The sequence below is a fragment of the Plecotus auritus genome (genome assembly GCF_963455305.1).
Source record: "Plecotus auritus genome assembly, chromosome: 7".
NCBI classification, from domain to species: domain Eukaryota; kingdom Metazoa; phylum Chordata; class Mammalia; order Chiroptera; family Vespertilionidae; genus Plecotus; species Plecotus auritus.
In genome coordinates this window covers 132284710-132527792 of record NC_137774.1, presented here as the reverse complement: position 1 = coordinate 132527792, position 243083 = coordinate 132284710, and the positions used below count along the sequence as shown (strand labels likewise).

At 39.9% G+C, this 243083-nt stretch overlaps 4 protein-coding genes and 4 pseudogenes across 10 annotated transcripts; 4 read left to right on the top strand and 4 right to left on the bottom strand.

The window, feature by feature from the left end:
• Nucleotides 1–6095: 6095 nt before the first annotated feature.
• On the top strand, nucleotides 6096–31898 carry FAM151B (family with sequence similarity 151 member B). The gene is made up of 6 exons (XM_080682392.1): nucleotides 6096–6266; nucleotides 13519–13644; nucleotides 14331–14496; nucleotides 20409–20626; nucleotides 25562–25697; nucleotides 31392–31898. The coding sequence occupies exons 1-6, from the start codon at nucleotides 6242–6244 to the stop codon at nucleotides 31549–31551; spliced, it is 831 nt and encodes a 276-aa protein (XP_080538518.1). The 5' UTR covers nucleotides 6096–6241; the 3' UTR covers nucleotides 31552–31898.
• Nucleotides 31899–34235: 2337 nt separating this feature from the next.
• Nucleotides 34236–44658, bottom strand: ANKRD34B (ankyrin repeat domain 34B). 3 transcript variants are annotated; one of them, XM_080682389.1, is made up of 5 exons: nucleotides 44450–44658; nucleotides 43464–43588; nucleotides 41637–41719; nucleotides 38111–38191; nucleotides 34236–36592 (listed from the first exon to the last, which is right to left on the bottom strand). In XM_080682389.1, the coding sequence occupies exon 5, from the start codon at nucleotides 36567–36569 to the stop codon at nucleotides 35058–35060; it is 1512 nt and encodes a 503-aa protein (XP_080538515.1). In that variant the 5' UTR covers nucleotides 36570–36592; nucleotides 38111–38191; nucleotides 41637–41719; nucleotides 43464–43588; nucleotides 44450–44658; the 3' UTR covers nucleotides 34236–35057. The 3 variants fall into 3 exon arrangements, with proteins under 3 accessions (XP_080538515.1, XP_080538516.1, XP_080538517.1); XM_080682390.1 differs by lacking the exon at nucleotides 44450–44658 and adding an exon at nucleotides 44016–44128; XM_080682391.1 differs by lacking the exons at nucleotides 38111–38191; nucleotides 44450–44658 and adding an exon at nucleotides 44016–44128.
• Nucleotides 44659–55678: 11020 nt separating this feature from the next.
• Nucleotides 55679–61743, top strand: LOC308254490 (ubiquitin-conjugating enzyme E2 C-like; annotated as a pseudogene). Its single transcript has 2 exons — nucleotides 55679–55759; nucleotides 61250–61743. The product of its transcript is annotated as a ubiquitin-conjugating enzyme E2 C-like (transcript).
• Nucleotides 61744–75474: 13731 nt separating this feature from the next.
• Nucleotides 75475–88390, bottom strand: DHFR (dihydrofolate reductase). Its single transcript, XM_080682393.1, has 6 exons — nucleotides 87877–88390; nucleotides 87509–87558; nucleotides 85523–85628; nucleotides 82118–82244; nucleotides 80064–80179; nucleotides 75475–77809 (listed from the first exon to the last, which is right to left on the bottom strand). Exons 1-6 carry the CDS (start codon nucleotides 88056–88058, stop codon nucleotides 77731–77733), a joined length of 660 nt encoding a protein of 219 aa, XP_080538519.1. The 5' UTR covers nucleotides 88059–88390; the 3' UTR covers nucleotides 75475–77730.
• On the top strand, nucleotides 88136–227534 carry MSH3 (mutS homolog 3). Its single transcript, XM_080682388.1, has 24 exons — nucleotides 88136–88413; nucleotides 89693–89813; nucleotides 92988–93208; nucleotides 98158–98373; nucleotides 99972–100088; nucleotides 100379–100496; nucleotides 102317–102462; nucleotides 105553–105719; nucleotides 133681–133793; nucleotides 136915–137029; nucleotides 144086–144170; nucleotides 146654–146763; nucleotides 155528–155660; nucleotides 171070–171257; nucleotides 171958–172126; nucleotides 177848–177912; nucleotides 180521–180637; nucleotides 187795–187902; nucleotides 194467–194578; nucleotides 203254–203411; nucleotides 212663–212849; nucleotides 215652–215781; nucleotides 222638–222803; nucleotides 226821–227534. Exons 1-24 carry the CDS (start codon nucleotides 88207–88209, stop codon nucleotides 226927–226929), a joined length of 3378 nt encoding a protein of 1125 aa, XP_080538514.1. The 5' UTR covers nucleotides 88136–88206; the 3' UTR covers nucleotides 226930–227534.
• Nucleotides 109715–110891, bottom strand: LOC308254489 (galectin-3-like; annotated as a pseudogene). Its single transcript has 2 exons — nucleotides 110871–110891; nucleotides 109715–110457 (listed from the first exon to the last, which is right to left on the bottom strand). The product of its transcript is annotated as a galectin-3-like (transcript).
• Nucleotides 160016–161357, top strand: LOC308253283 (elongation factor 1-alpha 1-like; annotated as a pseudogene). The gene has a single exon. The product of its transcript is annotated as an elongation factor 1-alpha 1-like (transcript).
• Nucleotides 201836–202282, bottom strand: LOC308253821 (large ribosomal subunit protein uL15-like; annotated as a pseudogene). The gene has a single exon. The product of its transcript is annotated as a large ribosomal subunit protein uL15-like (transcript).
• Nucleotides 227535–243083: the final 15549 nt, after the last annotated feature.

Sequence of the window (243083 nt, the reverse complement as noted above, 5' to 3'; positions counted from 1 at the left end):
CAGCTGGGCAGCCACCATCTGAGGCTTGCCTGTGCCTTGGACCAGCCCTGAGTGGCTGGGCAGCTGACATCCAAGGCTTGCCTGCACCTTGGGCTGGCCCTGGGCTGCTGGGGGTCTGAGGGGACTGGGGGACTCTGGAGGCAGATGCGTGGAGTGGCTGGACACGCCTGGGGGCGGGCCCGGCCGTGCAGCGCGCCTGCCATCCCGGTGGGGCTGAGGGGACTGGCGCCACTATCTTGTGACTGTGGGCGCTGCCATCTTTGAGGGCGTGGCAGTCAATTAGCATATTCCCTCCTTATTGGCTGTGGGCACCTCCATATTTGTGAGGGCGTGATGGTTAATTAGCATATTTTCTCTTTATTAGGACAGTGGTCAGCAAACTGCGGCTCGTGAGCTACGGTTTGCCGCTCTGTTGACAAGTTTGCCGACCACTGGGATAGGGGCTTAATTACAAGGAACAACAACAGCCTGTAATTATTGACCAAGAGTCTAGGTCAGTGGTCGGCAAACTCATTAGTCAACAGAGCGGTAAACCGCGGCTCGCGAGCTGCATGTGGCTCGCGAGCTGCAGTTTGCCGACCACTGAGATAGGATAACAGAGCTTTTCTTTTTTTTTTTTTTAATATATTTTATTGATTTTTTACAGAGAGGAAGGGAGAGGGATAGAGAGCTAGAAACATGGATGAGAGAAAGACATCGATCAGCTGCCTCCTGCACACCTCCTACTGGGGATGTTCCCGCAACCAAGGTACATGCCCTTGACCGGTATCGAACACGGGACCTTTCAGTCCGCAGGCTGACACTCTATCCACTGAGCCAAACCGGTTTCGGCAGAGCTTTTCTTTTTTTAATAGCAAACATAACTTTACTCATATTTTTAAACAATGTATCTTTTTTTAAAATTTCTTTATTGATTAAGGTATTACATATTTGTCCTCATCCCCCCATTACTTAAACAATATATCTTGAAATAAACTATAAAGCTCCAAACCATGCTAGGTTTTAATTTTTCTTTGTGATTAGAAAAGTGTTCCATATATGTACATGATCCACATATCAGAAAAAACTTATCAATGTAAGTTTTACTTCCCACCTTGTACCAGTATGCATATACCTTGTTCTTCCCACTCTTCATACTCAACAGATAATCATTTTTGTTAGTTTCCTGTGTATCTGCCTAAGTTTGGGTGCAGTAATAGCAAATACATATGTATATATATTTCTTCTCCATATATTTTTTAATCTTCACCCAAGGTTATGTTTTTGTTGATTTGAGAGAGAGGAAGGGGGGAGAGAGATTGACATGGATGTGAGAAAGAAACATTGATTGGTTACCTCCTGTACGCACCCCAGCCAGGGATCGAACCCGCAACCTTTTTTGTGTAAGGGACGATGCTCCAACCAACTGAGCCAGCTGACCAGGGCTCCCTTCATTTTTTTATACAAATGTAGCATACTATTTATACTGAAGAATACAATTTCAATTATACTTCAATTATTTGAATTATGTGGTTTATATTTAGAATCTTAAAAGACTGTATTGCTTCTCACTTTTACTCAGTAATTGATAAAAGCAATTACTGTAGAAAGGCAAGAAAATCCATTATTGAAATTATAACCATATGTTTCAGTAGAAGGGTTATTTTCTCTTAAATTTTTCATTACTAAAACACTTGCATGGTTATTTTTTATTTGATCTGTATTTAAAATCTTTGTTTTTTCTACCAGACACTAAGCCTCACCATCTAAATTTATCTTTTACCACTTAACACATTTTTTTTACATGAGATTATTAGTAGTTTTAAATATTTACATTCTGTGTTTGGGATTTAGCTTGGAATGATACACAATTTAACATTTAACAGCTTTTGGGAAATATTTTCTGCATTTGCATAGATAAAATTGAAACCATATTTTCATGCTTTTTACAAATGGAGAAACAGGTCTATTTCAAGTGCTTTATTATGAACCTCTGAATATGATAAAGGTTTTTTCTCTTTGGTAAAATAAGGTGCTTGAAAGCCTCCAAGATAACCCACAATGTTCCATGCATCCTGGTATTCACACCCTTGTGTAGTCCCCTCCCACACTGTACCATTGTTGGTCTTTATGACCAATAGAATATGGTAGAAGGAATGGGATGGCATTTCCACGATTATGTTATAAAAGACTCTGTTTTCCATCTTTGCTGCATTTCTCTCCAGTCTCTCTCATCCTTTTCTCTCCCATCTCCTTCCCTCTGTCTCTCTCCCTCTCTACTGGATCACTCCTCTTGGGGAAGCCATTTGCCAGGTGTGGGCAGCCCCATGGAGAGGCCCACTTGGCGAGGAACTGAAGTCTGACAACAGCCACGTGAGTGGAAGTGCTCCAGACCTAGTCAAGCCTTCAAATTGCAGCCCCAACCAAAACTTTGCAACCTCATGGGAACCCCTCAATTAAGGCACTCTCAGATTCTTGAATTTCAGCAACTGTGTAAAATAATAAACATTTGTTGTTTTAAAGTGATGTTTTCTAGTGATTTATTTATATACAGCAACAAATATGAGTTAACAAGTAGAAGATACCTTTATCTTTGAGCAGCTGAAGTAAAACTGGCTAAAAATTATTAATTGCTCTGACAGCATATTATCAACATTTTGGATTCCATGCCACAAGTAATGTGTGCTAAGGCAAAGAACACTAAGAGAAAAAGTAGGATTTGGCCATGTACAAACAAAGATGCAATTATGGGAAACTTCCTGTTTCTGGAAATTACATGCTAAGATATTTAGATCATGCTCCTGCTGAAAACAACTAAAGCTGATTAAGGTACAAAACATATTAAAACATGAAGGAGATTTTAAGGCAGCAAGTGATGTCCTGTCCAAAGGTAAAAAGAGAAGTGAAGTGAACATGGGCCCTACTGTGACAGCCTTATGGAGTAAAGGGGACAGATAGCAAAGTTCAAGGCCTACACGAGGTGGTGAATCTATCAGAATTTTCCCACAAGAGGCAGAAGACCTATCCCAAACAGTTTCAGTCTTTGGATGAGGATGAACCAGAAGTATAAATTATGCAAAAGTATAGCCAAGTTTAGAATTGCCTACATTGCACAAAGAATCTTAAGCATTTAACTTGCTTTTAAGGTAGTCCCCACACTGGAGATGTCTCCTGGTGCTGTCACCATGGCAAAATGCAAATCCTCTCCATAGAAAAGTAATTTCATTGGAGGCCTCAAATTACTTTTCTTTCTTTTTTTAAAAAATATATTTTATTGCTTTTTTACAGAGAGGTAGGGAGAGGGATAGAGAGTTAGAAACATCGATCAGCTGCCTCCTGCACACCCCCTACTGGGGATGTGCCCGCAACCAAGGTACATGCCCTTGACCGGAATCAAACCTGGGTCCTTTCAGTCCGCAGGCCGACGCTCTATCCACTGAGCCAAACCGGGTAGGGCTCAAATTACTTTTCAAATGTAACATCTAACAGAGTAAAAAATAAAAATAAAAAGGCACAAATGGAAACTAGTCTCCAAAGGCAAGAATTAGTAGAAACAATGAAAACAAACTCATACAAACTTAGGCATTAGATTTATGCCTTCTGTGTTTAAAGAAATAATAAAAATTAAAAAATCAAGCATGAGGTACCTGTAGAGCAGGGGTGGGTTATGGAATTTGGAAATGACTTAGCTATTTTTGCCTAAAGTTAACCTATAGCTATGAGAGCCTTAACTCAGCTTAGAGAAGGGTACTAATGAATCTACCCTATAAGATCACCATCGTATAAGGGACATCTTAATAAAGTTAAGATTGAACAAAGAATGTTTTATAATTTGTACGTCCTATATAGTTTCTATCTATCTTGTGCATGCATAAAAATCACAAAGAATACATATGCAGTAAGTAACACTGATTGCCTGATATGGGAGATAGAGTGAGGGTGAGTATGGAGGTAGACTAAGGGTTTAGGGGGTCTATAATTTCATATCCCTTTCTTAGAAAAGAAACATTTAAAAATAACTTGCATATGTGATTATAAATTGTATCAGTAAAGTATTTTAATTTTTGTTAAATAAGAGAAAAATGAAAATAATATGGTCCAAGAACATATCTATATATGTTCTGAGTGGCCAGATTATTATGACCACCTGACGTTTGTAGGCAAATTAGCCGTACACTGCATCGTATGGGATATGGAAGCCGAAGGCCTGTTTAAACACCTTTGCTGTCTGCAGTTACCAAGATAAAACGTCTCCAATTCACACAGGAACACAAGGATTGGACAGTTGAGCATTGGAAAAAAGTCATGTGGTCCGATGAATCATGTTTCCAGTTGCATCATGGAGATGGCAGAGTGAGAATTTCGCAGAAACAGCATGAAAGCATGCACCCCACATGTACAACCCTTCAAGCTGGTGGGGGCAGTGTTATGGTTTGGGGCATGTTTTCCTGGCATGATTTGGGCCCTTTAATTCGTGTGAAACAACGTCTGAATAGCACAACATACCTAAGTATTGTTGCTGATCAAGTTCATCCTATCATGTTGATGGCATATCCCAATGGAGATGGCTTCTTCCAACAAGACAATGCACCATGCCATGGTGCTCGTACTGTGCAGGAGTGGTTTCAAGAACATGAGGGAGACTTTACCTTGCTTAGGTGGCCCCCACAATCACCACATCTCAATCCAATTGAGCATTTGTGGGACGAAGTTAAAAGAGCCATCAGGCAGCTGGTTCCACAACCATCAAATCTCACAGAACTGGACAATGCTATTCTTCATGCATGGTGTCAGATTCTTTGCATCATTACCGCAGTATTGAAGGCAAAAGGTGGCCCAATGAAGCACTGATGGGGTGGTCATAATAATCTGGCCACTCAGTGTATATAAAAGGCTAAGCGACCATCCAACTGGCTGGCAGGTATGATGCGCACTGACCACCAGGGGGCAGATGCTCAATGCAGGAGGTGCCGAGCTGTGGTGACTTGGCATAGGTGGTTCTCAGGTGATGCACCCTGGAACGGGAACCAGAGAGGAGGGAGCCCAATTCTGGGGTGCATCACCCAAATACCACCCTCTCACAATCTGGGACCCCTCGGGGGATGTTGGAGAGCTGATTTTAGCCCAATCCCCACAGGCCAGGCTGAGGGATCCTCACCTGCTGGAGGGATCCCGCTCACTCTGCAGACGCCCTTCAAGCCGCAGCGCCACCCCAGGTGCAGCTGGCAAGGGAGGGACAGCGGGAGGCTGGCTCCAGGGTGAGTCCAGCCTATCTTGTCCAGTTCTGCCCCACCGGCCACCTTCTAATTAATTTCCTTTCAATGTGCACAAATCCATGCACCGGGAAACTAGTTTCTGAATAAATATAGCAATGCTGCCAAAACTTAACTGTGAGCGATCAGGCAGTGTCATCATATAATAGCCTGAAATAAATAATACTATGGAAAACCAAATTTGGCGTTATAAAAGTAAGTCTGGTAAGAAATATGTGTCTCAAGATATAATGTAAAAAGTATAATATGTTGTACTTAAACATTCAGAAGTTGAGTAGTGCAAAATCTCCCAGTTAAAAAAACAAAAACCATATCCAAACCCAGCACGTAAAGGGAAGGCATTTTCTTCCGCAGTTACCTCAGTACACTTTATAATCTTCTCACCAGGTTCAAAATCTGCTTCCAGTTTTACTTTTTCACTTGGAAATCCCTGTCATGATATTCCATCCACAGAACTAATAACACTATATAGAATAAAACGTAATACAACAGAATTATTACTACTAAGGTGCTTCTTATGAAATGAATTACTAGATTTGAACAAATGGAATAAGAAAAATTATAAAAGTTATAAATTTACAGCTCCTAGATTTATTAAATTTCGAGTCCCACCTGCGGTTCCCTTGGCAGGACCAGACCAAAAGATTTTGGGGGCCTCATCCTCTGCCTCTGTCTTCCCGGACCCCGGCCTGTCTTCAGAACTACCTACCTTTTTTCTGACTACTTTTCCCAAAAAAACAATTCGCGGGACACTTGAACAGCCCAACAGCCGCGGAGCCTGCGGAGCCTGCGCACCAGCCACAGCCAATGCGCCTGCGCATTCTCACCACCCACGCCACTTCCGCCTCCGCTTCCCAAGCTGCTTTCTGGTCGCGCTTGGAGACTGACTGCTCGTCCCTCGTTCGTTGAGTTGTGTTTCCACGTCACCTGCGAAAGGTCATCCTCGGTGCCCACCGCTTAGCGCTTGCGGACTGCAGGCGTCTGTCACCATGGCAACGACCGCTGGGGACGCTGGTAAGCGCCAGTCCCTGCTCCGCAGAACGGGCTCCGCATCCTGCACTTTTCTTGCCCTGTGCGTGGGAAGAGATAGTGAGAGACACCTCTGGCAGCACCCCTTCTTTTTTTTAGATCCTGGCAATCCGAATTCTCAGCGCGCGTCCACAATCCATTGGCCTGGAACCTTGGTTCTGCGTGGGTGTTAAGAGGGAAAAAAATCCGTTCTGGCAACCAAGAATGGCAAGAATATTGCGCCCTTCTTCGTTTTTTAAAGAGACGTTTTAGGGTCATAGGAAAACTGAATGGGAGAAACAGATTCCCCATATATCCCCTACCTGGATACATGCATAGCCTCCCCATTGTCAACATTCCCCAGTGAGCATTACAATTGTGAACCTGCATTGACACATCATAATCACCCAAAGTCCACAGTTTACCAGGGTTCACTCTTGGTGCTGTACATTCTATGAGTTTAGACAAATGTATAAAGACGTGTACCCAATCCTATGGTATCATACAAAATAGTTTCTCTGCTCCCAAATACTCTGTGATCCAACCCTTATCCCACCCCAATCCCTGGCAACCACTGAGCTTCTTACTATCTCCATAGTTTTGTCTTTTCCAGAATGTCATGTAGTTGAAATCATATGTCACTTTTTCAGATTGGTTTCTTTCACTTAGTAATATGCTTTTAGTAATATGTTTCCTGCATGTCTTATTTGATAGCTCATTTCTTTCTTAGCATCAAATACTATTTCATAGTTTGGGTATGCCACAGTTTATCCAGTCACCCTCTGAAGAGCAGCTTGGTTGCCTCCAAGTTTTGGCAATTATGAATAAAACTGATGCAAACAACCGTGTGCAGGTTTTTGGACAATAGTTTTCAGCTCCTTTGAGTAAATATCAGGGAGTGCAACTGGATCATATGGTAAGAGTATATTTAGTTTTATAAGAAACTGCCAAACTGTCTTCCAAAGTTTCTACATTATTTTTCATCCCCACCAACAATGATTGAGAATTCCTGTTGCTTCACATCCTCACCAGCATTTGTTTTATCAGTGTTCTGGACTTTGGCCATTCTAATAAGTGTGTAGTTGTGTTATCGGAGAAATGCATGGGTGGTCTTTTTTTTTGCTAGTGGGGTCCTTAGGATATCTCAAGGAAAAGAATTTTCAGAGATTCACGTGTGAGGATGAGTGATCTTTATTTGTGTGAAATTATATCTCTGGGTTCGTAAAGTCCCATTTCCCTTAAACCAGACCTGGAAGATGTGCATCTGGGAATTCAGTAGAGTTAAAAGCAATGCCAGCATCCAAAGTTTCCGTTCCATGATGGAATTGGGTCCAGTACAGTAATATGCTAGTTACAGTCATTCAGTGCATTGTATGAGGTCCACATGGCTCTGGGCCATGTGGACGAATGCAGAGGATCCAAGAGAGCGCACCCCCTGCAACAGGAGTCCCAAGAGAGCAAGAAGCAAACTCCTTTTAGGAGCTTAAGTATCTCAAATCTTCAGGTGCTTGAAGTGGCCACGCCTACTATAGCCAATGACCTATTCCTAAGTATGATTGACAGGCAAGTACCTTCCCTAGTTCATCCAGACTTTACTGGGCTTTCATCTAAACTGCAGCTTCCTGGCAAAGCTGCACAAATGACATGTTCATAATATTTGGCCTTCTCTTTGCTTCTTCCCAGTTATTAACAACTAGGTTATATTACAACTAGAGGCCCAGTGCGGGGCTGTAGCCCGGGTACTCCCGCCCCTCCCCCGGCTGGCCCCGCCCCCTGGTCAAACTCCTGGGTGAATTCCCAGTGGAGGGGACAGTTTGCATACTACACTTTTATTATATAGGATGGTATCAGTTGTACTTTGTTATTTTGTGTTTCTCTTATGACACATGATGTGGAACACCTTTTCATATGCTTGCCATCTGTTTATCTTCTTTGGTGATTTGTTTGTTGAGGTCTTTTTTAATTGTGTTGTTTTCTTATTGTCGAGTTTTAAGAGTTCTGTGTATATTTTGGATAACAGTCCTTTATTCTATGTGTCTTTTGCAAATATTTTCTCCCCGTCTGTGGTTTGTCTTATTCTCTTGATACTGTCTTTGCCAGAACAGAATTTTTTCATTTAATTAAGTCCAGCTAATCCATTATTTCTTTCATGAATGGTGCCTTTGCTGCATAACTAAAAAGTCATTGCCATACTCAAGGTCATTTATGTTTTCTACATATTATCTTTTAGGAGTTTTATAGTTTTACATTTATGTCTATGATCCATTTTGAGTTAATTTTTGTGAAAGGTATAAGGTCTTTGTCTAGATTTAATTTTTTGGTTGTGGATGTCCAGTTGTCCCAGAACCATTTGTTGAAAAGACTGTTTTTGCTTCATTGTATAGCCTTTGCTTCTTTGTGAAAGATCAGTTGACTATATTTATGGAGATCTATTTGGGGGCTCTTCATTTTGTTCCATTGATCTGTTTATTCTTTCACCAGTACAACTCTGTCTTGATTACTTTAGCTTTATAGTAAGTCTTGATGTTGGATAGTGTCATTACTTTGTTCTCCTTCAATATTGTGTTCTGGGGTTTTTTACCCTCTATATAAAATATAGAATCTGCCCTGGCTCATGTGGCTCAGTTGGTTGGTTGTCATCCGTGCATCAAGGGATTGCCTGTTCGATTCTTGCTCAGAGCACATGCTCAGGTTATGAACTCAGTCGCTGGTGGGGGCGTGCACAGGAGCTGATCGGTGTTTCTCTTTCACATTGATGTTTCTCTCTTACCCTCTCCCTTCCTTTCTCTCTGTAAATCAGTAAGCTTTTTTTAAAATTTAGAATCAGTTTGCCAGTATCCATGAAATAACTTGATGGAATTTTGATTAGAATTGCTTAGATCTATAGGTCAAGTTGGGAAGAACTCACATCTTGACAGTATCTTTTTATTTTTGAACATAGATAATCTCTCTATTTAGTTCTTTAATTTCATTCACCAGAGTTTTGCAGTTTTCCTCATATAGATCTTGTACATATTTTGTTAGATTTATACCTGAGTATTTCAGTTTTTGGGGTGCTAATGTAAATGGTATTATTTTCCATTTCAAATTCCATTTGTTCATTGTTCATAAATAGAAATGCAATTGACTTTTGTACATTAACCTTGTATACTTCAACCTTTTTTTTCAGTTTAAATATTTTTCCTGATTGTAAACATAGTGCATGCTCATTATAGAACATTTATAAAGTATTTTGTAGTAGGAAAGGAATCCACATAATGATAATACTCAGAGGCCCCCATAGTAACTTGATGGTACATTTTTGAACAATTCTGACTTTAAGAAAATATAGTTAAAGTCATAGTATATTTGCCATCATATACTATCTATCTCTTTAAAAGTTTCTCTCACTATTTAAAAAACATACAAACTAGTTTTTTGTTTTTTGTTTTTTTTTAAATATGGAACGCTTCACGAATTTGCGTGTCATCCTTGCGCAGGGGCCATGCTAATCTTCTCTGTATCGTTCCAATTTTAGTATATGTGCTGCCGAAGCGAGCACCAAACTAGTTTTTTAAAGCATTAATTTTTAGTGGCTTAGAGCAACACAGATTTGTTATTTTATAATTCTGAAATGGGTCTCACTGAACTAAAATCAAAGTGTCAGCATGGCTACATTCCCTCTGCAGGGTCTGGGGGAAAAATCAGTGTTCTTGTGTTAATCATCATCTAGACCAGTGGTTTTCTACCTTTCTAATGCCACGACCCTTTAATACAGTTCCTCATGTTGTGGTGACCCCCAACCATAAAATTATTTTCGTTGCTACTTCATAACTGTAATTTTGCTACTGTTAATGAATCGTAATGTAAGTATCTGTGTCGCGACCCACAGGTTGAGAACTGCTAGCAGGGTCGCCTAAGAGCCAGGGGTGGGCAAACTTTTTGACTCGAGGGCCACAATGGGTTCTTAAACTGGACCGGAGGGCCGGAACAAAAGCATGGATGGAGTGTTTGTGTGAACTAATATAAATTCAAAGTAAAGGAGCGGAGGGGAGAGCAAGAGAACCCTCCGCTCTTTCGGCTCCGTGGGCCGGATAGAACAGCCGAACAGGCCGGATCCGGCCCGCGGGCCGTAGTTTGCCCACGGCTGCCTAAGTCCATCGGAAAACACAGATATTTACATTACGATTCATTAACAGTAGCAAAATTACAGTTATGAAGTAGCAACGAAAATAATTTTATGGTTGGGGGTCACCACAACATGAGGAACTGTATTAAAGGGTCGCGGCATTAGAAAGGTTGAGAACCACTGACCTAGACTCTGCTCCTGAACTTATGGTCAACTAACTATAGAGACCGCTTGAGTGCCTTGGTTTATGATCTCTTCCTCCATTTCCAAAGTTTGCAGTGGCTGGTTGAGTCTTTCTTATATTGCATCACTCTGACACCAACTCTCCTGCCTCCCTCTTTCACCTATAATGGTCTTGTGATTAAATTGAGCCCACCTGGATAATTTAGGCTAGTATCTCCATCTCATAGTCAGCTGAATAGCAAACTTAATTCCATCTGTAACCTTAATCCCCCTTGCTATGTAATATAGCATATTCACTGTTTATAGGGATTAACAGCCGTGGGCAAACTACGGCCCGCGGGCCGGATCCGGCTGTTCTATCCAGTTCTCTTGCTCTCCCCTCCGCTCCTTTACTTTGAATTTATATTAGTTCACACAAACATTCCACCCATGCTTTTGTTCCGGCCCTCCGGTCCAGTTTAAGAACCCATTGTGCCCTCGAGTCAAAAAGTTTGCCCACCCCTGGATTAGGACATAGAAGGCTTTTGGGTGTGTGTGTCATTATTCTTCCTATTACAGTACTATAGTCTCCACCTTGCTTTTTTTCACTTAACATAACTTTGAGATGACTCTGTATCTATATGTAGAGATTTGCCTCATTCTTTTTTTAAAAATATATTTTATTGATTTTCCACAGAGAGGGAGAGGAATAGAGAGTTAGAAACATCGATGAGAGAGAAACATTGATCAGCTGCCTCCTGCAAACCCCCCACTGGGTATGTGCCTGCAACCAAGGTACATGCCCTTGACTGGAATCAAACCTGGGACCCTTCAGTCCACAGGCCAACGCTCTATCCACTGAGACAAACCGGTTAGGGCTGCCTCATTCTTTTTAATGGCTGCTTAATGTTCCATTGCCTGGATATACTATAATTTATTTAGTGTATTTACTGTTGGTGGATATTTAGGTTATTTTCCTCTTTTACTTTTACAAACAGTGCTGCAATAAATATCTTTATATCAAATGTGTCATTTCCCACATATAAGCACATCTGTTATGGAATAAATTTACGAAAGTGAAATTTCTGGGTCAAAGGATAGATGTGTTTTTCTTTTTAAAAAACTTTTTTATTTTTTTCTTCTTATTGAGGTAATTTGCACACCTTATAGTTCATTCACTTAAAGCATGTCATTCATTCGTTTTTTAGTATATTCAGAGTTGGTATATAATCATCACCACAATCAATTTAAAAACATCACCACAGAAAGATGTAAAAATAAGGGAAGGGACATACGTGAACTCACTGTATCTTTCACTCAGTTTTCTTTAAACGGTTCCCTCAAAAGTCTTAATTCAAAAAATTGCAACTAATTTTGCCTTTCTCTTGGCCCTATCTTCAGAGTTACAGCCTACTTAAAATAGAATTAATATCATAGATAATCTGAGTCATCTTAAATTCTATAGACATATACAGTTGTGGGTAAGTACAAGGTAGCAATTTCATCTATTAACAGGGCAAGGAGAATTTTTCACTTAAATTTTTTTTAGTTTCTGGAGTCATGGTATTTTATTATTAGTATATAGGTTGTCCTTATAAAAAAATTTGACTGCAGCGTGCTTAATAGTTGAATGGTATTGTGGGCCAGTATATACCATTAACTAACATTTTCTTTTCTGGTAACGTGCATAATTACCTTTTTTGTGAGGCTTCTGGTGTATCTCTAAAACTTCATTGTTGACATCCACATCAGTCACATATTTTATCTTGAGAATATACTACGATTTAATTATTTTGCCATGGTTGATTATGTCTCTTATGGACAATAATTAATGTGCCTTCTAAAAATGCCTAACTTAAATATTTAAAATATGATGGCCATGTATTTTCATCTAAAAGTCTCTGATTCTATTACATATGCAAAATAGGGCCTAGTGTTTTGGGTAGGATATTGCTTGGGGGATAGTGGATGCTGCAGCTAATTCTCTCCTTTATTCTCTAGTTCCACATACAGAGTGGTTGCTGAGTCCCATGTATGTTATTTTGAAGTTATATGCTCCTCTTTTCTGTAATCACTTTTTACTTTTTCTGAATGTGTTACCAGCAGTTTATGATGGCCATTTTTATTTTTTTAACTGTTGTTAGGCAGAATTAGTAAATAACAGAAGACACAATCTCCTGCATAGGGAACTTGCAGCCACTTGGCAGGCACTTAAATGTTTAAATAAATGAACAAGAATTAGGGAGGTAAGATTATAGATAACTGTTTTCATTGTTTTCCAGCTTTTTCTCATTGTTATTGTAGGATATGGCATAATTTTGGACAGATCTGAATTGAAGTGTTTTGGTCTTGGTTAACTCATATTAATGTTTAATTAAGATAAAATCTGGTCTGTCAAAAAGTAATTATAGATATGGGAATTATGTATATTTGTACATGCTAGATAAATCTGTGAATATTAACTCAGGTGTTTACTTAGTCATTCATATAAATGTTGCTGAGACTCATAATCTGAAGGTAAATATGCTTAACTGTGTAATTTAAGGTTCTAAATTGTTAATGTAAATATGGAATGGGGCTTCAGGTAGAGAAAACAATTAAATTGTATAAAATTTAGAAGCTTTTAATATAGCTTTGGCTTAACATGTTATACTTATTTAAGGGGCCTGGAATCCATGTAACACAGTGTGAAAATTCCTGGTTTAAAATATCTGTATCTTAACAGTTTTTTTTCTTTCTACGTGCTTTTTCATGCTTCTGAGATCCAGACTATCCTATATGTTTACTAATTATTACTTATATCATATGTAGCATATTTATATATTTATATATATATTAAATACCTGCCATATCATACTTGTTCTCATTTTTTAAAATCTCATGTTTTTCTCCATTTAATTACTGTATTCTCTCTGCTGTGCCCTTTTTTATTAAAATTACCCCATATAAAACAATCTATTCTTTTTCATGAAAATGCTTTTATTTTAGGATCTTGGAGTGAAAATATACTGCAGTATTTTCTGAGAAATAACCAGATCACAACAGAAGATGGTGCCCAGATCACCTGGTATCATGCTGCTAACCATAAGGCACAAATGAATGAGGCACTGAAAAGTAAGTCAGTGCAGTTATTTATATTTACACTAGTGGCCTGGTGCATGAATTCATGCACCAGTGGGGTCCCTCGGCCTGGCCTGCATCCTCTCGCAATCCAGGGCTCCTTGGGGGATGTCAGAGGCTTGGTGCATGGATTCAGCTCGATCCCACAGGCCCGGATACCCCTTCCCTCCCGAGACTCATCAGTCTATTCCATGTTTCCATACCTATGTGTTGAGTGTCTGCCCCCTGATGGTCAGTGCGCATCATAGCTACCAGTCAAACACTTAGCATATTAGTCTTTTATGTACATATAGATTGGGAAATAGATGAATTCAACTCTTCAAAAAATACCTGAGCATATTTGCAGGTACCAGAGACCTTTTATCTTTCTCAAAAGGATACTGGCACCAAAACCGGTTTGGCTCAGTGGATAGAGCGTCGGCCTGCGGACTGAAAGGTCCCAGGTTCGATTCCGGTCAAGGGCATGTACCTTGGTTGCGGGCACATCCCCAGTAGGGGGTGTGCAAGAGGCAGCTGATCGATGTTTCTCTCTCATCGATGTTTCTAACTCTCTATCCCTCTTCCTTCCTCTCTGTAAAATATCAATAAAATATATTTAAAAAAAAAAAAAAAAAGGATACTGGCCATGGCATCTTCTGCAGTCCCTATTTTGTAAGTATTAACTTCTTTTATTTGGACAGGTACTGCCCACATGATAGAGGCTGATGTCCTCCTTCCAAGTGAGGGATCAGACCATGGCCAACCGATCATGGCCCATCCTCCTGAAACAAGTAGTGATAATACTCTCCAGGAATGGCTGACTGAAGTTACGAAAAGCAATAAAGGCATCAAGCTGGATTTTAAGAGGTATTTGTACAAATATATTCAGTCTTCTGGTTGTTACAGAATAATTGGGGGGGGAGGGGGAGGAGTTAATAGCCTCTCATATCTGTGCCTGACTAACTAACTTTGTACTTTTACTTAAATTGAAATGGAATTGCAGACTGATACATTCTAGGAATAGATCTAAGACACACTGAGCTGTTTAAAGTTAATTTTTATAAAGGAATTTATTGTAAGTGACCATTGTGGTAATACAACAGTAAATTTATAATGCTACCTTTGTTAAAAGGTAGTCCAGAAGAGAAGAAATTGAGAGTATTTTGTTGAGGTAGTTAATGCATATTCTACTTCATTTATGTTGTTATATTTGTGTATAGGGAATTGTTTAGATTTCTTCAATAACTGAAATGTTCCTTAAAAACAGTATTTTGGAGGCATTGATAATGAAGAGCAAGATTAAGTGTCATTTCCTTCCCTGTAGCTTTCATAGTAAGTTTTACTTTTCTGGTATTTTGGTAGTGTGAAAATTATAGGTCAAGCTAGAAATATATTGGGTCACCCTAGAACAGTGTTTCTCAACCTTTCTAATGCCACAACCCTTTAATACAGTTCCTCATGTTGTGGTGACCCCCAACTATAAAATTATTTTCGTTGCTACTTCATAACTGTAATTTTGCTACTGTTATGAATCGTAATGTAAATATCTGTGTTTTCCGATGATCTTAGGCGACCCTGCTAGTGGTTCTCAACCTGTGGGTCACGACCCACAGGTTGAGAACCGCTGCTGTAGAGCCTAAGACCTTCGGAAAATGATGTTACAGTTATGTGAATTTTGTAAAGCAAAATTACAGTTATGAAGTAGCAATGAAAATGATTTTATGGTTGAGAGTCACCACAACATGAGGAAGCTGAGTGACCTTTTAGTCAAATTTTACTAGCTCTTGTTTTGTACCTTGTATTAAAGGGTCGTGGCATTAGAAAAGTTGAACCCTAGAAGCTCACCATAAATACTAAAGCAACTTCTTTTTTTTTTTTTAAATATATTTTATTTATTTTTTACAGAGAGGAAGGGAGAGAGATAGAGAGTCAGAAACATCGATGAGAGAGAAACATCGATCAGCTGCCTCCTGCACACCCCCTACTGGGGATGTGCCCGCAACCAAGGTACATGCCCTTGATCGGAATCGAACCCGGGACCCCTCAGTCCACAGGCCGACGCTCTATCCACCGAGCCAAACCGGTTTCGGCCTAAAGCAACTTCTATGAAAATCTAAGATTTGTGGTAAGCCTACTTCATCTCTGAACAATATTTTTAAATTGAATGATCTCAATAAATTAATAAAGATTTGGAAATCTGCCTGGCTGGTGTTGCTCAGTGGTTGAGCGTCGACCCATGAATGGGGAGGTCACAGTTTGATTCCTGGTCAGGGCACATGCCCAGGTTGTGGGTTTGATCCCCAGTAGGGGATCAAATAGCCTCTCATATCTGTGCCTGACTAACTAACTTTGTGCAGTAGGCAGCTGATTGATGATTCTCTCTCATCATTTATGTTTCTATCCCTCTCTGCCTCTCCCTTCCACCCTCTGGAGAAAAAAATATATGTATTTGGAAATCTTATTCATAGAGTTACTAAGACGACTCTAATCATTTGTTGTGGAGCTAAATATACCAGTAAACCTCATTATACTGTTGGTGAATTCTAGAGCTATTTACAGTAAATGGAAAAACTTTTAAGATGGTGAATGTTTCAATTCCATTTCATTGACAAAAAAATTTAGTCCCAGAGAGGTTAAGTGATTTACTCAAGGACAACAGCTGAGCTTGGCAGCTGAGGGAGGACCAGATTTCAGATTTCCTGGAGCCAGTTCAATATGCCATGAAACAAAATACTTGATCTTCAATGCCTGGTGACTCAAAGTTTTAGATCTCCTTGCCTTTTCATGTGTTTAGTTTTTTTTGTATGATTATTATTGCCCCTTGAGTTATTCCCTGTGGTGTATTCTTTGGCTCCTTGCCAGTCAGATTAGCTCATTCATTCTTTTAGATATATATATTTATTGATTTCAGAGAGGAAGGGAGAGGGAGAGAAAGATAGAAACTTCTATAATGAGAATCATTGATCAGCTGCCTTCTGCATGCCCCCTACTGGGGATCAAGCCCACAACCTAGGCATGTGCCCCAACCAGGAATCAGTTCACAGGTTGATGCTCAAACACTGAGCTACACCAGCAGGGCAGCTCATTCATTCTTAAACATTGGCAGCTACCACAAAAGGCCAGTAAAAAAAAGACTTTTTGGTAATAACAGATTTGAAGGGTGTTGCCCATCTGACTAGAGTTTACACTCTGAAGCAAAACTCTTCACCTTCTCAGTAAGAGAAGCTGAGTGACCTTTTAGTCAAATTTTACTAGCTCTTGTTTTGTACCTTGAAGTTAACTTGTTAAGTAATAATAATAACTAAGTAGTATATGATGATTTAAAAATTTTATTTGGAGTAACAAACTCCTGTGTTTTAGCCAAAATATTTCACTTAGAATATAATTTTTAATCAGTTATTGCAATTTTAAGTATGATTTTAATTATGTCACCCCCTAATTTTTAAATGAATTTAATAGAAAAATAGGATGTGATACTCAGAAGTTTGACATACAAGTAACTTTTTAGGAAAAAGAATCTATTCTATAAAAACTAAGTTTAAAATTTTTTCTAGGGATTTAGAAAAGTACTAAGCAAAGAGAAATTTTAGATAGTATTCTGATCAGGACTTCCCTCTTCAAATTATCAGTGAGGCAAACCTTTAGACAGTCCTTTATGGGAAACTTAATACTAATACCTGTAAGAACTGAGAATGTAATTAGAATTACATGGAATTTATAGTTTAAGTAGAGGCCTGGTGCATGAAATTAGTGCACGGGAAGGGTTTCTAGGCCTGGCCAGCAGTCAGGGCCGATCTGTGGGGCAACTGGTGGGGCGATTGGGGCCCCTGCTGGCACTTGCCTTGGCTGGCCTGGTGCTGCCTTCTTGCTGGCCCCACCCCCCGCTGCTGCCAGTTGGGGCCTGTGGGCTGGAGGCAGCTCCTGTGTTGAGCGTCTGCCCCCTGGTGGTCAGTGCATGTCATAGCAACCGGTTGTTCTGCCGTTTGGTCAATTTGCATATTAGGGTTTTATTATATAGGATTGGGAGGGATGTGTCATTATACAGGATTTACAATATTGAGTCTTCCAGGCTTTTCCTTCACATTTACTCCTTTAGGATTATCTTGTCAAGTTCTAGAAAAAGAAGAACTATAACAACAAAAGTGTTATTTGGTTTAGTAAGGTTTTATGTTTTACTTAATGTAGCTTTTGTTTTTCATATTTAAGTGTTTGGTAAGGGAGGGTATCATTACTTTTTGTATTAGTAGTCTATATTAGTGGTAACTAAAATATTTACATATAAAATGGAATGTGTATATTAAATTCTTGCTTCATTGTGTTTTGTGTCATAGTTTTTATTGCACAGTGCTTTGCATGTAGTCGACACTTACATATGCTGATGGAATTTCAATTTTGGGGAGAAAATGCTGTTTGACACTAGATATTGTCAGATGGAAAACCAATGTCAAACAGCCCTATGTCAGCTTACTAAATTGAGAAAGCCTAAAACCTCTGCAAACAACAGATTTCTTAGGAAATCAGAGTCCTTTCTGGAAAAGAGTTTCAGGGTTTCCTCGTGCTGCACCCAGGAGGAGCAGAACCCCATAGGACTTGCAGACACGCAAACTTTGGAATCACAGGTATAAGGTGCTTGCTACCAAAAATGGGAAGTACAGTGTCAGGTGATCAGAATTGTCGTTTTAACATGGTATTGATACCCTTCAAGGCAGAGTGCATTTGAGACAGAGAAATACAGCATCTACAGTAGAATTTGCAGCATTAGAGATTATTAGTCTACTAAGATCTAGGGCCTCCAATAAAAAAAAGAATGAAATCTTAGCATTTGAGACAGCATGGATGGACCTAGGGGGTATTATGCTAAGTGAAATAAGTCAGACAGAGAAAGACAAATGTCATATGATTTCACTTACATGTGTAGTCTAAAGAACAATATAAATGAACAACAAAACAGAAACAGACACATAGGTACAGAGAATAGACTCATGGTTTCCAGAGGGGAAGGGTATTGGGAAACTGGGTAAAAAAGGGGAAGGGATTGAGAAGTGCAGATTGGTAGTTACAGTATAGTCATGAAGATGTAAAGTACAGCATAGGAAATATGGTCAATAATATTGTAATAACTATGTATGTGCCAGGTGGGTACTGAAAATGTAAGGGGGAACACTGTAAAGTATATGATTATCAAGCTACTATGCTGTACATCTAGAAACTAATACAAAATAATCCTGAATGTTAATTGTAATTGAAAATCATTTTTTAAATTTATATATATACTAGAGGCCCGGTGCACGAAATTCGTACACGGGGGGCGGGTGTCCCTCAGCCCAGCCTGCACTCTCTCCAATCTGGGACCCCTTGAGGGATGTCCGACTGCCCGTTTAGGCCCGATCCCGGTGGGATCGGGCCTAAACGGGCAGTCGGACATTTCTCTCACAATCCAGGACTGCTGGCTCCCAACTGCTCGCCTGCCTACCTTTCTGATTGCCCCTAACCGCTTCTGCCTGCCAGCCTGATCACCCACTAACCACTCCTCTCCCAGCCTGATTGATACCTAACTGCTCCCCTGCCAGCCTGTTTGCCCCTAACTGCCCTCCCCTGCAGGCCTGGTCACCCCTAACTGCCCTCCCCTGCAGGCCTGGTCACCCCTAACTACCCTCCCCTGCAGGCCTGGTACCCCCCAACTGCTCTCCCCTGCAGGCCTGGGTCCCCCCCAACTGCCCTTCACTGCAGGCCCAGTCACCCCCAACTCCCCTCCTCTGCTGGCCTGGTCACCCCTAACTGCCCTTCCCTGCAGGCTTAATCACCCCCAACTGCCCTCCCTTGCAGGCCTGGTCCCTCCCAACTGCCCTCTCCTGCTGGCCTTCTTGTGGTGACCATCTTGTGTCCACATGGGGGCAGGATCTTTGACCACATGGGAGCAGCCATCTTGTGTGTTGGAGTGATGGTCAATCTGCATATTACTCTTTTATTAGATTGGAGATATATATATATATATATATATATATATATATATATATATATATATATATATATATATATATGAAATCTAGGCCCTCCATTCTAGGGGCAGAAGAGTGGGGAAAAAGAGCTTACCACATGGGAGCAGAGTGAAAGGCTAGTGCAGGGGTGGGCAAACTTTTTGACTCGAGGGCCACAATGGGTTCTTAAACTGGACCGGAGGGCCGGAACAAAAGCATGGATGGAGTGTTTGTGTGAACTAATATAAATTCAAAGTAAAGGAGCGGAGGGGAGAGCAAGAGAACCCTCCACTCTTTCGGCTCCGCGGGCCGGATAGAACAGCCGAACGGGCCGTAGTTTGCCCACGGCTGGGCTAGTGGCTGGTTTCCTCTGGTTTTAATGCACAGTATCCTTGCTCACTAATAAACATGACCCAAGAAATAATGGGATTATCAGCTTCTCTTCTTAAAGTAGAGGCCCAAAAGGAGTGGAGTGAAAAGCGGTAGAAGCATAAGTGGAAGGATGCTAGTCCCTTAGGAAGAAAGATGGAAATGTGAAGAGGGGGTGCTGAATGTTTTTCCCCACAACATCCATCTCTCAAGTTCTTAGCTTCCCATCACAGTATTCACTAAAAGCTAATTTTCTTAGAAATCAACATAGGCCTTAAAGGGTCTGAAATGGTTCAGAATTATAAGTAGTATAGTTTCCGGTAAAGTTTGTGTATACATTTTTTAAGAGGAGAAATTATGTAGTCTGATTAAAACCTTATTGTTTCAAAATCTCTAGGTGTATTGGTCATTGACAACAAACTGTGTTTTCAGTCTGGCAGCTGTAGAGCCAGCCATGATGCTCTTGGAAAATGTGAAGAAGCATCTGAAGCGTCCTGTGTGGATTAATGCTGATATTCTTCCCGGTCCAAATGGAAACAGCAGAGTAGTGGATGCAAAACCTTTTATAGACACTGTGACTTCCTTCTTTCCAGATGTGACATTTTCCCTAGGTTGGACAACAGGATGGCATCCTGAGAAAGTTAATGAAGGTAATAATTTTTTTTAATGTATTTCTTGTTGGTCAAATTAAAATATACTCTAGCCCAACCGGCATGGCTCCATGGTTGAGCGTTGACCTATGAACCAGGAGGTCACGGTTCGATTCCTGGTCAGGGCACATGCCCTGGTTGTGGGCACGATCCCCAGTGGGGGGTGTGCAGGAGGGAGCCGATCAATGGTTCTCTCTCATCATTGATGTTTCTGTTTCTCGCTCCCTTCATCTATGAAATCAATAAAAATGTATTTTAAAAATATATAAATACTGCAAATATAAAAATACCTTTAATACAAAACCAAAAACACATTCCACAAAATCTAAGAGCCTAATGGAGAGAAAGGTCTAGCCCTAAAAATATGTGTATGATTGTTCTTTCTGTTATTTCAATAGACACTTCACTCATTGGTGACATCCTGTCACCAGCTTCCATGAGAAATATTTATTGGCAAGGTCTAGAATAACGAAAGCAGCCTCTGTACATACTTCATTTTTCTTTCAATTTATTTTTTAAATTTAATAAATTTTTATTGTTCAGATTATTACAATTGTTCATCTTCCCCCCCGCCCCATAGCTCCCCTCCACCCGGTTCCCACCCCACCCTCTGCCCTTACCTCCCCACCACTGTCCTCATCCATAGGTGTACGATTTTTGTCCAGTCTCTTCCCACACTCCCCACACCCCTATTCTCCCGAGAATTGTCAGTCCACTCCCTTTCTATGCCCCTGATTCTATTATATTCACCAGTTTATTCTGTTCATCAGTTTATTCACTTGATTTTTAGATTCACTTGTTGATAGATATGTATTTGTTGTTCATAATTTTTATCTTTACCGTTTTCTACTTCTTCCTCTTCTTAAAGAATACCTTTCAGCATTTCATATAATACTGGTTTGGTGGTGATGAACTCCTTTAGCTTTTTCTTATCTGTGAAGCTCTTTATCTGCCCTTCAATTCTGAATGATAGCTTTGCTGGGTAGAGTAATCTTGGTTGTAGGTTCTTGCTGTTCATCATTTTTAATATTTCTTGCCACTCCCATTGGCCTGCATAGTTTCTGTTGAGAAATCAGCTGATAGTCGTATGGGTGCTCCCTTATAGGTAATTAACTGTTTTTCTCTTGCTTCTTTTAATATTCTCTCTTTGTCTTTTGCTCTTGGCATTTTAATTATGATGTGTCTTGGTGTGGTCCTCTTTGGATTCCTTTTGTTTGGAGTTTTGTGCGCTTCTTGGACTTGTAAGTCTATTTCTTTCACCAGGTGGGGGAAGTTTTCGGTCATTATTTCTTCAAATAGGTTTTCAGTATCTTGCTCTCTCTCTTCTTCTGGCACCCCCATAATTTGGATGTTGGTATGCTTGAGGTTGTCCCAGAGGCTCCTTACACTATCTTCAAATTTTTGGATTCTTCAGGGGCATAGAAAGTGAGTGGACTGATAATTCTCAGGGGTAAAGGGGTGTAGGGGTTGTGGGAAGAGACTGGACAAAAATCGTACACCTATGAATGAGGACAGTGGGGGGGAGGCAAGGGAAGAGTGTGGGGTGGGAACCGGGTGGAGGGGAGCTATGGGGGGAAAATGGAGAAACAGCTGTAATAATCTGAACAATAAAGATTTATTAGATTAAAAAAAATTATTTTTGGATTCTTTTTCTTTTTGCTTTTCCGGTTGAGTGTTTTTTGCTTCTTTGTATTTCAAATCTTTGACTTGATTCTTGTGGTCCTCTAGTCTGCTGTTAGGTCTTTGTATAATATTTTTTATTTCAGTCAGTGTATGCTTAATTTCTAATTGGTCCTTTTTCATATCCTCGAGGGTCTGGCTAAATTTATCGGCCTTTTCTAGAAAATTCTTGAAAAACCTTATAAGCGTGGTTTTGAACTCTATATCCAGTCGTTTGCTTTCCTCCATTACTTTCGTTTGTGATCTGTTTCTTTGTCTCTGCATTTTCGTTGCTTCCCTGAGTTGGTAGAGTAGCTTTGTGTGCTAGGTGTCCTACAGGGCCCAGTGGCTCAGCCTCCCCAGTTACCTGAGGTGGACACTCTTGGTGCACCCCTTTGTGGACTGTGTGCACAGTCTTGTTGTAGTTAAGTCTTGATTGTTGTTGGTATCACTGGGAGGAATTGACCTCCAGGCCAATTGGCTATGAGGATCAGCTGTGCCTATGCTGGGAGAACTTCTGTGCTGGAGACACCCTTATGAGACAAGACTTGCAAAAGCCTCTGTGCTCAGCTTGGATGGGGTGGAGTCTCAGGGCGGAGCAGACAGCCTTGGCTTCCCGTCAGCCTTGCCCTATGAGGCCTCTGGGTCTCAGTGTCCCGTGGTAATCGCTGCAAGCACCTCTGAGAGAAAGCCGCCCTCGAGTTTCGCCCGCTGCCAGACAGTCCAGACTCCCCCCGTATGAGTCTGGGTCCCCAGGGTCTCGCCCTGAATTGGAGTTCAGCACAGTTGGGAGCTTCAGTCTCCCTCCTGCTTGAGAAAGCCAGCCACGCACTGAGCCGCCAGTCCTCTCCACATGCGCGTCTCCATACCTCAGCCTTTTGCAGCTCCTCTGAGTCTCCGTGTGCTTTTCTTTTTCCTTCTGGTTGTAGAATTTCCACTCAGCCAGCTTTCCTGTGGTTCTGGATGATGTCCGTTTTGTCTTTTAGTTGTAGTTTTGAAATTGTTGTGCGAGGCAGCAGTTTAGGTGTTTACCTCTGCTGCCATCTTGATTTCTCGGTACATACTTTAAATAAGTTCTAAGATGGTCTCTTTGAACTTGTAAAACATTCTATAGTCTTTTTTTTTTTTTTTCTTTTTACTGTGGAGCAAACTCCCTTTGTTGGATGAAAGATTTAAAAAAAAAGGTTATAGAGCTTTCCATGTGATTAGAGGCCAGAAGTAGGGGGAGAGTGGTTGAAGAGCATGAGTGCTGCTCTCTAGACATTGGTAAGGGCTCCCATGTAGGGTGCTGGGACCTTGGTACCCTCCTGCTCTCTTTGGCTGGACAAGAGTGTGGGAGGCCATGAACTTCTCCTCTAGGCTCGATCCCTTCTTTCCTTCACATATTCTTACGGAAGGACCTGATATTTTCAGCTTCTTTTTCCTGGCTGAAACTTATTACACTATTTGAATTCATCTTTCTATTTCTTCGTACATTCCTAGGTAGTGATTTCCAGGTAAGCAGCCAGTAAGCAATCAGTTGCTGGTGGATACCTGTCCATGTGCTTAAAATGATAAACTAAGAAGGTATTTAGAACCTATGGAGATGTGATCTTTTATCCTGTGTTTAGGGCATTCATTTTTTACTAACTATTACTGTTTTTATTTATTTTTATTATTTTTTATTAAATGTATTGGGGTGACATTGGTTAATAGGAACATAGAGGTTTCAAGTGTGCATTTCTGTGATATAAGATCTGTATATTTCACTGTGTGCTCACCACCCAAAGTATTATTGTTTTAGATAGAAAGTTTTTTAGTCTAACTTGAGATTCGAATAACTGCTATGTAGTGACAATTAGGTTATAACCCCTTAGACCAATAATTGTTATGATTGAGAGAAAAAAAATAATATGTTTTAACTTAATTCTAGTTCAGTTTTCTATTCATTTAAATTTTTATTAATTTCATTAAAAATTATAACATATCATTTAAAGTGTTTAAAGAAGGTAAACCAGAAATGATTTAATATCTTGCTTACTGATTCTGAACTCCTTTTAGTCACTGTTTAACTCAGGCTTTAACTTCAGGTTTGAATTGAGTTAAACCATATCTGGGTCTTTAAGTCACATTGGTGTTGAATTATTTAAGGCTGCTTTTCCCCACTGGCCTCTTGTCATTACCAATGTGTGTTTTATCCTCCCTTGCTTCTTATGCCACAAATTTTATAAAGAGATTTTATGTTTGTGTTAATGGAAATATAGCTTCTGTTAGCAACAATGTTAAGTGTAGCTTCTATTAGCAATTTTCTAATTAAAGATGTATAATTTTTTTTCAGATTCAAAAGGAAAGCAGACATTTTCCTTCTTTCATGAGAAATTAAACTGCTAACCTAACATATTCACATAGGCTTTCTGTAAAATGCTCTTTTACTGACCAATGCTTTTTTACAACCTGCTTTTGATAGATTCTGGGTTCTTTTAGAAATATAAATTTTTTTCTAAAGTTGTTTATAAGCAGGTGTGATTTTTACAAAGCACATATATAAAAGTCAATTTTACCACTATGTCTATTTTAGGTAAAATGTATTAGAAATCTGGACTAGCCAAAAACTTAAAAATTGAAGTTTAATGTCACCCTAATAAATTAAAGAGTGATAAGTAAATAAATAAACAAATAAATAAAATTTAAAAATTTGAAGTTAATTATTACTTAATTAGCTAACCAACACCTAGTAGCCATCTTTCTCTTAGAAAAGAAAACTTAGTTAACATAAATGAAAATCTTAGTTTATAGGGATATTAATGAAGAGGAAGTGCCTAAAAGTCTTAGAATCTTTAAAGTAACTACTGTGTCAAAATTTGCTATTTTTGCACTTGAAAAATTAGTAAATTATTTTTTTTTAATTTATTGATTTTAGAGAAAGAAGAAAGGGGGAGAGAAGGGGGAATATTTTTATTGTTCCACTTATTTATACATTCATTGATTGATTCTTGTATGTCCCTAACTGGGGATCAAACCCGCAACCAGAATGATACGTAACCAATTGAGCTTCCCAGCCAAGGCATTTTTTCCCTCATATTTGCTGTAGATTACTTGTGGCATGATTTTAGATTTAATTTTCATCTACATTTTTCACCCAAAATATTTTCTTGCACTAAGTGATATTTTAATTCAATTTGTATTCAAATGAAAGTTTGCATGAATTACCTGTGAATTTACATATGTAATTTAGTTTTTATTTAATTGACTTTAGTATTCTAGTAGAAAAGTTAAATTTCTTTCTTTTGGTTTCAGGTTATAGTTGGACAATGGTGAAAGAGATGGAATGCATATGCAATGAACTAAGTCAGCCTGTAACTTTTCCTGTCAGAGCAGCATTAGTCAGGCAGTCTTGTTCTCAGTTTCTTTGGCTATTAAAGAAATCAAACAGGTATGTATTAGTTTTATAGCATAGAGTGTGCATGTGAGTGTGTGTGAGAGACAGAGACAAAGGATGCAAACAGATTATGTCAAGACGGTGTGTGTAGGAAAGAATACGAACACTAATTCTGTAAGCATACAGACTTCCTCACTAGAGTGAAGCTTTTTAATGAACCTTAACATTGTCTCTTCCTCAGTTTTTGCACATAGTAGGTGCCCAGTAAATGTCACTTTTTTCATTGTTATACATTGACAAAGTTTTAAGCAGATAAAATAGTTACCCTCTGAATTCTGTAATAGTTCCAGAAGTCTATTCCATGAAAACTTTTTTTTTCATCCACACCCAAGGATATTTTTAATTGATTTTTTGAGAAAGAGGGAGACAGAGAGAGAAAGAGAAAATGAGAAACGTTGTAAAAGAGAACATCAATTGGCCGCCTCCTCTACGGATCCTGACCAGGAATCGAACCCACAACCCTTTTGGCTTATGGGAGGACACTCCAGTCAACTGGGCCACCCAGCTGGGTTCTTTGTCTTTGAGGCTTAGTAATTTTACTAGACTGTGTCTTCGCAAGGACCATTCTGTACTTTATGGAAACACAGGGATGTGGATTTCTTTTCACTATGTAGATTCAAATGTTCTTTTCTGAAATATTTCTGTGAATTACATTTTTATATATTTGTTCTTTTGCATTTGTAACACTATGCTTTCTCTTTTAGGGACTCCTGTTATGAATATGTACATCTCCTTTGCTTATCTTTGTTATCTATTATTTTTCTCTCTAATCTCTCCTTTTATTTTATTTGATTTTATAATTTGTCTTCTCTGTCCCTTACTGTATTTTCAGTAATGTCTTTTCTTCCTTGTATTCCTTTAGATTTAACCTTGTTTTTGTAATAGTATTAATTTTCTACTTCTTTCCTAAGATCTGCCAGTTAATGTTTTATCATCTCCTTTCTGTTGTCTTGCATTTGAGCTCATCTCTCTGCTTTGTGCTCTTTCTTCAAAGAGGCAGTTGCATCATTTAAAAAATGTTTGGTTGTGGTTTTCATCTGCTTTGTGGCATTCTTTTTGTTCATTTGTTTTATCTGTTTCAGCTATCTGAAAGTTGTTTAGAGACGAGATATTTATTATTCCATCTGCCATTTGTTTTTTCTTATATTTTGTTGTACTCTCTTGTATAAAACTTCTGCCAAGTTATTTTGATTATTCTACTTTAACGAAAGTGAGGTCTTCTAGATCAGGTACTTGTGCAAAGTTCATATTTGAGGGGAACCAGGACTATGGATCTTATAACCCAGAGAGTCTCATGTGTGAGTTGTTTAACCTTTAACTTCTCTCCAGTCAGTGCTGATAGGTGGTTGTTGTTTAAGTAAAATCTTTCATCTATTTCTTAAATTTAAAATGTTGGGTTTCCACAGCATTGGCCTTGTTCCATATGGCATTCCTGTGTAAAGTCTTTCCTTGTCACCACTGCTTCTCGGGACCAAAGCTGATCCAGGAAATCTCTGCAAAGTGTTTAGGTGGAAATTGCTCCTCCTCTATAAGTGGGCTTCCTCTGTAAACCGCTACATGGGCGAACTCCGTCTCCTTATATACCCATCTGGCCTTAATCTACCAGTATTGCTACTGAAAACCTTTTTTTACCTGTTTTGTAATTTTCAGTTTCAGCTCTTTCTTAATTTCATTGAATATCAAGTTTCTGTTTTCATCCTTCTGTTCTTTTTGATGCTTTTGGGTAATTCTTAGGAGAAAAGGGAAGCAGTGCTGACTTTAGGCTGCCATGTTCAAATAGATGTTCCTACCATCCCATTTCTTTCATTATCTCTTGCCTCAATTTTCTCATCTTCCACTTCTTGTGTAGCCAATCACTCCCCTGAAATTTCTCATTTGAAGATCACACTTTGTTCAAGCCAAATTCTTTACCTCTGCAACACTTAAGTACTGCTGGCCACCCTCTCCGTCTGAAGCTTCCTTGTCTTTCACCTCATGGCATTGCACTAAGTGGGTTCTTCTATGTCTCTGTCTAGTTCTTCTTTGTTGTTGTTGGTGATGATTTCTTTTTCTCTATCCTTAATTTTGCATTTCTCTTGACTCCATCTCTTTCAGAGTTTTCTTGTTTTAAATATGAAAGGTAAAATAATAAAGCTTTAATGGAATATAGCACTGGAAAATATCTTCACAACATTGGACAAGGGGAAGAATTCTTAAACAAGATACAAAAATCACTAGCCATAAAGGGATATGTTTGAGTAATTTGAATACATTAAAATTCAGAAATTCTTTCTATCAAATGATACCATGAAGAACATGAACAGGATAGGCAGAATTAGGGAAGATTTTTATAGATTCATAAAGAACTATCATTCTGTTATTTATATATCACAATTTATTTATCTCTTCTATCACTGAATGACATTTAGATTGTTTCGTGGTTTTACTGATTTTAGAGAAGGAGGGAGAGAGAAACAGCTGGGGAGTGAGCCCACAACTTGGGCACGTGCCCTAACCAGGAATAGATCAGGTGACCTCTTGGTGCATGGGGCGATGCTCAACCTGCTGAGCCCTACTGGACAGAGCTGTTTCATGGTTTTGACTATTACAAAAGATTGCTGCTGAGAACATTTATACACAGGCACGCCACACACACACACACACACACACACACACACACACACACACCATGGTGCACATGTGCCTGCATTTAGAACGGTTATATCAGGAGGGAATTCTAGGAGTAGAATTTTTAGGTCTTAGAGTATTCATATTTTATATATATATATAAAATTGATTTTTTACAGAGAGGAAGGGAGGGAGATAGAGCATTATAAACATCAATCAGCTGCCTCCTGCACACCCCCCACTGGGGATGTGCCTGTAACCAAGGTATATGCCCTTGACTGGAACTGAACCTGGGACCATTCAGTCCACAGGCCAACTCTATCCACTGAGCCAAACCGGTCAGGGTCATATTTTCAACTTTAGTAGATAATGCTAAACTATTTCCCAAAGAAAATGAATAAACTGTAGCTACATGATTCAACTTGGATAAATTTCACAATGTTCAGCAAAAGAATCAAGACCAAAAATTATATTCTATACCATATGATTCCATTTATATAAAATTCATTAACAGGAAAAATTAAATTGTTTTGTTTAGGGATGAATATATAGTTGGTAAATAAAGAAAAGCAAGGAGATGGCTACACAAAAGTCAAGGTTGTGAGGACTCCTGGGGAGAGGCAAGGTAGTGGTGGGACAGTGACAAAGGTGCCTCTCGAGGTGCTGATAATGTTCTTTCTTGACTTGTTTTAGTTACACTGGAGTTAATCCTATATAATAAAGAGGTAATATGCAAATTGACCATCACTCCAACACACAAGATGACTGCCCCCATGTGGACACAAGATGGCCACCACAAGATGGCTGGCAAGGGAGGGCAGTTGTTGGTGGATCAGGCCAGCAGGGGAGGGCAGTTGGGAGAGACCCAGGCTGGCAGAGGGCAGTTGTGGGGGACCAGGCCTGCAGGGAAGGGCAGTTGGGGGCAACTAGGCCTGCAGGGGAGGGCAGTTGGGGGCAACCAAGCCAGCAGGGGAGGGCAGTTAGGGGTGATCAGGCCTGCAGGGGAGGGCAGTTGGGGGGGACCAGGCCTGAAGGGGAGGGCAGTTAGAGGTGATCAGGCTGGCAAGGGATGGCAGTAAGGGGTGACCAGGCCAGCAGGGCAGGGCAGTTAGGGGTGACCAGGACGGCAGGGGAGGGCAGTTAGGGGCAATCTGGCCAGCAGGGGAGCAGTTAGGGGGTGATCAGGCTGGCAGGCAGAAGCATTTAGGGGCAATCAGGCTGGCAGGCAGGTGAGCGGTTGGGAGCCAGCAGTCCTGGATTATGAGAGGGATGTCCCAGATTGGAGAGGGTGCAGGCTGGGTTGAGGGACACCCCTCGCCCCCATGCACAAATTTCGTGCACCGGGCCTCTAGTTTTCTAATAATTTGTTAAAATGTACACTTACGCATTTTTCCTACATATGGTATTTCACTATAAAAAGGGCTTTAAATATAAGACCTGAGAATTGATTTGAAGGAATACAATTTAAGATATCCTTAGGCGATTTTATTTTTCCTATTTCAGTTTAAGTACAACAGGGGGAAGATTAAAAGAGAGAACTCTAGAAAGCTCTGGAAAGCTTTTCTTTTTAAAAAAAATATTTTTTGATTGATTTCAGAGAGGAAGGGAGATTGAAACATCAGTGATGAGAGAGAATCATTGATTGGCTGCCTCCTGCATGCCCCCTACTGGGGATTGAGCCCACAACCCAGGCATGTGCCCTTGACCAGAATCGAACCTGGAACCCTTTAGTCCACAGGTGGATGCTCTATCCACTGAGCCAAACTGGCTAGGGCTGGAAAGCTCTTCTTTTAACTTCAGTTCACATCGTATCTTTTTATACATTTTGTCACCATGGTGCTCAAATACAGTAGATGCCATATTAGCAAAAATAATAGATTTATAAAGTAATTCTCATTTTTTTTTCTTTTCTGTGTTCTCAGAATTTAAAAGTCCATTTTGATTTGTCACATAATATTGCTATGGGAGAAAATCCGAAGTACTTCCCTCTATTACATTTCCAAAATGGTGTCACCATCTGTAAGGACAGGAATGTGTCAATATAAAAAGAATATATGCCTTCATTAGACTGCTTTTTGATCATTAGTAGAAGAAATGCTTTGGAGATTTTCCCCTGGATTTTGACATGTTTATGGGGAAAATAAATACGAAACTAACAGCTTTGCATTTCTCTAGACTCCAGTGCAACAGGGAAATGTCACTGAAATGAAAATATACAATTTAAATACATTAAAATTCTGAGCATATTCCTTTTTTTAAAATATATTTTTATTAATTTCAGAGAGGAAGGAAGAGGGAGAGATAGAAACATAAATGATGAGAGAAAATCATTGATTGGCTGTCTCCCACACACTCCCCACTGGGGATTGAGCCCATAACCTGGGCATGTGCCCTTGACCGGAATTGAATCTGGGACCCTTCAGTCCACAGGTCAACACTCTATCCACTGAGCCAAACTGGCTAGGGCTGAGCATATTCTTATATCTATAACAAATCAGCATATATTATCATTGTTTTTTAACTCCAGAAGTAGATCTAGATTTATTCCATTTGGTATTTTCAGTGACATCTTGTAGCATATCTCAGACAAAAATCCCCAGAAGGAATAGTGAAGCCACTTACAAAGTGAATGAGTGTTGGGGGTGTCAGTGGCACTTGTGTCTGTTCACAGTCTCTTCCAGTTGACTCTGGTCAGGCTACTGAGGAAACCCAGGTTAGAGCAATAATTTTTATGTCGAGAACAGATTCCTTGATCAGCAGTCCAATCTCCTCAGTTCTTTTGTCCAAAATTTGGCCCATTTTCAGTGCTAGTAGTCTGGGTTTCTAAAGCCATTTAACATTCCTGTAATTCAGATACAGCAGTTAGCTAATTTAGCAACAACAATGTAATTTTTTTCCTCTCTCTAGTCCATTTAACGTTGATGAAGGAATGAAGGGATCATTTCACCACTGCTAATTATTATTTTTTTATTGGTGTGAATTTTCGTTGGAGACAAACTATTTTTAGGCTTATTGGAATTCCTTATCACTGTTTCTTATCTTCCACTTTTAACTATAGAATTCTGTTTTATTTTAATGCAGGTACAGCCTGACTATTTGGACTGGAAAAAATGATAACTATTCCATTGAAGATTTACTTTGTATTAGAGACTATTTTGACAAAAAACAAGTTTTCTATGATATCCTGGAACCACATAATCGTGAATTTAAACAAGCCATTGGAATCAAAGTTAATCTCTAAGAAAAAGATTCTTGTAAATTATTTTATGTTTTGGTTTCATAATCCTTCTCTGCTTTGGTCTGAATTAATTACCATATAAATTGCAATGATTGAGTTACGCGCCAATTCATCCAATCAAGAAATACGTATTGAGCCGAAACCGGTTTGGCTCAATGGATAGAGCATCAGCCTGCGGACTGAAAGGTTCCAGGTTCGATTCCGGTCAAGGGCACGTACCTTGGTTGCGGGCACATCCCCAGTAGGAGGTGTGCAGGAGGCAGCTGATCGATGTTTCTCTCTCATCGATGTTTCTAACTCTCTATCCCTTTCCCTTCCTCTCTGTAAAATAACAATAAAATACATTTTTTAAAAAATTAAAAAAAAACACGTTTTGAATGCTTACTGTGTATTAGGCATATGTCCTTATAATACTGTATTTACCTAAAAGATTTGGAAAGAAGAGATTTCAGTGAGCCTAATCTAATAATTTAGAAAAAATGATATTTAAAACCCTTTATAAAAAATAATTCTGATATACTGAAAATAACTGAAAGAATCCATGTGTCATAATAGGTATGAATCACATTTTGTTGGCACTTACGTTCCAGAGATCCACAAAAATGTGGCACCCTCTTCCCATTTTCCTGGAGAATTGGTTATTTCAGAGACTACAAAAGAGTAAAAAGGCTTCAGAAGTGTTTTTATTTATTACTAGAGGCTCAATGCACGAAATTCGTACAAGGGGCTCAGCCCTCACAGCCCCGGCTGGCCCTCACAACCCTGGCTTCCTCCGGACGGTTGTTCTGCTATTAGGTCTAATTAGCATATTAGCTCTCTATTATATAGGATTATTATTACTTCAAATATATTTTTATTGATTTCAGAGAGGAAGGGAGAGAGAGATAGAAACATCAATGATGAGAAAAAATCATTGATTGGCTGCCTCCTGCACACCCCCTACTGGGGATTGAGCCCGAAACCTGGACATGTACCCTTGACTGGAATTGAACTCGGGACCCTTCAGTTTATAGGCCAACGCTCTATCCACTGAGCCAAACCATCTAGGGCCAGAAGTGTTTTTAACTATTACAGGGCTGAACAGCTTTCTCATAACAAAATCAAATCCACTTACTGAGTAAATTAAATTGGATGGACCTAGAATTTCCATATTGTTGGGAGCATGCTGACTGATATGTATATCTTTGTATTCATTGTTTCAATCATAGTATCTTCTCTATAGTGAGCAAAATACTCTTGGAATTTTAATCCTGGTAATATATCATTTGATTTTCAAGTTTCTCACCAGCACCACCTTAGTTCATGCTCTTGTTCTGCTCCTAGAATTTCAAATTCTGATTCTTCATAACTTCATTCTTCACACTCAGAGATACCCTGAGTATTTCTGCATACATATTTGATTCCTGTTGCAAACATCTGTGACTTACCATTGGGATGCCAGTGATATATTCTACTTAATGGAATGAAAAGTCCCATAGGATGGTTTTACAACCAGGCTCACACAACCTCAGCTCCTAAGGGTTCTTGGGATTGATAGACGACTACAAATTCTTCTAAATATGGCCAACAAAGTTTTAATCCTACTAAATATATATATTTTTATGTTAGGATGAGAATAGAAATAATAGTTTCTCTTACATAGTTTTCTATTTACTCAAAGTAACGTAAGTGGCACAGCTTCTCTTGAGATTATATTGAAATTTTATCATTAGTATTTGAGATAAATAAAACACAATGATAATTAAAATAACATTTTAAACCTTTATTAATACCATTTTATGAACTAATCTATTTACATATTTTCCAGTCTGTATCCTTACAACTTAGAGATAAGCACTTTTCTCAATATTAGAACTTGCCAAAAAGGATTTAGCTGCCTATAAACACTAGGTACAATTCCATGTTCTGAATAAAAAAATATTTCTAATTAATATTAATGTTCTTCAAAACATTAAGTGGAACACCTCCAGGTTTTTTCCCCAAATAAAAGCCACAAGAAATTAAATACTATATACATTATAACTTGCTTATATCAAATTACCAAGAAAAGCATGATGCCCATTGTTAGCATCTCCTTACTAACAGAAAGCTAAGAAAGTTGTGTATGACAACATCAAATTAATACACTCAGGTTCTGTATAGTTTGATTTATTCTGTGCTGTAAACTGCTAGATTGAAATAAGGATTCTTTGTATAACACCATATTTTGAAATTTTATAGATAATAGTCATTTTATAGTATTTTATAATAGTAGCATGGTTTTCACTTATTTTGTTAAAAATTATTCACAGGTCATAAAATACTACATTTTTGGAATGTCATACTAAGGAAATTATCCTTACACATCCTTATTATGGAAATGTCTAATAATTATATATTAGAAATCAAAACATTGTTTAATATTGACCGACTATTTAGTACATTTTGTAATTAAGTTTCTACTGACTTTCTTAACTTTAGCTCGCCTAAGCTAATAATCAGGTTTTTTGTTTTTTATAAAATAAAGCAAGCATTTAGTTTCTATTTGTGATAAATGTCAAACTTTTGGGATATTTTTGGGATTGTTTTTAGAAAGTCAGGAATAATTAAAGAGGAATGCTTTTTAACTTTAAAATATATTTTCATTGGAAACCTATGGATAAGCTTCAAAAAATTAACAGGAATTAAAGGTATGAAAAATGAAGAATTCCATAACATTTTTATTTAAATGTTTAAAAAAAGCAAAGCAAAACACAGCACACAACACTTGGCATAGATTATTACTACCATGTAAAACTTACCTACCATTTAACACTGATTAAGCTAACAACAGGAATATTAGTTGCTCTGTCTACTATAATGATTGAACATTAAAATTTTAATTAGATTTTCATCTACCTGCAGTCAAATATATATAAATAAATATATATATTTATTGATTTCAGAGAGAGGAAAAGAAACATCAGTAAGAGAGAATCATTGATTGGGTGCCTCCTGCCCACCCCACACTGGGGATTGAGTCTGCAACCTGGGCATGTGCCCTGACTGGGAATGGAACCATGACCTCCTGGTTTATAGGTCGACGCTCAACCACTGAGTCACGCCGGCCTGGACAACATTTTTAAAGAATCCGTTCATCCCTTCTTTGTAGTTGAAGCTTATAGATCATAGAACATTTTATAGCTGTCAGTATTTTCTTTTACACTTTTTTTTTGGTTAATCTTCACCCAAATAATGGAGCATATTTTTTCCTTTGCTTTTCAGAGAAAGTGGGAGAGAGGGGGAAGAGAGAAATACTTTAGAGAAAAATACTTTTGAGAAAAATACTTCTAACTTTGAGAGAATTCCCTCACCAGAAACTATAGAGTATTTGTGTCCACAGTGCCTCGTATGATACACATGTTGATCCCCCTAACCATTATGGACTAACCAATTACAATATTTAAAAGGATGAACATTTGAGATTCCTTCTCTAGTTGTGTATTTCTCTGATAAAGGCATATGAACAAAGTATGTTTTCCAGCCATCTCTTAAAAATTTACTAACTGCTTAATTTGTTCTGTTTGCAATGACTGTCTCCTTAACATTTTTTTACTTTTAGGGAAAATAGGAACTGTTGGCATAAGCACTTTTTGACCGCAAGAAAGAAGGCTGGGAATCTTGGTGACATTGATATCTGTGATGGGAGGGTGAGGATTCATATTTAAGGGTGGCAGAAATCCTGGTCTGGTTTGGGGGAAACTGTGATCTAAAGGGAAGGCTCCTGACCCACGCCTTTCTAACACTGCATGGTTCCTCCTGCTCAGGGAACCTGGGGGGATATTCTCCAACAAGTCTTTGGACCCTGACAACAAGGAAGAAGTTGGTGAGAGGATCTTTTTCTTTCCTGTAAGTGCTTTGCCATCTTCTGAAGTTGTAGGGATTAGACCAGCTGAGAGCTGGGAATCGGAGCTGTAGTGGTTTGCCCCTGAGTTTCTTTTTTGAACTATACTTCTTAAGGTGGAAGCAAATATTGTCTGGTTGGAATCTGGGTCCTGGTCAATAGGGATTTCAATGCATTGCTGATTTCCTTCTGAAAAACATGATCGATAATTCATTTCATCATATGATGTCTTTCTTGAGCTGGCCTGATCAAAGGCTCTTAGCAAATGTGCTGTGTCTTTTATGTCAATACTTTGGTGCCTAGTGATGAATCGCTTGGAAAGTGCCAGCCCATTGGTTTTGTAGGATAATTCTTCCTCTGGGGTAATATCCTGGAGCTCCTCTTGCAAAGAGGCCACTCTGTTCATTAATGGGGGGGCACTCTTGACCCAGGGTGGCTTGGACCCATTTAGGGCCACAGCAGGCTTCCTCACAGGGGAGCCCAGGTCCCGGGTATCATCACGGCTTCCGGAGAGCTCCAGATCGTTAAAGCCAAAAACTCTCATTTCAGTTTCAGAAGAATGTGAAAGTGGCATCGAGACTGTTCCTATGTCTATTTCTGAAGGAGTGGCACAGGTGGCTTGGGAATGACACTCATCTATATCCGAAGGAGGTATATTTAAGTACTGTTGGGTAGTGTGCCTGCCAGAGGGCGATTTTGCTGTCGTTATGATAATGACCTCTTTTCCTTTAGCCTTGCAAGCACTAAGTAGAACTTTCAGGGTCTCTTTATCTTCTGAATTTAGAGCGTAAACAAGGGCTGAGTAACTAGAATGGTCTTGCAAGCTGAGGTCGGCCCCACTTTGTAGGAGCAAGGAAACAACTTCAGGGCCAGCTTTCTCTAAGCAAGCATGCATCAAAGCGGTTTTCCCAGATTTGTCCTGTATGTTGGGATCAGCATTGTTTTCTAACAGGTATTTAACCATTTTGGCTTTACTGACACTCTGGTGATCCACATGTTTGGTCTTACAGGCGATCATTAAAGGTGTTTCCCCTCGGTCATTGCTCTCATTGATGTAGGCGCCACCTTCTAGCAAGAGTCTTGTGAGGCGAAGCCGGCTCAGATGGACTGCTTTTATCAGGGAATTTCCATCACTTGAAATTTCTACACCTTCATCCATCTTCAAAAGTCAGAAATCAATACCTGCTTATCAAAGAAGATGAAGACCAAAAGATTAGCCAAAATCAATGTCCTCATTTACATTCATGTTTTTACATACAATTTCTGAAATATGTATAGAGAAAGAGGACATGAATGAAATTATGTTATTAATAAGTATAGGACAAAATAGTGAATTACAAAATTAAAAAATTTTAGACTAGTAACAAGCTTTAGGAGGTTACAAACTAAAATTTACTTTCAGAATCTTCACTGAATATTTATGCTATAACACCAACCTACTACTGTATATATATTCCATCTTACAATAAATAAAGGTAGCCGAAACCGGTTTGGCTCAGTGGATAGAGCGTCGGCCTGTGGACTGAAGGGTCCCGGGTTCGATTCTGGTCAGGGGCATGTGCCTTGGTTGCGGGCACATCCCCAGTGGGAGGTGTGCAGGAGGCAGCTGATCGATGTTTCTCTCTCATCGATGTTCCTGGCTCTCTATCCCTCTCCCTTCCTCTCTGTAAAAAATCAATAAAATATATTTAAAAAATAAATAAATAAATAAATAAATAAATAAAGGTAGTATCATACAAAAGAACATGTGAAATATCCCACATTAATTAAATAATCAGCTTTTTAATCCAAGCCCTTTAATCATGAGACAGTCAAAACAAAAAGCAAAAGAAAAAGCCTCTTACATTAAAAATACCAGAATAAACAGAATAAAAGCAACTTGGAGGATACAGATATTAATTAGTCAGGAAAATGAAAACTGCAAAAGCTCATTATCCCCAAAGGGATAAGATGTTGTAACTAAGAAACAACAAGATTCTATGGAAAAGTGAATAAGATCCAGAGACTCTTCACCTTATCTCTTGAGAGCTCCATCATATGCTATTGGCAATATTGACCTTTCTTAATTCACCCAATTTTTTAAAAATAAACAATTTAAGAATCATACACAAATGGGAAACTGAAGAGAAAAAAAAAAAGCAAAAGGAGTGATTAAAATAAAATCAGGAGAAAGTTATCTCTTAGGGGCAGGGTGTAGAGAGAACAATACAATTTGGGAGGGAGGCCTGGGGAATTTTAAGATTCAGGTAATGTTCTGTTTCTCTCCCTACGTGGCATGGATATAGATGACCATTTTATTATTGTTTTTTAAAACAGTAAGTATTTCTGTTCTTTTGTATGATTCTACTACTCTTATCTATTTATTGTAAAATGGAACATGTATACAGAAAAGAGCATAGCGCTTCTATAGGATACGTTGCATAAGTACATTTTACAAAGGTTCTATCAGATCTTAGTTTTTACAACATAACTCAGTTTTTGTGGTATTATCAATAGCATTGATGCCTAGATATTCAAGGAGCTGCAGCTACTATGTTCCTGAAAGGCAGTATTCAAAAGACTATCCTTACTAACTTCCTCGTTAGTATCATTCCTGATGCTAAGCAGAGGACAACTACTCAATATACACATACATAAACACAATGAAAGCGAATGCTGTGACTTTATGTTCTACTGAAGTTATTCCAGAGCCAGACATACCTGTAACTCAGGAACTTAGGAATTTTAGGACTGGCTGACAGCGTGGGTCCCAACCCAGAGGTTATTCTGAATGCAAAGCATCTGAAAAGAGCTCATGTGAGACAGTGATTCAAAAGAAACCTTCTTTTAGCATTTTTAAAGTACAAATGTGTTTAATAGGATTAAAGCAACAGGATTTAGAGAAATAAGTTGGAACATAATAGTAAATATAGAAACCACTTAATAACTGCAGTTCAAGAAAAAAAATGGTATCAATAATGTAAAAACACCCTTGACCAAAAGCAGCATTTGAGAAACAGATACTCAAATGAGAACAAGTTCTCAGATACCACATTTTAATACTATACTCTCATATAGTTTTTAGTATTGGGGCCAATATTGTTTTTATTTTTTGTTTTTTTTTTATATTTTATTGATATTTCACAGAGAGGAAGGGAGAGGGATAGAGAGCTAGAAACATCGATGTGAGAAAAACATCGATCAGCTGCCTCCTGCACACCTCCCACTGAGGATGTGCCCGCAACCAAGGTACATGCCCCTGACCGGAATCGAACCCAGGACCTCTCAGTCCGCAGGCCGACGCTCTATCCACTTAGCCAAACCGGTTTCGGCCCAATATTGTTTTTTAATATTTTTTTGCCTACATCACATTCTAGTCTATAACTTTTTAAAAAATCTTTATTGTTGAAAGTATTACATATGTCCCCCTTTTCCCCCCATTGACTTCCTCCAGCCCACCGCCCCTCCCAACCCAGGCCTTCACCACCGCACTGTCTGCGAACATGGGTTCTGCATAAAGTCTTATAAGAAACTGGGAAAGATTTTCAAACCTTTTCACCTATCCTCATGTAAAAGCCATTCTCCACAACACTAAGTCTGACTACTTTCTGTCGCAACTTTCTTCAAAGCTGGCATCAGGAGGTTCTGGGAGATGAAGGGGGGCTGGCAATGTACTGCCTGCTGGGGTGCCACACCGTAGTCCTCTGGAAAGGGAGGGTGCTGTGGGCTCCAGGGCCTCAGAGAAGCTGAGCAGTCGCACCACTAGCTCCTGGCAACCAGTGGATCTATCTGCCATGTGGGCGTAGGCAGACAGACGCCCTCCCCCGAGACCGGCAGGACTGTCTAGCAAAACAACTCCATGAGGCTTACTCTTTGTTCATTAAAAAACTCCTTGGATTGATCACTTTTTTAAACTGTTCACATTTAGTAGAGCAATTCTGAAAATCTTTAAACATTACATTTTTCAGAGAAAAAAGTTGTCAGACACTTTATTCTTCATGTATGAACATAGTTGGTCTCCTAGTGTCTCAATTGTAATCAGTACCTTTTTGGAATAATGCCCTTGTCTTTATACCCTCATCCTCTTTCACTTGGTTCCTTTATCTTGCCCCAGCCATTTGCACAGCAAAAAAGCTGACAATGAAGTTTGACTCATTTACTCTTCCTAGAGGTAAGTTCTACTTGTGTGTGACAAGACAGACCACTTCTTTCACTCACAGTTATCCTAGTTCAGAAATGGCCTTGCCTCCTATCCCAACCTGTGAAACCCTCACTGAACATTAGGTGCTGACACCATCTTCATATTCCGTCAGACCCTTTGTTATAATCTAGTTTATAAATGATCCCCAAGTTCAGTTTTACCTTCCCAACAGATAACAGTTCAGCTAGAGAATGTTTGGGGGTTAGACAGACCCAGATTTTTATCCCGACTCTCCTATTTACTAGCTGAATGCCCTGCTAAAGTCTCTCGGCCTCAGAGCCTTGGGCTCCTCATCTGTGGAAAGGTAATCAGATAACATTCATCCCCTGGTGGGTGGTGATGAAATCAATGTCTACAAAAAGACTTTCTTGTGCCTTCTTACTGCACTCTTCTTTTTAAAAAATTTTATCCCAGAATTTAGCCTTCTTTTATTTTTACTATGTCCCTAATCCACAGCCTACTTAAATAACAGGTAAAATATTTAAAAAAAATTTTTAGGATGTGCAAATAATGTTTCCTAAACATAAATGGTATTTACTAAAATATGGAATGAAAACATCCTTTAAGTATATTTTCTTTATAATTTTCTAGTACAATAATTTTAACATTATTATAAGATATTAATTATTAAACAGCTGGATAAAATGTCTTTTTAAAAAATATGTCTTTATTGATTTTAGAGAGGAAAGGAGAGGGAGAGAAAGAAAGAAACACTGATGTGCGCAAAACATCTATCAGTTGCCTCCCACATGCATCCCCACCAGTGACTGAACTGGCAACCCTGGGCACATGCCCTGACTGGGAATTGAACCAGTGTCCCTTCAGTGCACAGGACAATGCTCAACCAACTGAGCCACACCGGCCAGGGCTAAATTGCCTTTTATTTTAAAACTAGAGGCCCGGTGCATGAATTCGTGCACCAGTGGGGTCCCTCAGCCTGGCCTGTGGGATCAGGCCGAAATGAGCTCTCTGAAATCCCTCAAGGGGTCCCAGATTGCAAGAGGGACTGGGGAGGGATGTGGGAGGTTGGCCAGCCGGGGAGGGACGGCGGGAGGGCTCCAGGGTGTGCCAGCCCATCTCTTTCAGTCCCAATTAGCGGGACCCCAGCAGCAGACTAACCTACCGATCAGAGCACCTGCCCCCTGGTGGTTAGTGCATGTCATAGTGAATGGTCGACCAGTTGACTGTCTGCCCCTGGGTGGTCAGTGCACGTCATAGCAAGGGGTTGAGTGGCCTTAGCATATCATTAGCATATTATGCTTTGATTGGTTGAATGGACGACCAGATGACCGGACACTTAGCATAGGAGGCTTTTATTATGTAGGATTAGAACATCTTTAAAATCACTTGCAATTCATTATGGTGTATTTACTATACTCATTTGGTCCTCTCTCTTCTCAAGATGCCACTAAAATTACAATTTTGTTATTTTAAAAAATGAAAAAGATACATATCTTGAAGAACAAAGAAAACTGGAGGACAGATATCAGGGGAGCATTTTCAAACAAGCTTTGGAAACAGAGCAGGATGGTGGCATGGTAAACTGCCTTTGCATAGCAGAGGCTGCAACAGAAATCACCAGGGAGATGAGCAGGGAACCAGCTTAAGCCTAGGGCCCATGAAGTTTAGGATGAAGAGGCCCTAAGTGACAGCAAGTGGTAATGAGGCACAGGGCTGAACATGAGAGGATGGCTCAAAGTCTGTGGACAGAACAAATGGACCCCAGGTTCTTTATCCCACCCCAAGTAGCAGACTCTTTCAGGCAAGAAAACAAAGGTTTATTCTCTGAACAGATTGATCAGAAAGGCTCTAAACCTCACGGCAGCACGCTGAAAACAGGGGGATAAAGTGAGAGTCTACAGGCTGAATGGTGCGCCCACCCCAGCTTTCTGCCCTGCTACCTGAGGACTGGAAGCCAGTCTAAAGAAGTCAAAAACACTGGATCTTAGAATTATGACCCCTTTTAAAAATATCTGACAATAAATGAAGCAATTCAAACCATAACTGCATTCGCCTCTCCCACTCTACATGGAAATAGAAAGTTACCTGAAGACATTATTCAAAATTTGATACTCCACTTATGCCTTTTCTCTCCCTGGATGCGTTTTCTGACAGCCAGCTGTCAGTTCCTAGGAAGGAAATCAAAGCTATTCAGTTATGTAAATACCAATAATTTGTTGCACTCATCTCTCCCATTTGAAGTCTAGTTTTTTTTTCATTCCTTAAGACATCCCTATGGTGTTTGTTCAGTTAATCGTATTTCACCGAGTCTGTAAAAGTGTCTGGCGTGGGTCCTACGCGTGGCAACCCTCTGTGTGTTCGCAGGATGCAGCCTGCCCTGTAAGCATGGCTGGCATAGGAAGGGAATCAGCACGCACCAGGTCAGGCCCCCATTCTGTGCAGGGGAGGAGGCTGCGAAAGGAAAGGTGGGAGCTCTCCCAAAGTCACTCCTCTTATTTGCCTGCACCCCAGGGCTTATGTATAAGTTCCTGTGTCCTTTATCTTACGTCCCCAGCTTCCCACAGAGTAGGGTTCTGTGGTAAGTGCCTGATTCATGTGGTGTCTAACTCCCCAGTGCAACATGGGCTGCAGCACTTTAAAAGTCATTTTGGAAATGGTAGGCTTGGCCTTTGCTGTGGTGTTTTCTCCCCGTGCCACCTCCGGTTTTCCTTTCATTTGGAGAGAAATGTTATTTTCCTTTGAGCCTCTTACTCCACCTCCAAAAAAGGATTCATGCTCCCTCTCATAATGTCAGCTGTCTGCCATGGTGGGGGAGGGCATCAAGGGGGTGGAAATTAACAAATGCTTGCCCCTCCCTGCCTTTGTGCTGCCCACAGGGGACAAAGCTAGCTTAGAGAAGGCAGCAGGCTGTGTATCAGAAGTCTGGGCTTTGTCTCTTCCCAAGTTACCAACCCCTGGGAAGCTAATGCGCTGAGCCTCAGTTTCCTCATCCCTAAAGTGGGGATAAAATTTAATTTATAGTAGGTAATTGTGAGGATTTAAAAGATCCTCATATACTGGTCTCTTAAGATTTCAATAAATGTCAATTTCTAAACACCCATCACTAAATGAGAATCCTCTGGGCTGGTGGGGTCTGACAATGACAGGCAAGGTCCCTATACCAATGGGCAGAAGAATCACATGAAGAGTTTGTTAAAAAGATTCCAGTCTCCACTTCCAGACATTCAATAGGGGGTGCTTTCTATGCACACTTAGAGAAAATCTGCGGCCAACTCTTCACTCCTCATTCCTTAACCCACTTCCTATGTGCTACCAACCCCTGCCTCAGGATCCCACCAGGCTGTCTCTGTCATCACCTCGGAGTGGTCTGATGCTCAATTCCCCTGCAGGAGTGTAGGGCAGAGATGGCTGCCACAGCCTAGATGGAGAGGGAGCCCACAGGCCCAGAGAAGAGTACAGCCTTGGGTTAGATGGACCAAGGACTGGAGGCGTGCTTCCCTGCCCTCCCCGGAGAGAGCTGCAAAAATTCAGAGTCCCAGCAGACAGCCCAAGGCCAGGATGCAGAGGTCAGCTGCACTTGGAATGAAGCAAGTCTGCCTGACACAAGCAAAATATGTCTCTTCCCCATGCAAGGAAAGGGAGCAGTGTCAGAACAAAAAAGGCACCCGAGATTGTCCCAAGAAATGTAATGACCTGCCAGGAAAAGTGTTTTACCCTGGCACTGGCTTGTAAGAAATATTTAGTAACTGCTCAAGGGAAAGAGTAACTGGTAAGGTTTACCCTGTTTTCCACATGTACCCCAAAAGGGCTAATGTCTTCTTACAGTTACTTCGCTGTCCCCCAAGCCTCTGGGCCTTGGGGCAGCTACACCCCCACCCCAGAACATACACATACAGACCAGCAAAACTATACCTCCAACAGTCAGAGATCCAAGCTGTTGAGGATTCTGGCAGCGTCTCCACAGACCCAGGCGGCTCTGGGAACCAAGCTCCTTTCTTCAGTTTATTTCAGAGTGCGGAGGGAGCGAACCCGAAGTGCTGTCAGAGAAGGGCAAAGGAAGGTGACTGGGGCGACGGCGCCGGGGCACGGATGGGGGTGGGGTGCGCGTTTCGTCGCCTGGTCTCTGAGCTAAGCAGGCAGGCCATCTACGAAATGGGGTTCAGCACAGAGCCTCTGCGGTTCGGTCCCCACGCTGCCCTCCCGGAGGACGCTGCCCTCCCTTAGGAAATGGTATGCCCGAGGAGAGAAGCCAGGGCCTCCATCCTGGGGCAGGTGCACCTCTGGACCCCTGCTCTCTGGTAAAGAATTCCAAGGTTTTGGTGCCAAAGCTGTACGCGCCCTAGAAGCGCCGCTCGCCCCTGTGTGGCTCCCATTAGTGAAGCCAGTGGCTGCAAACAGCTCCGCAGCCCCAGCTCGCCCTCCGCGCTCAGCCTGCACCTCCCACAGCCCCGGCGCCACAGGCACCTGCGGAGACGCGCCCAAGTCCGAGCCTCTGGTCCGCAAGCTCCAGCGGCCGAACGCGCGCCGCTCGGGCTGGGCGCCGACCCGCATTCTCCCAGACATCCCGCGGCCACGGGCGGCCTCATCGGTTCTCCAGCGCGGCGAGGCAGAGAAGCAGGCAAAACCCGCATCCCGGCGGGGTCCAAGCTCGAGCCGCCGCAAAGCCCGCGATGGCCGGGCTGAGTCTCTGGACAGGCCCCTGAGACCCGGGGACGCTCGATTGGCGCGGGTCTCGGGGTGCGCGGTTGGTGCTGCTCCCAGGGCCTGGAAGCACTGGACGCGGTGCACAGAGGCCGCGGGGCCCCGGGCCGTGCCCTCATAGCTCTCCTCCCGGCAGCCCACACGGCAAACCAAAGTTTCCCCGAGCGCAGCCTGCAGAGCGGGCGCAGCACACTGACCTGGGACGCGCTGTCGAGTCGCGGCGGCGCCGCCTTCCGCCTCCCGGGCTCTGCTAGGACCCTCCGCGCAGGTGACCCTAGGGCGCCTACCCTGTAGGATTGTGGTCTTCGGCGGCTCAGGTCACAGATGCTGGTAGGTGCCACCCTGTCCCCGCCCCTGTTCGTCTGAAAAAGGCAGGCGGCGGCTCGGAGCCGCGACGCGTTGGAGTGGGGGCCGGGAGGCGCGCACTTCGCCAGACGCCCGGTCGCGCGGCGCTTCCGCTGGGAGTGGCTCGCCCGCTGGGGCTGAGCTGCTGGTGGGGGCAGCGGGGTCAAAGTCGATCGGATCGCCTGGGGGGGGGGGGGTGGTGGTGGTGGAGGGGCCCCAAGTCTGGCCTCCCAAGCTCCGCCTTCTGTCCCCAGAAGAACCCCCCTCCCCACTCAAACTGGTCCCTGGGCTTTGGCCATACCGATTTGGCCCAGAGAACGGACTGCAGGGTCTTCCCCACTGTAGAGAGATGGCCACCCCTACTTCCCGGCTCCTGGTCCCTCTGTTCATATCTTTGTTTCCTTCCAGTTCATATCCCCACCCCTCCCCACCCCACCCCACCCTCGGGCTGATTCTGGTGCCTGTCCCTCACCGCCCCCTCTCCCCACTTCCCACCCCTGTACTCCCTTTAGGTAAAGCCAAAGCCTCGTTTCCCGTTGTGGTATTGGTGGGAACAACCGTTCTTGTTTCTATGAGTTTATAACTTTAAACACTATTATTAAAACATGAATATAACACTAACAAAATTTCACAAAGTACAGTCTACGTGTTAAATTTCAATATGGACACAAAAGAGGAAATTAGGTAGAAGCAACGCGTTTTACTCCATTTATCAGGGATCTACGGGTGGGAAAAAGACCATTTTCTGTTGTTCAGAAAATGTTAATCAAAACTAGTTTTGAGTCCTCAAAAGGGGAAAGTAGACTTATCTCTGAGTAGGCTTCCTTTACTTAGGAAAACAACCTGCTGAAATAGACTCTTTAATGAATATCCTATATAATAAAACCCTAATATGCAAATTGACCAAACGGTGGAATGACTGGTCGCTATGAACTGACCACCAGGGGGCAGGTGCTCAATGCAGGAGCTGCCCCCTGGTGGTCAGTGCGCTCCCACAGGGGGAGCACCTCTTAGCCAGAAGCTGGGCTCACTGCTGGCCAGTGCAGCCTGGATGCCAGGAGCCTCCACAGCAGCACTAAGGAGCAGTGAGCAGAGCGGTAGGGAGCAGCAAGCAGGCAGGCAGTAAGGAGCGAGGGCGTCCTGGACTTCGAGAGGGATGTCCACCTGCTGGCTTAGACCCGCTCCCTACAGGGAGGCGGACATCCCCTGAGGGGTCACAGACTGCGAGAAGGCATAGGCCAGGCTGAGAGATCGCCCCACCCCCCACCCCACAGTGCACGAATTTCATGCACCGGGCTTCTAGTATGTAAAGAAAGTTCATAGGATATTTTAACCCAGACTTAGGCTCTAGGGACCTAGAATCCTGGATCTGTGTCCAGTGTGGGGAGATTGGAAGTTCCCTGGGAAGGATAGGGCAAATCTGCATGAAGGCACAGGTCTCCTTTCCCCCCAAAAAATAACAAAAAGTTTCTATTAATGTATAGAATATATTTAATGGTGCATATTTCATAAGTTCAATGATTTTGCACAAACTGAGGCATCATTAAGATCAAGGGACAGAACATACAATACCAGCATCCCAGAAGACTCCCTCTCATATCCCTCCTTTGGGGAGCGGAGAGAGAGTAGTGGCTTCAACCAGCATAGATTACTTTTACTTGCATTTGCACTTTATAGCAATTGGATCCTACAGAATTACTCTGTTGTATGGCTTTCACTAGGCATGTTTAAGAGTTCCATACTGTCTTTGGTAATAGTTGGTTCATTCTTTTTTTTAAAATTTAATATATCTTTATTGTTTAGTTATTACAATTGTTCCTCTTTTTTTTCCCATAGCTCCCCTCCACCCAGTTCCCACCCCACCCTCTGCCTTTACCCTCCCCCACACTGTCCTCATCCATAGGTGTACGATTTTTGTCCAGTCTCTTCCTGCACCCCCCATACCCCTTTCCCCCTGAGAATTGTCAGTCCACTCCCTTTCTATGCCCCTGATTCTATTATATTCACCAGTTTATTCTGTTCATCAGATTTTTTTATTCACTTGATTCTTAGATTCACTTGTTGATAGATATGTATTTGTTGTTCATAATTTTTATCTTTACCCTTTTCTTCTTCCTCTTCTTAAAGAATACCTTTCAGCATTTCATATAATACTGGTTTGGTGGTGATGAACTCCTTTAGCTTTTCCTTATCTGTGAAGCTTTTTATCTGACCTTCCATTCTGAATGATAACTTTGCTGTGTAGAGTAATCTGGATAGAGGTTCTTGCTATTCATCACTTTGAATATTTCTTGCCACTCCCGTCTGGCCTGTATAGTTTTTGTTGAGAAATCCGCTGATAGTCATATGGGTGCTCCCTTGTAGGTAACTAATTGTTTTTCTCTTGCTTCTTTTAATATTCTCTCTTTGTTTTTTGCTCTTGGCGTTTTAATTATGATGTGTCTTGGTGTGGTCCTCTTTAGATTCCTTTTGTTTGGGGTTCTGTGTGCTTCCTGGACTTGTAAGTCTATTTCTTCCACCAGGTGGGGGAAGTTTTCAGTCATTATTTCTTCAAATAGGTTTTCAGTATCTTGCTCTCTCGCTTCTTCTGGGACCCCCATAATTCTGTTGTTGGTACTCTTGAAGTTGTCCCAGAGGCTCCTTACACTATCTTCATATTTTTGGACTCTTTTTTCTTTTTGCTTTTCTGGTTGAGTGTTTTTTGCTTCTTTGTATTTCAAATCTTTGACTTGATTCTTGCGATCCTCTAGTCTGCTGTTAGATCTCTGTTTAATATTTTTTATTTCAGTCAGTGTATGCTTAATTTCTAATTGGTCTTTTTTCATATCCTCGAGGGTCTCACTAAATTTATCGGCCTTTTCTAGAAAATTCTTGAAAAACCTTATAACAGTGGTTTTGAACTCTATATCCAGTCATTTGCTTTCCTCCATTTCTTTCATTTGTAATCTGTTTCTTTGTCTCCGCATTTTGGCTTCTCCCCTGAGTTGATAGAGTAGCTTTGTGTGCTAGGTGTCCTATAGGGCCCAGTGGCTCAGCCTCCCCAGTTACCTGAGGTGGACACTCTTGGTGCACCCCTTTGTGGGCTGTGTGCACAGTCTTGTTGTAGTTAAGCGTTGATTGTTGTTGGTATCACTGGGAGGAATTGACCTCCAGGCCAATTGGCTGTGAGGATCAGCTGTGTCTACACTGGGAGAACTTCTGTGCTGGAGACACCCTTATGGGAGAAGACTTGCAAAAGCCTCTGTGCTCAGCTTGGGTGGGGCAGAGTCTCAGGGAGGAGCAGACAGCATTAGTTTCCCGTCAGCCCTGCCCTAATAGGCCCCTGGGTCTCAGTGTCCTGTGGTAATTGCTGCAAGCACCTCGAGTTCCCCCTGCAGCTAGACAGTCCAGTTTCTCCGCTAATGAGTCTGGGTCCCCAGTCTCGCCTGGAATTGGAGTTCAGTACAGTCGGGAGCTTTTGTCTCCCTTCCGCTTGAGAAAGCCAGCCGCGTACTCAGTTGCCCGCCCTCTCCGTGCATGTGCCTTCGAACCTCTGCCTTCCGCAGTTCCTCTGAGTCTCAGTGTGCTTTTCTGTCTCCCTCTAGTTGTAGAATTTCCACTCAGCCAGCCTTCCCTTGGTTCTGGATGATGTCCGTTTTGTCTTTTAGTTGTAGTTTTGAAATTGTTGTGCGAGGCAGCAGTTTAGGTGTTTACCTTTGCTGCCATCTTCAGTTGGTTCATTCTTATTGCTGCATAGTATTCCACTGTGTGAATGTATCTTAATTTATTCATTTTATCACTGACAGACATTTGGTAATTCTCCGGTTTGGGACATTACAAAAATGGTGAACATATATACACATTTCTGATGGGTACATACCTAGGAGTTGAATTGTGAGTCTAAAGCAGACATATTGCCAGTTTTTCAAATTAGATGATGTAATTGTCATTCCGATTTTATTAGTTTTCTATTGCTGATTGTAACAAATTACCACAAACTCAGTGGCTTAAAACAACATGAATTTATTCTTACAGTTCTGGAGGTCAGATGTTTAAATTGGGTTTTACGTGCCTAAGATTGTAAGTGTTGGCAAGGCTGTGTGTCTTCTGGAGGCTCTAGGGAATAACCCATTTCCTTCCCTTTTCCAGTTTCTAAAGGCTGCCTGCATTCTTTGGCTGATGGCTCATTACTCCATCTTCAAATCTCGATTTCTCTCTCAACTCTGCTTCACTTGTCACAGGTCTTTCTCTCCCTCTCACCCTCCTACTTCACTCTTTTTTTTTTTTTTAAATAAATCTTTATTCAGATTATTACAATTATTTCTCCTTTTTCCCCCCATAGCTCCCCTCCACCCATTTCCCACCCCACCTTCTGCCCTTACCTCCCCCCCACTGTCCTCATCCATAGGTGTATGATTTTTGTCCATTCTCTTCATGAACCCCCCATACCCCTTTCCCCCTGAGAATTATCAGTCCACTCCCTTTCTATGCCCCTGATTCTATTATATTCACCAGATTATTCTGTTCCTCAGGTTTTTAATTCACTTGATTTTTAGGTTCGCTTGTTGATAGATATGTATTTGTTGTTCATAATTTTTCTCTTTACTTTTTTCTTCTTCCTCTTCTTTAAGAATACCTTTCAGCATTTCATATAATACTGGTTTGGTGGTGATGAACTCCTTCAGCTTTTTCTTATCTGTGAAGCTCTTTATCTGCCCTTCAATTCTGAATGATAGCTTTGCTGGGTAGAGTAATCTTGGTTGTAGGTTCTTGCTATTCATCACATTGAAAATTTCTTGCCACTCCCTTCTGGCCTTCATAGTTTCTGTTGAGAAGTCAGCTGACAGTCGTATGGGTGCTCCCTTGTAGGTAATCAACTGCTTTTCTCTTGCTGCTTTTAATATTCTCTCTTTGTCTTTTGCTCTTGGCATTTTAATTATGATGTGTCTTGGTGTGGTCCTCTTTGGATTCCTTTTGTTTGGGGTTCTGTGCGCTTCCTGGACTTGTAAGTCTATTTCTTTCACCAGGTGGGGGAAGTTTTCAGTGATTATTTCTTCAAATAGGTTTTCAGTATCTTGCTCTCTCTCTTCTTCTGGCACCCCCATAATTCTGATGTTGGTACGCTTGAAGTTGTCCCAGAGTCTTCTTACATTATCTTCAACTTTTTGGATTTTTTTTTTTGCTTTTTGCTTTTTCGGTTGAGAGTTTTTTGCTTCTTTGTATTTCAATTCTTTGACTTGATTCTTGTGTTCCTCTATTCTGTTTCTGGGTCTCTGTATAATATTTTTTATTTCAGTCAGTGTATGTTTAATTTCTAGTTGGTCCTTTTTCATATCTTCGAGGGTCTCGTTATATTTATCGGCCTTTTCTAGGATATTCTTAAAAAGTCTTATAACCGTGGTTTTGAATTCTATATCCAGTCGTTTGTTTTCCTCCATTTCTTTCGTTTGTGACCTGATTCTTTGACCCCGCATTTTCACTGATTCCCTGAGTTGGTAAGGTAGATATTTGTGCTAGGTTTCCAATAAGGCCCAGTGGGTCTGCTTCCCCAGTTAACCTGAGGTGGACACTCTTGGTGCACCCCTTTGAGGACTGTGTGTACAGCCTTGTTGTAATTAAGTCTTATTGTTGTTGGTATCACTGGGAAGAATTGACCTCTGGGTCAGTTGGCTATAAGGATCAGCTGTGTCTATGCTGGGAGAAGTTCGGTGCTGGAGACAGCCTTATAGGATTAGACTTGCCAAATTGCAATAGGCTCTGTGCTCAGCTTGGATGGGGTGGAGTCTCAGTCTTGGCTTCCTGTCAGCCTTGCCCTTGCGCGCATGTGCGCTTTCAGTCCTCCGCCTTCCCCAGCTCGAGTCTCCGCCCGAGAGTCCAGACTCCCCCCACAAGAGCGTGGGTCTCCAGGGGCTCGCCTGGAACTGGGGTTCACTGCAGTCAGAACTGGGGCTCAGTGCCGTCAGGAGCCTCTGACTCCCTTCCACTAGGGAAAACCTGTGGCAACCTCCGCAGCCTTTGTGCGCACTGGCACGCGCGCGCGTGCGCACTTTCAGTTCTCCGCCTTCCCCGGCTCCCGAGTCTCCGCCCGAGAGTCCAGACTCCCCCCACAAGAGCGTGGGTCCCAGGGGCTCGCCTGGAACTGGGGTTCACTGCAGTCAGAACTGGGGCTCAGTGCCGTCAGGAGCCTCTGACTCCCTTCCACTAGGGAAAGCCTGTGGCAACCTCCGCAGCCTTTGTGCGCACTGGCACGCGCGCGCGTGCGCACTTTCAGTCCTCCGCCTTCCCCGGCTCCCGAGTCTCCGCCCGAGAGTCCAGACTCCCCCCACAAGAGCGTGGGTCCCAGGGGCTCGCCTGGAACTGGGGTTCACTGCAGTCAGAACTGGGGCTCAGTGCCGTCAGGAGCCTCTGACTCCCTTCCACTAGGGAAAGCCTGTGGCAGCCTCCGCAGCCTTTGTGCGCACTGGCCCGCGCGCGCCTTCAGACTTCTGCCTTTCCCAGCTCGAGTCTCCGCCCGAGAGTCCAGACTCCCCCCACAAGAGCGTGGGTCCCCAGGGGTTCGCCCAGAACTGGGGTTCAGTGCAGTCAGAACTGGGGTTCTGTGCAGTCGGAGGCTTCCTTCCCCTTTCCGCCAGAGAAAGTCAGCCAGGCTCTCAGCCGCCCTTCCTCTCTGCGCGCACAAAGCCCCTTTGCCGTACCTCCAATTCTCTGTGAGCTTTTCTTTTTCCTTCTAGTTGTAGAATTTTCACTCAGCCAGCTTTCCTGTGGTTCTGGATGGTGTCTGTTCTGTCTTTTAGTTGTAGTTTTGAAATTGTTGTGCGAGGCAGCAGTTTAGGTGTTTACCTATGCCGCCATCTTGGTTTCTCCCCCCCTACTTCACTCTTATAATAACCTTTGTGATTATACAGGGCCCCCTCAGAAAATCCAGAATAATCTCCCATCTCCATATTCTTAGGTTAGCCCTGGCTAGGTAGCTCAGTTGGTTAGATTGTCCCAATACTCCAAGGTTGTGGGTTCAATCTCCAGTCAGGACACATAGAAGAAGCAACAAATGAATGCATAAATAAGTGGAACAACAAACCAATGTTTCTCTCTCTCTCAAAATCAATCAATTAAAAAAAATGTAAAAAGATTATTAGTTTAATCACACCTGTGAAGTTTTTTTTTAATTTTTTAAAATATTTCTATTGATTTCAGAGAGGAAGGAAGAGGGAGAGAGAGATAGAAGCATCAATGATGAGAGAGAATAATTGATTGGCTGCCTCCTGCACGCCCCCTACTGGGGATCGAGCCCGCAACCCGGGCATGTGCCCTTGACCAGAATCAAACCTGGGACCCTTCAGTCCACAGTCTGACGCTCTATCCACTGAGCCAAACCAACTAGGGCACACCTGTGAAGTTTTCTTTACCAGTGTTAAGATAACATATTCGAAGATACCAGGGATTAGGACATGAACCTCTTTGCAGGGGAAAGGAGGGAGACTACAATCCAACCGGGTCGGCCCCCTACGGCCACTGCCGTGGAGGGTCCTCTGAGATATAGTTCACCTGGAGGATGGGCGTTGTTGACCTGGGTTCTGTGCTGGGGAGAAGGAGGCTGGTGCCTCTGCTAATTACCTCTGGCCACCACCATGATGGCACCACAACATGTCTGGGGCAAGGGGCTTTCACAGAGAGGACAAAGTGGGGTGGGGGGACTGGGTGTGAGAGTTCAGGGGCACTCTGCTGCTGGTGTGTGGTCACAATGCAGCACTTTCTCCTTCTTACCTTGACTGTCCATGGCCTTGATCTCATCAATACAAGAAAATACTTAGTTTCAGCTCTTGAGATGCAAATACATTTTTCAAGGCCTTTTGCATCTAAGAAAAGATTCAGATAGAGTGGATATTATCTTTTAGGACAGGAACGGCTGTAAGAAACATTAAACACTAAGCTTCTTGTCACACTGAGCAGAACAGAGGCGTTTAGCTTCCTATATTCATAGTTTTCTTCCCCTAGCTCCTTTCAACTCATCGCTTCATGTCTCCCTCTTTCTCCATGTTGTCCTCATAAGGGAAGCCCCCTAGCTGAGCCTGACCCCAATGTTTTCCAAACCTTAACATCCTTGTGGGGATGGGTTGCTATTTCCAAGCTGCCAGCAATTTTCTGATTCATCTTTTGGAAAAGATTGCTTTCCTGTTCTTGGAAGAAAAAAAAATGCTTCTGATGTGCTAGAAAGATTGGAAGTGAGGGCTGACACCTCCATTTAAGAGTCCACAATTAAAATTCATGAGCCTTAAAATCCATGGATGTGCCCTGTCCCTCCCAAACCCCAGCTATTCCCAGATAGGTATCCCACACTATCCTTCCCTGATAGGAGGGAAGAAAAGTTGCCATAACAATAGCTTCATAACAGCCTTTGAAGGTTACCAGATAGCAATAAAATATCTTTTATGCCCAGCCCTTGGCTCTTAGGCCACAATCCTGAGGCTAAGCCATCTCTTCCCTGGGGCAAGAGCTGGGTCTATGTATCTGCTCTGTATTTGAGCAGATGAATATTTCAGATGATTCTTTTGGATTCAAGACTGAGTCCTTCAGAGTTGAGAGGCCCATTTTGTTGGTCCTTTGGCACATTGGCTTGTGACATTATAAAAGGCTGGGATTTTCCAAAATTTAAAGGATGTCTATGATTCTTTTCTTGAATTTTTTTGTTGTTGTTGTTTTGTTTTGTAAACAAACAGGGATCAGGCCTAAACCGGCAGTCGGACATCCCCCGAGGGGTCCCAGATTGGAGAGCGTGCAGTCTGGGCTGATGGACACCCCCCCACCACCAGGGCATGAATTTTGCGCACCAGGCCTCTAGTAGCACTATAAAAGTATTTGTTAAATACATTAATAAAGGGGAGATAGTCACTGGGTGGGCAGTTAGCAAGCCCTATCATTAAGCATGGCTATCCTGCATAGTAGTTCTTTATTGTAATAACAGTCTGTGGGACATTACAACCTGATAATAGCTGTACTTCAGGGCATTAATGGAAGGGCTGGTGCCCTTACTTGGCAAGGGCACTTGGCAGCAACCTGGAAAAGCATTGTAAGATGGGCCAGGAGCTAAGCTCCTTAAAATAACAAGGCACAACCACAAGAATGGTAGCAGAGCTGTAGCTGAGATATAGCAACATTTTCCCGCTTCTCTTGCAGCTAGTATGGCTACATGACTAAGCTTTTGCCAACAGAGTGAGCAGAAGTGAAGTGTGCATAGGGAAAACTCCTGGCCTTTTTTTTCTCCTCCTTCCCTCTCCCATGGCAGGGATGGGAATGGTTGGAGCTCCTTTGTGAAGATGGCAGAGCTTCCAGGAAGCCTGGATTCCTGAATGACTGTGTGGGACAGAGCCATCCACTGACCTGGAACACTAACCTGGACTGTTATATGAGAAAGAAAGAAATTTCTACTTTGAGCCATTACATTTTGGGACATGTTCATTCCAACCTTTTACCTTAACTAATATAATTACTTTCATAATTTAAAATACTATATTTTAAAAACACATTTGCTTATAATATGCATAAAATATTTCTGGGAGGATATTTGGGAAATTATAATAACACTGGAGGCCCAGTGCACATGAAATTGTGCACAAGTAGCTCGCTTCCGCTTGCCTCAGCTGGCTGCCCCACCCATCGCAGCTCGTAGCTTGCTGCCCTGCCCTCCGCCACTCATAGCTCTCTGTGCCACTAGTAGCTCGTGCCCTGCCCCGCCCACCGCGTGTGTTACGGTGTCAAGGCCACGGGCCTTTTATATAAGAGATACCTGTAGAGTGGTAGGAGAGAATTTTATTTTGTTTTGTTATCCCATATCCTATATAATAAAACCCTAATATGCAAATTGACAGAACGGCGGAATGACCAGTCACTATGATGCGTACTGACCATCAGGGGGCAGATGCTCAATGCAGGGGCTGCCTCCTGGTGGTCAGTGCACTCCCACAGGGGGCGTGCCGCTCAGCCAGAAGCCGGGCTCATGGCTGGCGAGTGCAGCAGTGGTGGTGGGAGCCTCTCACACCTCGCAGCAGTGCTAAGGACCCCTCGGGGGATGTCAGCTTAGGTCTGCCTGCCTAATCGCCCGTAACTGCTTGCCTGCCTGCCTGATTGCCCCTAACCGCTCACCTGCCTGCCTGATCGCCCCTAACCATCTCTGCCTCTGCCCCCACTGCCACGGCTTCATCTGGAAGGTCATCCTAGAATGATGTCCGAAGGTCGTTCGGCTGTCTGGTCTAATTAGCATATTATGCTTTTATTATTATAGATGGAGCAAGGGAGGACATTGTGAGATTGATAGTTCAGAGTTTTTCCAAAATCTAATGACTATTTGAAATTGTAATTTTATTCTTGCTTTATCTTTTCTTTTTCCATCCAGTGACTCCTTTTACAAACTCTGGCCCCTGGGAAAACACTAACCCTCTTAGTTGGAGTATGCTGATGGCATTTCCCCTCCTAGGCTTCCTTGAACTCTATGCATTTCCCCCAGGAGAGTGTGTCAGATGAAATATTTGTCAAATTAGTAAAGGGAAAAGGATCCAAATAGCTTCGGAAACCACATTTTAATAGTTTGAAAGTTAGAACATTAAAAAACTCATGCATTGTTGGTTCCAGTTTAATCATCCGCTGTGGTTCTGAGCTGCCCAGCAAACTAAGCTTCATACTGGCCCCTGAGGTTCCCTCGCACAGTCTGATGTAGCTCGTCCAGCCTTAATGCCAGGATTTCCTGTGGGATTCATCCGCATCCCGGCCAGATTGAGTGTTGCTGCTTTCTGGGTGCACATGGCCTGTGACTCACCTCTCAGGTGCCACCTTGTCATGAAGTACTTGCCCCCTCCCCGCCCCCAACCAAAGGCTGCAACCACAGTTTGTGGATTCTCTAGGACACTTAACACTGCCAGCCTGATGTCACAGTTATTTGGGTCCATGTCACATGCCCTTGGAGACAGAGAGCATGTCTTAACCATCTTTGCCTCTTGGCAGCCTCTGGCCAGTGCTGGGCACATAGTAGGTGCTCATGAATGTGTATTGCACCAAATGTGTAGAGGGGTTGAAGAAACCAATCAAAGCTGGAGAGTCTTCTGTCAAAAATGTCAGTAAATCACAGCCTGTTGGTAAATTACAGCCTGTTGGCCAAGTTCACCCGCTGCTTGTTTTGGCAAGATCATGAGGTAAGAATTCTTTCACATTTTTAAACGATTGAGAACAATCAAAAGAGGAATATTTCATGATATATGAAAATGATATGAAATTCAAATTTCAGAGTTCATAAAGTTTTATTGGAGTCCAGCCACACATTCACTTACATATTCTAATATTTGAGAAAATGAAACAACCTACGACACAAAGTATGATAATTGTTTTGATCAAGAAGTAAGAAAGTGCTCAGAGAACAGTGAGAATACCTTACCTTGCCTAGGTGGCATCAGGGAAGGCTTCTCAGAGGAGGTAACATTTTCTTTTTTTTTTTTTTAAATATATTTTATTGATATTTCACAGAGAGGAAGGGAGAGGGACAGAGAGCTAGAAACATCGATGAGAGAGAAACATCGATCAGCTGCCTCCTGCACACCTCCCACTAAGGATGCGCCCGCAACCAAGGTACATGCCCTTGACCGGAACCGAACCCGGGACCCTTCAGTCCGCAGGCCGACGCTCCATCCACCGAGCCAAACCGGTTTCGGCAAGGTAACATTTTCTTTAAAAAATTTATATATATATATATATATATATATATATATATATATATATATATATATATATTGTATTTATTTCAGGGAGAAAGGGAGGAGAGAGAGATAGAAACATTAATGATGAGAGAGAATAATTGAGTGGCTGCCTCCTGAACGACTGGGGATCAAGCCTGCAACCCAGGCATATGCCATAACAAGGAATCGAACCGAACCATGACCTCCTGGTTCATAGGTCAACGCTCAACCACAGAGCCACTGTGGCCGGGCGAGGTGACATTTTCCAGTGAGACCTGAAGGACAAGTAGGTATCATATCAGTGAAGAATAGGGGACTTTTTTTAAAAAAATATATTTTATTGATTTTTTACAGAGAGGAAAGGAGAAGGATAGAGAGTTAGAAACATTGATGAGAGAGAAACATCAACCAGCTGCCTCCTGCACATCCCCCCCTGGGGATGTGCCCACAATCAAGGTACATGCCCTTGTCTGGAATCGAACCTGGGACCCTTGAGTCCGCAGGCCAACGCTCTGTCCACTGAGCCAAACCGGTTAGGGCAGAATAGGGGACTTTTACAAACTTCTATCTTTTGTAAGCCGTTGTTATTTGAGGGTCTCTGTAACATGCATGCAGACCTTCATCATAGTGACTACATTCTTTGTGCCAGAACAGACACTTCCTTAAGCAGGTGGCAGGACCTGCTTTTCCTGTGGATTGGAAGTCAGAGCCACAGGATGGACCAGTGTTCGGAAGAACTTGGAGCTCCTGGATAGAGGACTCTGGGTTGCTGGCTGTTTCTCTTTAGGGAGGTTTTCTTTGGGTGGCCCTTGAATATCTTAAAAACGTACAAAAACAGAAGGCTTGTTACATGCTGATACCCCTGCAGTTTCTCAGACAAGTCTCTCTCTGTGAGTGTACTGTGTATCTTGAAGACTTTCTCAGTCTTTGAGCTCCTTGACAAAACTCTCTTCTAGTGCCTGGTTTGGGGAGGGTTCCCCCTAACATCAGCAATGGGCGAGAGCCTCCTTGCCACTTTTGTTTTCAAGGTACCGTAGTTTTCTGTGTATAAGACGCCCCCCCCCCCCGACTCTTTTCCAACCCAAAATTAAGAAATCAATATTTTAAACATTTTGCTGGTTTTCCTCTTAAGGCCTTCTTTTCTGGCATCTTTAGGAGTTGTTCTTCCTGTTTTCTCCACTGCCTGATCATACACTCAGTGGGAGGAGGTCCACATTGTCTCTCTGCAGCTCTATTTCCATGCTATTTTGCATAGCTGATTACATTCAGTTTGAATTTTGCAGAGTAAGACAATTGCTTACCGGTATTTATCTTCTTATTTTTTGACATCTTTATGGGCTCAGAATGCTCCAGTCCCTGTTGCATCTGCACACTCTCCACCTCCACCTCCAATTACAGCATCAGCTGACATCAGTAACAATAAGGCTTGTGATTGGAGGAAGCCTGTTTGACAAGGTATGGGCAGCTATGCACCTGCATGCCTCCCTCCTAGGCTGACTGGCTGACTTCCATGTATAAGATGCCCCTCGATTTTCAGTCTAATGATTTTAGAAAAAAAAATAGCATCTTATACATGGAAAAATATGGTAATGAATTATTTTTGAGGCTTAGTGAGTTTGTTTGCAAGGAGGCTGAGAAGACTTAGCTTTAGTGTCTCTTCTGACATCTGTCACCTACATCCCAGGTAGCTCAGACATCCCAGCTGATCTTTAAAACAAGGATGATGTGGCTCTGGTCAGGTTAGCTCAGTTGGTTAGTGTTGTCTTTTTTTAATTTTAATTTTTATTGATTAAGGTATTATATGTGTGTCCTTATCCCCCCTGTTGCCCCCCCCCTCCCCCGCTCATGCCCTCACCCCCTGGTGTCTGTGTCCATTGGTTATGCTTATATGCATGCATGCAAGTCCTTTGGTTGATCTCTCCCCTTTACCCCCACCCTCCCCTACTTTCCCTCTGAGGTTTGAGCATCTGATCGATGCTTCTGTGTCTCTAGATCTGTTTTTGTTCATCAGTTTATGTTGTTCATTATAACCCACAAATGAGTGAGATCATGTGATATTTCTCTTTCTCTGACTGACTTATTTCACTTAGCATAATGCTCTCCAGTTCCATCCATGCTGTTGCAAACGATGGGAGTTCCTTCCTTTTTATAGCAGCGTAGTATTCCATTGTGTAGATGTAGCACAGTTTTTTAATTCACTCATCTGCTGATGGGCACCTAGGCTGTTTCCAAATCTTAGCTATTGTAAATTGTGCTGCTATGAACATAGGGGTGCATATATCCTTTCTGATTGGTGTTTCTAGTTTCTTGGGATATATTCCTAGAAGTGGGATCACTGGGTCAAATAGGAGTTCCATTTTTAGTTTTTTGAGGAAACTCCATACTGTTCTCCACAGTGGCTGCACCAGTCTGCATTCCCACCAGCAGTGCACAAGGGCTCCTTTTTCTCCGAATCCTCACCAGCACTTGTCACTTATTGATTTGTTGATGATAGCCATTCTGACAGGTGTGAGATGGAACCTCATTGTCGTTTTGATTTGCATCTCTGGGATGATTGGTGACTTTGAGCATGTTTTCATATGTCTCTTGGCCTTCCTTATATTCTCTTTTGAAAAGTATCTATTTAGGTCTGTTGCCCATTTTTTGATTGGGTTGTTTATCTTCCTTTTGTTAAGTTGTATGAGTTCCCTGTAAATGTTGGAGATTAAACCCTTATCGGTGATAACATTGGCAAATATGTTTTCCCAAGCAGTGGGCTTTCTTGTTGTTTTGTTGATGGTTTCTTTTGTTGTGCAGAAGCTTTTTATTTTGATGTAGTCCCATTTGTTTATTTTCTCTTTAGTTTCCATTGCCCTAGGGGCCGTATGGGTGAAGATATTGCTTCAGCATATGTCTGAGATTTTGCTGCCTGTGGATTCCTCTAGGATTTTTATGGTTTCCCATCTTATGTTTAAGTGCTTTATCCATTTTGAGTTTATTTTTGTGTATGGTGTAAGTTGGTGGTCTAGTTTCATTATTTTACATGTATCTGTCCAATTTTTCCAACACCATATACTAGTATGTTGTCTTAATAAGCCAAGGTTGCAGGATCAATCCCCGGTCAGGGCACATGCAAGAATCAACCGGTGAGCAGTGGGTCTATCTCTCTCTCTCCCTTTCTCTCACTCTCTCTCTGTCTTCCCCAAGTCAGTAAATAAAAATTAAAAAATTAAGCCCAGCCAGTGTGACTCAGTGGTTGAGGCTCTACCTATAAACCAGGAGGCCACGGTTTGATTCCTGGTCAGGACATGCTAGGGTTGTGGGCTTGATCCCCAGTAGGGGGTGTACAGGAGGCAGCTGATCAATGATTCTCATCTTGATGTTTCTATCTCTCTTCCTCTGCTTTCTGAAATCAATGAAAAACAAAAACAAAACAAAACAGGACAATGCAACATCAGCTCTGTGAGGAACTTTAGACCAGAACTAAATGCCAGATATAATTTTTACTTTAAAAATTAATGACAGCCTCTGCTCAGCATGAAGATGTGTTTTTTTTCTTCCAGTGATTCATAATTCACTCCAAAAACTCATTTTGTCATGCATAGGAGCCATGTAAATATGAAAAGCCAGCCAAACAAATTAGTCAGTAGAGTGATAAATACGTTTTCATTAACTGGCCCCACTGTTGATTCATGTAAATCAATGAAGAGATGAAGAAATGCTGGAATAATTGAGCAGATGCAAACGTTTTCGTAACATGATTAACTTCTTACTCATGTCTCCAGGATGCAATAAATTTGTAACCTTAAGTGAGAATACTGTAGCAAACATTTGTCATTTTTGGTTGTCCTTCCTATTTTGGTGAGTCCAAGATGTATGGCTTCTCCCTCTGGAAGCTGGAGGGGAGCAGATAAGTCCCATCTGGACTCCTTGGACATCTGACCAAGGCTCTGTCAATAGAGGCCCTCTGCCGAGACTTTGGCTCTTCAGGGAGTGACAACAAGGCCAGAGATAGTCAGAGATCATTGAGGATGACTGGGTGGGATTGAGCCTTGAGCAGATGGTAACAAGTGATGATGCCAGGGCCAGCATCACCCTGACTGAACCTCTGCTGGGATCTATAGTTCCTGTATCCAAGGCTAACTCACCAATTTTCCTGAAATTCTTTGAGACACCTGGTTTCCTTCCAATACATTTTCCCCTGTAAATTTAGCTGGTATTGGTTTTATAATTTTTAAAAACACTAACTGTTTCATAGTCTATGTGAGAATAAGATACATGACATTATTCTGTACCTGGGCCAATTCTAGACTAGGAAGAATTTATTTAAAAACAATAGTTATTTCAAGAGTCCAACTGACAGGAAAGCATGCATTCTACAAAGAATGTTGTGCTGTAACATGTTTGTTCAGTGCATTTAATTGTAACTTATCCTTTCAGTGGACAAAGGACTAATCAGGGACAGGTTATAGTCTCCAAGGGCCTACAATTCAAAGAGACCTTGAAACCATCTCATCCAAACCCCTCATTTTACAAATAAAATTTGAATTCAGGCTAGCTAAATGATTTACCCTAAATTGCATAGCCCATTAGTGGAAGAGCAGGGATTATATTCAGTCACCACTCTTGGAGAATTGTGCTATTTGGCAGGAAAGACAGGTGGGGTGGGGGAGGGAGTAGCACAGACAGGTATCTAGTTTGCAAACCTGAGATAAAAAAGTGTCTCTTTGGTTCTGAGGTCTGGGCAGTCACACAATCAGGTCATGAGGTCAAACCATTTCCACAAAGAAAGTCTGACTAGGTGTTGAGATGCTGCTGGAACTCAGGGTTGGCTATGAATTGGATAGTCTTAGAGCCAGGGCCGATCTGAGGACAAGGAGCCTACTTTAAAAAAAACAAACACCCTGTTGGGCAGTTACAATCGTGTTCTCTGAGTTCCTGTGTCTCTGCCAGCGCTGCCCGATGGCCTCCTAGCCACTGAGCCCTGTAGGCAAGAGGTTACAGCAGGGGCTGACGACCCTCATGATGTCTGGCGACAAAGGAATTCCTGCCTTCCCTGAATCAACCTTTTCAAATGGGTAGGGACCATCCACGGAGCAGCTGGCACAGTGTAGGAAGACTTGAGGTAGAAGCTGTCCCTGGAGTTCCCCAGTGGCTGCCTGTACAACACACCCACGGTGAAATTCCTCACTCCCTGCTACCACCCCAATGTAGACACCCAGGTTAACAACAGCTTAGACATCCTAAAGGACAAGTGGTCTGCCCTAAGGACGTCAGGACCATCCTGCTCTCTATCCAGAGCCTGGTAGGAGAACATCAATAGCCCGTTGAACACACATGCTGCCGAGCTCTGGAAAAACCCCACAGCCTTCAAGAAGTACCTATGAGAAAACTGTGCAAAGCAAGTCTCCAGCCAAGAGCCTGGGCTGTCCAGCCACTCTCCTTGTGCTGTCTGTACCCTTAGATAGCCTGTCCTTGCCTTGATTTCTGGATTTCTGTATAGGACCCTGTGTCTTCAGCTGTGGTGTCTTATTTGTTTTGTGTCTGTTTCTTAAATTAAGTCTCTGGTTAAGCCCTTGTGCTGAATATATTAAATAAATACATTTGGAATTAAAAACAAACAAACACCCTGTTGGTACTCGTCAACTTTTTAAAACGTTCACGAATTCAGCTTTAACTTCTGAAATATCCCCTCTTCTTTTGGTCTGCATGTGGACATGCCTAGAAGAATCTCGTTTCCATTGGACTTCTCATCAATCGGTGAGGCTATCCGGTCGGTAGGTAGAATTATTCCTTCAGTTTGAGGTGTTTGCTTTACACTTCGGGCTGATAATAGTTATATATCCTCCCACCCACCCCCTGCCCCCAGAACTAATAAATCATTTGGGAGGATGGAATTTGACTCATTTCGGCTTGAAAATAGATATTTAAGATAAAACTACTGTCTCAGGCATCACTACTATGCAGCATGCTTTAATGTTACGTTTTGACAGATGGGATGTGTCAAAAGCACTGATGTACTTCAGGATAACTCATCTTTCCTTCATGTTATTGCCATTTAGAGTTGCTTTTTATCATTTGATTAACTCCCACTATAGATCTTACTATTTTTTAAAATTGTGAAGCTGGATGAGCAAAGGATCTGCCGTTTGAAAAAACACCAAAACAGTCACACACACACACACACACACACACACACACACACACACACACACACCCTATCTCCAAAGGAGGCTGGTGACTATGTAAGGAATGGGTGAAGTTGGGGTTGGGGGAGGACTAAGGGGTAGGTTTTCCAGCACAGAAAAGACTGGAGAATCCAGGCAAAACTGGGATAAGCCTTAGTAGGAAAAGTCCAGCATATGTTACTCCAGGAAAAAGGAGCCTTTAATCAAGAACCTTTCCTATAAAGAAAGAAAACTAAGAAATGATCACCTGGTTAAGATACAATATTAAAAATATTTTTAATACTTGTAAATATTTGGTGAGTGTTTTTACAGAGTAGTATGATGAAAATAACTAATTATTATATTCATTATAATCATTGTATTATAGGTTATTTGATGGTCTACAGATTTAAATTGAGGATGTTCTGTCTTAAAGAATGGGGAGGTTAAGATCTAAAAAATTAAGAATTGATGTCACTTTCAGTTTTGCTTCCAATTCAAAGGAAATTATTTTAAACATGAAATGTTAAAATGTATTATGAGGCCTGCACTAGTGGATAGCGCCTTTTAAAGACTGGCGCCTTTTAAAGACTTTTCCTCCTTTCTTGCTTTAATCTCCTACTGGAGGCCCGTTGCACAAAGAGATTCGTGCAATAGGCCTTCCTTCCCTTGGCTTCCAACACCGGTTTTCCTCCGGCACCCGGGACCCAGGCCTTTGCTCTGGCAGAGTCTCCCACCTTTGCTGCAGGCTCTGGCAGAGTCTGCCACCTTTGCTGCAGGCTCTGGCCAGAGTCTGCAGCCTCCGTCTTCGCTGCGGACGCAGGCCAAAGTCTACCATCTTCGTCTCCGCTGTGGCTGGAGTGCCGCTCCTGTAAATCCCTTTCCCCGCCCCTCCCTCTCATAGCAGGTGTCCTGCCCTGCCCGGCCACTCCACGCCTAGAGCGGTTGGGCGGCCACCATCTTTGTCCTTCTAATTTGCATATTTCCTCCTAATTGGCTGGTGGGCGTTGCAGAGTGATGGTCAATTTGCATGTTTCTCTTTTATTAGTGTAGATTTCTGCTCCCTAGGATCGAATCCCAAATAGACCACCTGTTCCCAGACCTCCTCTAGGAACTTGAACTAAGACAGAGAGATATATAGGGCATGATATTTGCCTATAGGGGTCTTATAAGTTTAGATAGAGTATTTGGACATACATTTTTAGAAAACAATAAAATGAAACTAAAAGGTATATTTTAATTAAATGACACATAAATAGTATAGATTCTACTCCATTATGTTACTGTAGATTTTATTAAATTTTAGTAATTATTCTTCCAGCTCTGGTAATTCTAATTAGGAAGCTTTAGTTCTTTCAGAATTATTTGTTTTTTGATATTTTATTAATCTCATATCTCTCTGAAGCTTTCTGTTCTCAGCTACATATGAAGAGGTGAGACTGGGTACATTTTGTACCATATTCTTAGTAATCTGTAATTATATCCTGTCATTTAAATGATATTCTATTCAACTTTACAGAGCTTAAACATCCCTTAACATTTTACTTCTCCTTATACTAAATGGAACACTTTGGTCTCGATAAAATTATCTTAAAAGTTGACATGAGAGTAAACAAAATGAATTAAAGTTATTGTTTTGTACTGGGGCCAATATTTTAAAGGAAAAAGAATTTAGTATTTTAATTGCAGATTAGTAAGATAATATATTTTTTTAAATATATTTTATTGATTTTTTACAGAGAGGAAGGGAGAGGGATAGAGAGTCAGAAACATCAATGAGAGAGAAACATCGATCAGCTGCCTCCTGCACACCCCCCACTGGGGATGTGCCCACAACCAAGATACATGCCCTTGACCGGAATCGAACCCGGAACCTTTCAGTCCGCAGGCCGACGCTCCATCCACTGAGCCAAACCGGTTTCGGCGACTAGTAAGATAATATTAAGAAAAATTATGAGGAAATAACATCATTGATAGAAACATACTATCAAAATTTCTTATTTTAATGAAAAATTTTTAATGATTGGCCCTATTAGAGAAATACTTTACAATAATTGTAGCATTCATAAAGTTTTGTATTCAGTTCTTTGTTGAGCGAATTTTGAAGCTTTAAAAAGTTATCTTGAGACATTAGCTAGTCACATGTAGTATTCTGGAATTATAAGCAAGAGATCTTCAGCCGCCACAGGACAGGGCTCCAAAGGAAGGTTGTTTTCCTGGTTCCCTTTCTCAAGTCACTGCGTTTTGTTCCAGCCTTGTTCAGATCAGGAAACCTCGGTAGCCCTGTTTATGAAAGAGCTCACTATAGAACTCCTTAAAATATCAAGTTTTTAAAATGTTTTTATTATTTTCTAAGCCTTTTTGAAATACATTTTATGAAAACAGGGCATTGTTTGGATTTGCATTTCAGAATCTGGGCAAGACCTTTCTTTCATGCTACGTTTTGATTTGTACTTTCTTCCAAGCCCTGTGACAGTAAGGATTTGTCTTAAGAGGCAATGATGATGTGCCTCACTGTGGGTCTTTTACATTTATTTTTGCCATGCTTTCAGTGGTGGGACCTTACTGTGAACACTCCTGTTCTTCAATTCTAGGAATTTTTCTTTCATTATTTTTTTGATAATTTATCTGTTTCTATTTTCTCTCTTCTGTTTTTCTGGGCCTTCTGTTTTTTAGCATGTTGATCTTCTTGGATTAATCATATATGTAATTTCTTTCCTGTTTTCATCTCTTTGTCCTTTTTGTTCTACTTTTGGTAAGATTTCCTCACTTTATCTTTCAACTTCATAAGTGATTTTTTTCATTGCCAGCATCATACTTTAATTAATTAATTAATTTTAACAACTGAGATTTATGGAATATAAAAAATATTTCATATACACAATTGTCAGCAGAATTCAGGCATGTAGGTAGTATAATACAAGGTGGTTTATCAAGCAGTTCATTGAATAGATTATGCTGCTAAGGACATTGAGCATAGCCACTATACATTGATCATTGATTTTTCGTTGTTAATCTTCATCTGAGGGTATTTTTTCCACTGATTTTTAGAGAGAGTGGAAGTAAGGGAGGGAGGGAGTGGGGGAGAGAGAGAGAGAAAGAAACATTGATTGGGGAGAGACACATGGATATGTTGCCTCCTGCTCCAGCCCCCATTGGGGCGGGAGATCAAACCTGCAACCCAGGCATGTGCCCTTGACCGGGAATCAAACTTGAGACCCTTTGATGTGTGGGCAGATGCTCTAGCCATTGAGCAACACCAGCCAGGATGATCATGGATTTAAAAAAAATTTTTTTTTTTTTAAATATATTTTATTGATACTTTTACAGAGAGGAAGGGAGAGGGATAGAGAGCTAGAAACATCGATGAGAGAGAAACATCGATCAGCTGCCTCCTGCACACCTCCCACTGGGGATGTGCCCGCAACCAAGGTACATGCCCTTGACCGGAATCGAACCCGGGATCCTTCAGTCCGCAGGCCGACGCTCTATCCACTGAGCCAAACCGGTTTCGGCTTAAAAAAATTTTTTAATGAGATCTAGCATTTCCAAAAACTCTTTCTTGGTATCTAAATATTCTTTTTCTATTAACAACATCTATATAATCATCACACACATATATCATCTTCTTTAATCTCTCTAATGTTATTAATAAGATCATTTTGAAATTTTCTTTTCAATATCTCTGAATTCATATTTTCCACACCACATTCTCACAGTTTTAAATATAGTGGAAGAGAGTCTTGAAAAATGTAAGCAGAAATTCCAGAGTCTCATCTCATTGGCTCTTATTGGCTCATCTCGGGTTATTTGCTCATTCTTAAACCAGTCACATGTAGGGTGACCACACTTTCTCAGTTGGGAGTGGATCAGTGTTTTTCACTAGAGTAGACAGAGAGTCAGTTTCATCTGTCTGAAACTGAGAGTGGGAGAAGAGTGGGCTTTCAAAAAATCTAGAAGGCTGTTAACTAGGAAAAGAGCAAATGTGCTTACTTGTTATTCTGAAACAACTTGGCCTGGAGGCCAAAAGCCAATGCCTGAATTCAGTATCCCACATTGTTATACCTATTTCTAACCTAATCGATTTTTAAATCCTTTCTCCATCTTAGACTTCTCTTTTCCCTCCTTCGTTGTGCATTTTGGTAGAGAACAAGCAGCTTAGATTATAGAGTACCATTGTTTAGTATTTTCTAGTTGATTCACATTAGTTTCTGAATATGTAGAGTTCATTAATCACTCTCTATATAGTGAGCTTCTACTACAATAATTCTTAAGCCTTTATTGAACATTAGAATCACTAGGAAAGCTTAAACATTCTGATGCCCGGCCACACCCCAGACTAACTGGGATGAGGAGATGGGAACTCTGGCACCAGTCTTTTTTTAAGCTCCCCAGGGTGATTCTAATGCGCAGCCAGAGAGGAGAACAACTGCTCTACATGTGACAAATCTCCTTACAATATGACCTCAGTGGTTGCAGGTTTCCTCAAGGTATGTCGTTTTAGAAAATGAATTTGAGGCTTATCTCCATCATTTGCCTCTGGCTAACCTTGTTCACTTTCATATGGGATAACTCATCAAGTCCCATCAGAGAAAGCAACCTGGGGCAAAACAGCATAATTATTGAGGTTTCTGATGAAAGTGGTTATATTAATTCTAAGTAAAATCTTGTTTCTGTGTAATTTTCTCAGTTTGGCTGATTACTCCTGGAGGACAGTGTCTGAGTTTATTTCGCTGACCTCCTGCAGCAAGAGTAGCATTATGTTCTGGTGGGAACTGAAGTAGAGCTTTTGAAATGATTTTCAATAAAAAATGTAATCGTATCTTTTATGACTATGAATTAAAGGCCATCTGTGAAGCTGCTGAGTTTTATAGAAAAGCTTCCATTTACACTGACATTTATCTTGTAATGTGGCAGTATAAAAAATTCAAAGGTTAAGGCCAGACTTGCTCAGTGTAATGTTTAGACAGCATAAATCTGCACAAAAAAGGGGTAGATTTATTATTTATGTTTAACTACAGTGTCCATTGTGTGTCATAACATTGCATTTAAGTAAAATAGATTCACTGAGGAAAAAAGGAAAGGAGGGAGGTTGAGAATAAGGGAGAGAGAAGGTCTAATGACTCTTCATAGGCGCTGTCTTCCAGTTGTCTCCTGACACTTCCCAACTTCAGGACATTTTCCCCAATTTTTATTTTGAATATTTTCAAACTTGTAGAAAAATTGAAAGAATATTGCAGTGACATCTGTATATCCTTTTGTATCCCGAAGGCCTGAGAACCAGGAGAGATGGTGGTGTGGTTCTTGTTCAAAGGCCAGCGGGCTTGAGACCCAGGAAGAACTGATGTTTCCGTTCCAGTCTGAAGGCAGGAGAAAGCTGATGTCCCACTTTGAAGGTGATCATACAGGAATAATTTTTTCTTACTTGGGGAAAGGGCAGCCTTTTTGTTCTATTCAACCATTCAACTGACGGGATGGACAGTCTGCTTTACTCAGGCCCACCTATTTAAGTGTTAATCTCATCCCAAAACACCCTACTGAAACACCCAGAATAATGTTTGAACAAATATCTGAGCATCCTGTTGCCCAGTATCCACTCCTCCCTAGTCTCCCAGGCTAGAAGCCCAGGAGTCATTTCATCTTTTTTCTTCCCTATTTCCAAAACAATCAGCAAGTTTTGTCAATTTTACCTTCTAAAGCTCTCTGGAGATGCTCACCTCCTCTCCTACCCAGTTGCCTCATTAGTTGCAGCTGTCTCTCTTTTTTAAAAAATATATATTTTATTGATTTTTTTAGAGAGAGCCATAGAGAGTTAGAAACATCGATGAGAGAGAAACATTGGTCAGCTGCCTCCTACACGCCCCCCACTGGGGATGTTCCTGCAACCAAGGTACATGCCCTTGACTGGAATCGAACCTGGGACCCTTGAGTCCGCAGGCCAATGCTCTATCCACTGAGCCAAACCGGTTAGGGTGCAGCTGTCTCTTTACTGCCTCTCTGCCTCTGGTCTTGCCCTCTCCAATCTAGCCTAGCTCTGTCCTCCAGGATTGCTGGTTGTGAAAAACAAATCTGAGATGGTTCATTCAGATCATTTACTGAGACTAATCCAGTATTTAAATTCTTTCATGACTCCCCTCCCCAGGATCATGAGAGAAAAAATGGAATATACTTAGCAGGGCCATTCAAGGTTCTATGTGATAATTTGGCCTCCATTATTTTTGTAGCTTCATAAATTTTTTTGCCATACGTTTAAATTTTATGTTCCAGCAATCCCAGTGTTTGCATATCTTGAAATGCCCCATAATTTCTACAACTTCTATGCTTTGCATACTGTTTTCTTTGCTTAGAATGTCCATAGCTCTTCCTCCCCTTACCCCTTTCTTCTGCTTGAATACCTGACAAACTCCTCTTCATCCTTTAAATTTCAGCTCAGATGTGGCCTCCTCTAGGAAGCCTTCTTTGACTTGCTTAGCCAAGCTAAGGTTCCCTTTTCCATATCTCATATTCCACCTTCTAACTTGTGCTTTTGTACCATCACTGTTTGCTCGCATGTTAGTTTCTAAAATAGGCCATGAGAGCCCTAACCAGTTTGGCTCAGTGGATAGAGCATTGGCCTGTGGACTCAAGGGTCCCAGGTTCAATTCCAGTCAAGGGTGTGTACCTTGGTTGCGGGAACATCCCCAGTAGGGGGTGTGTAGGAGGCAGCTGATCGATGTTTCTCTCTCATCTATGCTTCTAACTCTCTCTCCCTCTCCCTTCCTCTCTGTAAAAAAATCAATAAAATATATTTTAAAAAAATAAAATAGGCCATGAGAATTTTGAGATCAGAAACCATGTCTTATTTATTTTTGGACCCCGAGTGCTGATGTGACTTACAGTAGATGTTCAAGAAATCTTTGAACAAAGAATGAATGAAGGAGTTGGGAGCTGTGTTTCCACAGCTGTGATCTCACTTGATCCTGGATGGTCAACTTCATGAGGGCTGATATGCATCAGTTTTGTTCACCCTGTATTCCCATGGCTCAGCACAGTGCCTGGAAAGCTCTCAATAGTGCATGAGTATGGAAAAGAGTATAGAGTTTCCTCAAAAAATTAAATATTTGACCCAGTGATCCCACTTCTAGGATTATATCCTAAGAAGCCCAAAATGCCAATCAGAAAGAATGTATGCACCCCTATGTTCATAGCAGCACAATTTATAATAGCTAAGATCTGGAAACAACCAAGTGCCCATCAGTAGATGAGTGGATAAAAAAGCTGTGGTACAATTTTACCATGGAAAACTATGCAGCAGTGAAAAAGAAGAATCTCTTACCCTTTGAGACAGCGTGGAGGGGACCTAGAGAATATCATGCTAAGTGAAATAAGTCAGTCAGAGAAAGACAACTATCACATGATTGCACTCATATGTGGAATCTAAGTAATAAAATAAACTGATGAACAGAGTGGATCCAGAGACATGGAAGCATGGAACAGTGTGCGGAATCTCAGAGGGAAGGTGGAGGAGGGTGAGGGTGGGTAAGAGGTAATTTACCAAAGACTTTGTATGCATATATGCATAACCCATGGACACAGACAATAGAGTGCTAAAGGCTTGGGGTGGGGGAGAGCTGGAAGGGGTCAATGGGGGGAAAATGGGGACATATGTAATACTTTCAACAATAAACAATTATTATTTTTTTAAATAGTGCACAAGTGATAAGTCTGTGGGCTGGGGCAAGTACCACCATCATAACACAGTTGAGGACATGGGATCTGGGAGAGGTTAATAACCTGCTCAAGTGTTTTGGGCAAGCCAGGCCTCAGAATTTCTGGCCTGCCATACTTTATTCGAAGGAAGTAGGCTGTTCAGGGCTTCTCTGGATCAGGGAGTTGATTGACCTTGTCCCACAAGCAGCCAATACTTACTGTGCTATCATAAGGTCTAACTTTACAAAATGAGCTGGGACAATTATATTATAGGTTGAGAATTTGAATTAAGAACCAGAGAAAAGAAGTTAGTAGTTGGGATCCCAAACAAGAGTCTTTGAGGGAGGTAGGATGGAGTTAGAAGAGGGACCCAGGAATCAGACACAGCAGGAAAGAGCACAGCTGACAGTCAGCAGAGCCCCTGGTTCCCCATGGCTTCACATTCCCATTTCAGTGTGTGCACGTTTCTTTACATCAGCACCCTGTCCCATCCAGTCACTGTGAGCTGATTCTAGTGAGGGCTTGCTCCTGGCAATTCAAGTTTTTAAGGAACATCCCAGGTGGACCCAGGATTGAAAGCCAGGCTTTCTGTCCTGGTGTCTAGTACTCTTTCCACTGTTTCAGTGCTAGGGACAGTATTTTTGCACAGATTTTGATAGAGGGCCATGCAAAAATGGTGCATATTAAATGTATTTTAATGACAATGAACAAGGCTGTAATTGTGATGTGAGTGGGAGGAAACAGCCAGTGAGGCAAACCAAATCCCCTCTCAATTTAAGCTAGCCCAGTAGGAGGATTCCAAGAAACAGAAAATAGGCCTTTTCTAGGAGTGCTTGTTTACATAAGACGTCTCCCTTCTCTGCTCTCTTTTGACCCCAATCCTGGGGAGTTTGGTGCCCCCTTCCACCATCTCCACCTGCAGCCCCAGCTTGCCAGGTGGGCGGGGCTTGCAAAGGGAGACAGGTTGGTAACCTGGGCATGTGGGCTTCTGCCCTTCAAGTCTCAAGGCTGCAGAGTGCAAAGAATGCCAAGATCATGATTGTTATCCACCTGTGGCCTTTTGATTCACACGCTAGTGAATATATTTCAGGTACAAATCATTCTTTCCCACCAGCTCTTTCTGCAGGTCTCCAACAAGACAATTACACGGTTCCATTTAACAGTGACTCAAGGACAGATCTGAGGGCTGTTTTCCTGTGTTGAAAAGTTAAAATACAAAACTCCCCCCATAGGCACCCCACGCACCTGCCTGTGGGGGCAGCAGGCTCTCCAATGTGCCTGGTGGGTGCTCAAGGCTGTTTTTCAAGCACTGAATGGGCAGGATCACAACTCGGGGTAGGGACAATGGTGGCTCAGAAGGGTTTGCTCACCCCCTCATTTCTCTGAAAAGAAGCCTCTACTTGACAATTACCTATCTGGAGTCACCTTTTGAAACCAACTGAAAAGAGCTTATCTTATAGTCAACATTTCCCAGAAATTGCTCAAGAGCCAAAGGCTATGCAAAGAAAAAGATTTTAGCAAACTAAGTTCAATGTACATTATTGTCAAAAGCTTGCAGAGCTGCAGGCCAGCCCTTTGAGTATTTTCAGATTTGATTTTCCAAAGGAATGCTTTTAGAGGCTGCAAATACCTGGAGGCACTGATAAATAGCACGAGTGAGATATCCTATTGGAACTGGATATTTAGGGGCGTAAGGGGAAGTCTTAACAGAGTTCAATTTTCATTTTAAATCTAGGGTTGAAAAATGGCTGAACTATGGAGGTGACAGCTAAAATCCAATCATAAATCAAAAACCCCCAGTGTAGTTGACAATCTGTTTAGATTAAACCACAAACTCTTCAAGAAAAAGCATTCTGAAAACATCACAAATGTGACATTAGTGTTTAAGAGTGTGTTGTCTTTTTAATTCCCCCCCACCCCCCCAAAAAAAGCTTTCTGACATGAAAAGGAAATAACTCCAAGGAGGCCTATAGCACAATCACATTTTCAACTACTTCAATTAGTTTTCTGTTAACTAGGCCAGGCTATACTACTTAGTGATTTAATCAAATGTGACTCTACCATGACAGAAAGGCTGATGTTTCCCAATAACTGGTCTTTGGAAATTTGTGTGACCCTTGAAAATTTCATGTTTTCCTTTATACATCTATAAGCTGACTGTGGAGATAAATTGCCTTAGGAGTCTTTGAAATTTTATGCGAGGTGTTCAAAGATAACAGGAAGCCAGCACTTATGAACTAGTACAACTTATTAAGAAATAATTGTATTTATTAAAGAAATACATGAAAATGGTTACATGAAATCAACTGGTCCCAAGTCTAAGTGACAACTAAAAAGTCCCCTGCTCTGTCTTTCCCTAACCTCAACTGTCCTTGATTATTTGCTTGAGTATAGATTTATCAGTTGAAAATAACTTTGTTCTCAGAATTTAAGGCACAATTCTACTGTTTTTTCTTTTATTCCCCCTCTCCTGCCTTCTTCCCTTCCAAGCATCTCAAATTTGGTGGGTTGAAAACTAAAATCAAACTCTATCAGAAAATCCCATTACCTCCAACTTCAAAATATACCCTGAATCACAATTTTTTCACTATACTCAACCCCCTGGTCCAAGTTACCATCATCCCTTACCTGAACTTCTAATTGGTCTTTCTGCTTCTGTATTTTTTTACATTGTAAAATATTTAAGAAACTATGTGTGGCTTTATACTTTTTACTACATAAAAAGTAAGAAGATCCTAACACACATAGGTAATCATAAACATATGGAATTGGTTTAGGTGTTTAGCATTCACTGGTCCTGAGCTTGTCAGTAGCTTCTTTTTTTTTTTTTAATATATATTTTATTGATTTTTTTACAGAGAGGAAAGGAGAGGGATATAGAGTTAGAAACATCGATGAGAGAGAAACATCGATTCATCTGCCTCCTGCACACTCCCCACCGGGGATGTGCCTGCAACCAAGGTACATGCCCTTGACCGGAATCGAACCTGGGACCCTTGAGTCCACAGGCCGACGCTCTATCCACTGAGCCAAACCGGTTAGGCGTCAGTAGCTTCTTAATGCAAACACTGGGGCTCTAGCCAGCAGCTGAAAAGTATGTTCAGCCCATACAGAGGGCAGGGAATGGATGACCCTGTGAACAGCCCTCAAACAATGATGAGTAGGGGATAAATACTCCAGTTCTCTTCCCCTCCATTTCCCAGATATCTCAGCAGTACTGAGCTTGTTACCCAGTGGGAATCTGCTCACTTACCTTGAACTGGCTTACCTTACCAGTTTCACTTTTCCATATACTAACCCACGCTTTCATTTAAATTCTAGTCTTGGGATCTACTTTTGGGGGAAACCTGATCTAAGTAATGTATGCATTTTCCTGTCACTGGCCTTTCAGGTTGTTTTTAGTTTTTCAGTTATAAGCAAGGCTGCAACATATTTCTACAAATGTCTTGATATATATGTAGGTTTTGTCTTGGTATTTATCCATGTGTGAAATTGCTGGGTCAAATGGTGTGTGCACCTTCATTCTTTTTTTTTTTTTTTAAAATATATTTTATTAATATTTTACAGAGAGGAAAGGAGAGGGATAGAGAGCTAGAAACATCGATGAGAGAGAAACATCGATCAGCTGCCTCCTGCACACCTCCCACCGGGGATGTGCCCGCAACCAAGGCACATGCCCCCGACCGGAACCGAACCCGGGACCCTCCAGTCCGCAGGCCGATGCTCTATCCACTGAGCCAAACCGGTTTCGGCTGCACCTTCATTCTTAATAAATGTCGTCAGCATTTTAAAAGGCTGAGTATCAAGTACTGGTGAGAAGGCCACCTCTGGTGCACATGGGATGGTTCCCTTTTGCAGTTTTAATTTGCATTCCCCCAATTACTAGTGGGAATGCATGTCTGTGTATGTATTTACTGTATGACATTTGCCTTTCCTCTTCTCTGAATGGCTTGCTTCTTTTTCTTATTAATATATGAATTCTAAAAATTCTGGATACTAATAATTTTCTGATTATGTTCCTTGCAAAGAGCTCCATTATTTTCTTGTGGTTTGTAAGTCTTATGCAGAACTGATTTCTATTCTGTGTGATCTTTTTTTTTCCCTCTATGAAAGATTTTTAGGAAATTCCTTTTTACTCCTGATGTTCTGTATCCCAATTCTACTACTGAATGTAAAGGGCTCAATTTATTACCTTAAATAATTTTTCATGAAATTAAGCACATAATAGTTAAAAAAAATTGAATCACAATAGACATACCTAATGCATAAAATAATGCACCCAACTGTGATACTGTCTGTCAACAGTTACAGCATAATATTTCAAATTTTAAAAAATGGTGCAACAAATACTCTTGGGTCCAGCTCTTTGTTCAGGATTAATTTCCAGAAGTAGAAGTTCTGTGTTCAAACCCAGGTTATTTTGAATTTTAATTGATAGTTAACTTTTTTTAAAAAATAAATCTTTGTTCAGATTACAGATGTTCCTCTTTTTTTCCCTCCCATAGCTCCCCTCCACCTGATTCCCCCCCGCCACCCCATGCCCTTACCCCCCGCCACTGTCTTCATCCATAGGTGTGAGATTTTTGTCCAATCTCTTCCCGCACCCCTCACACCCCCTTCCCCCTGAGAATTGTCAGTCCACTCCCTTTCTATACCCCTGATTCTATTATATTCACCAGTTTATTCTGTTCCTCAGATTTTTTATTCACTTGATTTTTAAATTCACTTGTTGATAGGAATGTATTTGTTGTCACTTTGTTGTTCATAATTTTTATCTTTACCTTTTTCTTCTTCTTCCTTTTCTTAAAGAATACCCTTCAACATTTCATATAATCCTGGTTTGGTGGTGGTGAACTCCTTTAGCTCTTTATCTGACCTTCAATTCTAAATGATAGCTTTGCTGGGTAGAGTAATCTTGGTTGTAGGTTCTTGCTGTTCATCATTTTTAATATTTCTGGCCACTCCCTTCTGGCCTGCATAGTTTCTGTTGAGAAATCAGCTGACAGTCGTATGGGTACTCCCTTGTAGGTAACTAACTGTTTTTCTCTTGCTGCTTTTAATATTCTCTCTTTGTCTTTTGCTCTTGGCATTTTAATTATGATGTGTCTTGGTGTGGTCCTCTTTGGATTCCTCTTGTTTGGGGTTCTCTGTGCTTCCTGGACTTGTAAGTCTATTTCTTTCACCAGGTAGGGGAAGTTTTCTGTCATTTCTTCAAATAGGTTTTCAATATTTTGCTCTCTTCTTCTGGCACCCCCATAATTGGGATGTTGGTATGCTTAAAGTTGTCCCAGGGGCTCCTTTCACTATCTTCATATTTTTGGATTCTTTTTTCTTTTTGTTTTTCTGGTTGGGTGTGTTTCCTCATATTTCAAATCTTCGGTTTGATTCTTGGGGTCCTTTGGTCTACTGTTGAATTTCTGTATATTCTTTATTTTAGACAGAGTATGCTTAATTTCTGACTGGTCCTTTTCCATTTTTTTGGCATTCTCATTAAGATCCTTAAAGGTCTCACTAAGTTCCTCAGAGGTTTCTAGAAGATTCTTGAGTAACCTTATAACTGTGGTTTTGAACTCTATATCCAGTCGTTTGCTTTCCTCCATTTCTTTCATTCGTGACATGTTTGTCTCCGCATTTTGGCTGCTTCCCTGTGTTGATGGAGTGGTTTTGTGTGGTAGGTGACCTATAGGGCCCAGTGGTTCAGCCTCCCCAATCACCTGAGGTGGACACTCTTGGTGCACCCCTTTGTGGGCTGAGTGCACAGTCTTGTAGTTAAGCCTTGATTGCTGTTGGTACACTGGGAGGAATTGACCTCCAGGCCAATTGGTTGTGAGGACCCACTGTGTCTATAATGGAAGAACCACTGTGCTGGAGACACCCTTATGGGACAGGACTTGCTTCAGTGGGGCTTTGGTGCTCACTGAGTCTGCCTCTTGAGTGTGTCACTTATGGATGTGAGGAGTTGAAATCTGGTGTCGTCTCACACTGACCACTAGGTACACTGGCTCCTGGATCTCCAAGGAGGTGCAGGTCAGCTACTGTCTGAGGCCACCCAGCAGGAGCTACAGCGAGATCTGCAGATTTCTCCTGTTTGCTTGGGGTTTAGAAATTTTGGAGCTGTCTGACCGGAGCTGCAGTTTGGTAGGTTAAGTTGCGATAGGGCAGGCCATTCATATGCAAAAGCCGCTGTGCACAGTTTGGGTGGGTTTGTAAATTGGGTGAGGCGGGGTCTCAGGGAATCACTAGGGCGTGGCAAACTAGGGCGTGCCAGTCAGCTGTCTCTGTGTTTCCGCGTCCCCGTGTCCCACACCCCAGCACAGTAAACAATGATTCCTGTGGGCACCTCTGCAAGAAAGCCACCCTCACTTTCCGACCCGATGGCAGACAGTCCAGCTTCTCCCCGTAGGAATCTGGGTCCCCAGAGTCTCGCCAGAAAATGGAGTTCAGAGCAGTCGGGAGCTTGTATCTCCCTTCGGACTGAAAAAAACAGCACACCCAGTCGCCAGTCGCCAACCCGATTTGTGCGCACCTTTGCACCTCTGCTTTTCCACGCTTGTGCACATCCTACCCGGTCTCAATGCTCTTTTCTCTTTCCTTCTAGTTGTAGAACTTCTACTCAGCCAGCTTTCCTGTGGTTCTGGGTGATAGACGTTTTGTCTTTTAGTTGTAGTTTTGGTGTGGTTGTGAGAGGCAGCACGTAGAGGTGTATACCTTATGCCGCCATATTGGTTTTCCAATATTGTTAACTTTTACCCTAAAAAAAAATCTGTGCCAATTTATAAGGCAAAAAATGCTATTTCTTTGGGTACCTAAAAATCCAAATATTTCCTAACATGATGGATAAAACATGTTTTAATTTTCATTTTTTAATTATGTGAAGTTTATCTTCTAACTTACTAATTTTGGTTTCTAGCAATATCCATTCTTTTAACTTTTAATTTTAGCCATATGCTTGTTATTAGATTACCTTTTGTGTATGAAGGGCATCCTATTCTTGTTCAATCTCTGTAACATCCCATGGCATCTCACCCAAGATTACAAACAGTGTTTTTTAAAGGTCTCAGACCTTTTCTTTTAATCATCAAAAAAGTAGTCTCCTACCTGCTTCTTACTATCTATATGGAATATACTGTAGTTCTCAACTTAGTGATTCACTGAGTGAACAGAACTTTTTTCAGAAGTGTGATATGCATAGAGTAATTCTGGTCCCTGTTTTGATTGATCTACTTGTAGTTTAATATCTAAGTTCTAATTCTTCTGTTTATAATCCATTTCTGACATTTGGACAAATTTGGCTAGCTCCTTTCTTTATAGGTAACAAATACCACCAGGGGATTCTCCCATTGTGGTTTCTTGGCATATGTTACCCTAGGCAGGTGCTAGGGACCTAATCCTCAGAATTTCTCAAGGATTCAGACAGTTACAGCAACAGATATTTCACAAATGTTGTGGTTCAGATGAAAACTAGTTAATAAAAACAAATTGCTTAGAAATAATTATCTACAGATCTAATTAACAGAAACATCTTTCTCTAATGTTAAATATATAATTGTTTGGAGGGGATGGGGAACAACTTGAAATGAATCAGAAAACACCTTCACATTACTCATTCTTTTCATATACTTCAAATTTGTACTTAATGCCTTTTTCCTCCTGGACATCAGAAAGAACACCTGGGTACCTGTAAAAGAAATTCACATATAATTAAATAATTATCAATTAAAACAATTTTTTTTAAAAGAACATTTTATTGATTTTTACCAGAGAGAGAGAGAGAGAGAGAGAGAGAGGAAGAAACACAGATATGAGAGTGCGACTTTTATTGGCTGCCTCCTGCACACCCCTACTATTAAGCCCACAATCCAGGCATGTGCTCTGACTGGGAATCGCACTGGTGACCTTTTTGGTGCATGGGCCAATGCTCAACCAACTGAGCCACACTGGCCAGGGCAATGGTCCACTGATTTTTGATAAGGGTGTCAAAACAATTTAATGGGGGAAAGAGTATCTTTTCAACAAACAGTGCTAGGACAACTGGATAGCCACTTACAAAAGAATGAACTTGGACCCGTTCCTTACACTATATCAGACCATAGACAATGTAAGAGTTGATATAATTAATCTTAAAGCTGAAAAGTTCTTTTAAACTAAAATGCTATGAGTTTTCAAAATCAGGCAGTTTCATGCTAAAATAACTACTACACAGTAAAGCAAGTGTAATCTCTTCTTTCCATCTCCACCACTGCTACCTAAGTCCCTTCATCTTTCATCTGAACTACTGCAACTAACTGGTTTCCCAGCTTCACTTCCCTCTAGTCCATTCTCCATAAACAGCTAGAACAATATCACTCAATTCAGAACCTCCTACCCCTGCATTTGATCTGATCCATTTGGGTCTTCCCCTTGCTCACAATGCCCTCAGTGGCTTTCAGGGAGGCTCAGGGAACATGCCAAGCTTGTGCCCATCATCGGGTCTCTGCACTGGCTATTTCTGGTTCCTGGAATGCTCTTTCCTGCTCTAAGCATGGCTGGCTTGCCATTTAGATCCTAGTAATAATACTGTTGTAATTAACCTAGTTATTAATAACAGGAAAGGAGCAAAGGGACAGCCAGATATTATAGGCATGTCATTTAGGCAGCTCCACCAGGAAGCTAAAGCTTTACACTCCCCAGGGAGCCACTGGTCTATTCCTTGAAAATAGCTGGGGGAAGGGACTGGACAGGGAGAACAGATGCATGCCCAATAAAGTTGGGGTGTCCTTGGGAAGGTGCCTGCCTGTCAGCCTCGCCTGGGAACAGGTAGGTCATTGGCCAGAATGGGCATGGCCACCTTAGGGGCGAGAAACTGGGGTATTTAATCCTCTGAACAAATGAGTTTGCTCTCTTGGTTTCTCTTGGCTCCTGGCTTGCAGGGCTCTCTTGCTCCTGCTTCCTGGTATTCGCCCACATGGCCGACCCCACACACACAGTGGACTGACTAATGGACTGCAACTAGCCTGATGTTGAAATGGACCCAGCTGCAACATGGAACAGAAACTCTGGACAGTGGCTTTGCTTCTAGCTCTGTTGAAACCCCAGCTACACTTTTTCCATGACTGGAATGGGGCTTTGGAAACCCAAGGATGTAATTCCATGCAAATAAAAATCACTCATCTTCCCATGCGAGTCTCGGAAAATTCTTTTCCTCGAGATATTGTAGGGACCCCACCTCCAGCACCCAGTGGGGAAAAGCATACCCCAATTTCCCAGATAACAGTGTAGTCATCACTCTTCAGAGAGGACTGCTCAGACTACACAGTATTTATCACATCAGAGTATTTCAATTCTCCACACAGCAACTCTTGATGTTTATCTATTATTTGCCACTCTAACTCTCTACTACAAAAATGTAATCTGGAGAATAGTGAATAGCATCTGTTTTAGTAAACACTCTTTCCCCAACGCTCAGGACAGTGTTTGATGCTGAATACAATTCTCATAGAATGGACTAAGGACTACCCTAGATTTCAGTAAAATCACTAAAACTTGAACATTCCCAAGTCTGTTAAAGCAGAATTCCAAAAAATTTTCTATAGTAGTTGCTTATAAATCACATTACTACCCCAAATTCAATCTGAGAGACATACTCTTCCCTATAATTCTTTTTTTAAAAAAAAAATATATATATTTATTAATTTCAGAGAGGAAGGGAGGGAGAGAGATAGAAACATCAATGATGAGAGAGAATCATTGATTGGCTGCCTCCTGCATGCCCCACACTGGGGATCAAGCCCACGACCTGGGCATGTGCCCTGACCAGGAATTGAACCAGGAATTGACTGCCTGGCTCATTGGTAAAAGCTCAACCCCTGAGCCACACTGGCTGGGACCTTTCCTATAATGCTTGGGCTGTAAATCCAAAAGTGCTTCAGAATAATATATAACATTTTACTTACTCTGGGAGAAGTTTATATTTCTCCAAATCAATTTCTGGAAAAAATGTATCACTTTCAAATTCCTGCATGATCCTTGTCACAAAGAGCCGTTGATGGCCGGGCTTGTTCATGGCTTCCTTTGAAATAAAACAAAAGTCATCAATTTCCTTAATTATCTGTATCAAAATAAACAGAACTCAAGATTTTTGTTTGTTTTAATTATATAGTCAAGTTTGTCCCAGATATGAAAGAATCCTATTTAAATATCCCATTCTTTATTTTAGAGCCCCGCAAAGTGGTCTTATTTATGTTGAAAATGGCACTAATCATTATATCTAATTATGAGAGTGAGTTAAAATATATTCTGGCCTCTAGTTTGCTTACATGAACTCTTTTTTTCATTTAATTGTTCAGTTTTGTCTTTTTTCTTTGGTGGTTGCTTAGGAATTAAGAACCCCGAATTGTCTAGTTACTGGCTATAGAAAAATTTACATATATATAAATGGATAAGATAGTACACTTTCACAAGACTTTGACTAATGAAAACATCAAGGGCACAGTTGGTACATTTACACAAAATTTAATAATGTTTCCATTTCCCCAGGAGATAGTTACAATGCTAGTAGGTAATTTATTCTGCCTCTTGTTGCTAATGATTGTAGCTGGCCTCATATTGTTAATGACTTTTCTAACTAACGCCTATAATACTGTTGATTAAAAGTCACGAGTCCTAGCTGCAGCTCCAAGAAAGCAATAACTCTGGCTTGAAAAAGAAAAAAAAAATTTATATATAAATTTAAATGTTTATCTTTAAAATTCCAAATAAGGGCACAGAACAAATTTTACTTTTTATTTTCAATACTACAGCTTAGAGTATTATATAATTTATTCTCTTGACCCAAACAAGTAGATATTCTACCATTTCTTGCTGTACCAAAATTTAGGAAAATTGAGCAGGACTAACGACTGCAGCTTTTGAAAGTCTGTATCAAAGTGAATGATGTTTGGCACACCTTTTCTGTAAAGGGTCAGACAGGAAATGTTTAGGCTTTGTGGGCCATGTAGTTTCTCTTATGTTAGGCAAATGCAGCCACAGTCAATACTAAAACCAATGGCTGTGGTGTGTCCCAATGAAACTATTTACAAACACAGGCTAGTTGACTTTGGCCAATAAGAAGAGAAGCCCAAATGTTCCACAAGCTAGTGTGATGTGAGGTAGGTGGATAATGCAGAATTATAACCTGGAGGTCCTACTTCCTTATTATTTACTACATATAGATATATCAAATTACATAAATGAATTTAATTTTAAGTATGTATATTGTTTAAAGGTTGTAGAAAAGGAACCTAAGAAACAGTTTTTGTAATCTCATCTAAGATCCTGGTATACCTCTTCTTTCTCAAATAATTTCAGTGCACATGTAACCACAAGCCCCCAAAGGGTAGGAGCTGATTTTTTTCCTTCCCATAAATATTAATCTGTCTTGAGTGTTTTAAAAGTACAGAAAAATTCCTTTTATTTTCCTCAAAATTTTTGTAAGCTGGAAGTCATTTGGTGTCAAGAAGAAGGAATATTTTCTTTTACCTACCTTATGACATAAACTAATGCTTTTTGCATACCCTCACATTATATGAAAATTTTTGAGGCAAAGTTTCCTGCTTTTAACAAATTCATATACTGGTCAGTGTACATCAACTGAGAGCCCCATCACTTTCTCAGTAAGAGACATTAATCCTTGAAGAAACAGGGCTAACTCAGTGTACCAGGGCACATCCAGGGAATAGAAAACAGTGCAGTCCAGTACAATTCTAAGGGAAGAATTTAGAAAGTTTTTTAAATTGGAAACATCAACTATGTTGAATTGGAGATAAACTGGTAAAGACTTAAAAACTTACTTTTACTTTTTTATTTAGTTTGCACGACAGAATCAACAAGAAGTCAAATTGACCATGTGTCTAACTTATAGCAGGGAAAATGTGCTTCTTTGCTCATGACTTAAAACGTACAGATGGCAGGGAAGCTGAAAGAAAGTAGAGTGGAAAAATTCTTTGTGTTTCTAGATAACTTTACTTACCTTATAAACGGAACTGCCTCCCACTATCCAAACCATATCCACCTTATTTGTTAATTCTGGTTCCTCAATAAGTTTTAAGGCATCATCCAGACTTTTGGCGAGAAAATGAGCTCCTTTTGGAGGTTCCCTGAGGTTAAGAGAAAGAATTACATATAATTTCTACAAAAGCCATTCATACTAGTTAAATAATCTGTATGGGAAGCAATAATTATAAAACTAAAATTGTTATATATATAGGAACCCTCTCAACAATAAACAGTTAACAGCAGTATGGCCTATGACCAATAATTTAACCCACATTTTGAATGTATGGTCCACAGTGAATCAAAAAACAAAAATACTTCTGATATCTTGAGATATTTATGGTGGAAGAAAATCAGAACAATAGTTGTCTCTGGAGGGATGGCCGGCCTCGTCCCCTGGTCAAACTCCAGGTCGAGGGGACAATTTGCATATTAGCCTTTTATTATATAGGATAATAAATATTCCATTGTATGGATATAGCATATTTTATTTATCTTCGATGAACATTTGGGATGCTTCCAATTTTTAGATGTTGCTATGAATGATGCTGCTATGAACATTTGTGTACAAGTTTTTGTGTGGTCATATATTTTCATTTCTCCTGGGTCTATACCAAGGAGTAGAATTGCTGTGTCATATAACTCTATGTTTAACCTTTTGAAAAAGTGCCACTGTTTTCCAAATGTGGCTGTATAGCATTATTTTTAAAGCGACAACTTGATAGTATAGAAAGCCATGAAAAGCATTTTTTCCCTAAGACGTATTAAGTACATAGCTACTCAAAATAACTAGTACGGGGCAGCAAATTTTGGGATTATCTTGAGGTTTCAGTTTCTTCTCACATGGGGAAGAGGCTGGTGGTAAAAGATTGTCTCTGAAAATTTACAGGAGCAATAGTGATTTTCATGTGCAAATCCTTCCCCTTTTATTCAGGGCCCAGTAGTACCTGGTACACAGTAGGTGCTCAGGATATGTGTGGAACCGACCAGCAATTGACCAGGGAAACAGAAGGCAGGATTAAAAATAAACTCTAAATTTTTTCCCTAATTGATATCCCTAGTTCCTTTGCATGCTTGACAATGAAGACTTTAAATTTTCTCTCTGCTTATAAATAAAAAGTGAAATACACCAACAAATATTACATATAAATATACAATTAACAACCATACACATAGCACAGAGGGGTCATAAAGAAGAAATTAGACTTATCATTTGAGGAGATTTGCTGTCTCAACTGAACATCTCTCCCACTGAGATTTGTTTGTTTTACCTCAAGCTAGCCACAAATAAACTTTAGTATTCAAGAATATGTTATTAACAAGTTTCTGGAAATGGCAATAGTCTGTAAACTTGGATTATACCAAGTAGAGGGTAATCAGGATATCCTATCAACCAGGAGAAAGAGAACAGTATGAAGATTGAGGAAGATGGCAAGATGCATATCAATATATTCCCCATCACCCAAAGACAAGCAATGCAAATATTCTGGTACACTTTCTTCCAGGTTTTTACCTATGCTATTTTAGGAGGGATCTGTGAGAAAATCTATAGAAGCCTGAACCCCCTTAGCCTATATTGATGTAATGTTTTTTCCTTCCTATGGTTTGATGGTCTTTGATATGTTCACTTGGCTAGGCTATAGTCCTGTTCTAATCTAGGTGTTGCTGTGAAGGTGTTTTATAAGTGTGATTCAAGTTTATAATGGACTAGAGGCCCAGTGCACAAAATTCGTGCACTGTGTTAGGGTTAGGGTAAAAAAAAAAAAAAAAATTCGTGCACTGTGGGGTGGGGTGTCCCTCAGCCCAGCCTGCACCCTCTCCAATCTGGGACCCCTTGGGGGATGTCCGACTGCTGGTTGAGGCCTGATCCCTGTGGCAGTCGGACACCCCCCTCACAATCTGAAACTTCTGGCTCCCAAACTGCTCGCCTGCCTGCCTGCCTGATTGCCCCTAACCACTTTTGCCTGCCAGCCTGATCACCCCCTAACCACTCCCCTGCCAGCTTGATTGACACCTAACTGCTCCCCTGCTGGCCTGATCACTCCCAACTGCCCTCCCCTGCTGGCCCGATCGCCCCCAACTGCCCTCCCCTGCTGGCATGGTTGCCCCCAACTGCCCTCCCCTGCAGACCTGGTCCCCCCCAACTGCCCTCCCCTGCAGGCCTGGTGGTCCCCAACTGCCCTCACCTGCAGGCCTGGTCGTCCCCAACTGCCCTCCCCTGCAGGCCTGGTCGTCCCCAACTGCCCTCCCCTGCTGGCCTGGTTGCTCCTAACTGCCCTCCCATACAGGCCTGGTCCCCCCTAACTGCCCTCCCTCCCCTGCAGGCCCATTCGCCCCCAACTGCCCTCCCCTGCTGGCCTTATCACCCACAACTACCCACCCCTGCCGGCCATCTTGTGGCAGCCATCTTTGACCACATGGGGAAGCCATCTTGAGCGAGGGTCAATTTGCATATTACTTCTTTATATAGGATGGCTTTAATCTGGGTGGGCCAGAGTCAATCAGGTGAAAAGCCTTAAAAACAGATCTGAGGCTTCTCTGAAGAAATTTTACCTGCAGACATCTGCTTCAGCCCTTGAAGAGTTCTAGCCTCCCCTTCCTGATGGCCTGCCCTACAAATTTTGGACTTGCCTAGCCAGCCCCCACAACTGTGTAATCCAATTCATTGTAAGATATTGTTATGATTAAATTAGTAGTTTAAGAAACAACAATTACCATGCCAATCCCAGACTTTTGCTTAAGGTCTAATTCAGGCCAAACACTCCCCCAAACAAACAGACCCCTGAGGTTCAGAAAATTATTTTCGTGGGTTAGGACCAATGTAAACAACAACAAAAAATATAGAAATCAGGATATATCACAAGTGGGATAAATGACATGGAAGCTATGGTGAAGGCAAAAGCACTGGAGTTGATTGCATAGGTAGTTTTAATGCTATTAAGCCCCCCACCCCGTTCCTGTTCATTTCCAGTCATCAGGAACTAACTATATTAGCCTGGAGGGCAGAAAAATTCATAGCAGAGGCCAACTGGTCGTACAAAAAACATATGTATTTTGATTCTTTGTGCAACTGAAAATATTTATTAATTTACATTATATAACTGATATTTGACCCTTCTGAATTGAATGAGTAATGGTTCAAGGAAACCTGCGATTCTGTTATCATAGTGAGATTTAATGCAACTTTTTAAGGTGATGAAATCACTCACTTAAGCAGCAGAATAAGTTGTAACTACTTATTCATTTTCTGTTATCACCTATGTAGTATTAAGCAACTTCATCAATAGCTACATTCATAGTATTTTATTTTGTCATATACTGACCTCCAGCATAAGAAATGGGACATGGTTTTTTTGTGCTGAATTTATGTTGTAGTACTTACTTGAGTTCTCTACTGAGAACTAAATTAATCCTGTCCTTTAAAGGCCGACTCTTCTCGGGAATGGAGAACCACGTCTTCCTACCCATAATCACCAAATTCTGTTTACCTATAAAACCACAGGGAGAAGAGATATATTTTGGGAATATATATGTGTATATATATTCATATATTTGTATGTATGTATAGATATAATTATCATATTGACATCTAGTGGAACTGCTTTAAAAAAATTAAAAAATTTAACAGCCTTACCAAAATTTATCATTTAACACCCATTATCTAAATATAGTAATTTTTTCCCCTTTGGCTTTATCCAACTTATATGCAATATAGTTTTAATCAATTGCAGTCATGTATAATATAGAAGTGAAAAGCACAGATTCTGTTATCTACTAAGCAAGTCATGTTAATCTCCTGTGCCTTACTATCCTTATCTACAAAATGGAGGTAACTTACTAGTTCCTACTTCTAGGATTGTGGGGACTGAAGACTTTGAACAATGTTTGACATCTAAAAAGTACTGTTCAACTGTACTTTTAATACAATAGTACTCGTATTTGTGTACTTTGTAGATTTACAATAATAGTTATACTTTTAAAGATAACTGCTTAATATTCCATTCAATTAGCTAAAATACTTTCAATTTGGAAGACCTGGGGGTGGGTTGGGTAGGGGTTGGGTGGAGAGGGGTAAAAGGGGAGAAAATGGGAGATATCTGAAATACTGTTAACAATAAAAAATATATATGTAAACAAAATAAAATGCAGATATATTTTGCAAGAATAAAATGAACTACTTTCAATTTGTGCCTCTTTCCTTAAAAAATTTTTATATACAGAGCTTCCATTTCTGGTAGAATTATTTAGGAGAAAAAGCCTTGTGAGTCAGATCTCTGGATCAAAGGAATATACACATTTATGATTCCTGAATTAGCTTGGTTTAAAAAACCCCACTAATATTTACAAACTACAAGTAGTAAGACTAGGCATTTTTCCATATATTGTTTCCTATTTCCAGACTACTTAGGATTTTTTTTTTTAATTTAAAGATTTTTAATTGATTTTTAGAGAGAGAGGAAGGGAGAGGGAGAGAAACATCGATTGGCTGCCTGCTGCACACCCCCTACCAGGGTTCAAGCCCACAACTGGGGCATGTGCCCAGATTGGCATCTAACCAGAAACCTTTAGGTGCATGGGACAAGCCCAACCAACTGAGCCATACCATCGAGGGTCAGACTACTTAGGATTCTAGAGGGTGGCTCATTTCAATTTTTTGGCTTCAAGCTCTTGCCATTTTGTCTCCATCAGTGACCTAAGTGCCAAGTCCAAGAACTTGTATCTGTTCTGTTCAAGTTATGCTGCACCTGCTCCTTTCTATTTCCCTGTTTACTCTGCTATTCCTCCTCCTATGACCAAATATTCATCTTAGGTTTTAAATGGGTATCCCCTAACCCCATATTCTTTTCTTTCATTATCCTCTTCTCTTTAATGTCTCAATTCACCCAGTACCCTGTGCCTGAATATCCTACAAGCACCTCAATATAGTTACAATTGGACCCTATTCTCCATATCACCCAGACTCAAACTGAAAACCAGAGAGTTCATCCTTGATGCCTTCCTGGCATCACCTTTAACTTCTTCATCTCCAAATCGAGTATCATGTAACCGTTCTTTGGACTTTTACCCTCGACACCGCGTTAGTTCAGGCCTTACCACGTCAGGCGGCTATTTCAAAGCTTCCTCTGGTCTCCAGAGCTAACCTCTATCTAGCTGCCAATCTGTCCAATACTTCAACTGTACGCAACCCACATAAAATTTCAAAGAACGTGTTTTTTTTTAAAGTTTAATAAACATTGGGAATTGCACACAGATCAATGGTAAGACAGAAGGTCCCTGCTTAACATGGAAAACTACTTTTAAGTAAAATTTGCACTGGTAAAAAAGACCCTTGGGTAATCTCAATCACTTAAAAAAAATCCCCTATTACCTTCTGCTGAAGTCGTTGTGGTCATTCTTTGGAAATACTTGAATTCATTCCTACAAGTTAAAGAAACATAGAGTGACTCAGAACGTTTTTCCGTGGGCTCAAGCTCTACCACCCCGACAAGTGCGAGGAACCGGGTCGTCTCCAGGACTGGACTTTGCTCCGGGCAGGGCGCCGCGGGGAAAACGCCTCGCGGGGCGGCAGGAGCGGGACGGAAATCAGTAACTTGGCTTCCCGGCTCCTGACGCGGAAGGCAGGCCTGGCCCAGCTCCTGGCAGCTTGGGTCGCAAATCCAACCCCAGGGCCACCCCGCCCAGGTGCCTCCACCTAGGGCAGCTTGCCCTCCAACCCATCCCCGGCCCGGCAGGTACCTGAGCGGGGGCCAAGGCAGGTCTCCGTTCTTGCCGATGCCCATGTTCTGGGACACAGCGGCGATGCAGTTTAGAGTACGAACCATGACGGCGGCACAAAACCCTCGGAGCTTGCCAGCCACACAGCAACTGTGAACTAAGCTTGGCGCGAAATTGTGGCCATCCCGCCCCCTCGGTCGCATTGGCGTACGCGAGGCCACGCCCCCGCCACGCCCCGGCCCCGGTGCAAGGCGGGGACGTGACGTGCTTGGTCCCGCAGACGCCCGGGAACTGGGCCGCGGGCTCGCGCGCCCGACTCGGCCGTGCCCTTTGCTGTCAGTCTGCACCGCGATGTCGCGCCGAAAGCCACGTGGTGGCGGCGCGGCTGCCGCTGGCCCAGCCCCTGCAAGGCAAGCGGTTTTGAGCCGATTCTTCCAGTCCAGGGGGAGCCTGAAATCCACCTCCTCCCCCACGGGTGCGGTGGAGGAGGGAGAACCTGACTCTGGCTCCGCAGCGCCTCCAGCGTCCACTTCCCAGCCTCGGTCGCGGCCACACGTGGTGGGTGTGGCCCAGCCAGGGCAGGCTCATCGGGGAGGGGGCGGGACTAGGTGGGCGGGGCGGGGCTTGTGGGTGGAGCGGGAGGAGGCGGGGCCCGTGCGCGGGAATTAGGAGTTGAAGGTGCCAGAAGAGAAGGCTTTGGGCGGATTCGGGCAGGTGAAGACGGGAAAAGCCTGGCCATTCTCCATCCTGAGTGTAGTTCAAAGATTGTAGTTTCCCCTGGGAAAATAGACTTGAGGCCAAAATCACATAGATTCTTACTGGCAGAGCAGAGACAGGAACTCAGGTCTCCTGACTCCCATTCTGATGAGGGTAGGGGCCTGTGGGCCAGGGATACATCTTTTAACCTACATCCTCCTCCCTTCCTCCCCTCCCCTTTTTTTGGTCCCTGCATTGAATGTTAAGAGGAGTTTTATTTATCTTATTTATTCGGGTTTTGTTAGGTGCCTGACTAAAATAAGTAGTTGTGGGTATTTTTTGTTTGTTTGTTTTTCACCAGGGACACTGCCGCTGGGGAATGCCTAAGGGTGAGCTCTCACTGGGGTCCCTGATACAGTATTTCTCAAACTGAGGATGTTGAAGGGGGTTGCAGATTGGCTTTCAGCCACCTTCCAAGTTTTCATGAGGGTGACAGCTTGGCTGCTTCAAAATCTTCTTTCCTTAATTTATATTTTTTCCATAGAGTGATTGGTTCTCTCCTGTTTTCGTTTTTTGACAGTAGTCTACATTTTTATGAATTCAAGATTTTATTTTATGCCCACCATTTAGAGGGTATCTGATGAAGGACTTAAGTTTTTGACAGGCTTCCTGCCAACAAATGTTCACAGTCTTGTGGCATCTTCAGTGGTGAACATAAAATATTAAGTGCAATTAACATTTCAGAAGTGATACTGGTCTTTTATTGTCTATCTAATTTCACCTTTACTAAATAGTTTTTCTCTTAAAAGGTATTTTATTTAACATGTGTAAGTAGAGTAATTCAAGTTATATAATTTGAAATAGGTGAAGGCTGATCGAGTAAAGGTGGCAGCCTTGGTTCTAATTAATTCTAGCAGGACTTGAGAAGCTGAGGCTCGTGACCTGTCAGTCTCCACCTTGTCTTTGAGGATGGTAAAAACAGTCACCCATAGGTCTTTTCAGAACTCCAAGTAGGTGATTGTATGAAGGATGGATGGCAAGGACCTTGCTGTCATTCAAAAGTAAGGTTTAAATTATTTTGCATACATAGTGTTTTGAGATTAGAGAGATAACACATCATTTTCTAACTTTCCTGACATAGGTTGCAGAAATTGACAGAAGTACAAAGAGTCCACTAGAGGATGATGGGCCTGTTAAAAAGAAAGCAAAGAAAGTCCAAGAAAAGGAAGGACAAAGTGATTCAGTAACGTCTGGGAACCCTGGTGAGTTCTGTGGCAATGATTTTTCATTCTCCCCAGTCATGGCTCTGATATTCTTGCATTATCCAGAGGGCAGAGGAGGCTGTTTGGAGAGTTTTGCCATTTTATTCCTTTGTGGAGAAAGGTCTCCGCTGTGCTTGAGTCGAGTGGCCCCCTCCATAAGTGGTGGTGGTGTATGTAGGAGGTTGGGAGAGTGGAAATAGGGACTGGAGTTCTGCAGTTTGGCTGTAGTTCCCTCTAGGTAATTTTTGTCCTGCTTATAAAAGTAAAACATGTTTGTTATAAGGAAAAGCAATACAGAGATGTAGAAGGTAGACAGTGAAAGACCCTGTAACTCCTCCCTTTCAGTGAGGCCTACTGCTAATGTGGGGGATACTGTATATTCTTTGAGGTTTTTCTCTTTGTATATGTACACACATAGACCCACAAATTAGTTAATGTTTTATAAGTTGTTTTATATTGTATATGTTAATTTGCAACTATCTTTTCCACCTAGCAGAACATTTGAACAGTTACCCGTGTCAGGACATGTAGATCTCCCCTGTCCCTTTTTCAGTGTGGAACTGCTTTTTCTGTATGCGAAAAGGTTTTAGATAAAACCACCATTCCTGAGGTCCTAGACCTCTATATGTGGTGTTGGATATATAGGTGGGTGAGCAGATTTTTCTCTGGTTTTTGGCCTGGAGAATTTGTGGTAAGGGAACACAGAAAGTGCTTCTTTTTTTATTACCCTCATACCTGAACTGATACAAGCCTTTCTGTACTGACAACAGCTCAGGAATGAAGCTTTGTGGTGGAATCTTACTTGGGAGTAGGGGAGCAGGATAGGGAAGGGTGGTAAGGAGTGCATAAAAGTACTCCATCAAGGGGTCTCACCACACACATACTAAGTCCTTGTCCCTAGGTCCACATTGCTCCAGATCTGGCTAAATGAACTCTGAAGCTTGTAGAAATCAGGCCATAGAAATGGAAGTTTTTGAAATATGAACTTTACATACAGTTTACTTAAAAAAAATAAATAATGTGAAGAAAAGAGGAGCATCCACCAGCCAGAAGAGTCGCTGGCTATTTCATCTTAAGCTTTTTTTTTTTTTTTTTTTTTTTTAATTACAGTTGACATTCAGTATTATTTTATGTTAGTTTCATGTGTACAACGTAGTGGTTAGACATTTATATAATTTATGAAGTGATTCCTCCTGATAAGTCTAGTACCCACCTGGCACCATTCATAGTTATCACAATATTGTTGGCTACATACCACATGCTGTACTTTACATCCCCATCACCTCAAGTTTTTTTTTTTTTTTTTTTTTTTTTTTTTTTAAATATATTTTATTGATATTTTACAGAGAGGAAGGGAGAGGGATAGAGAGCTAGAAACATCGATGAGAGAGAAACATCGATCAGCTGCCTCCTGCACACCTCCCACTGGAGATGTGCCTGCAACCAAGGTACATGCCCTTGACCGGAATCGAACCCGGGACCCTTCAGTCCGCAGGCCGACGCTCTTTCCACCGAGCCAAACCGGTTTCGGCACCTCAAGTTTTTTAACATGTCAGTTTTAGCTATTCCTTTTTTTGTAAGATTTGCACCCCACCTCCATCTTGGGAATTTTTTTTTATATCCTTAGGAAGGAAGCCCTTGTATAATATACAAACTTATACTGTTAAAGATTGATTCAAGTATATATTTTGAAACAGAGAGAGTAATAGTAAATAGGATGAATATATACAATTGGAGAGATTCAAATAGACATTTTTCTAGCCATGAGTTTAATAGGAGATAAGATAAAGTATACATCTGAAAAGAGGTTTAAATAGAAATACGAAAAGTTTTAAACTTTTAGAAATGAGCAAAACACAACTCTTGCCTTCAGAGTGTTTTTGCTTTAAAAGGGAAGGTAAGACATGATAAATGCAGTCCCAGTTTCCTTCTATATAATAGAGCTACCTAAGTAGTATTGCTGTAAAAGGTAAAATAATGTTTTCTGTTATATAGCAAATAACCAGTAAATGTATAGCAAATAATCAGTTTCCCTTCTTTTATGGGTTGATTGCTTCTGGAGTAACTGCTTATTGTCAGACTGTGATAAGTGCTATAGAGAAATTGATCTGCTACAGGAACATAGAGAAAGAAAATGACTTTTAAGCTGGGGAATTAGCAGAGCGTTTCATGGGAAAGGTAGCTTTGAGATGGCTCTTGATGAAAGAGTACAATTTGGACGTGTGGAAATTGGGGGCTAGGCCTTACCAGGGAGAAAGAACAGTGTGAGCAAAGCTGTGGAGGCAGGAAAGCAGGTGTGTCTGGAGTGGTGATCCGGTTTCCTCCTGCACTCCTGGTGTCAGTATCTTTAGGTCTTTCCACTGAGCTGGTCAGATTTCCCAGTCCAGAGCCTCCCAGCTTCCGCCTAGGGGAGAGCTTTGTTCTGAGAAGAGGCTCTCAGAAGAGGTTGTGTTTCTCATCATATAGTCAGACTGTATTTCCATTAGTGTTTCTTAGCATACAGTAAGACTGTATTTCCACTAGTATTCTTTTGTCTTAGGCATCTCAACTGGGCCTGACTTACCTTTTCCAGAGAATTCTTCAGTCCTCTGTTGATGTGGAGGAAGGACAGCTGTCCTTGAACTTAGAATAGGCTAAGGGTGTCTAGGGATCAACTTAACTTGGAACCAGTCCCCTTTATTTTATGGTAGAACCTCCCTTCATTCCACTTTCAGAGGTATTGGTGCCCTAATTCCTGAGCCTCTTAAGCATTTTATGTTGTAAATATAAGACTGGTTCTTGGTTTTCCTCACTACCCATTTAGGCTTCAGCTTTCAGGTATGCCAAATTGGTTATTGGTCATTCATTTTTCATTTTAGCTTCAGATATTTCATTTGCGAGTCTCACCTCTCCTTTTCTTTCTGTACTTCTGAGCTTATAAGTGCTTTTTTTTTTTTAAAAAAAGCAAAACCATGTAGTTTTTTGTGGGTTTTTAGGACCAAGTGAAATTAGGAATTAGATGTATGTTTCAAGTATGCCATCTTTACCCGGAACCCAGGTTTCTTTATTTCCTTATCATATCATAGCTAGAGTCATTGCTTAATATGAAACTGCCTCTGACAAATCCTATGCTGGTTATGAATTGACACGAGACAAAATACTATTGTTATATTTTCTTCTGATTTGCTAACTAAGAGCCAAGGAAATGTCTGAGGACCAGGATTGTTTTAAAGTCTCTGGAAAAACTGAAAGAATTCTGCTGCGATTCCGCCCCTCCTCAAAACAGAGTCCAGAGGGAGCCTCTGCAGGAGAGATTTGCAGTTCTGCCAAAATGTACTGATTTCGACGATATCAATCTTCTGCGTGCAAAGAATGCCGCTTCTTCTGAAGATTCCAAATCTAAAACTAGTCAAAAGGTATGTCACAGTTATATTGATGAATACCCAATACCCAGAATAGTAGGTTCTGAAGTGTTTTTAGGTTCTGTGGGTCCATTCAGGGCATGGTTCCCAAACTTGGCTGATCACTTGAATTAGTTGAAGGAACTTTTACTTTTTTTAATTTTGAAATCCCTAGATATTCTAATTTACTGTGTATTAAGGAGGAATGAATTGGTTTGTATTAAAACAAAATAAAGCAAAAGCCTCTGGGGGGGGGGCAGGTAAAGGCATGTACTGGGGGGAAGGGGAGGCCGGGGGGAGGTCAATGGGAAAAAAAATGAGACATAGGTACTACTATTTGTAATACTTCAAACAATTAAAAAAATTTAAAAGAAAAAAAAAAAAGAAAAAAAAAAAAAAAAAGAAATGGGACTCAGGACCCATGCTGGAAGGCTGCCCTGGACAAGACGTGGGGGAAAATTCTCTGATCAGCATTGCCTCAGTGGGTCCCATGACTCTTTAATATATATATATATATATATATATATATATATATATATATGTATAATTTTATTAATTTCAGAGAGGAAGGGAGAGGGAGAGAGAGATAGAAACATCAATGATGAGAGAGAATCATTGATCAGCTGCCTCTTGCACACCCACACTGGAGATCAAGCCCGCAACCTGGGATATGCCTTAACTGGGAATGGAACTGTGACCTCCTGGTTCATAAGTTGATGCTCAACCACTGAGCCACATCGGACTGGCCTATTTGACTCTTGATCCTCAAGATGCTTTTCACAAAAAGATTCTTACTGGTTTTAGAAGCTCTGTACATGAGAACCACCTTGATATTTCTGCAATAAAGATACCTATTGAATTTTCATATTTAAAAAACAAAACAAAAAACAAACAAACAAACAAAAAAAACACACCAAAATAAAGCAAAAGCCTCAAGTGATTCTAATGTATGATGCCTGGATCAGGAGCTGTTCACTGACTTAGGGGATTCTTTGTTGATAGTACAAACACAGTTTCTTTTTTCTTTTTTTTAAAAAAATATATTTTATTGATTTTTTTACAGAGAGGAAGGGAGAGGGATAGAGAGTTAGAAACATCGATGAGAGAGAAACATTCATCAGCTGCCTCCTGCACACCCCCCACTGGGGATGTGCCCGCAACTAAGGCACATGCCCTTGACCGGAATCGAACCTGGGACCCTTCAGTCCGCAGGCCGATGCTCTATCCACTGAGCCAAACCGGTCAGGGCCAAGCACAGTTTCTTACAGTCCTCCTTATAGTTTCCATGATTAGCCTGGACAGTCATGATGGGCAACTTATATAGATGTTTTGGAGTTTTCAAAGGTAAACCAACTGAATATGTGTCCTCCTACTGTTTTATAACTTATTAATGTTTTTCATCATTGCAAAAATCTGGGAATTTAACTCTTGCTTCATCATGGAATTCTACAATTCAGAATAGTGGTTTTCAGCCCAGCTTTAAATTAGAATCACTGGAGAACTTAAAAAAATACTGATGGCAAGAACTTTTTCTTAAAATGATATATGGGTTTTCAATAAGAACTGAGCAATAAGAAAGTTCTCATTTTAATGTGTAGTCATGGTTGAGGACAACTGAATTAGAGAAGTAGACTTTACATTTATTTGAGTGATTTAAATCTAATATAAGCTATAAATTCTTTTCTCAGAAAAATATCAAGCTACAATCCATTGACTTACCTTAGATCATCAGGGGAAAAAAGGTGTTTTGTTCTTATTTTTAATTTCTTTTGATACTTAAAGCAGTTAACCAGAGTGTAGTAGTCATAAAATATAGCGGTCATAAACCAAAGAACTTACATACTTATATGCATAGCCCATGGACATGAACAATGGGGTGGTGAAGACCTGGGGCAGGGAGGGTATGGGTTGGGCGGAGGGGCATAAAAGAGGGGAAAATGGGAGGCATTTGTAATACTGTCAACAATAAAATAAAATAAAAAATGTAGAGAGAGGTAAAAAAATTTGTCTATTAAAGCTCACAATTTATTTATTTTATTTTATTTATTTTTTAAAAAATATATATTTTATTGATATTTCACAGAGAGGAAGGGAGAGGGATAGAGAGCTAGAAACATCGATGAGAGAGAAACATCGATCAGCTGCCTCCTGCACACCTCCCACTGAGGATGTGCCCGCAACCAAGGTACATGCCCTTGACCGGAATCAAACCCGGGACCTTTCAGTCCGCAGGCCGACGCTCTATCCACTGAGCCAAACCGGTTTTGGCAAAGCTCACAATTTATTAATTGGAGAATTTGCTCTAGAACTTCACAAGAGCCTATCTACTCTAGCTTTATGCGTAGAATGACTAAGTTGGCATTTTTGATTCGTAGAAAATTAGAAAACACCAGTTCGAAGGGACACCTAGAAGTAGTATATGGATATTATTACAAGTGATAGCTGAGTATTTGATGGCATAGAAGGGCAAAGACAAGTGGAAAAAAGCTGCTGAATGAACTTAAATGCCCAGTGGTCTGGGACCACTAGTGTGGGGTCAGCAACCCCATAATTGTTGATAGGTCCTGAAATTTCCATTTTATTAAACTGATCACTCTGAATTGTCAAGATAAAGTTAAATTGAGTTCAGAATACCATCTCTGGGAATATGAAAGAGTATAATATATCTGAGAAGTATTTTTCCCCAAGTGGTGAAAAAAATGTTGCTTAATACTCAAGTATACAGATTGACTTATACATACATGAACCTTTTTCTTGGATACCTATTCTCATTCCATATATGAATAAGGACTTTATAGTAAGGCCCTCCCCCCCTAGGAAATACATTTTTCAATGTATTAAGATTTTCAATATGTAGTATTCTTTTTTAAAAAAATATATTTTATTGATTTTTTGCAGAGAGGAAGGGAGAAGGATAGAGAGTCAGAAACATTGATGAGAGAGAAACATCTATCAGCTGCCTCCTGCATACCTCCTACTGGGGATGTGCCCGCAACCAAGGTACATGCCCTTGACCGGAATTGAACCCGGGACCCTTTAGTCCGCAGGCCGATGCTCTATCCATTGAGCCAAACCGGTTAGGGCAATATGTAGTATTCTTAAAGTTTACATAAAAATCATGAAAATGAAGTAGAAAATCCCCATCAAAATTAAAAGCAAATACTTTGTCCGGTCTGATAGGTTGACCCACTTTTCTCTTGCCACACCTCTCCAAAGCTAACTGTTGTGTTATTGCTGATCCTTAGAAGTTTGCTGGGCTACACTTTCAGATAAATTGCATCTGTACTTGCTGTCCCAGCCACGCTGAATTTCTAAACGTTTAGCAAATGCAAAGTACATGTTTCTGGGTTTTCTCTTGGACTGGAGTTCCCCTCTTTCAGCTATATAGGACATTTGTCTTTATCTCTTTACTTATCCCTAGTTTTTTAGGTCATATTTTAAATTCCAGTGGCATTTGGTAAGTTTTTTTAGATGTTGGCAGTGACATGGTGATAATTAATTAGAAGTTGGATTTATCCTATAAATTTGTCTCATAAGCAAGGAATTTGTTCTAAGCTGTGAATTGCAATTAATTATGCTTTTCATACAGGAAAGCATGGATACAGGAATACTAATGTTGAAAATGTAACCTTGTAGTTACATTATGCTTTCCAAAAGTTTCTTTATTTTTAAAAAAATATTTTTATTGATTTCAGAGAGGAAGGGAGAGGGAGAGAGAGATAGAAACATCAATGATGAGAGAGAATCACCGATTGGCTGCCTCCTACACACCCCCTACTAGGGTTGAGCCCAAAATTTGGGCATATGCCCTTGATGGAAATCAAACCCGGGACCCTTCAGTCTGCAGACTGATGCTCTATCTACTGAGCCAAACCGGCTAGGGCCAAAAGTTCTTTATTTTATTTTTTTATTTCATGAAGAATACTAGTAATTAACTGGGTCATTAAATTACACATGGACTTCTTTCCTTATTAAAAACTAGAGGCCTGGTGCACGAAATTCGTGCATGGGGCGGGGGGTTCCCTCAGCCCGGCCTGCACTCTCTCACAATCCGGGACCACTGGCTCCTAACCACTCACCTGCCTGCCTGCCTGATTGCCCCTAACCACTCTGCCTACCTGCCTGGTCGCCCCTAACTGCCCTCCCTTGCCAGCCTGGTCGCCCCTAACTGCCCTCCCCTGCTGGCCTGGTCGACCCTAACTGCTCTCCCCTGCTGGCCTGGTCGACCCTAACTGCTCAACCCCTGCTGGCCTTGTCGCCCCTGATTGCTCTCCCCTGCCAGCCTGATTGCCACTAACCGCCTCTGCCCTGGCCCCCGCCACTGTGGCTTTGTCTGGAAGGATGTCTGGAAGATGTCCGGTCTAATTAGTATATTACCCTTTTATTACTATAGATGTGAAGAAGCACTAAAATCTCTAAATTACTGTCACCCCAATAAATTTGATAAAAATATAAAATCTTTAAATTACAACACTACTTTTCTAAAAGTTCTAATCATGATTCTTTTTGGAATTATTTATGGAATATACTATCTTCTAGACTGTGCTTGGAAATGTAGAATATTGCAACTTTAGCTGTTCACATGCCTGTTGAAACTGATTCTGCTAGAGAGAGAAAGATTCTTGCCTGCTGACTATGCCTTACACACCTGGAATAAATAATGAAAAGGAAAACATTAATTACAATAGGTTTAATGAAATTAAATGTAAATAGAAGTACACAAAACATTAGAATGTTTAGACTTTCAAAACTGCATTAATAATTACACAGTAGTTTAGTTTGGCTCATATTTTTTGGGTCTTTTGCTTTGAAAAAATTTTAAACCTACACAAAAATTTGCCTTAATATACTGTGTACTCCTCAAATTCACCAAGTGTTAGCTTTGTGTCAAATTTGCATTCTCTCTCTGGGAACTGATGTTATGGTTAGTACTTTTGAAACTATAAAACTCTCTTGGTTGCCAGGACAAGACACTTTCTGATCTCGGTCATTTTGGATCATCACATGGGAGTTACGAAAACGTACAGAAAATTTCTGATTCTAAACCACCTAACAAAAGGACCAAAAGCATCTATACGCCATTAGAATTACAGTACCTAGAAATAAAACAGCAGCAGAAAGATGCAATTTTGTGTGTGGAATGTGGATATAAGTATAGATTCTTTGGGGAAGATGCAGAGGTAAGTTGTTTTTTCAAACACAGTTTCATGTTTTTCTTGTTCAGCCTTAAATATTTTCCAATATTTTGTTTAATTTTATAACCTTATAAAGATGTGAATGTAATTGTCCTTTAAAATGCTGTCATTTAAAGTAAAAACTAAAAATAAACACAAACAAACTTGGTGACTTGTGGGGGAGGAGGTGAGGAGCTCCTGTTGGAATGTTGGTGCTTATTTTCCATGGTCTTAGCTCAGGACCTTTTCATCCATCAAACATTGATTGAACCATAAATCATGTGAGTATCTGTGTTTCCTAAAGAAGATTTAAGCAAGAAAACATTTTTGAGATATAAGTTCCTCTGTTTACCCTTAATTTATGAATTTTCACAGCCAGCAACATTATTAAGTCTTAATGGAAGAGCCTATTAACTCTGCCAGCCACCAACAGATGTTTGAAGTCTTACAGGTCTCTGTATACTAGTCATCTTGCTTTCTTAGTCTAAGTTGAGTTTGTATTTACTATAATTTTGGGTATGTGAGATAGGCCTACGTTAAGATGGTTAGAAGTGAATTTGAGCACTTGAGGGCAAGCTTAGGGAAATTCTTTGTTGGAGTCTTGGGTGATTTTGATGATTCCATAGTTTTAGGCCTGGTTGGGTTGCACACCATCAGAGAATGATGAGGTGGTACTTCTGCTGCCTTATGGGTGGGAAGTGAAGACTTGGCCAACTTTTTTTTCTTCCAGTTTCCTAAATACTGTTGTGGCAGAAAGTGGTGTTGTCTAGTTCAGATGACATTATGCTGTGTTCTATGTTAAGAAGTTAGACCCTGAAACAGTCAGCATGTTCCCTGCAGACAGGAACAAATATGTAGCTGGCATCTTATAAGTGAAGGGGTGAAAGGAAATGCTGTTCTCTCCCCTTCTCTCTAGGTCAAATGATAGATTTAGCCTTGACCACAGTAAAGGCTCATGTTTTTCTGCCCTACCCTACAGGGATGGACTAATACAGTTCAGAAATGGCTGGGGGAGGGGAGTGAGAATGCTGGAATGATGAGCGTGCTGTGGCTCTAGTGGGCAGTCTCTGAGCCATGGTGCTGTCTAGAAGGAAGCAGGGAGTCAGGTGGTACTGCCTGGTACTGCATTTCTATCACTCATGCATCATCAATTAGCTAGCCACACCAGGGGGTTCTCTTCTCAGTTCCTCAAAGAAGCCTTCTGTCCAAGTAGGTTTATAATTATGTATACATACCTTAGTATCTCCTAATTTTTAGTTATTTGCATGTGGTATCAAATACTTATTCTAATACAGGGAAAGCACAGCCCTTTAAAGTTTTGATAGAGCTAAGGACATAGAAGTAGACCTGTCATATTCTTCTGAGTCTTTGATAGGTATAGATGTTGACCCTGAAGTTAGGCCATGGGAAAGGCCAAAAACACCAGGTTAAGCTGTAGGCTACTACACAGGGAATGACTTTTAAACTTTTTATTGATATACCATGCAGATAGAGGACACAAATCCTACGTGTATACCTGGATGGATTTTTAACACAGTGAACAAATGCCACACAGGGAATCTTAAATTAGAAATTTATTGATATCCTCTTTGTCAATTTTTTAGATTGCAGCCCGGGAGCTCAATATTTATTGCCATTTAGATCACAACTTTATGACAGCAAGCATACCTACTCACAGACTGTTCGTTCACGTGCGCCGCCTTGTGGCAAAGGGATATAAGGTCAGCTTTGGCTTCAACTTGTGGGAAAGAGGGATCCGATTCTCTTCCAGAGTGAAAACATGTTTTGTAAGGTGGTAGTCTCTAATTGGTTTGGGAATTTGGCATTTTGGGAAAATGAAAGTGTGTCATAATTAGCTTTATATCTTCATGAGTTTTAACATATTATATATTAAAGGTAAAATTTTAAAAGACTAAGGTAAATGTTTCAGAAATAACCTTTTAAAATCTCACTATGTTTAAAAAATTTTTTCATTACATTTGATATTTAATGTTTCTTATTTTTGTTGAAGGTAGGAGTTGTGAAGCAAACTGAAACAGCAGCATTAAAGGCCATTGGGGACAACAGAAGTTCAGTCTTTACCCGGAAACTGACTGCTCTTTATACAAAATCTACGCTTATTGGAGAAGATATCCTTTTTGAATAGGAAATATTCTCTTAAATTTTAGAAATCTTTGTTTTAAGTAACATTTAAAAAATACCTGTTCTTTCAATGGGTATCTTTTTGATGAGATGAGGCAGTATATTACTTTGACCTTTGATTAGTGTGCTACTGAAGAGCTATGAGTTGGTAATGGCTGGAAACAAGCATTTTTTTTTCAAATGCCATAGTAAAAGGAGAGTGTATCAGACTTTTAGAGCAAGAAAAAGGACAGTCTCATACAAGAAGATAGCAGGTTAGCAACTGATTTGCAATCACATCTTCCCCAGGCCTGTGTGGAGAGTGGTTAGGCACTTAGCGCCTGTAAGCCCCTTCAGATAGTCCTAACACAAGACTTAAAAAATAACTTCTTAGCTTCAAAATGAGAAAAGAAAACTACGAAGTCAACCTACAGTTAACTGCTTATAAAACATAGGCCATCTTCATTAGTTGTTAGCTTCATAAAAATTGTATTATTTTTGAAAATGGATTATAGGTGAAGCTTTCTTTCAAGAATCCTTAGTGTGGATCATGATTGCCCCAACATTTATGGTCATTTATAAATTGAATGAATTACTTGAAACAAAATGACTTTACTAGCAAAGTCATAAAATTCTGTCAATTTTTAAAAAAACCAAATAATTATGTATAAAATGAGATAAGCATGTATTTTAAAATGTGTACTGTGGGTTGGAGTCAGGTCTCAGAATAAAAGAATATAGAGATAAGGTCTTAAATGATACTATGTGAAAGTAATATTTATTATAGTTTATTACAAATCTGCATATTTAGAGACCTGCTTAGCTTCTACTCAAGTTATGAAGACTGTTTTGCTTTATTAATGTCAATTTGTGAATAGGGATGGCTCTGGGTCCATGCTGCGCCTCTCGTCTGAGCTCTAGGCTCTTGCATCCGACCCTTTATTGGACAAGGCACTCAGAACTTGCCCTGCCTTCTCAAACTCAGTGGGGCTGTGATGGAACTCTCCTTCCTTTACCCAAACACTACTGTTACTGGGTTTGTCCCCATCGTGATGGTTGTTGCATGTTCCCCTAAATGGACCCCAAACCATTAACAGCTCTGGGGTATTCCAAGCTGATCAGGCTGTAAGATTGGTAATTTTATTGTTTCTTTTGCCTGAACTTGAGTCTCTTAATCGAAGCCTGCTCCTAAAACAGTACTCTTCCCTGCTTCTCTTTTGCTACTGCTATAGCTTTTATCTGCTGATGCCCAAATTGGATGTCCCCAGACTGACCTCGTCTAAAGTCAGCATTGATCTCCAAGAATTTAATGAATGGATTCAACACACACACACACACACACACACACACACACACACACACGCATGAAAGTATGTTTCTGTTTCCTTTTTAGGTTTTCTTTTCTCCTGTTTTTTAAAAAAATTCTCTTTCTATTTCTGAGAGCTATTAGGCACTTTAAAGGAGGAAAGTAATTTATACTAAGTGTGTGCATGCTTTGACTTATGGAATTAAACATTAGGGGATTGTTAAGGATTCAAGTCTCAGCATGATCCAAGAAAAGAAGAGGGTTAACATTTGGGCTTCCACAAGGTCTGAGGATCTCTCCTAAGCCCTTTGGAAGTGAGAAGATAATAGTTGTCGGTCCTCATGAACCTTATATCTTGGGGGATATAAGGCATATAGCTATGATCAGAGTAAATCAGAAAAATGAATGCTGTATGGGAGATTTGTGCACAGAGCAAAAATGCCTGGAAAAATAAACCATTAATTTAAAGGAGAAAAACAGTTAATATTAATGGGAATGTTTATTTTCTTTAATAATTATTACATGTGAATCCTTTAGTTCAGCTGGATGATGCTATAGATATCGATGAGATAATGACTGATACTTCTACTAGCTACCTTCTGTGCATCTGTGAAAATAAAGACAATGTTAAGGACAAAAAGAAGGGCAGCATTTTCATTGGAATTGTGGTAAGTACTTTGTAGGTGAAGAACAAATGATAGATGTTCACGGTATCTCGAAATACAGTATGAGCAATCATGTATGGTTTATAATAAGGATATCTGATGAAGTGTGCCTTCAAGTAATTGTACTTAAAAAATGTCTTCTCATAATTCTATATGTTAAATTACTAGCTACAATTTTCTCATATGGCTACTTGGCACTCTATGCCGTGGAGAGATCTAGGTAGTTTCTGTTTGTGTGCTCTAGGAGTTTAGGGTTGAAGACAGACACAGTGATAGGCATGGATGTGAACAATATACAGATAGTGCAATAAAACACTAAACTGACGCATGGATAGCAAAGGGTTTTACAGGTTTCCTCTAGAGGTTTGAAATTAAACACAGATGATTATGGGATTGTTGTGTATAGATTTAGAGGAAAGCGTAGGAAAGGGAGGGGAAGTGCTAGTTGGCCAATACAACTAGTCTTCCAAATAAATGTAATTTGTGAATCAGAGTTTGATTGATCTTGCCTTTTGGCAATTTGTGACTAAATTTGCCCATTTGCAGACCTACCTGAGTTCTGCTCAATATCTTAGACTTTTTAGGGCCCTTCAGAACCGTTAGACTCCCTTATTCTGTTGTAGGTTAAGCAAAAATAGGATTCCTTGCCTAAATAATAACTAATTCTTTTTATTTTATTTAATGTTGCAATTAGCTGCAGTATCAACAAAATTCTTACAGCCCACTGTCTCCGAAGTACTTTTTAATATCTTATTCTGGTATTAGTAACTTGACATTTGCCTAACCAATAAGCCTTTCTCTAGGGAGTTAACATTACTGTTGGGGGGCTCTAAATGGCTTTTTATCATTGAGAAGCACTTTTATTCTAACCATAGGCAGCTGAATCTGTTTCTGAACAGTAGGGTTATTTGCTTTTAGGAATTAACATAGGTAATGTGCTATTTTATATTTTACCTGGAACTCAGTCTAAAGAACAGAGTTGATAGTATACAGCTTAGTGCTTTTAGAAGTACCCTCTGGCCCACTGCCAAAGCTAACATTTGACTCTCAAGTGTTTAATTGGGACCTGTTCTTGACCTCAGTGACCCTTTTGGGTTGATGATATCCAGAGCTCTGGGTACAGGCTGCGCCTCTGTTCTGAGCTCTAGGCTCTTGCATCCGACCCTTTATTGGACAAGGCACTCAGAACTTGCCCTGCCTTCTCAAACTCAGTGGGGCTGCGATGGAACTCTCCTTCCTTTACCCGAACACTACTGTTACTGGGTTTGTCCCCATCGTGATGGTTGTCGCACGTTCCCCAGTCAGTACCTAAGAATTATCTGGTAGTCTGAAATAAAAGGCTTTACTGTTGTCGTGCCACTGCTTTCAGGCCCTCTACCTTCAGTCTGGGCAGTGCAGCTTTACACAGACTGACTTGGGTTTCTCAGCGTCACATTATCACCCAGAGTAATAGGTGTTACAATATAGACCATTTCTCTGATTTAAAAAAGCAAAGGGGTATTTGTATGGCTGATAAATTTGTTACTTGAACTTCTGTAAATGGCTTTTATAAATGTTGGGTTTGTAGAGTGGGAGATAGACTTACATATGTATACTATTATACTTCAGTCCAGCTATCTGGACACTAGAGGAAGGCCTTTGGGCTACAATTAAGGAAATTGCTTGAGCCAAAAATGAAGGATTTTTAAACATTAGAAAATATTCAAGAGGAAAAAATGCATAAAACAGGATGCATAATTACAGTGTAGTGTGAGATAACCACTGAGATCGAGAAAAATAACACTGCTTACAGAAGGGCCCCTTCCCTCCAGAGGTTATTGTAAGCCAGATTTCTGTGGTAATAATTTCCTTGCTTTTGTTCCAGTTTGACCACCTTAAACTACATACAAATGCAAACATATTGTATGTATTTTGCGGGGGGGTCTTGCTGCTTTTGTTTGCAAAGTAATTTGTATATGAGATTTATTTACATGTGTTACTATAGTAGTTCTTCCATTGTCAGTTGCTTTGTTGTATTACATTTTATCATCTGCAGTTTATTCATTTTTTTTTGTTGATGTACATGTGGGGTTTTTTCCAGTTTTGGGCCGTACAGAGAACACTGCTATAAACCTTTTTGTACATGTGTCTGAGTTTCTCAAGAGTATATACCTAGGGGAGGAATTACTGAGTTAGGGAGTATAGATGTTTCAATTGTCCTTAGAACATGCCAGGCTGTTTTCAGAAGCAGCTCTGTCAGTTGACTTTCCGTCAGGCACATATGGGTGTAGGGATTGGTTATTTTTTTCTCCTGTTGGCTAATATAGTCTGTAACTAGCCCCATACATTTCTTAAGTGGATGAGCGTGTGGCCTGTGGAATCAGACTACATGAATCTTGGCTCTGCCACTTTATTGTCCTGTGACTTTGGGTAAATTACCTAAGAACTTTTTTCACTTGTTTTAAATCACAGTCTTTTCCAGTTTATCTTTGCTATTATTGGCTTGGGGTGAGAGGGGGTGGCTTTTAGTTATCATAATTATTCCCTGGATAGACTGTCTACTTGGAGTTCATTCAGAGTTTGTTGTATTTTTTTTTGCAAGTGTTACAGTTTTTATTTATTAGTTTTATGTAATTGATAAGTAATTTACTACTACTCTTGTGGCCAGGTTACTAGGAACATGTCACTTCATACTTTCAGTGATGACAGATGCTGTTTGTACAGTTCTTTTATAGTTTACAAAGCATTCATGTTTGTTTTCTGATTTAAACCTTTTCATAACCCTATGAGGGAAGTAGACTGGTTTAGTCCCACCCAGAGAGGAGGAAACTGAGGGTTTGGTAACTTGTCAAAGTCACTCCGTCAGATTTGTTAGATCAAGGAGGACTTGGACTCAGGGTATTGCTCTAAAATCCCTTCTAGCATAGTTTGGATAGTAGTGAATATAACTTCTTATTAAGAGTCTTTGAAAACAGACAGATTTCAAACACTTTAGAAATGGAGTACATACTAGTGAGTGTACCATCTTTGCTATTTCCATGCTTACTTATGCTGTGTCAGTTTGAATTGGGAGAAATATGTTTTCTGTGACATTGCATTTTTATTTGTTTTCAGGGAGTGCAGCCTGCCACAGGTGAGGTTGTGTTTGATAGTTTCCAGGATTCTGCTTCCCGTTCAGAGCTAGAAACTCGGATATTGCGCCTGCAGCCGGTGGAGCTGCTGCTTCCATCACAGTTGTCAGAGCAAACAGAGACGCTTATCCACAAGGCCACAGCTGTTAGGTAAGTTGGCACATCACTGGAGAACAATGAAGATTTTGAAACGTAGGTTTAAAGTTAAAAAGTTTTTACTTATGCCATGGCCAGGTGGCTCAGTTGGTTAGAGTGTCATCTAGTACACCAAAAGGTTGCAGGTTTGATTTCTGGGCAGGGCACATACCTAGGTTTCAGGTTCAATCCCCAGTCGGGGTATGTACGGCAGGCGACCAATCAATGTTTCTCTCTCACTCCAATGTTTTTATTCTCTCTAAAAAAAAAAAAAATCAACAAAATGAACATATCCTTAGGTGAGGATTTAAAAAAAAGTTTTAAAGAAAAACAGAATTACCTATAATATCAGCTTAATGTAGGCCTTTAGAAGTTGATCTTATTAAAGGAGTTTAATGATATTATTTGATAAATAACGTTCAGTTTTTGGAGATAATTTAGAGTTCATTTCTTAAAGTGTTTATATAACTTTGAAAATGTCTTATCTGTGCTACAATTTCTATTTGTGGTCATGTCCATGAGTTTGATTTATTAGATCTAAGGTCACACCTCTTATTTATAAGGCAGTATGGAAGTTAGGCACTGTGGCATATGGAAGAAGAAGATGTGGTTGTGGTCTATGTCTGGCAGACTTTATAATCCAGCAGGAGAGACACATGTACATACCTTTCTAGATTCACAAAGCACCATGTATATAAAGTGACAAATGTGAAGGTGTCTAGTTGGGAAGATTCTGTACAGCCACCTGGGGGAGTGTGGTGGGAGAGGAGACTGGGAAGGGCTGGGGCTCCGGTGAAGAGGACTTCATGTATTGAGGAATTTGGACTTAAGGCTATGCGGGAGAGCCCATGCAGATTTTCAGTTAGCAGGTTAACAAATCAGTTAGAAAATCAAACAAATTGATTGATGTTCTACATGTTTCTTTGTTTTTAGAGTTCAGAATGTGTCTTTTTCATTTGACTTCAACGTTTTTTAAAGTAGCTTTTATGACATATTTTTCTGATTACAATACTAATCCATGTTTATTTAGGAGTTACAAAAAAGAAAGATAAAAATAGTAAGTCAAATACTATAGCCCAAATAATTACTGCTGAACATTTTAGTGTATTATTTCCATGTATGTATATCATCTTTTTTTTTAAAAAAAATGAACTTGGATTTATGTTTTGAATCAGTTTTGTATACTGTTGTTTTTTTACATAAAATTTCCCATATATTTTTTACTTTGGCAAATTTCAAACATATACAAAATTTTACAGAATAGTGTAGTAAACCCACATGAATCTATCAACCAACTTCAACATTTCTCAACTCAGCCAATCTCACTTTATCCATACTCCTACTCCTTCCTTCCTTGGATTATTTATTTGAAGCAAATCCTAGAGAACATCACTTTATCTGCCAATATTCAGTGGGTACTCATGAAAACCAAATGACTACATAACGTTTAGTCTTATGTTAAATGGATCGTAATTTACCCATTCTCATTTTGTTATGTTCCATTTATTTCTTTTAGTATTTCCAATATTGCTGTGATAAATATCCATGTATAGATATATTTGTGTGCATTTCTGATTATTTCCTTAAGCTAAATTCCTAAAAGTGGAATTTTTGGATCAGAGGATATAAATATTTATGAAGTTATTTTTTAAAGATTTGTTTACAGATTTTTAGAGAGTAAGGAAGAAGGAGAGAGAGAGAAATATTGATATGAGAGCAAAACATTGATTAGCTGCCTTCTGTACACCCCCTACCTGGGATTTAGCCCATAACCTGGACATGTGCTTGACTGGAAATCAAGCCAGCAAGCTTTTGGTGCACGGAATGACGCCCAACCAACTGAGCCACACTGGCCAGGGCTAAAGTTCTTGATTGCTTGCTAGAATTGGTAACATCAAGTTATACTTCCACCACTATAGTATAGGAGAGTTGTTCGAACCCTTGCTAACATTGGGGGTGATCATTTAACCTCTGCCAATTGGACAGATGAAAAATTCTGCACCAAGTTTCCCTTGTTTGTTCTTAATCCTTTTCTGACAGTGAGTTCAAACTTGAATAATTAAAAGTCAGACAGTAGACTTTAGACTTATAAGTGATATTGCTTTTATAGAGCTAAAAAGATTAAAATCTCTAAAAATTTTTAAAAGATAATCTTCTCAAACTTTATTTCCAATATTTCATGTCTTTGGTTTTGTTCATTTTCAAAAAAAAAAAAATAACTGAGTGTATATTTGCTTAACTCAGATATACAGTTGACCCTGATGAACTCAGGGATTAGGGGTACAGACACCCCACCCCTCTACATAGTTGAAAATTGGTCTACTGTATAACTTTTGATCCCCCAAAACTTAACAAGTTGGTTAAGTTTCTGAATCTGGGAGGGACTGGTTTCAGGACACCACATGGTTACCAAAAACTACACATGCTCAAGTCCCTTATGTAAAACTAGAGGCCTGATGCATGAAAATGTGTGCAAGAGTAGGCCTTCCTTCCCCTGGCTGCTGGCACCAGCTTCCCTCTGGCACCCGGGACCCGGGATTCCCTCCTCTGGCCGCTGGCAGGCACCCAGGACCCGGGATTCTTTCCTCGGGCTGCTTGCAGGCACCCTGGACCTGGCCTGGCTTCCCTTGGACTGCCCGCAGGCACCTGGGACCTGGGCTGGCTTCCTTCTGGCATAGGCTTTATCAGGAAGGACGTCCAGAATGACGTCCGGAAGACATCCGGTGTAATTAGCATATTACCCTTTTAATAGTATAGATGGTGCAGAATGATGCATACAGTTGGCCCTCCACATCCTCCGATTCCAACCGTGGATTGAAAATACCGTGTTTGATCCTCAGTTGGTGGAATCCATGGATGTGAAACCTACTGGTATGGAGGCTGACTCTATTCATTGAAAAAAATCTATATATAAGGGGACCTGTGCAAAATAAAACACAAAAAAAGAGGACCTGTGCAGTCCAAACCCATGTTATTCAAGGATCAATTGAATCAACACTTTCATTTCTGATTTCTACTTATTTTTATAAAACAATAAAGGCAAAATTTAATAAAATATTAAAACATTCCACAAAGACATTGCCAGAACTGAATTATTTGGCGGACAGACAGCACTGCCTGGTGATATTCTTCAATGTTTATTCATCAAATGAGATTTAAAAGCCATTTGGCATGCTAAAGATAGTTTGGGTGCCATATGTGGGTTTTCCAAATTTCATGGCTGCCTTTGTCTTGTTTTAATTTGTATTTCTCTGGTTATTGAGAGTATGTAATTTTTCCTGTGTTTAGTGACCACATTTAGATTTTTTTGTTTGCATATAAGACTAAGCAAAGTCAAAAGTCAACCCACATTTCTGTGCAGTGTCTACAGCTAATCTCTGTTAATGGACAGAGTGGAGTCGTGGAGATTCAGAAGTTAAGTGGTCACATAGGTGGCTCCTATTACATCGGTTTTGGGTTGGAGAGTTGGCTCTTCCCCATGGTGACTTTGGCTAAGTTACCCAACTGTGTTGTCCTTCAATTTCCTTTTCTTTAAAATAGGGATAATAAGAGGATTATCCCTATAGGATTGTTGTGATTAACATATGTAAAGTGTGTAGTGTAGAAAGCTCTCTATAGTAAAACCTATTCTCCTTCTTCCTATCAGCCATTATTTCTTTTAATATTGCCTCTCTCCTGTTCTCTTTTGGAATTCCTCTCAGAAGAAAAATGTTGGACCTTCTTGTTCTTCTTTCTGTGCCTTCTCCCATCTACAGCTGTTTCTCATATTATTTTGGCCCTTGGAGATATCCTCATTTCTTTTTAACCCTCTTTAAGAAACATTACTTATTATATTTTAATTCACTATTTCTTTTTTTAAACTCTTAGAATACTTATTAAATGGATGATTTATAAGAAGGATGTTGTTGACTAAAGGCAAAAATTTTCACTTACAGTGAGCATGAAACTTTTAAATGGGTAAGGTTTACATTCATTTTCATTTTTTTAAAAGAGTATCTGCCCCTTTAAGATTATATCATAGTGTGTGAAACACTGTTGAGACTGATGTCACCAGAAATTCCCAATGCATTGATTCCCTGAGATTTTTCACCCTGTGATTGTACTGCAACAAGTGAGCATCGTTGAAGTGCTGGGATTCAACCAGTACTTGGATTTTGAATGGTTTATCCCTTTCAAATGGGAAAATCATCTGTCTTTCTGTCCCCAGTTATTATTCAGGTTTGAATTGCAAACAATGACTCTCTTGTTGTCTTTATTGAAGCGTGGGTTAAAGTGGAAGGCCACATCATTCCCTCTCTCGAAATCTAAAACAAGTCTGTTTGCACTGGGTTTTATTGTACCCATAACTGTTACCAGCATGCGAGGCATGACCCCTCTAGGGAAAGCCAGTTCATAAGGCACAGTCAGTGGTCCAGCAGGGACACCAGTGGGGCTGGCACCAGGGTAGGCTCCAGAGTCCAGACCCACTTCCTGGTGCATTTGGTCCAGGATAAGCAGTTGCTGTACGACCAGGGTAGGCACCAGGAGGTGCCTGTCCGGGGTAGTTCCCAGGAGCTGCGATAGGTGGCTGTCCAGGGTAAGACCCAGGATAGGTGGCCCCTGGGTAGCCTCCTGCCCCAGCAGGCTGGTTTCCCCATGGACCCGGCCATCCTTGAGGGTTGGGGTTCCCAGACCCAGATATGGCATCATTAAGTGGAAAACTGTCTGCCAGTTTCCCTGCCCCTCGGCACTCGCTGGCTTGCTCTGGGTGTGGCTCCCGGGGAGGTCGTGTTGTCCTCTTAATTCACTATTCTATGTGATTTTAGTAGACTGGACCAATTAAGTCCTCCATGGTTATGATAGCATTACATTATTTTTACACTTAGATCTCTTGGCATTCTGAAAATACTTCAATAATCATCTAAATTTTAGTTTAGTCAGTTTATTTTTATTTTAGAATTTAATTTAATTTTAGCATTCAGAATGCTTTTAATTCACGTTTCTTTATTTTACTTAACTGTGTGAGGTGTGGTCCTACCTTCATTTCCCCCCTAAATGCTAGTGGATCCATAAAACTTAGCCTTTATCTACCTGAGATACAAATCACAGCCATGTTAACAAAGAAAAGAAAAAAAAAATCAGCAACGGGGATAGGAATGCTTTTAATAGTAGGTATGGACAACATACCTTGCCAACATTCTGTTCCATATTTACTACCGGTGAACAATATAGCATTGACTTTTTGAGAAAAGTTGCTTGTTTTTGGTGGTATCTTCTTGTCTGTTTAAATAATGATAGGTAGATTCTTGTGTCTCAGACTTAGAATCTCTTTTTCTTCTGCTGTAAACCTGAAGGTAAAAATAGCACAATTTTTTTCAGTCTTTGGTTGATATTTTACTAATATTGAAGAAATAATAAAGCTATGTGATGAAAGGAAGCAGAATGGCTTGGAACTATGGAATATACATTTTAAAGTACATACTTGTGTGTGTGTGTGTGTGTGTGTGTGTGTGTGTGTGTATGTATTCTTAACTTTTACCACAAGAGGTCTCCAAAGGATTTTGTATATTCTGTGATTGAATTTAATGGCTGCTGAAACCTCATTTGTCATATGGTAATTTGACATAGGGTAATTTAGAATAACTATTAGTCAAAGTTTGTACTAAGGTAGATTTTTTTATTTCTAAATAATGATAAACTATCAGTTTTTCTTAGGTTAATTATCTTTATTTAAATGTGTTTATAAGATTTCAGCTTGAATCTTAGGAAATCAACCTTATTATCTTGATTGTTACTCTTTCTGTTTGTCTTGAGAATATATACTGAGAAACATTACAGAAAACAAATGTGGTTCAGGCCCCCACCCATGCTAGCAAAGACTCCTTTAAAAAGATCTTTATGGTGATATGGGTAGTTCAGCTTTTCTTTTTTGAAATTTCCACTACCACAGTTGAAATATTTTTGCAAGAAAAAACTTTTTAGCAACTTTAATAAATAGTTTTGGAATTAAATGTAAGCTTCAGAATGCTGTCATGATGATGAAGATATACTATCTTCTTATGAAGTTTCTCCTTCCTTGTTTATTACAAAAGAAATTGGGTATTAAAGCTCAAAATCAAAATTATTTGGACACTTAACACCAAGTGAATTCAGAGCTGAGAGAAGTGTACACATCATGTGCAGAGTCCTGATTGGAAAGAGGAATGTCCCTGGAGCAGGGACGGTTTGTAGGTGGGTTATACAGGTAGAGCCGACTTGCACCTGGTTTACTTACCTGGTAAAATTCTAACTGGTTCACAAATAAACATATTTTTACTTTCATAGTTAAATATTTATTTTAATGTGTACTAAAAACGTGCAATTAGGAATCAAACCTGTGATTTCATAAATTTGTATTTATTACCATTCAGATGTAGTAATAATGTGCTTGTGGATGTGGCAACAATTTGAAGGTGGAAGGGCAATGACTTAAGTTAGGGAAATGTGTAGGGGCTATCTATGTCGCATTTATCTTGTCATTGCAATTCTGTATGCGTTTTAGATAAATTCAACATAAATGGGACCATTGCTTGAATGAAAAAGAAAATCTGAACCAGAGTTTAGAGAAATACAAATGATGAATGTAAGGTCTAGAAATGGCCTGAGGATGGTTCACTTGCCAGTTTTTATAATAGCTCACTTTTCTAATTAAGGTATTTTATTCTTCCTTCAAGTTTATTTTTAAATTTAGATAGCTAACAGTACATTTGAATTGATTATCACTTTCCTGTCCCTATAAAACATCTATATTCATAGGTATTTCCAGTAGATTCTCAACTTACTTGTACATTCTCTGAGTTGCACATCATCATTCATTCATTCATTCATTCATTCATTTATCCTTAAAAATATTGATAGGGTGCTTACTGTATGCCAAGTTCATTGCTAGATGGTGAAGATAGAAAAATGAGTAAGATCCCTGCCTTCCAGATTCTTATAGTCTAAGGCAGTGGTTCTCAATCTTTCTAATGCCGCGACCCTTTAAACAATTCCTCATGTTGTGGTGACCCCCAACCATAAAATTATTTTCGTTGCTACTTCATAACTGTAATTTTGCTACTGTTAATTAATCGTAATGTAAATATCCGTGTTTTCTGATGGCCTTAGGCGACCCTCCAGCAGTTCTCAACCTGTGGGTCGCGACCCACAGGTTGAGAACCGCTGCTGTAGAGCCTAAGACCATCGGAAAACACAGATATTTACATTACGATTCATAACAGTAGCAAAATTACAGTTATGAAGTAGCAACGAAAATAATTTTATGGTTGGGGGTCACCACAACATGAGGAACTGTATTAAAGGGTCGCGGCATTAGAAAGGTTGAGAACCACTGGTCTAAGGGGTGGTAGTCATGGAAGTAAACAATTACAATGAAAGTGCCAATTATTAAGGTCTTATGGAGTAACTGGTGCCTGAGGAGTTGGGCAAGGCAGATGGAGGTGTGAGAGAGTGTGATTTTCTTAGGGGGTAGAAACTAGTTTGGCTGGCTGCTCTGCCAGAGTGAGCATGGTAGCCTGAGGCAGGACCGATGTGGAGTTTGGGGAGAAAAGTAATGTAAAGTGAAAGTGAAGAAGAATCCAAGGTGAAACAGCAGAGAGAAAGCAATTTTAAGGAAGGGGTGGATAAAAAGTTTCCTGTGAAAAAGACTGAGAAGAGATGGCTGATGATAGAAGCTATATCTAGTGATTTTTGTGTCCCCAGCATCTATCATAGTAGCTAGCATATAGTAGGTACTTAAAAATGCTTGATGAATGAATGATTACACAAGTGACTTTTGGAATAAAGAGAATAATGGGTATTTCCTATTTGTTTTCCTTATAAAAAATGATCTGATTTTATAAACACAGAGATTGTGGTAGTGGCTAGAAATTCATACATATAACATATATGATGATAAATGTGTATTTAAATGGTATGGGTGTATCCAACTCATTTATGTCTTTTGGGAAGACCATATTAATTGCCTAATATTTTTTCCTTATTTTTATTCTTCAAAAATTAAGGAAAAATAATGCCACTTTAAATTAGTTGTTTAGACATCCTAACATTTCCATGGACATTCCTTTGCAGTAAACATTAATGGAATGTACATGGTTAAGCTATCCTGGACAAGAAATTAGGTAACTATTAAAGATTAATATTGATGATCACAAGGTCCCAGCCTCATCTCTGGCACTTGAAACCTTTTCTAGTATAGTGCTCATTAGAAAATCTTTTTTCTTCTTCTTCCTATTCTGTCTTTCTCATCTTCCTTATTCCTTATTCCTTGTTTCTAGAGTAGACTGCTGTGCCATTCTATTTCATTATTGCATAATAATTTCACTTCACTATGCAGAAAATTTAGAATTAAAAAATTGATTGTAGTAGTAGAGATGGTAGTGCATTAAGTAGTAGAGATAAATCTCATACATAGTAGGAAAATGTCTCTAGGAAAACATTTAGAGAGAAAGTCATCATAATAATCTATTTTGTATTGATTTCCTTTTAAAAAGTATACTAATTCCTTCTGTGGTGGAAATGTCATTGTATTTTTAATAGTGTTTTTTGGTACTGATAGTTTTTATATATCTAGTTAGCACTTTTAATGGGTGTGCTTAACTCATATATAGGAAAATCCATATTTAAAAATATGATAAATTAATAGAGATAGTTACTCTTCAGGAGTGTTTGCTACAGGGCTTATCTAAATAAGGAACCTCCTTGTGCATTTTATTGAGTGTAACTCTACAGGAAAAGCTCTACTTGAAAAGCATAAATGGGGTATACGTGTAATAGGTTTATTGATAGTAGTGGAATAGGAAGAACCAGCATTTGAGGAGTCTGGAGGAATGATCTGACTGATTATGACAGAGAACTCTCAAGGCAAGGCCAGACAGCTTGAACAGAAAGTTGGGAAGCAGATGTGTGAGATGTGCAGATTACCCTGGGTTTTCCAGGTGGGCCTCATTAATCTTAAGAGTCTTTTAAATGTGGAAGAGGAGGAGGAAGAAGAGTTCAGAATGATGCAGTGATGCAGTGTTTGACCCAGCAGCACTGGCTTTGAAGGTGGAGGAAGAAGCCATGAGCCAAGGAATGTAGCCTGCCTCTAGAAACCAGGGAAGGCAGGGAACCAGGTTCTCCCCTAGAGACTCTAGAAAGGAACACACCCCTGCTGACACCTTGAGTGTAGCCCCGTGAGACCGGTGGTGGAATTCTGAGTCACAGAACTGTAAGATAATAAATGTGTGTTGTTTTAAGCCACTAAGTTTGTAGTAATTGGTTAGAGTAGCAAAGAAAAATACCCTAGCAATATGTGTGTGTACTGGGTAATGATGTAAAATGTTTTTGGTAAGGGGGATTCTGGCTTTAGAGAACTTTTTGTTAATGAGTAGCTGTTTCCTGGAATTAGGTCAGACCACTGCCTCTCCTCCTTGGATGCCCAGTTTCTTCTGCCTCATGTTTCACACTAGCTGAAAATTGACAGGTGTTTAATACTGTTCAAGTAGACATTACTTTCTTGGCAAATAAGAATGTAAATCCTTGCCCTAACTGGTTTGGCTCAGAGGATAGAGCGTCGGCCTGCGGACTAAAGGGTCCCAGGTTCGATTCTGGTCAAGGGCATGTACCTGGGTTGCGGGCACATCCCCAGTAGGGGGTGTGCAGGAGGCAGCTGATCGATGTCTCTCTCTCATCGATGTTTCTAACTTTCTATCCCTCTCTCTTCCTCTCTGTAAAAAATCAATAAAATATATTTAAAAAAAAAAAAGAATGTAAATCCTTGTTGTGGTTCTGAATGAAATATTGAGGATTTTGAAGGACTTTTAAGTCTGAGCAATTTCTAGTTGCTAAGTCAGGGTATCATTTATGTATGAATTACCTTATAGGTAAGTATTCTTTACAGTCTTTTATGTAACTCTTAACTATCAACCCCCGCATATCACAAAGTTTACTTGTGGGTGATTAAATTGAGTAAGACAAGAGGTTGCCCACCCATACAGAATAAAATCCTATTTCTTCTACTTGCCAGAGAACACTGGGAACAGCCTGGCCTGCAGGTTGATTGTCATATTCTGCCTCCATCCCACCTACTTACTGCTACAGAGAGACACAGAGCTTAGCCTCTCATCACATTCACATTCTGTCACTTTCCTGGGGCTGCGGAGAAAAGGGCTCCCTTAGATTAGTTCCAAGGCTCTGTGCTTCTAGGGGAGAAGCTTCCATCTTGCTTCCTGCTTGCATATTTCCTTCCACTTTATCTTTTCTTCTATGCTAACAGTGCATAGATTTTACTTCAGGGACCTGTGTGTTTTGTTCACTCCTGCCATTATCTTATATACTAAAATACTACTTTTGTCAAAGTGCTGATAGATTACAATGCTCTGCAAACACATAGATAGAAAGAATGATCTTTTAAAAGCTACGATTTCAAGTTAAATATTGGCTCTGTGTAGAAAACAGTGCTGAAATGCAGTAGTTCCATGGGCTATGGTAATGTGAGGTGTTCATTGGATGTCTTCTAACCTCAGCAGTGGAAAACTTACTGCCTGTTCTTCAGGTGTGTAGTGAGTGCAGCTTCAACTTCCAGAGTTCTCTCTGTGGCTCAGGGTGTCTAGATGAATTTTCTCTTTTTGTTCTTAGAGATTCTAGGCCTTGCTGATTGCCGTTAAGCAATTATAGGTGCTTTTTGCCCGATAAGCAGTTCTTATCATATAAGAATCAGAATTTAGACACAAGATAAGGAGGTGGTGATTTTGTTTTACAGTGATTTTTTTACTTAGAGACTTTTAGGTATTGTCAATTCTGATTTAATTTGATGTGTTTAAAGAACAAGTTATTAAAAATATTTAAAATAATCCACTTTACAAAAATTTGATTTGCAAACCCAGTCATTGTGTAAGGTAACATACCTGAGGCCAGAAGTATGGCACACTTTCTCCCACCCAGTCTCTTGCCCCTCACTCCGGGCTCTAGCTACACCAGACCAGTTGCCATGTGCTGTAGAGATGGCATGCATGATGGGAGAGGCACAGAACAGTGGTCTGAGCACGGAGTCTGGGGCCAGATAGCCTGTGTAGAATCCCAGCTTCCTCGCTCATTAGCTGTGGATCTTAACTTCTCTGCAGCTCAGTTTACTTATTCAAAAAGGTGTATATGATAACAGAACTGTCTCAGGGAGTTATAGTGAAGCTTAAATTAGTTAATACTTGTAATAGGCTTAGAACAGTGCTTGGAACATAGTAAGTGCTCAGTAAATGTTAGGTCTTAGTGTTTATTCATCATTTATTTTTCCATCCTTCTTCACCTATTTTTACATTGTGCAGTGTACTTTCCCCACATCTGAATGTTAAAATATTGTATATCTCAACAATCTTATTACTTTTGTGAAGCTGCCCTGCAAGTTTTAGTTGTGGCTCTAACCTTGGCTGTACGTTGGGATCACCTGTGGATAGTAAGTACTGATGCCTGCATTTTAGTTCTGTGCTAGAGCTGGCTTGTAGTGGCTTGTGAGGATGAAATTTTCTTTCAGGTTGCTAAAGCCTTGGTAGTTTAAAGTCAGCCACGATCAGAATGTTTACACTCTTAAATGGTTAGATACTACCTCAGCATACCAGTCCTCCTGGTACTCTAGTGATTTGTTATAAGCATCTCCAAATAGCTGTTAAGCCTTTTAGTGTACAGTGCATTAGTTTTCTGGGACTGTAGTAACAAAGTACCATAGATGGGGTGGCTTAAAAAAAAACATACTTATTGTTTCACTGATCTGGAGACTAAAGTCCAAAATTAAGATGTCAGCAGCATTGGTTCCTTTTAAGGGCTGTGTGGAAAGGATCTAGTCCAGGCCTCTCTCCTTGATTCATAGATAGCCATCATCTTCCTATATCTCTTCATGTCATCTTCTGTGTGTATGCCCATGGGTCCAAATTTCATCTTTTTTTATAAGGACACTAGTCATATTGGACTAAGACTCACCCCAATCACCCACTTTAATTTGATTACCATTGTAAAGACGCTATCTCCAAATATGGTCACATTCTAATGTAATGGAGGTTAGGAGTTTTAGGAGGACATAATTCAACCCATTTCAATACAATTCAGTTTCTTTCTTTTTTTTTTTTTCCATTTGTCCCTCCACTACTTGAACAGTGAAGATTTGTTGACTTGAATTGAGAAGGAAATACCAGTTAGCTGGATGGGAGAAATTATTATTTTTTGTTATTTGTGTATATTAATTTTTATTCATTGTACTTATGAATTCCAGATAGTCAGTTTGTTGATTTTATTTTTTTTGAAGCAGCTCTTTCTTGGGATAAAATTAAAGTTAGTATTTATAGAGAAAAACATTAGAAAGAATAGTCCGTTTAGGTTGTCTGAGGCAGGCATAAGTTTGTCAATTAGCTCAAAAGACTTATGATCTGAGTGTAATGGTTTTGATTATATGTTGATTGTCAAGAAAATGCTTTTAATCATGCATGAGAAAGATGTTTCAGATGCATTTCCATTGATCTGAGAATATTTTAATGCTGATTGTCCTCTTTAGGTACATATGTCTTTGGCATCCTCAGAAGAATGGTTTCTTTTGTTTTTTCTTAAAGACAGATATAACGTTTGGTAATAATTTTGTGGTTGTGCAATAGAAAAATTTTTTATCTACAGGAAGCATAAATTATTTTTAAAAATTTACCTCATGTTATGATGATTGTATCATATATATAAAATGACATTTAAACTATGATAATCTCAAAGCATGTAGATATGGAATGTACTTTTTGAAGTTACTGGTAAATATTTTTCCTCAAATGAGGTACTTCTCTGCACTATTGGTTTTTTGCTGATAAAATACTGGAATAAAACCTTACTCCCTAAATGTGTTTGGAATACTCATTTGTACAGGAATTGGTTAGTCTAATTGTTCAGATTTCTTTTTAATAGAAAAATTTCAGCTATAAATTATATGGCAGATATTAAAAGCTTTATTTTTCATTAACTTAAGTATGACTTACAGTATGCAATAAAATTTACACATTTTCTGTGGGTGAGTCAGTTAATTTTAACAAACAAATACATCAATATAACCATCTCCCCTAATTATGAAGAACATTTCCATCTTCCAAGAAAGTTCCCTGTGCCTCTTTGCAGTCATTTTAGCCTCCCCTCCATCTCCTACTTCAAGCAAATACTGATCTGATTTCTCACTATATGATATTTCAGACTCTCTTAGATTTCACGTGCATTGACTCATTACAGTATGTACTCTTTGGCGGCGTCCAGCTCCTTTCAGCACAGCGCCTGTGAGGTTCACCCACGTTGTTGAGTGTCAGTAGTTTGTTCTTTCTTTTGTTCAGTAGAATCACATTGTATGAGTATACCAAAATTTGTTTATTCATCCACTTGCTGAACATTGGGGTTTTGGCTATTTCCAGTAAGAGCATTTGTGTACTAGGCTTTTTATGGACATATGTTTTTATTTTGGGTAAATAGGAGTGGGTTTCTGAGCTGTATAGGTAGGTAAGTATATATTTAACTATAAGAATAGGCCAAACTGAGTTTTTCCAAAGCGGTGCTTCAATTATACACTCCCACCAGCAGGATAGGGGAGTTGTAGTTGCTCCACGTCTTTGCTAACTCTTAGTATTATTGCCAGTCTTTTAAATTTTAGCCATTATAGTGAGTGTGAAGTGGTGTCTTGTTTTGGTTTTAATTTGCTTTTTCTGATAACCAGTGATGTTTCATGTGCTTATTAGTTATTCCTATATCTTCTTTGCCCATTTAAAAAAAATGGGTTGCTTGTGTGGTAATTGAGCTGTAAGAATTCTTCCTAGATTCTGAATAAAAATCCACTGTCAGATATATGTATTGTGAATTTTTCTTCCACTCTGTGGCTTGACTTTTTAATATTCTTGACGACCTTTGGAAGGACAGAAGGCTTTAATTTTGATGGAAGTCAAATTTATCAATTTCTTCTTTTATGGTTAGTGCTTTTTGGTTCCTAATACATCTTTGCCTGCTTCAAGGTCATGAAGATTTTTTTCTTATGTTTTCTTCTAGAAATTTTATAGTTTTAGCTTTTACTTTAAACCCTGATAAATATTTTGATTTAATTTTGGGGCCTAGTGTGAGAGTAGGGTTGAAGTTCATTTTTCTCCTCAGTATATAGTATTAGTCTTTCTATATCTTTGTTTTCTCATCTTTGAAGACTGCTATTTAAGTGACCTTTGAGTATCTCCTTTTGTTTGTACTTGAGATGAAAATGCTTTGTGTGTATTTAAAATCATTTCAGGCATCAGAAGTAGGTAATGTAGGATTTTGGGGAGGAGCTGTGGCTTCTGCAATCACTCATTAGATATTCCCCAACCTCATCCTCTGTTACCCTGGAGTGAAAAAGGTGCTGTTGGAGACATTGGTAGCTACTGAGAATGTTCATTATTGCTGACATACTGTTTATTTGTGCTTATCCCGCCCAGTTACTTTTATTCTGAAGCTCTCTCCCCCTTTTCCCTTTTTCTGTGAGCACATGACTACTCTTATCTCTCATGCTACAGTAGCAGTAATAATAATAATAATAATAACAACAGCAGCAATAGCTAACACTATGTATTAGGCACTATTCTAAGGACTTTATATTTATTGACTGATTTAATCTTCACAAACACCCTGTGAGGGATCTACTATGCTTTTGATATAGATTTTATATATTAGGAAATTGAGACAGAGAGATGTTGAGTTCAGGATTATACAGCTAGTAAGCGGCAGAACTGGGATTTGATCCAGACTTCCTGGCTCTGAAACATATGCTCTTAACCACTACATCATACGGTCTCTCAGGAAAAACACACAGGGAAGCAGCCATTCCCTTCGCCTCTGCTTCTGGGTTTTGAAAGGAGTAATGTTTTATAGCATAGTTGACATTTTGGCTAATATGTCATGAAATTTTCATTCCTTCATAATGCATATTATAGTTTGTGTTTCTATCTCTGGCAGTAAAGTTTCTGACAAAAAGCATGTGTGCTTAAAACAAAGTTGCTTTATTTCTAAAGATCTTACTTTGCAAACCGCAGTCCCATGTGTCCAGTAGAAAGCACAGGCTGTGGTCATCCTTCTGGGAAAGCGTCTTAGAGGAGGTGAGTCTTGGCCCACTTGTTAAATAAGAATGTGCACACGGGGCTGGGGGACGGTATGTGCAGATGGGTGGTAAAAAGACCCAGGACTGTGATGGGCTGAAACATTAAGAAAGGGTGAAGGTTTTAAAATATTGTTATAAAGGACTTCATCCTTAGAGAAGATTCCCGGGATCAAGGAAGTAGAACTGGGAGGTCATGCCTGCAGGCTGACATGAGAGGCCTCTTTAGGTCCTTGGGTTTTCTGCTGCCCGTTCCTCCCCTTCACATTTTCTTTTCCCTTTGGTTTCCCAGGTTTGAGTGCTCTTGGATTTCCTGACCTCATTGCAGATAGAAGTACTTTTCTATCAGGTTTGCAAGACAGGTTAGAAATGTTTTTGATGGAGCTTTACTTTAAAAAGGTCACAACCACTGGAGAAAAAAAAAGTAAACCCAGAAGTTTAGAAAAAGCTAGAGAAAGGTTTAGAAAGATATGAATTTACCTAGTACAGAATTAAAAAAAAATTCTTTATTGTTTAAAGTATTACATAAGTCTCCTTTATCCCTCCTTGACCTCTCCCAGGCCGCCCCCACCCCCAGCACGTGCCCTCACCCCCTACTGTCTGTGTGCATTCGTTTTGCTCATATGCATGCATACAAGTCCTTTGGTTGATCTCTCATCCCCTCACCCTCCACCTTCCCTCATAGGTTGGACAGTCTGTTCGATGCTTCTATGACTCTGGTTCTATTTTTGTTCATCAGTTTATGTTGTTTATTATATTCCACAAATGAGTGAGATCATGTGATATTTATCTTTCTCTGACCAGCTTATTTCGCTTAGTGTAATGCTCTCCAGTTCCATCTATGCTGTTGCAAATGGTAAGCATTTCTTCTTTTTTTACAGCAGCGTAGTATTCCATTGTGTAGATGTAATACAGAGTTTTTATATTAAGATAATACCTCCCATCTCTTTTACTCTTTTAAACAATGCAACCATCAAGCATGCTTGCTTACTTCCTGGGCCTTAGGCCTCTGAGGCCCCATGGAGTTCACACAGTGAGTGAGGAAATTCTCAGTCTTCACTCTTGCTCCCCAAAAGGCCTGTCCTCTAGGGGTAGGTCCTGCTGTGTTTCTTTACCTCAGCGCTTCTTAATCCTGCAGGGGCCTGGTCCTATTTCGCTTTTAATTTCTCATCCCCAGCGGTAACTTGGCTAAAGCCCCTTCAGTCTGCTTGATGGAGAGGGTTGAGAGGGGGCTCCTCCTGGTCTCCAGAATCTCTGTCCTGTAGTCTACCTGCCTGTTGGTTTGGTCTGAAGCAGATTCATTAGCTGGAACCAGACTTTGGGTTTTCCTTACCCTGGTTCACTGTTGGCCACGTGGACTTCAGAGAGATTGACATGTTTCTAAGGAGCTGTCTGTGTGATTAGATTATATCCACTTTTTTCTTTGGACATCAAAAGCCTTCTTCCCCCTTTTTTCTTTATTGCTTAAAGTATTATATATGTCTCATTTTTTTCCCCAATAAAGACCCCTTTTAAAAAAAAGTTTTTTTTTTCTAGTGAGTATTCATTGAATATTTTAAAGGTAAAAATGAACATATTGGCTCAGGTAAGAGAAAAGCTCGAGGGTAGGCTAGACTCAGGTGTGGTTGGATTTAGGGGTCCTTGTTTGTCTCACCTCTTTGGATTCATCTTCCTCTCACGTTCCACAAGGTGGCAGGGTGGCGCCAATCACTGGGTCCCAGGACTTGTAGCCTTCCCGATTCAAGTACTGAAAGTGGATGCATTCTTTTCTTTTTCTTGTTGTTCTTCATGAAAATTTTAAATTTTTGAATAAGTAGTATATTTCAGTGGTTCAGAAATCTGAAAGTATTTTCAAAGGACATGGGGGTGAAAGTTTTTCATCCTTATGTGCCCTTTTTATCATGAAATACCTCTTTTATTCTTGCTTAATGCTTTTTGTCCTGAATTCTATGTTGCCTGATAATAAAGTCTTGTGACATGATTTCTTTTTATGTATTTGCATTTGCTTAGTATATCCATCTGGGCAATTTTTTCCAGCTATTATTTTATTTTTAACCTTTCAGAATTTGTTTTAAGTTGTGCTCCTGTTTGTAGCATAGAGATTTTATTTATTTTTCCTTTGTAATCCAATCTGGGATTAATTTCTTTTAATAGGTAAGGTCAGCAAATTTACATTTGTCAATATGGCAGATATACTGGATGTTAGCTGGTCCATATAGTTTTTGTGCCTTTTTAAAAAAAGTTTCATTATGTGGTCTATGGGGTTTTTCTGATATTTTTGTTCGAGTGGTTGTCTTTATCATTACAGTTTCACATAAAGCCCTTAGTCTTCTAAGAAAGTGATGCTAGTTCCTTACCATAAGCAGTGATAAAATTAATTTCCTACTAATTCTGAAATAGAGATACTGTAACTATGTTATATAGTTTCTTTTATTCAGTCTTGTCCTCTATTGTATTCTCAAAGGAGCGATTCATCATTCAGCCAGGAAGCTTGGAACTCAATCAGTATTATTATCATCAGTAAGTACGCTGTCAGAATAGGCCTTGTGAGTTTTCCTACAGTGGATGGTCAGCCCTTAACAAGGCTCTTTTTGTCTATGAAAATTACAGTTTCTAAAGTCAGCATAGATCATAAAATTGGTTAGCTGCCATTTATTCGGTCTCAGTTGAATGTAAGTTCAAAATCTGTGTAGGTGGTCTGTTATTCAACACCAGAGAGTCACCACGTTGACATTGAAAGATATTATTGGGTCTGAAGTCCCCAACCCTCTTTTCAGTGTGGGCTCCACACTTGTTGAGAGTTTTATCACCATTTAGTTTTTCAAAAACAATATGTTTGGCAACAGAGGCATGCCACATATGAAAAGAATTTTAAAAAATTACAAATCTTTGTTTGAACAGTCCGGCTTGGTATACCTCACGTGATGACAGACTCATATTAGTCCTCCTATCCAGCACAGACGGAGAGTTGCCACCTTGACCCAGGGAGGAGCAGACAGCCTTGGCAGAGGGTGGAAAACGGAAGGTATTTTCATAATATTTTAGACCCAGGTCAATTTATATTACCATAGTTGCTTAAAAATTTTTTTTTTCTAATCCTCGCCCTAGGATATAATTTTATTGATATTAGAGGGGGAGGAAGGGGGCAGAGAGAGACAAAAATCTATGTGAGAGAGAAACATCGATTGGTGGCCTCCCGTATGTGTCCTGACTGGGGATTGAACCCTCAACCTAGGTATGTGCCCTGACTGGGAATTGAACCTGCAACTCTTTGGTGTACAGGACAGTGCTCCAACCAACTGGTGAAAGATATTTATTGCCTTCTCTAATAGAGCAGCTGAAACATAGACTACCATTGGAGAAGATTTACATTTCTACTTTGTATTCTGTCCTAGGTTGGCTGCCAGTATTGTTCGTGAGACTGATAAAAATTAAAACCCTCTTTCCCCCTAGCTTCCTGCTGAGTTCAGATTGAACACATTTGAAGTGTGGAATCTGTGCTGTTTCTGTGTGTTGCACATGATTCAGATGTCAGTATTCCACAGACTAACTACAGTTTGGGGAAATCAAGACTGACAGTTCTATGTTTAATGTAGAAACTTACTAAAATCTAGTTTGATAAAATTCTGATTGCATGCTACTCATTATGTATATAAGTGTTTCAACTTTCTTCAATTTAAGAAATACAGGAAAACACAGATATGAAATTTAAAAAATATATTTTTATTTATTTCAAGAGAGGAAGGGAGAGGGAGAGAGAGATAGGAACATCAATGTTTAGAGAGAATCATTGATCGGCTGTCTCCTGCACACCCCCTACTAGGGTATGCCCTGACCAGGAATTAAACTGTGACTTCCTGGTTCATAGGTCAACACTCAACCACTAAGCCATAACCAGCTGGGCCAGATATGAGATTTTTAACTCCAACCAGTTTATGGAAAAAATTTTGCATGAGAACGGTTAATATACAGATTGCAGAACAATGAATTTATCATTTTGGTAATACTTCCATGAAAGCCTCAAAGATAATGGGCAAGTCCATTTTAATCAGATTTAATGGGTTTCTAAATCCTTATCTGCTTATCATACAAAATGTTAATTAGAACAGTAATTGAGTTACCAGCTGCCTTCATGTTCACTCTAGGAACTTGTACAAACACACTGTGGAGCTCATGTAAGGTCACTCATTGCTTTTTGAGTCGCTAAATAATAACTTTGCTGTCAAAATCCTGGTATTAAGGGAGTCTACAGGAAAAATTGATAAGAGACTTGCAATAGTTAGTCTGACACTCCCTCTCCAGCAGATAAAGGTGGAAAAATCCTTCTTCAGCACCACAGATGGGAGGAAATCTTCCTCTTAGATTTCTTCCTGAATCTACTTATGCCTGTCTAGTCTTGTAGTAGAACAGAAAGAGCCTTTGGAGCCAGGTATGCTGGCACAGATTTCCTGGGAAAAAAATTAAAACACTAAGAAATCAAGTTTATAACTTTATTTGAGCAACATAGAACATAATGACAAGGATATTATATCCCAGGAAACCAAAAGTCATTCAGCATCAGGAAATATGAATAATATGTTAAGAAAGCAAGTGAGAGAGAACACGTGATCATTTTAACACATATAGACAGAACATTAGGTAAGATTCAAAAATCCTTTATACTAAGATTTTGTTTTTTACTCTAACTGGGAATTTTACCAAACCTTAGATTAAGTCATTTATCTCCAAACCTACAGCAAACATTATACTTAGAAGTTGAAACTTTTCCCCATTAGTGTCAGTAAGAAGACAAAGGATGCCTGTTAGCATTACTTTTGTTCAATACAGCCCTGGAATTCTTAGCCAATAGTATAATGAGGTAGGAAAAAGAAATGAATCTATATATATAAAATCCTAATATACAAATAGAACGAACGGCAGAACTGAACAACCCGTCGCTATGACGTGTGCTGACCACCAGGGGGTGCGTGCAGAACATGGGAGGCATTGTCAGCAGGTGGCAGAGTGTGGAACATGGCGGGCATCGGCCATGGTGGGATGGTGGAGGAGGTGAGCAGGGGTGCCAGATCAAGGCAGGGCTCCAGTCACTCTCATTGGGGCCAGCCTCTTGTGGTTACTGAAAATTCTTTTATTTATTTTTAATTTTTATTTTTTTGTTGTTTAAAGTATTACATGTAGTAGTACATATATCTCCTTTTTTCCCCCCCATTGACCCTCCCCCAGCCTCCTCTACCACCTGTCGCATGCCCTCATCACACCCACCCCCAGTGTCATGTGTCCATTTGTTGTGCTTATATGCATGCATACAAGTCCTTTGGTTGATCTCTTCCCACCCCTCCCTAACAATCCCCTGCCTTCACACTGTAATTTGACAGTCTGTTCGGTGCTTTACTGCCTCTGTATTTATCTTTTTGTTTATCAGGTTATAATGTTCTTTATTATCCATAAATGAGTGAGATCATGTGGTATTTTTCTTTCATTGCCTGGCTTATTTCACTTAACATAATGCTCTCCAGGTCCATCCATGCTGCTGCAAATTGTAAGAATTCCTTCTTTTTTATAGCAGCATAGTATTCCATTGTGTAGATGTACCATAGTTTTATAATCCACTCATCTGCTGATGGGCATTTGGGCTGTTTCCAAATCTTAGCTATGGTGAATTGTGCTGCTATGAACATAGGGGTGCATATATCGTTTCTGATTGGTGTTTCTAGTTTCTTGGGATATATTCCTAGAAGTGGGATTACTGGGTCATATGGGAGTTCCATTTTTAGTTTTTTGAGGAAACTCCATACTATTCTCCACAGTGGCTGCACCAGTCTGCATTCCCACCAGCAGTGCACGAGGGTTCCTTTTTCTCCGCATCCTCGCCAGCACTTGTCATTTGTTGATTTGTTGATGATTGCCATTCTGACAGGTGTGAGATGGTATCGCATTGTCGTTTTGATTTGCATCTCTCGGATAATTAGTGACTTTGAGCATGTTTTCATGTGTCTCTTGGCCTTCCTTCTGTCTTCTTTCGAAAAGATGCTATTTAGGTCCGTTGCCAGTTTTTTTATTGGGTCATTTATCTTCCTTTTATTAAGTTGTATAAGTTCCCTGTAGATGTTGGAGATTAAACCTTTATCAGTGATAACGTTTGCAAATATGTTCTCCCATACAGTGGGCTTTCTTGTTGTTTTATTGATGGTCTCCTTTGCTGTACAAAAGCTTTTTATTTTGATGTAGTCCCATTTGTTTATTTTCTCTTTAGTTTCCATTGCCCTAGGAGCGGTATCGGTGAAGAAATTGCTTCGGCATATTACTGAGATTTTGCTGCCTGTGGATTCCTCTAGTTTTTTATGGTTTCCCGTCTTATGTTTAAGTCCTGTATCCATTTTGAGTTTATTTTTGTGTATGGTGTAAGTTGGTGGTCTGGTTTCATTTTTTTGCATGTATCTGTCCAATTTTCCCAACACCATTTATTGAAGAGACTGTCCTGACTCCATTGTATGTTCATGCCTCCTTTGTCAAATATTAATTGAGCATAGTGGTTTGGGTCAATATCTGGATTCTCTATTCTATTCCATTGGTCTATATATCTGTTCTTGTGCCAGTACTAGGCTGTTTTGAGAACAGTGGCTTTGTAATATAGCTTGAAATCTGGTATTGAGATTCCACCTATTTTGTTCTTCTTTCTCAGGATTGCTTTGGCTATTCGGGGTCTTTTTTTATTCCAGATGAATTTTTGGAGAGTTCTTTCTAGGTCTGTGAAATATGCCGTTGGTGTTTTAATGGGGAGTGCATTGAATCTATAGATTGCTTTGGGTAGTATGGACATTTTAATGATGTTGATTCTACCAATCCATGAACATGGTATGTTCTTCCATCTGTTTACGTCTTCCTCTATCTCTTTTTTCAGTGTCCTATAGTTTTCCGCATATAGGTCTTTTACCTCTTTAGTTAAGTTTATTCCTAGGTATCTTAATTTTTTTGGTGTGATGGTAAATGGGATTGCTTTTTCAGTCTCTTTTTCTGTAACTTCACTATTGGTGTATAGAAATGCCATAGATTTCTTGGTGTTAATTTTGTATCCTGCTACATTGCCAAATTCATTTATTAAGTCTATTAGTTTTTTTTAAAAAAATATATTTTATTGATTTATCACAGAGGAAAGGAGAGGAAGAGAGAGTTAGAAACATCGATGAGAGAGAAACATCGATCAGCTGCCTCCTGCACACCCCCTGCTGGGGACGTGCCCGCAACCAAGGTACATGCCCTTGACTGGAATCGAACCTGGGACCCTTGTGTCCACAGGCCGACCAGTTAGATCTAAGTCTATTAGTTTTTTGATGGAGTCTTTCGGGTTTTTTATGTACAATATCATGTCATCTGCAAATAAGGACAGCTTTACTTCTTCTTTTCCAATTTGGATGCCTTTTATTTCTTCTTCTTGTCTAATTGCAATGGCTAATACTTCCAGTACTATGTCGAACAGGAGTGGTGAGAGTGGTCATCCCTGTCTTGTTCCTGTTCTTAGGGGAAATGGTTTTAGTTTTTGCCCATTGAGTATGATGTTAGCTGTGGGTTTATCATATATGGCTTTTATTATGTTGAGGTATGATCCTTCTATTCCCACCTTGTTGAGAGTTTTTATCAAGAAAGAGTGTTGGATTTTGTCAAATGCATTTTCTGCATCAATTGATATGACTATGTGATTTTTATCTCTCAATTTGTTTATGTGATGTATCACGTTTATTGATTTGCAGATATTGTACCATCCTTGCATTCCAGGGATAAATCCTGCTTGGTCCTGGTGTATGATCTTTCTGATGTACTGCTGGATCTGATTTGCTTGAATTTTGTTGAGGATTTTGGCATCTATATTCATGAGGGATATTGGCCTGTAAATTCTCTTTCATTGTGTTGTCTTTATCTGGTTTTGGTATTAGGGTGATGCTGGCTTCATAGAAGGAGCTTGGAAGTGTTCTTTCCTCTTGAGTTGTTTGGAATAGTCTGAGGAGGATAGGATTTAGTTCTTCCTTGAAAGTTTGGTAAAACTCCCCTGTGAAGCCGTCTGGCCCTGGGCTTTTGTTTGCTGGAAGCTTTTTGATGATTGCTTTAATTTCTTCCATAGTTATTGGCCTACTGAGATGTTTAGATTCTTCTGGTTGAGTTTTGGAAGGTTGTATTTTTCTAGGAATGTGTCCATTTCCTCCAGGTTGTCTAGTTTGTTAGAATAGAGTTCTTCATAGTATTTTTTAATAATCCTTTGTATTTCTGTGGGGTCTGTTGTTATTTCACCTCTTTCATTTCTGATTTTGTTTATTTGGATCCTCTCTCTTTGCTTCTTGGTGAGCCTGGCTAGAGGTTCATCAGTGTTGCTTATCCTTTCAAAGAACCAGCTCTTGGTTTTGTTGATCTTTTGTATTGTTTTTGTTTGTCTCTATGTCATTTATCTCTGCTCTGATCTTTATTATTTCCTTCCTTCTGCTTACAATGGGCTTTTCTTGTTGCTCTCTTTCTAACTCTTTGAGTTGTAGGGTTAGGTAATTTATTACCATTGTTTCTTGTTTTTTGCAGTAGGCTTGTAGAGCTATGAACTTCCCTCTCAAGGCTGCTTTCGCTGTGTCCCATAGATTTTGGATTGTTGTGTTTTCATTGTTGTTTGTTGCCATGATGTTTTTTATTTCTTCTTTGATCTCTCTCGTAACCCAGTCATTGTTTAATAGCATGCTGTTTAGTCTCCATTTGTTTGATTTTTTTTGGATTGTTTTTATTGTAGTTGATTTCAGTTTTATGCCACTGCGATCTGAGAAGATGCTCGATATGATTTCTGTCTTCTTGAATTTGAAGAGACTTTGCCTATGACCCAACATGTGGTCTATCTTTGAAAATGACCCTTGTGCACTTGAGAAGAATGTATATTCTGTGGCTTTGGGGTGAAATTTTCTGAAGATGTCAATTAATTCCATCTGGTCCAGTGAGTCATTTAGGATTGATGTTTCTTTGCTGATTTTTTGTTTAGAGAATTTGTCCTTTGGTGATAGTGGGGTATTAAAGTCTCCTAATATAATTGTATTGCTGTCAGTCTCTCCCTTGATATCCTCCAGTTTTTTTTATGTATTTGGGTGCTCCTGTATTTGGTGCATATATGTTTACCAGAGTTATTTCTTCTTGTTGGATTGCTCCCTTTAGTATTGTGAAGTGGCCTTCCTTATCTCTTGTTATGTCCTTCACTTTGAGATCTAATTTGTCAGATATAAGTATTGCTACCCCCGCTTTTTTTTTCATTTCCATTTGCCTGAAAAACCTTTTTCCATCCCTTCACCCTCAGTCTGTGTGCGTCTTTTTTTCTGAGGTGGGTTTCTTGTAGACAGCAGATGGGTCGTGTTTTCTTATCCAATTTGTTACCCTATGTCTTTTTTTAATTTTTTTAAATATATTTTATTGATTTTTTACAGAGAGGGAGAGGGATAGAGAGTTAGAAACATCAATGAGAGAGAAACATCGATCAGTTGCTTCCTGCACACCTCCTACTGGGGATGTGTCCTCAACCAAGGTACATGCCCTTGACCAGAATCGAACCTGGGACCTTCCAGTCCGCAGGCCGACGCTCTATCCACTGAGCCAAACTGGTTTCGGCCAGTGCTGATTTTTAAGCAGGCAGTGTGTCTTAATTTCTTGTATTCCTTTATTTGTGTTTACACAAGAGTCAATTTGTGATTCAACCCCTGGGTGGCAGTGTTTCTGGATTGACCTCCAGGTCTATATGTCGTCTCTAGCCAGTGCTTAGATCCTGCTTTCCTGGTGGCATTCAATATGGGTTTGTCGGAGTGGGTTGCCCCAGAGCTGGTTCTCTTATGGTTATTCCCTGCTCTGATCCCCAGGTTCCAGAAAAACAACTTTACCCTGCAGTCTCTTAGGGTGTCCCCAATTGGGTGATCCTAAGTATTGGGCTTAGTAATCAGAACCAAGGATTTAAAGAGGAAAAAAAAAAAAAAGAAAAAGAAGAGAAAAGAGAAAAAAAAAAAAGAGCCAGCGTAATTGTGCAAACTGCGGGGCTGTGCGCAAGTCTGTGCAGTCTTTTTTTCCCTCTTGGGTCTAAGCAGCCGGCACACTTTTAAAATTTTTAGGCTGTCCTTTTGTGTCAGATCAAAATGGGCTGCTTTTTAGAGTTCCCTTCTGCTAGCAGCTCTGAGGACCCCCTTCCACATTCACGAATCACACCAGCCCCAACAGCGACAGATTTTTCTAGGCGCAGACTTCCCCTTGTCCTCCAGCTCCCGCAGTGCGCGCGATTCTCTCTCCTGCCGAGACCAGAGACCTCACCTTATCCCAGGGAAATCTGACCCTTCCGTGGTGGAGTGTAGAGCTCCTCTGAATCCATGTGTTTGTGCTAATTGGGGACTGGTGCTCTGGGGTTCACAACTGTTCGGTGGGTGCTGTAGTTGTAGATTCTCCGGGCTTTTCAGATTCTGGACAACATCCACTTTCCCCTTCAAGATGGCGCGGTCTTCGCGTCCGAGCCGGTCACTCTGGGAGAGAACCCAGCAGCAGTGGGGGCTCTCCGGTCTGGGGAGCCCCGCCCAGTAGTCCCCCACAGTCTCCTGGAGTATAGCTGTCCCTCAACTCACCAACAAACACTCCCCGTGTGACCACACACTCTTCCTTTGTTTTCTCACTCACATACTACTTGCAGTCTGCCTTCCCGTCGGCAGCCATCCTCAATTCTTTCTGAAAATTCTTTGCTCCCACGCGCCACGGTCCTGCCCGGCACTCACACCTGCTGCTGGCATTGGCCCTGCTCGCACCGTGCCAGCGCTTGGCGCCAGCACCGATCGCTCGGCACTGTCAGCGGATGCGAGTGGCTGCTGCTGGCCCCAATCTCCCATTAGGGCTTCTCCACATCCCCCTGCTCCTGAGGGGTGATCAGGGCCAGCAACTGTCTCTCGCACCCGCTGCCAGTGATGGCCCCGCTCACACCCACTGCCAGTGCTGACCCCGCTTGCACCTACTGCTGGCGTCAGCCCCACAGGTGCCAGTGGGGCCGGCGCTGTCAGCACTTGGGAGCGCAGGAGGCGGGAGCAGGGCTGCTGGCAGACGGGGCGTGGGGGTGCGGCAGAAGGGGCTGGGTGGGACCATGGAGAATGGGCCGAGATCTGCCCCCATCCTCATGCAGCCTTGCGGCCCATAGTTCCTTTCAGGGTGCACGAATTCATGCATTGGGCCCCTAGTAGATATTATAAAGGAGAGACAAAACAGTTTTATTTTTTTTTACAGGTGATATTAATGCATACAATGACAATACAAAAAACCAATTAGCGTTCAGCATAGTTACTACATATAAAATTGATAGGTTCATGTATGCTAATGATAACACTTTAGCAAATAGAATTGAAGAAAAGGTACCCTTTTGTATTTAGTAAACTAATTGACCTTGGTGCAGCCACTGTGGAGAACAGTATGGAGTTTCCTCAAAAAACTAAAAATGGAACTCCCATATGACCCAGTAATCCCACTTCTAGGAATATATCCCAAGAAACTAGAAACACCAGTCAGAAAGGTTATATGCACCCCTATGTTCATAGCAGCACAATTCACCATAGCTAAGATTTGGAAACAGCCCAAATGCCCATCAGCAGATGAGTGGATTATAAAACTATGGTACATCTACACAATGGAATACTACGCTGCTATAAAAAAGAAGGAATTCTTACAATTTGCAGCAGCATGGATGGACCTGGAGAGCATTATGTTAAGTGAAATAAGCCAGGCAATGAAAGAAAAATACCTCATGATCTCACTCATTTATGGAAAATAAAGAACATTATAACCTGATGAACCAAAAGATAGATACAGAGACAGTAAAGCACCGAACAGACTGTCAAATTATAGCAGGAAGGCTGGGGAGTGTTGGAGGGGGGGGTGGGGAGAGATCAACCAAAGGACTTGTATGCATGCATATAAGCACACCAATGGACACAAGACACTGGGGGTGGGGGTGGGATGAGGGCACGTGACAGGGGGTGCGACAGGGAGGCTGGGGGAGGGTCAATGGGGGGAAAAAAAGAAGATATATGTACTACTACATGTAATACTTTAAACAATAAAAAAAATAAAATAAAAGTAATTGACCTTAATTTCAGTGAGGTTTTTTTAAAATTTCTTTATTGATTAAGGTGTTACATATGTGTCCTTATTCCCCCATTACCCCCTCTATCCCCCTCCTCATGCCCTCACTTCCCTTGTTGTCTGTGTCTATTGGTTAGGCTTATATGCATGCATGCAAGTCCTTTGGTTGATCTCTCTCCCTTACCCCCACCCTCCTCTACCTTCCCTCTGATGGATGTTTCTCTGTCTCTGGATCTATTTTTGTTCATCAGTTTATGTTGTTCATTATATTCCATAAATGAGTGAGATCATGTGATATTTATCTTTCCCTGCCTGGCTTATTTCACTTAGCATAATGCTCTCCAGTTCCATCCATGCTGTTGAAGCGTTCAGCATAGTTACTAAATATAAAACTGATAGGCTCATATATGCTAATGATAACACTTTAGTAAATAGAATTGAAGAAAAGGTTCCCTTTTGTATTTATTGAAGTAATTGACCTTAATTTCAGTGAGTTCTTGATAAATATATATATAAAGTACTCATGGTGTGCTAGGTGACATACCCGTAGTAAAAGTAATAATTACATTTTATGAAATGGAACTTTTCAACTGGGAAACTTTAGATCTTTCTTTCTTTCTTTTTTTTTAACTTGGGAGAGAATAAGGAATGTGTCTTTATTTTTTTTTTTAGTCAGGCCAAGGCCTAAATACACACAGTTCAAGATTATGGAAAATTATCTTTGAAATTTTCATTTTTTTCTTTCAGGGTGCGGGATGACAGAATTCGAGTAGAAAGGATGGATAACATGTATTTTGAATACAGCCATGCTTCCCAGGTGTTTACAGAGTTTTATGTAAAAGATATGATTGACATCAAAGGTAAAGATTATATACATGTTAGCCATATGTCCTCAAATTTAACTGAGTTGAGGTTTGAATAAAGGTGCAAGTTTGACTTTTAATGTAATGAAAGCTAAGTAGTTACCAATACATAATTGGAAGAAGTGGAGGGAAGAGTTTATTGTTCTTACACTGATGAAAAACACTACTATAGTTCTTCTTTTGTAGTTATGACCATTTAGTAATTTAATGTTTTTGACATATTCATTGGAGTGTAAGGAGTTACTTACTGACCAACTTTCCTTCTTGTTCCTCTTAAAAGATGGCCCATTATTTTCCTTGCAGTTTTTTAAAAAAAATATATTTTATTGCTATATTTCAGAGAGGAAGGGAGAGGGATAGAGAGCTAGAAACATCAATGAGAGAGAAACATTGATCAGCTGCCTCCCGCACACCTCCCACTGGGGATGTGCCCGCAACCAAGGTACATGCCCTTGACCGGAATCGAACCCGGGACCCTTGAGTCTGCAGGCCGACGCTCTATCCACTGAGCCAAACCGGTTACGGCTTCCTTGCAGTTTTATAGAGTGTTTGGATAAATCACTTGATGAAGGGTAGCATTTCAAAAGTTTGATTACTGGAATTTAAATACCAGAACATTAATGACAGGGTCTGAATATGTTAGGTAACCATTATTTGTCTAATTCATATTTCCTTAGCCAGATATCAGTGCTTGCTTTGGTCTGGACCCCTCATTCCTGTCAGTGCAGCTTAGTTAAGGTCCTTTTTTATCTCTTATCACAGGCTGCACAGCTTTCTCCGTTAGCCCATAGACTGACCAGCCTCCCCCAGCTCCCTCCCAGGTATCAATATCTTGGAGCATTTCTCTCCCCATCCCTTTTAATCTCATGGTGACTTGGCCAAATTGAATTGAATGTCTGAGAGTGTAACCCATTTATGACAACTGTCTGCGATATCACCAAGAGATCATCATCTTACGCTCAACTGAAGACAAGACTAAGTCACAAGTCTACCATAAGCCATCTTGGCATCAGATCACCTGGGAGGATATGGGACAGAACACCTGGCTTGTGGGAAAGCACATGATCTCTCCTTGGTGGGAGTATTTCTCAGCGGTCTCTGTAGCAGTTCACAGATCCATTGGTGCTTACGTTTCCCCTTGCTACTAGTGACAGCTCAGCTGAAAGGAAAGGAGACTTTTAACAGGTGGGTGCAAGGGTCTGCCTGGCTCAGACGCCCCATGTCCCGCAGGAACCCGATTCCCTTGCTGGAATTTGTACAAAGGACATACCAAGTTCCAAGAGTCAGTGTACTCTCAGGGAAGGCCAATTTTCTGGAATCAGGTATTCATAATTCCTCCTAGTCCAGGTGCAGTGTACTGATTTCAGGTCATTTTCACCATATGCAGTGCTACTTCATAACACACTGGCATTTCATCTTTATCTGGTTTCCTGGGAAACAGAGCTAGAAAGTTAAAAGAAGATGAAATTCTCAGAAGAAGGGGAAAGGGTTTTAACTCTTTATTTACATCTTATTTTTATACAAAGCTATAGTTGAAATTAATAAGTTATATTACTGATTTATCAAAGATATATTGTAATATTTTTACTACTTCTAAAAGTAATAAATGCCTATTTAAAAAAAGTCAAAATATAGTTGTGTTTAAAGAAAAAAGTAAAAGTCCCCACTCAAATCCTTATGAATCTTCTTATGTATAAATCCTCATGTATATACATAAACATCTATATATATAGAAAAGCCTAAGCCACGGTTACGACCGGCCGACTGAATGACCGGTCAACTGGTCACTGTGACGTGCGCTGACCACCAGGGAGCAGATGCTCAATGCAGGAGCTGCCCCTTGGTGGTCAGTGTGCTCCCACAGCCAACCTCCCGCGGCCCCTCCCCCCGGCCAGCCAGGTGGTCAGTGCGCTCCCACAGCCAATCTCCTGCAGCTGGCAACTTCCTGCGGTCCCTCCCCCTGGCTGGCCAACCTCCCATAGTCCCTACCCCCAGCCGGCTGGCTGGCTGGTCCCAATGGGCCCCAATCTGGACTGGGCGAGATAGCCCCAATCGGCCCCGATCACCAGCCAGGTCAAGGAACCCCACCTGTGCACAAATTCGCACACCAGGCCTCTAGTACATACATAACTGTGTATATGTGTTTAATTAACTTGAACTTAAACTTTCATCTGATTTTTATTGAATGCCTATTATGTGAGGCATAGTGCATTAATAAAATAGATAAAAATTCCCACCCTCTGGAGACAAGACTAAAGAATTTAACTTGGCAAAGGTGCTTTCCAAGGAACAGAGTTGCATATCTTAAGTGCCTGGTATGTTTAAGGAATAGCAGGGAGCCTGGGTGTTGGAACAAAGTAACTAAGGGGAAGCATGTTAAGAGGGAAGCTCTGAGTTAAAGAGGAGATGGGAGGGCAAGATAGGACCTTACAGACTTAAGGACTTGAGGTTTTCACTCAGTGAGTTGGGGCATGTTGGAGGACTTTTAAGTAAAGTAGTCTAATGATTTGAGGTACATGTTAAAAAGGATTCTTTTGGCTGTGTTCTGTTAAGAATACCCTATAGGCACAGAGAGGAGCTGAGGCCAGATGGAAAGCTGTTGTAGTATTCCTGCTGAGAGATGAGAATGGTCATTCAACTGTTTTCCCTCTCACTTGGCAATATGTTATAGATAGTTTTTTTGTATCAGTACAGGTAGCAGTGAGTCATTCCTATTAGTAGGTGTGTAATAATCTAGACTTACTACAATTTATATAACTGTTACGCTAGTGGCATTCAGTTAGGTTGTCTCTAGTTTTTTACTATTACAAAAGATTTTCCAACTCACTTCCTTGTTTACACATCTTTGACATGCATTTTGGAGTATTACTGAGTCAAAGGAGATGAGCATTTTACATTTTGAAAAAGTTGCTCTATTGCTTTACAAAAAGGCTTGTTCCACCATCAGACAATGCCTTTTCCCATGCCCTGGGTATTTGTAATCATCTGCATTTTTCCAGAGGTCAGTTTAAGGAGATAGTCTCTATTATTTCAATAACTATAAACTAAATTTTATTTAACTTAAATTTTAAAAATAATGGTGAATAATAATTCTAACGAAGGTATATATTATTTTTAGGTTCTCAAAGTCTTTCCAGTGCCATTATCTTGGAGAAGCCCGTGATTTGCTCTTTGGCGGCCATAATAAGATACCTCAAAGAATTTAACTTGGCAAAGGTGCTTTCCAAACCCATGTAAGTGATTCCTCAAAAATTAAAAAGGGGAGGGTTTATATTAACAACATCTCTTGAATTTCGTAAACACTATTCTCGGAGAATTTTACTTGCTATTGATAGAATACTCTGTTTGAGGGCAAGGATGAACTATGTGGTATTGTTCCTAAGAATACTAAAGCTATTAACAGATATAAAAAACATTGATAGAATCCTTAATAATTCCATCAGTTTGTATTCATAATAGCTATTTAATGTAGTAGAGTTTTGGCTACAAAATGTGCTTTATTCTAAAGCAAAGTTAATTGGCAAGTAGTAATAAGTGGAATTAAGAAGTGGTATTAAAAAGTATTCATAAAATTTCATTGCCTTTCTTATTCTTGGTTTCAGTTCTTATTTCATAGGTCATAAAGTTGGAGACAAAGAGAACAGCTTCTAACAGACAGGTTTTTTTTTCTAATTTAATTTTTTATTTTTAATCCTCACCTGAGGATATGTTTTCCATTGCTTTTTAGAAAGAGTGGAAGGGAGGGAGGAGGGAAGGGAGGGAAAGAAGAAGGGAGGGAGGGAGGAAGACAGACAGAGAGAGAGAGAGAGAGAGAGAGAGAGAGAGAGAGAGAAACTTTGACATGAGAGAGACACATCGATTGGTTGCCTCCTGCACAAGCTGAGGATCAAACCTGCAACCCAGGTACATGCCCTTGACCAGGAATCGAACCTGGGAACCTTCATTGTGTGGGCCGACACTCTAACCCTTTAGCAACATTGTCCAGGGCCATAGACTGCTTTTAAAAAAGTGATTAATTTTGTAGAGTTCAGAGATTTAAAAGCTGGCAAGTGACATTCTAGGAAAATACTAGTTTAAAAACCAGTGGAATGAAAAAAGGTAGGGGGATAATTTTCTTGCCTTCCTGTGTTCCACCTTCACTAGCCCCTTGTCTTTGGCTCTGTAAAGAATTACCCTCGCTCATATTGATCCTGGGTAAGTAAGCTGCTTTCTGCCCTGCAGAGGTGGGTGGACAGATGGAGCTATCTTAGTAAAATGGCTGAGTATGAACTGAGGAACAAAGAGGTGGTGCTGGTTTGAGTTTGCTGGGGAGAGTGGAAGAGCTCCACTCTCTTTTTGTAATATCCTTTTTTTGGTGTGTGTTCCAGTATGTGGCATTTAGGATAGAACAGAATATCATTTCTCTGGAAATAGTTTTGTCCTGATGAAAAGCAGCCTAAATGTCCATCAACAGCAGTGTGGGTTCATTGCGTTATATTCTTGCACTGTAATGTTATACAGCAATGAAAATGAACGGACTAGAGTTTCATGTATCAGTACTAAAATATTTTTTATTAGCATTATATTGAGCCAAAAGTCAAATTGCTGAAGGGTACACAATATAGATCATTATGTGAAGTTAGGAACATGTGAAACAGTAGTAGAATACATACATATATTGAGAAGGTAGAAAGACATGCATGGGAATGAGCAACAACAAATTCAGAAGAGTGGGGTTGGAGGGAAACCATAGAGGTCGGTGGGGAAATGGCACAGGGAAGTTCTGCTTGATGTTTATTTTTTAATTTGGGTACAATATTAATCTACATATGTTTTAGTGTGGCTGAAGTGTTTTATTAAAAAAAATAGCAACCTGGCATTATACCTCATGGGCTCCACTTTAGGATCCAATAATAGGAAACATTGCAGAGATCACTCTGTATGGTTGATGGTGTTGGATCCCATAAGGAAAGGATGACAAGCTATTGACCATTTGACTTGTTCCTGTTAGGGAGCCCTTAACTGAGGTAGAACTAGTGACTAATAGCTTTCCCGTTACCAGTTGAGTACTGAAAATATCAGGGGTGGGGGGACACTCTGTAAAGTATATGATTGTCTAACCACTATGCTGTATACCCGAAACTAATACACAATGATATTGAATGTAAACTGTAATTGAAAAAATAAAAAACTAGATAAAAGCGCCCCCCCCCCAAAAAAAAAAGATTTGTTTTTCTCCCTACATCACCCAGCAATCAAATATTACTATTGAAATAAGAAAACTGACTTTTTCTAAAATCAGGCTCTCCTGTGTTTAGAAGTAGATGAATTTGGATCTGAAAACATTATTGTGCCCTCCTCATATGTAATTCAAAGTAAAAATAATACTAAAATGTTTATTTGTACTGAAATTAAAATAGCTTATTTTAAAATTACCTGACTTGATAGATTGAGTGCAGCTGAACTTATATCGGATGGTGATGTTGGGGAGTGGTCAGGGAACTGGATCTGCTGGGGACTTAGTATGTGGCTCATCTGCCTCTTGGGTAATCCTTTCCTGTCATGTCCATAGAGCCAGACAAAATAAAGATATAAAGAGGTCCAAAATTTAGGCCCTTACATTGTATATCACCCAACATATGTCCAGCACTTAGTAGGCAGTCAGTAAATACAGGATTAATGAAAAAAGAGAGAAGGAAGGAATTCTTTATCCTGTGAGCATGGATTTGATTAGAAATTGCAAAAAATGTCCTTGGGAGCCAAGATTAATGAATAAAGATCAAACTGGTACCATTTTTTTGCTTAAAAATGAAATGGGAGTGATGATGTTTTATGGGTGGGATGTGAATTGGCTTTGAATGTAATTCCCAAAGTGTAATGCCACAGTTCTTATAACTTGGAAAAAAAAAATGTAGCCTCTCAAAGGGATTGCTTTGGAAAAACGTGCATGTTCTCATTCTTATTTAAAATTCAGTCCTATTGCTTTAAAAGCTCAGCAGCTTCTGGTATGATTATATTTACTTTAGGAGCCATGTGATTGGGGGACATTTAGTTGCGTTGTTTTGCAAATGCTTTCACAAAGGTTGCTGCATATTTCATTAAAATCTTGACATACATATATTTAAAGGTCTTTGTGCATTTACAAAGGCTTTTGGAGGAAAATAAACCATTTTAGGAATTGTTTTTAAGGATGGATTAAGCGAGGCTTTATTAGATAGAGCAAATTTTGCTTTATGTCCTTTCACTGTAATAAATCAGAGCCAAATGAATATATGCTGAGTCCTGTGCATCCTTCTAGTGAGTCATTGAACCTAGCAGTTTTTTGGTAATTGTTATACACCTTTCTTTTTATTTGCCTGTCTAATATGCTTATTGGAAACATTTAGGAATGCAAAGATATTCATTTTGTTTAATTGGAAATCAAGTAGAAGTGAATCTACAGTAAAACAAATTTTGTAATAGAATACAATTTGTAATAATTAAAATTTGTAATAATTTTATAAAATTAAATTTATAATAATTAAATTAACCATGCAAAGATTAGGCAAATGGTAAATGTATGACCTCTGAAAACTGTACATAGAGAACTATTTTCCACTATTGATTTAATATGTAACATGATAGATTTTTTTCTTTGTTTCCATTTTTAAATAATATTTAAATAGGATCTTTGAAGGGGGTTGATCTTTCAGATACGTTCTGTACCCTTACTGCCTCTCTCTAATTCAGAAAGATTTTTTTTAAGTTGTTTAGTAATGATATAGTGTCTTAAATTTCTGTGGCAAGTTAGAAGCAAGTATATTTCCTTCCATTTTAAAACTTGAGGAAACAAAAGCATCCTTTGTATTTTTGTTGTCTTAAATATTAATGAAATATCTTCCCATATTACTTATAATATTTCTATCCAGGTTCACACAGCATGAACCCTAGCCAGGCATTATTTATGAGATTCATTTCAAAGCAGATGAAATTTAGCTTCTTCGAAAAGGATAAATAATTCAGAATTTTGTTGTTGTTAGTATTTCAGATCATATACCATTGAATTCCTAAGGATGCTGGAAGATTCAACCCTTAGTTCAAAAGTGTGTACAATTTCCAGTGGAAATAGGACTGACATAAGGAAAATTTTCCCCAACTCCAGAACATATTATCAACTAAATATTTGGGAAAACCAACAGCAAAATTGGTTCTTATAATTGCTTGATAATTATTGTTCCATAGGGTCAGTTTAGTTTAATATTGTCCAGTGGTTGATCTTTTATTAAAAATCAATGCAGATGTCAAGTTTAAAGAAACCCTGCTTCTCCCAGCATATACTTGGAGGTCTAGATGACTTGTTCACTAATGGCAAAAACCAAAAATAAAACTAACAAAAAACCCATATGCACATCTCTTTAACACTGTTAAATGAAAAAAGAACCTGTACAGGCAAACCTTAGAGATACTGTGGTTTTGGTTCTAAACCACTGCAGTAAAGCAAGTATTATTTTAAATATATATCTTTATTGATTTCAGAGAGAAAGGGAGACGGAGAGAGAGATAGAAACATCAATGATGAGAGAGAATCATTGGTAGGCTGCCTCCTGTATATCCCCTACGAGGGATCGAGCCCACAACCCAGGCATGTGCCCTTGACTGGAATTGAACCTGCAACTCTTCAGTCCGCAGGCCGACACTCTATCTACTGAGCCAAACAGGCTAGGGCAGCAAGTATTATTTTAAAGTGAGCCGTAATCATTTTGCTGGTGAAGGATCTTGCCATCAATTTGTAATACTGTATATGCAAATCTGTGAAGCACAGTAAAAAGAGGTAACTTAAGCCAGTTTGGTTCACAGTTACTGGGTTCTTTTTGATATTGTAGATATTAGGAGGCCAAGTAATTATATGTAGGTGAGGGATCTAAGCCTCCTCCCCAACCCTCTCCCTACCAGGTTGTATGTTAGTCCAAACAAAATTCTGCCACACATATAGATACTTTTTAGCAAGCAGGTACAAAACGCAGTCATGCACACTTCTGTGAGCATCTTGAAATTCTAATCTGGGTCTTCTCAGTGTTCTTGCTTCAAAGGTTCAGTTGAGGCATAGGAGGAGCAGGATTTCAGTTGGTGTTAGGTGACAAGACCCTCAGATGATTGGTGGAACGAGATGCTTTCAGAATCCTAAACCTACGACACCGTTCTTTAGGATATGGACTGTTGGGTGTACAAGTTCTTGTGAAGGTGAAGGCAACTGAACAGACAGTATTTCTGGACAGTCCACACATCTTAAATGCCATTAATTTTTCTTTACACTTCCTATGTTAATGGGAGGTAAAGGCAGCTTGCCGAGATGTTTTAAGGAAAGGTTGGTGGATTATGGGTTCTTGATTAGTCTTTCTCTCATGCCAGCTAAGCACCCTCTAGACTCTGTCTGATTAAGGTGTGCAAGTGTTAACTTGTGTAGATTAAACCTAACTTTTGTGAACAGGGGAATGACATATCTAAACACATGGGCACTGGTTAGATACCAACTCTGAGTCCAACCTATTAGTGCTTCCAGCTTGGATTTTTGACCAGGAAGCTGTATTAACACCTGTCAGCTTCACAGCCAACCACTGCCTAATTGTTTCTTCCTGAAAATGTTTTACATTTTATTACTGACCTTGGGTGTTCACAAACATTTCTGAGCAAAGGAAAACAAACCCACACTGGCTTCCCTACAGGAAGATGGCAAATATTTGTTGAGCATCTACTTTCTGCTAGGCCCTGCAGGTGCTGCAAATTATGTGATATCAATAATCCTTGCCTCCAAGAAGCTAAGATCTATGTTTTAGATTTTTATTTATTTCAGAAAAGAAAGGCGAGGCAGAGAGAGATAGAAACATCAATGGTGAGAGAGAATCATTGATCGGCTGCTTCCTGCATGCCCCCCACTGGGGATCGAGCCTGCAACCCAGGCATGTGCCGTGACTGGAAATCGAACCGTGACCTCCTGGTTCATAGGTTGATACTCAACCTCTGAGCCACAGAAGCGGGCCAAAAATCTATTAATGAGGACAGCCCAAGAACATAAATTGCTCTAATTACATTATTGAATGACTAACTGCTGTATGAAGGAGAGAAAGGGCTACATACATCTGGTATCCATCAGTGTTGGAGTTGATTCCCTCTAAAAATTATTAACAAGTTATCATTCTTTGGAAGCTAGGTCAGATCTGTCACAGATAAATTACACTGCCAAAGGACAGCGTTCAGTTACTAGGCAACATTCCTAATGTGCAGTACGTTATTTCTTTTTCAGGGCTCTGGAGCTTTAGTTGAGGAGTCATCTAGAAGTGGAGGCATCTTGCAATGAACGCTGGCTTTGATTTTAGGCTCTAGATTCCTGGATGAGGGCTTGTTTCCATAACTGGCTTGGGAAACTGGGTTTTATTTAAATCTTATTATAGCTATGATGGAAACACTCATGTTCTCCCTCCAAATAGTTTAGTGACCTTGCCATGATGTTTCTTGCCTTTAAGCCATCAAATCTGTAAGTGCTATTGACAGAAACGTCAAAGGACTGACTAGCTTATAAAGGACATTGAATCCTGTATCAGTAATGCATTGATTAGTATACTTTTTAACATGAAAGACTAAGAAGGACAAAATTGGAATTGTGCATATATTTATTAATCATATTGCAACTCAATACTCAAGTCTATTTGAAATTTATTGAACTTCTCATCTAGTTTGAAGTAGTTACAGGTACATAAGGAGAATATGAATTCTTTGAGCTTAAGGAAATATTTTCTGCTACTTTTTCAATTTTATACTCTATTAAAACAGCCACATTAATGTGCATTGTTAATTAAAGAGTAAATAACATTTGTTGCACATATCAGAATGTTGATTAAAATCTGTTTAAGGGTTTATCAAGATGATCTCATGCTAAAGAATAAGAAGGATGTTTTTAAGTATCTTGACATATTTTTTAAGCTAATTGCATAGTTGTTTCCTGAAGAAACCACACCACCACATGCTCTGCCAATGATAAAAGACTATGTTTGGTTCTGTTTCTGGAAATATATTAAAAAATTGTTTGTAACACTTACTTTCCTTCCTTGTTCTTGTGTTTGGTTTGAGAGCAACTGTCCTTATTTTGCCATCAACCTATTTAATGACACCAGCATCAATGGGAGACAATATCCCAGTAAATATTCTTTTAGCTCCTTTTGGTTTGAGTCTCTACCAAAGAGCTAACTTCTGTCATAATGTCACTGGAATATTTCTAGTGCTTACGTTAGTTCTTTATGCACTTACATCATGGTTCATATTTTGTTCTTTTACAGGAAATTTAAACAGTTGTCAGGTGCAATGGAATTTATGACAATTAATGGAACAACATTAAAGAATCTTGAAATCCTACAGAATCAGGTCAGGTAAACATAAGGGCTAGTTGTTTCAAATGGTTGTGAAAAACAAAATTTGGAATAAGGTAGCATTTTGGAATAGGTGGTATTCTTAGGAATACAGTTGAAAGCAACAATATTGTCTTCAACTGACCGCTCTGCCTGTCCTGTTATCTATTTTTTAGTTGATAATTGTTGCACTGCTTTTTGGAGAATTAAATACAGTATAAGAAATACTTCTGTGGGGTTACTTAGGAAGCTATAGAGCTGTCTTTTTTAATGATTGAAGTAACATGCTAATTCAGATAATTTCTGTATTAAATATTTATTTGGAAGAACATCTTTGAAAATTCATATGAAGATTTTTTTTTTGTCTGCTTGATTATATTTTTCTACATTTAACTTTTTCTTGAGATGTTTGCAGTTTTATTTTTTATGCAGCATATAAAACAAGTTACTGTGATGTTCAATTAGACTGTAAGATGCATAACAATTCCCTTTACAAATTTTCATCATTTATTTGCCGTTTACTGATGAATTAGGAAGATAATGGAGCCATTGAAATTATTGCTTTCATTTATTATTAAATTGGCACTTGGTAATGTGAGATGTTATGTTATAAAATTAATGTTATCATAACAAAGTCATAGAAATAAGAAGTTTCAAGTCGTTTGAGTAAGTAGTGGAGACTGAACCATCTGAGTCAAATGGCTTAAAGCTCTTCAGAAGCATTGATTACTGTTGTGAATTATAGTAAATATCAAATTTATTCTCCTGACTCCTGGGTTTGTATATTACTAACTAGATTTTTTAATTTAGTTTCTCCCTCTTCCAAACTAAATGTGTATACTAGAGTCCACCTTGTTTCCAATCAATAACATTTTTATTTTGTCATTCATTTTATTTATCTAGAAGTGAGACTCTTTCCCACAAGTCTTTCTCATCAACTCTGTATACATCCCATGATAGGAAAGAAGTAGTAGGAATAAAAGGACATTTCTTGGATGAAGAGAGCTCAGTCAGAGTCTGCACACACAGCCCCAGCATCCCAAGTTGTCCTTATTCTGCCACATCCTCCTTGTTCCAATCCTACTACTGTGGAGTCAGTTCTGAAATCATATTCCTAAGGCAAAAATCATCTGTAACCAAAATACCCTTTAAAAATCCTTTCATTGTCAAGACTTGAGCCCTTGTAGAACAGAAGCTGAGAATGAACATCTGCGTGTCTTTGCACTTCAGCGTTGGCCTCCCTTACTGATGAGCAAGGAAAGGGGCAATGAGGAGGGGCCAGTGTCAGGGAGAGCAGAGGTGTTACAGGACTTGTGTTTGCCCCCCCCTCTCTCCTGAGCCTGCTTCTCCAGTGATGCCAGGTACCTGGAACCTGTTTCCCCTCCACTGTCCTCTTCCTAGGACCCTTTACTGCAGGCGGGCCAGTCAGGCTCTTGTCTGAGGGTGGTGCTGTTGCTGATCTGGACCAGCCCCGTCCATGGGCCAGTGTCCAGCTCCATCCTCAGGAGCCTCTGTGACCTTGAAGCTGCTCTGTGCTCTGCTTTACCTCCTAAGGCCCAGGGAGCTTATGTGATACCTTTTATAGTTTCTTTCTGCCAGGTGGCATTGGGTCCTAGTTATGAGTCTTTTTCCCCCAACCTGGATTTAAGTGCCCTGAGGGAGGGAACATGTCTTAATATACCTTTGCCAATCATACAACTGAGTACACTGGGGAGGTTTTCTGTAAGTACCTGATTGATGATTTGAAGGAAAAGGAAAAAGTTAAAATAAAACCACTCAGGTGAAAACTGCAATTTTATGTTCCCAACAAGATTTAATCTATTAATAGATTTTTTTGTAATACAATGAAACCTTGGTTAGGATAAACCATCATCTCTGGTTAGTTGTGAAATTTTTTATGACTCAACTTTGAAATAGAAAAGTATGGAAAGATAAACTTTTACTAAGGATTTAATAAAACAGACTAAAATAAAACCCTTCCAGGGTAAATTCCGGGAGGGCAGTGCAAGTTCACATCTATCTCCAGTACCTTCTACTCCTTCAGTGCTGTTGTGAGAGCACTGGTCTTTAGAACAGTAATTCTGATGCTGGGGGAGATACTGAATTGCCAAAGGCAAATTGTATTTCCCAAGGCAGTAAAATATATTATTATATTTTTAAGATGCGTAGGACAAATATATATTTCAAAAGAGATTTCTGAGTAAATTATTCTTAGTTAACCAAAAACAACACAGACTATCTCTTTTCTGTGCAAAATATCGATACTTTCGGTATATTGTATGTGCATATATATATGTGTATATGTTGTGTGTGTATGTATACACACACGTTCACTAATCAAACATTAAATGAACACTTGTTATGAGCCATACTTTATGCCAGGCATATGTAACATTGAAAATTGTGATCCATGGAATAATTAGGGCACATGGTCAACTAGCAGTTTTGGTACAAATACAATTATCTAGTTAATAAAACTTGTTTTTTGGTCTTTCTTAGACTGATATGAAAAGCAAAGGAAGTTTATTTTGGGTTTTGGACCATACTAAAACTTCATTTGGGAGACGGAAGTTAAAGAAGTGGGTGACTCAGCCGCTCCTTAATTTAAGGTAAAGGGAATTATTTGATTGTGTTTAATCTGAAATTACATATAGTAGTGAAAGAAAGGTATGTTGGCCTCCTTAAAAACAAGATTACTATGAGATATAAGAACACAACTTTAAATTGGGGAAGATTTTATTTTGTACCTGGCCATAGACTGTCTGATATTGTGAGGATTTTTTCCTTGCAGATTGGAAGACATAGGGTATGTTGGGGAAAGTGGGTTATGCAGTTAGTTTGGGCCATCAGTAGCATAAGAGGGTAAGGAGGGAAGGGGTTGAAGAGATGGGGTGCTGCCTTTTGTAGAGGGCTTTGCAGGCTAGGCTGAGGAGTTGGTGGCCAGAGGAAGTTAATCCAGTGACTCTAAGCATGGGAGTGACAGGGTCAGAGCTGGGCTTGTGTGTAGGAGGGAACAAGGTGGTGGTGGTGGGGCAAGTTACCAAGTTCACGGAGAGATTCTGAGGACCTGAGCTAAGTTAGTATCAGTACTCTGAAAGAGGTCAGGTGTAAGACGTTTAGGACAGTAGAATGAGTAACTAGGGGCACCTTTATTACATACCAAGCACTGCGCTAGAGGCTTTATGTGTACGTCTCTTTTAAACTGCATGATGGCCTCACTGTTGGCGACATCTTATGCTGTGCTTAGTAAATAGTCATCTTGAAAAAAAAAAAGATAGCAGACACTGTTATTGGTGTTAGTAGTAAGTTTTAAGAAATTGTTTTGATGATGATGGTTACCAGATTGCTTCAGCTTTTAGTGGGTTATTTCAGTTTCCCTTCCTGACCATAAAGACCTTCAGACAGGGGAAGCTGACTAGATAAAGAAGAACTCTGAGAATGGAAGTAACTATGTGGGTTCAGTATTCAAATGCAATAAGGATACCTTGTGGAGCAAGAGCAGACAAGACGGCCTTCTGCGGGCAGTGTGTGGACGGCCCCCTAAAGGGTGTTGCATACTGGGTAATGGAAAGGCATCTGCCTAAGCATCCACGGCAGTTTTTAGTATTTTATCTGCTTGGTTAAAATATTCATCAGAAACATACTCACTAGTAGATGTTTGCATGTGAATTAAAATTTTTATTTTTATCATTAAATTTGTTTTCTAAAATGAGGATTAACTTGAGATAAGTTCAGTAGACCATGTTGTATGCTCTTTATCGACTGGACCATGTGTCCCTTGGGATCCTGCTCTCCCAGAAAGGCTGGAGAAAATAAATACGCCATGCATTGAACACTGATGCTTTCAAGTGTGAACTTTAAACTGGCTTGGCACGTGCGTAGCCAGTAACAAACACTAAACCTTTGCCTTTGCCTTTTTATTTTAAGTCATAATTTTAAAACTTCCATCTTCCTAATCCTTCAAAATCCACTTTAAAAGAATTTGTTTAAATCTTAATGGCACTTACAACCTATTCCAAACAAATTCTCTGAGTAAATCTTCAGCTGATTAGTCAATGGGTCAGTTATATGTTTTTTGTTCCCCTCCCCCAAACTAACATAGGTGCCATGCATATCACATCAATGGTTTCAGTCATCCAGGCTAACATTCTGTCTCTGACATTGGCAGCCAAATGTTAGTTTACGACCAGGATTTCTTCTTTAGTGAGATCATAGAACAAATAATTGGTGACAAGGAAACTTAGTAATATAAAGCAGGTCTTCCAAAGTTCTCCAAGAGCCCATTACTTGCCAATCATCCATGAATTCTCTTAAATCCCTTAAGATTTTCTTTACATTCTTAGCTTATTTGAACTTGCAAGGCAATTTCATATTCGTAAATCCAGGACCAAATGTTTCAAGTTTCAGAGGATTTTTCACTCCCACCACCTTTATTCTATAAAATGACCTCCTTGGTGCAGAATATACTAGTGCCCTACATTTACTGACTGATTCAAATAATTCACTTAGATTATTGAGATTGGATTTTACTTTAACGAAGCCACATAAGTTTTTATAAATAGGTTATGCTTTCTTATGTGTTGTGATTTCAGAGAGGAAGGGAGCGGGAGAGAGGAAATACAAACATCAATGATGAGAGAGAATCATTGAGTTGCTGCCTCCTGCACACCCCCGCCCTGCCCACTGGGGATTGAGCCTGCAACCTAGGATGTGCCCTGACCTTCTGGTTTATAGGTCGATGCTCAACCACTGAGCCATGCCAGCTGGGCTAATTTTACATTCTTAATGTCTCTTGAAACTATGAGCCATTTTCATTCCTATATTCTCTACCCAGTTCAGATTATTAACATCTCCCCTGGATTACTGAAACGGCTTTCTAACCAGTCTTTCTGCTACTGCTGTTTTGTCCTTTCAGACATTGGCCATTGGCTCCCATTGCTCTCAGGACAAAGTCAGAGCTCCTATGTGGTCTGCATTACTCACATGACCAGGTCCCTACTTATCTTTCTAGCTTCTTCTATCACACTTTCACCTTCCATCTTCCACTACTTCTACAGCTGGTTCTTTTTTTTTTTTTTTTTTTTTTAATATATTTTATTGATTTTTTACAGAGAGGAAGGAAGAGGGATAGAGAGTGAGAAACATCGATGAGAGAGAAACATCGATCAGCTGCCTCTTGCACACCTCCTACTGGGGATGTGCCCGCAACCAAGTTACATGCCCTTGACCGGAATCGAACCTGGGACCCTTCAGTCCGCAGGCTGACGCTCTATCCACTGAGCCAAACCGATTTTGGCTACAGCTGGTTCTTTTTAAGCACTCATTGAATAAATGGTGTATGTGAAAGGTGAAGCTAGGTAGACCAGGTAGTGAATCTTAGGCCCTAGGAGAGGATTTATGATTCATATTTCTACTAGGAATCTGTTGAGGTCGTCGGTTTAGCCCTATTGCATGACCAGTTTCCTAATGTCTGAATTTAATTTATTCGTTTTATATCAGCTGTCTCTAGGGCAGTGGTTCTCAACCTTTCTAATGCCACGACCCTTTAATACAGTTTCTCATGTTGTGGTGACCCCCAACCATAAAATTATTTTTGTTGCTACTTCATAACTGTAATTTTGCTACTGTTATGAATCGTAATGTAAATATCTGTGTTTTCCGATGGTCTTAGGCGACGGTTCTCAACTTGTAGGTCACGACCCACAGGCTGAGAACCGCTGCTGTAGAGCCTAAGACCATCGGAAAACACAGATATTTACATTACGATTCATTAACAGTAGCAAAATTACAGTTAGGAAGTAGCAACAAAAATAATTTTATGGTTGGGGTCACCACAGCATGAGAAACTGTATTAAAGGGTCGTGGCATTAGAAAGGTTGAGTACCACTGCTTTAGGGCAAGAAATTAGATTGATAAAACCAACTTCTCAGCAGTTTGCATTTTAATTTCCCCCCTAAATAACATTATGTTAGAATTATCGAGGCATCTCCATGAATAGCAATCAGCAGGTACAGACAAAGTCCATCACATGCCCTTACAATGACAATAGCTGTAGGTCACGCACTGAGTTTCTCAGTGACAGCTACACAAATTCTAATGTCATCACCCAGTTCATCTTCAAATGTGAAGGACTTCAGTGACACCCACATTTAGTCTTTGGGGTTTTGGTGGTAAAAAACAATCTTTGTCATTCCCAGACCCTCAAGTCCATAGTTTTTGTCATATGGAATGAAATGACTCAGGTGTCTTTATTTGTTTAGAATGTATCATGGTTTTTAAAAAAATTAAATGTATTAGGGCGACAATATACATTTGTATATTGCATTGTGTACTCAACACCAAAAGTCTGGTCTCCTACCGTCACCATATATTTGACCCCCTTTATCCTCTTCATGTTCTAGTATCCCCCTTTTCCTCTGATAACCACGGTACTGTTATCTGTGTCTGTGAGTTTGTTTGTTTGATTTGATTGTTCATTTGTTGCTTTCCATTTTATATCCCACATATGAGTGAAATCATATGGTTCTTGTCCTTTTCTGTCTGACTTATTTCACTGAGCATGATACTCTCAAGATCCATTCATGTTGTCACAAATGGCAATATTTCATCCTTTCTTATGGCTGAGTAGTATTCCATTATAGATATGTACCACATCTTTATCCAGTCATCCACCAAAAGACACTTGGGTTGTTTCCATGTCTTGGCCATCGTGAATAATGATGCAGTAAACATAGGGGTACATATATCTTAACAAATATATGTTTTCAGATTTTTCTAGTAGAAACATCGATGAGAGAGAAACATCGATCAGCTGCCTCTTGCACACCTCCTACTGGGGATGTGCCCGCAACCAAGTTACATGCCCCCTTCTGGGTATCTACTAGAAAAATCTGAAAACATATATTTGTTAAGATATATGTACCCCTATGTTTACTGCATCATTATTCACGATGGCCAAGACATGGAAACAACCCAATAAGGATGTGGTACATATCTATAATGGAATACTACTCAGCCATAAGAAAGGATGAAATATTGCCATTGTTTATTTTGTTGTTGTTGAATTGTATGAGTTCTTTATAATTTGGATATTAGCCCCTTATTGCAGTATTGTTCGCAAATATCTTCTCCATAAAAATGATGATAACAGTTAACATGTTTTGAGTAGTTACTATGTATCAGGCACTGTGCTAAGTGCTTAATATATATTATTTCATTGAATTCTTGTAACAACTCTATAAGGGGACATTATTATTCCCATTTATAGATAGAGAAATTAGAGCAGGGCTAAATAACTGGTAAATGGTAGAGCCTAGATTTGAACTTAGGTCACCTGCCTTCTCAACCCCAATTATTAACCTCCAAGCTATTACCTCCCTATAACAAATGAAGGCTGGGTTAAAGCCAAAATGATTCATAGTGAGCATGCTTTTGCCTGGGTATCGCTAGGCTAAAATAAAAGCCACTACCTTTGTATTTTCCCAGATTGCAAACCAACTTAACACAACCTTTTCAGTCTCTTTCTAAGAAATTTACAGTTTTGCCCCTTTTTTTTTTTTTGCCTGTCTTTTTAAAATTTTGTATTGCTGAAAGTATTACATATGTCCCCTTTTTTCCTCCATTAACCCCCTCCAGCCCGGCCCCGCCCCCTGCCCCAGGCTTTCACCACAGTTGTCCGTGTCCATGGGTTATGTGTATATACATGCAAGGTCTTTTGTTGATTACATCCCACTCACCCTCCATCCCCCACCTTCCCTCTGAGATTCCACTGTCTGATCTATGCTTCCATGTCTCTGGATCCACTCCATTCATCCGTTTATTTTGTTAATTAGATTCTACATATGAGTGAGATCATGTGATACTTGTCTTTCTCTGACTGACTTATTTCACTTAGCGTGATACTCTCCAGGTCCCTCCATGCTGTCTCAAAGGGTAAGAGTTTCTTCTTTTTTACTGCTGCATACTATTCCATGGTATAAATGTACCACAGCTTTTTTATCCACTCGTCTACTGAAGGGCACTTGGGCTTTTTCCAGATATTAGCTATTGTAAATTGTGCTGCTATGAACATAGGGGTGCATATATTCTTTCTGATTGGTGTTTCAGGTTTCTTAGGAAATATTCCTAGAAGTGGGATCACTGGGTCAAATGGCAGTTCCATATTTAACTTTTTGAGGAAACTCCATACTGTTTTCCATAATAGCTCCACCAATCTGCATTCCCACCAGCAGTGTACCTGGATTTCCTTTTTTCCACATTCTCGCCAGCATTTGTCATTTGTTGATGGTAGCCATTCTGACAAGTGTGAGGTGATACCTCATTGTTGTTTTAATTTGCATTTCTCTGATGATCAGTGACTTTGAGCATTTTTTCATATGTCTCTTGGCCGTCTGTATGTCCACTTTAGAGAACTGCCTATTTAGTCCTTGGCCCAGTTTTTTTTTTTTTTTTTTTAAATATATTTTATTGATATTTCACAGAGAGGAAGGGAGAGGGATAGAGAGCTAGAAACATCGATGAGAGAGAAACATCGATCAGCTGCCTCCTGCACACCTCCCACTGGGGATGTGCCCGCAACCAAGGTACATGCCCTTGACCGGAATCGAACCCGGGACCTTTCAGTCCACAGGCCGACACTCTATCCACTGAGCCAAACCGGTTTGGGCTTGGCCCAGTTTTATATCTATTTTTTAAGAATGTTCTGGTGGACTTCATAAATATGATTTGGATTTTTTTAACCTTTTTTGCTTTTATCTTTTCATATCTCAGACAACCTTTATAAATTTTGAGAAAGAAGCTATCTTTGTCGTCTGTCTTATACATTCACAGATGGCATTACTTTATCTGTCCTCATGCCATCTGTAGCATCATCTTAATCTATCCCAATTGATGTCGTCTTTCATTTATTCAGGAGTGAGTTATTAAAATAAAACTTTATATTTGTGTAGTATTTCGGGTAAATGTTAGGGTAAAACATTGATTTATTTTATCACAACAATTCTATGCAAAGAAATTTTAACTTTTCATTTATTTATGTTTTACCTCATCTTGCTTTACTTTATATGTAGTCTTTGAAGTTGAATTGAATTCAGCAGCCATTTATTGAGCACATATTGTGATCCCAGAACTGTGGGAATGAAGATATGACCCTGTTCTCACTGAGCTTACAGTCTAGTGGAAGAGACTGTGAGGAAGCAAATACAGTTATGATTTTCACTATGGAAAGAAATAGAGAGTGGTATGGAAAAGGATTAAGTCTTGTCTGGTGCATCTAGAAAGCCCTCTCAGAGGAAGGATGATTAGGAGCTTGTGGGTTGTAGGAAAGAGGAAAGGAAACTAAGCTATAGGGAGCAGTGAACTTGAAAGCTCTGACATTAGAGAATTTGGAGTGACCAAGACATTGGAAGAAATTCACAGCAAGAGGAAGGAGTGACAGGTGTTCTGAAGTGAGACTTGAGAGGTAAGCAGGGATCAGTTGTAGGTCAATTAAGGATTCTGGATTTGGACCTAACATTAATGGCAGGTGTTTGATGAGCTTAAAGCAGAGGTATGGCATGACATATTTGGGTTCTAGGAAGACCTCTCAGGGTACAGAGTCGAGAATGGACTGGAAAAAGGGACAGAAGTGGATGTGGTAAGGGAGGTAGGAGGCTGTTTTAGTAGTCTGAGAAGTGATATTTTACTTAGACTAGTGTAATGGAGAGAAATGGGTGGATTTAAGAGGCCACCCAGTGAGAATGGAAGAGCCAATCTGCGTCTACCGAGCTCTGGCTTGTTCTGCTCTCTCATGCTAAACAAATGCCTGTTTTACAGCCAGAGAAAAACGGAGCAGAAATGAGACCTGAAATTAGTTTCTGTATGAGGAACAGGCATGGCCTCACAGGATAGCTATAAAGATAATAAAGATAATAGCACTCAGTTAATTGCAAAGTACTCAATTTAACAGTCATCTAGGCAGGATTCTAATGTGAGGTTTGCCCTTTCATGTGAATGTGTGTGATATCAGCATAGCTTTGATAAACAAATGTGCATTTAGGAGCTGGTGTCTCTCTTTCCCTCCAAATGACAGTTAATCCTTTCATTTGCTTACTTGTTCGTTCGTTCGTTCATTCATTCATTCACATTCATTCATTCATTCGAAACAACATTTACTGAGGGCCTGCTAGCCACTAGATAGGTGTACTTATCTCAGGCTTTAATATCACATGTGGCCATTGTACCTAGTGTAGGCCTTTGGTGTTTATAGGTGGGCCACACTGCGTAGAGGACACATTTAGTCAGGTTTCCATTTTAAGTTGACGGGCCTCCTCATTCCTTCCCAAGTGACACATCACTTAGTGTGTAGACATTGATAGAATCCTGAGGCCCTGGTCTCCCATGTCTCCTGATGTCATTCCACTGTGTTTTCTGTAGCTGCTCCCAGTCTTTGCTTGGGTTCCATATGCCTAATCCCAGTTCACTCAAACAGTTGATCGGTTCACCCACCACCACCAAGTCTTTTATGGAAGCAGTTGGTTAATGGGATGAATTGTTTTTGACTGAGATGGTCAGTCATTTCAGGCAGGAAAATCTGGTTGCCCGTCGTAGACCTGTTATAGTAGCCAAGGTGATGCAAGCAGTTGTAGCACATAAATCCTCAATCTGGTGTAAATACAATAGACGTTTACTTCTTGCTAATGTAAAGTCCAGTGGGTAGTGGATGCGAGATTGGAGGGTTTTTTGGCTCCATTCGTGGACCCAGGCTGATGGAGTCAGCAAGGTTGCCCTGGGCTCAATGTCCTGTAGGCAGATGGGGAGAGAGCGGACACCGGGAGGTTTTCATGGGCCCGGGCTAGCAGTGGTGTAATCCTTCCTACCAGGGTTCGTTGGCTAGAAATTGGGTACATGGCCTTACCTATCTTCAGAGGAGGCTGAGAAGTGCAGTCTCTGTGTCTGCCCAGGAGGAAGGGAAAACCCGATGAGCCTGTCTCTGCCCCTCCTTGTGTGGTACCTGCTTTTTTTTTTTTTTTTGCTTTTTAAAAAAATATATATTTTATTGATTTTTTACAGAGAGGAAGGGAGAGGGATAGAGAGTTAGAAACATCGATGAGAGAGAAACATCGATCAGCTGCCTCCTGCACACCTCCCACTGGGTATGTGCCCGCAACCAAGGTACATGCCCTTGACCGGAATCGAACCTGGGACCCTTGAGTCCGCAGGCCGACGCTCTATCCACTGAGCCAAACGGGTCAGGGCGGTATCTGCTTTTTGATTCAAATGATGAAGGTCAGGAAAGAACCAGTGATGTGGAGAAGCCTCCTTTGTAGCTGGGCCGTAGAATGTCCACATTCTCACTGCTACCACATCTCATAACTGCTGTTACTGTTCTTACAGGGAAATAAATGCTCGGCTGGATGCTGTGTCTGAAGTTCTCTGTTCTGAATCCAGTGTGTTTGGTCAGATAGAAAATCATCTACACAAATTGCCTGACATAGAGAGAGGAGTCTGTAGCATTTATCACAAAAAAGTAAGTGTGGTACAATCAAATCTGTTAAAATCAGTAATGTTCCTCAGCATGAGGACATCAGATATTAAAAGAAAACATCTCAGAGCTTTAGTGTTACTGTATTTTGTAAAATGTTGCAGAGAACATGAGAGAATCCTCAAAAATTTTAACTGCACAGATTAAGATTATTTCAGTTTTTGCATTATAAAAAATGATTTGCCTTCTTCTGTTAACTGCTGCAACACACAGAGGTCCTTCTGTTATAAAACAGGATATTTTCATGTTTCAGCCTCAACGTGTGGACCATCATCAAAATAGGAAATTTATTTAGATTAGCTACGTTTAAAAAGAGTTGACTGATTATTTTGACCTTAGAATAGCTTCTTATTTGACTTAAAGTGAAAATCTGCTTGTATATTTGTGGTGGTTTAATATGCAAACACGTTTAGATATTGAAGGTAAGTTAAAAGCATTATTTTTTTTTATTAAATAAATCTTTATTCAGATTATTACAATTGTTTCTCTTTTTTCCCCCCATAGCTCCCCTCCACCTGGTTCCCACCCCACCTTCTGCCCTTACCTCCCCCCACTGTCCTCTTCCATAGGTGTATGATTTTTGTCCAGTCTCTTCATGAACCCCCCATACCCATTTCCCCCTGAGAATTATCAGTCCACTCCCTTTCTATGCCCCTGATTCTATTATATTCACCAGATTATTCTGTTCCTCAGGTTTTTAATTCACTTGATTTTTAGGTTCACTTGTTGATAGATATGTATTTGTTGTTCATAATTTTTCTCTTTACTTTTTTCTTCTTCCTCTTCTTTAAGAATACCTTTCAGCATTTCATATAATACTGGTTTGGTGGTGATGAACTCCTTCAGCTTTTTCTTATCTGTGAAGCTCTTTATCTGCCCTTCAATTCTGAATGATAGCTTTGCTGGGTAGAGTAATCTTGGTTGTAGGTTCTTGCTATTCATCACATTGAAAATTTCTTGCCACTCCCGTCCGGCCTGCATAGTTTCTGTTGAGAAATCAGCTGACAGACATATGGGTGCTCCCTTGTAGGTAATTAACTGTTTTTCTCTTGCTGCTTTTAAGATTCTCTCTTTGTCTTTTGCTCTTGGCATTTTAATTATGATGTGTCTTGGTGTGGTCCTCTTTGGGTTCCTTTTGTTTGGGGTTCTTTGCGCTTCCTGGACTTGTAAGTCTATTTCTTTCACCAGGTGGGGGAAGTTTTCTGTCATTATTTCTTCCAATAGGTTTTCAGTATCTTGCTCTCTCTCTTCTTCTGGCACCCCCATAATTCTGATGTTGGTACGCTTGAAGTTGTCCCAGAGTCTTCTTACACTATCTTCAACGTTTTGGATTTTTTTTTTTGCTTTTTGCTTTTTCGGTTGAGTGTTTTTTGCTTCTTTGTATTTCAATTTTTTGACTTGATTCTTGTGTTCCTCTAGTCTGTTTTTGGGTCTCTGTATAATATTTTTTATTTCAGTCAGTGTATGTTTAATTTCTAGTTGGTCCTTTTTCATATCTTCGAGGGTCTCGTTATATTTATCGGCCTTTTCTAGGATATTCTTGAAAAGCCTTATAACCGTGGTTTTGAATTCTATATCAGGTTGTTTGTTTTCCTCCATTTCTTTCGTTTGTGATCTGTTTCTTTGTCTCCGCATTTTGGTTGCTTCCCTGAGTTGGTAGGATAGCTTTGTGTGCTAGGTTTCCTATATGGCCCAGTGGGTCAGCCTCCCCAGTTAACCTGAGGTGGACACTCTTGGTGCACCCCTTTGTGGACTGTGTGTACAGCCTTGTTGTAATTAAGTCTTGATTGTTGTTGGTATCACTGGGAGGAATTGACCTCCAGGCCAGTTGGCTGTAAGGATCAGCTGTGTCTACACTGGGAGAAGTTCGGTGCTGGAGACAACCTTATAGGATTAGACTTGCCAAATTGCAATAGCCTCTGTGCTCAGCTTGGATGGGGTGGAGTCTCAGGGCGGAACAGACAGTCTTGGCTTCCCGTCAGCCTTGCCCTTGTGTGCACGCGTGTGCCTTCAGACCTCTGCCTTCCCGGCTCCCGAGTCTCCGCCCGAGAGTCCAGATTCCCCCCACAAGAGCGTGGGTCCCCAGGGGCTCACCTGGAACTGAGGTTCAGTGCAGTCAGAACTGGGGCTCAGTGCAGTCAGGAGCTTCTGACTCCCTTCCACTAGGGAAAGCCTGTGGCAACCTCCACAGCCTTTGTGCGCACTGGCACGCGCGCGCCTGCAGACCTCTGCCTTCCCCGGCTCCCGAGTCTCCGCCCGAGTGTCTAGATTCCCCCCGTAAGAGCGTGGGTCCCCAGGGGCTCGCCTGGAATTGGGGTTCAGTGCAGTCAGAACTGGGGTTCAGTGCAGTCGGGGGCTTCCTTCCCCCTTCCGCCAGAGAAAGTCAGCCAGGCTCTCAGCCGCCCTTCCTCTCTGCGCGCACAAAGACCCTTTGCCGTACCTCCAATTCTCTGTGAGCTTTTCTCTTTCCTTTTAGTTGTAGAATTTTCACTCAGCCAGCTTTTCTGTGGTTCTGGATGGTGTCTGTTCTGTCTTTTAGTTGTAGTTTTGAAATTGTTGTGCGAGGCAGCAGTTTAGGTGCTTACCTATGCTGCCATCTTGGTTTCTCTCTAAAAGCATTATTTTGATTTTCATTATTTAAGCTTTACAGTTTAAGTCATAAAAATGACCGGACAGTTTTTGCAGATGACATGATATTGTACATAGAAAACCCCAAAGACTCGATCAAAAAAACTACTAGACTTAATAAATGAATTTGGCAATGTAGCAGGATACAAAATTAACACTCAGAAATCTATGGCTTTTTTATACACCAATAATGAATTCACAGATAGAGAAACTAAAAAAACAATCCCATTTACCATTGCTCAAAAAAAAAAAAAAATTAAGGTACCTAGGAATAAACTTAACTAAGGAGGTGAAAGACCTGTACTCGGAAAACTACAGGACATTGAAAAAAGAGATAGAGGAAGACATAAACAAATGGAAGAACATACCATGTTCATGGATTGGTAGAATCAACATCATTAAAATGTCCATACTACCCAAAGCAATCTATAGATCAATGCACTCCCTATTAAAATACCAATGGCATATTCACAGACCTAGCACACACTCTCCAAAGATTCATCTGGAATAAAAAAAGACCCCGAATAGCCACAGCAATCCTGAGAAAGAAGAACAAAGTTGGAGGAATCACAATATCAGATATCAAGCTACAGTTCTCAAAACTGCCTGGTACTGGCACAAGAACAGACATATACTGAGTGGCCAGATTATTATGACCACCTGACGTTTGTAGGCAAATTAGCCATACATTGCATTGTATGGGATATGGAAGCCAAAGGCCTGTTCGAACACCTTTGCTGTCTGCAGTTACCAAGATAAAATGTGTCCAATTCGCACAGGAACACAAGGATTGGACAGTCGAGCATTGGAAAAAAGTCACATGGTCCGATGAATCATGTTTCCGGTTGCATCATGCAGGTGGCAGAGTGAGAAATTCACGGAAACAGCATGAAAGCATGCACCACACATGCATGAGTACAAACCTTCAAGCTGGTGGGGGCAGTGTTATGGTTTGGGGCATGTTTTCCTGGCCTGATTTGGGCCCTTTAATTCGTGTGGAACAACATCTGAATAGCACAACATACCTAAGTATCATTGCTGATCAAGTTCATCCTATCATGTTGATGGCGTATCCCAATGGAGATGGCTTCTTCCAACAAGACAATGCGCCATGCCATGGTGCTCATATTGTGCAGGAGTGGTTTCAAGAACATGAGGGAGACTTTATCTTGCTTAGGTGGCCTCCACAATCACCAGATCTCAATCCAATTGAGCATTTGTGGGACGAAGTTAAAAGAGCCATCAGGCAGCTGGTTCCACAACCATCAAATCTCACACAACTGGACAGTGCTATTCATCAGGCATGGTGTCAGATTCCTCACATCACCTTTCAACATCTTGTGGAGTCAATGCCAAGAAGAATCGCCGCAGTATTGAAGGCAAAAGGAGGCCCAACGAAGTACTGATGGAGTTGTCATAATAATCTGGCCACTCAGTGTATGGACCAATGGAACAGATTAGAGAACCCAGAAATAGACCCAAGCCATTATGCTCAATTAATATTTGACAGAGGAGGCAAGAGCATACAATGGAGTCAAGACAGTCTCGTCAGTAAATGGTGCTGGGAAATTTTGTCAGATACATGCAAAAAAAAAAAAAAGAAACTAGATCACCAACTTACACCATACACAAAAATAAACTCAAGCTTTTTCGCAATGGGTTTGCCTCCAGAACACAGGTGTCATGAAAACCACCATTAACTCAAAACCAAGATGGGAAAGGAAAAGACTCCCATCAACATCGTTGTCATTGGACACTTAGATTCCAGAAAGTCTACTACTACTGGCCATCTGATCTACAGATGTGGTGGGATCGACAAGAGAACTATTGAGAAATTTGAGAAGGCTGCTGAGATGGGGAAGGGCTCCTTCAAGTATGCCTGAGTCTTGGATGAACTGAAAGCTGAATGGGAGCGAGGTAGCACCATTGATATCTCCCTGTGGAAATTTGAGACCAGCAAGTATTATGTGCCCATCATTGACCCCAGGGCACAGAGACTTCATAAAAAACATGATTACAGGCACATCTCAGGCTGACGGTGCTGTATCTCCAAGAATGAACAGACCCGTGAGCATGCCCTTTTGGCCTACACGCTGCATGTGAAACAGCTGATTGTTGGTGTTAACATAATGGATTCCACTGAGCCACCCTACAGCCAGAAAAGATACGAGGAAATTGTTAAAGAAGTCAGCACCTACATTAAGAAAATTGGCTACAACCCTGACACAGTAGCATTTGTGCCAATTTCTGGTTGGAATGGTGACAACATGCTGGAGCCAAGTGCTCATATGCCTTGGTTCAAGGGATGGAAGGTCACCCATAAAGATGGCAATGCCAGTGGAACCACACTGCTTGAAGCTCCGGATTGCATCCTGCCACCAACTCGTCGAACTGACAAGCCCCTGTGTCTGCTGCTCCAGGATGTCTACAAAATTGGTGCTATTGGTAGTCACTTTGGGCCAAGTGGAGACTGGTGTTCTCAAGCCCGGCATGGTGGTCACCTTTGCTCCAGTCAGTGTTACAACTGAAGTAAAGTCTGTTGAAATGCACCATGAAGCTGTGAGTGAAACTCTTCCTGGGGACAAAGTGGGCTTCAACGTCAAGAACATGTCTGTCAAAGATGTTCTCTGTGGCACTGTGGCCGGTGGCAGCAAAAATGACCCACCAATGGAAGCAGCTGGCTTCACAGCTCAGGTGATTATCCTGAACCTCCCAGGCCAAATCAGTGCTGGATATGCACCTGTGCTGGATTGTCACACAGCTCACATTGCTTGCAAATTTGCTGAGCTGAAGGAGAAGACTGATCATTGTTCTGGGAAAAAGCTGGAAGATGGCCCCATGTTTTTGAAATCTGGTGATGCTGCCATCATTAATATGATTCCCGGCAAGCCCATGTGTGTTGAGAGCTTCTCTGACTACCCCCCTCTGGGCCGTTTCGCTGTTCGTGACATGAGACAGACAGTTGCTGTAGGTATCATCAAAGCAGTGGACGAGAAGGCAGTTGGAGCTGGCAAAGTCACCAAGTCTGCCCAGAAAGCTCAGAAGGCTAAATGAATATTATTCCCAACTCCTGCCACCCCAGTCTTAATTGGTGGTGGAAGAACGGTCTCAGAACTGTGTGTCTCAATTGGTCATTTAAGTTTGATAGTAAAAGACTGGTTAATGATTACAATGCATCGGAAAACCTTCAGAAGGAAAGGAGAATGTCTTGTGGACCATTTGGTTCTTTTGTGTGTGTGGCAGTTTTTAAGTTATTAGTTTTTAAAATCAGTACTTTTTAATGGAAACAACATGACCAAAAATCAGTCACAGAATTTTGAGACCCATTAAAATAACAAAGTTTAATGAGAAACCTGTGTGTTCTTTTGGTCAACACTGTAACTTTCTGTTACACTACTTAGGTAAAAGACTTTAGAATTGCCCATGACCTATTTCCGGTGTTATGTCTGCTGATACTTTACAATTGGATAGTTCTGTTAACATTTTTTTCTGGGTGGGAACTTTGGGGTTTTTTGTGGGTTCTTTTTTTTTCCACTTAAAGGGAGGAATCGCCTGTCTCTTCATGGTAAAAGCTATGGGAAAGGCGGGGGGGTGGGGTGGCGGGGTCTGTTGGTGTAACACTAAATAGGTTAGGACAGGTAAGCAAAGAGTAACTTTGTGTTGTAAGCTAGTGTCTAAAGGCCAGATTCTGTAAAGGCCACGTGTTAACATATAAAATTTTGTAGTTACATCAATATTGAGTAAATTTGTTGGTATGTCAAATTTTAGTTTCCAAGTTTTACTGGAATGTGAATTCACATTGACAAATGCTGAGGTAGTTTAAGAACCTAAAGTGAGGTTTGAATAGTATTGAACTGTCTTGCTGCAGTTATTGTATCCAAATTCTAGGAAAAATAAATTGATGCTGGAAAAAAAAATCCACCTCAAAATGGTTAAAGGACTTAAATATAAGACGGGAAACCATAAAAATTCTACAAGACTCCATAGGCAGCAAAATATCAGACATATGTCGTAGCAATGTCTTTACCATACAGCTCCTAGGGCAACGGAAACTAAAGAGAAAATAAACAAATGGGACTACATCAAAATAAAAAGCTTCTGCACAGCAAAAGAAACCATCAACAAAACAAGAAAGTCAACTGCATGGGAGAACATATTTGCCAATGCTATCTCAGATAACGGTTTAATCTCCAAAATTTACACGGAACTCATACAACTTAACAAAAGGAAGATAAACAACCTAATAAAAAAACGGGCAAAGGAGCTAAGTAGACACTTTTTTAAAGAGGACATACAGAAGGCCAAGAGACATGAAAACATGCTCAGAGTCACTAATCATCCGAGAGATGCAAATCAAAACAACAGTGAGATACCATCTCACACCTATCAGAATGGCTATCATCAACAAATCAATAAGCAAGTGCTGGCAGGGATGTGGGGAAAAAGGAACCCTCGTGCACTGCTGGTGGGAATGCAGACTGGTGCAGCCACTGTGGAAAACAGTATGGAGTTTCCTCAAAAAGTTAAAAATGGAATTCCCATTTGACCCAGTAATCCCACTTCTAGGACTATATCCCAAGAAACCAGAGATACTAATCAGAAAGGATATATTATATGCACCCTATGTTCATAGCAACACAATTTACAATAGCTAAGATTTGGAAACAGCCCAAGTGCCCATCAGCAGATGAGTGGATTAAAAAACGGTGGTACAACTGTTCTCAAAACAGCCTGGTACTGGCACAAGAACAGACATATAGACCAATGGAATAGAATAGAGAATCCGGATATCGACCCAAACCACTATGCGCCATTAATATTTGACAAAGGAGGCATGAAAATACAATGGAGTCAAGACAGTCTCTTCAATAAATGGTGTTGGGAAAATTGGACAGATACATGCAAAAAAAATGAAACTAGATCACCAACTTACACCATACACAAAAATAAACTCAAAATGGATACAGGACTTAAACATAAGACGGGAAACCATAAAAATACTAGAGGAATCCACAGGCAGCAAAATCTCAGACATATGCCGAAAGAACTTCTTCACTGATACTGCCCCTAGGGCAATGGAAGCCAAAGAGAAAATAAACAAATGGGACTACATCAAAATAAAAAGCTTTTTCACAGCAAAAGAAACCATCAACAAAACAACAAGAAAGCCCACTGTATGGGAGAACATATTTGCAAATGTTATCACTGATAAAGGTTTAATCTCCAACATCTACAGGCAGCTTATACAAGTTAATAAAAGGAAGATAAATGATCCAATAAAAAAAATGGTCAACGAGCCAAAACCAGTTTGGCTCAGTGGATAGAGCGTTGGCCTGTGGACTGAAAGGTCCCGGGTTCGATTCCGGTCAAGGGCATGTACCTTGGTTGCGGGCACATCCTCAGTGGGAGGTGTGCAGGAGGCAGCTGATCGATGTTTCTCTCTCATCGATGTTTCTAGCTTTCTATCCCTCTCCCTTCCTCTCTGTGAAATATCAATAAAATATATTAAAAAAAAAAAAGGGCAACGGACCTAAATAGAATCTTTTCAAAAGAAGACGGAAGGCCAAGAGACACATGAAAACATGCTCAAAGTCACTAGTTATCCGAGAGATGCAAATCAAAACGACAATGCGATACCATCTCACACCTGTCAGAATGGTTATCATCAACAAATCAACAAAAGACAAGTGTTGGTGAGGATGCAGAGAAAAAGGAACCCTCGTGCACTGCTGGTGGGAATGCAGACTGGTGCAGCCACTGTGGAGAACAGTATGGAGTTTCCTCAAAAAACTGAAAATGGAACTCCCATTTGACCCAGTAATCCCACTCCTAGGAATATATCCTAAGAAACTAGAAACACCAATCAGAAAGGATATATGCACCCCTATGTTCATAGCAGCACAATTTACAATAGCTAAGATTTGGAAACAGCCTAGGTGTCTGTCAGCAGATGACCGGATCGGAAAACTATGGTACATCTACACAATGGAATACTATAAAAAAGAAGGAATTCTTACCATTTGTAGCAACCTGGATGGAATTGGAGAACATTATGCTAAGTGAAATAAGCCAGTCAATGAAAGAAAAATACCACATGATCTCACTCATTTGTGGATAATAAAAAACATTATAAACTGATGAACAAAAAGATAGATACAGAGGCAGTAAAGCATCATACAGACTGTCAAATTACAGTGGGAAGGTTAGGGAGAGGTGGGGGAAATAAGAGATCAACTGAAGGATTTATATGCATGCATATAAGAACAACCAATGGATGCAAAACATTGGGGGGTGAGGGCATGTATGGGAGTGGGGTGGGGGGGCAATGGTAAGATATGTACACCTATAATACCTTAATAAAAAAAAAACAACAAAAAAAACCAACAAAAAAATGGTGGTACATCTACACAATGGAATACTATGCTGCTATAAAAAAGAAGGAACTTTTACCATTTGCAACAGCATGGATGGAACTGAAGAGCATTATGCTAAGCCAGTGGTTGGCAAACTCATTAGTCAACAGCGCCAAATATCAATAGTACAACGATTGAAATTTCTTTTGAGAGCCAAATTTTTTAAACTTAAACTTCTTCTAACGCCACATCTTCAAAATAGTCTCACCCAGGCCGTGGTATTTTGTGGAAGAGCCACACTCAAGGGGCCAAAGAGCTGCATGTGGCTCACGAGCCGCAGTTTGCCGACCACTGTGCTAAGAGAAATAAGCCAGTCGGAGAAAGATAAGTATCACATGATCTCACTCATATGTGGGATATAATGAACAACATAAACTTATGAACAAAAATAGATCCAGAGACAAGGTAGCACTGAACAGACTGTCCAACCTCAGAAAGAAGGCAGGGGAGGGTGGCGGGGGGTGGGTGGGGGGAGGCGGTTAGAGATAAACCAAAGGACTTGTATGCATGCATATTAACATATCCAATGGACACAGACACTGGGGTGGTGGGGGCTTGTCCTGGGGGATGGGAGTGATGGGGGTAAGGGGGTCAATTGGGGCAAAAGGAGACATATGCAATACTTTAAACAATAATAATAAAAAAATGACAGGACAGGTCTTTCACACTTAGGGAAATAATTTACTTTATGGTCAAAAGATAAACTTCCAGTTATAAAATAAATAAGTGATGGAGATGAATGTACAGTCTGATGACAGTAGTTAGCAATACTGTGTTGTATATTCAAAAGTTGCTAGGATAGTAGATCTTACAAGTTCTCATCACAAAAGAGAACCTTTGTGTACTGTTGGTAGGAGTGAAATTAGTGAGGCACTATGAAAAGAGTATAAAGATTCCTCAAAAAATGAAATATAGAACTACAAGATGACCCTGTAATTCCACTTCTGGGTTTTTATCTGAAGAAAATGTAAACACTAATTTGAAAAGATATATACAGCCTTATTTTCATTGCAACATTATCTACAACTAGAGACCCGGTGCACAAAATTTGTGCACAGTTAGGGCCCCCAGGCCTGGCTGGTGATCAGGGCCGGTCTATGGGGCAACTGGCAGGGCGTTTGGTGGTGGTGGGGGGGGGCGCTGTCACCCGCCTTGGCCGGCCTGGCGCTGCCCACTTGCCGGCCCCAGCCCTCATCCCCGCTGCCAGTCACCTTCCACCACTGGCAGCCACCAATCTGTTCTCTGTATCTGTGAGTTTGGTTTTTTTATTGTTGTTGTTGTTATTGTTGTTTTTTTAGATTTCACATATAAGTGAGATCATACAGTATAGAATCTAATTGATTTTAAAGTTATTCAATGGAGAAAGAATGACTTTTTTTTTAAAATTTCAAATGTCCTTTACCAAAGAACTTATGACCCATTCAGAAGCTGTTCCTTGTTGCTGTTTTAATGTTTAATGTGCATAAAGATTGGTTTTAAAAGTGAAGATTATAAACGATATAGTAACAAACCAAATCATTAGGAAGTCTAAATACTTTAAGCCAAATTATTATGGATAGTTATCTGGCTCTTGGAACCCGCCATCAAACACATGTCTGTTCTTTATCATTAGAGTACTCTAAAAATCTTCTGCTGTATGCACCAAATGGTGAGTGATATCCTGGGTACAGACTGTTTCAATTATGTGAAATTCATAAAATGCTACATCTTGCTGTGTGTAAAGTGCTCCATGTAATAGGCATAAATAGGTATTTTTATGATGATAATAATAGAGGATCCCAAGTGGGTTAACCCTGAAGTAAAAAAACCATTTCTTTTAATAGAACTTAAAATTCAGATCTTAGAAAATTGTGATAGTCACAGGAACCAATTAACTTTTACTGCTAAGGTTGGCATATACTTAAAGGATAATAGCACTTAGTAAATGTCGGAAAGACAGTGATTTCAGAATTTTTTGTAGGTGAGAATAGTTTCTTAGCCAGAGTGGGGTAAGCCTAAAGTCAGATTTCCAGTGTGCGGCTTCGGCTGGGGCTCTTCCGGCCTGTGATGCTCGGCTTTTGCACTTGTGGGTCTGTGCTAACGCTCTTCCACAGGGCAGTGTGCTGATGGGAATGGGGCCGCACCAGAGTGGCTCTGGGGGCAGCTGCCTTGTCCTCTGCCTCAGCTTTACCCGTATCCTCAGTTTTCTTTCAGAACCATTGAAAGATGCTTGAAAACAATCTTCCTTGGGCACTTGATTGGAAAGAGCTTCTGGTTTTCAGTCTGCTTCTATTGTTGACTTAAACTTTACATCATATCTGAGCATGAAAAATCAACCTCTTTTTTCCTTTTCAAATTGCAGTAATCTCATGTAGATTATTATTAAAAATATTACAAATGTTTATTTTTAGTCTTTCATTTTTTTGGTTTTCTTTATTAAACATATTTTTATTGATTTCAGAAAAGAAGGATGAGGGAGAAAAGAGATAGAAACATCAATGATGAGAGAGAATCATTGATCGGCTGCCTCCTGCACGCCCCCTACTGGGGATCGAGCCCACAACTCCAGGCATGTGCCCTGACAGGGAATGGAACCATGACCTCCTGATTCATAGGTCAACACTCAACCACTGAGCCACACCAGCCGGGCTAGTCATTCATCTTTGTTAGAATGTATCAAGTGACTATTAACCAAAAAGCTTCTAGGTTCAACCTTTATGCAAATAGTCCAGTTTCCTATATGTATCTTTCCCTGTATACAGTGGCCTTTCTGGAGAAGAGGTGCTTTATGCTACACTTTTAACTAAACTTTTGTTCAGTTAGATCTAACATCTTATTTTTCTGCATAACTTCATTCATTCCTTATAGTTAATAGTTGTCTTTCAAAATATATTCTTAGCATTAATCCATTTTATATGTATTACTTATTATGTATACTTACCATTAACTCAGTCCTAAATCTCTTTTACCTCAAGATACTTATTTTCATAAAATATTTTTTAAAAAATATTTTTATTGATTTCAGAGAGGAAGGGAGAGGGAGAAAGAGATAGAAACATCAATGATGAGAGAGAATCATTGATCAGCTGCCTCCTGCACACCCCCTACTGGGGATTGAACCCGCAACCCAGGCATGTGCCCTTGACTGAATCGAACCCAGGACTCTTCAGTCCACAGGCTGAGGCTCTATCCACTGAGCCAAACCAGCTAGAGCTCAAATACATTTTAATTTTATTTTCTTTAGCCTTCTGAACTGATCCAACCTGGACTAGTTGCCTTTCTCATTACAATTGTTATATAACTACTTTCTTAGATTCCCTTTATTTCCCTTGAGTTGAATCTTCTGTTTTCTGTATTTCATATATTCCTCTTGGTTTCTTCCTTCTTTTTGGTGGAATACATCCTCAGAAGCATTCTGAGAAAGAGTATTGAAATGTTTTGAGACATTGATGTCTGGAAATGTCTTTTTTTTTTCTACTTTCACTTTTTTTTTTTTGGTAGTTTGGATGTAAAACTCTAGGCTACAAATTATTTTCCTTCGGGGGCACAAACATACAATGGGGTAAAGATAGTTTGTTCAATAAATGATGTTGGGAAAATTGGACAGATCCGTGCAAAAATGGAAACTAAGCCACCTTTTTACACCATACACAAGAACAAACTCAAAATGGATGAAAAACTTAAATGTTATACTTGAAACCATAAAATCTTAGAAGAAAACATTGGCAGTAACATCTCGGACGTTTCCCATAGCAATATTTTCTTCTAATATATATCCTCGGGCAAGGGAAACAAAAGAAAAATAAAAAAATGGGACTACACCAAACTGAAAAGTTTTTGCACAGCCAAGGAAACCATCAACAAATGAAAAGACAATCCACCAGATGGGAGAACATATTTGACAATGACACATCTGATAAGGGCTTCATATCCAACATTTATAAAGACCTTATAAAACTCAACACCAAAAAACTATCATTCCAATTAAAAATGGGCAAAGGACCTGAATAGATATCTCTCCAAAAACATACAGATGGCCAATACATATATGAAAAGATGTTCAACATCAATAATCATCAGATAAATGGGCAATGCATTTTTGCATATAAATTCTTTGGTTATTCTCTTCCTGCTCCCCCCTCCCTTCTCTTTGAGATTCATCAGTTTGTTCCATGCTTCCATTGCCTCTGGATCTGATCTGTTTAGTTTGTCAGTTTATTTTGTTCATTAGATTCCACATATGAGTGAGATCATGTGACATTTGTCTTTCTCTGACTGGTTTATTTTGCTTAGCGTGATACTCTCCAGGTTCCTCCATGCTTTCTCAAAGGGTAAGAGATCATTCCTTTTTAAAGCTGCATAATATTCCATGGTGTAAATGTACCACAGCTTTTTTATCCACTCATCTACTGATGGGCACTTGGACTGTTTCCAGATCTTAGCTATTATAGTATCTTTAGATTTTCCTCTTGGGCTTGTGAGATTCCCCAGATACTCTTTCAGCCTCCTGACTAGCTAACAATATTCTGGAAGGTAGAGAGGGACAACTGGGAATCTCAGTGTTTAGTTTGTCACTGTTCTTTTAATCCCTTGCTATTGGTGGTACCTTCATCTTTCACAGTGCCTGAAGCTGGTTCAGGATAGTCTATGTTTTAACTTCTCCAGAAACTAAATTAGTCTTCTGTAGTGTGGGAGAGTGGTAGTTGTTCAGTGGCAGGGAGGGAAATAGGAGATTGAGGGATTTAATTACTTCTTAAATCACTTGCAATCAATCATTTCCTATCCTCCACCCCCCCGCCCCCCCAATTTCACTTACAAAGGTAATTTGTGCCACCATTTCCTGAGTATTTTAGGATTCTTGGTGTATCTCAAGTTGGATCCTAGTTTTCCTCAGGACCAGCTTATGATGAAAATATTTTGAGTCTTCAAAGTCAAGTACCACTTATCTATTTACTTAGAATGTCTAAGACAAGCATGTCAAACTCACGGCCGGTGGGCGGGGAGTTTGACATGCTTGTTCTAAGATGTGATGCACTTGATCTCAGCCAGAAGGCTGAGAAGTTATATAAGATGTTGTTGCTGTTGTCTTTTGTCCTAGTTATTCTTGTTGTGTCATGCCTTTTTAAGCAGTCTTTGACTGTAGTTTCAAGATAGAGTGAAATTGATGCTCATGAAATTAAATAGCCCATTCTCTTTTTCAGAAGCTCCAGTGTAAAAAGTATTCATGCTCATATAAAAGATTACAGTAGTGTACATGGGTATGAAAGAGAGTGAAAATTCTTCCTCTACCATTCTCACAAACCCACTATCCAGAGTAAATTACATATGTATCTTTCTAGAAATTTTTAATTTATACTTTTATTTCTGTAGAATAATGCATAGAATTTAAAGAATCACAAATGAAATTTTACTTTGTACTTTGTATAATTAATATATGTTGAAATTATGGAGTTCCATATCAATTTATACATCGGTATGTACACATGTCTGAATTTTTAAACTGTTTCACACCTTGTGTGAGTTTTTTCTAATATTTCAGTTGCTAGATATTGGTTTCTTATTTATCCTTTTAGTGTTATTATAAACAATTTACTATAAATATTCAGATACATATATTTTCTCTACTTGCTATAGTATTTTAGTTAACTTCTTAAAAGTATAATGCTTAGTCAAAGGATATGTGTACTTTTTTATTATGATGATGTGTCAAATTGTCCTTCAAAAAGGTTATCTCTCTATGAATAGTGTATAAAAATGTCTTTTTTTTTTTTACACTCTGTATATCTTGGTTATTATCAAGTTTTAAAATTTTTGACATCCTGGTAAGTGAAAAATGCTATCCTGTATTTTTAATTTGCTTGTCCTAATTATATGTGTGGTTAGTCATGTGCTTATTGGACATTCTTTTTTTTATGAGCTGCATAGTCAGTTCATTTAGCCTTTATTCTTTGGATTACTCATCTTCTTCATGTAAGATTTGTAAGAGCTCAATATATTTGGGGGATTTTGTCCTTCATCTCTTAAATGTCTTACAGATATTTCCCCAGAATTGTCCTTTATATTTTTGACATTGTTTACTGTATTTTTGCTATGTGGTCAGTGAATTTGAAAATGAAAAACTGTTGAACAACTATTGGCTTTACTATTTCTGTCTCAAATTATTTTCCTTATAGTTTTAAAATATTATTTTATAAAGTGTTTAAACTATTGATTTGACATTTAGAAGGTATCAACAGTATTTTATTTCAATTATATAGTTTATAAAGTAAATTAAAGCTTTCTTTTATTCTGATTCTAACTTTAAGTAGATCACAAATTAAATTTTATTTTCATGTATTATATGCTATCTGGGTAAAAACTATTTCTGTTTTTAGTGTTCTACCAAAGAGTTCTTCTTGATTGTCAAAACCCTTTATCACCTGAAGTCAGAATTTCAAGCATTAATACCGGCTGTGAATTCCCATATCCAGTCAGACCTGCTCCGGACATTTATTTTAGAAATTCCTGAACTCCTCCATCCAGTGGAGCATTACTTAAAGATCCTTAATGAACAAGCTGCCAAGTGAGTAGCAAACTCTGTTCTTTCTTCCCAGTGGTGGAGGTTTTAATTTGCTTGCCCTAATGCATTTGCCATTTGATTTGTGGATTCTTAAACTTCACTGAAAGTAATGGAAGAAGTTGCATGTGAAATTAGAATTGTGATTGGATACTAAAGGCTGTTTTACAGCTAGAAGTAACACTTTGCTATCTAAAATTTAGGCAGTTCACCATCTAGGATAGATGCAGTACTTACTCAGGTATCAGATGATGAAAATATAAAACCCAGACAGAGCAGTTTATTAATCCAAAAGTGAGTATCAGATGGCATCTTGTACTCATTTGCTAGAAATCCAGGGATGGTCCGCCTTATATTTAGAAACGACAAGCAAAGTTATCCTTTAATAAGCAGTCCTTTTACATTCATCCCACAAAGAACTCTACATAAAAGAAAGAGGAATTGACAGTATTTATGTTTGTGTTTGTTTTCTGAATAGGCAAACAATGCTTGGTTTTTACCATTGGAATCATGAGCTTGTAAAATGAAAATGGTGTTAGGATAATTTTGTTTGTTTTCAAAGAAATTAAGAAACTTACCCATAAATATTTAGTGGCAGTTTTCCAGACTTCCAACCTTTTGGGTTTACATCATGCTGCAAAAAATAATTGATAACTGGTATAAGTGATATGCTTCAATATATATATTTGCATTTTTTATTTTTTAGAATTGGGGATAAAACTGAATTATTCAAAGACCTTTCTGATTTTCCTTTAATAAAAAAGAGGAAGGATGAAATTCAAGGAGTTACTGACAAGATCCAAATACATTTGCAAGAAATAAGAAAAATACTGAAAAATCCTTCTGCACAATATGTGACAGTATCAGGACAGGAGGTAATGTCAAAAATACTTTTATTGTAAAATCTGTTTTAAAATATAAATAAAAATATGAGGATAGAATGAAAACATTATTTTGTTCAGATTTCCTGTTTTGTTCCTTAGGAATATGTTGTATTATTTTGTTTCGATTAGAATTATTTTATAAGTTTTTTTTATTTACTGTAGTAGATCAACTTGGTAAAACCATGCAACTTAATGTTACATGTGCTTTAATATTAGCCGTTGAATTGATAGGAAACCCTGGTGGTTGTGAATTGTGACTTACAGGATTCATTTATCCTAAATCCAGGGGAGAGCCGTTAGTCTTTGGTTCCCTGTTTGCAAATGACGGAATGACCGAAGGGAACCACCCTTATTGATCACACAGTGATTATATGGCAGCGCTTCCTTCTGAAGTTAGGAGTATAGGTGCTAACAAAGCAAACAACAGTGAAAACCTGTGTTAGTGAGACTTCCGTGGGGTTATGGTGCTGTTTAGAATGTGTTTTTGGTATGTTACTTCAGTTTAAAGTTTGATCATTTTGAATGAGAACCTGGAAAAACTATTTTTTTTAAGTGTGGTTGTACCTTTTGGTTCTGTTCTGAGTTTCGAGGCATGCCTCTTCTAGATCTTATGTTTAATAAAAGATAAAGATTCTAATGGAGGAATGTTTATTAATCTTATGCCACTTAACAGACATTAAGTCAGCCTGTGTTCTGGACTAACATTATTAAGATGTTATAGTATACTCGGGCAGACATTTTACAGTGCATTCACACGGAGCTCTATATAACAGAACAACTATTGACAGCATTCACATTTTTTCTCCCCCCTTTTCCCCTGAACAGGCAAATACCAAATATTTAGTTGTATGTCTTGGTTTCACCATGCAATCATAGCCTTGCAAAGTGACAAGTGACCTTAGTGCCACTCTCCTGGCTATTTACTGAAATGAGATGATCGAAACTGCTTAGTAACATTCATGAAAGATATGTAGTAGAAAAATGATTAGCTGGTGGTACCATGGGGAAAGCCGAGTTTAAGTGTCAGTCCTTGCACTCACATGCTGTGTGACCATGGAAGGGTCTCCTTTGTCATGAGTCTACCATGAAGACCGATTGTGCTAAAATACGTGAATGTGCTTTCTAATCATAAAGCACTACACCAGTGTTACTCAAATAATAATGATAGTAGTAGTAGTAATATAGTTACCATTAACCAGCACTTGTTAAAGTCTAGAACAATGCTAAGTGCTTTGCATATGTTATGTAGTTTAATCCTTGTAACAACACAAGAAGGGGTTTTGCTAGTTTTGCTGGAAAGAAAACTGGAGTACATAGGTAAGTCAGAAGCCCAATTCCATCCTAGTTCTGCCTGACTCTTTCTACCATGTCATTATTTCACTCTACTCATCCTAGGGGATTCTCAACATCATGGATTTTATTTAATCCAGACATTTTAGAGCTCATACTATTCAAACTAAAAAAACCCCACTTAAATCTTGGGAAGGCAGTCCTGGAATCGATTGGCAGTTTTCAAGTAAAAATAATGAAGAACTCATAAGGATAATAAATTAGTTATTTATTTTATTTTTTATCAGTGTTGCATTGAAGTTTTAAAAAAAGCATCACATGGAGATGAAATAATTGGATTACAAATGATTAGGGAGGGAGATAGATTATCTTATTCTTTACTTAACCTTTACTAGGTTAAGTGATGAATTTGAGGTGAGAAATTTCTTAGTTATTAACAGTAGGATGGAATCTCATTGGTTTTTTAAAGCCTCCTACTATTAGAATTTTAATAGTACAAATTAATGTAGAATCACTTCTATGACATTTTTTAGAATTAGTGATTCTAAATAAACACCAAATGAAGTCTAGTTGGCATTGTTAATCAAATTCTGTTAAAAATTTGTGCTAAAGGTATATAAACAGATCATTTTGAGATACTTAAGGGACTAAGAACAATCTTCATCAAATATGATTACTTCTGATCAGTGAAGGAATGAGGAAAACCCTTATTTTATATACATGTGCTTCTATTTTATACCCTTCTTCTCTGTCTGAAGTTCTATGTCTGTACAATAACTTTTGTAATAATCTTTATAAACCTGTTTATAGCAGTGCAAATGGTACATAGATATTGTTATTATCATTTAAATAGGTAAATAGACTGTCAAGCCAGGGTTACTTTTGACAACATTCATTTTCACCTGTTCCCAGTTTTTATATACTCATTAGAACCCTAAGCCTTATTGACTATGGTGCCTTAGTGTCTCTGACTCTCAGAGTATCTATATATATAAAAGCCTAAGAGATGTCCAACCATCCGACTGCTATGACGCGCACTGACCACCATGGGGCAGATGCTCAATGCAGGAGCTGCCAAGCTGTGGTGACTTGGCAGCTGCAGTTCTCAGGTGATGCACCCGGAACCAGAGAGGAGGGAGCCGATTCTGGGGTGCGTCACCCGAGAACTGCCCTCTTGCAATTCGGGACCCCTTGGGGGATGTTGGAGAGCCAGTTTTGGCCTGATCACTACAGGCCAGGCGGAGAGACCCCACCTGTGCATGGATCCGTGCACCAGGCCTCTAGTTTGATGATAATTCTGAGCAGAAACACAGGCTGAAAACCTGGGACCACTGGAGAAAGTGAGGAAACAGGATCAGCACTTACTGAGGAAGTAGCCCAGGAGCTTAACAAGCAGCAGGACCACATGGACTCTCCTGACTCCCACTCTGTCTTGCATCTGTATTGGTTCTGCGTGTGGCTTGCTGGAGGGGCTGTGCTCCTTATGGTCCACCCTGGATACTTACTGACTGAAGTGTTATGCTCCAAAGTATTCATAAGCTGTTCCAAGGGGCTGTGACCAGTAGTGGTTTGTAATGTGTATAAGACACAGATTTGAATCCAGCGTTGTCATGGCCAATTACTTCAAATTATGTACTTACCTGGCTGCCCAGTGACCTCATTGAAGCAGTTTGGGCTTTTTTTCAAAATTTTTACCACCCTTCGTCACCACCATGGAGCTCTGTGTTAGTCATTTTGATCTAGATGTGTCCTTCCTGAATGTTAGTGATCCAATATGTTCCCAAATTTTTTGGTTTGCTTTTGGCATAAATAACTCTTCCCAGAATTATTTTATCAAAAGACCAATATGTCGTCTCATACAACATTTAAAAATAATATTTAAGCAGAATTTTTTAGCATAGTTTTAAAGACATTTTATAATTCCTATCCATGATATTTATTTTATATTTTATCCCCCCTCACTTTTTGTAGCCAAAATGGACTTTTTTGGACTCTTCACTCTTTTTTTTTTTTTTTAAATTGAACCTACTTCTTCTTTTTTTTTTATATATATATATTTTATTGATTTTTTTTTACAGAGAGAAAGGAAGAGTGATAGATAGTCAGAAACATCGATGAGAGAGAAACATCGATCAGCTGCCTCCTGCACACCTCCCACTGGGGATGTGCCCGCAACCAAGTTACATGCCCTTGACCGGAATCGAACCTGGGACCCTTCAGTCCGCAGGCTGATGCTCTATCCACTGAGCCAAACCGGTTTTGGCTGGACTCTTCACTCTTAATTGTTAACTGGGTTTGGCCGATTTGAACTTATTAATTCCTCTCTAAACAAGAGGACATAATTAGTTAAAAATTTTTTGCTAAGAATGAAAATTCTTAAAATTGACTATTAATTGGTAGTATAATTGATGTAAAAGCTACAGTGTTTCTGTTATTAAAAAAGTAAACTCGCCCTGACCGGTTTGGCTCAGTGGATAGAGCGTCGGCCTGCGGACTCAAGGGTCCCAGGTTCGATTCCGGTCAAGGGCATGTACCTTGGTTGCGGGCACATCCCCAGTAGGGGGTGTGCAGGAGGCAGCTGATCGATGTTTCTCTCTCATCGATGTTTCTAACTCTCTATCCCTCTCCCTTCCTCTCTGTAAAAAATCAATAAAATATATATTTAAAAAAAAAAAAAGAGTAAACTCAAGAGCCAGGCTGATACTATCTATATCTATACTAATAAAAAAGTAATATGCTAATTAGACTGGGAGACCTTCCAGAAGACCTTCCGGACGTCCTTTCGGACAAAGCCATGGTGGCGGGGCCAAGGCAGAGACGGTTAGGGGAGATCAGGCCAGGAGGGGAGGGCACTTGGGGGTGAGCAGGCCAGCAGGGGGGGACAGTTGGGGGTGAGCAGGCAGGCAGGCAGGCGAGCGGTTGGGAGCCAGCAATCCTCGATTGCGAGAGGGATGTCTGATTGCCGGTTTAAGCCTGATCCCTGTGGGACATCCCCCAAGGAGTCCCAGATTGGAGAGGGTGCAGGCTGGGCTGAGGGACACTACCCCACCCCCCTGTGCATGAATTTCGTGCACTGGGCCACTAGTATATATATAAAAGGCTAATATGCAAAGTATCCCCTTGGGAGATCGACCAGGAGACTGGGAGTTCGATTGCTCGCGATGACATACGCTGAGCACCAGGGGGAGGCACGGAACAAAGGAAGGCCCAGCTGGCAGCCAGGGAAGAAAGGCCCCGGCCAGGAGCTGGAAGGAAGGCCGAATCCAGCAGCCGGAAGGCCCTAATTGGCCCTGATCGGCGGCCAGGCCTAGGGACCCTACCTTTGCACAAATTTTGTGCACCAGGCCTCTAGTTAATAAGCAGATTTTAAATACCCGAAATGTTATAAAACTAATTAGTGTAAAAAAGTTCCTATAGCTATCTCAAAATTAGTGGTGGCCACAGAGCTTCTGGTTCCATCCTGTACAAAATAGGTTTATTTATTTGAATAAAACATTGAGCCCAGCCAGCGTGGCTCAGTGGTTGAGCGTCGACCTATGAACCAGGAGGTCATGGGTTCGATTCCCAGTCAGGGCACATGCCCAGGTTATGGGCTTGATCCCCAGTGTGGGGCATGCAGGAGGCAGCCAATCGGTGATTCTTTCTCATCACTGATGTCTCTATCTCTCTCTCCCTTCCTCTCTGAAATCAATAAAAATATTTTTTAAAAAACCAAGATTGAATTTCATTGCAATAATACAGGCATGGGAGCAGGAAGACAAGATATATAATGAGTGCTAAAAATGAAAGGTGTGAGAGAAGAACTTGATTTCACTTGCTTCCTGGCCGATTTCAGAAAAGCTGTCTTGTAGACCACAGTTGGATCTCTAAAGATACGGTTTATGTAACTTAAAGCACTCATGGGCAGAAATATCACCCTTAATAGTTGGGGAAGTCAGTGTTTTCTTCATGAGGACACTTTTAGAGGACTCAGGTTCCTTGGATAAAAGCTATTATAATAAATCCTCTTCTGTTCAGAATAGGGGAGGGACCATATCTCAAACTTGTATAACATCCAATAATTAAACATCTATACTTAGAAATTAAGTATTCTTACTAAGTAATAGAATTTCTAACGTAAGTGGGTACTAATAAATGAAATAGGTCATTGATGAAAAAAATCACCATTTGTAGTATGCACAAAACAATGTTATAAACATTAACATGTCAAATTAGCTCCTTTGTTACAAACTTAGGGTTCAATACAAATTACTTTATCTCCAGTATTGGAACTACAATGAATAATATTTGATTGTATGATATATATAAACTTTCTCAAGAATAATACTGGATTTATTTTTTTAGAATAATATTTATTGAGGAAGCTTTAAAATATAATGGTTAATCATTTAAAAATCTAATTTTTATTTATATTTGTTTTAGTTTATGATTGAAATAAAGAACTCTGCTGTAGCTTGTATACCAACTGATTGGATTAAGGTTGGAAGGTAGGTTTGATAATATATATTTTTATATTAACATGCATTAAAATGACATTTATATATCTGTATGCTACTGACTGATAATAACCACATCCTTTTCATAAAAAGCAATTCTTAACCTTTTTTTAAAATGGAACTTTAACCAAAGAAAAATTATTTTTCATTCTTTTTTATCATTAATTTTAAAACATTTTTTTTCCGAAGGGCATTTTACTTGTAAACATTTGTTTTCTTGTTTTGTAAATTACTGTTTTAGTTTTATACATCAGGGTACACTTTAAACATGTGAGAGAGAAAAGCTGAGGGACCTTCAATTTTAAGACTAATTTGGTTGCATGAACTTCTTGATGAATGCCATACCTGACATTTCTTTTACAAAGCTGAAATCCCATTTTCTACTTCCCCAAGCTCTGCATTTCTTTATTCTCTATGCTTTCCATGGCACATAGTTGTAATAGTTGATTACATCTTTTCTGAGAGTTACATCGTGAATCCATGAAAATAAATTAATTAAAAACAAAGTTAGAAGACAGCATTGAGATTCTGCATTTTTTCCTTGGTTAGGCATTAATCTCCAAGAGGATTAATCCTCTGTGAGGATACACTTTATGGAATATTTATTGCTATTGTTATTAATATGCTTGCATGAATTTGAGATGAAAATGTTACATTTGCTTTAGATAGTAGAAGAATGGCTATAGCTGGTGGTATGAAGGAACTCTCTTAAGACTGGAAAAAAATCCTGACATGATGTGTGGATGGTTATTAATTTAGTATTTTAATTAAAAAAATATTATCCATTGCCACTATCAAAGGATGTTGAAGATACAATTATGGGTTTCTTAGCTCTAAATACTATCTTTCTTCCCCTCTGCCCCCCATGTTATCAGAAGCTGTAATTGAGATTTGACTATTGTTAATTTTAGGGGGTATTGTTTTCTTCTTGCAGGCATTTCTTCCTTTGTTTACTTTTGTCCTGTACTACAGCTAATGAATGCAAATATGCTTTATGAAGAGAAATGACTGAAAATCATGTTAGTCTTTGTAGAACAGTAACTGAAATTTGGGCAGAAGAGAAAGGTCTGATAAATATGTTTGCATAGAAATCTAGATGAGCTAATTTAAAAGCAACAGACAAAGCATAAACCCGTGCCAACAACTTTTGAACCTGCAGTGATGTAAATTGAATGAATAAATAAGATAGTTTGGGAAAGCTTTATTATAATTTTTTATCTATTGTTTGGCCATTGGAGTCCTGACAAGGGATAGATTAAAGTAGCATTAGTCAGATTTTAATCTGAAAGGGTTACCCCTAGTCCAGTAACTTGCCACATTAAAGATAACTATGACAGCATATTGCAGTAGTGGGGAGCAGACAAAGGTCAGAATACATTCTGTCATCACTTGCTTATCACTCAACCCTGACCTTTTCTTTGTGAAGGTCTCATCTATATATATAAAAGCCTAAGCAACTGTTATGACCGAATGACTGGAACGACCTGTCGACCAGTTACTATGACATGCACTGACCACCAGGGGGCAGATGCTCAATGCAGGAGCTGCCCCTGGTAGTCAGTGCGATCCCATAGCCAATCTCCCGTGGTCCCTCCCCCCGGCCAGCCAGCCCCCCGATAGGCCTTGATCACTGGCCAGGCCAAAGGACCCCACCCGTACATGAATTTGTGCACCGGGCCTCTAGTTATAGTAATACTATCAACAGCAGTAACACTGCCAGGACCACCACAGAACAAGTCCTAACATTGATACTCATGACAGAGGTACTGTTAACCACTATCTATTTGATCCTTTCAACAGTACCTGTGAGGTAGATGCTATTATTATGCCCATTTTATAGATGAGGAAAGTGATGGTTAGAGGTCAGTTATATTTGCCCAAAGTCATATAGCTAGCAATTAAGTGGCAGAGTTGGGGCCTTGGCCCAGATTCTCTGACTGGGGACCCACGGCATCCCCTAATGTGCTCTACAGCTTCTTGAAGAAGAAGCACAGATTACACGCAAGCCCATAGGAGGAGCACAGGGTATTTCTTCCCATCAGGGTCACCATGCATCTACAGTTAGACCATGAAGAACTCCTCTTTGCTTCCTGAATTTATGCATTGCTATTTTTGTAATGCTTTATTTTTTTTTTCATGGAAATGCTTCAATGGCACAGAAAAGTATAAAATATAAAGAATAGTATGGCCTTCACCAATGTATCCACTTTCCATCTTTGTCAGGACTTATTTTGCCATATTAGCTTCTGATCTTTTTTTTTTTTTAGAGCAAATATTTTCATTTAGTATAATTTAAAGAAAAAGCTTTCTCCTTATGAAATGAAAATTCTAAACTTTGACTTTGCCATATGGATATAATTTAAAATGCATTTTAAAAGCTTCCTGAACAAAGTTCTGTGAACTCCAAGTACTTTATTTACAACAAAGACCTTTGGAATCAATAGAGTTCAGGGCCATAATTAAAGAATATTCTGTTTACAGCTATTTACTTTCAAGGTTCATCAGAGAATAATAAATATCTACTTTAATTTTGTGAAGAGATGGCATTACTGATTTTTTAGTAACCTTGATTTCCTATTTATGTTTTCCCCTCTTCTAGCACAAAAGCTGTGAGCCGCTTCCACTCTCCTTTTATTGTAGAAAATTACAGACATCTGAATCAGCTCCGGGAGCAGCTAGTCCTTGACTGCAATGCTGAATGGCTTGATTTTCTAGAGTGAGTTTACAATGAAAAACATAATCTGACTTTTTGCTATGAGAAATAGACCGGAAAATCTTTCCATCAAAAAGAAAAGTAGGGATTACTGCTTGTGACCTGCCATAAAATAGTTGAGTACATGTGTCCTCTGATTTTATTTTTAATCCATTGAAATGTAAGCTCATTTTAGTCTTTGGTGAGAGACCAAATATACTTTATTGTTACTGTGCTAACATTTTATTGCTAAGGATGTTTAGTAGAGTCATCTTTTTGAAATTCTACCTTGGACTTTGTTTACTTTTCTTATATAAAGGCTTAACATTTTCAGAGTTGGACAAGTGTGGGTTAATTGTTTTGTTTCTCCCCTAACTTTTTATTTTGAAAATATTTAAATCTGTGGGATAGTTGAAATGAATACCTATGTATCCTGAAGTTTAACCTAAAAGTGTTAACATTTTGCCGTATTTGTCTTATATTTCTCATACACTTTTTCCCCCTGAAATGTTTGAAAGTAAGTTTTAGATAACATAACACTTCACCCCTAAATATTTAAGCACACATTTCTAAAAATAAGGACATGCTGCTATATAATCTTAATACCATTACCACACCTAAGAAAAATTAATATATATTTTTTAAATTAATTAAAATAGGTTTTTATTGACTTTTTAGAGCGGGGGGAAGGGAGAGGAAGAGAGAGAAACATCGATGAGAGAGGAATATCATTGATCAGCTGCTTCCTGCATGCCCCCACCGGGGATCAAGCCTGCAACCTGGCCTTGTGCCCTGACTGGGAATTGAAGTGGTGACCTCTTGGTTCCTGGGTCAGTGCTCAACTGCTGAGTTACACTAGCTGGGCAGGAAATTAATATTAATTTAAGAATATATTTAATTACCTCCCTCACAATTTTAAATGAAAGATCTAATCAACTTTTATACATTGCATTTGGTTATGTTGTTTCTTTAGTCTATTTGAATCTAGAATTGTGAAAAACAGAAAGGTTCCCTACCTTTTTGTTTTTTATAACATGAAATTTCTTTTGAAGAGTATTTGCCATTGTCTTAAAGAATCCTATATAATAAGAGAGGAATATGCTAATTATCCATTACACCCTGAGGCCTAACGACTGCCACTAATGACTGGATCACGGATCACCGATCAGCAGGAGGGTGGGGCAATGAGCTCCAAGCAGAGGGCGGAGAGCTACAGGAGGGGGCAGGGCAACCAGCTATGAGGGGGGGACGGGGGGGCGGGGTAGGGGGAGCTCCAGGAGGCAGGGCAGCGAGCTACAAGCAGGGGAGAGCTACCAGTGGCGGTGGGCAGGTGACCAGCTGAGGCAAGCGGCATCAAGCTACTGGCGCATGGATTGTGCACAGGGCTACTAGTCCTATATAATAAAAGCCTAATACGCTAAGTGTCCAACCATTCGTACCACCATTCGACCTGTTGCTATGACGCGCAGTGAGCACCAGGGGGAAGACGCTCCAACAGGTAGGTTAGCTTGCTTTTGGGGTCCAGCCAATCAGGACTGGGCAAGACAGGCCAGACATGCCTTGGAGCCCTCCCGCGGTCCCTCCCTAGCCTCTGAAATATTACTTCTAATTAATTTCCTTTCAATGTGCACAAATCGTGCACTGGGAAGTGACCGAATGACTGGAACGACCAGAACGACTGGTTGACCAGTCGCTATGACGTGCACTGTCCACCAGGAAGCAGACACTCAATGCAGGAGCTGCCCTCTGGTGGTCAGTGAGCTCCCACAGCCAACCTCCCAAGGCCAGCCCACCTCTCGTGGCCCCTCCCCCCAGCCAACCGGCCCCGATGGTCCCGATTGGTGCAGCTGGCCAACCTCCCACAGTCCTTCCCCCAGCTAGCCAACCTCCCACAGCCCCTCCTCCTGACCAGCTGGCCCCAATGGCCCTGATTGGGTTGGCAGGCCAACTTCCCACAGCCCCTCCCCCCCAGTCGGCCAACCTCTCGTGGCCCCTCCCCCCAGCTGGCTGGCCCTGATTGCCCCTATCGGAACTTCCCATAGCCCCTTCCCTGGCCGGCCAACCTCCCATGGTCCCTCCCCCCGGTGGACTAACCTCCTGTGGCCCTAATCGGCCTGATCGCCAGCCAGGCCAAGGGACCTCACCTGTGCACGAATTTGTGCACCAGGCCTCTAGTATGTTATAATAGTCATTGTTCATGCTGACACATTGAAGTCAGTAGTGTGTTGGTAAATGGTTAACAGCCAGCTCTCTGGGAGAGTAGTAGTGCTTGTGGGGTTTGCTGATTTCTGCAGTGTAAATATTTTCACCATGACTGATTTTAAGCTACCGTGGACAGGAGCTGGGAAGAGATGTGCACAAATGACCTTCATGAGTCCGTAGGCGCTGGCTCTAAACCACCACTCATCTAAGCACTTTAATACATACTAGCTCATTATTCCTCACAAGAGCCCTGTGAATTGAGATTTATCACCCCCAATTTATAAACAAATAAAATGAGATGTAGAAAGAAGTAGCTTATAGGTTAAGGTTAAGGACTGGAGCACAGATTCAAACCAGGGTGTCTGATAGCATCTGTACCCTTTGCCCTCAGACTGTCAAGCCTGCCCAAGGTCAATCCATAGGCACCTCTCTAAACAAAAATCTCTCTTAGTCCTTCTCTTTAAAAACTTCAACAGCAAATATTCAGCAAGTTCCTCCAGGGACTTTATATATTTAAGGTAACCAATCTGACAAGTAGTGGGGGAAAAAGAACCAAAGAGAAATTATGTGACCATTTTTAAAAGGTTTGTATCTCTCTTTGCCCAGGGGAGTCTTCAATTATAGGGTCAGAAAGAGATTCTAATTTACTTATCCTGAGTCTTTTGAGGTTATCTTGACTCAGAGTCTTGCATCCAGGAACAGAAATTTGGTTTATTCAGTTCCTTTCTCTATTTACTTGCAATTTCCCATTTTAAGGGTTTTCAGGGTCCTTGAGTCTCAGTTCTCTTGGCTTTTCCCTTAGTAGTATCACTGAGAACATGAAAATTGGACTAAAATTACTTCCTTCAAGCTTCCAGGGTCACATCCTAGGGTTCTGGGATTTGGCGATGTAAGTCATATTCTTCTAGTCATAGTATACATGACTTGATAAATCGGGTTATGTTCTCCCTGTCATTATTCTAGACTAGAGAAGACTCAGTCTCCCAGTTAAAAACATGGGCCTTCTCCTTGATTGCTTCTCTTCATTCTCCTTTTATTTCTTATCAAATTCCTGTTTGTCTCTTTTCCTTTTGAAATATCTTTGATTTGCCCCTGCTTCTCCTGTTCCCTTCTATTAATACCTCAAACCATGACCCCAAACCTTTCTTACTCTGTTAGCCCTCTTCCTGGACTCTTCTGTCAACATAACCCAGGAGAATCTGCTTGTATTATACCATCTGATGCAAGTGAGAAACTGCCAAGAGTGAGCCAACATTAAATATGACATAATAGGAGATTATGATACTCATGACAAATTAAGTGAAGAGAAGGATGCAAAACAGTATTGAAGTATGATACAATTCTGTATGTGAAAATTCACATACATGCACAGCATCTAAATCTTTATACTTTAACAAATCAAATATATATGCTTATGTTAATATTATTGTCCATTTGTTTTTATTCTTTGGAGAAATGTCTATTCACACACACACACACACACAGTCTCAAATATCAACTGATCATTTCTGAATGGAAAGGTTTCTGGGTATTTTAATTTACTTTGTAAATAATGATTTCAGAAGTTTATGTAATACTAGAGGCCCAGTGCATGAAATTTGTGCATGGAAAGGGGGAGGGGTCCCCTCAGCCCAGCTTGCACCCTCTCACAATCCTGGACTGCTGGCTCCTAATCGCTCACCTGCCTGCCTGCCTGGTCGCCCCTAACTACCCCCCCCCCCCACCGGCCTGATCGCTCCTCACTGCCTCTGTGTGCCGGCCTGATCGCCCCTAAATGCCACCCCCCCCCCCGTGAGCCTGGTCACCCCTTACTGCCCCCCTTGCCAGCTTGTTTGCCCTCAACTTCCCCCCTTTGCCAGCCTGGTTGCCCCTAACTGCCCACCCCTCCATGCCAGCCTAGTCTCCCCCAACTGCTCCCCCTGCTGGCCTGGTTGCCCCCAGCTGCCCCCCTGCCGACCTGGTCACCCCTCACAGCCCCTTTGCCAGCCTGGTCACCCCACGCAACCTGCTGTTCAGTCGTTTGGTCATCCCTCACTAACCCCCCTGTGGACCTGGTCGCCCCACACAGCCTGCTGTTCAGCCGTTTGGTCATCCCTCACTAACCCCCCTGTGGGCTTGGTTGCCCCATGCAGTCTGCTTGTTTAGTCGTTTGGTCGTCCCTCTCTAACCCCTCTGCCAGCCTGGTTGTAGGCAGCCATCTTGTGAGGACATGAGGGTCAATTTGCGTATTATCTCTTTATTATATAGGATACATATATTACTTTCAAAATGAGAAAAATACATTAAAGTTTTTACCTAAAAAAAAAAAAATACTGGCTGAAATGTAGTTAAGAGCATTTGCAGCTAGAGCTCCCACTTGAGAACAGCATTGATTGTTATGTGCACTGTTAATTGAGGTGCCAGATGGTGTGAATATGATGTCATTTAGAACATTCACGAACCTGACATCAGAGGATTGAATACCAGCTAATACAAGTGTATTTGTCTCTTACCGAGATAATAACTGTTGTGCATTTAGTCATATTACTTTTGATCAAAATATTGCAAGAAATCAAGACTGGAAGAAATTCTATGAATGGGACCCTCTCTCAAAAAGTCTCTTCTTCTAGAAGATAGGTTGTGGATATTGAATAATCTTCTCAATTGCATAGTCTTTAAAAATTGAATTATATCTTTCATACAGTAGCTCAAATAAAAAAATAAAGTATTTTCCATTTTTATTAATTTCAGGTATCATTGAGCAACATCTGATGGTAAACTGTCACAACAGCTTTAGAACCCGAGTGTTTTAATCTGCCCTCTATGGACCAGCAGTTTCTTCTGACCAGAGATTAAATTGCAGTCCTTTGGCTTCCTGCTTAAGTTGGCTGGTGGCTTAATTGTAGAGCTGCATGTTGTTGTGACATAAACCCAGTCTATCAGATTGTTAGCCGAATTGCCCAATTTTCAGCTTGTCGTTTTCGAAGTATGACTAATGAATGTCTTTGAAATTTGGCAAAGTATAGGAAATGCACAAAGACCAAGAAGTCAAACAACGCTTCATAGGAGTTATGATGATGATGATGTTTGAGGTTTATGATCATTTTTTATTTTATTCACATCTTAATATAATTGATGTGAGAAAGAACATTGTTGTCCATATCAAAATAATCACCTTATGCCTCCCTGCCTTTTTATTATTATTTTTTAACTGAAATGGTCTCCACCGATAACTGTGTCATTCATTTCATGTCTGGAAAGTTACAATATCATCAGTTACCCTCACCCTAAGGCTGCTGCGTAGTAGCAAGTTAGAGTTGTGGTGACAAGACCTGAGAAGGATGGAGTGAGAGGAAGAGAAAACGGAATGTTTTCTTAATGTCTAAGGTCTTTTGATACTTACGTCCAGAGAGGCAAGAGCAGAAGCATCACGTGGGGCTGCTCTCTGGCAAAAGAGAGAGTGCCAGAATAGGAAGACCAGACGGGTCAGTAATTAAACAGGGACAGAATGGGCACGGTCCAAGGGGTAAAGGAGTGGTTTGATCAAAAACGGACGCCCAACTAGGAAGGACGAGGCATAACCCCTGGGCCACTGCTCCGGGGTGTTAGGTTCACGCAGCATGTGGCATCTTCAAAACTAAGAGGCATAGTAAGGTGGCAACTGAGCACCGCCTGTCTGCTCCCAGGCGCCAGTCTCCTTTGTGTTTAGGCTTTAGCACAGCCTCTCTACACTGTTAGTGGGACTCACGTTGTTTGTTTTGATGCACTTTAATTCAGTGAGAAATGGGTAAATTGTGTTCGTTATGTTCTGTGTACTCAGAGAAGTATAAAATATGCTTCACATATAGTTTTCAGTTTATAAATAGTTAACACAAAAGTAAAGCTGGATACTTAAAATGTTTTTAGTATCCAAAATAAGTTGTTTACATAGAATACTTTAGTCTAATGCTACAAGGAAAATCAGAAATTACAAATTCTAAAAAATCAATATAGTGATAATAAAGAATAACTGGTCATGTAGCAGCTTAATCTGGTGGCCTTTTCAAGCTAGCAGGCACTCTAAAACCCTTTGTTTTTAAGAAGCAAGCAGACTACATCTCAAAGTTCCTATAACCCACCATACAATAGAGCAGTCTATTTTAAGGGAAGTATTATACTGAATGCTTATGTCTTTTGGGGAGTTCTTTAAAAGGACGTAAGGGATACCTGTGTTTTTAGAGAACAGGACAAATTGAGAGAGAGAGAGAGAGAGAGAGAGAGAGAGAGAGAGAGAGAGAGAGAGAGAGAAGGAACCTGTGTACATTCCCATGTTTTTTCTGAATAAGTCTTTTAATAAAGAGTCCTTTAAGCTTCTGGACCACCAGCTATTTAATTAACCAAAGATTTGAGGCAATGACTTATTTTTTAAAAACAAATCTGAAAGTAAATTTCTCTATGCACTATTAATAAGATAATAGCAGATCACTGAGAAAAGTCCTTTTCTTCTTGTCTTCAAGATTATGACAAGGTTATGGGCTGGATGTTAAGATTATAACGATAGTTAAGTAAGATAGACATGAACTCCAGCATGGAGAAGCTTCCAATTCAGTGTGCAAGACATTGAAATTGTTATTTCTAGTTTGGATGATGCTATGAAGAGAAGCACAAAAGTAAGCTGACCCATCTGGGTAGTTCATGATGATATTAAAACTAAATGAAAATGATTGCTGCATCTGTGTTAATTATTTCTGAGCTGTAATGTCATGGTGAGATGAAATGTGCAAAATGGTGTTAATAGTAGACATTTTTGTATAGAAGCTGTTTTAAAAATATACAATTCTATCCAAATGAAACAAAAAGAAGCCTCAATAATCGAATTATATTAAATAGAAAAAGTAGTTCCATGTAATTTTCATCTCTCTTAACTGCTAGTTATGACTGTTTATTTTGTTTTAGCTTATCTTAGGTAATAAGGTGCTAAGAAATCATTTTTGCTCACCTTCTTGTTGTTGCTTCTGTAGGAATTTCAGTGAACATTATCAATCCTTGTGTACAGCAGTACATCACCTAGCAGCTATTGACTGCATTTTCTCCCTGGCCAAGGTCGCTAAGCAAGGAGACTATTGCAGGTAATATACTCCCTGCCTTCTCACCACCCCCCCCCCAATTTCAGTGCTTTAGATCAGAAGGCATTATTCAATCAATTTTAGTGTTTTTATACTAAAATTACTCAAATGTGTTGGACTCTTGGTAAAGCTGAAAATTATACACATAGAGCTTGATTTAAAAGTAAATTCCTCTGTTGCTCACTCTATCACTGAACACAGTGAGAGCAGATGCTCACGATAACTCTAGAGGTGAGTATTATATATTTCAATTTTTAAGTTTAGGTGGGTGACATTTTTACAAAGGTACAATCCTTTCATTTGTTAGCTTTGACTTGAACACTTGGTATAGTACTAGTATGTTTAACCTTATAATTATAAAAGTCTCATTTCAATATCTAAATCAGATATGGGTGACACTCAAGGTATGAGTCATTCTGAGGTAAGTTGCTCCCTACTGCTCTCATATTACTCTTCCTTAAGTCCCAAACCTTAAGCTTGAGCCCATATTTTCCCTCAATTCTCAGTCCTCCAGGCCCACTGGGATTGGGGCTTGGGGCTTGGGGATTGGTAGGAGGTGGGTCCTGCCTTTCATACCCTGTTCCCATGGGCAGTGATTTAGGTTTCCAGGAGTCCCAGTGGCCCTGTCTCCACGGTGGTGCTGTGTCTGGGCCCACCCCTGCGGGGCTTCTCTGTGGGGGCTCCACTTCCGCTGGCGCTCTGTGCTTAGGCCTACTCCTGTGGGGCCTCTGGGCTGGAATTTCATGCTGGTGGCTCTCTGGGTCTCTGGTGGGCTGTTCCCTACATGGGCTCTCTGGGTCTCTTATAAGAGCACTAGCCCATTCATGAGGGCTCTGCCCTTAGGACCTAATCACCTCTTAATGCCATCTGGTCGACCCGCGCCCCCCTCGCGGGAGACCAAGTCTGGGCCGGGGCATCTGGTCGACCCACGCCCCCCTCACGGGAGACCAAGTCTGGGCCAGGGCATCTGGTCGACCCGCGCCCCCCTCGCGGGAGACCAAGTCCGGGATCACATTAGACATTAGGTTTCAATATGTGGATATGGGAGGGGGGCACAAATATTCAGTTTGTGGCTCAAAGCCTCAGTTTTTTCATCTAAGAAACAGCGACTGTTTAACGTGCTGGCTTATTGTGAGGACTAAAAAGAAAACAGGGAATACTGTCTATCAGTACTTGTGGCACACTGAACATTAGTAGATATGTTTTGCTGTTCATACTACCTTCATATCTTGGTTTCCTCTCTAGTTTGTATCAAATATATTTTTTTAACATTTAAATGCCCTCTATATCTAGCGTAGTATCCATAGTGGATGTCAAAAAATATTTTTTTAAATGTAAAGCATTTATTTATTTGTGGGAGGAACGTTGAAGGAGTTGGCTATGCCATGTATAGACTCAGAATGTACTCCGTTTACTGTTCTGTTTCATTTTGTTTTGCTGTCTGTTTCTATGTGGAGTGTACCTATAATGTCAGGCACAGTAGTTTTGTTTAAAATAGGATCTTTGCATTTGCTTTTTTGCCCAATTTCTTGTCACACCAGAGGAGCCAAACAGAAAAGATTTGCATAATCAGTTAACTCTAGGCATTGTAGAACTGAAACTTTACAGTGCAGTACATGGGGAAACTTTATAGTCTGTTAATCATCTATAAGAATGAGATACATAAATTTACTCTAGCTGAATCTAGTTCTGAAAGAGTAAGCGTCTGCCTTCATTGGCTTGCTTTCTTATGTATTGCAATGTTAGCAGAAGTCCTTTCTTGTTGCTAAGGTTTGTGAAGCAGATTTTTCCTAGTGGACTCTGTTCCTGAATTAAGCAGAGGACTGCCTACAGCCTGTGCACTTAGTGTGTATTCAGATAAAGCCCTTCCCATGGAAGAACACTTGTGCCTGATCTATGCCTTCTTATGCTTCTTCAAGAGGCTTTTTGCTGTTTGCTGCTGCTGATGCTGTAAGTAGAGGAGAAAGAAGGACATGTATGTGGTTTGCTACAGGACACCAAATTGAAAATTTTATATCTATATGTGTGTGTGTATATTTATATGTACACCTAAACATACATATTATTTATTATACATAAATGTAATTTTCAGTGTGATATAATAATCAGAATCTAGCTTTGTTGTCAGGAGGCCTGGTTCTAGTCCACCCTCTGTCACTAATTAGGTGTGTACTCTTATTTAAGTCTTATATATCCATATATCCATATAAAGGCGTGAGAAGTAAAGTTATGAATTGGTAAATGGGATAAATCTTAAAGTTATAGAAATTCTTTATAAAGATGTAGTTTTAGCAGAAACTCTAACTGAGGAGTAAAAATAGATCTTATTACATCACTGTACAACTATATGATTAATTCCTAGACTCATCAGAAAATTAACAGGCATTTTTAGAGTATCTACTATATGCAAGTTTGGTCCCGGATTTTTCAGTTTGATGCTTCCCCTTCTTCTTTTGACATCTTCCAGTATATATATATATATCAAGAGACCCCTTGATTAGCTAAGGGAAACTTGAATCTCTATTTGAGGCAAGTCCTTCAGAGTGTAGGTTTTGGATCAGACAGGCATGGGGTTTTGAATACTAGCTTGGTTATTTAACATCTGACCTGAAGCAAGTTACTTAACCTCTCTGATGTTATACAGATTAAATGAGATAAAGATATATGAAACTTCTAAGCAGGACCAGGCAAATGATAAGCACTTAGTAAATAATAACTGTTATTATCAAAAGATGTTTACTCAAAAATTAGAAAGAATTAAGTATAGTCAAATTTCTTTATTTTTAATAAAAATATCTGAACTTAAGGGTTGTATTTTTCATTCCCATAATAATTTATTATTTAAAAAAATTAATTTTAGTTCTCTGTCAGTTTTCAATCTTTTATCTTTTAGACACAATAAGCATAGTTATCTGAAAGTCTGTTTCTGATAATCGAAATATCTGGAATCCTTTTGAGTCTGTTTCTATTGTCTTTTGCTTCCGCTTATTTTCATTCATGTATCTTCTTGAATGCCTGATTGTTTTGATTACCCTTGGGTATTACATTTGCAAAATCACTTATAGAAATAAATTGATGATGTATTTCTTCGGAAAGAGTCACATTTCCTTTTATTAGGCATCTCAAGACACTTATAACTATCTGGCATCACCTAATCCACATCTGAGTTTGAGACGATTCAAACATTTCATAGACTGCACCTCCTACTTCAGATGCACTCCTATGCCTGCTGTGTAGCCCTGGGTGTCCCAGTCCAGAGCAAAGATGTCCACAGGGCTCAGCCTCAGCTTTCCCCTCAGAAGTCAGCAGGTACCCTCCCTCGGCCTCTATCCTACCTCAGATCCGGGCCTGGTAATTCCTTGCTGTCTTGTTACCAGGTGCCTTCAAAAGTAACTATAGTTTTCTATACTTTACCCAACTTTTTATTCCTCAATAGGATTGTTCCAAAGCACCTATCAATAAGGCAATTTCAGGAAACATTTCACATGCTAAAAAGTACTTTCGAAGTTATATATCATATATTTAGAAAAATCCACCTGAAAATTTTTAAATGAAAAATCATGCCATAGCCTTTAAGTAGTGCAATCAGTTTTTTTCTTTCAGCAGCCATATAATTGAGTGTAAATAGGCCTGGAATAGGAAACTCTTATCTAAAATGTGTTTTAAGCTAGTACTTAAGTATTTGAAGTTCATACTTTGCAGATTTCCAATTTTTAAAAATATTTTAGTGCATTTGAGCTATTGCAGTTAGTTCAAATGGATTATTTGGTTTCATTAATTGCAATCTTTTCTTTTTATTGACAGTTCATCTACTTCAGGCACAAGTTGTCATTCTAGGTCTTTCTCTTCAGTTTGTATTCTGGATATTACACTGTTTTACTAATGTAGATCATGTTCTGTTTCTCTGGGGCGTTTAAAAGAGAAAGATGCAATTTAAAAAATATCAAATAAAATAAAAATAATTTTATTCAAGTTTAATATTTAATTCTTTCCATATTTCCTCAGTTCTTCCTCAATGCCATAGGTTTCATTAGTATAATTTTCATATCTTTTTTGCTATGACTGTCCTTTCCTAGTGTATCCTCTCAGCTCTGTGAATTATCATTTGCTTCTTACTCTATCAGGAAGTGTTTTGTCATTAAATTATTTTGATAGCAACAATAAGTCAGTGTAGATTTAGAGCAGATCAAATCACTCAAAATTTTATTCTAAGTGAAAACCTTCCAGGGAAATCATGTCAGTGTCATGAATATGACATATTGATTTCACTTGGCAGAGCACCGAAGATTTTATTTTAAAACTGATATCATCTACAGATGGTTTCATTTTTTTACAGTAAATTCACAACCCATCTAGATAAAAGTTCTATTTTTAGACTTCACTCTAAAATTCAAAAACTGCCCTTTTCCTGTAATTACAAAAGGATGGTTTCAAATTGTTTACTCAGAAGATGCTTTAGTTACTTTTTTTTTTATGAAATGTGAGTGTACATTCTTAGGGTTTTATTAGCCAGATATATTTAAGAAGAATTTAAGTATTTAAGAAAGTAGTATTTCTTGTTGTTATGAGTAAGTTCAGAAATGTACTTATATGTGAAAGTTCAGTGTCAAAGAACGTAAGATAATTGATAGGGTATTTTGATGAAAATGACCACCAAATGGCTAAGAAATTGATGAAAAGATGTTCAGCCTTAGTAGTCAATGAGGGCAAATGAAAACAATGAGATAGCACAGTTCACTACCACATTATTACAAATTAGAAATTGATAACACCAACTTCAGGTGAACATATAAACAAACAAGTCAACTTTCATATCCTGCTGGTGGGAAGGAAATGGATATAGATACTTTTATCTACCCGCCCCCCCCCCAAAAAAAATACCCTCTGACTTAGAAATTCCCCTTCAGGAATTTCCTTTAGCTTAGCACAGTGGTTGGCAAACTCATAAGTCAACAGAGCGGCAAACCGCGGCTCGCGAGCCGCATGTGGCTCGCGAGCCGCAGTTTGCCGACCACTGGTTTAGAGGACCATGTGGACATAGGCACATGGACACATGTTGGGGTGTTCATTGCAGTATTGCTTAAAACAGTGAAAAATCTGAATAGTCTAAATATTCAGCAACAGAGAACAGCTCACTCATCTATGCAGCTGCTTCCAAAGAATGTTGAGACCTGATAAATAGATAAAGGTATAGATTAAAAAAAAAAAAAATTAGCCCTAACCGGTTTGACTCAGTGGATAGAGCGTCGGCCTGCGGACTGAAGGGTCCCAGGTTCGATTCCGGTCAAGGGCATGTACCTGGGTTGCGGGCACATCCCCAGTGGGGGGCGTGCAGGAGGCAGCTGATCGATGTCTCTCTCTCATCAATGTTTCTAACTCTCTATCCCTCTCTCTGCCTCTCTGTAAAAAATCAATAAAATATATTTAAAAAAAAAATTAAAGCTTACTAAACAAGACCAGCAAAGCAAAAAAAAAGTGTTTTTGTATAAAAAAAATGTACCAAAGGTACCAAAGGACACCAAAGACCATAGAAAGATGTTTTAATTAAATAGAATATGAAAAATTTAAGGCATTCTGTCCCCAAGTCCCAACATTAATGTAATAACTAAATCAAGAAATGATTTTATATGATTTTATTTATTATGCTTATTATTGAAAATGATTTAAGTAGCAGTAATCTGAAATTTAATTTTTAATTAATGAAAATATCTAAGGGGATAATAGAAATATAAAATATAAAAGAATTTTGTAAAGGTAGTTTAGTGGAGCCATTGCAAGACTGCTAAAGTTTGTACTTTAGGGAACTATTATTATAACAACTAGAGGCCCGGTGCACTAAATTTGTGCACTGGAGCCTGTACCCTCTCCAATCTGGGACCCCTCAGGGGATGTCTGAATGCCTTGGATTGGGCCTAAACTGGCAGTCGAACATCCCTCTCACAATCCGAGACTGCTGGTTCTTAACCGTTCACCTGCCTGTCTGTCTGATAGCCCCCTAACCACTCCTCTGCCAGCCTAATCAACGGCTAACTGCTCCCCTGCCAGCCCGATTGCCTCCAACTGCCCTCCCCTGCCGGCCTGGTTACCCCCAACTGCCCTCCCCTACAGGCCCAATCGCCCCCAACTACCTCCCCTGCCAACCCAGTCGCCCCTAACTGCCCTCCCCTGCTGGTCTGGTCGCCCCCAACTGCCCTCCCCTGCCAGCCCAGTCGCCCCCAACTGCTCTCCCCTGCTGGCCTGGCCGCCCCCAACTGCCCTCCCCTGCTGACCATCTTGTGGTGGCCATCTTGTGACCACATGGGGGCGGCCATTTTGTGTGCGAGGGTGTGATGGTCAATTTGCATATTACCTCTTTATTATATAGGATTGTCTTCCCAATTCTTATGTTATAGTTAAAAATTTAACTTTTATACTCAAAGACTTATTCTGGACATATGTTCCTAAAGTCCTTATCTTAGGTTTTGTTGTCTGAATGACTGACCACAGAAATTTTCCACGTTACCTTACAGAAAATTTTTAAAGGCTATTTGCTATGTCTAGTAAATTAAAACAGGTTTCTTTTTACAGACCAACTCTGCTAGAAGAAAGGAAAATCATCATAAAAAATGGCCGGCACCCTGTGATTGACGTGTTGCTGGGAGAACAGGATCAGTATGTTCCCAACAGTACAAATTTGTCAGTAAGTTCTATATTATGCCCCCAAATAAGTAAAAGGTGACAACATGGAACTTTTAAATACCAAATAAAATTTAAAAAATTTACCCAAGTTTTAATTTTGGCTTTAAATGGACTAATTTTTGGCGATAGCTAAAATATGAAATTGGTGCTCTTTCCAGTGAAAGATGTTCTGTAGAGGGAAAGATCTAACAACTAAGGATTAGTCTTAATTAGTTATACCAGGTAACCCAGTAAAAATATATTATATTTATAAATGCTCACAAGTGCTGATGGAGTGGAATCACACCGTGGTTTTGCAAATTCTGTTAGTGTGTTGTGCTATATGCCTTATCTGGGGTTCCACTGTATTCACATATTCTGTGAGAAAATCACAGATGCTTTGGCTGATTTCAGTGATGAGAATTTTCTGGCTAGAGTTGTCTTACAGAACATTAATGATCCTAAATATCTATTCCTTTAACATGTACTTACTGAGTGCCTTTTTAGCCCTGGTAGTGAAGCAAGTATTAGGACAGAGTGGTAAGCAAGGCAGAAATACTAGTATTCCTGTCCTCAGAGAGCTTGTGTTCTAATAGAGAAGACAGGCCATTACCGTATAGTTTGGGATGATTCACATCCAGGACAGGATGGAGCAGGATGGTAAGAGATTCACCATACTCAGAATGGCACACAATTTAAAATTTACGAATTGTTTATTTTTGGAATTTTTTATTTAATATTTTTGGACATTGGTTGATCTGGAGTAATTGAAACCATGGAAAGTGAAACCACAGATCAGGGGGGACTACTGTACTAGGCAGAGAATGATTGAAGCTGGGGGGAAAAGTGAACTAGTGGGGGAGAGAAAGAGAGAGGGAGAGGGATAAAGAGAGGAAGAGGGAGAGGGAGAGGGAGAAATATTGTGAAAGATAAAGCCATATGCTAATTAAAGTCGTAAGGGCAGTTTTGTTCAGTAATATTGCAATAGAGTAAAGAGTCCAACAGGAACTGAACTCATCTTCTGTATTTGCAGAGTGGGCATTTTAAAGGTACAATGAGAGAACAAGGAGGGGGGATGGTGTGAGGGTGGGAGGGTCATGAGCAGATTTAGGGCAGTGGAAAAGCAGGAAAGGGGGTTGGTTAATGTGAAACCTGTCTGGGTTTACTAACTGGCAACTGGTACTTACACCCTTCTACAGGGCCTGGGAATATATATATAAATATATATATTTTACTTATAAATATTTCAAAGAGATGGTTCTCAAGTCCTTGAGAACTCAGTTCTTGGTGGAAAATTTACATCTCAAAGGGGCAGAGAAAGGATTTATAATTGCAAGCTTTCTGAAGTAAGAGGACTCTGGGGCGCTTCTGCCTATCACCAGGTTTTGGCTGGAACAAACAGTAAATGCTTCTGACTGCGCTGTTTTCTCGAGCAGACACTTTAAGGGGAGATGGAGTCATCCTAAGGATGTGACCTTGAGCAGTTTGTTCTGGTCTCTTATTGAGGAGGGTAATGGAAATGATTTTTACAGAGCTGGTGCAGTTTTTATAAGACAGATCTGAGGCCTGACTAGAGTTTGGTCAAGGAGAGAGTCTTTGTCAACATAGAGTAAAATTAATCTGGCGATGAGATCAAAGACTTAATATGTAGACTTAGTTAGGTGAGAGAGGTCTTATCAGAGAATGAGATGGGAGGCTTTCAGATTTCAGAGGTCATGTTCTTCTGGGTGATGGCAAGATGCTAGGTATGGCCATGGAGGTGAGATCAGGTGAAGAGTTTGGGAATGGTCATCCACGTGAATGTTGACATCATCCAAGATAACCATAGAGCAAGGGGTTGAGACTGGTGACCTGGTGGTTTGTAGATGTCTGCACTAAGGACAAGTAGAGATGGTAAAGCCCTAAAGAAGCAGATATGGGAGACCCTCTGAACCCTGAGATACTTGAGGTAGGATGTGGCAAACAACTCAGCCTCCACATGAAACAGCCAGGTTTCAGTTTAAGCTAGTGTTATGAAGGAAATGTTGACATGAGGTTAGAAAGGTAGAAGTATTTGGGAATTTTTCAGAGGACAGTGGAGGAATTTAAATGTAGAAGAGCAGCTGGAAATTAGGTCAGAGGGAGGAAGCTGAAAACATAAGGTGGGGTTGGGAATATAACAGCCATCTTGGGCTTTGAGCAAGGATGACAAAGATGTGCGCATGGTGAATTTGGCTAGCCACAGGGTGGTAAGTGGAAGGAAATGCTTTGAATTACTTCTAATTTAATGTTACATTTTTATATCATATAAAGACTTTTGGTAGTATATTACCCAATCCCCAATGTCTATAAACTTGTTCATTCTCATTAGGGAATTGGTAAATTACTTAATTTATCAAACCAAGTTAATAAGTACTAATGCTTTTATTATCTTTTAAAGGAAGTTTATGTGCACATAAGAATTTTCAGTTCCCATAATACCAGTAGGGTATAGCTTTTCTTGAGAAAATATATGGTTATAACATTTAGTACCTTAGTTTATATTTTACTTGTAAATCACTTAAACATCATTTCCTGTCTCTGTTCCCATCCCCTAGCACACCAGCCAGTGTGATCCCAAACTTTTATCTTTGACATTGATTTTTTTCTTTTTTTACCTTTTTCATTTTTTCCTTTTTCCTCTTTCTTTTAAATAATGTATTTACACTATTTAATAAAGCCAGATTTGAGAAACTAAAATAGCTTTGTGCCTAATTACAAGAATGTTTTAAGGAAACATTGAACTCTTATATTTAAATTTTTACAAAATAAATGCACTGATGTATTCCAGCAAGAATCTCGGAATATTCCAGAATATTCTATTCTTTTACATATGCTTTTTCTAACTTGAGTAGGAGTTGATATAGAACTGTTGCTATGGTGAAGTGCATTCTATTTTGCAGGGTATAAAGGGATAGTGTTAAAAAGAACTTACTATGTTGAGTTTAAACTCAATTTAAAATACTTTTTAGGTGTTTATTATAAGATATACCCTGAAAATAATTTTCTGAAAGTCAAATGACATTGTTGCTTTTGATAATCATGTAATTTTAAGTGTGGTCTCTTTTCCATGAAATTATAAGTACACTTTTCTGGATTTTGTATTACATTAACCTGTTATAGTGCTTCTAAACAAACCAACTTTCTGCCCTCTTTTCCTCTCCTGATTTTAAGAATAGTTTTTCTACCACATTTCACAATCTTGCACTTTTTATGAGTTTTTTGTTAGCATTATTTTATGAATATTTTGTTCTTATGGATTTGGCACTTTATTTTGTGTCAGTATTGTTCTTGATGTCAGGCTTACAAAGAAGAAAGAGATATACATTCCTAATCTAGTAGGAGATATACCCAATTAAATTAGCACTAATAGAATACGTTAAAAGACTGTGAGGGAACTAAAAGATTGCCCAGTAGAAAAATTGGCAACAGATTCCAGTAGAGGATATCTAATGGGCAATAAACAAATTAGGTTTAAATGTATAATATATACATCTTCTGACATGCAGCTTTTCATTCTCTTAAAGGCATCATTTGATGAATAATAGTTCTTAATTTTAATGCACTCTAATTTTTCAATCTTTTCCTTTATAGTTAACTAGTGGACCGATGCACGAAATTCGTGCATGGGGCGGGGGGTGTCCCTCAGCCTGGCCTGTACCCTCTCCAATCTGGGACCTCTCGGGGGATGTCCGACTGATGGTTTAGGCCCCATCCCTGGTATGGGGCCTAAATCATCAGTCGGACATCCCTCTTGCAATCTGAGACCGCTGGCTCCAAACCGCTCACCTGCCTGCCTGCCTGATCACCCCTAACCACTCTGCCTGCTGGCCTGCTTGCCCCCAACTGCCCCTCCCCCCCCCCCCCCGCTGGCCTTCTTGCCCCCAACTGCCCCCACCTTGAGGGCATGATCACCCCCAACTGCCCCCCCCCCACTGGCCTGATCGCCCCCAACTGCCCCCCCCTTGCTGGCCTGATTGCCCCCAGCTGCCCTCCCCTGCTGGCCTCATGGCCCCCAACTGCCCTCCTTGGCCAGCCTCATGGCCCCCAACTGCCCTCCCCTGCTGGCTTCATGGCCCCCAACTGTCCTCCCTGGCTGGTCTCCCGGTCTAATTAGCATATTACCCTTTTATTAGTAAAGATTGTAATTTCGATCTGTTTAAGAAATCTTTGTCTACCCCAAGGTCATATGTTATTGTCTGGTTACCTCATTTTTTCCACTTATCTTTCAAACTATAATCCTCCTGGAATTGACTTTTGTTTAGGATGTAAATTATGAAATCAAGATTCTTTATTTTTCTATATGGATATCCTTTTGACCTGGCACCAATTATTGGAAATACCATCCTTTCTCTACTGTGCTGCAGGGTCACCTTTGTCATAAATTTACAAACTGGATACATGTCAATCTGTTTCTGGACTCTGTTTTATTCCTCTGGTCTATTTGTATGTCCATATGCCAGAATTACCCAAAATTATTGTAACATTGCTGTACTGAGCTGTCTAGTCTATGAACATGATATATTCCTTCATTTGATTAGGTCTTCTTTAATTTCTTTCAATAATGTTTTGTAGTTTTCTATATAGAGGTCTTGTTCATTTTGTTAGACTTATTTCTAGGTAGTTGATTTCTTTTGATATTGTGGTAAGTTATATAGTTAACATTTAAAATTTTTCAATTGTAGCTAAAATGTAGAAATAAAGTTGACTTTTGAATACTGAATTTTTATACCAGAAGGATCTTATTAAATTCATTTATTGATTCTAATAATTTTTATAGATTTCTTTAGATGTTCTGGGAACACATCATAACATGTAGGAATAATGGCAGTTTCATTATTTTCTTTTCAATCCTTATACCTTTTATTTCCTTTTCCTGCATTTTTTTAATGAATGGATATGGAATTTTATCAAAAGCTTTCATTGTATCATTGGAGATTGTCATATAATTTCTCTTCTTTATTAATGTGGTAAATTATTGATTGGCTATTGAATATTAAACCAACCTTGTATTCTTAAAAAACTCTAAATGATTGATATCCTTGAATTGGCTTACTGATATTTTTTAAAAAATATATTTTATTAATTTTTTACAGAGAGGAAGGGAGAGGAATAGAGAGTTAGAAACATCGATGAGAGAGAAACATTGATCAGCTGCCTCCTGCACACTCTCTACTGGGTGTGTGCCCGCAACCAAGGTACATGCCCTTGACTGGAATCGAACCTGGGACCCTTGAGTCTGCAGGCCGACGCTCTATCCACTGAGCCAAACCGGTTAGGGCATGGCTTACTGATATTTTATTAAGAAGTTTTACATATATATTTATGGAAAAAATTGGCCTGTAATTTTTCTTTCTTGTAATGTACTTGTCAGGTTTTGGTATCAAGATATGTTGGCCTTTTGAAATGATTTGGGAAGAGTTCCTTCTTGTTCTATTCTCTATAAGATTTTTCGTAAGATTAGTGCTATTTATTTTATGTTTGCAAGAATTCAGTGGGGGAGTTATCTAGGTTTAGAGTTTTTCTTGTGGGTGTGGAAAGGCTTTTAATCACAGATTTACTTTAATAGATACAGGATTATTCATATTTTTTCTTTCTTTCTTTTTTTTTCTCATCTGCTCCCATAATTCAATTGTAACCAAGTCAACAAGTTTTAATAAATGCTTTACATTTGACTTAATTCCCATGATCCTCAAGTAGATGCCTTCACCTAAATTTTAAAGAAAATTGGAGTTACACAGCTGTTAAGTTTGGATCTATATTTCAGACTTTGTATACATTTTTATACCTTCAGTGCCAGTAAAGGACTCAAACACTTAATCTTGTAATCCTTTTTTAAAACCCTCACCAGAGTATATTTTCCCCATTGATTTTTAGTGTAAGGGAGGGAAAACAACAATGTGAGACAGTTTAGTTGCCTCCTGCACACTCCCCATCCAATTGGAGCAGGGGATCAAACCAAAGTACTCAGGATATTCTAACCACTATACCACACCAGCCAGGGCACGTCTCGCAGTTCTTTATCTGCTGACCTGACCACCTGTTTTAGATTCATGGCCTTAGCTTCCATAGGTTCTTAGGAAGACACTAAGGGAAAACCCATCACTTTACCTTTCCCCTTAAACACCAATATGCAAAATGCAAATCCAAATGGTCCAGTTAAAAACAAAAAACCCAAAACAAAATGGTCGTTTAGTTTGTCCAACTGAAGCCTTACTGACACCTTTTAACTCCCATTAATTAATTCCATCAAGTCCACCCCGCTTCCTTTTCTTTAATGGTCCCTTAGATCATATAAGGGTTGCCATGACAGATCTGTCCTACAGAAACCCATGGTTCCCAGCCCATGTCTGATCGCATGGAGCACTAAAGAGAACTCTCCACCAAACCAAACCTAGTAGCTGAATCTTAGTAGGCTTGAGTGCTATCTTAACTTAATCTGGCCAGGATTCTAGACTGCAAATTTTATTTTGGGTCATCATTTTAAAATCTTTGAAAGAACTCTGAACACAAGAGCAAATTATAATTTATCCCTGGGATCAATGTCATCAGTTTTTTGCAAGATATACAAAATCCAGTTTCTGGCCTTAGGATAACCCACATTTCTACTAGATATACATCAGTCTAGAAGAAAAATTGTTAGGTTTTCATGATATATTTCTTTGACTATGAAGCCTTCTATGCACAGGGACCCATAAATCCTTACAGCTGCTTTCTATAATACAAGCCAGTTTGATATGTAAAACACCTGTATGTTTAAAATTCAGATTGCTGGAGCCCATCTCAAGATTTTGGTTATGACTAGAATAGTCCAAAGTCCAACATGAGGGAGCCCAGTGGAAAAATCTTGGGCTCAGGAATTATCTCCCTAGGAATGGCCTCAGTCCTGTCACTCCTTTTTTCCCTTCTGTAGACCATGCCCCATGGAACAGTTTAAGGACACATTCTTCCACTCATTGTGAATTGTGAGTATACAACGCAAACAGACCTTTCAACTATTTAATACTTATCTACACACACGTTACCAACAGGTATAATTCTCATTTTATAAATGAAAAGTTCAAGTCAGGTATCGGTCCAAAGGCCTCTTTCTTCCTCAGGGAAGTTTGCAGAGGACCCCAGGCCTTGATACCCTAACTCCTAGAACCTGTTAGGGAGGTTTTGGAAGTACAGGTAGGGAAGTAGAGATACCAAAGGACCTACATTCAGACCCGAAGACAAAAGTACTTGGACATTTTAATGAACTTCCCTCCATGTAGTTTCAGGCTACCAGGACACAGGCCCCACCAACACCCTTAATCTTCTCTTTGGCTCTTCTGCTGAAGAACTTGGCCTTCACAATGACAGGCTGCTTTGGGAGCTTTCCCTTCCCCAGAACTTTGTAGTAGCCCTATCGCACCACATCAGTGATAGGAGCAACTCCAGTCTTGCTTTTGGTAGGTTTACCCATGTCTGCTCACTGACCAGGGTCCACGGTTTATCAAGGTTGACAGTTGGGCAGAAGCTCTGGTTCCTCTTTTAAGTGGCAATGCCTCATACCAACTTTCCCAAAGTAACCTGGGTGATATTTGTCAAAGTTGATCCTGTGATGATGCAAGCCACCAGCATTACCTCGGCCCCCTGGGTGCTTCCTGTGCTTGCCGATGCGGCCGTGGCCGTGGCTCACGTGGCCCCGAAGTTTTCGGGTCTTTCTGAGTCTGGATGGCATGTCGGTGGCCGAGCTGCAAGAGCTATTTCTTTTTTAAAAATATTTTTTATTTATTTCAGAGAGTAAGGGAGAGGGAGAGAAACATAAATGATGGGAGAGAATCATTGATCAGCTGCTTCCAGCACACCCCGTACTGGGGATTGAGCCCACAACCAGGCACGTGCCCTTGACTGCAATCGAACCTGGGACCCTTCAGTCCACAGGCTAGGGCCATATTTTTTATTTATTGTATCATTTTTGCCGATTAAAAAAATCAATTCATTTTATTTAAAATTTCAAAATATTTAGTTATGCCCATCCAAATTAGTGCCTTGGGTAATTAAGACATATACTACCTGTAGTTTTAAGGTAGACAAATAAAACTTCTTAGATTTTAAATGTAAGCAATATAAAAAGCACACATATCGACAGGTTAAGGAATATTTCATGAGAGAGTCATAGTAGTTATCCAGTTCAGGTTGCTGCTGCTGCTGCTGCTGCTGCTGCTGCTGCTGCTGCTGCTGCTGCTTCTTCTTCTTCTTCTTCTTCTTCTTCTTCTTCTTCTTCTTCTTCTTCTTCTTCTTCTTCTTCTCCTCCTTCTTCTCCTCCTTCTCCTTCTCCTTCTCCTTCTCCTTCTCCTTCTCCTTCTCCTTCTCCTTCTCCTTCTCCTTCTCCTTCTCCTTCTCCTTCTCCTTCTCCTTCTCCTTCTCCTTCTCCTTCTCCTTCTCCTTCTCCTTCTCCTTCTCCTTCTCTTCTTCTTTTTTTAATGCCTACAAACAACTGTGTGTGATGCTAAGAATTCACTTTTCTGCAGTAGCTCAGATTGGGTTGAGGACAAAGAGGTCCTCTTTCCCTCTGTGATACTTAATTGGTGAATATTTAAATACCACAGTGCAATCTTTTGCCTAATACATGCTCTTTATAGAACCAATTGTAAATATTATATAAGAGCCCCTCTGGTACAATATTGAAATTACTTTTTGATTTTCTAGGGGGACTCAGAGAGAGTAATGATAATTACTGGACCAAACATGGGTGGAAAGAGCTCCTACATAAAACAAGTTGCACTGATTACTATCATGGCTCAGATTGGCTCCTATGTTCCTGCAGAGGAAGCGACCATTGGAATTGTGGATGGCATTTACACGAGGTAAAAGCATTACTTCTATTTGAATGTGTTTCTGAAATACATCGAGCCCACATGGGCACATCAATTTTTTTGTACATATTTAATGGACAGAGATGCTCTTAAAATATTTAGAAATTAGGAGCGTAAAGAAATAATTTAATCATGAATATTAATACTAGGAAAGACGTAGGACCATTTTGTCCAGTAGTTTTCAAGTTTTCTTTTAGTTACTGAATTCTTACTTTAGAGAAAATCTTATGTAGCAGATTAGTATTTAAACAGATAAAAGCAGACCTGCGCTGCCTGGTCCGGAGGTGGAAGGCTTGGAGACTTGGCTGCTGGATTCTGTAGAGCAGAGTCTGGAGACTATTGCAATCTCCCTGTGTTGTAGGTGGGAACTGAGAACAGCCTGAAAAGGGCACTGGCACAAGATAATCCTATATAATAAAATCCTAATATGCAAATCGACCGAACGGCAGAACAACTGGTCACTATGATGTGCACTGACCACCACGGGGCAGACGCTCAATGCAGGAGCTGCTCCCTGGTGATTAGTGTGCTCCCACAGGGGGAGCGCCGCTCAGCCAGAAGCCGGGCTCACGGCTGGCGCAGCGGCAGTGGTGGGAGCCTCTCCTGCCTCCACAGCTGCTCTAAGGACCCCTCGGGGGATTTCCGCCGAGGGGTCCCAGACTGCGAGAGGGTGCAGGGGAGGGAGAGACCCTCCCCTCCCCCAGTGCATGAATGTCATGCACTGGGCCTCTATTTTCTCATATGCTTTTTACTCTAAGAACATTATCTGCAACTAACTAGATCTTAACCCTCAATATAAAAACCTAAATTTCATGCCTTATTAGGAATATGAATGAAATAGCTTGGTCTCACTCACTAGAATTCATAGTTTATTTATACAGATTTATCAATTTAGATTTGTGTTTTTGCTTTTAAAATTTTTAAATTTAAGTATAGTTGGTATGCAATATTATATTAGTTGTACTAGTTTCAGGTATACAACATAGTGATTTGACATTTTTATCCTTTACAATGTCATCACCCCACTAATTCTAGTAATCTGTGACTTCAAACTTATCACAACATTATTATTCAAAGAAAACTTTTTTCAGTTACAGTTGACATTCAATACTATATCAGTTTCAGGTGTACAGCATAGTATTTAGACATTAGATTTATTAGTTCTTAAAGTATTATTTATACTTCTGACATTTGGGGAAAAAAGTGAATATAGTTCATAGTGTATAGTCAAGCTATGCATATAGAGTTTTTGATTTACTGTCCAGCTTTATAGTTATTTAATATTTGACTGTGGAATCACATCAGAATATATCACATGCTAATATTGACATACTTGAGTAGACATTAAAATACTTCAAAGCTTGGTTTTTTATCTGAGCGTGAACAAAGCAAAGCAACCTAAAATTTGTTTGATGCCATATCACCAAACAGGGGTTATTTTGATCTCCACATGTTTGTAAATTAACTCAACATGAGAAATTTAAAGACTCCACCCTACTAAAGAAATAAAGTATTGCCAATAAAACTGAACCCTTGAGCCTCCCTAATCCTGTTCCCCTCCACCCCATCCATCCCAAGTAACTGCCCTTCTTGACTCTGGTTTTCATCCCATGAATGTCTCTATATTTTTACTATGTAGGTATATTTTTTTGAAACAATACATATAATTATTTGATATGTTTAAAAATTTTATATGTACCACATCACACTATGTATTCTTCTGCAAGTGACTTTCCCCACCCCACAATATTATATTTGTGAAATTCACCTATATGGATACATAAAATTCTCGTCCACTCAATTTTCTCTCTAATGGTGATATTCCGTTATATACATATACCATAATTTATTTTTCTTGATTGATATTTAACATTCAAATTAGTTGCAAGTACAAACAGTGTTACACACATCTCCTAGTGCACATAAATGTGTTTTCTGAATCTAGGCTTTATCCAGGCACAGGACTGTGAAGTGTAAAAAATGTGCATCTTGCTTGTTCTTCAAAGAGGCTGGGCCAATTCAGTATCCCACCAGCCGTGTGTAAATTTGTCTTTATGCTTTGAAATTAAATTAGAGTAAGACATACCCATTGATGATGTTTTTTTTATTTTCTCCAAAATTTCTCATAAGGATATTTTTATTTCAATTACTTAATATATTTTACAGGCAGTGCCATCACATAAATCACTTTTTGTTAATGCTAAGGAATTTTTTTCTCTGCATGTGCAGGCTGTGCCTGTTTACAGCAATTTAAAATGGCTTATGGCTTCCCTGACAAACTGCCAGGCCTCCTGTTATCACCAGTGGCTGCTTCCTCTTTAATTCCTTTTTGTCTTGACTGCCAAGAAGGCAAGAGCTAAATTCAAGGCTCAGGTGTAGAAGCGAATTTGTGTTAGTTGTTCCCTTCTCTTCTTACACGGAAATATGTCTCCAGCATGATTCTTAGAACAGCATCAGAATCAGAGATGCTTGTTTAATGCTACTTTCTAAGACCTATCACTGACCCATTAGATTGGAATCTCCAGTGTGAGATCCCAAAATTAGCATTTTAAACGCTCATGCTATATTTGCTGTCTTAAATTCAAGAATCTACTGTATGGTTTGTAATCCTAGTTTCACATTCATTGTAATTCTTCCACTATAATAAATTGTTATTCTATTATCACTTCAAATCTTTTTTGTGCCCCATGGGGGGAAAAAAACATTAACAATGTTTTTGGACCATAAAATCTGGCTCTAGACTTTATTTTAAAATTGGTTAGTTTTGTATTATTAATTGGACATTTACAACACTGTGTTTAAATTCATGCATTCATAAATATTCATTGAGTGCCTACTATATGCCGTGCATTGTGCTATAAGAAGTCTAAAGAAATGTGTGAAAGCTGTAAACAGAAACATTTAGGAATCTTTTTTTCCGCCCCCCTTAATGTTGTAACCTCATATGAACCTTTTCCTGAATAAGAAGCATTTATTTTAAAGTAAAATTTTGGCAAACATGCACAATGGGCTCTAATTGGTATATTTATATCAGTGTATTGTCATATATGTACTCATCAGTGACCTATTTCTAGACACACATTTCTAAGGATCATTACCATCTTTGAATACATTACTGAAAAATGATCCTTTGTTTATATCCTGATAAATGCAAACTTAAACTTCATTCTACTTCTTAGATTCAGTAATTAAGTTTTAGAAAGACAATGAATTACTAATTCTGGTTGAAAAAAAGCAAAAACAATTGGCTTCTCTCAGCATAATTTATTTCTATTTATGTCAATTAAATGTTGGTAGAAAAGCGTTTTTATATTAAGTGGTCCCTGGTTAATAATTTTCATGCCATGCTGCCCATGTAAACTCTCTCTTATGGCACCCAGCTTCAGGAATGCTGTGTACTCAGAATGGCACCAGTGTGTTTATTTTGAGAGGAAACTGGAAGGTAATAGGCATTCAAATGCCTAAATTATTTTAAATGGTTGCCTTTGTGTGGATAGGTTTGTTTGCCCAGTTTAGTTTAATTCTGCAAATACTGACTGAGCACTTACTGCAGAGTATTTGTACTCTGTTAAAGAACACATGTCCTTCTGGACAGGAAGAAACATATTGAATCAGTGCATTCTTCTACTTAGCAGTAAATACCAGCACTAAAAACCATACGGTCAATGATTCTTTACTAAATGAGTGAGCTGTTATTAATTTCATGGGCATCAGAAATGTTGATCTTATGAATGTCTCTGTGCTTTACTTAGCTCCTGTCATCGTGTCATAGCCGATAGGAAATATCTCACGTCATCTTTTTGATGGGAAGTGGTTATGTGAACGTAATGCTTCATAACCATTTGTGTGTTTGGTTTGGTTGGATTTTAAGTGAGGATCCTAGGAGGTCCCCTCAGTGCAGATCCCTGGAGATACTATTGTGATTGGTATGATGAAGGGGACACTTGGACTCTGTTCAAAACCTAAATCGGAAACAAATCCAGATTTAGACGCCATTGTTCAATTTAAATTCTTGACACTTTACAGAAGGAAAAACAGAATCCCTAAGATTGTAATTTGCTTGAGGTCATAATGTGAGTTCAATTATAAGGATGCATCTTTAGGGTTGTGTTGGGTTCCCTCTATTGATCTTATTGATTACTCTGATTAATCTTATCCTTCCTTTGATGACCTTTGTCAAGCTGTCCATTGCCTTCACTAGCAGATAGGTGTGGACAAGGAACCCGGAAGGCTGGTCAACCTTGAGGCTCTGGCAAGGGTCAGAGCCATACACCCACTGTCTAGTTGAGACAAAGGTATATGAAACAACTTCCACCTTTCAGTCTCATGTAAATCCTTACTGATAAGATAGTTTGCCTGTTACTGGAGATTGCCTGCCTAAGGGCCATAGGTGGATCAAGGGTAGTCCTCTCTTGGGCTTCCACCTGGCCCCCAATTCCCAAATTAATATTTTCTTGTCTAGTCTCTTTCATTTGTGTGCGGCCTCCTCCAGAGCCTGAACCCTGAACCTGAACCCTGAACCACGCGGGTCATGGGGGGTACACTCGCAACTGGAGGCCCAACGTGGGGCACTCGCAGACCTTAATTATTTTTGATTTTCACAGATATAGTTAAGGCTGGTAAAGAGCATTTTCTCTGTTAATTATTGTTCTTTGACATTCTCGGGCCTTTCCCACAGAGGGGACTAAGAATCATTTGCCCCTTCAGTACGTTATGGGTGTCCTGAAAACACCTGTGTCTTTCATAAATGGTCTGCATGTGCTTTGTAGATGGTCCAGTGAACATGGTTTCTCGTGAGCCAATACAAGTTTGGCATTTTCCTGGATTGCTGTCTTGATTCTCAATAATATTTCAACTGAAATTGAAAGATTGCTACAGTGGTTTTTGCTTGGCTATATTTGCCGTTCAGTGTTGGAGCTTTTGTAAATTGACTTTACATAGTATAGTGCAGTGGTCGGCAAACCACGGCTCGCGAGCCACATGCGGCTCGCGAGCCACGGTTTGCCGCTCTGTTGACTAACGTGTTTGCCAACCACTGGTGTAGTGTGATCTGATTGCATCTCTTACTGGAAACAATTATACTAGTGAAAGGAAGCTTTTTCTTGTCTATTATAATAATTTCATTTTTGCTAATAAAGTATTTTTTATATTGGTGAAAGAAAGCTATTTATTTAACCTGGTAATTACTTTGTCTTAATGTAATGATACAAAAGATTATAAGGTGTTTTTAAGTGTATCTGTGATTTTTAAAAATAACATTTGTTTTTCTAAGTTCATTGTAATGCATGTTCATTATGCAAAATTTAAAACTGTAGAAAAGCTTGAAAAGGAAAAAAAAGTCACCTGTAATTTTACCACCTGAAAATCATTGTTGTTTAGGTATATGGCCTTAAAAAATGTACACATATAGTGATAAATCATTTGTGGTTTCATTCCATTTCTGGGTTAATGCTTCATTAAATGTGTTACAGATCTATTTTATATTTTTATGCCTTTTAAATACCATACATTATCATACCTTTTAATAATTGGGGTTTTTTTTGCAGCTTTTTCTCTTCTTGGACTTTAAACCCCCAAGAAATATTGATACTTATACTGCACAGAATTCTGCAAAGTTTTTTAGCAAAGTGAAATGAATAGAGTATTTTCAATTTCAAAAAGAAGACAAAACAAGCTGACATAGAAATCCTTCTATATAAAGCACTTAAAGGACAAATAGGGTATAATTCCACTTATATGAGTATCCTGAAGTACACCAATTCATAGAGACAGAAAGTAGTTTGTTTTTTTTGAAAAATCATTATTCAGGTTTAGTAGCTACAGAAACATTCCCCAAAATCGCAATAGAATTGTAGCAACCAGGAGCTAAGGGAGGAAAGAATGTGGAATTATCTTTTTAATGGGTACAGAGTTTCTGTTTTGCAATGATGAAAAAGTTCTGCTAGTGGATAGTGGTGATGACTATACCACACTGTGAATGTGCTTCATACCACTGAATTATACACCTAAAAGTGGTAAATTTTATTTACTTATATTTAAAAAATCACCATTATTTTAAAAGCACTTAAAGTATGTCAAAACTCATGTTAGCATTTTTCTTGCATAGGCCCAGAGATTGTGATTTGAAGGGACAGAGCCTCACCCCATTTGCTATAATTTAGCAGTGTCTAGAATGTTATCTCAAAATATCAAGATTTCATAAAAACAAGCTCTTCTTGAAATTTTCATGAAAATGTTCTTGATTTTAGAAACTAATTAAAAAAAGTAATAATTTATTTCCTCTATTAATGCTTTATTAAGCTTTGTTGACCTATATAAGGGTTATAGGCAAGACGGGAATAGGGGGATTAGAAAGATTAGTCAGCCGCCACTCCTAAAAATATCAGAGTGTTTTTTTTCTTAATCACATAACGTAACCTGTCGACTCAGAGCAAACTAACTCTAAGATGAAACGTAAAGAATGCATTTTCACTACATTTTATATAAATACAGACAGAATGATAATGACATATGTTCTGGAATTCTTTTAAATCTCTAACATATTTTAACACTTGAAAAATTTCAGACTCATTGTTCTGTAATATGTATCACAAATGCTTGTTGAGTTAATAAAAAATTACAAACTTTTTGTTAATTAATTTATATCCCACCTTGCTCTAGAAACTTATTTTAGGCAGCTTACTGGGATATATACAATAGAGTGAGATACTATAAGAGTAATATGGTCTCCAGAGACATTGGATCAGAAAAATAAGGAGAGAAATGTAAGATAAAGTCAGGGTTGCTATTTGGTAATATAAATGTTATACAGTTGTTTCCTAGTAGCAAAGATGAAAAGGAAAATGTGTTTACTGATAAAATTCTGTGTCCATCAGAATCATATAAAGTCATTATATTGTTGAAATGTATTGTAAAAATAAACACACTATATATTTCCTAAGAGAAGTTAACAGAAAAATATTTTTACCCGTGAACAGTTCCCCCAGTTACAAACGCATATTTCCCCAGTGGCTTTGGTGACTGGCTAATGAGCCCGCATTTCTTCAGCATCTCCTGGCAGCAGTTCCACTTTATCATCAGGTGTGGTGGAAAAATAGAATTGTAATAGAAAATGTGTTGGCTCCAAATGCAGTGGCTTTCAAACTGATCTCTACAGGGTTTTAAGAGTCCCACAGATGGGGAAAAGGGCCTAATAGTGCTAGGTTTTTAACCAAATCAGCATGCCTTTGATCTCATCTGCAGAGTGAATTCCTTTGTAAAATTTCATTTGAGCAAAGGATTTAACAGCTAAAAAGATACTTGAAAGCCAGTGGCCTAATAGTAAAGTTGGAACCATTGTTTAAAAATATACATCTAAGATCCTGTCACATCTGGTCTGGCCTCCTAAAGGCCCCAAACCTATAATACCATGAGACACGTCGGTACATAAAGTCACCCATCTGCCTGTCTAGAAATTAAATTTCATCTATGCTGCCTGGTGTGTTTATGGTTTCTATTTTTTGCATTAAACATTTAAATCCATCAATGTTTTTAAAAATATAGTTTGGGTAGGGACACATCTTTTTTTTTTTTTTTTTTTTTTTCTGAAATACCCAATTAGCATCTTTTTCCCTTCTTTTCTTTTTGGACTGGTCATTCATCCTTTCTCTCTGATTTGAAATCTGACCTTTGAATATCTTTCCCAAGAGCATTCTCCAAACCCTGCCATTGCCAGTGAGACCACTCTGTTACTGTAGGGTTTCTAGAGAGCACTTAAATGCAGCACTTAAACTATTGCATTGAAATCCTGTTCAGTATTTGCTTGTTATTCTAATTCTTGAGAATCATAACCTCCCTAAAATATTTGCTTTACCAGAGCTATTTTATTATCAGCCAGGTATTTGTTCTTTTTGTCAGCTCACAACCTGTCAGGCATGACACCAGTCAGGGTTACTGGTAAATGGAAGAATTCAGAGTGGTTGTAGAGGTGGGAAAGTTTAATCTCGCTTTGTGGTAGGGGAAATATTAGTAAACATTGAAAATTGAGGAGTAAATAACAGTATTTGAACTTTGAAAAAGTCAGAATGTTCCTAAGCTAGCAACATTCCATAAATTATGTGGAGAAGTTACTGATTTTAAAATGGATAAAGTTGACAGCAATGCTAGTTAAACCGTATCAACTCCGTCATAGATGCTGTAGTTTATTGAAGGTCCTAAATGTCACTGGTTCCTAAGGCTCCATGATCTATGGGGAGATTCACTTCCTCTCCTTTGCCCTGTACAGGGCTCCAGCCACAGGATGGTGAGGGCTCGGTTTCTCCAGAAATAAAAGGTACATTATGCTTCTGTAGGTCCCATGTAAACTGTTATAACAAAACCATGGAAGTATTTTGCTGAGAAAATAGTTACCAGAATTCACAAAGCTGGCTAGCATGTTGAAAATCTGAATTCTAGGTTTTGCTATCAACTGCATGACCTTGAGTGAGTGCTACCTAGTTATTCCTTTCTTTTCCAGGTTCTTTTTGTACTAAATCGGTGTTTTTCCAAATGTGCTCTATAGACCAAGCGTGTTTTGTCATCACAGGGTGCCCCGGGAGAAGGTGTAGGGGTTCACGGTTAAAGGTCAGAGAAAAGCTGTGGACTGGATCCTCCTCTGGGAAATGCAGTGTGTGGCAGGATACCCAAGGCTCCAAGCAGTCTTACAGGAAAGAAACCCTTGCATCTTTTGGGCCCGTTTCTTGACATCTCTGAGAACTATTTCAGGAAGTCAAACCTATATTAGGTGTCTGAGGTTACTAAACCTCCATAATTCTAGTTAGAGTAAAAAAGTTTTAAGTAAGTTACTTCAACGTGGTACTTTAATTTAAAATATCAGTTAAGGCAACACTGAAGAAGCCTTTAATTGTACAATATCCTAGTACTTGTGGATTTTAAACACAGTGGCGTAGAGAAGCACTGTTTTCCCCTATGAGTACCAAAACTGTGGTTTGAAATGAATGGTCAGGAAAAGGCAGAGTCAGAAGTTCCCTTCTTTGCAGGAGCTCTGGCCAGCACTAATTCTTCGATCCAGAATGTTTCTACCAGGGGCAGTATGATGCTGGGCACTCTGTATCCAATGTGTTTTCTTTTGTTTAATGTAATTTCAGCTTTTATTGGGCCAAAGTGTATGGACCCCTAAGGATCTTGTATATTTGTTGTTCAGAAAATAATGCCTCATTTACTAATAAAGTTCAGAGGAAAATCTGTCTTCATCTTATTTGTAGGATGGGAGCTGCAGATAATATATATAAAGGACAGAGTACATTTATGGAAGAACTAACTGACACAGCAGAAATAATAAGAAAAGCCACATCCCAGTCCTTGGTTATCATGGATGAATTAGGAAGAGGGACGAGCACCCACGATGGAATTGCCATTGCTTATGCTACACTTGAGCATTTTATTAGAGATGTAAGTACCTTACATATTTTTTTGTACATAAATGGTATATACTATACAAATTATTTTTCTGACTTCAGTTTCTAAATATTCATAATCATCTTTAATTGTTACAGCAATTGATTATTCAAATGCTATACATTGAGCTCAGATAGATTGGCCCTAAATAGTGTTTGTAATAGAGTTTGATGTGCCTCCCTGGCAATATTTCCCCCGAGAACTGTATCTTATTATTCGTGGCAAGTTCTATACCAAAAGCAGGAACCACCCACCCGCAACCCGATCCTTGAGAAAGAACAAAAAGAAGATAGTGCCATTTTTACCCTGTAACTTACTTTTTGCAACAGTAGCCTAAAAGATCTCGATGTAAGATCTTTGCTTTCATCTCTGTGTCCCTCTGTGTTTCAGTAACCTCCCACCTATGCCGCAGATCCGTTTTCAGATTGCATTTCTAAGCATCTCAGTGTGAAATTTCGATAGTGTCAAACTTACAGTCCGTCATCTTCATCAAACGCTCACCTTTTATTTACTTCCTGTCCTGGTTCATTTTGGTCTCTCCCTTTCTCTCCCTCCCTTTCTGTTACCTGCCCCTGAGTATATCTTTTCTATTTTGTTTTCTGCTTTTTACACCTTTGTCTCTGTGTCTTCTATTTCTATTTCTTCCCCTCTTTCTTAAGTAGGCAATAGAAGCATACTAGTATTTTAAAAATATTTTCTTTTCTTGTTATTGTTGACATTATTATAGATGTCTCCCATTTCCACTCTGACCCTGCCCCCCTTCCTCTGGCCCTGTTCTGGTAGTCAGTCAGGGCTGGAGTCATCCATCGAAGGCTTGACTGGGGCTGGAGGGTCATCTTCCAGTGGCACAGTGACATGGCCAGCCACCTGGTGCTGGTGCTTGGCCAGGGCCCTCAGTTGCTTTCCCTGTGGGCCTTTCCACAAGGCTGCCTTCCCCTGAGGAATCACCAAGGCCGAAGCCACTGTGCTTCTTATGACTTAGTGGCAGATGCCACTCACTGCCACTGCCGCCACATTCTGTGGGCCACAGAGGCCAGCCCTGATTCAGTGTGGGAAGAGGGAAGACCACGGAAAAGCAGGAGCCATCAAAAGCACTTTGTTGATATTTCAAAGATTCATTTAGGAATAGATTATGACAGAATTGAATTTGTCACTTCTCTAGCAGTTTTTGGATATTTACTAGTAAATGTTAATGAAGAGAGTGCTATTTTTAGATAAAATTTACTTTAGAGGTAAGTCATTGAAGAGGATTCTTCTGGAACAAGAGTCTCCAACCTTTTTATGGATGAAATGACTTATTTTCATGGTGTCTTTTGATTGCTAAGATGGGGAAGAGTGATGAGGGAGGAACAGTGGGAGAGGCTGTGCATTGCTGCTGTGAGTTAATGCGGCGCTGAGGGGAGTAGTGCTGTTGCACAAACCTTTAGGTCTTCTGGCCAGAAATGCCTGTCAGCTCAGGCACCGTGGAGATTTTAAGAGCATCTTGTCAAAGAAATCCTGCCTTCATAGCTTTATTTGTAATTGTTATAAGGGAGAAGACCCATGTTCTGACTTTAATAGGGTGAATGGCAGATGAATCAAAACTGGAGTTCTTCAATTTAATTACCCTCTTCTACTAATTTTCAGACCAGGATTTGGTGTTAACTTCCTTCAAGATAGGGATTTCTATAAGACATAATAAAGTGTGCGTTTAAATAATGCTTATTAAAGAATCCATTGACTCTGTACTGATACCAAAAAATAGAAAACAAATGTTAAAATGATAAAGGTAGGGTGAGGGTAAGATAAAGCACTATTTATAGAATGCCAACTAATAATTATGTAGATAATTAAAAAAACAACAACACAACACAAGATTTAGTAGCCAACATGATAGTAACTGATTCCGGCACTGACTATAGGTGGTAAAACCTTTGAAAGATGGTTGGAGACTCAAGAGTATCACCTTACAAAATATTTATTTATTCCAAAGGAGAAAGGCATCAGTACAATGAAGGAATCTTCTGGACACCCACTTAAACCAGATAGGTGAATTTAGCACCCCCAATAATGGGTCAAGTTGATGTGAGCCACCTGATGCACTGAAAAGGATATGTCACCTACATAGATATGTGATGTTCTTGGCAATAAGGTTTAATCTGAATCTAATCAGGAGGAAACAATCAGCCAAATCTAAATTGAGGGACATTATGCAGAACAGCTCTCTTAGATACTTCAAAAACGTTAATGTCATAAAAGACAAAAAGAAAAGGCCGGGGAACTCTTCTAGATTAATGGAAATTTGAAAGACATGACTAAGTACATTGCATGATCCTTGATTAAAAAAAGAACATTTACAGATGGAGCAGTGTAGGGAAATACAGAGGCTGTGTGTTAGCTGTAATAGTAATATATCAGTGTTACATTTCTTGAGTGTAATACATTTTATTCTGATTATGAGGGAGAATATTTTTGTTCTTAGAAGATAAGAATCTTAAGTATTTAGGGATGAAGTGTTATACTGTCCGCAATTAATTTTCAGATCATTCAGGAAAATATGTGTGTGTGTGTGTGTGTGTGTGTGTGTGTGTGTGTGTGTGTGTGTATGCGTGTGTGTAGAGTGGGGAAGGAGGAAGGATGGGGACATTTGTCAAAGTATTAATGGTTGTCTAGATAAAGAGTATACGGATGTCATTTTATTTTTTTTGCAACTTTAATGAAGATTAAAAAATTTTCAAAACAGAAAATTGGAGAAAAGTTTAAATTATATAAAACTTAAAAATGAAATAACGTTTATTATATGTCTTATTACTTTAGGTGGAATCCTTAACCCTGTTTGTCACCCATTATCCGCCAGTCTGTGAATTAGAGAAAAGTTATTCACAAAAGGTGGGGAATTACCACATGGGATTCTTGGTCAATGAGGATGAGAGCAAACAAGATACAGGTATGAAACGTTCCTTAACAGGTACAACTAGAATGTTGTTGGTTTTCATGTTTGATGACTTAAAGTTTATAGGAACATGAACTTACTGCTTAGTAATAATAAAAGCTGTGAATGTTGATTGTAAATGCCATTTGTCCAAATTAATTTTCTCTAAGCTTTGGGTCAAATAGAATTCACATTTATCCTTGCCATCTCTGAGACTTTTCTTGGTGTTCCTCACCTTATTTTTCAACAAGAAGAGGGTGGGGTTGGGGGACATGTAGGTTTTTCTCTTAGATTCATCTCAGGAAAGGTGCCCTTAACAGTCAAGTGCAGAGTATAATTCGTCACCTTTTAAAATACACAATATTTTACCCAAAACATTATTTAACATTAATTACTTACATTATTAAGTAAGAGCCATGTTCTATACTGGACATGTTGTATTTGACAAGGAAACCGAATCTCAGACAGGTGAGGTGGCTGGCCCGTGTCGGCCGTCGGGGTGGGGGGTAACCTGAGCCTAGAATCCAGTCCTCTGCTGGCAGGTTCTCTTCTCTTCCACTCTGCTAATTCCATGTGGGACTGCAGCATTTTCCCAAGCCTTTTCACTTACTATTTATTAGTGTCACAGAAATGAGACATTTTAGGAAAAAAGAACATCATTAGCCAACAGAAACAAATTCAAGTGCTATATGAATAGTAATAGATTTTAGCATGATTTTCCCCCTGTGGTAGTAATTTTTTAAAGCTACCAGCCTGTGGACCAGTGATGCTTTTACACAGTTGATGTGCAACAATGGAAAATCCATTTTCCAAGACACTCCAGAGTCCCGATTTTATTTTGAAAGAGCAATAAGGATGGATCTGAAAAAGAAATCAGGCCACTAACCCAAATAAAACAAAACCCTGGACCTAAGATAAAGTAATATTGGGCAATTCTTGCCTTTCACCACCATGCAGTCTTGAAAAACACATGGTAAATTCTCTCATGGAAGCAGTTTCGTATCTATTAATCTGCTCCAAAGTGACAGGAGGAGCTTAGAAGCTAAAACCCAGTGGGATAAACAAAATAGGGTTCACCAATAGAGAACGGTCAGGGATAAGCGTTCGATGTGAACTACTAACCCAGAGCCTTGCATCTTGTGCTTTGGCATTTTATTTTACTGATTTGAAAGTTTATTCATAAGATAACTTTAACAATTAGATGATGCTTAAAGGCTCAAGCTGCCAGGCAGCAGGCCCCTGCTTCCATCCCTTCACTCCATGCTCTCTCCCCACCTCAGTCTGAAAGTAACTGCTTTCAGCTCTTTCCTCCATTTCTTTTACATTCCTCTCTCTGCTTGCTTCATCAACTTGCTTAATAGTGATTGACTTTTCCCAGTGTTAGATGGAAGTCTTCGGCTTTCTCTTCCTCTTCGGCTTTCGGCCCAGCATAGTTGTTTGATATTTTTATCTGTATTCCTTGTTTTCACTATTATTGCCAGTAAATATTGCTTACTCATGGATCAGGTATGAAGACAGGTGCATTTTCTTTCTTTTACATTTTCTATTTTCTTAAAGGTTATAATTGCTTTGTTTTTATTTTTTCATTTCATTGATTTGTTTGCATCTGTGGTTAAATATCTTTCTCCAGTAGCTTTGTAAAGCACCTCACCTCTCTAGACATTTTTCTACATGTTTGAATCTACTGGTTCCACTTTTTCCCATTGGGGTCATTCCACCTGGAGTCCTTTGTTCTGCTCAGCTGACCTGATTACCCCCTCAGCTGCCCAACCATTGTCCTGAGACCTGCCATTGCCACCATCCTAGGAATTCTCTTACCCTCTCTACTGTGCATTTGATTACAAGTAACAGAACACTCAACTCACACTGATTCAAACAATTCGGATATATCCAGTCTCCCATTACAGAAACCTCTAAGGAGGAGTAGGCTTCAGCTCCTCCTTGCAATTCTCCAGGCTCCAACTGCCTGCCCTGCTGGCTTCGTCATCAGGCTGCAGCCCTTTTTGGCATTGCATCCAGACTTGACAGTGTCCAGAGAAAGAGAAGGGATCAGTGTTTCCTGTGACTCTGTCTTAGGAGCAAGGGAACTTTTCTCAGATGCTCACTAGCATCTCATCATTGTCCCATTTCATTTCAGATTGAATCACATGCTCATTCTTTTTTATTAAAAAAATGTTTTTTTTTAATTGGTTTTAGAGAAAGAGGAAGGGAGAGGGAGGCAGAGAGAGAGAGAGAGAGAGAGAGAGAGAGAGAGAGTAACATCGATTGAGACTCATTGATCTGCTGCTTTAGGCACCTCACCCCCTACTAGAGATTGAGCCTGCAGCCCAGGCACGTGCCCTGACCAGGGATTGAACCAGTGACCTTTCGGTGCCCAGAATGACTCTGAACCAACTGAACTTACACTGGTTCAAACAATATAGGGCACATACTCATTCTTAAGCCAGTTCTTAGAATGACTTTGATCTTCCTAGATCGTAATCAACTTGTGGAGCTGGATTTGAGAACACATCCAATCCAAGTTAAATGGTCAAGGAGTTGACTCCTTTATAAAGTAGGGTTTTCTTATGGGTGGAATAGATGCTAATAATATTAACTAAAGGAAGTAAAATAGTTGAGACTTTGCCTGAGTGAACATGTCTCCATTATACCTTATACTTGATTTATAATTTAGCAAGGGCTAGAATTTTAGGTTGAAAATCATTTTCACTCTAACATTTGAAGCATTGCTCCATTGCCTGCTCACTTCCAATATTATTCCTGCCTATATCTATACTTCATCCATTATCTCTAAACTAACTTATCTTCTGTCTAAATGAGAGGCCATACATAGCTTATCAGTAAAATGCTCCAAATACCCTTTTGGGTGGCTTCCAAGATGCTGTTTACCTATTTCCCATTGTATGGTGGATAAAGCAGTGGACCTGAAAGAAACCTGTGTTTTAGGATCTTCCAGTCTATAAAATTCTGGACAAGTCACCTAACCTCACCCACCTCTAAATTTTAATGAATCAGTCTTAAAGGGACTTCAGAATCTATTTGATCAGGACACATCTCTTTAATAACTGCCTACAGAAGTTTAGCTTTAAAACAGATTTTGCTGTTTCCCTGTAATAAGCAGAAACATGAATTATTACTTTTCCTGACTCTCAGCAGTGTCAGATAAGCTTTTCAATAATGTCCATTTAAGAAATGGTCATAGCTTACAAATAAAGTCCTTACCAAGAATTTTTATTGTGAGGCTGTAAAGAAATGAGTTGTTTTTACCATCTTCTGTTCCACCTGGTTCTATCTGCCTCCACATTTCCATTACATACTTCCCTCCCTCCCTTCCACCTTCTCTTCCCTCCCACCCCTCCCTCTCTCCCTCCCCCATCAAAGAGTGGTGAAGGATAGGGGCAAAAGACAGTCTTGAGGTAGAACATATCTATAAAAAGAGTCCCCCTCGTGATTATAAAAAGTGATCACTTTATTTACTTTGATGATGTGAAAACTACCATAATTAGTACTGAGGTATGTTAATAAATTATTCAGAACAATGTAATATTTTATATATTTATCTCTATTGGATGTATTAAATTTTAAAAACATTTATAGCTACATATATATACTATACGTATATGATATGTAAAGCAAAAGAAAAAAGAAAAATGCCATCAGCAAAACAATGTTTAAGTGAAGGGGTTTTGTGGCATTTAGTAGACTTTCAGAATTGGATGGATGGATGGATGGATGGATGGATGGATGATGAATGGACAGATGAATGAATCTTTTTTTTTAGAAAAACCAGCATGAGGCTAGAGGTGAGGCCAGAGGAGGGAGACCCAGTTGAAGTGATAAAGATGAGAAGAGTTTGTTTTGATTGCCCTACTGCTGTTCACTTCACTTCTGGTCTTGTGAGCATGGCGGATAAAACATTATCCAGGTTAGCAGGCTTCTCCATGCTTCTTTTCCTTATCTGTTCCCACCCACTTTTTTGCCTGTTCTTTGTGTTCCTTAAATTTTATTTGGAGGTAAACGTATTCTTAGTGCTTTGTAATGTAAATTTTAGTCTCTGTTTTCCCAAGGGTATCAGCATTCTTTCACCTCCCACTGCCAGCACCCACCCTCAGAAAGGTACTATTATTTTCCCGTTGCTGAATTCTTAGAGGAAGTTAAGGAAAATTCCATTATCCAGTTTCTCCCTTGTGTTCATTCTTTTGATGTTTTAGTTTTTAGCTGATAAAAGAATAATGCATACACATTTATGAAATGAAATAATGTATGAGAAAAGTCTGATGATAAACTTATAAGTATACTAGAGTATCAGAAATCATTGTAAATCTTGTTCATGTTGGACATTTTTGCAACACAGTACAATTATATTGAATTTGATAATAAAAGCTACATAATGCTGAGGTGCTTCAGATTTATCACAGATCAAACTATACGCAGCATTGTGTTTGTATTATTGTAGTTCATTACATCCCGATTCTTTAAAAGCTTTTAATTCATATGTATGTTTATGTGTGATGGACTGGGTTCCCCAGGAAGCTGACCCTGAGATTTGCATGCCAGAGGTTTACCGAGGAGTGCAGGGCTGGGCAGGATGGAGCTGTGAGGCAGCCAGGAGGCTTCAGCTAGCCCCACAAACAAGGCTGGGATGGTCCTTCAGAGTAACCTCAGCTTGGGCGGCAGGGGGGGGGGGGGGGGGGAAGTGGGGGGGGGGAGACAGGCCATTAGTTATCTGTTGTAGCATAGCAAATTACTCCCAAACAGAGCAGCTTAAGATAGCAAACACAGCCCAGCTGGTGTGGCTTAGTGGTTGAGCATCGATCTATGAACCAGGACAGTTAGGACTAACCCAGTTTGAGTCAGGGTTCAATTCCCAGTCAGGGCATATGCCCAGGTTGTGGGCTCAATCCCCAGTGTGGGGTGTGTAGGAGGCAGCTGATGGATGTTTCTCTCTCATCATTGATGTTTCCATCTCTCCCTCTCCCTTCCTCTCTGAAATCAACAAAAAAAATTTTTTTTAAAGTAGGTTTACAGTTCATAAGGAAAATAATACACCAATCAATAAATAATACAAGAATAAACTTTTATATACTCACAACTGTAAACCTACTTTTTTAAAAAAATAGCAAACACATATTATCTCCTAATTTCTGTGGTCAGGAATCCATGGATAGCTGAGCTGACACCTCCACTTCGCAATCTCTCACAATGCTACTAGCAAGGGACTGACTGGGGCAGCAGCCACTTCAAGGCTCAACTAGTGAAATCCACTTCGCAGCCCACTGACATGGCTGTTGGCAGGCCTCAGAATATCTACTTCCAAGCTCACTCACGTGGCTGATGGCAGGCCTCCAGGCCCTCGCTGACTGTTGGCCGGAGACATCAGTTTCTTTCCATGTAGGCCTCTCCACAGAGCAGCCTACAACAGGTCAACGGGCTTCCCTCAGAGCAGGCAAGCAAGAGCGCCCAAGGCAGAGGCCACTGCCTTTTGTAATCTAATCTCAGAAGTGACATCACATTATTTTTGCCACATTCTGTTCAAGGGAAGCAAGTCACTGGGTCCAGCCTACACTCAAGGCGAGGGGATGACACAGGATGTGAACACTAGGAGGCAGGTCATCTTAGAGGCTGCCTACCAACCTGCATAGCAATCAGTCACTGGATGCAGGCTGCTTAAGACGGTGGATCGTGACCTTGGGTGAAGCTACTCTCTTCAGCTAAGGCAATTCCTAAAGAGGGCATAGAGCTAAGGGTCTCGAGCCAACAACTTTCTAACAGTTGGGGCAATAAACACGTCATTCCACAGAGGGATCTGCATGGTATTGAACAGCATCCATTTCTATATATACTACTTCTGGTTACTATGATCCTATCTAATAAAAAGGGAATATGCTAATTGACTGTCATGCCCTCAAAGATGGCGGCGCCCAGTCACCTCAGTCCCGCCGGGGCAGCAGGCATGTGGCAAGGCCAGGCCCGCCTCTGGAGTCCCCCAGTCCCCTCAGACCTCCAGCCGCCCAGGGCCGGCCCGAGACGCAGGCAAGCTTCGGAAGGTGGCTGCCCAGCTGCCCTTGGCAGGCCTGAGGCACAGGCAAGCCTTGGATGGTGGCTGCCCAGCCACCCAAGGCCGCCTGAAGCTCAGGTAACCAGGGCCGGCAGAGGCTTGGGCTGCCGGTAGTGGCATCAGCAGAGGTGTGATGGGGCGTTGCCTTCCCCTGATGGCCAGGTCGCCTCCCAGCCCTGAGGGTTCCCGGACTGTGAGAGGGGGCAGGCTGGGCTGAGGGACCCCCCCTCCAGTTCATGAATTTTCATGCACCGGGCCTCTAGTATTTAATAAACCTGAATTTCTCAATCTTATTTAAACTGTGTAACGTAATATTTCCTTATTCGTTTTGTTGTTGTCTTATTGCTAGCACTTTTAAAAACAGCTTATGTATATTACTTTATAGAGTGCATACATATAAGACTGAACACATTATTTCTTTGCAGTAACACTTTTTAAATAATTTGTTTTTAAAGGAGAAATTATAGTGTAGCATGTATCAGATCATTCTCTTTTTTTATATAGATGTTCACGTCAAATCTTTCAGTGAGCAGCATAAAACTAGTTATTTCTTAACTTGCAATGAATCATTTTTAAAAACCATTTTAAGCTAAAAGATCCTAAATGCAAAAGCATTTTCAAATCAGCATTTATTTTTTTTTCTGAATATGTAGACTTGATCAAAGGAGCTAACAGGTGATAAGGAACAGTGGGTTTCTTTTTCAGATTGTAAATTTTAATCAAGTTTTAAGAATTTATATGTCTTCTTTAATCTAATTTCTTTCAACTTTCAGGCATGGTTTTCTTCATCTCCTTTTTTACTTTATTTTGTAGGCGAAGAAGCCCCTGAGTTTGTCACCTTTCTTTATCAAATAACCAGAGGAATTGCAGCAAGGAGTTATGGACTAAATGTGGCTAAACTAGCAGATGTCCCTGGAGAAATTTTAAAGAAAGCAGCTAGCAAGTCGAAAGAGCTGGAAGGATTAGTAAATATGAAAAGGTCAGAATCATTGTATTGCATTTTTTAATTTATCATGAAACTTTCCATTTTGTCCAAGGAAGAGGACTGTCCTGTAAATGAACATCAGATCTACCTTTAAGCACCTCTTCAAATATTCTGAAATATTTAATTACAGTAAAATGAAAGCAGTTCTCCCAAAGTTTATGTGAATCTGCTTCTCTAGTCAGATCTTCATCTATTAAGTTGCTAAATTGGTTTTCCTGTCATTTTCTCTAAAGAATCACTTAACTCCTTAACATATGACAGCACATTAGTTGCCTAAAATATTCAATTGTACAAAAAAAAATTACTAAAAAAAACCCAGTATATAAAATCTTTGGGGTACCTCTTTTTTCATATATTGCACTCGGATATTAAAGATTCTGTGAGGACATGAATGAAAATAATAGTATTATGTAACTAGGTAAGTATAGTCAGTATCTACATGTTACTTTGTGGATTTGTTTTTGACATATTTTTCATTCTACATTTGACTTCTCTCTGTCCCCTGGAATACTTATGTGAATGCATTCTACCCTTTGCCCTTGAAATCCAGCCTGTATGTAGTCAGTATATAAACTGATCTTAATATAAATCCACTCACGATATACTTTGGAAGGAAAACATTCCTAGGAAAATATCACATAAATAAATAAAAAAGTATAGTCTTTTGTTTTCCAAATATCAGATTATATTATCAAACAACATAAGCCTCATCTGCCTATTGGCCCACTCCTGGTCTGCCTGGGAGGTAGGTAGCTGTGGAGGTTGATAGGCAGCCTCTAAGATGACCACCAAAGATCCCTGCCTCCTAGAGTTCATCTCTTCTCCTTAAGTGTAGGCTGGACCCAGTGACTTGCTTCCCTTGAACAGAATGTGGCAAAAATGATGTCACGTCACTTCTGAGATTAGATTACAAAAGGCAGTGGCCTGTGTCTTGGGCGCTCTTGCTTGCCTGCTCTGAGGGAAGCCAGTTGACCTGTTGTGGGCTGCTCTGTGGAGAGGCCTATATGGAAAGAAATTGACGTCTCTGGCCAACAGTCAGGAAGGGCCTGGAGCTCTGCCAACAGCCATGTGAGTGGACCAATGGTGGGTTAAATAGAAAATCTTGCCTGGCTACCATACTATAATAATACCAGAGGCCCGGTGCATGAATTCATGCACGGATGGGGTCTCTCTGGGTAGCCTGCAGGGATCAGGCCAAAACCTGCAGTCCAACGCTGCCTGCAGCTCCTACCTGCCACTCCTGCTCATCCCGGCCCCACTGTGCCTGCCATAGGCTCGTGCCCAATCAGTCCCCATCAGGAGCTGATCAGGAGAGGCTCGCGCTGCCAAAGCAGCACTCTCCAGCCATGAGCCCTGCATCTGGCACCCTCCCAAGGGGAGTGGCCTGTGGGATGGGGCTGAAACCGGCTCTCTGACATCCCTGGAGGGGTCCCGGATTGCGAGAGGGCACAGGCCAGGCTGAGGGACCCCACCAGTGCACAATCGGACCGGGGAGGGACCACAGGAAGGCTCCAGGGCATGTCCGGCCCATCTCGCTTGGTTCCGATCGGCTGGACCCCGGAGCAAGCTAACCTACTGGTCAGAGCATCTGCCCCCCAGTGCATCTCATAGCAAGCAGTTGAGCAGCCTTAGCATATCATTAATATATTACGCTTTGATTGGTTGTTCGGTTCTGCTGTTGGTCTATTTGCATATTACCCTTTTATTATTATAGGACTAGTGGCCCAGTGCACAAAATTTGTGCACAGGGTGGGGGGTGTTCCTCTGTCTGCCCTGTACCCTCTCCAATCTGGGACCCCTTGAAGGATGTCCTACTGCCGGTTTACAGGGATCAGGCCTAAACCAGCAGTCGGACATCCCTCTCACAATCTGGGACTGCTGGCTCCAGTTGCTCACCTGCCTGCCTGCCTGCCTGATTGCCCCTAACAATTCTGCCTGATGGCCTGCTCACCCCCATCTGCACCCCACCGCCGGCCTGCTCGCCCCTAAATGCCCCCCCGCCCCACAGCCTGATCACCCCCAACTGCCCCCCTGCTGGCCTGCTCACTCCAAACTGCCCCCCCCCCCCCGCTGCTGTCCTGATCACCTCCAACTGACCCCCCTGCTGGTCTGCTTACCTCCAACAATCCCTGCCGTCCCATCCTGGCCTGATCACCACCCCCCACCCAGAGACCCAAGGTCCCAGTCCCTCCTTTTTTTCTTTTTCTTTTTTTTTTTTTTTTTTTTCAGCGCCTCCTTGAGCGGAGGCCAGGGCTGGCTGGAAGCAAGTATCTGGGATTTATTTATCTTCTATAATTGAAACTTTGTAGCCTTGAGCAGAGGTCAGGGCCGGCCAGGGTGGGTGGGAAGCTTGGCTTCCTCCATTGCCGGGGCAACCCAAGCCTCCTGCTTGCTCCAGCTCCATGGCCGGCCGCCATCTTGGTTGGGTTAATTTGCATACTCGCTCCGTGGCTTGGTGTAGCGGAGTGATGGTTAATTTGCATGTTTCTCTTTTATTAGTGTAGATGTTTTTGTTTTGGAAATCATCACCAAATTTAATATTGATACATTAGTTAAAGAATCAATTGCAAACATATACTGAAGTACAGTTGTGCAATCAACTTCTCTTTCTCCTCTTTCTTTGTCTTGTGGTTCTGCCTTGCACTCTGCACCTGCGTGGTAAATGGTGGTTGACCAGCATGTAGCTTTGTCTATTGAAATTCTCTTCTGGATCATTTGTGCAGTGCCCAATTAGAAGCAAATGATGTAATTAGTGACAGCCTATTTCTAGTTTCTTACAAAATAGAGTCATATAAAAATTTCCCAGAGAGAAAAATAATCATCTATGAGAGTTTAAAAATAAACTTAGCTCTAATGTTTTGCAAAGTGCAAAGACAACTTCAGTTACTCTTTGGTTGTCTTACTATGATTTTTTTCCCCCCTAAAGAAACTGGAATAAAACGTTACTACAAAAGATATATTTCTCGTTGTCAAAATATATTTTACACTTGTTGCTACTATATAGCCTATAAGTAAGAGTGATAAAATTCACAGATAATTTACAAATATTAAAAAAACATTTTTTTATTTATTTCAGAGAGAGGAAGGAAGAGAGAAAGATAGAAACATCAATAGTGAGAGAGAATCATTGATCAGCTGCCTCTGGCACCATCCCCTCCAACTACTGTGTGACATTCTGAAATCTAGAATGTTATCTTGACAAGACAGAGACTTGTAGGAAGAGGTTGTGTTGGGATGGAATCTGATGATTTACCAGGACACTATATTTATTATTTTACCTTTTCACTAAAAGTGCTTATCTCATCGATTCTATTGGCCAGATCTTAGGCATTGGTGTGGATTTGTTATAATTGCTAATATTTATGGAATGCCTACTGTGCACAGAAACAAGTCTGGGCAGTCGTTTGCAGTGGCGTAGACCCAGTTATTTATCTTGTTGCTTTACATACTCATTTAATCCCATGGCAACCTTGTGAGAGGGGTACTGTTGTAATCCCCTGGTTATAGTTGGGGAAAACGGGGCCAAGTGAGGGTAGGAATCTCACCAAGAAACCAAGGTCACACAGGTAGCTAGTGGTGGAGCAGTAATTAGAACTCAGATACTCTGGCTTCAGACCCAAACACATAACTGGGTTGCTTTCTGCCGAAAAAAGCAGGTCTGTGTTATGTTGGCATTTCCCTCTTTCATTAGCTAGCTTTATTTTAGTAAATCAATTTTGCTTTTTATCCTGTGAGCATCTGCGGCCTCTGGCTGAGTTACTAGTAGAAAAGGGAGGAAGCTGGCTGTCCCTCCCTGGAGGCAGTCGTGCTGCTGATCAATAACCTTGGCCCCTTGATTAGGGCAGCAGTGCTGAAAACTTCTGTCACCAGCAGGCTGTCGCTGACACCGCCTCCTACCCACAGAGCCCTGCTGGGATTCTGGTGTCACAGACTCTTCATCGCTTTCAGTGAGATGTATTGTTCCCCAACCATTTCATTTCTAAAATAAGTAGTACTTTATTTTCTCTCCAGGAAAAGGCTAAAGTGTTTTACGAAATTATGGACGGTAACGGATGCAAAAGACCTGCGAAAGTGGACAGACGAGTTTGAAATGGAAGACATGGCAGATTTCTCTTCCTGATTAAAATCAAGTCTACGTTTTGAACAAAAACTAGAGAACTAAAAACACCGACTGTACAAAACAGCCCTCCAGTGACAGCCCATCTCTGTGTGAGCGTAGAACAAGACCGTGGGACATTCCTGTGGGAAACGGCTTCATGTAGAAAGTCTATGTCAGGCTCCCGGCATCCTGGCATCCTGATTTAAAGTATAAACACTTTTGAATATTGAGACTTGTGTTATGTAACTAGGAAATCTTAGGGACAGTAAGCTTCACATAAAATGAAAACCTAAATAAAGCCTAAAGATTTTAGAGAGTGATATAAAAATTTATATTTTTATTTGTTTCAGTTTAAATAACTTACAACTGGGTGAAATGTCTGGCAAAAATTTACCTTTTCATTTGAACTAAAATAATTTTATAAAGCCACCAGTTTATTCACTCTGGGCATAAAAATTTTTGATAAGAAATAGACTTATCAAGCTTTTAGCAACTAGAACACAGAAGGAATAAAATCATATGAAATTTGAAGTTAAATCTTGACAGTTTTAAGCAATTTAAAGATTGTTGGATGAAATTACTTGTCATTCATTGAAATAAACATTTATGAATACTTGCTATAAATTATAATGTTTTGTTGAATTTTGGGGTTTTCAACTTTCTGGCAGTTGTTACTTTTAAGGTTTAATTATGGAACCAAGATTGCTTCTCTACAAAATATATGGAACTGAGCTTATTCTAAGTTTGGAGCTTTCTAATAACCGGTATACAAATGTACGGTCTCGTAGGGAGCCTTCCAGCTCAGCTGGTTGAGAGCAGCCCTCCCGCCCTGCATGTTTAGTGCAACACATGCTCATCTGTGTCCCTGGGATTTTTTCAGCATTTACAATCTGGCTTCTCATATCCATCTACGTTTGTTTCTAAATATATGATCTTGCTCTCCATGAAGGCTCTCCATCCTATTTCACACACATCTCTTATTGCTGCTCAGTTAAATGTCTTCCACACATTTGATGAACATATTTCCAATTCCTTTTTCAGATCATTTCCTGCAGGGGCCCTACCAGTGACCCCTGGATCTGGGAGTCAGTATAGCTCCCCAGGAGGATGAAGGGTACTCACACTTGAGCCCTCTGATTTCGCAGCTTTTTGGTGTTAGAGTGTGATGTAGTTTGAGTGATTTCATCATCCCTCCAGAAATTCTCAAAAATGTTTCAAAATACACTTAATTGGAATTTACGCTGTAAAATTTTTAAAAAGGACAATACTTGTTAAACAATGTATTAACTTTAAATGTTTTATATTCTTTCTAAGAAGATTTCAAAGGTACCCTTACTAGCAGGGTGGCAAGGAAAGGAGATGAAGCCTGGAGTATCATGCCTAGGCCTGAGGGAGCTGTAGGGACAGCAGTCATTGCTAAGGTCCAAGTGGACATTCCGGGCCATATCTGGCCTGCCCAGGCCAGTGTCGACATTCAAGCAGGTGAGGGTTCCAGGTGCATTGTCTCCAGGCAGTGGCAGTATTTAGTGTCTGGCAGGGGACAGTGTGGGACATAATAAGGTAGGTTCTCTAACGTGTGGATGCAGGGTGTTAGCCAGCCAGCCAGTTTGCAGGAGGTCAGACCTGCTCCAAGTTTGGGAGAAGACCAGCACTGCTAACTGTACTTCCAAATGAGGCTTGTTTCCAGCCAGGTTCCTGAGTTGCTGAAGGGGAGGTTGTGGCACAGTCCCAGTCATGAAGATTGCACAGATGCCATGGAGACTGGCAGGAAAGATGCAACTGCTGGGGTACGTACTCCAGACACCAAACTTGGGCTCCAGTTCTAAAGTTAGATATGGCGTCTTCAAGATAGTAATTTTATTTCCTTTGGAGATAAACCCAGAAATGGGATTGCTGGATCATATGGTAGTTCTGTTTTTAATTTTTTGAGGAACCTCCATACTGTTTTTCATAGAGGCGGCACCAATTTGCATTCACACCAACACTTTTCTCCACACCCTTGCCAACACGTGTTATCACTTGTGTTTTTGATAATAGCCATCCTAACAGGTGTGAGGTGATATCTCATTGTGGTTTTGATTTGCATTTGATTATAGTCAATTTTAGGACATTTTCATCACCCTGAAAAAGACACCTGTACTCATTAGCAGTCACTCTCTATTCCTCCCCAGTGTCCCTAGTCCTAGACAGTCGCTAATCTGCTTTCTATAGATTTGCCTATATTGGACACTTCATCTGACTGGAATCATACAATATGTGGTCTTTGTATCTGGCTTCTTTCATTTAGCAAACTCTTTCCAAGGTTTATCATGTTGTAGCATGTGACAGGATTTCATCCTGTTTTTATTACTGAAAATGATTCCATTTTATATGTATACCTCATTTTATTTTATCCATTTGTCAGCTTAGGCACATTTGGGTTGTTTGTGGGTTTTGGCTATTTTGAATAATTCTGCTATACAGGTTTTTATGTGGCAAGGCCCAGAATGTTTTTTTTTAAAGCTTCCCCAAGTGATTCTAATGGGCAGACAGGTTTGTGAACCACTAGTCTCAATGATTACATGACAACAATGTTTGCCATTGGATTGGCAACCACTTGGTCTGTCTCTCCTCTGCTTTTTACCTGTCCCTTAGGACAAAGTAGGGCATACTAGGGACCCCTCCCCCGCAATAACATTAGTTGAAAGAGAAAAGAAAAACCAATCCTTTCAGATTAGAAATCCAATGAAAAGACTCATCTTTTCATAATCAAGACACCATTTCACTAGGGATTCAGGATCCATATAGAAGTCTACCATATCTTAAAACAATAAAAAAATAAAAATTTCTTCTGATAGTTTGTGTAGGTTTGAGCCTGTGTTATGGTTGTTAGTGGTCATGGAGCTAGTAAAACAGTGTCCCCTGCATGAATCCCAGAGTGAAGACTAGATTGAATCCAACATTGCCTACAAATTAGTGTTGACCTTTCTTGAGTTCCAAGATCAATATTAATTATTGCTGTGCTATGTAATTATGAAAGTGCTATTTAATGTTCCACACCAGGGATATAGGTGGAGAGAGAAATGAACTTGAATTACTACCACCTGTGGTTTCTAACTTAACTTTATAATTATGGTCAGTTCCTCTTTGCAACACTATAGTTAGTATACAGTCGTCCTCTCTTATCCACAGTTTTGCTTTCCATAGTTTCAGTGTGAAAATATTAAATGGAATATTCCAGAAGTAAATAATTTATAAGTTTAAATTGTGCGCCCTTCTGAGTAGCATAATGAAATCTGTTGCTGACCTGTTTCATCCTGCCCGAGATGTGAATCATTCCTTTGTCCGGTGTATTCATGCTGTATATGCTACCCGTCCATCAGTCACGTAGCAGCCGTCTTGGTTATCAGATAGGCTGTTGAGGTACTGTTGTGCTTGTGCCTTTCTTTCGGCTCCAAGGACATTCATCTAATTATGATGTGCCTGACACTGCATGTGATGTCATATGATGTACATACAACCAAAGGCTCTGTGGTTCAGTATAAAGAGCACTTGACAGCCAGCAGACCACTTCTGGTGCTGGCGCTGACATTAGTATCTTTGAAGAAGTCATATAAAACATTTCTGGTACTCTATATTTTCCTCTGTAAAATTTTAATCAGAATAGTCGTAAAAGCCTTGCTTATTTCATAGAATTGTTTTGAGAGTCACTAAAAAAATTAATGGGAAAGAGCTTCATAAACTATAAACTGCTATGGGTATCAAATAATTTGTTACAAAATGATGGATTGTCATTTGGACCTAACTGATAGACATGACTTGACTAAATAGACCAGGTAAGAAATCACACAATATTGGATTTCTAGTTTCTAGCTAGACAACCAAGAAAACAGGCTCTTGGCCTCAGGACAGTGTGGGAGAAATCATGGAAAGAGGGAACTTGAGGAAAAGATCCTTATAAAGCTGTGTATAGAGCCCTAGCTGGTTTGGCTCAATGGAAAGAGTGTCGGCCTGTGGACTGAAGGGTCCCAGGTTCGATTCTGGCCAAGGGCACATGCCTGGGTTGCGGACTCGATCCCAGTAGGGGGCGTGCAGGAGGCAGCCAATCAATGGTTCTCTCTCATCATTGATGTTTCTATCTCTCTCCCCCTCTCCCTTCCTCTCTAAAATCAATAAAATATATTTAAAAAAAATAAATAAATAAAGCTGTGTATAGAGTCCTACCTCAACTCCAAGCTGCTCATGCATGCAGCTGACTCAGAACAACATGCTAAAGGCTTTGAGAATTGGCTACGAGGTGGACTACCACCAGGTCCGAGATTGAAACCTGAGTGATGCACAAGTGAGATAGATCCAAGAGCATTGCAAAGGCTTTGAAAATTCAAGTGATAAAACCATAGCCCACTGATGGCAGGTCAGAATGTATGGCTTGTACCAACCAGGTTGATCAGCAGCTAAAACTACAGAATAAACACTGACCAAACAAAACCCAGTGAATTATAATATGTAAAACATTTAGGAATAATAAAAAAAATTGCTCAATATACAAAGAATCAGGAAAATCTCAACAACTTTCAAGAAAAACCAACCTCAAGATGGCTCAAATGTTACACTTATCCGACAATGACTTTATTACTCCTCACCTGAGGATATATTTCCATTGATTTCTAGAGAGTGTGGAAAGGAGGGGGAGAGACAGAGAAACATCAATGAGAGAGAGAAACATATCAATTGGTTGCCTTCCACATGCGCTCTAACTGAGGTACATTCCCTTGACAAAAATTGAATCCTGGACCCTTCAGTCTGCAGGCTGAGGCTCTATCTACTGAGCCAAACTGACTAGGGCCCAACAATGATTTAAGAGGGAACATTGTTCCCCTGGCAGTATGGCTAACTTGGTTGGGCATTGTCCTGTGCACCAAAAGGTTGCTGGTTCGATTTCCAGTCAGGGTATATGTCTGGATTGCAGGCTCAACTCCTGGTAGGGGGTGTACAGGAGGCAGCCAATGCTTTTATATTGATGTTTCTCTCTCCCTCTTTCTAAAAAAAATCAATAAAATAAAAAGAGAGAGAGAGTGAAGTGAATGGAAAGGTAGAACTTATCTGCAAAAAACATATAAGCTATAAGAAAGAACCATGGAGGTATTGTGGAATGGGGAATTGTTTAATGGATATAGTTTCAGTTTTGCAAGATGAAAAGAGTTCTGAAGATTGGTTGCACCCAATATAAAGGTATTTAACACTACTGAACCGTACACTTAAAAATGATTATAATGGTAAATTTTGTGTATTTTATCACATTTTAAAAAAGAGGAATAAAGTAAATTGATATGTACTAATCTGGGAATATATCCATAATGCATTTCTAAGTAAAAATAAAGTATGTTTTAGAGTGGAGGGAAAAATTGATATGTAAGAACTGAAAACTGCAATAATTGCAATAAAAAATTCACTAGATGGGCACAATTACAGAATGGAGATGACAGAGAAAAGAGTCATTGAACTTTAAGATCAATATCAAAATCAATATATATTGCCCAGTCGAATAACAGAGAAAAACAACTGAAAAACGTTACCAGAGCCTCATGTATCTGTGGGACAATTTCAAAGGAATACATGCATGTCTTTGGAGTCCCAGAAAGAGAAGAGACATTGGTACAGCTAACTATTGAAAGAAATAAAGGATGAATTGTCAAAAGTAGATCCCAAACAAGATAAACTAAAATAAGCAAACAAACAAAAAGCTGTCCAGATGCATTATAACCAAACTGCTGAAAATTAAAATTTTTTGAGAGAGAAAAATGTCACATTACATATAAAGGCAAAATGATTCAAATGACTATGGATTTCTTATCATGGAGGCCAGAAAGCAGTTGAACAAAGAAATATCAACCTGGAATTCTATATTCTGTTAAATATCTTTCAGGAATGAAGGCATTCTCAGATGAAGGGAAAATAAGAGAATTTGTTGCCAATGTACGTGCTTAAAAAAAAAAAAAAAAAAAAAAGAAGCTAATAAACAAGTTGTTCAGACAGAAGGGAAATGACACCAGAGGGACACCTGAAACTTCAGAAGTGAAGAAAGAGCAACAGAAATAACAAATATATGGGTAAATATAATACCTTTTACTCTTGAGTTTTTTAAAGTATGTATAATAGTTGCAAGCAAACCGAATGGCAGGGTTTTTAGTGTATACAGATGTGATACATCTGTTATCTACAACATAAAGAATGGAATATAAAGGGAGTTGTATGGTTGAAAGCTTCCTGAATTTTATTTGGACTGGTAAAATATTAATAAGTAGACTATAAAAGTATATTTTAATACTTAGAACAATCATAAAAATATTATACAAACTGTATACTTTTAAAATCTAAGAGATAAGTTAAAATAGAAAATGAAGAGACATTTAAATTGAAAAGAAACCAGAAAAGGAGAAACAGGAATGAAGAAAAGGTGGGTACAAACTGAAAACAAAAAATAAGATGATGGATCCAACCATTATGTTCAATGTAAATGTTCTAGAAACAACACTTAAAAGAGTTTGTCACTTTGGTTAAAGACATAAGACACAATTATATATTATTTCTAAGAAGTTCACTTTAAATAATATGAATAAGTAAAAGTAGAAAGATAGAAATAATATATCATGCAAAAACTATATTAATCTGACAAAAGTAAACCAGAACATGGAAAATTAACAAATATAAAGAAGTAAATTACATATAATAAAATGGTCAATTCACAGAAGACATAACAATCCTGAATATGTATGCAGCTAACAACAGAACTTAACAATATATAAAGCAAGAACTGATAGGACTGAAAGAAATAAAATAGATAAATTCACAATTATAGGCACTTCAACACTCCTCTTAGTAATCAATAGAATAAGTAGACAGAAAACCAGCAAGAATATAGAAGTCCTGAATGACACTTAATCTAGCTGATCTGATTTTATAGAATATTCCACTACAAAATAGTAGAATATATATTCTGTTCAAGTGCATGTGTAATATTGACCATGAAAGGCCATAAAACAAACCTTAACAAATTTAAAAGAATTAAAATAATACAAAATATGTTCTTTCACTAAAGTAGAATTGAACTAAAAATCAGTAAAAAAAAGTCAGGAAATATCAAAGTTAATAAACTTAACAATGAAGATAATTCTGACATATGCTACAACATGGATGAATGTTGAAGACATTTTGCTTAGTAAAATAAGCTACATAAAAGAAGACACACACTGTATGATTCCACTTATATGAAGTGCTGGCCTCAGAGCAGTTGAATTCAAAGTAGAATGGTGGTTCAGAGATTGGAGTAAAGGGGAGTTATTGTTTAACTAGAGGCCCAATGCACGAAGATTCGTGCAAGATGGGCCTTCCTTCCCCTGGCTGCTGGCACCGCTTTTGCTCTGGCCTGGAGCCGCCTTTCCGCCTTCCCATGCTGCCCAGAGGCCTGGAGCTGGTGGGGCGGTGCAGAACGCCTGTATCATCACCATGGTACAATGCAAGCGTCCCGCCCTGCCCCCGGCCACTCAGCGCCTGCGTATGCAAATTAACCCGCCATCTTTGTTGGGCTAATTTGAATACTCCTGATTGTCTGGTGGCTGTTGCAAAGGTATGGTCAATTTGCATCTTACTCTTTTATTAGTGTAGATAGGTACAGAGCTTCTGTTTGAGATCGAGAAAGTTCTAGAGATGGATAGTGGTGATGGTTGCACAGCAATATGAATTGTATACACTTACAAATGGTTAAAATGGCAAATTTTATGTATATATATTTTACACAATAAAAATGAATCACATAATGTTGCTTTACCCAGGTCTTGATATAGGAATACTGGAAAAATGTCTTATGTGTGTCCTATTTAAGTTCACCTTGAGTTCTTTAAAGAACAAAGAGCTTAATCTATTAAAAAAATGGCATAATATGTTGCCATAGAACTTAATCACAAAATAAATTAAAATAAGCTCTAAGTGCAAAAAGCTTGATTTAAATGCTTCTGCCAAGCCCTGGGCAACATGAAAAGCAGTATTTCCTCCCATAATTAATTACAGAAAAATCACAGATAGTTACATAATTACTGTGATTCTTCTCCTGAAGATATAAAAGCCAAATGTGAAGGAAAGAATGCTCTGGGAGAGAGTTGCTTTACAAGGACTTGATCAGGCTGTGTCCTGGGAGGACTACAGTAGAGTTTTAGAAGGTGTGGGATTTGTTCCCAGGATAAACGAGCTTCTCAATAATAAAATGTTATGCTTTTTTCCCAGTAAGCCATATCTGAACTGGGAAAGTTAGGCTCTTGTGGTTGTTTCAGAAATATCCCTTGAGCCAGCCCAATTATAGATAAAAAGGAGAACCTGAAATATTAGGAGGACAGTTAAAGGACTTAGAGCTGAGGAGGGAAAAGGGGAGATTGAATTCAGAAAGTGGAATTTTTATGGCTGTTTTGTATTATTTTTGATATAGTTGTGTTGTGTATTGTAAAAATTTTAATATAAGAAGAAAACAAATGCTATTGTATGTTTACTTGGTTCTTCAGGTGGCTTATCATCATAGGGTAAATGGTAAGGTGCTCTTAATGGCAATAGAAAAATTCAAGCAAGGCTATAGTTCTACAAAAGCTTTATGCTGAGTCACAGCTGTACGTGACCATAGTGAATAATGGCTAAATGACACATTCCATCTTTTTGGTAGGTTGCATTTTCATTTAAAATATTTGTTGCCCCTCCTCGAGCTCACCTTCCTGCAGGAGGATTTCCCTGGCTGTTGAACTCATAACGCAGCCAAATGATCTGCTTTGGGCAATAAATTGTGAACTGAATGACATATGTCACATGTGAGCAGACACATGAAGAACCAGCATTTGTTTCACCATGCCTTTTATTCCTCTGTTACAAGACCAGCAGCATTCCATAGCTGCTTTATGAGCCTGGGTCTGTGAGTAGACCCAAGTTGTAGCAGACCCATGATAAACATGTAACACGAGCAGGAAATAAACTCCTGTTTACTTGGGACTATTTGTTCCTGCAGCATTACTTAGCCTATTCTTACTGTTGCATGTTTCCATCCACATAACAACAACATTAACATTCATGTCTTCTGTATAACATTTTGCTTAGGCTTTTTAACCTATTTATCCTTTCCCAAAGGCCAGATTTACATAATTTCCTCTGATTTCCTTGATAATAGAATCCCAACTTCATTCTAGCTGCAATGTGCTCAACCCCAACAATGTGCCCAACTAATAATTTTGTTAGTCTAAGCCAGTGGTCGGCAAACTCATTAGTCAACAGAGCCAAATATCAAAGGTACAATGGCCGAAACCGGTTTGGCTCAGTGGATAGAGCGTCGGCTTGCGGACTGAAGGGTCCCGGGTTTGATTCCGTTCAAGGGCATGTACCTTGGTTGCGGGCACATCCCCAGTGGGGTGTGTGCAGGAGGCAGCTGATCGATGTTTCTAGCTCTCTATCCCTCTCCCTTCCACTCTGTAAAATATCAATAAAATATATTTTTAAAAAAAATTAAAAAAAAAAGGTACAATGATTGAAATTTCTTTTGAGAGCCAAATTTTTAAAAATTAAACTTCTTCTAATGCCACTTCTTCAAAATAGACTCGCCCAGGCCGTGGTATTTTGTGGAAGAGCCACACTCAAGTGGCCAAAGAGCCGCATGTGGCTCGCGAGCCGCAGTTTGCCGACCACTGGTCTAAGCCAATCATAGCAACTCCATTCCTCATCGAGAGGAATTGATCTAAGGATGAATATGTAACTCAGTTTGGAACCAGGAGATTTAAAGGGAATCTGCTGGAGAATTGGGAATTTTTCCTTTCTGGGAAGAGCAGCATGTAGAGAGAAAGTTGTTTTTGTCCACTTTCTTCCACTTTTAGCTTTTGAAAGCTGTAAAGTAACAATTTGATACTTGGAACTGTGACGGTGAAGATTCACACCAATGTGCTGAGAGCAGTGGAATCCAAGATAGAAAGAGCTGGGGTTCTTTCTTTTTGTTTCTTTTTTTTTAATAAATGTTTTTTTATTGATTTCAGAGAGGAAGGGAGAGGGAGAGATAGAAACATCCATGATAAGAGAGAACCATGGATCTGTTGCCTCCTGCACGCCCCCTACTGGGGATCGAGCCCGCAACCTGGGCATGTGCCCTGACCGAGAATTGAACCTGTGACCTCCTGGTTCATAGTTCGATGCTCAACCACTGAGCCACACCGGCTGGGCAAGAGCTGAGGTTCTTGATGACGTAATGGAACCATCGAATAAACCTTCAGATTGCCTACCTGGACTTTCTTAGTGAACTACTAATGTCCTTATAGTTTAAGTCATAAGTCTGATTTATCTATTGCTTGCTGCTAATAGCATTCTAATTGATACAACATGTGTGGACAGAGCATTGCTCACTTGGCCTGTTTCACAAAGGGTTCACCTTTATGATTGCCCTGGATAGGCCTTGGGTTTTTTTAAGCTACAGTGGAGGCTTTACTTAATTTGGCTCCCAAGTGCAGCTCTAACCTTAATGAAGTTCCTCTCTGGTGTGTGCGTCAAAAGCAGCTCTCCCTGTGGCCATCTGGTTTAGGGTCCTGTTTCTCTAGGTAGTCCCAGAAGCCACCTGGGCCTAGTGTTTCCCCCCACAATGGGGAAATAATTTTTTAACCACCAAATCTCATTATGAGATTTTTCCAACAAAAGATAGTCAAGCCAGAACTACCAATGCCATTGTCTTGAGCATTCACTGTTATATTGCATTCTAACGCTGCAGTATTGCTGGAGGCAAAAATGACTAAACTGAAGCTGTCCTGCTTCAGGAACATCATGAGAAGCCCAGAGTTCTTTGGAGAAGACAACGATGCTGAGGAAAACAAGGCAGCAGGAAAAGAGGAAGAAGACCACGCGTGACATAAGAAGTCAGAGGCTTGAGTCTACAGGAGCTGAGACTCATTCACAGGGTTGCCAGGAGTCGGAGCTGGTTCAGAAGCACGTTGCACACGGCTGCCACATAAATGTGTGCATGGGACCTGGTGGCTTAGCCTCAAGGAGTATTCTGGATGTCACTCTTAAGCAAGGATAGTCCTCCACTCTGTCACTGTCATGGGCGGCAGCAGCCACCACAGGGTAAATCATGGGTTTAGGCAAGAAGGCATCTAAATGCTCAGGGTAAGTTTGGTCGTTTCATAATTTCTTTGAACAGCCTCCATTTGGGCATTCTGTTATCATCCATTATTTCCAGATGTTCCTTGTTTTTATTCCACTTTTTTATTTCACACACCATGTTTTGCTATTTTTAATCTTTTTCTTATGTCTATGTTTGTGTAACCTAGAAAAGGTCTCAGAAATATGATCATTCTTTAATTTTTCTAAGTATCTTTTTTGTTGTTGTCATAGCGGACTGTGACTTCTGGACATTATGTAGGAATGTTACTTTAATTTCAGGCTTCTGAAACATAAATATCTCAACTCTTTTAATACCACTTTCTTTTTTATCTTCATTTTACATATATTTCACTTTTGCTAAAAAAATGTTGCTTTGATACGTGGTCTTCCTTTTTATTGTCTGTGCTACCATGTACTTATTTTCACCTTGTAAATAAGAGAGAAATCTACAAAACTTGTACAGTTATTTAAATCAATCCTGGTAGCTATTTTGAAAAATTCCACTAAGAACAGTTAAATTGCTGTTAAGCTAATACAGTTTTTTCTTGAATGGCCCCAATTTATAGTAATCAGAATGAATTTGTGTTTTTAATTTGTATTATCCAATTTTAGTTTGCCTAGTATAAATTGGATAGTAATTGACTGTATTTGCAGTCTTTCTCCACTTTTTATATCCTCTGTTTTATAGTTAGACTGCCTGTAGGCCAAATTTTGTTGCTACTCGGCACCACTGAGTTCTTTGCATTCTTTCTTAGATTTATGCCCTGAATCAGGAAAGTTTTACAAAAAATTATGTTTCTGCATATTGTTCTGTAAAATTTCTTTGGATGTACTGACACGCTGAGCTCTTAAGGAGTTTAATGGTAATTTCACCTTGTTGACTTACTGTGATTTTTTGTTGTTGGAGCATTTCCATTCTTCCATCAGCTCACAAAAACCTTGAAGCATCTGTGCTTGGGAGAAGGTGGTCACATGGAAGTGAAAAGCACATTTAACTGCTTTGTTGCTGCATATTATGTGACAAAAATCACAGGCCCTTGGTGTTCCATGCAGCCAATGGTGGACAGTTAGCTTGGTTTCTATCAGCCTGTGTACCAGCTGATTACCTGAAATGTATTTCCCCATGGAAACAAGGTTAAGGAGGGGCACTTAGGCTTCTAGGTTAATAAATAAAACCTATTTCACCCAGGAAACAACTACAATTCTGTACATTGCAGTGGTTAAGAGCAGACCATTGCTATTCTTAAGTAGCCAGAAAAGCAATGCAATTGAATAAGGAAAAAGCTTTAAAAAAAAACATTTGTTGGATGCTGATTGTCAAGGAAAAACAAAGTTAACTAGATGAAGGCGTAGAGAACTACTCATGATAATTCCAACAGGGGCAATGGAAAGACAAATGGCATGGATTCCTTCATTATATGTTTCCCTTTAAAATAAACAGCTGATGCCCTGACCGGTTTGGTTCAGTGGATAGAGCGTCGGCCTGCGGACTGAAAGGTCCCAGGTTCGATTCCAGTCAAGGGCATGTACCTTGGTTGCCGGCACATCCCCAGTAGGAGGTGTGCAGGAGGCAGCTGATTGATGTTTCTCTCTCATCGATGTTTCTAACTCTCTATCCCTCTCTCTTCCTCTCTGTAAAAAATCAATAAAATATATTAAAATAAACAGCTGACATAGTTTCATAATATTCTTCAATAAGCATTATTTTTTAAATTTATATTTATTGATCAGACATCAATTTGTTGTTCCACTTATTTATGCATTTATTGGTTGATTCTTGTATGTGCCCTGACCTGGATCAAACCCACAATCTTGGAGTGGTGGGATAACGCCCTAACCAATTGAGCTACCTGGCCAAAGACAATGAGCATTACTTTTTAATTATTAGGTCAAAGATGCTGATAATTAAATAAGAAAGGTTTAGGAAGTGAAAACATTATGGCTTTCTTCTTGCTTGAGACAGTTGTATCACAGCCACTTTTGATTTAATGGAGCGGTCATGGCTTTAATTTCCTTTGGTCCTTTCATTAGTGGAACAGAAGACTACAGATTGTCACCAGGTGACAGGTGCTGCTCTAGGCTCAGAGAATACAGCAGCAAACACGGGAGAAAAAGGTCTGGTTGGCTTATAGAGAGATTGAAGAACCTCTTTGGGAGGGGTTTTCTAGGGAAATGGGGCAGGGAAGAAAAAGGTGAAAGGAATGGAATGACTGAGAATGAGTGAATCACCTGGGAATAGGAGAGGACCAAGGGGGTAAGGTAACCCCAGAATGTTGGACTCGGGGGAGAGTAGGGAGGAGAGAACTTGGGTAAAACAGAGATGTGCTTAAGCCATGGGTTGAACAACTTGTGTGACCTAGAGGGGGAAGAGAAGGGGCAGGGAGCCAATTTCAGCATAACTAAAGGGGATGGGCTGTTTCTGCAGAATAGTCTTTAGAAACTAGGAAGTGAAAAGCAAGGGGAAAGAAAGGGCAGGCTGATTTGGCAGAAATTTTGCTCATAAATTCCATCGTTTCTAAGAGTAAATCATAAGGAATAATGTGAGAAATGTCCAGACGTTTCAATTTAGATCTATTTTTTTCACAGTAAAATGCTATTTTATATTTGTGATAATGTGTGATTACAAATTGTCAAGTATATTTGGAGGGACAGAGTTGGAGGGAGCTAGTTAAGTAACTGGGACCCAGGAACAGTAAGTAAAAAAGAAGTGGCTCTCCATGCAGGGTTGGTGGAACCAGCTTACAAACTGACAACTTGATCACCCCACTTGCAGCTTCCTATAATGGCATTGATTTTTATTGATATATATTCATATTCACTTTCTGGAGTTCCCGACATTTAAAAAAATGTATTAAAGTAATTCAGATTCACCCTGTTACTACACCGGTGGAAAGATGGCCCCACCACATGTAGTTCCGTCAGAGGGTCAGAGGAACACAGGGGTTAAGAGCATAGACCCTGGGTCAGAACATCTGGATTTGCATCCTGACTCAAAGGACAGTCATTTCTGTGTTGTGTGTTTTTGTGCAAGTTACTTAATTTCTCTGGGCCTCAATTCTTCATGTGTAAAATGGCTTAATAAGAGCACCTAGATCATTGGGTTACTCTGGAAATTGAGTGGGTAATGTACAGTATATGAAGCTCTTAGAAAAATGTCTGGCCTCAAGTAGTGTTAGTTTTTTTTTTTTAATATATTTTATTGATTTTTTACAGAGAGGAAGAGAGATAGAGAGCTAGAAACATCGATGAGAGAGAAACATCGATCAGCTGCCTCCTGCACACCTCCCAGTAGGGATGTGCCCGCAACCAAGGTACATGCCCTTGACCGGAATCGAACCCGGGACCCTTCAGTCCGCAAGCCGACGCTCTATCCACTGAGCCAAACCGGTTTCGGCAGTAGTGTTAGTTTTAAGAAGCAAAATAAAACTTCAAAAAATTCCCACACCAATTACTTATATTAACAAAAACAAGAGTGAAAGTTGCTGCATGCATATTAATCTGCCTTCAGAAACTTTCTAGTAAGTGCTTTCAATCAAAATGATTAGAAGCAGGCTCAGCAACCGGGGCTCAGCCCAATCCCAGCACCAACTGTCAGAGGAGCTCAAGTCTGTCACACCTGGTTCACTTCAGGTCCTTGACTGGCACACAGTTGTTGACTGTGCTATAGCAATATCAGGAGTACAAACATAAGTGCTCTTGGCCTTCCTACTCAAAGATGGTGAAGATTTGTATCTGTGTGTTGATGGAGCTGAATTTCTTTTAAGTAGGTCCACAGAGGGGAAAAACAACACTCAGAACTTTCCCTTTCTTTGGATGCCTTCCTTCTTGCACAGTTTATGTGGAACAAAAAACTGTCTCTCCAGCCAGATACGGCCCCACACTAGCCAGTGATGTAACTGAGTTCATTCTTGGGGCATTTCCTACCTGGGCTTCAACCCCAATCGGAGCCCTGTTGCCAAATATGCCCTGTAATCACCCTCATCCTCAGCTTTGTCTTAAGGAAAATCTTTATTTGAACTTATGTAAACAGGTAAATGTTAGAGGCCAAACATACAGCCCCCTACCTCTGACAGGCGAGCCTGTCTCTTGCTCTTCTCCTCTCAAAGGCCTCCCTTACTTTCTCTCTGTCCGTGTAGCTAAAATATGCCGCCAATTCCAAAGGGATCTGGAGGATCACCAGAAATGAAGTGGACACCAAATGAAATTTTTTTCAGCATAGTTGGAGTGCCCGTTTCTGAGCAGGCTTTGTGTTCACCAAGGCCACTGGCACCAAAAAGCAATTACAGAAGTTCTGCGATTGGATGCTTGCCCACTCCCCTAAAGTTATTTTCCCATTTTAAAAAATCACAAACACTTTTTGAACCCTTGTGCACTGTTGGTGGGAATGCAGATTGGTGCAGCCGCTATGGAAAAGAGAATGGAGCATCCTCAAAAAAAAATGGAACTCCCTTATGACCCAGTGATTCCACTTCTGGGTATTTATTAAAAAAAAACAAAAAAAAACACCCCAAAACACTAATTCAAAAGAATATATTCACCCCTATGTTCATTGCAGCATTATTTATAATAGTCAAAATATGAAAGCAATCCAAGTGTCCATCAATATATGAGTGGATAAAAAAGTTGTCATACATTTACACAGTACTTGGCTGTAAAAAAAAAAAAAAAAAAATGAAATCTTACCGTTTGTGAAGGCATGGATGGACCCTAGGAGATATTATGCTCAGTGAAATAAGTCAGAGAAAAACAAATACCCTATGATTTCATTTATATGTGGAATCTACAGAACAATATAAACCAACAAACAAAATTAAAACAAACATAGATGCAGAGATTGGACTGATGATTACAAGAGGGGAGGGGGTCAGGAGACTGGGTGAAAAAGCTGAAGGGATTAAGAAGTACAAACTGGTAGTTACTGAATAGTCACAGGGATGTAATGTACAGCATAGGGAATATAGTAAATAATAATGTTGTAATAATTATGTATGGTGCCCGGTGGGTACTGGAAGTATCAGATGGGAACA

What these genes read in the sequence shown, in the direction of transcription:
- FAM151B (XM_080682392.1), top strand. Translation starts at nt 6,242, where the DNA reads ATGGCAACGACCGCTGGGGACGCTG. An exon ending in AATGAATGAGGCACTGAAAA is followed by an intron (nt 13,645 to 14,330) that starts GTAAGTCAGTGC and finishes TTATTTGGACAG; the next exon opens with GTACTGCCCACATGATAGAG. An exon ending in CTATTAAAGAAATCAAACAG is followed by an intron (nt 25,698 to 31,391) that starts GTATGTATTAGT and finishes ATTTTAATGCAG; the next exon opens with GTACAGCCTGACTATTTGGA.
- ANKRD34B (XM_080682389.1), bottom strand. Translation starts at nt 36,569, where the DNA reads ATGGATGAAGGTGTAGAAATTTCAAGTGATGGAAATTCCCTGATAAAA.
- DHFR (XM_080682393.1), bottom strand. Translation starts at nt 88,058, where the DNA reads ATGCGACCGAGGGGGCGGGATGGCCACAATTTCGCGCCAAGCTTAGTT. An exon ending in CACAACGACTTCAGCAGAAG is followed by an intron (nt 85,629 to 87,508) that starts GTAATAGGGGAT and finishes GTGGTTTTATAG; the next exon opens with GTAAACAGAATTTGGTGATT. An exon ending in GAGGCAGTTCCGTTTATAAG is followed by an intron (nt 80,180 to 82,117) that starts GTAAGTAAAGTT and finishes TTTATTTCAAAG; the next exon opens with GAAGCCATGAACAAGCCCGG.
- MSH3 (XM_080682388.1), top strand. Translation starts at nt 88,207, where the DNA reads ATGTCGCGCCGAAAGCCACGTGGTGGCGGCGCGGCTGCCGCTGGCCCA. An exon ending in GCATTTTCATTGGAATTGTG is followed by an intron (nt 102,463 to 105,552) that starts GTAAGTACTTTG and finishes ATTTGTTTTCAG; the next exon opens with GGAGTGCAGCCTGCCACAGG. An exon ending in TGACAGTATCAGGACAGGAG is followed by an intron (nt 172,127 to 177,847) that starts GTAATGTCAAAA and finishes TATTTGTTTTAG; the next exon opens with TTTATGATTGAAATAAAGAA.